This window comes from Tursiops truncatus, chromosome 7 (genome assembly GCF_011762595.2).
Source record: "Tursiops truncatus isolate mTurTru1 chromosome 7, mTurTru1.mat.Y, whole genome shotgun sequence".
Lineage (NCBI taxonomy): Eukaryota > Metazoa > Chordata > Mammalia > Artiodactyla > Delphinidae > Tursiops > Tursiops truncatus.
Window position 1 is genome coordinate 108,284,404 of NC_047040.1, and position 243,793 is coordinate 108,528,196.

General features: G+C 48.4%; 4 protein-coding genes and 1 long non-coding RNA gene across 30 annotated transcripts; 3 read left to right on the top strand and 2 right to left on the bottom strand.

Annotated features, from left to right (window-relative positions):
* Positions 1–3,295: 3,295 nt before the first annotated feature.
* Positions 3,296–71,571, bottom strand: IWS1 (interacts with SUPT6H, CTD assembly factor 1). Of its 12 annotated transcripts, none has more exons than XR_012333171.1 (15): positions 71,260–71,568; positions 69,096–69,214; positions 49,487–50,558; positions 47,496–47,685; positions 46,895–46,952; positions 41,471–41,568; positions 40,176–40,326; positions 38,404–38,486; positions 36,810–36,939; positions 35,569–35,686; positions 32,516–32,627; positions 31,886–31,942; positions 28,748–28,859; positions 5,927–7,585; positions 3,296–4,818 (listed from the first exon to the last, which is right to left on the bottom strand). XR_012333171.1 is itself a non-coding variant. In XM_073807829.1 (14 exons), exons 1-14 carry the CDS (start codon positions 71,291–71,293, stop codon positions 7,550–7,552), a joined length of 2,370 nt encoding a protein of 789 aa, XP_073663930.1. In that variant the 5' UTR covers positions 71,294–71,568; the 3' UTR covers positions 5,831–7,549. The 12 variants fall into 12 exon arrangements, 6 of the variants coding, with proteins under 6 accessions (XP_073663930.1, XP_073663927.1, XP_019787419.1 ...); XR_012333173.1 differs by lacking the exon at positions 3,296–4,818 and having other exon boundaries at positions 5,831–6,044; positions 7,453–7,585; XR_012333172.1 differs by lacking the exon at positions 3,296–4,818 and having other exon boundaries at positions 5,831–6,044; positions 7,184–7,585.
* A 37,813-nt stretch (positions 71,572–109,384) lies between these two features.
* MYO7B (myosin VIIB) lies at positions 109,385–183,381 on the top strand. Of its 2 annotated transcripts, XM_073807831.1 has the most exons (47): positions 109,385–109,402; positions 115,178–115,291; positions 116,315–116,467; positions 118,369–118,553; positions 124,345–124,466; positions 125,708–125,850; positions 127,985–128,098; positions 130,062–130,215; positions 132,659–132,735; positions 133,818–133,937; positions 134,226–134,368; positions 138,302–138,512; positions 139,140–139,275; positions 142,398–142,561; positions 145,249–145,386; positions 147,181–147,333; positions 147,910–148,008; positions 149,719–149,813; positions 152,602–152,686; positions 154,298–154,516; positions 155,353–155,523; positions 156,393–156,602; positions 156,737–156,904; positions 159,877–159,954; positions 160,103–160,230; positions 164,295–164,421; positions 166,485–166,604; positions 166,987–167,160; positions 167,750–167,977; positions 169,273–169,440; positions 172,521–172,638; positions 172,726–172,852; positions 173,912–174,078; positions 175,067–175,248; positions 176,069–176,199; positions 176,517–176,674; positions 176,833–176,986; positions 177,504–177,659; positions 178,519–178,624; positions 179,409–179,522; positions 179,744–179,831; positions 180,865–180,971; positions 181,461–181,646; positions 181,873–181,989; positions 182,207–182,290; positions 182,475–182,594; positions 183,006–183,381. In XM_073807831.1, the coding sequence occupies exons 1-47, from the start codon at positions 109,385–109,387 to the stop codon at positions 183,105–183,107; spliced, it is 6,432 nt and encodes a 2,143-aa protein (XP_073663932.1). In that variant the 3' UTR covers positions 183,108–183,381. The 2 variants fall into 2 exon arrangements, with proteins under 2 accessions (XP_073663932.1, XP_033716198.1); XM_033860307.2 differs by lacking the exon at positions 159,877–159,954.
* A 549-nt stretch (positions 183,382–183,930) lies between these two features.
* On the bottom strand, positions 183,931–225,147 carry LIMS2 (LIM zinc finger domain containing 2). Of its 12 annotated transcripts, XM_073807841.1 has the most exons (13): positions 224,925–225,062; positions 224,379–224,511; positions 221,008–221,133; positions 200,833–200,992; positions 198,576–198,642; positions 198,292–198,412; positions 188,040–188,189; positions 187,263–187,413; positions 186,902–187,102; positions 186,292–186,384; positions 185,654–185,702; positions 185,413–185,488; positions 183,931–184,769 (listed from the first exon to the last, which is right to left on the bottom strand). In XM_073807841.1, exons 3-13 carry the CDS (start codon positions 221,109–221,111, stop codon positions 184,622–184,624), a joined length of 1,320 nt encoding a protein of 439 aa, XP_073663942.1. In that variant the 5' UTR covers positions 221,112–221,133; positions 224,379–224,511; positions 224,925–225,062; the 3' UTR covers positions 183,931–184,621. The 12 variants fall into 12 exon arrangements, with proteins under 12 accessions (XP_073663942.1, XP_073663943.1, XP_073663944.1 ...); XM_073807842.1 differs by lacking the exon at positions 221,008–221,133; XM_073807843.1 differs by lacking the exons at positions 224,379–224,511; positions 224,925–225,062 and adding an exon at positions 220,606–220,735 and having other exon boundaries at positions 221,008–221,108.
* Positions 191,333–196,872, top strand: GPR17 (G protein-coupled receptor 17). Its single transcript, XM_004318692.4, has one exon. It carries the CDS (start codon positions 193,963–193,965, stop codon positions 195,484–195,486), a length of 1,524 nt encoding a protein of 507 aa, XP_004318740.2. The 5' UTR covers positions 191,333–193,962; the 3' UTR covers positions 195,487–196,872.
* On the top strand, positions 217,439–220,612 carry LOC141279211 (uncharacterized). Of its 3 annotated transcripts, none has more exons than XR_012333179.1 (4): positions 217,439–217,828; positions 218,033–218,603; positions 218,798–219,409; positions 219,890–220,612. It is a non-coding gene; the product is annotated as an uncharacterized lncRNA (long non-coding RNA). The 3 variants fall into 3 exon arrangements; XR_012333177.1 differs by having other exon boundaries at positions 218,033–218,106; positions 218,460–219,409; XR_012333178.1 differs by having other exon boundaries at positions 217,439–218,603.
* Positions 225,148–243,793: the final 18,646 nt, after the last annotated feature.

Consider the following 243,793-nt stretch of genomic DNA (forward strand, 5'->3'; position numbering starts at 1 on the left):
TGAGTGTTCTGCCTATGTTTTCTTCTAGGAGTTGTATGGTTTCCAGTCTTACATTTAGGTAATTTAATCCACTTTAAGTTTATTTTTGTATATGGTGTGAGAAAATGTCCTAATTTCTGTTCTGTAGCTGTCCAGTTTTCCCAACACCATCTTGTTGAAGAGGCTGTCATTTCTCCCTTGTATATTTCTCCCTTGTATATTCTCCCTTGCCTTCTTTGTCATAGATTAATTGACCATAAATGCATGGGATTATTTCTGGGTTCTCTATTCTGTTACATTGATCTATGTGTCTGTTTTTGTGCCAGTACCATGCTGTTTTGATTACTGTAGCTTTGTAGTATAGTGATTGTATAGTGTAGTATAGGATTGTGATACTTCCAGGTTTGTTCTTTTTTTCCTCAAGATTGCTTTGCCTATTTGGGGTGTCTTGTGGATCCATATACATTTTAGGATTATTTGTTCTAGTTCTGTGAAAAATGTCATGGGTATTTTGATCAGGATTGCATTAAATCTGTTGATTGCTTTGGGTAGTATGAACATTTTAACAACATTAATTCTTCTATTCCATGAACTTGGGAAGATTTTTAACTACAAATTCAATTTAAAAAATAGATATAGTGCTATTCAGTTTATCTATTTCTTCTTGAGTTAGTTTTCGTAGTTTGTGTTTTACAAGAAATTTGTCTAAGTTGTCAAATTTATTGGTATAAAGTTGTTTATAGTATTTTTTCTATCTTTTAAATATATATAAAACAGTGATGTTTCTTCTCTCATTCCTGACATTGTTGATTTGTGTCTTTTCTGTTTCCTGATCAGGCTGTTCTATATAAATAAGCCAAAGATAGGTTCTGTATATTGATCCTATGCTGTTTACTTATTCATAGCAGGCTAGGATTCGTAAGCTCTAAAGCTGGTGCCAAACTCAAACTTCACACATCCAGTTGTTTTAAATATAGCCCTAATAAACAGAGTTTTAGCTCTTTAGAGCCTCTCTGCTTTGCATACCCCAGGAAACTGCACCCAACATCTGCTAGCCACAGATAAAGTAAACCCAGAAATCTCTGATCCAGATGCTCTCCATTGCACGGCTGAGCAACACTGTCTAGAAGCATAAGTCCCCTCTTTAATTCTTCTCCTCCTTTAGCATTCTCTTGCCCTCTTCCCCTCCTGGGAGGTGGTCCCTGTGCAGTAGCCTCTGTAGCATGTAGATGGTCTCAGGCTGTGAGAGACTTCCCACGTGTCACATGTCAGTGTTGCCCAAAAAAAGCTTGCTGTGTGCTACTGCCACTTCAGGATCATATCTTTTTTCTTGATCAGCCCCCCAGATGCTTGAGCTCACTACAAGGGTGATGAGGAAAGGTAGGATTTTGGGAATGATGAAGAAATTGATATGGGGTCTACTGAGTCAGTAGGACAATCAATTGGCAGAATGATCCTGGAGAGCCTTAAGCGGTTGGGACTCAAAATTTGGAACATCTCCACTTCAGTTTGATGTGGCATCGCTCTGTGCCATATTGTACTCTATTTTCTGTAGTCTTTCCAGTGCCTCATTAGCTTGGACAAATGGTTCCACCAGTATTGAGTGAACCCCTGCCACTGGAATTGACTTTTGGGGCCAGAGGTCCTGAGCTGCCCTGAGTGGGAGGTCAGTCCACATTCCTGGTCTTCTACTAGGCAGGTGCTGGACAATATAAAGCTTTGGGGGCTGGGTGTAAAGGGGGAGGAGGGCAGACCTCTGCACAAAGGGTGGGCTACTTCCGACTGTATAACAGGCTATAGCATGAGGAGCTCCCCACAGCCAGGCTGGTAATTTAGGGAACCCTTGAGATGAGAGGCAGGTAGAGGAGCAGATGGGGCAGAGATGTCAGGCTGAGGCTGGCCTCCTTGGCAGTTGGGGGAGACGCCTTTTAAAGAGTTAGCATGCCTCTGCTGCTTGGGTCTGTGGTGCCCAACCCTTGGGCTGAACCTGCTAAAGCATTATTCAAAGTGACTAAGTATAAGGAAGTTTATATTCCTGCCCCTCCCAGGACTCTGAAGGAGGTGGCTATCCTGTTGAACACGTGCTCCAAACCTTGAGAAGATGAGATGCCTGTTGGGCTCTGCTTGCCACTTCTCACCAGGAACTGTCTCTTCAGGATGTCATTGCAGAGGAGGCAGGAGGTCCAACTCCCAGGGGATGAGACCTAGGGGAGGATTCTGGGCAAGAGGCCTGGTGCTGCCCTCCAGAGAAGAAGGCATTAAATACCACCACGACAGTCATGAGAAGGGTTCTTCTGCTGTAAAGAAGCTGAATAAATTACCTGGGGAAGGTTAGGGCAGTTATATGTTGGAATCTCAGCCTCAAGTTCTCCTCATTCTGGCATTCCCAGTGCAAAGCCTGGCCCTTGCCTCATGACCCTAAAGCAAAGCCTGCCAGTCAGTGGGCTCTGCCAATTCCTATAGCTTTTCCTGTTTTTTGTTTGCTTGCTTGTTTTTTAAAACTTTATTTATTTATTTTATTTTTGGCTGTGTGGAGTCTTAGTTGTGGCACACAGGATCTTCACTGCGGCATGCAGGATCCTCTGCTGTGGCACGCGGGCTCCTCATTGTGGTGCATGGGCTTCTGTCTAGTTGTGGAGTGTGGGCTCCAGAGTGTGTGGGCTCTGTGGTTGTGGTGCATGGGCTCTGTAGTTGCAGCATGCAGGCTCTCTAGTTGTGGCCCGTGTGCTCAGTAGTTGTGGTGCGCGGGCTTAGTTGCCCCGTGGCATGTGGGCCCTAGATCCCTGACCAGGGATCAAACCCACGTCCCCTGCATTGGAAGGCAGGTTCTTAACCACTGGACCGCCAGGGAAGTCCCTCCTATATTTTAAAACATTACCTTAGTCTCACATTTTAAAAGATGACTGAATACTCAACCACAGTATTTATAGGTGCATATTTGCCTGGTGTAAAAACTACCTTTTAAAAAAAGGAGATGACTATATTGAGTCAGAATGTGATAAGCTGGTTGGGGAGGGAGACAGGAAGTTAGAGAATTCTGATAGACAGAGGCATACAGAAGGCTTCTAGCGTAATACTGGCAACGTTCGCTTTCTTCATCTGGATAAAAATTCATTCAGCTTAACATTTCTGTTTCATATTTTCTTTTTTGGTATGTGTTATTTATTTTCCACAAAAGAATATTTAAAGGAAAAAATACAAACTAAGACTCACTGGATATTTGAAGAAAACCCTTGATGTGAAAGTAAAAAAACTCAAATAAAGAAATAGTAAAACTGACTCCAGAGGAAAGAGAGAAATTCAGGAAACAAAAGAAAACTGTACAAGAAAAATTTAATTTCCTTAAAGAGATTTTTTTTGAAAATTATATCCTTAAACAAGAAAAAATGTAATAAATAAATCAGAGACCCAATTTTAAAACGGGCAAAAGATCTAAACAGACAACTGACCAAAGAGGATGTACAGGTGGCAAATAAGCGTATGAAAAGATGCCCAACATCATATGCCACTAGGGAATTTCAAATTAAAACAACAAGGAGATACCACTACAAGCTTGTTAGAGAAGCTGGAATCCAAAGCACTGACCACACTAAATGTCAAGATTGTGGAGCAACGGGAAATTTTAGTCATTGCTGGTGGGAAAGCAAAATACTACAGCCACTTTGGAAGATAGATTGGCAGTTCTTACACTGCTAAACATAGCCTCAACACATGAGCCAGCAATTGTGTGCCTAGATATTTAGCCAACTAATTTGAAAACTTATATCCAAACAAAACCTACACAGATAGGTTTATAGCAGCCTTTTTGCTAATTGCCAAAAAGTATAAATAGCAAAGATGTCCTTCAATAGCTGAGCAGATAAACAAATTGTGCTATGTGCATAAATGGAATATTATTATTTTTCAAACGAGCTATCAAGCCACCGAAAGACAAGGATGAACTTTAAATGCATAGTGCTAATTGAAATAAGCCCGTCTGAAAATGGTACTTAATGTATAAGTCCAACCATATGATATTCTGGAAAAGGTAAAACTGTAGAGACAGTAAAAAGTCAGTGGTTGCCAAGGGTTTGGGGGAAAGAAGAGGTTGAATGGGTGAAACAGAAGGTTTTGCGGGGGGGCGGGGCTGTGAAACTACTCTATATACTGTAATGATGGATACATGATATTATTCATCTGTCAAAACCCACAGAAGTTCAGTATAAAAAGTGAACCTTAATATATGCAAATTTCAAAAATCATTTAGAAGTTTGGGGAAATCCTACAATGAAATGCAGACTGTGACAAAAAAAAAAAAATCTCATGTATCACAAATACACGAAACAGCCTCACTTAAGGGGGTTGGGGTAAAGGTGCTGACCTAAGTAACCCTGGAAATGAGTGGAGTCTGTAAGACTAAAGGGAAAAATAACTGCATATAACAACTGAACTTGAGTTGATAACGTTGTTTCTCTTAGGTGTATGGGTTAGCAATTCTGATGGCAGAGAGTGGAAGCCAGGATTCTCCCTGTTAGAGTGGCAGCTTACAGATAAGGAAGGGAAGGAGGCTAGAATAATCCATAAGGTAATAGATTCGAGTTGAAAACATCAGTACAAATTCATGTTTAGCTTAACACAGATACAGGTGGTTACACAGAGAAATGTTTAGAGATATGGTTATATACATGGGGTGGTATACACACATTTATATCCTTGCTCTGTCTCAGCTCTTGCTGGAAGGGCCTAGACGCAGCAACACCGCAGTAGCAACAAGCATGACTAGTGCCCAGATCTTGGTTTCCGATACTATTCTCCAATAAAAGGAACCAGGGATCCCCAGAGAAATGTCTGATTCTAGGACTGAGGCAGAAAATATACAAGATGAGCCTGGAGTATTTTACAGTGCCAGAAAGGAAGGAATTGCTCAACACACACACACAGACACACACACACACACACACACACACACACACACACACACACACACACACACACACACACACACACACACACACACACAGATGCGGCTATGTCAAAGAGACATAGGAGCCAACTGAAAGAGTTCCCAATGGCCAAAGCTAGATCCATCTGAACAACAAAATAAATAAGTATCGGATTACAACTCATAATACAAAATAAATATTCATACATAAATAACACAAGGAGAAAAAACACATAAATATAGGTGTCCAGCATCTGATTAAACGGCATAACAGAAAAAGAGAATAGAAAAAAATGAAAAAGTACAAATTATTGAAGAAATAATAGAAAAAAATGCCCCAGAACTGAGGAGATAAGTCTTCAAATTAAAAGAAGCCATCAAGTGCCAAGAAAGGGAGTAGAAAAAGACCCACGCCTATACACACTCTTGTGAATGTTCAGATCAAAGATAGACACTGGAAAGCTTCTAGAGAGATTTTTTTTTAAAGGTCATCTTCAAAGGCATAAGCAAATTTCTCTTTAGCAACATTAAATGCTAGAAGAGATAGAGGAACATCTTCAAAAGTCCGTCGTGAAGCATTTCCCTGTCCGTTTGGCACAGAGACTCCAGGAGGCAAACTTTGAGGTGGCTGCAACTTCTAAGTCTTGCCCTCAGGGCACCAGTGGGAGGGCCCAAGTGACAGCCTCCTTTAGTTTATCTGGTTCTTGTTACTGTGTAGGTCCCCACTGAAAAGTGGAAGATTTATGGGGGGATTCAGTAGACAGGGCCGGCAAGTACTGGAGGTGAGGGGCATGCTGGCACCAGAATCGAAACTTTCCTCCTCACTGTTGGGCTTCCTTGACTGATGTGGGAGGTTGGAGTACCAACAGCTTGCCTTTGACTGGAGCATTAGTTGTCTAGGGCTGCCCTAACAAAGTACCACAGACTGAGTGACTTAAACAACAGATATTTATTCTCTCACAGTCCTGGAGGCCAGAAGTCCAAAATCAAGGTGTCAGCAGGGCTGGTTCTATTCACGCCTCTCACCTGGTTTGTGATGCTTTGCTGGCGATCTCTGGCACTCCTTGGCTTGTGGAAGCATCGCCCTGATTTCCGTCTTCCTCTTGACATGGTGTTCTCCCCGTGGGTCTGTTTCCAAATTTCCCTTTTTATAAGAATACCAGTCAGACTGGATTAGGGACCCACCTACTTCTGTAGGGCCTCATCCTAACTTAACTAATTACTGGTCATCTACAATGACCCTATTTCCAAAGAAGGTCACATTCTGAGGTACTGGGGGTTAGACCTTCAACATATGAATTTGAAGGGAGCACAGTTCAACTAATAACAACCCGATAGCCATGAGTGAAAAGTCCTGTCCCCCACTTCCCCTCTCCTCTTTCTGCCACCCCCCCATTTTTCTTCTCTCTCATCTCTCTCCCCCTCCCTTCCTCCCTCTGTCTCTCCCTTCTTCCAAAAGAAGTCCAACCATTAGTGTCGGCTGTAGACGTGAACAGAAAATGATCTGATGTGAGAGAGCTGGAGAAGAAAAATTTCAGGGTACAGAGCAGTGGCAGTTCCCTGCTATGGTGGTGTTTAAGAATCTGGGGAGTCCCAAAGGCCTGCCTTGGGCATTTCTTGATTATCTGTGCCTCTCTGTGGAGCGAAGTGCTAAAAGTCTTACCCGCAGGAGTGCTCCATTAGGAGCGTGGCGAGTGGGAGAGAAAGGTGACAGCAGTGTGGGTGCCGGGCCCTCACTTCCTTTCTTAGAAGGGACCATTTAGAACCACATTATCTCATGTAAGAGAGTGGAAACGTGATCGTCTGTGTGTGGTAGGGAGATTTTCACTTGCATCCTTTGCACTGTTAACTGTTTTCTTTTTCAACCAGGGGCAGCTTTTACTTTCCAATTAAACAAATAATAATGTAAAAAACATGCAGGGGTGAGTGGGCAGAAAATGAAGCTCTGCCACCGGAGGCTGCGATGACTCCTGCAGCAGGCGGGAAGCCCTCCTCCAGGTGCACCCTCATGGGTACAAGAACACATGGTTTTTGACCCAAAAGATAATTATCTTGATTCAGCTGCCTCAATTAGATACGGCTCTGAATAACTTATCATTCTTGTTCCAAGCCTGCTCTTCTTGAAAGAACGGTTTCTTACCATTATGGACACTCAGGGGACTCTGAAGATGATGTCGCGGTTTGTTAAATATTTTGAGCAATGGCAAGTGCTCAGTTTTGGAATAAGTATACGGCTTCTCAGGGTGGTGTATCTCCAGATTGACTGGGTCAGGACATACATACCTGGAACTACACGTTCCCTCCAACATTCCATCTTCTCGGGAAGACGGGCTTGCTCCGTCACCTGATCCTTCTCTTATGGTGAATCCTTTTCTCTCAGGGCTCCCATAATCCCTGCAAGCGGGCCTCTGTCTGGGCCACTCCAGCCCATTAATCCAATCAATAATCAAACCCAGTAGTGGGCAAAGTTCAAAACCTCCCCCCCAGGTCCTCAGCTCTAACGAAAATCAATGAATATGATGTCTGAAGGAGGTTGTCATCAAACCATCTACCAGTTTGGCTGAATCTCAGCTCCTACGTGGCTGTGACCCACTGAGGCGCTTCATTAGGATTTAGCTTTGTCAGTGTCCTGAGGTCTCCATTTGTTATTCAAGGTGTGATTGCACTGAGCAAAAACAGCAAGACCTGGGAGAGAACGGACACAGGTGTTCATTTCAGATGGCAGAAGTTTAACAAGGTCCAAGAGCAACTACAGGCTCAGCACAAAAACTCCAAGCATATATTTAAATCCTAGCATTTCCTCCAGAAAACACCAGAGCATAACCAAAAGCTTTGGAGGCAGAATTGACTTCAGATCCTTGGATGGCTTGCTATTTACTGTGTGACTTTGGGCTGTCATTTCATTTTGAACACATTTTCTTACTTATTAAAAGGTAATGATAGATGGTGATCACTCTGTAGTGTACGCAGATGTTGAACAATTATGCTGTACACCTGGAACTGATATAATTTAAAAAATAAAAGGTAATGATGAGTTCTTATAGTTAATTAAAAAATTAACCCAACACAGACTAGGCACAAGGCTGGTTTTAGTTCCTCTCCCTTTCAGTAGAGAAACGTACAGGATGGTCCTTATAAGACCACCTATGCTACGGGATTGACTTACAAAGTTTTGCTTTTCTGCTTTAAAAGGTTTTAGAAAAGAAAATTGGTTGATATGAGAGCAAATTCATTCTGAATTCACCTCCAAGTTTAATATGATTATGCTGAAACTCTACTGTATTTGATTCCTTTTCAAATTTCATATTGAACAATAGCATTTCTCAAGAAACACTTAAATGGCTTTATCCACCTCATGATTTTCTCTGACTGCATCAGTACAAAGAGAATAGCAATCATTAGGAATGATCAGAAAATAAAAGCCAAGGCATGAAAAGTCTGAACAATAAAAGCTATCACATACTCCACGTGGAAAAGATCCAATTGATAAGGTGGCCAGGAATGCACACAGGATCTGGAATCAGAAGGTCTGAGCTTGAATTCTGGCTCTGCCACTCACCAGGTCGGTGGCACCTTGTTCCCTTGGCATTACTTTCTTCATAAAACAGAGATAACACCATCTCATAGAAGTAAGTACAATAAATGTCAAAATGTGAAGTGCTGTGTGTTGGTTTAGCTCAGCAAACTGGAGACAACCACATCGACCCGGTCCATGACCCCTGGGAACTCACAGACTCTTTGACTTGGTCCTACATCTTCCTGACATGGGTTTCAGAAGAGGCCAGCTTGGAATGGCTACACATAACTACATTGGTCAACTACCATGTAAGCTCCTCAAAAGACCAGTGCTTACTAACCTCTGCCAGTCTCACACAGAACTGGTCCAGGGGAACCCTCTCTATTTCTAGACTATGTCTAGCCAAAAAATATAACTTCTTGCTCAAAGAGCATACAACAAAGACAAGAACTACAAATAAATCACTCTTCCTCCAAACTCAAAGGACACTCCAGAATCTAGCTCTGCCCACCAGTGGGCCAGCACTAGCCCTTGGAACCCCAGGGGCCCTGTATCCAGCAGCGTCATGACCGAGCCCTGCCCACCAGTGGCCAGCAGCATCTGCACAAGGCAGGGCCTGGAGACCAACCGGATGGTGGCTAACCACACCTACCAGACTACCCACAGTAATCAGCCTGCCACAACAGAAGGATGCACGCTGCCCAAATGGGGGCACCCCTACAGCATATAGCTCTGGTGACCAGAGAGGAGTGTGCTGCCGGGACTCATAGGACATCTCCTACAAAAGGCCACTTCTCCAAGGTCAGAAAATGCAACCAACCTACCAAATACATAGAGGTAAAAACAGCAAATTAGACAAAATGAGGCAACAGAGGAATATATTCCAAATGAAGGAACAGGATAAAACCCCAGAAGAAGAACTAAGTGAAGTGGAGACAGCCAACTTCCCTGGGAAAGGAAAGAGACATCCAGGTCCAGGAAGCACAGAGACTTCCAAACAGGATCAACCCAGAGAGGCGCACTCAAAGACACATTGCCATTAAAATGGGAAAAATTAAAGATAGAGAGAGAATATTAAAAGTAGCAAGGGAAAAGCAATAAGTTACATATAAGGGAACTCCCACAAGGCTATCAGCTGACATTTCAGCAGAAACTCTGCAGGCCAGAAGGGAGTGGCATGATAGTTAAGGTGATGAAAAGGGAAAACCTACAACTAAGATTAATGTACCAGCAAGGCTTTCATTCAGATTTGATGGAGACACCAAAAGCTTTAGAGACAAGCAAAAACTAAGAGTTCAGCACCACCAAACCAGCTTTACAAAAAATGTTAAAGGGACTTCTCTAAGTGAAAAAGAAAAGGCCACAAATAGAAACATGAAAATTATGAAAGGAAAAAGCTCATGGATAAAGGCAAATATACAGTAAATGTAGTAAATCAACCATGTATAAAGCTAATAGGAAGGTTAAAATACAAAAGGAGTGAAAGCATTTACATCCACAATAAGTAGTTAAGGGATACACAGACAAAGCATGATGTAAAATATGATGGCAAAAACAGTAAACATGGTAGGGGGTAAAAATGCAGGGTTGTTAAAATGCATTTGAACTTAAGAGATCAGCAACTTCATCACATATATATAGATTACTATATATAAACCTCCCAGTAACCACAAACCAAAAATCTGTAATAGATACACATACAGGAAGAAGAAAGGAATTCAAACATAGCACTAAAGATAGTCATCAAATCACAAGGGAAGAGAACAAAAGAAGAACAAAAAAGAACTACAAAAATAACCTCAAAACAATTTACAAAATAGCAATATGTACATACCTATCAATAATTACTTTAACTGTAAATGGACTAAACGCTCCAATCAAAAGACATGAGTGGCTGAATGAATACAAAAACAAAAGCTATATGTATGCTGCCTATAAGAGACTCACTTCAGAGCTAAAGACACACACAGATTGAAAGTAGGAGGATGGAAAAAGGTATTCCATGTAAATGAAAACAAAAAGAAAGTTGGGGTAGCAATACTTATATCAGACAAAATAGACTTTAAGACAAAACCTGTAACAAGAGGAAAAGAACGACATCATGTAATGCTCAAGGGATCAATCCAAGAAGATATAACAATTGCAAATATATATGCACCCAACATAGGAGCATCTGAACACATAAAGCAAGTATTAACACAAAGGGAGAAATTGACAGTAACACAATAATATAAGGGGACTTTAAAACTCCACTTACTGGAGTTGCCTGGTAGGGAATTAGTGGTTAGGATTCTGGGCTTTCGTTGCCATGGCCTGGGTTCAATCCCTAGTCGGGGAACTGACATCCTGCAAACTGCATGGCATGACCAAAAAAAAGCCACATTTACATCAATGGACAGATCATCCAGACAGAAAATCAGTAAGGAAACATTGGCTTTAAATAACACATTATTCCAGATGGAAAAAAGAAAGGAAAGAAAAGAAAAGAAAGAGAGAAAGAGAGAAAGAGAGAAAGAGAGAGAGAGAGAGTGAGAGAGAGAGAGGGAGAGAGAGACAGAAAGATATACATATATATAAAACATTCCATCCAAAAGCAGCAGAATACATTCTTTTCAAGTACTCATAGAACATTATCCAGGATAGGTCATATGCCAGGCCATTAAACAATTCTCAGTAAATTTAAGAACACTGAAATCATACAAAGCATCTTTTCCAACCACAATGCTATTAGACTAGAAATCAGCTATAAGAAAAAAACTGCAAAAATCACATACACGTGGAGGCTAAACAGTATGCTACTAAACAACCAGTGGAGCACTAAAGAAATCAATGAGGGAGTCAAAAAATACCTGGAGACAAATGAAAATGAAAACAAAATGACCCAGCATTTATAGGATACAGTAAAAGTGGTTCTAAGAGGGAAGTTTATAGCTGTACAAGCCTTGACCTCAAGAAACAAAAATATCTCGGGCTTCCCTGGTGGCGCAGTGGTTGAGAGTCCACCTGCCAATGCAGAGGACGTGGGTTCGTGCCCCAGTCCGGGAAGATCCCACATGCCGCGGAGTGGCTGGGCCCGTGAGCCATGGCCGCTGAGCCTGTGCATCCAGAGCCTGTGCTCTGCAACGGGAGAGGCCACAACAGTGAGAGGCCCGCGTACTGCAAAAAAAAAAAAAAAGAAAGAAACAAAAATATCTCAAATAAACAACCTAACCTTACACCTAAAGGAACTAGAAAAAGAAGAACAAACAAAACCTAATGTTAGTAGAAAGAAAGAAATCATAAAAATCAGAGCAGATATAAATAAAATAGAGACTAAAAATACTAGAAAAGATTAAAGAAACTAAGAGCTGTTTTTTTGAAAAAAGTAACAAAATTGAGAAGTCTTTGGCTGGACTCATTAAGAAAAAAAAGGAGAGATAGCCAAATGCAATAAAATCTGAAATGAAAAAGGATAAGTTACAACTGTTATCACAGAAATACAAAAGATCATAAGAAATTACTATGAACAATTATATGCCAATGATGAACATAGATGTAAAATTCCTCAACAAAATACTAGCAAACCAAATTCAACAATACATTAAAAGGATCATACACCATAATCAAGCGGGATATATCCCAGGGATGTGAGGATGGTTCAATATCTGCAAATCAATGTGATACACCACATTAACAAATTGAAGATTAAAAATATGATCATCTCAATGCAGAAAAAACTTCTGACAAAATTCAATATCCATTTATGATAAAGTCTCCAAAAGTGGGTATAGGGGGAATATACCTCAACATAATAAAGGCCGTATGATAAGCCCACAGCTAGCATCATATTCAATAGTGAAAAGCTGAAATCATTTCCTCTAAGATCAGGAACAAGACAAGGATGCCCAGTCTCTCCACTTTTATTTAACATGGTGTTGGAAGTCCTAGCCACAGCAATTAAACAAGAAAAAGAAATAAAAAGAATCCAAATTGGAAAGGAAGAAGTAAAACTGTCAATGTCTGCAGATGACATGATACTATACATAGAAAACCCTCAAGACACCACCAAAAAAACTACTAAAGCTCATCAATGAATTTTGTAAAGTTGCAAGATATAAAGTTAATATACAAAAATCTGTTGCACTTCTATACAATAACAACGATCAGAAAGAGAAATTAAGAAAACATCCCATTTACAATCACATCAAAAAGAATAAAATACATAGGAATAAATCTAACTAAGGAAGTAAAAGACCTGTACTCAGAAAACTATAAGACACTGATGAAAGAAACTGAAGATGACACAGATGGAAAAATGTATCATGTTCATTTATCAGAAGAATTAATGTTGTTAAAATGACCATATTGCCCAAGGCAATCTACAGATTCAATGCACACCTTACTAAAATACCCATGATGTTTTTCACAGAACTAGAACAAATAATTCTAAAATTTGTATGGAAACACAAAAGACCCCAAATAGCCAAAACAATCTTGAGAAAGAAGAACAAAGCTGGAGGTATTACACTCCCTGATTTCAAACTACAGTACAAAGCTACAGTAATCAAAATAGAATGGTACTGGCATAAAACCAGACACAGATCAATGGAACTGAATAGAAAGCCCAGAGTGAACTCACATGTATATGGGCAATTAATCTACGGCAAAGGAGGCAAGAATGTACTATGAGGAAATGACAGCTTCTTCAGTAAATGGTGTTGGGAAAAATGGACAGCTGCATGCAAAAGAATCAAACTGGACTACTCTTTCACACCATGCATAAAAGTAAATTCAAAATGCATTAAAGACTTAAATGTAAGACCCAAAACCATAAAACTCCTAGACAAAAACATAGGCAGTACACTCTTTGACACAGGCCTTAGAAATATTTTTTGGATATGTCTCCTCAGGCAAGGGAAACAAAAGCAAAAATAAACAAATGGAACTGTATCAAACTAAAAAGCTATTGTGCAGAAAAGAAAACAATCAACAAAGTGAGAAGACAACTTATTGATTAGGAGAAAATATTTTCAAATCATATACTGATAAGAGGTTAATATCCAAAATATGTAAAGAGCTCATACAACTCAATAGAAAAAAATGTGATTAAAAAATGGGCAGAAGACATAAATAGACACTTTTCCAAAGAAAACATAATGATGGCCAACAGAGAAGATCCTCAATCATCAGGGACATGAAAATCAAAGCCACAATGAGCTTTCTCCTCTTCACACCTGTCAGAAGAGCTATTACCAAAAACACAACAAATAACAAGTGTTGGTGAGGATATGGAGAAAAGGAAACCTTCATACACTTCATATGCAAAGTAGACTTTTAAGTCAAAATCTGTTATAAGGGACAAAGAAGGACATTATATAATGATGAAAAGGTCAATTCACCAAGAATGTATAACATATAAACACACACACATATATAGCAAACATCAGAGCTCTTAAATATGTAAAGCAAACAGTGACAGAATTAAAGGGAGAAATAGACAGATTTACAAAAACAGAAGAAAACTTCAATACCCCCTTTCAATAATGGGCAGAACAGCAAGACAGTAGATCAGTAAGGAAAGAGAGGCCTTGAATAATACTGTAGACACTAACTAGACCTAGCAGATATATGCAGAATGTGTCACTCAACCATAGCAGAATATACATTATTCTCAAGTGCACATGGAATATTCTCTGGGATAGACCAGATGTAAGGCCACAAACAACTCCTACTAAATTTTAAAGGACTGAAACCATACAAAGTATCTTTTCTGATCATGACGGAAGAAACTAGAGAAATCAATGGCAAAAGAAAACAGGAAGATCCACAAATATATGGAATTTACACAGTACCTCTGATGGCTCAAAGAAATCACAATGGGAATTAGAGAATGTCTTGAGATAACTGAAAATGAAAATACAACATACCCAAACTTATGGGATGCAGCAAAAGTAATGCTAAGAGATAAATCTATAATTGTTGTTATATTAAAAAAATCTGAAACCAACAACCTAACTTTGCACCGTAAAAAACGAGAAAAATAACAACTAAACTCAGAGCAAAAGCAAGAAAATAATAAAGATTAGAGCAGAGAGAAACGAAATATAGAAAAAAGAAAGAAAAAGCAAAACAAAGACTTGGTTCATTGAAAAGATCAGCAAAATTGAACTTTAGCTAGAGTGACTAAGAAAAAGAGATGACTCTAATAACTAAAATCAGCCATCAAGGAAGGGATATTACCACTAATTTTACAGAAATAAAAAGAATTATAAGGGAGTACTATGAACTGTATGTCAACAAATAGGGTAACCTAGATAAAATGGACAAATTTCTAGAAACACAATGTACCAAAACAGAATCATGAGGAAATACAAATATGAATAGATCCATAACTAGTAAGGAGAATGAGGGACTTCCCCGGAGGTCCAGTGGTTAGTACTCCGTGCTTCCAATGCAGGGGGCATGGGTTCGATTCCTGGTTGGGAAACTGAGATCCCACGTACCACGTGGTGAAGTCAAAAAAGGAAAGAAAAGAAAAGAAAAGAACTAGTAAGGAGATTGAAACAGTAATCAAAAACCTCCACCAAAGAAAAGTCCAGGACAAGATGGCTTCACTGGTGAATTCTATCAAACATGAAAAGAATTAACGTCAATCCTCCTCAAATTATTCCAAAAGAAAATGGAAGAGGGAACACTTCCAAATTCCAAACTCTGAGGCCAGTATTACCTTGAGGCCAAAACTAGAGAAAGACAGTACAAGACAAGAAAACTACAGACCAATATCCCTGATGAATATTGATTCAAAAATTCTCAGCGGGGCTTCCCTGGTGGTGCAGTGGTTGAGAGTCCGCCTGCCGATGCAGGGGATACGGGTTCGTGCCCCGATCCGGGAGGATCCCGCATGCCGTGGAGCGCCTGGGCCCGTGAGCCATGGCCGCTGAGCCTGCGCGTCTGGAGCCTGTCCTGCGCAACGGGAAAGGCCACAACAGTGAGAGGCCAGCTTACGGCCAAAAAAAAAAAAAGAAAAATACTCAGCGAACGGTGGGTGGGGTTATGGGTGAAGTAGGTGAGAGGAATCAAAAGGTACAAACTTCCAGTTATAAATAAGTCATGGCGAGGTAATGTACAGCATAGCAACTATAGTTAATAACACTGTAGTGCATATTTGAAAGTTGCTAAGAGAGTAGATCTGGTAAATTCTCATCACAAGAAAAAAATTCTCAACTATGTATGGCGATGGATGTTAACTAGACTCACTGCAGTGAGTGACCATTTTACAATATATACAAATATTGAATCATTATGGTGTACACCTGAAACTAATATAATGTGTCAATTATATCTCAATAAAAACAAAACAAAAACCCACTACTTCAGTCTAAAATATTAAAAGGTTATTTAAAAATAACTTTAATGCTAGTAATTCACACCCCCTCCTGCAAAATAAATGAAAAGATATTATTGGCTTTCAAAATTGTCACAATTCAGTGTAAGGAAGTATATCAATTCTTTAAAAGATCCATGTTTAAAAGAATTGTTACAAGGAAAATTAAATGGGGATATTGAACGAGATAGGTGGAAACATCCTCAACACAGGGGAAGAACAATCCTCTTGTGTCCATGTCTTACAATAAAGTAAATAAACCTGTAGGCCTGTATTATTCACATGTAACTCAGTGAAGGTCCTCTTCAGAATGACTTTTTGAATTTTGATATGACAAAGATGATTATGTGTCAGATGACTGTAAGGTTGTTCAAACTAACAATCTCTAACTGATGCTTATTATTGTCATTAGAGTGAGGCATTTCTACTTATTTCCAAGATTATAAACATCTCGAAGCTGGGATCATACTTTCTACACCTTGAGATTCCCTACATCATTAAGTATCATGATCTAAACATAAATGTTTGTTAAACTGAATTTCTGTATAAGCTGATAGTCTTTTATTTTCAAACCCTAGGAAAATAAAATTTATTGAACTAAAAAGACAATCTATTTCTCATGCTATAATGGACTCACATGAAACTCTCGAAACTTGTGAATTATTTTCAAAAATGTATTATGACTAAGAAAAAGAGCTCTTAGCAATAAAAGTTGTATAGATACTAAACAATTATCTCTTAACTTTCAGTTTAGTTAAGACATAACTTTATATGTGGATAAACTGTACATATTACCACATTTTCAAAAATAAAGAACTTGTATCAAATGTTAGAACAGAGTAATTAGAGATTGCCTTTAAAATTCTGAATTGTTTCACTACAGATATTTGGTTACTTATTAACCCTTTATTCCTACCAGTAGAGAAGGGGAAGAGTCAATATGTTATGATAATTCTCTTGCTATATACAATAGGATTGTGTATTATCAAATTAAGAAGTTGAATTAGGCCACACTGCCAGAGTAGCTAGAAAAATAACTTTGCCAAATTAAAGTTAAAATACAAGTTGCTATTAGAGTGATTTTTAGGCCATCTGTTGAGTAAGAAATATCAGTGAACAGTAAGATCAGTGCCAGTCTAGGAATCATATGACTATAGCATATAATATAGGCAAGAATACACATTCATTAGGTATCATAGGTGTTCAATGATTTTAACCATAAAAGCAAGAGAATATTCAAGTAATATTAAGACAGTAGAGGTGAACAAAAATTTTAGTCACTCTGTGATGAATGCTGTTGATGACAACAAAATTATGGCTTTTTATTTCTGGGAAATGTTTTTTAAAAAATCCTCAACAAAATTTTAGCCAATAAATTCAATAGCACATAAAAGAATTATGCACCATGACCAAGAGGGATTTATTCTTTTTTAAAAAATAAATTTATTGGGCTTCCCTGGTGGCGCAGTGGTTGAGAGTCCGCCTGCCGATGCAGGGGACATGAGTTCGTGCCCCGGTCCGGGAAGATCCCACATGCCGTGGAGCAGCTAGGCCCGTGAGCCATGGCCGCTGAGCCTGTGCGTCCGGAGCCTGTGCTCTGCAACGGGAGAGGCCACAACAGTGAGAGGCCCGCGTACCGCAAAAAAAAAATAATAAATTTATTTATTTTATTTTTGGCTGTGTTGGATCTTCGTTGCTGCGCGTGGGCTTTTCTCTAGTTGCGGTGAGCCGGGGCTACTCTTTGTTGCGGTGCCCAGGCTTCTCGTTGCAGTGGCTTCTCTTGTTGCAGAGCACGGCCTCTAGCCGAGCAGGCTTCAGTAGTTGTGGTGCATGGGCTTAGTTGCTCCGTGGCATGTGGGATCTTCCTGGACCAGGGCTCGAACCCCTGTCCCCTGCATCGTCAGGCGGATTCTTAACCACTGCACCAGCAGGGAAGTCCATGAGGAATTTATTCTTAGAATCCAAGTATGGTTCAAAACACAAAAATCAATCAGTGTAACACATCACATTAACAGAATAAAGGGCAAAAACCACATGACCATCTCAACTGATGCAGAAAAAGCATTTGACAAAATTCAACATCTTTTCATGATGAAAACATTCAACAAACTGAATAGAAGGAAACTATAACAACATAATAAAGGCCATACATGACAAGCTCACATCACACTCAATGGTGAAAGACTGAAAGCTTTTCCTCTAAGATCAGGAAAAATTAAGGATGCCTATTTTTGAGACTTCTAATCAAATGGTACTGGAAGTCCTAGCTAGAGCAATTTCACAAGAAAAAGAAATAAGTCAACCAAACTGGAAAGGAAGAAGAAAAATAATGAAAAATAATGTCTGCAGACATGCTCTTAAATATAGACATGCCAAAAGATTCTACACTCACACACCCACACACACCTGTTAGAATAAAACAATTCAGCAAAGTTGAACGATATAAAATTAATATGAAAAAACTTGTTGCATTTCTGCATGTTAACAATGAAAAATCCTAAAAGGGAATTAAGAAAATTCCATTTACAATAGCATCAAAAAGAATGCTTAGGACTAAACTTAACCAAGGAGGTGAAAGACTTGTGCACCGAAAACGACAAAATGTTGCTGAAAGAAGTTAAAGAAAACAATACATGGAAAGACACCCTGTGTTCATAGATTGGGAGATTCTTAGGATGTCAGTACTACCCAGAGTGATCTACCGAACCAATACAAACCCTATCAAAATCCCAATGATGTTTACTGCAGAAACAGTATAATTCATCCTAAAATTCATATGAAATCTCAAATGATCCCAAATAGCAAAAACAGTCCTGAAAAAGAATGACGTATGAGGACTCACACTTTCTGATTTCAAATTTTAATACTAAACTACAGTAGTCAAAGAAGTATCAGACTGGCACAAAGAGAAACATAGACTGATGGAGTCCAGAAATAACATATATGGTCAGATAATTTTTGACAAGGGTGCCAAGACCATTAAATGGGAAAGGACAATCTTTTCAACAAATGGTGTTGGGAAAACTAGATATTTACATGTCAAAAAAAAAAAAAAGTATGCTTACCTTATATCAAATGCAAGTTAACTCAAAATGGATCAAAGACCTAAAGTAAGAGATAAAACTCTTACAGGAAAACATAAGAAAACTTCATGAATCATCAAAAAATCTACAAACAATAAATGTTGGAAGGGGTGTGGAGAAAAGGGAACCCTCCTACACTGTAAGTGGGAATGTAAATTGGTACAGCCATTATGGAGAACAGTATGGAGGTTCCTTAAGAAACTGAAAATAGAGCTACCATATGATCCAGCAATCCCACTCCCAGGCATATATCTAGAGAAAGCCATAATTCGAAAGGATGCATGCACCCCGATGTTCATTGCAGCACTATTTACAGTAGCCAGCACATGGAAGCAACCTAAATGTCCATCAACAGAGGAATGGATAAAGAAGATGTGGTACATATATACAATGGAATATTACTCGGCCATAAAAAGGAATGAAATAATACCATTTGCAGCCACATGGATGGACCTAGAGGTTGTCGTACTGAGTGAAGTAAGTCAGACAGAGAAAGAGAAATATCATATGATACTGCTTATATGTGGAATCTAAAAAAAGGGTACAAATGAACTTATCTACAAAACAGAAAGAGTTACAGATGTAGAAAACAAACTAATGGTTACTGGGCGTAAGGGCAGGTGGAGGGATAAATTGGGAGATTGGGATGGACATATACACACTACTCTATATAAAAGAGATAACTAATAAGGACCTACTGTATAGCACAGGGAACTCTACTCAATACTATGTAATGGCATTTAGGGGAAAAGAATCTAAAAAAGTATATATATGTATATGTATAACTGACTCACTTTGCTGTATACCTGAAACACTGTATACACAACAGTGTTTCAGTGTTGTGTAAACACAACACTGTAAAATAAAAATTTAAAAAAATGAACAACACTGTTGTTGGAAAAGGCAAAAATAAAAACTGCATGGAAAAGGAAAAAAAAAAAGTTTCATGACATTGGATTTGACAATAATTTCTTGGATACCACAAAAGCACAGCAATCAAAGAGGAAAAAGATAAATAGAACTACATCAAAATTTAAATCAACTGTGTGTCAGAGGGTACAATTAACAGAGTTGAAAATACAACCCAAGGAATGGGAAAAAATTTGCAAATCTTATGCCTGATAGAGTTATCCAGAATACATAAAGCACTCTGACAACTCAACAAGGAAAAACTTACTTTAAACTGGGCAAAGGATTTGAATAGATATTTCTTCAAAGAAGATACCCAAAGCACCAATAAGAATACAAAATGATAATCAATATCACTAATTATTAGGGAAATGCAAATCAAAATCACAATGAAATACTATTTCACATCCATTAGGATGGCTACTATCAAAAAACCAGAAAATAAGTGTTGGTGAGGGTGTGGACAAATCAGAACCCTTTTGTACTGTTGGTGAGAATGTTAAATGGTGCAGCCATTAAAAAAAAATAAAAATAGAATTACCAGGGACTTCCCTGGTGGTCCAGCAGTAAAGAATCTGCCTTCTAATGCAGGGGACTCGGGTTCAATCTCTGGTCGGGGAACTGAGATCCCACATGCCACGGGGCAACTAAGCCCGCACGCCACAACTACTGAGCCCACATGCCTCAACAAGAGAGCCCACGTGCTGCAAACTACAGGGCCCACATGCCCTGGAGCCCGCACACCAGAACTAGAGAGAAGCACGTGCCACATTGAAGAGCCCGCGCTGAAACGAAAGATCCTGCATGCCTCAACTAAGACCCGATGCAGCCAAAAAAAAAATTAAATAAAAAAAAATAATAACTGGGGCTTCCCTGGTGGTGCAGTGGTTGAGAGTCCGCCTGCCGGTGCAGGGGACTCCGGTTCGTGCCCCGGTCCGGGAAGATCCCACATGCCGCGGAGCGGCTGGGCCCGTGAGCCATGGCCGCTGAGCCTGCGCGTCCGGAGCCTGTGCTCCGCAACGGGAGAGGCCACAACAGTGACAGGCCCGCATACCGCAAAAAAAATTTAAAAAAATAATAATAAAAAATTTTAAAAATAGAATTACCATACGATCCAGCAATTCCACTTCTGGCTATATACATGAAAGAATTTAAAGCAGAGTGTCAAAGAAATATTTGTATACCCATATTCATGGCAGCATTATTCACAATAGCCAGAAGGTGGAAGCAACCCAAGTGTCCATCAACGAAATGGATAGACAAAATGTGGTATATACATGATAGAATATTATTCGGCCTTAAAATAAAATTCTTTCACATGCTACCCCAGAGGAGAACCTTGACGACATTTATGCTAACTGAATGAATGATCCAGTCAAAAAAGAATTATGTATGATTCCACTTACATGAGACATCTAGAGCAGTCAAAATCGGAGACAAAGTAGAATGGTGCTTGCCAGGCTTGGGAGAGAGGGGAATAAGGAGTTACTGTTCAATGGGTACAGCTTCACTTCTGCAAGCCGAAAAGATTTCCAGAGATGGAAGGCAGTGACTGTTGCACAACAAAGGGAATGCTTGTATTGCCACTAACTGGATACTGTCCTTTAAGATGGCAAATTTTATGTGTATTTTACATATTCACATACAACTAATTTCCCAAAATTAAAATTAATCAACAATTGTTTCTTTTAATTGAAAAAAAAAAAGTGATTCTGCACCACTACGTCCAAGTGGCCAAAGTTAACACCACCAACACTGGGACAAACTAAAGGTCCTTGTTTTGGGGAGAAATATGCGTAAGTATTTGGGGATCAAGAGGCAAGCTGTCAGCAAATGTGGCAAAACGTCAACACTTCGTGTATATAGGTGAAGGGTATATGGGAGTTTACCACTTTTGCAACATTATTGTAAATTGGAAGTATTTCCAATTAAAAAAAAAAAAGACTATTCTTGGCCAGTTTTGAGACTTAAAATGAACCACACAGCAATGGTAGTTTATACAGAAACCAGCAATTTTTTTAACATTCTGAATTCCCCAGGTATGATTATCACTTTAACACCTGGTACCATCAGTTTTACCCTACATAGGTGAAATTTTCAGATAACTGGAGCTTACTCCATTAAATGCCAGAATGGTGTATTAATAACTTTAAAGTCTTTTTTAAAAAGTATTTTACTTTTCTTGGTTAGAATTTTTAATGATCAGGGTCATCAACATCTGTTTCAGTAGATGGTTGTTTGTTTTGTTCTCACGAGTGTTTCCGAGGGTATTAATAAAAGCAAAAATGCCACTGCAGAAAATAGTTGTTTTTCCATCTCCATCTAGTGGTTAGCTATTACCTGATATCTTTATGTACCTGCTTTTTACAACTATCACATTTGTGCTTTTAAATTTGTTGAAAGTAAGGGTAAAGAGATCCTCATTTTTTTTATGAGTAAAGGGCACAAACTTCCTGATTTTTTTGGTTGTTCCAAGGCTTTATCGCCAATAAGATTCTCACGTGTTTTTGAAAATCAACATCGCCAGATAACCCTTCTCCAGTTTGTATCATAAGATTTCTATAATTAAAATCAGTTACTTACTCTCGGATTTAGTCATCTTGACTAACAAGAGACTTCTCATGAATAAGTCTGCAGAGACTAATAGAATGACTTTAAAGTCTCACAAAAATAGAACAATATAGCCATAAGCAATATTATTCTCTATCCCAACTGCCCGGCTGCTTATCAGCAATTACAGTGATTTTTAATTATGTCCATGTTTCCTCTGAGACAGTATTTCTCAATCTTTTTCTTCAGATTGTAGGACCTCCCCCCCAAGGAGAAAACAAATTTAATTTAAATCAAATAATTAAAAATTTCCCTAACGAGAAATACTAAGAAATGATTTTGTCAGCATTTTGTTTCAACCCCAGTAGGATACTGCAATTCAGTTCTGACACTGACCACCTGAAGTCATCGCTGGACTCCACAGGTGTAAGGGCTCCGTCCTCCATGAGCTGCCTGCACTGGAGATGATGGCTGCAAGTGGAGTCCATCCCCACTTCTGACCGACTAGTTACTAGTTCTGACTAATTTGGGGGATCCCACAATCCCCTCACATTCAAGAATTTGCTAAAATGACTCAGAACTCAGGAAAGCACTGTGCTTAAAATTAGTTTTATTGTAAAGGATTCAAATGAGGAGTACCAGCCAAATGAAGACACACACAGGGTGAGGTGAGGTCTGGGAGGAAACACGGAGCTTCTGCACCCTTTCTTTGTGGAATCAAGGCCCATCACCATTTCAGCACATTAGTGTGTTCACCAATCAGAGCCTCAGCGTCCAGAGTCTTTACCTGGGCTTCACTATTTGGACACGACTGATTACATCACTGGGCAACATGACTACGTCAATCTCCAGTACCCCCCAGCCCCCAGCCCATGAGGCCTGCCCAAAGTCCCGACCCTCTAATTACGTGGTAGGCCCTTTCTGGTGACCGGCCCCCACCTAAAGCTCTCCAGGGGTCTACCATGACTCACCTCATTCGCATCACAAAGACGTCCCTAGCACCCAGGAATCCCAAGGGTTGTAGGAGCTCATGGTCGGGAACCAAGGGTAACGACCAGACAAACCACACCACAGTTAGGCAGTCTACACTCTGAAGGGCCACAAACCACTGTAATACCTAAAATTTTTCTGCACTCACCAAGAACTAATTTTCACTCCCATGGAGAATGCATCCTCGAAGACAATGAAGAGACAGCCCCCCAAAACCAGAATGGAATTTTATTGTGTAAAGTTGATAGAAGTAGGACTAGTATTCTTCTGTACAAAGTGCACAACAAATGGTTTTAAATAAAACTGAGAGAAATGCAAGTCCTATGACAACATTTGATACAAGCTGAATCATTTACAGGTACACTAAAAAAGTTTTTAAAATATCATCTTTCTCCAAAGAGTCCATTGCGCATTTCTTAAGAGCAGAGATAGGGAACCTCCCAGGCAGTCACAAGGGCATTTTATTGCCCTCGATGCTGATTTTTACTGCGTGTGCAGATCTGCTTTTTTTCCTGATGTCTGTGAACTTTCTCATCTGTTTATCCAGTCGACTGATACCCTTCTTGGAGGTCCCCTGAAACTAAGAGTGGGGTAAAAATTAAAGAGCAAATTATTGAAACACATACACTTAGTTTTGTCTTTCGTCTTCTTTTATCTGAAAGTCAGCAGACAGAAGAGCTCCCAGCTCTGGAATAACCAGAATAAGCTTTGGTGACCTCAGGAACAGAGCAAGTATACACAGCAGTGTTAGAAAAGCATATTAAACTCTCTCAATGGAGAATAATTTTGTTCTTATCTGTGCCTTACTTTCAAATTTTGCCTCTAGTCCACGGAAATTTGCTAGAAGAGAGAAAGGGGGGTTAAAACTGAAACTACGATCCCCCTAATTCCGTCAGGTTACATTTTGACTGTATGCTTCTCCCTTTCAAAGACCAAATGTGGAGGTGACTGCTTGACACATACACCTTCAAACAGTGCTGGCATAAAAAATAATGATATTCTAAGGCAAGGAAAGTCATCGAGAAAAAGCCTGAAGCATAATGAATGAGGTTAGAACCGCTAGGTGCTTGCTGGAACTCTAGTTTCCGATTAGAAACTAGTCAGGGTAACCCTGTAACCCTGTACAAATGATGCCCCTTGTGTGAACTACTTCCAGGACTGCTGGGAGAAGTGAATAAGATAATAATAACAAATACAAGCACAGAGCCTAGCACAGAATCGGAGCTCAAAACAAAAGCAGCTATTATTGCTATTACTACTACTTTGCAATCAGTTTGACACAAAAAGAAAAGTAAATTAATTCTCTTGAACCAAGGGGCTTATACTTCTTGCATCTCTTTCTGCTTGTCCTTTATGTTTAAAAGTTTGCTTGCTGGGTAATTTCTCTTCTACTTTGAAAAGACTGTGTCTTGAAAAGGTGTGGTCTCCAAGAAATTGACACCTTTTAGAAATGTTGAAAAGGCCTGCCATTTATGTCAGCTCAGGGCAAACTCTTCTTGCTGGCTACAGTAATCTAACAATTCCAATCTTTACGACTGTCGAGTGGTTAAAAAAAGATGGGATTTTCTAATTCTTCTCCCCAGATGTTTACTACTGAATCACCTGTGAAGCTCAATTCAAAGAATGCTAAAATAAGGTGGAGACCAGGAGACACTCTAGGGTCGGTACCAGTGTGGTGAAGTTCTTTTGAGTTGGGGAGACCTCCCGCAAGCCTTATCTCACCTCTGGACTCGTCTTCCACCTCAGTTATAAGCAAAGACCTCTAAGTCATTCTTGAACAAGAGCTGCATTGATCATCCATCCTAGATTTTCTACATACATCCCAATTCCAAATATTATTTTATATCAATTTTAATCCTGGGCACTAGTACTCTAAGGGAGCATAAAAATTCATTATCAGATGAGAAAGTTATGCGACTGTCACCCTATGCATGCAATACCCCAGATTTCTAGACAGTCCCAAATATCTGATTTCCTTTCAGACAATGTGCCCTGATTTTTAGTAGCTGCAATCAGTCCACAACAGAAGCCTTAGCTGCTCAGATCTCTGCCAACTGCCCAACTCCCAGCAGCTCTACCCCTCAGCCTGGACTTCTCCTTGTCCACTCCCAGGACCTTCTCTAATAATTTGACCCTCTAGCCTCAGCAACTGGGACATGCCCAGGCTGCGCTGACCTACTCCTAGTTACAGCTTGTATGACTTGTATCTGGCAGATGCCTGGTTACCCCAAGCCTGAAAACACACAGAACTGAGTACCTAGCCTGTCAAATTCAATGACTTCTCTCTTGATTTGTCAACCCTACACCACTTCCTTAGGACAGTAAAGCTGTATGCTGCACTGCTTTATCAGTGAAAAACCAAAAGTAGCCTAAAAGATTAGCAAGATGGGTTTGCTTAAAAAAATATGGTACAATCATATTACAACACAATATTAAGTCACTGAAGGATGTTAACTCAAATGAATTATTACCATGTTTAGTAAAACACAAACCCAACAAGGTATAAATGAGTGTGATCACAATTTTGATTAAAAGTTAAAAAACAAAAACAAAAAAACACCACCACCTCCAACAAAACCCTCTCCAAACCAGTAATAATGTTTATGTACACATATATAAAGGACCGGAAAGAAATAACCCAAAATGTTAATATTAAGGTGCGGGGGGATTACAAGTGACATTAATTTTATTTGTGCTTTTCGTATTTAAAAGTTTATATAAAAACATGCACTGCTTGTGCCATTTTAATGTTATTTTAAAAGCATTCCATGGAAAAAATTAGCATATAAACATACAATGTAGCACAGGTTACTGCATTATTTAGAAGCGAAAAATCAGAAACCATAGAGGAATGAATAAACAAATTATATATTCACATGATAGACTATTATGCAGCCATTACAAATGATAACTCTATAAGGCGGTTTAATGAGAAGTGATCAAAATTCTATACAATGTAATTTTAATTATATTAAAATATCAATAGAAAACAAGGCAAAAATTTTATCAAATTGCTTTTGAGTGGTGATTTTTCTCTTTATAATCTCAAAATTTTCTACAATTGTAAGCAGAAAAAAACTAAGTTTAAAGCATTACTGAAAATACATGTAACACATCAAAACTGTTAACAGTGGTGACTTACACAGAGGAAGAGCAGGACTTGGGGAGTGGGGTTTATTCTCTAGTATATTTACTCTCGTAATTTCAAAAATAAAAATTACATTTAAAACAAAAAGAGTTTCATTTGAAAGCCATTTACTCACTCCAATTTTCTTCTTGGGAAACATGTTTTCTAGTAACACTCATTAGTGTCTGTGCAATGTGAAAGCCTTGAGTGCATATGTAAGGAAACTTCTTGAACAGGAAAACAGTGTCAGGTGGTTTAAGGACAATTTACTGAAATGTAACATGGGACTACCAGCCCCCAAAACATGCCTTATTATTATTTTTCTTTTTTTGACAGAGCTCTGTAAGCCAGACACAGGCCAAGATAAATACCCGCCCGTTTTGATCTGGGGAGTGTTGGGGATGAAGGAGAAGAACTCTGCTTGAATTCCCCTCTCATCACGCTGGCCACCTCTTGCTCTAGCAACAGGCTGGGCCACCTCTGCCCACCTCCCCATCACCTACAGGGAGGGTGGGATCAGAACCAGCAACACCAGCAGACAGGCACATGCCCTTCCAAAGAAGACTGGCCACTAGGATTTTTTATTACGTTTTTCACTGCCCTATTATAGTTCTTGATTCTCAAAATAGTGTGCTGGGGTAGAAAATGTATTACGAAAGAGAGGAATAAAAGGATGGAAGAGACAGTGAGAAAAGTAAAGGTAAAGAGAAACAGGGGTGGTGGGGGGGAAGGAGGGATATCAAGGGACATGGAAATGGAAAGAAGAAAAAAGGGAGGAAGGGGACTTCCCTAGCGGCCTAGTGGTTAGGATTTCATGTTTTTCACTGCCGTGGCCCGGGGTTCAATCCCTGGTCAGGGAACTGAGATCCCGCAAGCCCTGAGGTGTGGCCTAAAAAAGGGGGGTTGGGAAGAAAAAAGGGAAGGAAGTAGAGGTGAAGAAATTCTTAGCACTGAACCAGTGCTCTTCTACCCTTTATTTATTCTCATTAAGTAAGACTGTGTGCTTTGTTTTGATAGTAGCTTAACAACAAAGTGAAACGGCAGGCAGGTGAGTGTGTCTGTGGAAACAGCTGCCAAAGCAGGGGTCGCGGAGGAGTCACAGAAGGAAGGCAACACACTCAGACAGATGCTCAGGAGGGCACTGCCGCAGAGGCGCCACCGTTAACCTCCGAGCACAGCAGGTCAGTGAGTCTGGCTTTATGAATGTTTCAACGTCGTCTTCATTTCCGACCATGAACTGAATATGTATTAATTAAATTTATCTCCTAAATATTCAGTGTCAGGCTTTATGCAGTGAGCCCTCAAATGCAGTTATTGAGCCACTGACAACAGGAAAAGAAGCCACCTCCCTTTCACCAAGACGTTACTAACCAATTACATGCCTGTAAGGGAGACCACTCGGATTCCAGGCCCTAACAAAAACCTTTTTAATAAAAAGGGTACCAGTCAGAAAGACCAAAATGCCTAGCCGTGAGGTAATTATCTATTAGTCTCTAGGAAGGGAATCCCGTATCAATTTCTCAGTATTCAAGAGGACTAGAATGTCACTAAGTGCCTGTTGGGGTCATTATTTCATGAACTAAAAGTGGTCCTGGCCTTTTCTGGTTAAGAAAGCACACACACACTGTTTTCACTCTAGCTGCTGACAACTCAAGCCCATGCACAGAGCATGCTTCCTTGGGGATACCTCCCGGACACGCTCTGGTAGGGCCAGGCCTACAGGGGCATCCTGTTGCCTTCAATGCTGAACTTGACAGCACGGTGCACTTTGCTGAGTCGTTTCTGTTCTGCAAATCGCCTCTTATGCTTTTCCAATCGGCTTAGGCCCTTTTTAAGAATACCAGGCTAGAAAGAGTAGTTTGAACGGAGAATAAAAAAAGATTACTGAGAAGCAATAAGGATCACCGAATAGTATTTACAGTGATGGCAGAAGTGTCTACCCTAATACACACTTCACAACAGAATTACTTAAAACAGCTGAATAGAAAGGGAGGGGTAGGTTGCAGAAGCAGGTGAGTTTTGTTTCTCAGGGTCTTAAAAAAAAACGACTGTACCAAAACACTCTAGGCTTCAAGATTCAGTTGAAATAAAGGGATTAATAAGAGGAAACTTCCCAACTTGATAATGTTTCTTTAAGTCTGAAGTAAACCTCATCAGCAATAAGTGATCTGGCTAGATAAGTGACCAGAAAATAGCTCTCGTCAAATCAGATAAACCTTAAGAGCTGTTAAGGGTTATTGAACACGAAGTAAAAGACGAACAGTAATCTGCATTTCAGATCCACCTTGCTGTCCCCCTGCTTGCTTACCCTGGACGACTCCATTTCCACATTCCACTTGGGCCTGACAACATAGTCCTTGTTCGAGGGCATGGGGACCCTTGCCCGGGCACAGAATCCAGGATCTCCAGGTCTAAGAGCCCTGAGAACGGGAAGAAGAGCATGCTGCTTATGTAGCCGACCACACCCGGGTCCATCCCATTCGGCTGCGTATCTGTGTCAAACCTCCTCTGCCCTCCCGAAGTCACCCGCTCCAGCATCCTGCTGTCTGTCTTAGATGGCCTCATCATCACTCACACTGCTGTACCAATGGCTCAACTTCCCCCTCAAAGCCAACTTCCTCTGCATTTTCAGGACTCCTTTTCACCTCTCCTCAGCTTCAGATATAATCGCATCTCTCCTTTCTAAGGCTGGTTCCTCCATCAGGACTCTGAATCTCAATTTCTCTGGTCTAATAGAGTCACTCATGTGTTCACTTGTGAGGTGTAAAACCAGGGAGTCAAAATGACCCCCCGGACTGAGTATGCCCATAAAGCAGTTGACATGGTTTTGCATATGCAACTCATACAGTAATTTTTTGGTCTGTTTCTTGTTTTTAAAAAAGTTCGAGATAATTATAGATTCACATGCAGTTGCAAGAATTAATGCAGAGAGATCCAGCGTCTCTCCCAAAGGTAACAACATGCAAAAACTATAGTACAATATTACAACCAGGATATTGATGTTGCTATAATCCATCAATTTTTATTTACATTTCCCCAGTTTTACGTGCACTCATCTATCTGTGTGTGTGTGTATTTAGTTCTATGCAATTTTATCATGTGTGTAAGTTCGTGTATCCACCACAGGATCCCTCCTATTGCCCTTTAGTAAACATGTCCACCTCCCTACTCCATTTGCCCAGTCCCTAGCCCCTGGTGACCATGAATCTACTAACTTCTGTAATGCTGGCATTTGAAGAATGTCATATAAATGGAATAATACACCATGTAACGTTTAGAAATTGGCTTTATCCACTCAACATAATGCCCTTGAGGATCCAACCAAGTTGTCACATCTATCGATATTTTGTTCCATTTAATTGCTGAGCAGTACTCTATGGTATGAATATACCATGGTCTGTTGAACCATTCACTTGCTGAAGGACATTTGGGTTGTTTCCAGTTGTGGACTATTACGAATAAAGCTGTACTACTAATGGACAGGTTTTTGCACAAACATTAAGTTTTCATTTCTCGAGGATAAATGCCTAAGAATCTTGTGCAAGTGCTGGGTTGTACGGTGGTTGCATGTCCAACCTTACAAGAAACTGCCGAACTATTTTCCAGGGCAGCTGTACCATTTCACCCCGCAGCAATGGATGAGTGATCTAGTTTCTCTGCATCCTTGCCAGCATTGGACGGCATCACATACAGTAACTTTTATGTACAAATTTGAGAACTATCGTGCTAGACTAACCTAAGACTATCATCCTTCAAAAGTAAAGCCTATTTGATGTCTGGGAATTCGAATCATTCAACCTTCAGGTAACTAACCACCTCAGTGGTAAACGGAGGGTGGGTATTTGCGGGGGTGGGGGAAGAAGAGGAAGAGAAGGCTAAAAAATTCTGAAATTGTTTCTATTCCCTTGTATGGTTTACTCCATTCTTAGTATCAAGCTTCTGTAACTTTCATATACGTGAACTGAAACTTCTATAACTTTCATATACGTTAACTGACTAGAAAATCTCCCACAACTCTTATTTTTCCCCTGAAGCCACTGTCAGCACACCTGTCCACGAGCAAACGACACTTGCTCCCTCTAGCTCATTTCTCGTTCTCCTTTTGCGATCTGGGTGCTGCCTGATTGCCAGCCCTCACTGCACAAACCCCCGTGAAGCCTACCCCCATGGCCCTCTCCAGCGTGGCCTCATTCTCCTCTGGGTTCTCCTCCAACGTGTAGGACCACATCTGCTCACTGGCCTTCACTGGCTACACCCCTTTTCAAAGGGTTCAGTTTATTTCTTACTCTATACTCTCTTTTTTTTTTTTTGCGGTACGCGGGCATCTCACTGCTGTGGCCTCTCCCATTGCGGAGCACAGGCTCCAGACGCGCAGGCTCAGCAGCCATGGCTCACGGGCCCAGCCGCTCCGCGGCATGTGGGATCTTCCCGGACCAGGGCACGAACCCGCGTCCCCTGCATCGGCAGGCGGACTCTCAACCACTGCGCCACCAGGGAAGCCCACCCTGTACTCTCGAGTCAACAATCTTTTCTACGGAGGTAGCTATCAAATCCATGTCTCTAGCCCAAGTTCCAGTTCTAAGCACAGGATAATTATAGGACTATCTCAGTCACCTTACATTTAATATGCTCAAAACAGACGCCAGCTATGTTTTCACGTCTACTCCTCCTCTCCACTCTAGTGAAGGGTAATACCATCATCTCAGTTGCTTAAGTTTAAAATTCTGGGTGGTATCTTCAACTCTAGCCAACTTCTCGCCCACCCAGCCAGACTCCTGGCAGTTGCACACCTGCGAGGGCTCCTCATGCTTCTGCTTCTCCGTTACAGCCTCAGTTTAGCTGTATCACTGCCTTCAGTTCCTCTGCCCTGCAACCCATCCTACATCGTGCTACCAGCAGAAGCATTCCAAATCAAGCTGACGACTTCACGTCCATGCTCAAAAACTTTCTAGGAAACCACAAAGAGAAGTGAGAATTCCTCATCTTGACTTAAAGCACTTCAGAATTTGGTCAACAACTGCATTTCCAACCTTATCTTCCACCACCTCAGGCACCATACTACTGCCCGACTACCTGCCATCCCTAAAACAGGCCTTGCGTGCTTACCCCACATCTTTGCTTAAGCTCTCCCCTTTGCCTACAATCCCTCTGAAGACTTTCTGAGAGAATGGACTACTTTTAGTTTGATTCTGTATTTTCAGAGTTTACCACAGAGTCCAGCACATAGCAAGCAGCAACAAAATCTTTACTGAATGAACTATTTCTCAATATTCTTGTAACCTCCAGGGTACCCACAGAATGTGAATATTCAATAAATACTACACTAGGAATCATCCCCTGCCAATGTGAACAGAGCATCATTTCATTTGCTATTTTTCTTAAAACAAAGCAGCAAGCAGAACATTCCCAATACAGTCTACATTGAAAATCAATACAAAACTCTTACTTTTCCTCGCCTGTCAGCACCTTTTCCAAATCTCTTCGGGGTGTCTGACCACCAGTGCTGGGAAAAAAGTAATTGATGAGTTATCAGGAAATGTCAGGACCTTATAACTAAGGAAAAAAGAGCAAAATGAAATCTCAAACTTAGACCACCATTAGGTCCTTTACACTGGATCAGGGAAAATAATTCCTAATATTGTATTATAAAAGTACTACTTATTTTAATGATCATTTGCACACCAGGTTTCACTCACCTGTAATGACCCTGCCATCCTGGATGCAACTACATCCAGTTTATTGATACAAATCGAAAATGTTTTTTTCTCTTAAGGATCTGGAAATGGGACTGAGAAAGTTTTTTCTGCAAGAGGCTGAAACAACCTAAGCAACCTCCAGAACGGTGGCAGAGGCCAGATCCAACCAGAAAAGCCTGGGAGGGGAGCGGGTGTGGAGCTTCACTGTACACTACCACATTTAAACTAAAAAGTATCATGAACTACAAGACATATCAAGCAGAGGAAAGACAAAATCCTACCATCTGGTAGGTTTCTTAATGATCTTAATTACCAACCCCCGCCCTGAGTTATCGCAACAATAACGTTTACTCCACTTACTCATACCTGTTCCCTCCTACCTGTTCATTCTTCGCCGTTGAGGCATCTGTTCTAGGTCTCTCTGCTCCCTTTCTTCTCTTGTCATTCCTTTGTAGTTTGAGGTAAGACCAAATATAGGCCGAGACCATTCATCTACAACAGAGAAAAATTAATTATTTAGCCCTTAAAGTAGCATTTCTACTACCGTTCTTTGAAATAATCATACCCTAGTGTAAAGTCATATTCTAGGCATTAAGAACATTCTTTCCTTAAAGATAACATTATTTCAGGACCATCTGTAGAATAAACACAGCATGATATCAGCATCACAACTAGCTCCAGCTGATTCAGAAAATTCAATATAAAAAGGTCATTTAAACCTGTAATCACCATAGAGGCTTAAAGAAAGTAACATCTAACTCACTTTGAAGGTCATCAACTAGCTGTGTTATTTCATAAAGACAGTTTAATTTCTAAATTTAGTCTCTTGAAAACAGAAAATCTTTTGTTTTTTTTTTTAAATTGAAGTATGGTTGATTTACAATATTTAGTTTCAGGTGTACAGCATAGTGATTTTTTTTTTTTTTTTTTTTTTGCGGTACGCAGGCCTCTCACTGTTGTGGCCTCTCCCGTTGCGGAGCACAGGCTCTGGACGCGCAGGCTCAGCGGCCATGGCTCACGGGCCTAGCTGCTCCGCGGCATGTGGGATCTTCCCGGACCGGGGCACCTGTGTCCCCTGCATCGGCAGGCGGACTCTCAACCACTGCGCCACCAGGGAAGCCCGTGATTCTTTTTTTGGCAGATGCTTTTTCCATTATAGGTTATTATCCCCTGTGCTATACAGTGTATCTTTATTGCTTATCTATTTCACGTATAATATTTTGTATCTGCTAATCCCATACTCCTAATTTGTTCCTCCCCGCTTCTCTCTCCCCTTTGATAACCATTAGTTTGTTTTCTATGTCTGTATGTCTGTTTGTTTTGTATACAGATTCATTTGTATTATTTTCTAGATTCCACATATAAGTGATATCATATAGTACTTGTCTTTGTCTGACAAGTACTATATGATATCATTTATATGTGGAATATATATTTCACTAAGCACGATATTCTCTAGGTCCATCCATGTTGCTGCAAATGGCAATATTTCATTCTTTTTTATGGCTCAGTAGTATTCCATTGTATATATGTACCACATCTTATTAAGCCAACTGTCTGTTGATGGGCATTTGGATTGCTTCCATGTCTTGGCTATCATAAATAATGCTGCTATGAACATTGGGATACATGTTCCTTTTTGAATTAGAGTTTTCATTTTTTTTCTGGATATATATCCAGGAGTGGAATTGCTGGATAGTATGAAAGTTCCACTTTTAGTTTTTTAAGGAACTTCCATATTGTTTTCCATAGTGGCTGCACCAATTTACATTCCCACCAATAGTGTAGGAGGGTTCCCTTTTCTCCACACCCTCTCCAGCATTTATTAGTTGCAGACTTATTGATGATGGCCATTCTGACTGGTGTGAGGTGATACCTCACTGTGGTTTTGATTTTCATTTCTCTCATAATTAGCAATGTTGAGCATCTTTTCATGTGCCTGTTGGCCATCTGAATATCTTCTTTGGAGAAATGTCTATTTAAGTCCTCTGCCCATTTTTTTAATGGTTTTTTTTTTTTTGATATTCAATTGCATGAGCTGTTTGTATATTTTGGATATTAACCCCTTGTTGGTCACATCATTTACAAATACTGAAAACAGAAAATCTTGAAATTCCTCTACTTTCTTACTCTAACCAAAAACAACTCCCTTATTACTTGTCAAAATGGTCTAAATCTTTAAAAATTACATTTTGATAGTGCAGATGTAGGGTCTGTACTTCATTAAGTCTAAGAAAGCTGCTAAGGCGATCACACAAAAAAGTACTACATGCGCACTGTTTAGCCAGTAAAAGTTCAAAGGTGCCAGCTGATGTCTTTGTTCTTATCACTGCATTGTATCAAAACAAGAAAGGACCTTTACAGACACAACACAGGTGTTGTCAAACTAAGAAGGAAGCAGGGAGTCTCAGGGGAGTCTATATCTCTTTAAAAACTGATCCGCTGTCCCCAACCCTGGATTCAGAATCACCGGTAGTACATGACAGGTACCAGTGGGAACAGTTTGCTTCTCTCTTGCCTAGGGCAAAAAGAACGTCGAGAACCACTGCATCAAAGCATCAAATGCTTATTGTTTAATAGGCAATAAACTACAGATTATTAACAAGATCGAAGATATAATACTTCTCTAGTTTATAAAAAAAATTAAATTTCCCGAAAGGCTTTTGATAATCTTAAACATTCAACAGGAAAATAACTACTGTATTCAGATACAAAAGTAGTTACTATTTCAAATTAGTGTTGAAGTTTAAAAATTTCTTTCCAACACAAAGCACAGGAAGAGTTAAGGAGGATGATGAAGACGCATGTGGTGTTCATAAACAATATGGCAACTGAGTAAATGAACTTCAGTTAGATTCCTCTGGATTTCGCTGTTATCATTAAGTAGTAACACACAAAGGCTTTGGAGACCATTATAAAAATAACAACAGTAGCAGCAGTGGCTAACATTTCTTGAAGACTTACTGTATTCTAGGCACCATGCTTTACATACACCTTCTCACTTATTCTTTAAGACAACCCAAACTAAACACATAATTCTCTGTTTCACAGAGGAGGAAACCAAGGCTTAGAGTTTAAATCACTAGCCCAAGGATATGAAGTAAGGTAGGTGGTAAATCTAGGATTTGAACCCAGGTATGACCGACTCCAGGGCCGACATTCTAATCCCTCTCTCTCTACATGCTCCTGATCCATGATTAGAAAATGCATCATTTTACTTGTTATATACTGGATAGCATACTTAAATATACTGAGAAGCATTTTAAGTCTAAGGGAAAAAAGCTTAGTACCTATAAGAAGGTATCAAAAAATTTTCCTACTCCATTTCATTGACTCATTTTAAATGAAAATCAGTAAAAATATAGTTAGCTTTTATATATACATGTCTCTGTATATACATAAACACACCAAACAAAAAGTAAAATGTACATACTGATTAATTTCCCTGCCATGTCCTTGTTGGACCTTGATTCCTTGGGGTGTTTATAAAGATACATCACTGCTCGTCCAATCCCACTATGCTTCAGGGTCTCCTGGCTCACACTAGGTAGCTGGGGAACATAAACACAGACATACATATTAATCATTCTGAAGCTGGGAGTCCTGCCAGTCTACTCTAGCGGGCCTGCAAGACCTGGTTCATTCACAACAGAACAAATAACAAAAAAGTTATATTTTCAAGGATCTATGGACACTGAACACAAAGATACTTTGTGTTTACATCAGTAGTTGAGAGTTCAGTACTACCACTGAGTTGAAGTAAAACTTAACAGTGTGAGAAAGTGTGAACTAAGCATCCTCAGAGGTTAGCAGCTTAATAAATCAAGGGTCCTCTCAGGCCTCTGAACCAAACAGACCTAAGTCTGAACCCAACCACAGCCATCTGCTAGCTATGTGACCTTGGACAAGTCATTTAACTTCTCTGAGTCTTAATTTCCTCATCTGTAAAATGGAGATAATACACCTACCTTGCAGGTTTGTTGTGAGGAATAAATGAACCTATATATTTAAAAAACACCTGGCACGTAGCAGGTTCCTCGGGAATTCCTTCAGAAGTTAAGTAGCTTGCCCAAGGTGTCTCAGCCACATAAAGGTGGCCCAGATCAAGATTCAAATGCATGCTTATCTGATGCTGAAGCTGGTGCTCTTTCTACTTCAAGTGCCTCCCTACAACATGCCCACTACTAGACTACTCTTCTCAGATAAACCGGAGCTACTCCAAGATCTTTTTTCCTTCAATACCACAGTCACACGAAGTTTTAAAAGGCCTTCCTTTTTTTTTTTTTTTTTTTCTTGTGGTACACGGGCCTCTCACTGTTGTGGCCTCTCCCGTTGCAGAGCACAGGCTCTGGATGCCCAGGCTCAGTGGCCATGGCTCACGGGCCTAGCCACTCCGTGGCATGTGGGATCTTCCCGGACCGGGGCACAGACCCGTGTCCCCTGCATTGGCAGGCAGACTCTCAACCACTGCGCCACCAGGGAAGCCCAAAGGCCTTCCTTTTATGCTCATTTTATTTGGTATGTTCCTAATAAACACACCTAATAAAACTCCTCTTCTGATAGGCTGTGGCAGAGAGAATATACAAATATATGGCAAAATACAGAGGTTATGATAATACAAACCACAGTAGATAACTAATGAAGAGCAAACAAGTCAGATTATCTGCCTCTGACCTCTTGCAGAATCTTCAACAGCTCTTCTCGAATCTTTAGTGCCGGCAAACTCCTATCTGGTAGAGGGGAGAGCCATTCTTTGATGGCAGACATCACACCACTGTCAATAAACGTTTCTTTAAGGTCCTGCCTGTAATAAGAGGAAGAATTAAAAAAAAAAAAATCAAGTCTATGAATGTTGATTCTATTGTAGCTTCCTTTGGATTTTCTTACAGATTTAGTGATGTTTCCAAAAACTGCTTTTAAAAACTGACTCATATACATTATTTACTGAGCACCTATTCATAGACTTCAACAGCCAATATGAAATTTAGTTCCTATTTTCAAGAAACAAACAGACTTGATAGGTAAAGATGATGTGTTAAAGGAAAAAAACCCCACCAAATTGCAAAAGGTAATGCTGATATGAATGGTACAGGCTGTAAGAATAATGAGCTTTAATTATTACAGCTAAGAAAAAAAAATGTTTTATCTATGAGAATAGTGATCCTCAAACTGTTTCAAGTAAGACAGAACCCAGAACTGTGCTATTCTTTGCAGGACACCAGGGAGAATACCATTCTCCTAGCAGAAAAAAAATCCCAATGAATACTGATACTATTCAAATTCCATTTTATGTACTAGAATCAATTATGATAACAGGGAACATGACATTATATATATGAAATCTGGCACAGATAATTTTTTCTGTTGGGATAGAGGTAGCAATCTTCTAGTAGAAAGTCCTAGACCATATGGCTGGCTCATTGGTGTACTAATGCACTTCTTTAGCCATCAAAAGAAGGCTACTGCTGAGTTCAAGGAGAAATCAAAGTTGCTCAGGAATGTGAGCAAACCAATGAAAAGAACCTGCAGAAGGACCCGTGACATAATTCATGATATAACAGGACACATGAGTCTTATTCAATATGTGCTTCAAGTAGTCTCCCAGCATTTTTGCTCTGTTCTCAATCACATTGGGAAAAAAGATGCAATTTTACCAGACTCTAAACAGTCTATAAAGAACAAAATAAGTGGTTTCCAAGTTTTTCTTTCATTAATATCAGTTTGCTATTTGTTCTGTTTGCATCATGCATCAAAGTGTAAGAAAAATTTGCGATGAAGTAATAATCTAGGAAATTCTGTTCATTATTATTTTTCTGTAGGTTGACAGAAGGCAATCATTCTTTAATCTCTCTAGAATACTAGTACATAGCTTGAATATCATTCCATTAAAAGGGAACACTTTTTCGGACTTCCATGGTGGCGCAGTGGTTAAGAATCCGCCTGCCAATGCAGGGGACACGGGTTTGATCCCTGGTCCGGGAAGATCCCACATGCCGTGGAGCAGCTAAGCCTGTGCGCCACAACTACTGAGCCTGGGCTCTAGAGCCCGCGAGCCACAACTACTAAAGCCTGCGCACCTACAGCCCATGCTCCACAACAAGAGAAGTCACGGCAATGAGAAGCAAGCACACCGCAATGAAGAGCAGCCCCTGCTCGCTGCAACTAGAGAAAGCCCGCGTGCAGCAACGAAGACCCAATGTAGTCAATAAATAAATAAGTAAATAAATAAATAAATGGAAACACTTTTCCAGGAAAACAGAATACTTACTTCTTAAGGTGCATGACCACAGTAGGTAATAATGTTAATTTTTTCAGTGCTGGCTTTTTTTGATTATTCAACTGTCTGTCTTCCTATCCAGGAAGAAAAAGATTGAAAAAAAAAAAAAGGAAAAAAGGGCAATTGTTAATAGTGAATTATAACCACTATAATTCTAAACTTTAAATATAATAAAGCAGCAATTTCTCCGAGACACAGTTTTTCCTACAAGAAAGAATAATTACATAAAGAATAGACTTTCTGCAGAGCCAAAACCCACAAAACTATTAGAATAACTAGTTTTAACAACTACAAATCGAGAGGAACAATTTTCATTTAAAATATTGGCATAACTATCAAGTTTTCAGAGTTCATTCAAGGTACAAATTATACATGGAAAAATTTGGTTTATCATCAAGAATAATTTTGCAGCTATGGGGCCTGTAAGAAAGAGAAAGGAATATGTTATTAAAGAAGAGTTTTAGTATTTGCTTGGGTATTTTTTCCCTAGTTTTTTTTTTTTTTTTTTTTTTTGCCAGGCCACACAGCTTATGGGATCTTAGTTCCCCAACCAGGGATCGAACCCGGGCCCTCGGCAACGAGAGCACAGAGTCCTAACCACTGGGTGACCAGGGAATTCCCCCTACTTTTTTAATTATAGAAAATTTTAAATTCTACAGACATACAAAACAAAATAATACACTCCTGTCATGTACATTTCAACAATTAAACACACATGGCCAGTCTTATTTAGCTATCTCTCTAGCTACTTTTCCCTTCACCCTTGAATAATTTTGCAACAAATCCTAGACACACGTCATTGGATTATAAATACTTCAGCAAGTGTCTCTAAAAGAGCAGGACTCGTTTTTAAACATAATACTTGGGCAATTTTTACAATTTGAGCAGAATTTTTAAATGCAGTGAGTTAAATGCAATCATTTGATCAGAGACAAAAGAATGACACAGGTTTATAACATAATAAATATGAGTTTATAATTTTTTGTATGTGAAGAAACATCACTTTGTGGTAAACTAGCAGAACCTGAGAACAAGATCACTCCCCCATAAAACCAGCAAACCAACTCAGCTAAAAAGGCCCATTTTACTTAATACTTAGTCTTTTCACTTTTTTCCTAAAACACGCTACTTAAAAATTAAAATTATTGGGGCTTCCCTGGTGGCGCAGTGGTTGAGAGTCCGCCTGCCGATGCAGGGGACATGGGTTCGTGCTCCGGTCCGGGAAGATCCCACACGCCGCGGAGCGGCTGGGCCCGTGAGCCATGGCTGCTAAGCCTGCGCGTCCGGAGCCTGTGCTCCACGACGGGAGACGCCACAACAGTGAGAGGCCCTCGTACCGCAAAAAAAAAAAATAAAATAAAATAATTTCCATGCTTAAAATTTAGAACAGTAAATGCTTATTATAAAAAAAAACAAAGTATTTTTAATGTAGTTTAAGCAAGGATTAAGTGTAAAAAAAAAAATGGCCGGAATTCCCTGGTGGTCCAATAGTTAAGATTCTGCACATTCACTGCCAAGGGTCTGGGATCAATCGCTGGTAGGGGAACTAAGATCTCATAAGCTGCATGGCGAAAACAACAAAACAGGGACTTCCCTGGCAGTCGAGCAGTTAAGACTCCATGCTTCCAATGCAGGGGACGCAGGTACGATCCCTGGTCTGGGAACTAAGATCCCACATGCCTCGTAAACAAACAAAACAAAAAAGGCCACATAATCAATTATGTGGGAGAAAGAAAGATGAAGCCAGAAGTGACCTATCTCACCTCAGCAGCTTCATTCATCTTGACAATCATGGCGCTCACAACGTCGTCGGCATCACTAATAAAAGTACCACCATCACGGTTACGCCTGCGCTTGCCACTCATGCTCTTTTTCCGCTGCAACATCATCTCAAAGTCCGACAGGAAGTCCATGCTAAGCAGTAACCCAAAATTAAGTGAAATATAAATTCCCTTTTAAATGTACATTTTCTTTTATGACAGTTAAGAACCACCAACTTTCTTAATTCTAACTCAGTGAAGTGCTGCTTTCTTTTAAAGTGCAAGTACTTTAAAAATTGCTTTTAAAAGAACAAGTGATCATAAATTTTACGCTCAACTTCCCAACGGTTACACATTAAATACTAATAGCCCTACACCTTCATACACTATGTTCATGCTTACATGTGTTAGCCTGAAAAAGAACATTTCAAATTTCAAGTTTTGCCTGCCACTCCATGGTTCAGTTTTAGTTGCATTGCCTTTCTGCGGGGGGAAAGAGTGGTTTTCAATTATCTGAATATTTTTGTCTTATACAGAATAAGTAGGGGAAAAAAACCCGCTGTTTTTCAGTGATAAGAAGTATAACTCTCCAAACATAATGTGACTGAGATAAAGATGCAGATCTACAAATCTGCTAAGAGCCTCAAAAAGACTTTGTAGCTTTCATCTGAATCTTTACACTTAACGAGGAGCTAATATGCTCTCTGCCTCTATCATATAAATAAAATGATATGGTTTATAATTTAATTTCCAAAGGTACTGCCAAACTCATTCAGCTTAATTCTTGCATGTCACTAGGAATTAAAGCATCATCTTTATAAACAGTAACTAACAATTCATTCTATGTTTGTCACCTTTCATGACACTAGATTCTTCTGAACATAGATTCCAACCATCTCAACAAAACTATGTGAAATACAATCAAGGAATATTTTGTATCTAAAACATCCCCCCTGGGACCCCCAAATCAGCTTTCTCTCTCTCTCAAAAAAAAAAGTTTTTATTAGGTTATTTTTCAGAAGAACTTACTTGGTGAGATATAAATTAAAAGCCTGGCAACCATATAGCCCCACAAATTAAGACAGCTGAGCATAGGGCAAATGACAGAAAAATAACAACAGCAAATAATTTTTGGACAGCACTGTATACAGAGAAGTAGATGGGAGAACAAAAATGGAAGATTCTTTCCTACACTTAATCAGGAACCAAAATAAGAAAAACAAAGTTCGTTAGTCTCTACCTTCATTTTTAAAGTTCTCTTTAATAAAGTCCTTTTTTAAAAAATAAAACAAACTTACTGTTTTCCTCTCTTTATGTTATCATCAGAATCTGAATCTTCTGCTTCTTTTACCTGTGTTTCACTTTTTTCTTCTTCCAAATCTTCTTGGTTAAAACCCTAAAGGAAGGGTAAGTTAGCTGGAGTTACCGCAACCTCATTACAGACTCTCTTCTATGTAACTGCTCTTAATTTTTTGCATTTTTAAAGTAATACATTCATAAAGAATAAAAATTAAGAAGATATCAAAAGACATATAGCAAAAAAGCCTCCCTCCCACCCTAGCCCTGGTGTTGCTAGTTTTCTTGTCTCCTTCTTCATTTTTAAGGCTTTAGACGATTTCACCAAATAACTGCGACCATAATTTACACATTTCCCTGATGATATTTAGGTGTGTGTATTTGAAATTTTGAGAAACATCTGCAAACTGTCTTCATAGAGGTTACACCAAATTAACTCTCCTTCCAGGAAAGCACAAATTCACCTGTTTCCTCACCTTCCCACTACTACGGCAGGTTATCAAGCATTAATATTTGCAATCTCTGGACTGAGAAAAACAAAAGGCATCTCTGTAGCTTTCTTTGCATCCTCTTATTATGAGTAAAGCTGGGCATTTCTCATGTTTCAAAGCCATCTGTTGCTATTTCTCTGTGAACTCTCAATATCCTACGGCCAGTTCTCCATTGGATCTTTGTCTTATTGGTATGGAAAATCTCTTTAAAAATTAGGGAAATTAGACCTTGCTACATGACGGGAACTGCACAATCCTGACATCTGTACAGTTTGATTTTGTTTATGGTAATGTTTTCTGGGTATAATTTTTAATTTTTTATGTAATTTAAATGGTCAGTCTTTTCTTTATAGCTTCCAACTTTCATGTTATACTTAGAAAGGCCTCCCCAATGGTTCCCCTAGTATGCTGTTTTCTACACTGAACTGAACCCATAATCAAGTTGATGTCCACTCTCCACACTAGAGAAACGTATCTTATGCTTGTAAAATGTTGCTTAACTGAGTATAAGCCCCATGAGGGCAATGTCCAAACAATCTCTGGCATACAAGCTCTCGAATATCTGTTGAATGAATTCTTTTCTATTTTCTTTAGGTTTATTTACTATTTTTCTACCATCTTGAATTAGACTCTAAATTCACCTACTTGCATCCTCTCTTGCTTTAGTAATGAAAGTACTGACTTTTTTTTTAACACAAGAACTATTTAACAAGTAAGTTTTAAATTTGGGGGTGGCAAGGGTGCTTTTATGTGCTAATTTTGTTACTAATTTTTAATTTCATTGCATTCAGAAAATGTTGTCTATAGTTTGTACATTTTGCAAAAGCTTGATTTAAATTTTATATGGAAATACAAAGAACCAAGAAAAGCCAAGACAATCTTAGAGAATAACAACCTTAAAGGACATAAATAACCAAATATCAAGGGTTATGCATTAATGGTGCAAGGATAGACCAATGGAACAGAAAAGATACTTCAGAAACAGATTAGAAAATATATACATACTCGATTTATGACAAAGATGGCAGAATAGTGGAAAAGGATAGTCTGGTTCAACTAGATACTACAAACGGGGGGCGGAAATCTTGACTATCTCATATATACTGCACACAAAAGCCCATTCCAGGTGGACAATATAACTAAATGAAAAAGATAAAATAATCAAGCTTCGAAAGAATAACTCAGGAGAATATTTTTATAACCTTGGGGATAGGCAAAAATTTCTTACAATTCAAAAAACTTTCAACATAAACGAAAAGACTGGTAAAGTTGATTTACACTAAAATTAAGAAATTTGCTCATCAAAGACTCCATTTAAAAACTGAAAATGCAAGCCACTGAACAGAAGATATTTTTATCTTTTATAATCTCCAAAGGGCTTATATCTGGATTATATAAAAAGAGACATTTCTCTTTTCTATCTTTCCTGGTTTTTTGGTCTTGATTATTCCATTGTTTACATTCCACTTAGATTACAGACCTGTTCATTCTCTTCGCAGTTCTGTCAATTTTTGTTTTGCTTATACATATTTAAAGTCATATTACTAGGTACACGGCTAGGTACAATTTTAAACCCTTTTTTCAATATAAAGGGACCCTCTTTATCTCGAACAATGGTTTTTGCCTTAAAGTCTACGTCGTTGATATTCATATAAGCTACACCAGTTTTCTTTTGGCTAGTGTTCGGAGAGAGTACCTTTTTCCATCCTTTTATTTTCAACTCTATCTTCTGTTTCAGATGAATTTCAAAATTAATATATAGCTGGTTTTTAAAATCCAGTCTTTAATTTGTCCTTTAATTGGAGCACTTAATATATTTCAGTGTGATTTCTGATATTATCAAAGTTTATATCTGCTATCTTACTATGTACTACTTTCTAAAAGTCCCCCTGTTCTATATTTCTTTTTCTCTTTTCTTGCTTTCTTTTGGATTGACTAGCTTCTATTATTTCATTCTTCCCTCTCTATTAGGTTGGAAGTTACACATTCCATTAGTCTTTTTAGAGATTACAATGCACATCCTAACTTACCAAAGACTACTAATGTACTTTTACATACATTTGCAAAGACCTGAGAACATTTCAATTCCATGTAAACACCCAATCTGTCACTGCCGTCATGTTTTAATTTCATATGCATTTTAAACCACACCAGACGTGACTCTGTTTTGGATGGTCATTACACATTTAGACCTAGCCACACGCTTTTGTTGCTCTTTTTCCCTTCCTGCATCCTTGACCTTCCACCTGAGATTTTCTTTCTGCCTTTAGTATTTCCTTCAGTTGGCATTTTGGTAAGATGAAATAAGCAGGGAATCTTCATTCCTGAAAAGAATTTTTACTGAATATAAAAGAACTTTTAAGTTTGCAGTTATTGGATTCTATTACTTCTGTTGAGAAGTTAGCTATTAAAATAACAGTTGCCTCTCTGAATGTAGTATCTTTTCCCCTTTGGCTGCTTTAAAGACTTTCCTGTTTTCTTTGGTTTCTTGCAATTTTCCTGTGGTGTATTGGGTTGGCCAAAAAGTTCATTCAGGTTTTTCCGTAAGATGTTACAGAAAGGGACTTCCCTGGTGGTCCACTGGTTATGACTCCACGCTCCCAATGCAGGGGGCCCGGGTTCGAACCCTGGTCAGGCAACTAGATCCCACATGCATGCCGCAACTGAGAGTCCGCGTGCCGCAACTAAGTATCCTGCATACCACAACTAAAGATCCCATGTGCCGCCACTAAGACCCAGCCCAGCCAAATAAATTAATTAATTTTAAAAAAAGTTACGGGCTTCTCTGGTGGTGCAGTGGTTGGGAGCCCGCCTGCCGGTGCGGGGGACACGGGTACGGGGCCTGGTCCAGGAAGATCCCATGTGCCGCAGGGCAGCTGGGCCTGGGTACCACAGCTATTAAGTCTGCACTCTGGAGCCCGCGGGCCACAACTGCTGGTCCTGTGTGCTGCAGCTGCTGGGGTCCACGCGCCTGGAGCCCATGCTCTGTGGCAGGAGAGGTCACCACAGTGAGAGGCCCCACGCCTCAGCAAAGAGTGGTCCCCGCTTGCTGCAACGGGAAGAGGGCCCGTGCGCAGCAGTGGGGACCCAGTGCAACCAGAAGTAAATAATGATTAATTTTTTTTAAAAAAGTTACAGAAAAACCCGAACGAACTTTTTGGCCAACCCAATATTTAAGTGTAGATTGCTTTGTTTTTATCCTGCTTGCAATCTGTAGAACTTCTAGACTCTATGGCTTTATGAATCATTTCTTTAAATATTGTTTCTGATATATATACATATACATTTCCTCCCCTCTCCTTCTGGGATTCCAAGTCACTCTGTTAAACCTTCTCATGCATAATTTATGTTTTATTTTTTACATTTTCCACACTAATATCAATGCTTCATTCTACATAGTTCCTTCTATTTATTTAGTTAGTTAGTTGTGGCAGGTCTTGGTTGCAGCAGGCGGGCTCCTTAGTTCCTTCTATTTATTTAGTTGCAGCAGGTGGGCTCCTTAGTTGTGGCATGCATACTCTTAATTGTGGCATGCACATGGGATCTAGTTCCCTGACCAGGGATTGAAACTGGGCCCTCTGCATTGGGAACGCAGAGTCTTAACCACGGTGCCACCAGGGAACTCCCTCTACATAGTTCCTTCTAACTTACCTTCCAGTTCACTCATTTTCTTTTCAAATACGTCTAATCTGTTGTTAAACTCATCCACCAAGTTTTTAATTTCAGTTACTGTATTTTCAAAGTTCCAGAATTTCTACTTGGTTCTTTTTCAGGTATTTAAAAAAAACTGTTTGCTCTAAGAAACTTTTCAATCCTTTACCTTGCTAAACATATATATATTAAAGGCAATATCTAAAATTCCTATATCTAGAGCCCCTAGGTCTATTTCTGTTATCTGCTGTTACTATTGTTTCTTTTTAAATGTTACAGATAAGTGTGTACTGTGTATTTGAAAAACTACAGAAATAACTGGAGGTCTGTGATGATGTTACTTTTGTCCTGAAAGGATTTCTGTTTGCATATGTCAGGTGGCTGAGAGCCAGCCAATGGTTTAAGAATCACTGCAATCAAACTTCTGAGACTTAGGGAGGGTGACGGAAGAGGGAAGAGATATGGGAACATATGTATATGTATAACTGATTCACTTTGTTATAAAGCAGAAACTAACACACCATTGTAAAGCAATTATACTCCAATAAAGATGTTAAAAAAAAAACAAAAAAACTTCTGAGACTGAGGTTCTCTATGTTGCTAGATGACTCAAAGATGGCCTAAAATCTGAGCAAAGGCTATTCTAACTTCCAGTTCACCCTTAATCCTAGCAGTCTGAATCCAGAGCATGGGGTTTTCAGGGTCCTCTAACCTCAGCAGGCCCCGACCTTCCAGTTTTCTCTCTTAAGCCTTGAGGCAATCAAAAATAAATTTAGCCTCTCAGCTTGAGTAGATGAACATCCCAGAAAAAGCAGTTCTAAATGGTGAGCTTACCTCTTTAGGTTTCTATCTTTTGCTGGTTTTTGGCTTAGTAATTCTGTTACCTAGTTCTTATGATGATGAGCAGATTTTTTTAAACATTTTGTCTAGCTTCTGTAATTGTCCTTAGCAGAAGGGCTGGTCCAAATTACCTCACGTGCCACTGCTATCATCAGAAGCTCCGTAACTGCTGTGATTCTTTCTCTTTAGTATTATAAAGCGCGTTTCATTGTCTCTTAATGTGTTCCTTCCTCCCTTTAATTCAATTTTGCCCGTTATTTTCCTTTTATGTCTTTGTAGACCCCTTTATTTCGCTTTCTGAATACCTTTGTTCTAGATTTTTCTACTGGATACATCATAGCTATTTATTTCTACTTATTGGAATCTCCTACTAGACACCCACTGCCATAAAAACAAAAAAAGCATAGCATAATCAAAGAGGACATCTTTCCGTCTAATACTTACTGTAAATTCTTCCTCCTCCTCATCACCAGATTCTCCAAATATGTCTGCAATAAGATTTCTAGAAAATATAAAAAACTTTCATTTGCTTTCTTCTCATTTGCATAGGAATCAAAATATTTTTCTAATAGGGTATAATTTAATAACAGGAAAACATGCAGATCTCAACTGTCCATCTCAATGGGTTTTGACACATTCACGTAACCCTTACCCTAACAGAACAGTTCCATCTCCCCAGAAAGTTCCCTTGTGGCCCTTTCTAGTCAGTCCCCCCTATCAACATCCCAGAGGCAACCACCGCTCTGATTTCCACCACCACAGATTAGTTTTGCCTGTTCTTGAACCTCACATAAGTGGAATCAGAAACATGTCCTCTTTACTTCTTTCACTTAAGATAATATTTTTGAGGTTCATCCATGTTGTAGCATGTAGCAATAGTTCAGGACCTAAAATCCTGAATCCCCCAAGGTCATGAAATTAGGCAGGGTATATTGTATTACACCTCAACACGGACTTTTAATACAAGTTTAAAAACCCTGAAAGACAAGCCCCTCTCTACCGCCTTGTATGAACCCTGGGAAGTTCAGGTTACACTGCCACTTACTCTTCTTCATTCCCTGACTCACTATCACTCCCAAACAGGTCCTTCTCTTCATTTTTCTTATCAGACAATTCTCTCCCTGCTTCTTCTTCACTGTCAGATGCTATCGTCTTCTCTCTTTTGCCTGATTTGTCTGACAAAACATCACTGTCAGAGTCATCTGCATCAGAGACAACACGACTCTTCTTTGCTGCTGTTGAAAAAAAAACATCATTAATCTTACTCCATCACAGTCACTGTATTACTAAGTAGAACAGGTGCTCTAAAATGTCAGTACGTGGCCAAAACCAAAGGCCTCATGATACACAGTTTAGAATAAAAAATAAATAAATAGCTAAAAGATGCAGAGTCATCTTACAATTATCTGCTATATAGGAAAAAGTGGCCAAAAGATGAAGACTGGCATCAATAGCTACCTTTCGTTTGGGGGAACAGAGAAAATAAGAGTAGAATCCCTTCTATGCTGCCTAATATTAGCAGAACTCTAAAGGCTTGGATATTCTTTTGTGGAATCCCCATGCTCCTCAGCCATCCATCACTGCTCAATCTGGAATTTCTCATCTACCTTAGTAAACTGCACATGTGGTGCTCTTTTCCCTTCTCCTTTAACAACTGTCGGGTTATAAAGAAATGCCTTTTCCCAAAAAGATGTTTCATAAAAAAGTAATCAAGTAGTAAAGATTGGAATATTTTGTGGAGACACGGAGTCTCTAAATAGAGTCCCTCGGAAACTTCCTTAAATTTGGGCATTCAACAATGTTTAACAACTGAAGACAGGTACCCATGAGAGCTCAGTCACTGTCTAGATGGGATGTAGTGCATTAGCTGTCAAAGAGACCACAGTTAACTCTGGATAAGGTTGGGTTTTCATGTAAAAGTATTCTTTTGAAACATTACCCTTTCCAGTAAAAAAAAAAAAAAAAAAAGGACTTCCCTGGTGGTCCAGTGGTAAAGAATCCGCCTTACAATGCAGGGGAAGTGGGTTTGATCCCTAGTCAGGAAACTAAGATCCCACATGGGGCGACTAAGCCCTCATGCCACAACTACTGAGCTCGCAAACCTCAACTAGAGCCCACATGCTGCAAACTACAGAGCCCATGCACTCTGGAGCCCGCGCACCACAACTACAGAGGCCACACACCCTGGAGTCTGTGCGTCACAACTAGGGAGAGAAAATCTGCAAGCCACAGCTAGAGAGAAGCCCGCGGACAACGAAGAGCCTGCGAGCTGCACGAAAGATCCCACATGCCGCAACTAAGACCTGACGCAGCCAAAAATAAATTAATAAATAAAAAATCTTTTAAAAAATTTATATTTTCATAGAAATCTTTCATATTGCCATTGCAGTGCAGTCTAGTTTATCATTTTGAGGCAGTCAGAACTTAACAAATGCTGCTAGAACAACAAAGGAAATTTAAGGAATATTAAGACTTGCCAATGAGGGAAATCCCTGGTGGTCCAGTGGTTAGAACTCCAGGCTTTCACTGCCAACCTCATGAGTTCAATCCCTGGTGGGGGAACTAAGATTCCACAAGCCACATTGTGCAGCCAAAAACACCAAAACAAAAAACAAAACAAAACAAAAAACCGAAACACTTGCCAATGAAAACCAGTGTCCTGGTGATATTTTAGAACATCAAGTTGAATAAGAGAATACAGACCTAACATTCCAGGAAAAGAAACAATCCTTCATAGTTATAAGCTTAGACAACAAGTAAAGCTATGGAGGGACTTCCCTGGTGGTCCAGTGGCGGAGAATTTGCCTTCCAATGCAGGGGACACAGGGTCAATCCCTGATTAGGGAACTAAGATCCCACATGCCATGGGGAAACCAAGCCCACGTGCCGCAACTACTGAGCCCGTGTGCTACGGAGCCTGCGTCCCACAACTAGAGAGCCCGTGTGCCTCAACTAAGACCCGATGCAGCCAAATAAATAAATAAATAAATAAATAAAAGTAAAGCTAAGGATAAACAGCCCAAAATAGTCCCTTACATGCTTTCTCTTCATCGTCACTATCAGAAAGCACAGCAGCTTTCCGCTTTGCCACTTTCTCCTCCACCCCCTCTTTTTCTTCATCCTCATCACTGTCAATTTTGGGCCTTTTTGGTTCTTCCTCCTCGCTGTCAGAACTGTTGAACCGCTTCCTGTCTACATGGGCATCGGAATGAAAGGGGTCAGCCTGCATTTCTGTGTCCTCTCTCTTATTCTCCCCGTCACTGTCCTCGTCAGACTCCGGCTTCTGTCTGTGTCTGGGGGCAGCCTCGGCTTCTGAATCGCTGGCAGGCCCCTTCTGAGGCTCCTCGCTCTCAGAGTCACTGGCTTGGGGCTTGGGAAGCTCCTCATTTTCAGAATCACTGGCTTGGTGCCTTGGGGGGTCCTCGCTTTCCGAATCGCTAATTCGGGGTTTGGGAAGCTCCTCATTTTCCGAGTCACTGGCTTGGTGCCTTGGGGGGTCCTCGCTTTCCGAATCACTGATACGGGGTTTGGGAAGCTCTTCATTTTCCGAGTCGCTGGCTTGCTGCCTTGGCGGGTCCTCGCTTTCTGAGTCACTGATCCGAGGCTTGGGCAGCTCCTCACTTTCAGAGTCACTAACTCGAGGCTTGGGAAGCGCCTCATTTTCCGAGTCACTGGCTGGGTGTCTTGGGGGCTCCTCACTCTCAGAGTCACTGACTTGGGGTTTTAGAGCATCCTCTGTTTCCGAGTAACTGGCAGGACTTTTGGGGAGCTCTTCGACCTCTGAATCGCTGGCAGGGGGCTTCCTAACATCTTCATTTTCGGAGTCACTTGCGTGCCCATTAAGCAGCTCCTCGTTTTCAGAGTCGCTCACAGGTAGCTTCCTGGGCTCCTCATTCTCAGAGTCGCTCCCATGGTGATTGGCATCCTCGTTTTCAGAATCACTCGCAGGAGGCTCTGCATGCCCTTCAAATTCAGAGTCGCTGTCCTTTTGCCTTTGAAGCTCCTCACTTTCAGAGTCACTGGCATTAAGATTTGAGGGGTCATCGTTCTCAGAGTCTGTCACATGATGTCTTTTGTTGAGACCATCTTCTCGATCACTAGGTTCATTCTGAAAAATCAAGGGAGAAAAAATTAGGAAAGTGCAAAAAAAGCTTTGGTAGTAAAAATGTTAAAAATTTTCAGCTTAAAAAAAAAGCAGGAATACGCATGCTTAAATGTAGAATTCTCATCCTATACGTATATAGAAACATCCCACTTTTAAAAAGGCCATTCATCTGTGAAATGGTAGCATGGTTTAGATCCCAAAATGAGGAACGATAACCTGCCTTCATGAATCTGTAAAGCACAGACCCCCAGATTACTCTACGGTACCTTATACTTTGAAAAGGTAGATTAAACAACAACAAAAAATAAACCTTAACTTTCTCATATAATTCTAGCTCCTAAATATATTCTTTAAGTACATACAAGCAAACATGTACCCAAGTTCTCTTAAAAAAGGAACATTCTTGGGTTTTATAACGTTAAAGTTCTTTTAAGGAAGAGAACTATAAAACTTTACTTTATTTAAAGGGCCAAATTATACTTAGGGCACATTCTCCCAAGTGAATCTGAACAAATAAGGAGAGGAGCAGAGGAGCAATTAACAGAGCCAAATACCATGTTAGGGTCTCTCCTGCTAGTTTACTCCTCACAAGAGTATTTTTCATGATAAGAAAACTGAGGCTTACAGCAGTCTTGGGACATATATCCAGTAACCCTGGCACAAAAGTTTAAGTTTTAGGGAAAACACTGACTAATCTAGCTATACTAACAAATAATGTCATATGAAGTAATCTGAAAACTCTAGGGTACAAATTTGATATTATAGCTATGTTTTTTAAATGCAGAGAAAAATATATAAAACTAAACATACCAAAATACTAATAACTAGAATGTGGGGAATTTTTTCCCTTCTATAATAGTATCTTTACTTTCAGTAACATGGTAATTAATATTCTGGCTTAAAAAGTAAAGTACTTCTGTGTTTGGGTTTTCCCCCTTAAAAGTTTACTGAGCCAAATTTTTTTTTTTTTTTTTTTTTTTGCAGTACGCGGGCCTCTCACTGTTGTGGCCTCTCCCCTTGCGGAGCACAGGCTCCGGACGCGCAGGCTCAGCGGCCATGGCTCACGGGCCCAGCCGCTCCGCGGCACGTGGGATCTTCCCGGACAGGGGCACGAACGCTTGTCCCCTGCATCAGCAGGCGTACTCTCAACCACTGCACCACCAGGGAAGCCCTGAGCCAAATATTTTTCTTTAGAATATATGACGGACATTTCCTGAACTTACCACAGATCAATTTTCAAGGAACAAAGAGCCTTTAATAAAGTATATGCCCACCATATCACGCAATGAAATAATTAAGCAGTAAGAGAATATACAGTGACAAGATAAAAGGCATTAAAATGTTTTCACAAAACCCACACTTTAACTTGCTTCGGGCTCATTTAAAGAAGATTAAGTATGTTGTGTCTACAACTTCAGAAAGAGTACAAAAAATTACAAAATAAGCTTATAAAATATGTTTGAGGGTTTTTCCCCTCCATATTTCATTGCCATCTTGATAGCACAGAGTTCCAAAGATACAGTAACTGCTATACATATTCATTCAAGTATAACACATTCAGGAAACTTTCTAAAATAATAAGCTTTTCAAATTTCCCAAAGATATTTTTCTTTTATTATCACGGGACACTCACAGCATAGCACTGGATTCCCTGTCAGTCATACATCCTACTACCCCAATGAAACTGGCATTTATCTATTAAATCAGGACAGGAGAAATAACATAGAACCTTTTGATACAGTACAAGATATAGTACTCTATATATTGCTAGAAGCTTACTCTTGGCCATACTTCAGAATTTAATTTTTATATTTTAAAAGAATATAGATGAAAAAATTAACTATCCAGAATGTAAGCCCTAAGAAGGCAGGCATTTTTTGGTCTGTTTTCCTCACTGAGAAGGCACATTCTGTGCTTCAGAGCACAGAATGGTGTCTGGTATATACAAAATCACAGTAAATTCTTACTAAGTAATTACTTACTTACCTACTTACTTACTTACTGTGTAAGAAAGTAATTACTTTTCTCATTTAATGAAAAGAGTTAAATGAGAATAATTTAAAGTGAGGAATAATTAACTCAACAAGTATTTGTTTAATGTCTACTACGTGCAAGGTGCCAGGAATCAAGGCTGAACATGTCTCAGTGCCTGACCTTAAGGAAATGTTGTCTAACGAGCCAGCCAAATATACCATAACAATACAGTATAACATGCACTGCTATGAAGGTATGTGTGACATTCCGAAAGCCTACCGGAAGTGATCTATATGAGACTAAGCTATAAAAGGTGTGTAGACAACAGGTACTGGGAATTAGTTTGTGATGACTGAATTAAGAAGTTAACTGCATTACTGAGGGCAGAAGACGAAACATACAGGTACCAGCAGAGGCAACTAAAGCAGGAGGCGAAAGGGGAAATTGTTAACTGGCTTTCGGAATGCTTTCCATGGCATACACATGACATAACTCTAGCAACATGTTCGTGTGTGACTCAGCTGCAAACAACAGAAATCATCTCAGGCTAGCTCCAGAAAAAAAGAACAATCTTTCCAGAATCAAAGTGGAATAAATGGCTAAAGGCTCAAGAAGGGTAGGAACCAAGGCAGCTCAGAGAGCTTAGGAAAGGAAACTCAAGGACCTTTCACTAGAGCACTATCAATAACATGACTCAGCTCTCACGTTGCTAAATTTCAGTGTCCAGGATCTAAATTTTAAATCCCCAGGAGACATAATCTAACGGGCCACGGCAACAGAGGATGTCGTTACTCTGTGACTCAATGCCAGAGCAGGGGCACAGCACTGGGAGCCACTCCCAAAGAAAGGAGAGATACCATGAACTGAGTAGTCTTCCCAAAACTTATCTGTTACACTCTACCCTGGACTTCCCAACACATGGTGTATGCATTCCAAACAAGCAACCATTACAAGGACATTACATGTAATTCATGATTGTGAAACTTATGAATTCCCATCAATTTTTGAGGAGTCTCATAAAATCCTGAGTATCTATCCATTATGTGTGGCACAGTGGGGAAAACGTGGGAAATCACTGCAGTAAGAAAGTACTGGTCGACAGACTCAAGTTAAAGAAGGCAGTTAGGTGAAGACATCATAGGATTTGGGAAAAGAGTTAAGCTTAAAAGTTATCAAAACACTACTCAAAAATTTTAGACTGGTTTCAGCAATTAGTCTAAATTGCAAACTTAAAAAAAATCCAAAATACAGTTTTTAAAAAGTCAAATATGAGTACAACAAATCAATAGTAGAAGCTGCCATTTAAATGCTATTTCTTAATAATATTTTTAAAAATCCCTAATTTTACCTGTCAGAGAAATTAAGCACTCTAAGTGTCCTCAGAGGCTTTAGAAATGTCTATAATGCCTCACACTTCCCTCTTATGATCATTTACATTGTAGTTATAAATAACTTCTGGTTACCCATAATGAATGATCTGATCGTTTATCTCAGCAATCAAACAGTAACACACCTTTTATGACCAGTGCCATAATACACATGCACAGAGATAATTAACATTTTTAAATTACAAAATAAATAATAAAACTGCTGTAAAGGCAAACGTCAATTTGTAAATTACAAAGTAGTATAAGAATGTCAAATAAGAGTCCTTGTAAAGAACCAAACAACTCAGGACACCTGTTTCCAGTAGAAGAAACTCAAAACTGTTGAACTTGCATTCCAACCTTCCATCATAAATTGGTACAACATTCAACACCAAGTCACACAGTAAATTCCATGAAGAAATATGTATAGGAGCATTTTCAAAAACATGTTTTACTGGACCTTAGTTCCAGAAGATATATTTGAAATCCTCGTCTTGGAGTTTGTCAATACATATCATCTTAAAAGCATAAGGAAGAATCTGGGAAATCCAGTTTTTACTACACAATGCTGTTAATCCAGGGTAGGTCCTGGAACGCTGCAAGGCTTTGACTCTGAGAAACTCCAGCTTTACAGCAAGCACACACACACATAACAAAATGAAGATGTATACCAGTGCCCTTTGTTGATCTTAGAGCTGGTTGATCTTAGAATCAGTCAAAAACAGAAGCACTCCTGATGACTATTAGAAAAAGAAAATGTCTACACAAAACCTAAGAGTTTATAATGGGGACTTCCCCGGGGATGCAGTGGTTAAGAATCCACCTGCCAATGCAGGGGCCACGAGTTCCATCCCTGGTCCGCGAAGATCCCATGGGCCGCGGAGCAACTAAGCCCATGCGTCACAACTACTAAGCTTGCGCTCTAGAGCCCGCGCACCGCAACGAAGAGTAACCCCTGCTCGCCGCAACTAGAGAAAGCCCGTGTGCAGCAAGGAAAACCCAACGCAGCCATAAATAAATAAATAATTTCTGAGAAAAGTTTATAATGATGAAGCAAACTCCTGCCTACCTCTCCAGACTCATTTCTGCCCTCTCACCACCATCAACCCTATGTGCTGCAGCAGCAGTTCCCAAACTTTTGCATAAGAATAACTTGGGGAAGAATAACTTTGGAGGAAAACATACAGATTTTTGTGCTTCTCACCTCCAGATATTAATACAGTCAGTTTGGGGAAGAGGTCAAAGAATCTGCATTTTGACATCTAATCCAAGTGATTCTAACCACACATTATAATTTTACTGCAGACACATGGAACCACTAACTTCACTGTTACCTCCATGCTTTTACCTCACTTTGTCCTTTTCATACCTCAACACTAGGCAAAAATACCCCCTTCCTGAAGCCTCTTCCATCCTCCTCTCTAGGTAGAATGGACTCTGCCCCATATAATGTGACAGTTCACAATGTGGACTTTAGTGTCGGTAAGACCTGGGGTCCAAACCCTAGCTCGCAGCCACCTTCTACTGTGTAATCTAGGGAAATTTTCTTAACTTCTCAAAACCTCAATTCCTCAATATGACAGAGTCAGAAATAGTTTCTATAACTTAGAGGGCCGTTCAGAGGACCAAATGCATGTAATGTAGTTAGCATGTGCCTGTGAGCATTCAATACATGTTGTTAATCATTTATAACAAAAATATCTTATTAATTACGAAACATTCACCCTTCAAGACTCAGCTCAAATACATCATCTATGAAGGCTGAGCTGGTCAGTCATTCCTTCTTACATGTCCCCATAGCATCCTGTATCTCTACCTCACTGAAAGGTGATTTTTTACACATTTATCTTCATAATATGATTGAATAAATGAACTTAAGATCAAAATGATCTTAAGATCAAAAAATCTTTTACCTTCAGTATACAGAAGATACTCAAATTAAATTCACTGAAATAAAACAAACCCACAAGACAATGCTTAACAAAAAAGAACCAAAGCAAAACAATGTTCTTCTCCTCAATTTGGTAGACTCAAAGACAAAGGCTGAAACCAAACACACAAAAAAGAAGTGTAGATGGAATCAAAAGAACTGGTAAGAAACAGGGTAAACAAGGACGGCCAAAGCCAACAAGAATCTTCTACGGGCTCTGATCTACTCCCCATAGGAATACTTTCCTTATACTAGCACAACGTCTCTGTGGAAAGATCCAAATGACCGCAGACTGCCATCTTTACTCAATTCAAAGTAAGGTTGGAGCTAACAGGGCTGCCACCAACTTCAATGACAGATGGATGGTTGTGCCCACTAGGCTTTGCCTACAGTCAGAAAACAAGGAGAAACTATGTGGCATTTCCAAACAATCTCTTCCTCGATTGTCCCACATACTACTTTTTTCCTGTGAGAACCTCAGGAAGGGAACACTACTTTTCTATGCAGATGAAATCTACAAGCTGTATTTTTATTTTATATTTTAAAGTTTTCTTTTTTAAAAAAATTTATTTATTTATATTTATTTTTGGCTGTGTTGGGTCTTCGTTTCTGTGCGAGGGCTTTCTCTAGTTGCGGCGAGCGGGGGCCACTCTTCATCGCGCTGCGCCGGCCTCTCACTGTCACGGCCTCTCTTGTTGCGGAGCACAGGCTCCAGACATGCAGGCTCAGTAGTTGTGGCTCACGGGCCCAGTCGCTCCGCGGCATGTGGGATCTTCCCAGAACAGGGCTCGAACCCGTGTCCCCTGCATTAAGCAGGCAGATTCTCAACCACTGCGCCACCAGGGAAGCCCAACAAGCTGTATTTTTAAATGCTTATTACCTTCAATGTATTTCTGTGGAATAAAAACCAGCTGACCACAATCCACAACTAATTTCACACTGTTCAATTTTTTTTTTTTTTTTTTTGGCCGCACCTTGCAGCATGTGGGACCTTAGTTCTCAGAACAGGGATCGAACCCATGCCCTCTGCCCTGGAAGTGTGGCATCTTAACCATTGGACTACCAGTGAAGTCCCCAAGAGAATATTCAAGTAAAACAACAAAAAAATTAGAACTGGCAACTAGTTATAACTAGGTCACATTCATGCTCAAATTGCTTTATTAAAAAATGTGTTTCCAGTGATGACTATTCAAAACATTTAAAAAAAAATCATTCCCCTTTTCCCTATCTGCCCTACCGTCAACATTGTGTGAAGATTCTGAGTTCTCAAAGTGCTCTACACAGAATAAATATACTTGAAAACTCCCCTGATATTCATATCCCTTTTAGAAACCTAGCCCAAAAGATGTTAATAACCTAGAAACAAATAATTTAAATATGTAATCAACTTATTACTGCAATTGCTTATATATACATTTCTTTAAGAAACCAGGCCTAAACTTAAGAATATTATTTTTAAATTTCATTTCATAAGGTAAGTCTCTTTTGCTTTAAAACAGTGGGCCTCAACCTCATAAAGATTAACTCTTAACTAGCCCCCTAAGAAATAATCTGCCTAATTACTATAGAGGCTAATTGTAAAATAATTAAAGGAAATCAGATTATGTCCCCTCAAAATATGCCTCTGACATAAAAATTTTGATCTGAAGGCAATTAACAAGCAGTAAACACAAGAGTAGCTCTCTCTACCTTCCCTCCTTTTCCTTCAAAAGGCAGGATATTCCCATTACTGGAGACAGACTGTCATTAGCTCAAAGACACCAGCAGAGCAATCAGCAAACAAACTTTACTACATTAGTTTCTTCCCATATATTTACCTTCGCAGTCTGTCACCCTTGGAAGCCTAGAACTGCTTTCCTTTGTCCTGTCACTTCTCCACAAAATTAGTACTCTTTGTTGAAGATGTTATATAAACTAGAATTCTAAGCTACTGCTTTGAGTTACTCTCTGTTGAGTTTTCTCCTGTGTGATGTATGCTGCACATGTTAATAAACTCGGGTTTTTTTCACTTGTTAATGTCTTTTTGTTAAAGAATTCCAGCTGAAAACCTAAGATGGGTAGGGGTAAAATTTTGCCTCCCCTACATAACATAACTGCTATTACAGTTTTCAGAGCTGCTATGTAAGTTTTACTTAGCCCTCATAATAATTATTTTAACCCACTGTCAAGATGGTGGAGCTAAGGCTCAGAGATGAAATAATTTTTCTAGGAGCTGACAGTCATTATGGTTATTAAGTGGCAAAGCCAATATATGAAACTACATTTTGGCCATCACACTGCCTTTCACTCTGAAGAGCTATGCAAATACAAAATTTTATCATCATCACCTAAGAGAGATTTGCTGTTACACCATCTAACCCAAACAATTCTTCAGTATCATCTTCCATTAAGCTATCCCACTTTCCAGGTCACAATACTCATTCTTGAAATATAACAAGTCCTTCTCAATTCTAGGCCTTTGAACCTGCGGCTCTCTCCAGCTAGAATCATCACCAGCACCCCTAACCGGCTTCTCCATCTGGCAATAATGTCAGACTCGTTCCTCAGAGTCCACTCAGCCCACCCTCCCATCCTCCTATGGCCCTTTGTATGTGCCCCTTCTGTAATTTTAAAATATATTTTAAATTATTTGACGCATGCTAGTAAAAATAGGTAACCATATAAAATGATGGGACAGTTATTCTAACTATTCTCCCTTTGACTTTAAATGTGCCAACACAGGAAAGTATAAAGAAAATTAAAATCACCTTTAATAACCCAAAGATCACCATCATTTCTAATTTTTACAAAGAATTTCTTCCCAATCTTTTCTTTGTGTTAATTTACTTTAAAAAAGTAAACAAGGATCTAGAATCACAATTAATTTAATGACTGTAACACACTGAATTCTCCCATGTCACAAAATATTCTTTGAAAACAATTTTAATGGACGCATTGCCATTCTTACAAATGTTCTATTTATATTTTAATCACTAGTTTTTTATATTGTTGGATACTTCTTGTTTCCTTTCTTATGCTTTCTACACGTCATTTGTTCATTTCAGTGTTCTCAGCCTAAGGGTAGCTCTGGGTTCTCCCCTAAGGGGGCATTTGTGAATGCGAGGGACCATTTTTGGTTGGCAATGACTGGAGAGGATATGTTACTACCATTTTATTTAATGTTTGGGAACCAAGATACTAAATGTCCTGCAATATACAGGCCTGCCTCCAAATGCCAACAGCTGGCTTACTCAGAATCACCTGTTTAGGAAAGCAGCACTGGGCTGCTCTCCATGCAGAGGAGGCCACAGACAGGACCCACACACACACAGGCAGGAGACCCAGTGAGATCAAAGAGCCAAATGGCCTGAACAGAGACTGTGGTAATAGACAAGTAAAGCATCCTGGGTTCTTCTGGAATGTGAATTGGGGAATATGGAGAGGTTTGACCAATGATTAGAAGAGATAAAAATGAAGCCAGATGAGGACTTCTGATATGAAAATGAAAAGCTCTGCTGACCCACTCTCCAGTGAAACTGGTTAAAAGTATTTAAAAACAACTATTCAAAGCCCCTGGAAATGGTCCTAAAGACAAAGAGAGAATAAAGAAACATCTATCCAAGAAGATCTACAAAAATTTGGTAAGAGAAGCAGAAGTATCTGGTATCTGAACCAAGACCACTCCTCACTTTCAACTTCACAGCTCAGTCAGAAAGGCTCTACTCCAGGCTGTTGCAGCCAAAAACAAAGGGTACTCTTTCCCTCCAGCTTCCAGGGGCAGGGTGTCTTCCCAGGAAGAGCCCGATGTCAGCATTTTTCATTCTGCCTCCAGCGACCTGCTGCTGAAGGTAAGTTCCAGGCAAATGTAATTGCCAGTGGGGGCTCCCATCTTCTGCCCAGCACTCAATCACAGTAAGAAGGCTCTGCTTTGGGCACAGCACACTGACAATACTGGGGCCCTGATCACCCTTGCCCCAATTTGTGTGACAGTGGTTCCATGCCAAGAGAGGCAAGCCAGGAGCACCTCAGGCTGCTATCAAATCCCCACTGCACACTGAGAGCTCAGCTTCTAGAACTGGGATGTCACTCAGAAAGAAACCTGCCGTCACCCTCTCCCCACCCCCTACCCCAAACTCCAGAGCCCCGGCTCAGAGATTTTGCTTGGGGAAAAAGCAGGCAGTAAAGTAGATAGCTTCTAATTTTTCCCCAAAGAAACCAACTTCATTTGTAACCAAGCTTGGGGACGTTCAGGCTAAGGCACTTTCACTAACACTGGAGACTGGTGGAAGGCACTTAGAAGGAGATTCAAAATACAGAATAAACTGTAGGCCAGCTAGTTTGCAGGAGATAACCAGGTAATAATACAGCTGGGAGGAGCCATCCTGAGGTCAGAACAAAGCAAACACAGACCTCAGAAATTATTCCTTCAAAGGAGCCCGAATTTGATTAGACTAACTTGTTGAGCAATTTATGCCACAGGGCATGGCTGGAAATAACAGAGTCATCAATGGAGTTTTTTGTTTGTTTGTTTGTTTTTTGCAGTACGTGGGCCTCTCACTATTGTGGCCTCTCCCGTTGTGGAGCACAGGCTCTGGACGCACAGGCTCAGCGGCCATGGCTCACAGGCCTAGCCGCTCCGCGGCATGTGGGATCTTCCCGGACCGGGGCACAAACCCGTGTCCCCTGCAACGGCAGGCGGACTCCCAACCACTGCGCCACCAGGGAAGCCCCATCAGTGGAGTTTTAACAGCTGATTGTGGTCAGAGAAAGAGCAAAAAAGACCCCTACTAACACCACCGTCATCCCAGGTGACTGTGAGCATGTCCCAAACTGCACATCTCTGAGGATGCAACACCAGAGATTTAAAACTGCGGGTGAGGAAACAGTATTCACTAAAATCATCCAGCTAGTCACTAAACAATTACTCTAAAATGTCCAGTTTCCAACAATAAATTAAAAGGCATGCTAAGAAACTGGGAAGTATGACCCATAACCAGGAAAAAAGCAGCCAACAGAAACTGCCTGTGTGAGCAACCAGATATCAGATTTATCAGGAAAAGACTTCAAAGTGGCCATTTGTAAACATGTTACAAAAATAAAGGCATGATGACAATAGCATATCAAATAGAGAATATATATAGAAATAGAAATTTGACTCATCACCTATAAGAGTAACCCAGTAAGATTAACAGCTGACTCCTCAATGGAAACAATGGAGGCAGAAAGCAGTGGGATAACATATTCTAAGTGTTCAAATAAAAACTATCAACTAAGAATCCTATATCCAACAAAGCTATCTTTCAAAAATAATTAACAAAAAAGAAATGAAAACTTTTCTAGATAACCAAGAAAAGGAAAGAATTTGTCAAGCAGACCCACCATACAAGAACTGCTAAAGGAAGTTCTTCAGGCTGAAAGCAAGTGACCTCAGTGAATCCACATGAAAAAACAATAAGCACCAGTAAAGGTAACTGTGTAATTATGAAAGACAGTATAAATGCATATTTTTTCCTTTCTTAATTTAACTGATTTATATAACAGTTGCATAAAGTAATATGTATATACTGTCTTGCTGGACCTGTAATACATAAGACCAATGACAGTAGAAAGAAGGTGGGTGGGAACAAACCCGTATTACACTAAGGAAATAACTTCTATAACAATGCATTGTTGGATTTTAGCATTAATAAATATAATATGTATAACAATAATATTACAAAAAGAGAAAAAGAATAGAGCCACATAGTACTAACCTTACTATATACCATTGGAATTAAGCTACCGTAAATCTGAAGCTGATTCTGATTAATATATGTGGTAAACCCTAGAGCTACCACTAAAAAAAAAACCCTCAAAACCATAGTAAAAATATTATTAAAGAAATTAAAATTGCACAGAGTATTAAAAATATAACTACAATAATTTGTTAACAAGTACACTAGAGAAAAAGACAAAGTGTGACATCAAAAACATAAAATGTGGGGGAGAGCAAAAATGTGTAACTTCAGCATGTACTTGAAGTTATCAGCTTAAAGCAGACTGCTGTAAGATAGTTTACGTAAGCCTCATGGCAACCCACAAAGCAAAAAGGTATACTAGATATACAAAAAAAATTTTTTTTAAGTAACCTAAGCATACTGCTAACAGAAAATCATCAAACCACAAAGGAAGAGAGCGGGGAGAAGGAAAAAAGGAATGACAAAACAGTCAGAAAACAAAGAACAAAATGGCAATAATAAGACCCTACCTATCAATATTTACTTTAAATGTAAATGGACTCAATTCTTCAACCAAAAGACAGAGTGGTTAAATGGATGGGAAAAACAAAAACAAAAACTGAACTATATGCTGTCTACAAGAGACTCACTTCAGCTTTTAGGACACACACAGACTAAAAAAAAAAAAAAAAAGGATGGAAAAAGATATTCCATGCAAGTGGAAACCAAATGAAAGCAGGGGTAGCTATATTTATAATCAGAGAAAATACATTTTTAGCCAAAAACTATAATAAGATACAAAGAAAGTCATTATATTGTATAATGATAATAGAGTTAATCCAACAAGAGGATTTACCATTTGTAAATATTTATGCACCCAACATCAGAGCACCTAAATATTAACAGACCTGAAGGAAGAAATAAGTTATCAACACAATAATAGTAGGGAACTTCAATGCCTAACTTTCAATAATGGATAGATCATCCAGACAGAAAATCAATAAGGAAATATTGGGCTTAAGCCACACGTTAGGCCAAATGGACTGAACAGACATTTACAGAACGTTCCATCCAACAGGAGCAGAGTACACATTCTTCTCAAGTGCACATGAACAATCTCGAGTACAGATCATATGTTAGGCCACAAAGTAAGTCCTAATAAATTTAAGAAGATTGAAATCATACCAAACTTCTTTTCCGACCACAATGGTATGAAAGTAGAAATGAGTATGAGTATGAGAAGTACGAGAAGAAAACTGAAAATTTCACAAACATGTGGAGATCAAACATCATGTTGCTAAACAACCAATGAGTCAAAGAAGAATTCAAAACAGATCTTGAGACAAATGAAAATGGAAATATTGATATAACATACCAAAATTTATGGAATACAGCAAAGCAGTTCTAGGAGGGAAGCTTACAGCAATAAATGCCTACATAAAAAAAAAAAGAAATATCTCAAATATCAACTTTACACCCCAAGGAACTAGAAAAAAGAAACTAAGCCCAAAATTATTAGAAGAAAAAAAATAACAAAAATCAGAGCAGAAATAAATGAAATAGAGACTAAAAAGACAATAGAAAGGTCAATAAAATTAAGACCTGTTTTTTTACAAAAGATAAACAAATAGACAAACATTTAGCTAGACTTACCAAGGAAAAAAAGAGGACGGAAAGAAAACTATAAAGGAAAGAGGAGACATTACAACTGATACCACACAAATACAGAGGATAATAAAAACTAAGAACTGTATGCTGAGAAACTGGACAATCTATAAGAAATGGATAAGTTCCTAGAAACATACAATCTACTAAGCTTGAATCATGAAGAAACAGAAAATCTAAATAGACTGATTACTGTGAAGAGATGGAATCAGTAATCAAAAACCGCCCAACATAGAAAAGTTCAGGACCAGATGGCTTTACTGGTGAATTCCACCAAACATTTAAAGAAGAATTAACACCAGTCCTTCTCAAAGAGTGCCAAAAAATTGAAGAGGAGGGAGCACTTCCAAACTCATTTTATGAAGCCAGCATTACCCTGATACCAAAATCAGACATGGACACAAGAAAGGAAAATTACAGGCCAATATCCTTGATGAACATAGATGCAAAAATCCTCTACAAATTATTAACAAACAAAATTCAGCAATACATTAAAAGAATCATACACCATGGTCAAATGGGATTTATTCCAGGGATGCAAGGATGGTTCAACATCCACAAATCAATCAATGTGATATACCATATTAACAAAATGAAAGCTAAAAATCACATGATCATCTCAACAGATGCAAAAAAAAAGTAATTCAACATTGATTCATGACAAAAACTCTTAACAAACTGGGTAAAGAGAGAATGTATCTCAACATAATAAAGGCCATATGACAAGCCCACAGCCAACATCACACTCAATGGTGCAAAGGTGTAAGCTTTTCCTCTAAGATCAGGAACAAGACAAGAATGCCCACTCTCACCACTTTTATACACCACAGTATTGGAAGGCTTAGCAATTAGGCAAGAAAAAGAAAAGGCATCCAAATCAGAAAGGACGATGTAACATGGTCTTTATCTGCAGATGACATAATATATAGAGAAAACCCTAGAGACTCCACCAGAAAACTGATAGAACTAATCAATGAATTCAGTAAAATTGTAGGATACAAATCAATATACAAAAATCTGTTGCACTTCTTTACACTAACAATGAACTATAAAAAGAAATTAAGAAAACAATCCCATCTATAATTGCCTCAAAAAGAGTAAAAGAATCTAGGAATAAATTTAACAAGGAGAGTACACTGAAAACTGTAAGACACTGATAAAAAAATTGAAGACACAAATAAAAAGAAAGCTATTATGTGCTTATGGATTAGAAAAATTGATATTGTTAAAATGACCATAATACCCAAAGCAATCTACAGATTTAATGCAATCCATTTCAAAATTATGACATTTTTCAAAAAACTAGAAAAAATAATCCTAAAATCTCTATGGAACCACAGAAGATACTGAATAGCCAAAACAATCTTGAGAAAGAACAAAGCCAGAGGCATTATATGCCTAGATCTCAAACTATATTACGAAGCTACAGTAGTCAAAACAGTGTTAACACTGGCATAGAAAACAGACACATAGATCGACCGAACAGAATAGAGAGCCCAGAAACAAACCCATGCATATATGGTCAAATGATCTACAACAAAGGAGCCAAGAATATACAATGAGAAAGAATAGTCTCTTCAATAAATGGTGTTGGGAAAAGTGGACAGCTACATGAAAAAGAATCAAACTGGATTACTTTCACACCATATACAACAGTATACTCAAAATGGGTTAAAAACTTAAATGTAAGACCTAAAACCATAAAACTCCTAGAAGAAAACATACGCAGTGCACTCTTTGACACTGGTCTTAGCCATGTTTTTTGGATATGTCTCCTCAGGAAAGGGAAACAAAAGCTAAAGTAAACAAAGGAACTATATCAAACTAAAAGTTTGCATAGCAAAGGAAACTATCAACAAAACAAAAAGGCCGCCTACTTAATAGAATATTTGCAAAAAATATATTTGATAAGGGGTTAATATCCAAAATACACAAAGAATTCATACAACTCAACATTAAAAAAACAAATAACCCAATAACAAAATGGGCAGAGGATCTGAATAGACATTTGGCCAAAGAAGTCATACAGATGGCCAACAGACACATGAAAAGATCAATCATCATCACGGAAATGCACATCAAAGCTACAATATTACCTCACACCAGCTCTTATCAAAAAGACAAGAGGGCTTCCCTGGTGGCGCAGTGGTTGAGAGTCCGCCTGCTGATGCAGGGGACACGGGTTCGTGCCCCGGTCCGGGAAGATCCCACGTGGCGCGGAGCGGCTGGGCCCGTGAGCCATGGCCGCTGAGCCTGCGTGTCCGGAGCCTGTGCTCCGCCACGGGAGGGGCCACAGCAGTGAGAGGCCCGCGTACCGCAAAGAAAAAAAAAAAGACAAGATATAACAAGTGTTGGGGAGGATGGGGAGGACAGGGAACACTTGTGCACTGTTGGTGGGAATGTAAACTGATGCAGCAAATGTGAAAAACAGCAACTTAAATGTCCATCAATTGACAAACGGATAAACAAAATATGGTATATCCAAAGAATGGAATATTACTGATCACAAAAAGGAATGAAGTACTGATACATGCTACAACTTGGATAAACATTGAAAGCATTATGTGAAAGAAGCCAGTCACAAAAGACCACACGTTATATAATTCCATTCATATGAAATGTCCAGAACAAGGAGGGGTTGGGGGGTGGGGGTGATAAGGAGGTAACAACTAAAGGGTTTCTTTTCAATGTGATGAAAATATTCTAAAATTGACTATGCTGATGGCTGTACTACTGTGAATACACTAAAGACCACTGAATTGCATACTTTAAAATGGGTGAATTGTATGGTATGTAAATTTATCTCAATAAAGATATTTTTTTAAAAAAAGGTGATATTTTTCAAGGTCAAATTTGACACAAAAATCCATGATGAAAAAAATATCAAAATTTAAATACTAGCATACATACGACTAAGTTTTCCTTTTGCTTCAGGCTCCAATATGGACCAGTAAAGCACTGTTACTGATCCTGACTTTAAGATTTTGATATTTTTTCATCATATTTTTTGCATTGTTTTAAAATATTATCTTGATCTTTTTTAACAGTTTCCTTAGAGATCTAAAGAAACACATGCAGAATGAGTATTACAGAGAAAATGAATTAAAAAACAAACCAAAAAAACAAACCACAACTAGCCTGAACTCCAAAATGCAAACGGGAAAAACATTATTTGGAAAAATCCCTTTGTGAGTACCATCTTGCAGCAGGCAAAACAATGCCCCCACAATAGATGTCCACATCCTAATCCCCAGAACATGTAAATATGCAAAAGGGATGTGCAGATGTAATTAAGGATAGGAAGATTACCCTGGATTATCTGAGTAGGCCCAGTATAATTACAAAGGGTCCTTATGGGAGGGAGGCAGGAGGGTCAGAGTAAGTGACAGACATGTGAGAACACAAGCTAAGGTCTGAGAGATTTAAAGATGCTACAGTTCTAGCTTTGAAGATGGAGGAAGAAGCCATATGCCAATGAGTGCAAGTGGCCTGTACAGCTAGAGAAGGCAAGGGAGCAGATTCTCCCTTAGAGAAGGAACACAACCCTGGTGTCACCTTGATTTTAACCCAGTGTGACCCACTTTGGACTTCTGACGTCCAGAATTGTAAGAAACAAATCTCTTTTTTTAAGCCACTAAATTTATATCAGGTTGCTATGGCAGCAACAGGAAACTAATACACATCTTTTAAGCTTGGGGGCTATAACCTGCACTGCTCCATTTAACATAACTGTACTCTTTCAAGGGTACAATTGGCACTCAAACTACTAGAAGTTTAGCAAATTAGGATAACTCTCCTGGAGGGGAAAATCTACGAAAAGCACAAAAATATGTTCATGGCAGACTTCATTTATAACAGCTAAACAGTCTAAATGTTAATAATCAGGAAACTGTTGAATAAGTAATAGTCCATCCATATTATGAAATATTATGCAACCATTAAAAATTACACTTAGTGGGAATCTTTAATGACATGGGGAAATACCTAAGTATAATGTTAAGTGAAGAGATAAAAATGTTATATTGATACGTAACATATATAGTAAAAACACAAGTAACTTAAAATGTATACATACGTTCTATATAATGAGAACAAAAATGCAGGAGAAATAATGTAAACAAGTTAAGTCATTTCTGTGACAGGAGTATGCTGACTTCAATTTTCTTCTTTAAACTTTTATATGATTTCCAAATTTTCAACATGTACATTTATTTATTTAGAATCCATCTCATTAAAAAAGTAGTTGAAAAAAAGAAAGTCAACACTACATTTATACATTTATAACTGAAGCATGAAGCCATCAGTCAATCTCCTGATGCTGTTTTCCAAAATAGAAAGTTAAGATATTATACACTAAATAAACTGTAACAATGTTTATGTTATCAAATAATTTCTACCTATCAATTACATTTTAATTAGAATTTAGTCTAAATGTTTAAGAGTGTACCAAAAACTGAACGACGTCAAAATAACTAAAAGATAAGCCTTCCTCTCACTTCTGATCTCACCTGCCCCCTATTTATTCTAGCCACAATGGCTACCACCTTAGATCTTTGTTAGGAATGTTCATCCCCTACATAGACACGTGCTATTCCTTCACCTCCTTCCACATCTTGATTCAAATGTCACTTTCTCAATAAGGCCTACGTGTACCTCCCTATTTAACACTAAAGCCTGCCCTCCACCTTGGCACCCTTCACTCTGTTCAAACTTTCTTCTTTCTCCACAGCATTTATCACCTCTTAACAAACTACAATTTTTAAAAAGAAGTGTGGAGGGCTTCCCTGGTGGCGCAGTGATTAAGAATCTGCTTGCCAATACAGACAGGGGACACGGATTTGGCCCTGGTCCGGGAAGATCCCACGTGTTGCAGAGCAACTAAGCCCATGCGCCACAACTACTGAGCCTGCGCTCTAGAGCCCACAAGCCACAACTACTGAGCCCACGTGCCACAACTACTGAAGCCCACACGCCTAGAGCCCGTCCTCCGCAACAAAAGAAGCCACGACAATGAGAAGCCCGCTCACCACAACAAAGAGTAGCCCCCGTTCGCCGCAACTAGAGAAAGCCCGTGTGCGGCAACGAAGACCCAATGCAGCCAAAAATAAAAAAATTTTTTTAAAAAAAGTGTATATTGTTTAATGTCTTTCTCCCCCTGCTGGAAAATAAATCCAAGGAGAGGATTTTCGTGGCAGTGGAACCTCATTTAGTCACTCAAAAGAGCCTGACACATAGCAGGTGCTCAAAAAATATTTGTTGGATATATGAATATACTAGTGATATGTCAAAGGACAGAGTCAATAATACAATCTCTAACAACTGCATCTACTACTTAAAATTGGACAATTTTCTGTGTATGTGTAGTCAAGCAAAATATATGGTATATTGGCCATCTTTATCATTCCTACGTTTCAGTTTGTGTTTACCAAAAACTTACACCTGAATTATTGGAAAAAGTCCCAATTTTATTTTGTTAACATTGTGCAGTACAGACTGTATAACCAGGGAAGCAAATTAAAATCATATAAATTTAATAGGTGATAACCACCATAACTTTCTATTTCAATTGATGTTTCTTCAGATTGCAAATCCACACTGCCCCACTAAGACATCATTCTGGGAATGGGGAAGCCTAGTCAAATATCAAAAGCCTGGCCTATTTTCTGAATCAATAAGCACAGTTGAAACTGCCTCATATCCAAAATGGGACTCAATCAATACTTATTTCCCTGTGATTTCATAAGTAACCAGACTATCCCTATTTATTTACTTCTAAAGCAGTTCTCTATCATTTTTGAAGAGTTTGAAGCCTAGACCCTAAGACAGGGTCTCTACAACTCCTAAATAAAACAGGTCTCAGAGAATATGCAAGGGAAAAGCCTCCCCAAAGATGTTGTTTAGCCAATACCTCTGAATGACGTTCTACACTTCCAGTGTCTGATCCAGAGTGCTGCTCATTTACATCATCCTCAACGTCTGACCCTGAATCCCGTTCATCCTGTACTGGGGTAGCGCCACCATCATCTGCTTAAAAATAAAACAAAAACCCACTTAAGGTGTAAGATGGACGACATCTACAACTGAAATGAACACAATGAATCAAGAAAAATGTAAGAGCAAGACCAAGTGTAAGAGCACTGATGAAGCATAACTAATGATGCTAATTTGGGAATAAGACAACAGTACAATACTTACATAAATACCAATAATCATAACTTGTATTGTTGACACATGTGGCAGCGAGAATATATTAAAGGAATAGGAAGCTTAATAAATATCACTAAGGACCAAGTCAACAAACTAATAGTGTGCACTTTATTTCAACTTTATGTTAAAATACCTGAGTCTATTTTCTCCATAGCACTTACTTACCACCTTCGGATGTACTACATGACTTTCCAAATTAGTTTTGTTTAATGTGCTTCTCTCCTCACTTGAATGAAAGTGCCAAAAGAACAGGGATTTTTGGTTCACTGCTGAATCCCTGGAGCCCAGAACACTGTCTGGTACAGTATTTGTTTATGAATGAAGAGCACAAGGAACTCCAGTCCAGAAATAGTGTGAAGTCCTTAAAGTAAAGCATATACTACTATACTGTTATAAAACAAATTGTTACCTATCTTTAACCAATACTTTAAAAATACAAAGTAAAATTGTACTGAGAGGAATTTAGAGTTGTTGGAGAATATGGGAAGCCTTGGTAAGGAGTTTACTAAAAATAAATAAATTTTTAAAAATGAAGCACTCAACTATAGGAAAATCAAAAAATGTGTAAGAATGAAATCAGTATCATACTAATGAGCTTCTCTACTTAGCTAAGGAGTAAAGAACATATATATTTAATATTTAATATTCTTATCATATAGTCATAAAAAATTCTGAAGTGTAACGAAAACTTATGCTTCAATGGTTAGAATATGGGGGAAAGAGGGCACAGAGAGGCTAAGACCCTGTCCTAGCATAATAGGAAATCGTTACACAATGCCTAAAAATGATGCAACGAGATAGCATAAGTTAGGAATACAGGGATGAACGTCAAAAAATGGCTAAAAAAATGAAAAGTCAGGAAATTGCTAACTTTTCATGTCTTTCAGCCCGTTATATACACGTATTACATATGATTACTTATTTTAAAGTAATTTAAAAACACAAATGAACTGACAACTATTTGTTTAAAGCAAAAGAGCAGTATGTGTTTGGAAACGTGTTTGCAGTCACTACTATTCGCCGTCACATGATAAGGAATCGAAGTGAACTCAAAACACAACAGAGTAATTAACGCTTAGAAAATTATTTAAGCCCTTTTGATAGAGAATACTCAATGGAACTAGGACACAATAGGAAAGCAAAAGCAACGTTTTTATTCCCCACGAGGTTCTGCCTTATTCGTCTTTGGATCTCCGGTGGCTAGCATGGTGTTAGCGGGGGGGGGGGGGGGGGGGCCGTGTTTACAGACTAAACAGGAAAAGAAAGGAGAACTTCAGTGAGGAGAAAGGGGCAAGATCTCAAGGTGAAGGAAAGGAACAAAAATCGCTAGTAAGCCCCAGAGGAACACGCCTTATTGTAAAATATGTATACAACTCAAATACGGGTCCTACGTGTTTGTTCTTTAATGGGAGAAACTAGTTTGCAGGCGAGATCAAACTAGTACCAACTCCTAGTGAAAAGTCTACATAAGATCCTGCAACCCCACTGAACAGCTAACTCCCTCGGATTCTCGAAAATCACTCTCAACTCCTGAAAAAAATCCCCTATCAGTAGACCTTCCCTCGTACTTTGCACACAGTAAGCGTCTGATGTATGGAAGTGGCTCCCTAATGCAGCAACGTCCTTCGCCGATTCAAAAGACAACTGTCCCTCTAAAATTCCCTCTCCGAGGTTCTAACTTCGGGGGCCGCAGCCCGTCGGCGGGCTCTCAGCGCTCAGCCTCACTCCCCATTAGACCCGGTCGGCGGAGGGGAAGTCTCCGGGGCGTCCCTCCCCTCCCCACCCCTCCCCCGCGGGAGTGCGAGGCCAAGCCCGGCCAAGTAACCGCTCCGCCCCCAGCCCTGTCCCCTAGGTCCGGGCCTCACCTGACTGGTCGCCGCTGTAATATTCCGAATCCATGGCAGGCGGGTCTCGGCGGGGAGTGTCTGCGCCCCGCGCCGCCCCCGTCACCTCCTTCCCGGCTCTGTGACCACCGACGGCGCGGCCCGGTGCTCAGAGGCTCCCACCCGACTAGAGGCCTTGGAGGCTGCGGAGATTAAGGCAGCAACAGCTGCAGACGCGAACACTTCGACCTAGAAAGCCCGGGCAGACGAGGCCGTACCCGGAAGGCTGGCAAGGTGTGTGGGTCACCGCACTACTTCCCAGAAGCACCTCTAGGGCCAAAATGGCGCCTGCCCACGACCCTCAAAAGAATTCAGTGCGCAGGCGCCGTCATCTGTCATCCGGCCAATGAGAAGGCGCAACGGTAATGACGCACGACACGACCGGAAAGGAGACTACTGGGAAAATTGAGCGGGAGCTGCGGCTGCGGTTAAAACCTTCCCTTGGAGGAACCTGGTCCGTTCCCCATGGAGATGATAATGTTACTGTATGGGTTCTCCGTCCGCGCCTTGTTCGAGGACCTTCTAATTTACTCTTCTGAAAAATGAAGACCCGCTAAAATTAAATTTTCCATCATACGGAAATTAAGTGTTGTTCCCATAATGCAGCGAGGCGCTTGATTCCCGCCCTTAGTACGGGGAGGAAGTAGCGCATTGCCCTCTGGGACTTGTAGTTCGAAACCTGGCGAAGTAGGCTGAGTTACCAAGTGGCGTGATCAAAAGGGCCTCTTTTCAAGGCATTTTTCTTCCTTTCTTTTTTAAAATAACGACTTAACTTTCATCTTAAAAAGCCATTTGGTCAACAATACGAAGTACAGGTTTTTGCTTCCAGAAGAGTCCCCCTTAATGAAATCTTGAGGAAGTCACACTGTTGAACTTGACTTGCGCACTATATGCTCCCTGGAAACAACAATGGTTAGAAACTTCCTGACCTGTCAGTGTTCCCAGAACGGCTCACTGTAAAGAACCATCCTTGTCCCTATCTCTTAGGTAAAACTCACTCTCCACCCTTTTTCATGAGTCCTGTAAGACTTACAGAAGACCCCCTTGTTTACCCGTGACAAGGCCAAAGACCTTTCCCCATTTTTCTGAACCTGCTCATAAGGGCGGACTCAGATCCTCAAACTTCCTGTTCAAATCTTTGCCCTCTAAAACTAGCTAGATACGGAGATAAATATTTTCTGTTCACTTGACTGATTGAAACTTCTGATTGCAAATCAATCCCGACTATAAATCATCCCATCTTCCTCCCTATGAAAGCCTAAGACAAAACCACACAACCTAGACATTCTGATCTTCATATCTGGTGTGCTCTCCCTATTGCAATACCCCAAATAAAATCTATTTCCTTGCTTGTTTGTTTTTCTCTTAAATAAAGAGGACAATGTTACTACCTTTGGATTGGAGGAGGGCCAGAGGAGGTATAAGCAAATGTTCCCCAGCAGGTATAGAGTTGCAGAATTAGGGCCTTTTGTTAGTGACAAAGCATACACCTCGAACTGGATTTCTGGGCATGCCTAGCCTGCTGTAAGGCCTCATGTGGTGCCCTGAAAGGTCCATCTCCTACCTTGGAGTTGAGATATGTGAATTCCCTGATGCTAGCTTTGCTATGAATTCTCAAAATGCCTTTAAGTGAAGCCACATTCCAGCTTTGATAATCCTGGAACCCTTTGTTAGCCAGTCAGAATATGCTGGCAGAACCCAGTTCTAGGCTCCAGAGAAGGATATGAAAAGAGAAGGAAGAGAGAGGGATGGTTTCTCTGGAAATTGTCATTTTCTTGCAAGAGAGTTCATGGACATTCTTTCCCCTGTATAGTGGAAACCAGCTTTGAAATCCAAGTCTGCCCCTTCAGCTGTAAGAATGACATCTTCTCAGGCTGTTGTGAGAATTATAAGAGAAAGGAATTAATGGTGCCTGGAACCAAAATGCAAAATTAAAATATTCATTTCCTTCCATTTAATAGAAGAGGCCCCAGGATCTAAGCTCTCTTCTAAAGAGAGTGGGTGAGATTGTACCTGTGTAATAAGGCAAGGTGAATAGGGCAGAAGTCCAGGAAGAGATTAAATGGAAGGGAACCCAGTGCAAATCCTGCCAATAAAGAACTTGTAATTTCACCAAAGGTACAAGACCAACAGCCGTGAAAGTAATTGGGCTAAACGATGTAATTACAGGAGGATAATTGCTGAATTTTAACATAAAGATTCTAACTGTCCTGGCGGTTTGGAGAATGGAGAGATAGAAGTGGACTGAACACACAGTAATGTTCGGAGCCCCAGCAGGCTGTAAGGAAGTGTCAGATCTATTTTTTGTACTCAAGATGCCATTAACTTAGTGAGACAGGACAAACTTTTTGAAATAAACATAGAGTCTTAGTCAAAGCATTGTGCCTGTAAATGCAAACACAGCTCCAGGAAGGTTTTCCAGAGTCCCCTTTCACCAGCTAGCTGTCCTTCAGAGCCCCCAGTGGAGAAATCCTGGAGCAGCACAGGTGTGCTTTTCTGAGTCCTGGCTGCCTTGCATCTTGGAGACCACCATCTCTCCAATCCTCATTCCTCTCTCCAGTCCCAGCACAGCTGGTCCATGCTGGTGGTGGTAGAGAGGCTCTCAGGGGGGGAGGCTGTTTTTCCCACCAAGGATAATAAGGACAGAGAAGAGAGGAAGGGAGAAGTGAGCTTGCAGCTATCCAGAACTCTCTTTCCCTTGGCTGATAACCCAGAGACATATAAGATTTATCTGGCCAGCCTTTTGAGACACTGTAACTTGATGAACATGTCTGGGAGTGAAATGTTACACAATATAAAGAACAGCCTGGCACTGGCAGAGTTTCATACTGGGGGCTCAGAGATCTGGGCTCTGGGTCAAGCTCTGAGCTTATTGTGTCAAATGAGGGAGTTGAATCAGAAGATTTCAAGGCCCTTTAATTTCATTATTCTATGTCAGAGAAGCCAGGTCTCCAAGTCTGACCTGCCTTCTTGTGCTTGAGCCACTAGAGGGCCCTGCCGGTGAAGAAATGAAAGAAACAAGTGCGTTCTAAGCCTGCTCCCCAGGTCTGTGCACTGTTCTCACACCCCAGCCCCATGACTCACTAGGACACACGCAAGATGTGTCCTGCCAAGTCATTTGTAATATTGAAAAGTGGGACTCGCTTGAAAGTCCATTAATAGTGTTTAATGAATCACTAAACATCAGTACCATGGCACTCCACCCCGCCACTAATACAATTGAATTGAGTCTTTAGCTCTCACATGGAAGGATCGCCACAATATATGAAGTGAACAAAACGGTCATAGAATACTATAAATGGTATAACATTATTTATGTGAACAACCAAAACAGCAAACAAAAACCCAACCTAAGAATTCCTTCATAAAAATAGAGGGAAAAGAACTTTCTAACAAAGATTGAAAGCTAAAAGCCATAAAAGGCTGAAAATTTTGACTAAACATAAAAACTTTAAAAAATAATAAAATAAATGTAAAAACATATGCGTAGCAAAATCAACACACCATTATCGAAACCAAAGGACAAATGATTAGGAAGTTAAAAAAAAAGTATTTTTCAACTCATATCATAGACCAAAGGGCTAATCTCCCTAATGAATACAGAGCCCCTAGAAATCAATAAGACTAATAACTCAATAGAAAAATGGGCAAAGGATATGACAATTCACAAAAGAGAAAAAAATTTTTATAAGGAACAAGGTTTTTTTAAATAAATTTATTTATTCCTTTATTTATTTTTGGCTGTGTTGGGTCTTCATTGCTGTGCATGGGCTTTCTCTAGTTGCAGCTAGCGGGGACTACTTTTCGTTGCGCTGCACCGGCTTCTCATTGCGGTGGCTTCTCTTGTTGCGGAGCACAGGCTCTAAGTGCATGGGCTTCAGTAGTTGTGGTTTGCAGGCTCAGTAATTGTGGTGCATGGGTTTTGTTGCTCCGCGGCATGTGGGATCTTCCCGGACCAGGGATCGATCCCGTGTCCCCTGCGTTGGCAGGTGGATTCTTAACCACTGTGCCACCAGGGAAGTCCCGAGAAAATTTTAATGACCTTAAGATGCATGAAAATATATCCTAAAGTAAGATAAAAGCAAATTAAAATTATATTGAGATACTAATTTTCACTTCTCAGGTTGCAAAAATCTGATAACATTCCATTGGTGAGGCTATGGAGGGAGAGGCCCTCTCATAGGGTGCTGGTGGGAGTATGTTAGTGTAGCTCCCTAAAAAAAGCAATCTAGCAATGTTTATAAAAATTACAAATGCATATGCCCTTTAGCCTAGCAATTGCACTTCAGAAAATGTATCCTACAAATATACTTTACTATGTGCAAATAATGTATCTACAAAATTATTCATTGCAGCACTATTTGAAAAATACTGGAAATAACCTAAATGTCCAAACAGGAATGATCACAAAATTATGATACACCTGTACAATGGAATGTTACATAGCTATAACAAAAAACAAGAAAACTCTCTTATGTACTGATATATAAAAGATTTATAAGCTGTGAAAAAATGCAAAGTGCAAAACACTATGTCATCTTTTGTGAAAAGGGGAGGAGAACATATATTTGTAACTATATCTTTTAAATTTGAAAATCGTATAAAAAACAAAATATTGGTGTCTGTCAGGGGAAGGGAGGACAAGGAAAGAGGGTGGGAATAAGCTTTTAAGGTTTTTAATAAACACATAACATTTACTCTTGCTCCACGTGATAACTCCTATACAACTCTATTTAATTTTGTCATGTTATATCTGTGAAAATTGATAAGCAGAAGCCTCATTTAAAATGGAGTCAGAAGGTCAGAAAGGGGAGCTCTTATGCCCTACTGCTCCACATCAGTTACAAACCCGACAGAAAGAAGTATCTTTGCATGTCCAACAGGAAGAAGATTACTGCTTTACCACACAGCAGGAGGAAGGAAGAAATTTTCCTCGCCTGGCAATAGGCAGCCAATGAGAAACGGTCACACCTTAGCCAATGAAAAGCCACTACACTTCAAACTCCCAGTTTCCTCCAATGGACTCCGTTTAACAGCCCCTCCCAATGCCCCCTTCTCTATAAAGAAAATGGACCTCTCCTTCGTTCGCTGGGTGAGATTGCAGTTCACCATAGATTGCATGTCGTGGACATGAATGAACATTTTGCTGGCAAAATAACTGGCTGTTTTATTGTTTTAGGGCAGTATATCAAATTAACTTCACAGCCCACTAACTTACAGCCCATATCTTGAAAGCTTACAGACCATAACTTGAAAACCGGAAGTGCCAGTCTCCAGTTGCCCATGGTGTGGAAGCTACCCGGACCAACCTGCTATGATTGGGCCCCATCTCTAGGCCCAGTGATCCAAGCAGAGATATCTTCATGGATTCTGGTCTTGCCTTTTATAGAAACCATAGGTGTGTGCCCTGCCCTGAGCAAAGCCTCTTCAACGCACAATTATGTGTGTGGCTGAATAATTATTCAAGTTAAGGACTCTCTGTTTTTGTTTTGTCTTAGTTGGTTCTGGTTTTGGTTTTGGCTTGTGGTGAGGACCATATCACTGGAAGTGTGGGAGCAGAGACTACCTGTGTGTCATAAAGGGGTTCAGCTTTGGAACCATGGTCGAACCAAGTGACCTTCACAGCCTTTTTTAAAAATATTTTTTATATTAGTAAAAATATATATATAACATAAAACTTGCCATTTTATCTATTTTTAGGTGCACAATTCACTGGCATTAACTACATTCATAATGTCATGTAACCATCACCAAATATTTCCAAAAATTTTCACATCCCAAACAGAATCTCTGTACCCATTGAACAATAACTCCGCATTTTCCCTTACCCACAGCCCCTGGTAACTTCTAATCTACTTTCTTTCTCAGTGAATATGCCTATTCTAGATATTCCATACAATATTTGCCCTTTTGGAACTGGCTTATTTCACTCAGCATATTTTCAAGGTTCATCCATGTTGTAGAATGTGTCATAACTTCATTTTTTTATTGCTAAATAATATTCAATTGTATGTATATACCACATTTTGTTTATCCATTCTTCTGTTGATGAACACTTGAATAGTTGCCACCTTTTGGCTACTGGGAATAATGCTGCTAGGAAGAGCAAAATTACAATACAAAATCAACACTCAAAGGTTAATTTTTTTCTATACACTAGTAATGAACAACCTGAAAAGAAAATTAAGAAAACAATTCTAAGAGCATCAAAAAGAATAAAATGCTTAGGAATGTAGTTAACCAAGGAAGTGGAAGCCTTGTGCACTGAAAATATAAAACATTGTTAAAACAATTAAAGAAGATATAAATAAATAAAAAGCTATCTCATGTTCATGGATTGGAAGACTTAATATTGTTAAGATGGTAATAATACCCCAAATGATCTATCTACAGATTCAATGTAATCCCTACCATAATCCCAATAGTGTTTTTTTTTTTCAGAAGTAGATAAACCTGTCCTAAAATACATATGCAATTGCAAGGAATTCCTGGAGTTAAAACAATTTTGAATAAGAACAAAGGTGGGGGACTTTCACTTCTTGATTTCAAAATTTACTACAAAGCTTCATTAATCCAAACAGTGTGGCATTGGCATAAGGATAGACATATAGACCAATAGAATAGAATTGAGAACCAGAAATAAACCCTCACATCTATAGCCAACTGATTTTTGACAAGGGTGCCAAGAGTGTTCAGTGGAGAAAGAACAGTCTCTTCAACAAACGGTAACAGGAAAACTGGACATCAACATACCAAAAAAATGAAGTTGGACCCTTATCTTATACCATATACAAAAATTAATTCAAAATGGATCAAAGATCTAAATGTAAGGGCTAAAGGTATAAAACTTTTAGAAGAAAACATACAAGCAAATCTACGTGACCTTAGATTTAGCGATGGTTTCTTAAATATGACACCAAAAGCATAGGCAATAACAACAAAAATAGATAGAGTGGACTTGGTTCAAACTAAAAACTTCTGTACATCAAAGGAGCACTATCAAGAGAGTGAAAAGACAACCCACAGAATAGGAGAACATTTTTGAAAATCATATATCTGATAAGGGCTTAATATCTAAGATATATGAAGAACTCCTACAATTCAGTAACAAGAGGACAAATAGCCCAATTCAAAAATGGGCAAAGGACTTGAGGAGACATTTCTCCAAAGAAGATATAAATACAAGTGGCCGATAAGCGCATGAAAATATACTCAGCATCATTGGTCATTAGAAAAATGCAAATCAAAACCACAGTGGGATACCATGTCACACCAACTACAATGACTGTAATCAAAATAATAGAAACCAACAAGTGTTGGTGAGGCTATAGAGAAATTGAAATCTTTATACAGTTGCTAGTGGGAATGTAAAATTGTGCAGCTACTGTGAAAAAGTTTGGCCATCCCTCAAAAAGTTAAACATAGGATTACCATATGACCCAACAAATGTAATCCTTGGTATGGTTCCCCAAACAATTGAAAGCAGGGGCTCAAATGGATTTTTTGTTTTATAATACATTTAAAATTTTGGAATAATTTTAGATTTACAGAAAATTTGCAAAGATAGTTTAATTTCCATATATCCCTCATCCAGGTTCCCTTAATATTAACAACCTACATTACCATTTGTCATCAGTTTTGTCAAAACCCAGAAACCAACACTGATACATACCATTAACTAAACTCTAAACTTTATTTATTTTTCAATATTGTTTATTTATTTATTTGTTTATTTTTGGCTGCATTGGGTCTTTGTTGCTGCGAGCGGTCTTCCTCTAGTTGCGGCACACGGGCTTCTCATATGGTGGCTTCTCTTGTGCAGCATGGGCTCTAGGCACACAGGCTTCAGTAGTTGTGGCATGCGGGCTCAGTAGTTGTGGCTTGTGGGCTCTAGAGCGCAAGCTCAATAGTTGTGGTGCAGGGCCTTAGTTCCTCTGCGGCAGGTGGGATCTTCCTGGACCAGGGCTCGAACCCGTGTCCCCTGCATTAACAAGCGGATTCTTAGTCACTAAGCCACAAGGGAAGTCCCTAAACTTTATTTAAATTGCAACAGTTTTTCTACTAATGTCCTTTCTTTGTCCTAGGACCCCAACCAGGATACCACGTTGCATTTAACTGTCTCCTCAGTCTCCACTGGTCTATGACAGTTTCTCAAACTTCCCTTGTTTTTCATGATCTTGACAGTTTTGAGGCATCCTGGAAAAATAGTGTGTAGATTACAGCAGTCCCCAACCTTTTCGGCACCAGGGACCAGTTTCGTGGAAGACAATGTGTCCACGGTGGTTGGGGGGTATGGTTCAGGCAGTAATGCGAGCAATGGGGAGCGATGGGGAGGGGCAGGTGGAGCTTCGCTTTGCTTGCCCACTGCTCACCTCCTGCTGTCCTGCCCAGTTCCTGACAGGCTGCGGACAACTACCAGTCCGTGGCTGGGGGAATGGGGACCACTTGTTTAGAATGTCCCTCGATTTGGTTTGCCTGATATTTTTCTCATGATTAGACCGAGGTTATGGGTTTGGGGGAAGAATACCACAGAGGTGAAATACCCTCTCATTACATCATATGAATATGACATATCACAGGAGATGTTAAACTTGATGACTTGGTATATTAGTCTGCTAGGGATGCTGTAACAAATACCATAGACTGGGCAGCTTAAACAACAGGGATTTATTTTCTCACAGTTCTGGCGGTGGGGAGTTCAAGAACAACGTGGCAGCAGGGTTGCATTCTTCTGAGGATTCTTTCCCTGGCTTGTAGATAGCTGCCTTTTCCCTCAGTCTCTGCCTTGTCCCTCTTTATGTCTGTGTCCTAATCTCTTAAGGGTATCAGTCAGATTGGAATAGGGCTCTACCCTAATGACCTTGTTTAACCTTAATTATTCCTTCCTTAAATGTCCTATCTCCAAATACAGTTCCACAACGGGCCACCTCAAGACCCTGGACTTCCTTTTGTCTCTAATAGTCTGGGTTGATTTAACAGAAGATACAAATTAAAAGAAGATTTAGGAGAAGTTACTAGGAGTTGTAATCTCCAGTTTTAGGGACTATGCAGAAAAAAAAGTTGTTTTTTTCAAAACTAGTTTAAAGTAGCAGTGAGTGAGTTTTCCTGGATTATTGGACACATTTTCCAGGGCTCTGGATGGTAAATACATAACAGCACTGAGAGCAAATCCTGCCCTGCCCACACAGTTTGCTTCCAGCTGACCTGCAGTTCCCTCAGCCAGCAAGTGGTGGGTGACAATTCCTCTCCACCTTGCCGGCTTCAGGTATTAGAACAAATGGGACCAATACCATTGCTCCCTGCCCAAAGGGGGCTGCAGTTCCACTGGACATACAAGCTAATGGTCCTGAAACAATTATGGTTGAGATGGTATAATTACTGGAAGCTTAGTCATTACTCAAATTCATGGGTGTGAATCCTGGCTCTGTCACTTTCTAGCTTGTGACCTTGGACAAATTGCTTAACCTCTCTGTGCTTGGGGATATTAGTAGTATTTATCTCATAGAGTTGTTATGAGGATTAAATGTGTTTATGTATAAACAATGATTCCTGGGACATAATATATATATATATATATATATAAAATACATATATATTAGTTATTATCATTATTATTATCAGACACTGTGAAGATACAAAAAAACTAACATATAATTCTTGCCTTGAGAAACTTACAATCCATCAGAAGTCCTACTCTAAAAAGAAAATACATGGTAACAGGTAAATCATGTGATCTGAGTAATGACTGCCTTAGAAATTGAAAGGTGGGCGAGGCTAGAGTGAACTGCAGCAGTCAGGGCCAACTTCCTGGGAGAGGAGTATTTGTGACGGTATTTGAAAGACGAAGGCCGATTTGGATGGGAGAGGGATCATGTTTTAATTATGGAAGGTTAACTATTACAACAACAACAAATTTTAGTGGCTTGAAACAAAAAAATTATTTCTTGCTCTTCTAAATGGGCAGTGGGGTCAGTGGGGGTACTCTGCACCCTGGAGTCATTCAGGAACCCAGGCTCTTTCCACATTGTGGCTCCACCACCCCCTAGGGCCTCAGAATCCACTCCTGGATGCTCTGCATGCCACCAGCAGAGGGGAGAAGAGAGACAGTGCAGAATGGCACAGGAGGTCTTAACGGGCCCGGGCCTGGAAGTGAAGCATATCACTTACCCTCATTCTGTGGCCGATCCTAATCACGAGTGAGGCTGAAAAGAGTATCCCAGCTGTGGGAACAGGAGGACACACAGAGCATTTGGTGCACACAGAGCATTGCAGCCAGGGGTAAGAGTCCAGCATTCTAATGCTTCTTTTTTCCGAAATAAAGCTCTTAGCAATGGGCCTCTCACCCTCAACCTCTTCCAAGGGCTGGACAAAGTATTATTATCATCATCAAAATCAGCATCATTTAGCTGGTTATTGAGCTGCCACATAACCAGGTTTTGCTTTCCCCTTCCACTACTTCAACCTCCCCAGGGAAATCATATTAGTCACCAGGATGCCATTATTCTGGCCATGGGGCAGAGGTCCCCCTGTTTACAACCAGTGGCCTGGGTTTAAGTGCCAGAGGCCAAGACTGAGATTTATTCACTGGACTGCCCACAGTTCTCCAGAGAGGAGAAAGGGACTCTTATTTTGTGCCTGTATGGTCAGGCCACTCAAGATAGCTGTTCTCTTGCTCTCTGTACATCCCCTGCCCAACCAGTGCCTGCTTCACCTATATTCTACTCACCTGACTGACCTTCCTACATACTTGCCTCGGGCCTCAGCTAACGATTGTTCTTATCAAAAAGACAGTGAGGGGCGTGTCCCTCTGCTGGTTTCCCTGGTAAGTAATGAGCCAACCTGACATCAATTTCCCCTTATAAACTGGCCACCATGTCCTGCCTGCCGTTCACAGCACACAGTGGGGTGTCACTCCAGGACCTTGCTTCAGACTCCCCCCATCCATTAAACCATTGATGTCTCTGTCGCTGACCCTGGGCTCTTCCTTTGGTCTTAAAGCTGGGCAAGGGCAGGCCTTAGAGACCTGCGGGGTGCAGCCCAGCAGTGCCCCTCCTGCGGCCTAACCCTTGGACAAACCTCTGGGTGGGTCCCTCAGATGGCGTATGATAAAGCACAATCAGAAATGAGTCATTCCTCCTGGACAGAGATTGTAGACACCCCCCTGGCCCATAAGGACTTTGGATCTAAACTTCACCCAGTCTGGAAATGTCTATCTCACAGCTGCTGATCCAGGGAGGATGCAGTAGCTGGGCTTCCCTGATGATACAGGCATTTCCTTGGTTTGTCAGAACCAAGATCCTCTAGGGAACACAGTCCAGTAGCCCCTTCCCTGTACCTGCTCCCTCCCCCATCTTCTGAGCCATATTTTCTTGCCGTTCCAGGAGGCCAATTTTGGTGTCACCTCTTCCAGGAAGCCATTCCATTCTGGCTCTTGGGGGCCTCCACTTTTTCCCAGCCGTAATTGCACTTGGACCTATGAGCTATATGTTGGTTCTCAGTGGGGGCTGGGTTTTCCCCCTATTTGGAAATATTTGGAGACAATTTGATTGCACCACCAGGGGAGTGCATATAGTTGGTAGAGGCCAGAGGTGCTGCTAAAAATCCTAAAAATCCCACAGTGCACAAGACAGCTCCTCCCAATGCCCCTATAAACAATAATCTACTCTGAAGTGTCAATAGTACCAAGATTGAGAAACTCTGAACTACCCAGATAGAATGTTTTCTGTGACCTACAGTCCTGTACTGTGCATAACTGTTTCTGGGGAAACATTTAAGCCCTGCTTTTCCCCAGATATTCCTCTGCCGTTGAACTTTGGAGATCACAGAAATGAAAGGCGAAAGGGACTTCAGATCCTGAGCTAGGATGAGCAAGTTGGAGAAGCACCTTCCCTGAAAAATCTCTAAAAATGGAAGTCTTATCTGTCTTTGAGGAAGGGGAGGGAGTCCAGGTTTGTTTGAGGGTTGGTGTGGTGTAATGTAGTGCAGTGAGCACTGGCCCTGGAGTCAGGTTGACCTCGATTCAAATCTTGCCCCTGCCACTTTTAGCCATGTGACCTAAGCAAGTTTCTTAACTTCTTTGGTTTTAATTTTCTTACTGTGAAATGAGGATAAACACCCCAAATTTGTAGGGTTTTTGATGAGGGTTGAATGGGTTCACATGCAATGAAGCCAGTACACCAAAAGCACTCACTAAGTGCTCATTCTCTTTGAGACCGAGAATTATAAAATTCTCTAAACAGTAACTCTGTCACAGAGGTCTATGCTTACTGCTGTGCTATTTTAAAGTGTTAATGGATAACTTGGCTGCTGTAGACCAGATGGGAAGTTCGGGGTTACCAGGAAACAAACCACTTCAGGTCGCTCTATGATGTGTTGGCAGAGCTGAAATGAAATACTCACTGTGCTCTGTTTTAGTTGCTATGGTGATACTACAATGGGTTTGATCATTGGACAGAAATGGAATGAAACAGATTGTCCCATGGAGGCATTTTGGCTCAAGTCAGAAACACATTTTTTTTTTTTTTTCCTGTGGACTTAAATTTTATAATGTGTATAATACAAATATTAACTTCTATCGTCTTCTCATATGTTTACTTGTGGCAGGCAAATATTATTTAAAACACACACACACACGTACACACACACACACACACACACACACACACACACACATATACACACAGCTCCCTGCATCTTGAGGAGAATCCAGGTAACTGGAGTATCCAAATTGTCCTTTGTTTGCTGACAAGTGAGGGGTGTATGGACACGAGACCGAAGAGCATGGAGGTGGAGAGTTGAAAGGCTCTAGCAAAAACGAGGTTGGTTTGGTTGCTTGGAAGAGGCGATTGTCAGCTGGTGGCCTGGATGAGGGCCTGGGGGAGAACTGTGCTGAACAATGTGAATTCCACCTTCCCAATCCCAAGCAAACTTCTGTCTCTCTTAGGAGACCATTAGTAAACTTTCCATGTCTTGTTAATGGGGTGGATTTTTCAGGGAAGTAGAAGGGGAGAGTGCAGAAGCGATATGAGAACACAGGCTGATTGCTGCATCCAATTATTTCTGGGTTACATAGCTTCTCTTTCTAGGATATAAGTGCTAGGTCCCCAAATTACTAATAAAGTGACAGTAAAGTAATTTAAAATTTTGGAAGACACTGTAAACACCAACTTGTAATTTGTTTAGTCTAGATTCTTTTCTATGTATAGGAATTAGAAAAGAAGCATAAAACTATACAACAATTAAAATCTGGTTTAATGAATGTCAATTAGTCCAATTCTCATGGCCTCCTTCCAGATCCTGTATTATGTCTATCAGATACACAGAATTATTACTGGATAAATAGGCTTTCCTGTATCATTCTAAGCGGAGTTCAATTATTATTGAACATTTCTTTTTTTTTTAATTTATCTATCTATCTATTTATTTATTTATTTTTGGATGCATTGGGGTCTTCGTTGCTGCATGTGGGCTTTCTCTAGTTGCAACGAGCGGGGGCTACTCTTCCTTGCGGTGCACGGGCTTCTCACTGCGGTGGCTTCTCTTGTTGCGGAGCATGGGCTCTAGGCGCGCAAGCTTCAGTAGTTGTGGCTCACGGGCTCTAGAGCTCAGGCTCAGTAATTGTGGTGCACGGACTTAGTTGTTCCTTGGCATGTGGGATCTTCCCAGACCAGGGACCGAACCCGTGTCCCCTGTATTGGCAGGCGGATTCTTAACCACTGCGCCACAAGGGAAGTCCCTATTTCTTTTTCTATGATGAAATTCTTTTGAAAATAGCAATTTCAGAAATGAAAAATTTCTAAGATTGTGAAGTACCATATCTAGTAAAGTCATAAATTTTGAATATTGAATCATAGAAAAGTCCATTCCTCTTGCCCACAAAAATCCAGATACATAATAATCTAGTAGACTGGCTTCCTTTAAACAGGTTTGAAGACTTTTGAAATCCAAAAACTTTTCCAGTTTCTGTTGGACTCCATCTACACCCTCTGCTAGCATTTCAGGGATCTGGGCAACTGAAAGAAAATCTGGAGACAGAATCTTTTCATGCTCCTGGAATTCACTGTCTTTCTCCAACTCGGACACGGTTCACCCGGAGTCATCCCCGAGGGGGTCGTTCCCCTCACCGTCCAGTGGTCCCCAGAGACGTCGCCCTGATCCAGCCGCCACACGGTGGCCCCTCGTCGCCGGGTCCCAGAAACATATTCTTAAAGGTTAGCGGACTATTTGCACCTTGAGGAGAATTGTGGAAGTAGCACTAGGCCGTGGGACAGCCCAGTCTGGCCACACATGTGACAGGGAATAACGTGCCCTGACTTCCCAGCCTCTCTTCTTGATTTCCAGGGCTTGGGGTACCTCAGCAACAGAAAACCCGAGGCTCTCAGAGAACTGCCCCTCAGGTGCTCCCTCTGAGCTCTGCCAACTGACACAGCAGTCAGGCCAGGTCCTTGAAGTCATATGGACACCGTTTGCTGGGAGGGAGGACTTGACGTGCCACTTGAGAAAGGTTAGCAACAAAACATTCAAGCCCCTTATTTCAGTAAGTTCCCTTCTGGAATCTCCCTGTAATGACATAATGCAAACCAAGCTGTGAGCACAGACTTGTCCATTGCAGTGCTGTGGACGATAGTGATGGACTGACTGCCTCCTGATGACTGTTACACAAATAATGGAGCACTTGTAGATTGGACCACCATGTTGTCTTTTTTTTTTTTTTTTTTTTTGGCGGTACGCGGGCCTCTCACCGTTGTGGCCTCTCCCGTTGCGGAGCACAGGCTCCGGACGCACAGGCTCAGTGACCATGGCTCACGGGCCCAGCCGCTCCGCGGCATGTGGGATCTTCCCGGACCGGGGCACGAACCCATGTGCCCTGCATCGGCAGGCGGACTCTCAACCGCTGCGCCACCAGGGAAGCCCTTTTTTTTTTTTTTTATCAATTTTTATCGGAGTGTAGTTGATTTACAATGTTGTGTTAGTTTCTGCTGTACAGCAAAGTGAATCATTTATACATATACATATATCCACTCTTTTCTAGGTTCTCTTCCCTTGTATGCCAATACAGAGTATTGAGTAGAGTTCCCTGTGCTATACAGTAGGTCTGTATTAGTTATCTATTTTATACATAATAGAGTGCATGTGTCAATCCCAACCTCCCAATTTATCCCTCCCCCGCCTTTACCCCTTTGTAACAGAAAGTTTGTTTTCTACATCTGTGACTCTATTTCTGTTTTGTAAATAAGTCCATTTGTACCATTTTTTTTAGATTCCACATATAAGCGATATCATATGATATGTGTCTTTCTCTCAGCACGCTGTCTTTAAAGACTGGTGGTTAAAGTTTGGTACAGTGTCAGAAAATGCTTATGATTTAATGTCAGATGTAAAAAAAAAAGCAGGAGACGAGTTTGGAAGTATCCCAAATGTGTTTCTATCAAATTTGAAGACAGGCTCTGGAGAGAGATGTCTTATAAGTCATTTTGTTCTACAGAGATAGTCTGTTTCACTACCTTTTTTTGCAAGAGGACAGTGGAATGAGAGCTGTAGAGGACCTAACCTGGTCCCGGAGTCCCAAAGTCGGGGGCTCGTCATTTCCAGGAGCTGCTAGGATCAGCAGTGCCAATCCTGTGGGAGTGAAATGGTATCTTTCTAAACCAGAAAAACCACCATCCACGTGAAGCCCCCCCAGAAGCAAGCATTGGCCCAGGAACTGGATGAGGTTTTAGGGGCCGGGAGGCTAGCTGGAGCCAGGCAGATCTTGAACACAGTGCTTGCGGGGAGTGGGTGGGAAGCTGGCTGAAAACCTCGGAGCGCACGCTTCCTCCAAAAGGCCCTTCCTTAAGTCACCTCCCAATTCGCTTCCCTGCCTTTGTCCTGGGCTGGTTGGGCTGTAAGCGACAGAAACTCCTTCAAGCTGTCTCAACAATGGAGTGTGCCGCAGAAGGAAGCTTCCGCGGAGCGCACTGCAGGAGACACAGAAAGCTCGGGCAGCAGTGGCCCCTGCCTCTCTCTGGGGCCACGTGGTCTCTGCCCCTGTGGCTCTTCTACTTTACCCTTCTCTCTCCCACCAGCATTTGGCTCCTGTCCCCCAAAGAGGCCCAAGGTCAGGGCTGCTGCCCTGCTGTGGCCTCAACTCTGTCTAAAAGATGATAGCTGGTCCTCACACCTCTGCCTGGGGTTCCCTCCCAAGTCCTGGAGAAGGGATAGAACCTGACCGGCTCTAGTTGGGCCAACAGTGAGGACCCCCGAGGCCTCTGCTGGCCCAGGGAAAGCATTGCAGCTGAGCAGGTATCTCCCGTGGACTCATTTTCCACCCACCCCCAAAGCCCTCACCCTCACTTCCAGGGACGGCCTGTCCCCTCCAGCCTGGCCTCTCCCAGGACACACTGCCTGATGCCCTTTCCTTTGGAAGGATCTGTATTGCCTCATAGCAAAATTCCCTGCTGCATTCAAGTCCCAGCCCAAGCCAGCCCCCTCTGCTCCCAGGGACCCTCCTGGGAATCTAGTTGCCCCAACGGCCTTTAGCTCTGGTGTAAGGCTTCATGGCATCTCCTGTATGTGACCCCGATTAGGACATGGGGTGTTTGGGAGCACAGCCCCCGCGTGGGCTGCCTTGGAGTCCCCTTGGTGCCCGGAAAGATGCCCAGCTTCCTGGATGGATGGTCACCGTGGGATTTGGCTGGTGACCAGCAACAGGTGTGTGGAATTGGGCTCCAATGGCCCATGGAGACTCTCTGCTGAAGACGCTGGGGTTAAAGATCGGACCGCTGGGAAGCTCTGCTAGCTGGGGCTGCAGGAGCCATGTGGGAGTGGGTGTGCCTGGAGCCCCAGGACAAAGTCCTGCAATAAATTACGTGGGCCCAGAGGACTCTGCCGTTTCCTCTTGGGGCCCTTCCGCCGTGCTCTCCGACGCGCCCAGAGCCCTGGCACTGTCTCCTTGCCCAGCTCTTTCAGAGTGCTGAGGGCAGAGGGGAAGGTGGTCAACAGGAGCCCCACCCTGACAAGGTAAGAGCGCTCTCGGGGCCCTCTCTGTGTGCCAGGTGCCCCGGGCCTGCGTTCTGCCAGCTGGGGGCATGGGAGGGGAAGCGCCTCCCGGGAGGAGGGTCTCTGGGCAGCAGGTGGGTTGGGAGACACAGACCTGGGGAAGCCCTGTAGGGAACAAGGTGGAAAAAACCTCGTCCACATGACCAGGAGAGAGCTGGAGAGCCCCTGCGGCAGGCTGGAAGCCAGAGCCCCAGCGCAGAGATCCACCCCGGCAGCTGCAGGGCCCCTGGGGGACTAAGCAGGAGGATGGACAGGAGGCGGCCCAGGCTTCTGCTCTAGGAAGGCAGACTCAGGAGCGCAGGGGAGAGACAGGGGCCGGGGCTGCCTTTTTCCAGCAGGAGGGCCTCGGTGGTGGTGGGGGGGGGAGGCGGGCTCATGGGGCGTGAAGGACAGCCTAGGCGCCAAGGACCGGGCGCCTGGCAACGTCAGCCATGCCATAAGTGCCATGTCACTGCATGCTGGTGTTTTACCGACAAGGAGACTGAGGACCATGGGAGTCAAAGTGCCCACGCGAAGAAGCAGAGGGGGACTCGACTCCAAGGCCCGGGCTCCTCTGAGCCACCACCTACCTTCTTGGACAATTGTGGACACGTGTGTTAGTCGCCTCTGAACGGCCTGGGCCCCCGGGTAAGGCAGGACCCTGCCTGCCAGGCCTCAAGATCTTCCCTGGGAGGGGCGCTGGGCTGTGGGGAATGGAGAGCTGAGAGGAGGGCCACCACCCTGGGCCCCTCCCTCGAGCAGTCAGCGTGGTGGGCACCCGTCCCCTCCTCCCAGAGGAGGGAATCTGACATGGACTCTCTCTGGGGAGGGGCTGGCAACGGGCAGGGGGCGACCCCATCCTAAGCCTCCTGACCCTACAACCAGGCCTCCCCTTGAGCCTCCACTCTGTAACTCTGCACTTGAATTTTGTTCCAACCCATAAAACCCCTGAACTCCATACAGTATTTTATTTTGAAGAAAACCAAAGCTCTGCGTGCGGAGGACAACCCCCCCCCCCCCAACCAAGGAATGTTTTTTTCAGAAGCACTCAGCTCAGGGGCTTCCCTGGCAGTCCAGTGGTGAAGACTCCGCACTTCCAGTGCAGGGGGCGCGTGTTCGATCCCTGGTCGGGGAACTAAAATCCCACAAGCTGTGCAGCACGGCCGAAAAAAAAAAAGTAAAGATGCAGAGGAAAGAAAGTACTAGTCCAGCTCGGGCACTGCTGGCTCCTGGCAGGAACCCAGCGTAGGTGTAGGGAGGCAGTGGGAAATGCTCTTTCCATGCTGAGAGCAGCGTTCTCTCCTGCACTGTCTAATACAGCAGCCACTGGCCACATGTGGCCATGGAGCCCAGGGAGTGTGGCCAGTGTACCTGAGGGACTGAATTTTTAATTTTCACTAAGATTAATTTAAATTTCAATAGCCACATGTGGCTAGTGGCTACCATAATAGACAGTGCAGCCCTAGAGAGTGGAGCATGTCAGACTCAGGAAAGAGGTAAAGTGGAATCAGCGAGCAGAGCCAGACAAGCGTGGGTTCAAATCCTGACTCAACCGCCTACCAAGTATGGGACCTGAAGCCTCGGTTTCTTCATCGGTCAAACGCAACCACATCACTTACGTTGCAGCATTATTGTACAGATTAAATGAATGGACTACCATTGGAAAACTTTCAGCACAGCGTAGTATGAGCCCCTACTCTGTTTTGGGGGCTAGGGACGGAGCGCTGAGGGTACAGAAAGGGGCCATAGCACAGTGGGAGACCAGCATGCACATGTGGATGTATCTAGCAACCTCTCTTTCATTCATCACCTGCCTTATTCAAAAGTAAACAGAAGAGAGTCACTTGAGACAGCTTACAGAGATACGTGCAATACAACAGAATCAGAAACATGAATAAAATAAATGAGAAACCAAGATGAAGGAAAATTAAGGTAAACACAATGCATCTGGAGAAAGGTTTGCAAACGAAGCTCCAGTCTATTTGCTAGACAGAGCTACCAAATGTATTCTGAGCTTCCTGGCGGATAATGCAAAGATAAAATAGCGACTAGATTAATAATGTCCTTGAGTTAAGAACAAGCCCGTTTCTGAGAAGAAGCCCATCTTTCCTGATGGGATACCATGAAGGGGGTACCAAAAGAGGAAATGCTATTGACATAAATGGTAAATTCAGGAGGGCTTCTCAAGGGCCGTCCCTGCCAAGCTCTCTCCAGGCAGGCTGACAGCACCCCACCAAAGCAAAGCTTGAGGAAAAAAAATGTTCTCTGGACAGGTGTAAACCATGGGTTTCAGTGCAGGGTGGTGAACATCCTTCCCAAGGGCTGGCTAGGGTCTTCTGGGACATGAGAGAGACAGATATTAGCTAGGGTGGCTGAGGACAGCGTCAAGGAGGCTGCAAGGGGACTCTTAAGCCAGGTCTGGAAGAGTGGCCTGGAGATGAGTTTGGAGAGGCAGGGACTTCACCTATACCTGCAGGGAGCCAGAAAGCACTTGAACCCAGGTGTGAGAGGGGACTGGATAAACCTAGTTTAATTCACTCACTGTATGACTTTGCGGAGGACCAACAGCTTGCTTGCTGAGTTCCCCACAAGTGCACTGCGTCTCAAGAGTGGGCGTAGAGCCCTGCTAGGAGGAGAGAGTCCCCTGTGAGGGCCCCTTCACCGGGGCCACCCTGCCATCTCTGACTTCCCCTGCAGGGGCCAGGAGCCTGGCTCCGGGGGAACGGGATCTCTCATTGTCTCACACTGCAAGGTTTTTGGCAGTGAGGGTGGCCAGGCCCTGTGCCCTCTAAGGGAAGACGGGACCCAGGACTATACCTTCACATCCTCACCCTGGGTGACCTGGGCAGAAGGGAAGGAGCCCTAGCAGGGACCCAGGAGCATCACATCTCTGGGCCGGGGGCACCTCTCTACACCTTCTGGGCGGCCAGTCACGGGTATTCCTGGGAGTGCCACCCCTGGACAACATCCCGAATGCCGGGCAGTCCTGGGTGGGGTGGGACTTGCTTTCAACAGAGGGTGTGTCCTTCTTCAGGCCCTCTGGGGTCCTGGGCTGCAGAGAGGGGCTGAGCTGTCCCTGGGTGGATCAGGGCCCACAGAGGGGCTTAGAATCTGGATTCCCAGGCGCTTTCCTGTATGCGCAGCTGAACCCTGCCACACTGAGAGCTCCCAGCTCAGTGGGGCTGCTGCTGCCGTGAGCTCTACTGCCCTGTCACTGAGCCTGGTGGCTGATCGTGGCAGGTAGTCGTCACTGTGGGGACGAGGTGGGATCTCAGGCCCCTGGACAATCCTGTGAGCTGTAAAATAAATAATAAAAGCGATCTCTGGCTGTGGAAAAGCTCATCTCCCTCTGCTCCCCCTCCCCATTCCCTTCTCCAGAAGAAACCACTGTTGATGGTTTAATATAATTACCTCTAAAAAAGATGTATCCCCAAAAAATACATCTTATAGCTTGTGTGGATTACGTACTCATATATCAACATGTATTAGACGGGACCACGTGAAACTGCCGATATTTGACTTTTCTTCACTGTCTGGAGTGGGTGGTCCAGCCCGGATCCCTATCACCTGCTGGACGATGCTGATTTCCACAGAGCATTGGCCCTTCCCACCTTTGCCAGCCCATGCAGGCTTTGTTTTCCTTGCAGTGACGGATTCTACACTAGGGACCTTGAGCTCTGGGAGGGTGGGGAATAGCCAGTTAGCTGGTGGCATAGCGTATCAATCTCTCACCCAACCCCAGACACCCTTTCGACCCAAAGATGCTCGCATCCCTGACTTGGGCAATGCTTTGTCGGCCCTCTAGCACAGGGGCTCCTTTTGGCCTGGCAGCCCGTAGACTAGAGTCTCAATTTGGTTTTGCCTCTTAGACCCCAGTCACCTGATCTGTGCCCCACCCACCACCTGGCACACAGCACCCTGCCCACTCTGGTCCCTCCTGGTCCCTGCAACCTTTGATTTTCTCCCCAGGTCCACTTTCTCATTCACCTTTCAGCATTTTCTTACCTACACCCCCCACACTGCTGTTCAATGATGACCCAGAAAGGCATATTGTGGTGTGGTTTTAGACCTCCAGCAGCTCTGAGGACGTCTTTGGGAACCAGCAGCTTACCCTTCTCCCCTCGGGTGGTAGTCATCCCCATTCTGATTCTTAAGATTAGGTAGACCCTGGGGCCTATGCAGGATACTGACCACCATGGGCTCAGCCACAGTGACCTGCCTCAGAGCTGGACAAGAGGGTCTGAGCTAAGAAGAAGCATCTCACCTCCAGGGGGCAGGAACTTGCAAATACCCCTGGGCTTCCCCTCAGAAACAACCCTTTACCTGCCATCCTGGGATGTGGGCAGGGCTGCTTCCATCCCCCAGGAACCATTCGTCCATCCACCTATCCACCCACCCATCCATCCATTCATTCAGCAATGATATCGTGAACTCCTTCTGGGATGAGTAAGGCACAGTTCTGCTCCTAAGTTTCTCACAAATGTGGGAGAAACAGAAGTAAGTGATATAAGAAAAAAACAGAAGTAAGGGATGATGTAGCAAGAGCTGCTGCGTGTGAGATGTATGTGCCTGTGTGTGAGTACATGTGTGCATGCGTATGTGTTCTTAACTCATTTCTGATCAAGTTCAGAGACACTGAGGTGAGAGAGAATATGGGGTATTTCAGGAACCACATGAAATTCAGCACATCCTGGGAGAAGAGGTGAGATACAGGGCAAGCTGAAAAGGTAGGCAGGTTAGGATCCTGAAGGACCTTGAATGCTATAAAGACACAGCACACTCTTAGCTGTGGAGAGGCGTGACATGATTGATTTTTTCCATCTTTTAAAGATTACTTGGTTGGTTAAATGAAGAATGATTTTTGGAGAGCACGGAAGAAGCAAGTCCACCTGGGAGGCTTCCATTCTACCAAGTGAAGGATGATGGGGACTAAGGGATGGGCAGGGGGGAGAAACCCTCAAGTTTTTCCTTTCTTCTAATGTCTGTTATCTGGTCTTGGTATTAGGGTAATGCTGGCCTCATTGAATGAGTTAGGAAGTGGTCTCTCTGCTTCTATTTCTCGGAAGATATTGTAGAGAATTGGTATCATTTTTTTCCTTAAATGTTTGGTAGACTTTATCAATGAAACCATCTGAGCCTGGCACACTCTTTTTTGAAAAGTTGTTAATTATTAATTCAGTTTTTCTAATAGGTATAGACCTATGTAGATAGTCTATTTCTTTTTATGAGAGTTTCAGTATATTGCATCTTTCTGGGAATTGGTCCACTTCATCTAAGTTACCAAATTCGTAGGGATAGAGTTGTTCATAATATTGCTTTATTATCCTTTTAATGTGCCTGGGATCAGATCAGTTATCAATGGGGTGTCCCTCTTTCATTTCCATATTAGAAATTGTGTCTTCTCTCTTTTTTTCTTGGTTAGCCTGGCTAGAGGTTTATCAGTCTAATTGTTGTTTCCTAAGAACCAGATTTTGGTTTCATTGATCTTCTCTGTTGATTTCCTGTTTTCAAGTTCATGATTTCTGCTCTAATTTTTAATATTCATTTATTTTTCTTATTGCTTTAGGATTATATTGCTCCTCTTTCTCTAAGGTGGAAGCTTAGATCATTAATTTTATATCTTTTTTCTTTTATTTTTGAATTTAAAAATTTTACTGAAATATAGTGGATTTATATATTATATTAGTTTCAGTTGTACAGCGTAGTGACTCAGTATTTTTACAGATTATACTCCATTAAAAGTTATTACAAGATAATGGCTATATTTCCCTGTGCTATACAATATATCTGTGTTGCTTAGTTTGTGTCTCTTAACCCTATATCCCTAACTTGCCCCTCCCTCTTCCCTTGCCCTCTTGGAAACCATTAGTTTTCTATATCTGTGAGTCTGTTCATGTTTTGCTATATACATTCATTTGTGTGTGTATATATATATATATATATATATATATATATATATATATTTTGGCTGTACCGTGTAGCATGTGGGATCTCGGTTCCCCAACCAGGGATCGAACCCGTGGCCCCTGCAGTGGAAGCTCAGAGTCTTAACCACTGGACAGCCAAGGAAGCCCCTCATTTGTATTATTTTTTAGATTCCACATATAAGTGATATCATACAGTATTTGTCTTTCTCTATTTGACTTATTTCACTAAGCATAATATTCTCTAGGACCATCCACATTGCTGCAAAGGGCAGAATTTCACTCTCATTTTATGGCCAAGTAATAGTCCATTGTATATCTATATACCACATCTTCTTTATCCATTTGTCTGTTGATGGACACTTGGGTAACTTCCATATCTTGGCTATTGTAAACAGTGCTGCTCTGAGCACTGAGGCACATGTATCTTTTCAAATTAGTGTTTCTGGTTTTTTCTGGATATATACCCAGGAGTGCAAATGCTGGATCATATGGTAGTTCTATTTTTAGGTTTTTTGAGGATGATGATAGCCATTTTGACAGGTGTGAAGTTTCTCATTGTGTTTTTGATTTGCATTTCTCTGATAATTAGTAATGTTGAGCATTTTTTCTTTTTGTTAATATTTATTTATTTGGTTGTGCTTGCTCCTTAGCTGCATCACATGGGCTCCTTAGTTGTGGCTTACAGGCTTCTTAGCTGTGGCATGCAAACTCATAGTTGTGGCATGCATGTGGGATCTAGTTTGCTGACCAGGTATCAAACCCAGGCCCCCCACATTGGGAGTGTGGAGTCTTACCACTTCGCCACCAGGGAAGTCCCCAGCATTTATTCATATGCCTGTTGGCCATCTGTATATCTTCTCTGGAAAAATGTATATTCAGGTTTTCTGCTCATTTTTAAATTGGGTTCTTTGGTTTTCATTTTGTTTTTGATGCTGAGTTGTATGAACTGTTTATACATTTTGGATATTAACCCCTTATCAGTCATATAATTTGCAAGTATATTCTCCCATTTAGTAGGTTGTCTTTTCATTTTGTTGATGCTTTCCATGCTGTGAAAAAGTTTTAGGCTTAATTAAGACCCATTTGTTTATTTTTGATTTCATTTCATTTGCCTTAGGAGACAGCTCCAAAAATTGTTGCTACAATTTATGTCAGAGTGTTCTGCCTATTTTCTCTTGTAGGAGTTTTGAAGTTTCAGGTCTCACATTTAGTCTTTAAACCATTTTGAGTTTATTTTGTATATGGTGTGAGGAAATGTTTGAATCTCTTTCTTTTACATGCAGCTGTCCAGTTTTTCCAGCAGAACTTATTGAAGAGACTGTATTTTCTCCATTATATATTCTTGCCTCCTTTGTGATATATTAATGGACCATAAATACATGGGTTTATTTCTGGGCTCTCTATTCTGTTCCATTGATTGATATGTCTGTTTTTGTGCCAATATCATGCTGTTTTGATTACTGTAGCTTTGTAATATAATCTGAAGTTAGGGAGCATGATGCCTCTAGCTTTGTTCTTTCTCAAGATAGTTTTAGCAATTTGGGGTCTTCTGCGGTTCTATAAAAAATTTAGAATTATTTGTCCTAGTTCTGTGAAAAATGTCATGGGTATTTTGACAGGGATTACATTAAGTCTGTATATTGCTTTTGGTAGTATGGACATTTTAACAATATTATTCTTCCAATCCAAGAACACAGGCTATCTTCCCACTTCTTTGTAGCATTTTCAAATTCCTTCTTCAGTGTTTCATTGTTTTCAGAGTACAGGTTTTTCACCTTCTTGGTTAAGTCTACTCCTAGTTATTTTATTCTTTTTGATGTGTTTGTAAATAAAATTTTTTCCTTAATTTCTCTTTCTTATACTTCATTATTATTGTATGGAAAACCAACAGATTTCTGTATATTAATACTGTATCCTGCAACTTTACTGAATTCACCTATTAGTTCTAATGGTATTTTGGTGGAGAGTCTAGGGTTTTCTATATATAGTATCATCTCACCTGCAAATAATGGCAGTTTTACCTCTTGCCTTCCAATTTGAATGCATTTTACTTCTTTTTCTTGTGTGATTGCTGAGTCTAGGACTTCCAATTCTGTGTTAAATAGAAGTGGCAAGAGTGGGCATCCTTGTCTTGTTCCTGATTTTAGAGGAAAAGCTTTCAGGTCTTCACTGTTGAATATGATATTAGTTGTGGGGTTGTCATAAATGGACTTTATTATGTTGAGATATTCCCTCTATAACAATTTTGATGAAAGTTTTTTATCATGGATGGGTGTTGAATTTTGTGAAATGCTTTTTCTGCATCTATTGAGATGATCATGTGCTTTTTTATCCTTCCTTTTGTTAATGTGGCATATAACATTGATCAATTTGTAAATATTGAACCATCCTTGCACCCCTGGAATAAATCCCACTTGATCATGGTGTATGATTCTTTTTATATATTGTTGAATTAAATTTGCTATTTTTTGAGGACTTTTGTATCTATATGCATCAGAAATATTGGCCTGTAAGCTACTTTTTTTTTTTTGGTAGTGTCTTTGTCTAGTTTTGGTGTCAGGAGAATGGTGGTGGCTTCACAGAATGATGTGGGGAGTGTTACATCCTCTTTGATATTTTTGGAATAGTTTGAGAAGGATAGATATTAGCTCTTCTTTGTATGTTTGGTAAGATTTCCCTGTGAATCTGTCTAGTCCTGGGCTTTTGCTTGCCAGAAAGTGTTTTTGTTTTTCTTTTTTAATTACAAATCAGCTTCACTACTAGTGATTGGTTTGTTCACGTTGTATAATTCTTCCTGACTTACTATTGGAAGGTTGTATGTTTCTAAAAATATTGTCCATTTCTTCTAAGTTATTCAGTTTGTTGACATATAACTGCCTGTAGTAGTCTCTTACAAATTTTTGCATCTCTGTTGTATTGGTTGTTATTTCTCCTCTTTCATTTATTATTTTGTTTATTTGTATCTTATTTGGTTTATTTGGGTGTCTCTTTTCTTCTTGATGAGGCTGGCTAAAGGTTTATCAATTGTGTTTATCTTTTCAATGAACATGCTCTTGGTTTCATTGATCTTTTCCATTGTTTTTTGGTCTCTATTTTATTTATTTCCTTTCTGATTTTTATTATTTCCTTCTTCGGCTGACTTTAGGCTTTGCTTGTCCTTTTTTTTCCTTTAGATGGAATGTTAAGTTGTTTATTTGAGATTTTTCTTGTTTCTTGAGATAGGTCTGCATTGCTGTGTATCCCTCTTAGAACTGCTATGCAGCATCTCAAAAATTTTGGAAAGTTCTGTTCACATTTTCATTTGTCTTAAGGTATCTTCTAATTTCCTCTTTGATTTCTTCATTGACTCGTTGGTTTTTAGTAGCATGTTGTTTAGTCTCCACATATTTTTGCCGTTTTTCTTCCTGTAATGAATTTTTACTTTCATACCATTGTGGAAAAAAATTGCTTGATATAATTACTTTCTTCTTAAATTTGTTGAGACTTGTTTTGTGGCCTAGCATGTGATCTATCCTGGAGAATGTACCATGTGCATTTGAAAAGAGTGTATATTCTGCTGGTTTTGGATGGAATGTCCTGTGATACGTATTCAGTCCAACTGGTCTATTGTGTCATTTAAGACCACTGTTCCCTTACTGATTTTCTGTCTGTATGATCTGTCTATTGATGTAAATGGGGTATAAAGTCCCCTACTATTTTTTTCTCTTTTGTAACATCTTTATTGGAGTATTATTGCTTTACCATAGTGTGTTAGTTTCTGCTGTATAACAAAGTGAATCAGCTATATGTATACATACATCCCCATATCTCCTCCATCTTGCATCTCCCTCCCACCCTCCCTATCCCATCCCCTAGGTGGACACAAATACTGAGCTGATCTCCCTGTGCTATGCGGCTGCTTCCCACTAGCTATCTATTTTACATTAGTGTATATATGTCCATGCCACTCTCTCACTTCATCCCAGCTTACCCTTCCCCTTCCCGTGTCCTCAAGTCCATTCTCTATGTCTGCATCTTTATTCCTGTCCTGCCCCTAGGTTCTTCAGAACCTTTTTTTTTTTTAGATTCCATATATATATGTGTTAGCATATGGTATTTGTTTTTCTCTTTCTGACTTACTTCACTCTGTATGACAGTCCCTAGGTCCATCCACCTTGCTACAAATAACTCAATTTCATTTCTTTTTATGACTGAATAATAGTCCGTTGTATATATGTGCCACATCTTCTTTATCCATTCATCTGTCGATGGGCACTTAGGTTGCTTCCATGTCCTGGATATTGTAAATAGAGCTGCAATGAACATTGTGGTACGTGACTCTTTTTGAATTATGGTTTTCTCAGGGTATATGCCCAGTAGTGGGATTGCTGGGTCGTATGGTAGTTCTATTTGTAGTTTTTTAAGGAACCTCCATACTGTTCTCCATAGTGGCTGTATCAATTTACATTCTCACCAACAGTGCAAGAGGGCTCCCTTTTCTCCTCACCCTCTCCAGCATTTATTATTTGTAGATTTTTTGATGGTGGCCATTCTGACCAGTGTGAATTGATACCTCATTGTGGTTTTGACTTGCATTTCTCTAATGATTAGTGATGTTGAGCATTCTTTCATGTGTTTGTTGCCAATCTGTGTATCTTCTTTGGAGAATGTCTATTTAGGTCTTCTGCCTGTTTTTGGATTGGGTTGTTTGATTTTTTTATATTGAGCTGCATGAGCTGCTTGTATATTTTGGAGATTAATCCTTGTTCAGTTGCTTCATTTGCAAATATTTTCTCCCATTCTGAGGGTTGTCTTTTCATCTTGGTTATGGTTTCCTTTGCTGTGAAAAAGCTTTTAAGTTTCATTAGGTCCCATTTGTTTATTTTTGTTTTTATTTCCATTTCTCTAGGAGGTGGGTCAAAAAGGATCTTGTTGTGATTTATGTCATGGAGTGTTCTGCCTATGTTTTCCTCTAAGAGTTTTATAGTGTCTGGCCTTACATTTAGGTCTTTAATCCATTTTGAGTTTATTTTTGTGTATGGTGTTAGGGAGTGTTCTAACTTCGTTCTTTTACATGTAGCTGTCCAGTTTTCCCAGCATCACTTATTGAAAAGGCCATCTTTTCTCCATTGTATATTCTTACCTCCTTTATCAAAGATAAGTTGACCATATGTGTGTGGGTTTATCTCTGGGCTTTCTATACTGTTCCACTGATCTATATTTCTGTTTTTGTGCCAGTACCATATTGTCTTGATAACTGTAGCTCTGTAGTATAGTCTGAAGTCAGGGAGCCTGATTCCTCCAACTCTGTTTTTCTTTCTCAAGATTGCTTTTGCTCTTCAGGGTCTTTGGTGTTCCCATACAAATTGTGAATTTTTTTGTTCTAGTTCTGTGAAAAATGCCATTGGTAGTTTGATAGGGATTGCATTGAATCTGTAGTTTGCTTTTGGTAGTATAGTCATTTTCACAATGTTGATTCTTCCAATCCAAGAACATGGTGTATCTCTCCATCTGTTTGGACCTTTAATTTCTTTCATCAGTGTCTTATAATTTTCTGCATACAGGTCTTTTGTCTCCTTAGGTAGGTTTATTCCTAGATATTTTATTCTTTTTGTTGCAATGGTAAATGAGAGTGTTTCCTTAATTTCTCTTTCAGATTTTTCATCATTAGTGTATAGGAATGCAAGAGATTTCTGTGCATTAATTTTGTATCCTGCTTCTTTACCAAATTCACTGATTAGCTCTAGTAGTTTTCTGGTAGCATCTTTAGGATTCTCTATGTATAGTATCATGTCACCTGCAAACAGTGACAGTTTTACTTCTTCTTTTCCAATTTGGATTCCTTGTATTTCTTTTTCTTCTCTGATTGCTATGGCTAAAACTTCCAAAACTATGTTGAATAATAGTGGTGATAGTGGGCAACCTTGTCTTGTTCCTGATCTTAGTGAAAATGGTTTAAGGTTTTCACCATTGAGAACGATGTTGGCTGTGGGTTTGTCATATATGGCCTTTATTATGTTGAGGTAAGTTCCCTCTATGCCTACTTTCTGGAGAGTTTTTATCATAAATCGGTGTTGAATTTTGTCAAAAGCTTTTTCTGCATCTATTGAGATGATCATGTGGGTTTTCTCCTTCAATTTGTTAATATGGTGTATCACATTGATTGATTTGCATATATTGAGGAATCCTTGCATTCCTGGGATAAACCCCACTTGATCATGGTGTATGATCCTTTTAATGTGCTGTTGGATTCTGCTTGCTAGTATTTTCTCGAGGATTTTTGCATTTATGTTCATCAGTGATATTGGCCTGTAGTTTTCTTTTTTTGTGGCATCTTTGTCTGGTTTTGGTATCAGGGTGATGGTGGCCTTGTAGAATGAGTTTGGGAGTGTTCTCCCCTCTGCTATATTTTGGAAGAGTTTGAGAAGGATAGGTGTTAGCTCTTCTCTAAATGTTGGATAGAATTCACCTGTGAAGCCATCTGTTCCTGGGCTTAAAATTAAATTAAAATCAAAATTAAAATTAAATGTGTTAATTTCAAATACATGCTACAAGAGATACATTTTTTATTCGTTTCCCCCATACTTTGTGTTTTTGGTGCCATATTTTATATCTTCATGTTTATACCTTTACTGATTATTGTAGTTATACTTAATTTTATAATTTTTTGTCTTTTAACCTTCATACTAACTTTTTTAAGTTGCTGATCCTCAGCCTTTACTATATGTGTGCCTTTACTAGTGGGATTTTTTTCTTTCCTATAGATACTTACTTCTTCTTATAGCTTTTTCTCTTCCACCTTGTGAAGATCCTTTAACATTTCTTTTAGGGTTATTTTAGTACTGATGAACTCCTTCGGGTTTTTGCTGGTTTGAAAAGTTGTTTATCCTTGAATTCTAAATGATAATTTTGCTGGGTAGAGTATCCTAGATTTCAGGTTTTTCCCTTTCAACATTTTAAATATATCATGTCACTTCCTTTTGGTCTGTAAAGCTTCTGCAGAAAAATCAGCTGAGAGTCTTATGGGGGTTCCCTTGTATATATCTCTTTGGTTTTCTCTTGCAGCCTCTAGAATTCTCTTTTTTCTTTGACTTTTGCCATTTTAATTATGATATGTCTTGGTGTGGGTCTGTTTGTATTCATCTTGTTTGGGACTCTCTGTGCTTCCTGTACCCAGATATATGTTTCCTTCTTCAGGCTTGGGAAGTTTTCAGCCATAATTTCATTAAATACATTTTTACTTTCTTCTCTATCTCTTCTTCTTCTGGGACTCCTACGCTGTAAATATTGGTACACTTGATGTTATCTCAAAGATACCTTAAACTGTTTTCATTTTTAAAAATTTGTTTTTCTTTTTACTGTTTTGTTTGGGTGATTTCCACTATTCTACCTCCAGATCACTTATGCATCATTCTATATCACCTAGTCTGTTGTTCATTCCTTCTAGAACACTTTTCATTTGAGTTATTGTATTCTTCAGTTCTGACTGGTTCTTTTTTTTTTTTTTTTTTTTTTTTTTGTGGTACGCGGGCCTCTCACTGCTGTGGCCTCTCCCGTTGCAGAGCACAGGCTCCGGACGTGCAGGCTCAGCGGCCATGGCTCACGAGCCCAGCTGCTCCGCGGCACATGGGACCTTCCCGGACCGGGACACGAACTCACGTCCCCTGCCTCAGCAGGCAGACTCCCAACCACTGCGCCACCAGGGAAGCCCTGACTGGTTCTTTTTTATATTTTCCAGTTCCTTGTTAAAATTCTCCCTGTGTGCATCTATTCTTTTCCCTAATTCAGTTAGCATTCTTATTACTACTACATTGAATTCTTTATCTAGTAAATTATTTCTGTTTCATTAGCTGTTTTTTTTAGGGGTTTTCTCTTGTTCTTTCAATTGAGACAAATTCTTCTCTCTTCTCATTTTAATTATCTTTCTCTTTCTCTACGAATTTTAGTTAAATTGTTACCTGTGGTGGTCTTGAAAGTGTGTCCTTATGTGGGAGCATCCCTATACATTTTGTTTGTGCTCAGTGGCTTTGCTGGGAGAGATGGATTTGATGTGAACACAAGTGATGTCTTTCCTCAGGGTGTGTTGGCAGCTGTCTTCTTGGTAGTAGGTGGGGCTGGAGAAGGAGGGTCTAGGGCTAGAGCCAGGTGTGAAGTGGGGCTTACCCTTTGTTCAGTGGCAAACTTTGCCTTATCAAGGGTGGGGTTAGGTCTCAAGTTGCTGGAACAGAAGCCCTGAGTGTCGGGTGTGAGCTGGCTACATTCCCTTTAAGTGTGTGCTCTTCCCCCTCCCAGCACCAGCACCTTTAGCCCCAGAGGGGAGCAGAGCTGGAGCAAGAGGCACTGGGCTGGGTATTCAATGAACGTTGGGCACAGAGTATGTTGATATGGCCACTGTCAAAGATCTGGAGTGCCTCTGATGTATCACTTGTGCAATCACCAGTAATGACAGCCCCCTCCCTCCTCAGAAGCTGCTTAGTGTTTGAGTTGCCACAGAGTCTCACAGCAAAGCTTTTTCCTTGGCCATGGCAGCCCTCACTCCAGTGTGGAGCTGTGACATGGGGCAAACAGTGCTGGAGCATTTGCTCAGCTCGGGCTAGGGCATGCTCTGGGGTGGTCCTGGGAAACAAGTCAGCCAGCTGTGTGGTTTCAATCTGCCCTCTCCACCCTGCTTTGGGAGTAGGCAACTGTTCATGTGCTCCTCACAAGCAAGGTACAGGATTTCCACCTCCTTCCTGTTAGTCCCACTTGCCCTCCAATGAGCCAAGGGGGCTTGTCTTCCCTTTGTCAGACCCCAGGGTTAGAGCACCCAGTATGTGGCTCAAACTGCTCCCTCTCCAGGGAGGGTCTCTGCCCATGTAATCTCTCTTTTCTTTTGAGTCCCCTCCCAGGGGCACAGAACCCCACCTGACCGCTTCTCTTCCCTTCCTACCCAATTTTGTGTGTATCTTTCTTAGAGCCTTGGTTGTACAGGAGTCTTTCTGTCAGTCTCCAGTTAGTTTTCCACAAGAATTGTTCCACATGTAGATGTATTTTTGATATGTTCGTGGGGGGAGGTGAGTTCTGTGTCTTCCTACTCCACCATCTTGGTTTGGATCCTCATCTTTTTAAATATAGTCTTTCAGTATTATAAATTTCCTTCTAAGCACTGCTTTCTACAACTTTTAGTAAGTTGTAGCTTCATTTTCAATTAGTTGAAAACACTTTAAGAATTTTCTTGAGACTTTGACTCGTGTTATTTATAAGTATGTTTCTTAATCTCCAAATATTTGGGGATTTTCTAGTTATTTTGATTTCTAGTTTAATTTCTTTGTGGTCTGACAACAACAGACATTGTATGATTTTTATTTTTTTAAATTTCCTCAGGGGTGTTATGGCCGAGAAGGTGGCCTATCTTGGTGAATGGTCCATGTGAACTTGAGAAGAAGGTATATTCTGCTGTTGTTAGATGAAGTATTCTACAAATGTCAATTAGATCCAGTTGACTAAAGATGTTATGCATTTCAACTATGTACTTATTGATTTTATGCCTGCCAAATATGTCAATTACTGATAAAGGGGTGTTAAAGCCTCCAACTATAATAGTGGATTTATCTTTTTCTCCTTGTAGGTTTACCAGTTTACCACATGTATTTTGATGCTCTGTTGTTACACACATACATGTTAAGTAAAGTTATGTCTTCTTTGGAAATTGGCCCCTTTATTATTATGTAATTCCCCTTTATATTCCTCATAATTTTCCTTGCCCTGAAGTCAGCACTACCTAAAATTAGTATAGCTACTCCAGCTTTCTTTTTTTTTAATATTTATTTATTTATTTGGTTGTGCTGGGTCTTAGTTGTGGCAGGGGAGCTCCTTAGTTGTGGTTCGCGGGCTCCTTAGTTGCAGCTCCTGATCTCCTTAGTTGCGGCTCACTGGTTCTTTAGTTGTGGCACACGGACTCCTTAATTGTGGCACGCAAACTCTTAGTTGTGGCATGCATGTGAGATCTAGTTCTCCAACCAGGGATCGAATCCAAGCCCCCTGCATTAGGAGTGTGGAGTCTTAACCACTTCACCACCAGGGAAGTCCCCAGCTTTCTTTTGATTAATATCAACATGGTATATCTTTCTCTATCTCTTTATCTTTAATCTATCTGTGTCTTTATATTTAAAGTGAGTTTCTTGCAGACAACATATAGTTGGGAGCCTCAAGCTTTTAAAAGATGAAATCTTCAGATCCTGGTGATCATTTAGATATGAGGATCATAGGATGACTCAAGTGTTTTCTTCAACAATTGCTAGTTCCATTCACTGAGATAAAGAATGAAGGGGAAAGAGCAGATTTAGGGACAGAGGAGATGTGTGGTCATGTTGAGTTTGTTGTGCCCATGGCCTATCTCCTGGAGATATCCAGAGACTAGGGCCTTGGTGGAGCTGGAGTTCCGGATAGAGATGAGGGTTTGAGACATTGACTTCAGACTCAGAAGTGCTTTGATTTTGTCAGTGGCCCTGGGAGAGGGTGGAAATGTGCAAGGGGAGTGGGCAGACTGAAGGAGAATAGAATGAGGACCACCATATCAATGAGAATTCTTTGGTTTCAATGACAGAGTACAGATGGCTTAGCTCAAATAACGAAGTGCAAAAAGTCAAAGACAGGATTTCTGTCTTTTGTTTCATTCCCTCCTGTCCTTCCAACTTTCTTCTCTCATATCAGCTATTTTCAGGACACTAGGACCATAGCCCATGGCAGTTCTGGAATCACATTTCAGAACTTTGCAACTAGAGAAGAAAACTAATCCCCAGCTTCAATTCAGAACATCTCAGGGAAAGCCCTTTCTTGGATTGCATGCCATCTTTGAGGTACCATGATTCATGGTTCCTATCAGAAACATTTTGGACAAAGGGAGGAGAAGTTCCCCCAAAAGAAAATAGGGGACGGCACATCAGGCAGACAAAAACAACCAGCATCTCCCTCAGACACCAAGAGATCAAGGTGAGGGAAAGGGCCCTGGGAGGAGATTAAGGGGACCCCCTAAAGCAAAGGAATGACAGGGAAGTGTAGTCCTGCAGAAGCCAAGGGGGCGTGCTCAGGGAACAGGACATGGCTGAAAAAGTCCTGTCATGGACTTGGGCAATGTTAGCCCTGGAGGGGTCGCTGCAGCGTTTGTGGGTACGTGTGTGTGACCCAAGGCTTGGGAAGGCATGAAGGGTGAGATAGTGGAGGCAGCATCATGGAGCAACTCTTTCAGGCAGTTCAGCTGTGGAATAGAAACAAGAGGAGGGCAATAGCTGGAGGCGGTCATGAGGCCAAGAAAATTCATTTTAAGATAGACAAAATTTGGATCTCTATGCAGGGAGAGAACTAGAAGAGTAAGAAAGAATGAAGATGTGAGAGGGAGGGGTAATTGTATTAGTTATCTACTGCTGCAAAACAAATTACTCCAAGATTTTGCAGCTTAAAATGACAAATATTTATTTCCTCACCCAATTTCTGAAATCCAAGAACAGCTTATCTGGGTGGTTCTGGGCCAGGAACACTCACGTGGTTTATATTCATTTTCTAAGGTTCATTTATATTCAGCTTCTGGAGCTGGAAGTCTCAGACCAAAGATGTTGGCAGGGGTGGTGCTTCCCAAGGCCCCTCTCCTTGGCTTGCAGACAGTTACCCTCTTGCTGCTTTGTCCTCGTATGACCATCCCTCTGCATGTACAGCTCTGGTATTTCTTCCTCTTCTTACAAGGATATCAGTCATGTTGGATTACGTCCCACCCTCACAGCTTCAGTTTAACTTCACCACCTCTTCAAAAGGGCTTTATCCTCAAATACAGTTCCATTGTGAGGTACTGAGGGTTAGGACTTTCAACATATGAACTTGGAGAGGGGTTCACAATTCAACCCATAACAAGGTTGCAGTCAAGACGTTGGCTGGAGCTCTGGTCATCTGAAGCCTTGACCACGGCTGGAAGATCTGCTTTCAAGATCACTGGCTGTTGACTGGAGACCTGAGTTCCTCACCACATGGGTCCTCCCTGGGGCTGCTTGAGTATCCTCATGACACAGCAACAAGTTCCCCCAGGCCGAGTGATCTCAGACAGAGCAAGGAGGAGGACACAGAGCCTTTTATGGACTAGTCTCAGAAGCTATACTCCATCACTCCGACCTCATTCTAGTTGTTAGAAGGGAGTCACTAAACCCACATCCACAGTAGGGAGAATGAGTCTCCGTATTTGGAAGGGAGCAGTGTCAAAGAACTTGTGGGAGTATTTTAACCACCAGAGTAATCAATAAAGCAAAAGCCCTGATGGAGGAGGCCAGAGAGGGCAGGGCTGGAAGGGTTAGCGTGGGGCTGTCAGGGGGCCCCTTCCCCTGGGCAGTCCCTTAAATGTTCTCAGATATAGGGAAAGGCAGGGAGTGGGCAGAGCTGGAAGCTGAGGGTGATTTTTCTCTCTTTTTTCAATGACACAGATCAAGGTGTTCTGCAGAGTGAGTAGTGGGAGGGAGATTTGAAATAAGAGTGTCGTTGGGTTTTTTTTTTCCAGAAAGAACTGACCAGGGCCCACTCAAGTGTACCTGAACATTTCTAAGGTCGTAGGGGAGGTGCTGGCCCCTGTCGTCAAGAGGGTGTGACCCATCCTTGGTGGGCTCAGCTTGGTGCCGGGACTTTGCAAGGTACAAGGAGGAGTCAACAACATTCACAAGACAAGGGTGGACCAGAGGGGGCCACATGGAGTGCAGCTTACCGTACTTTATTTTTATATTCCGTTTATGGGTACTTATAAAACCACTTTGTTCCAGAAAAGATGTAAGTCAGTTTCCAGGCAGGTTGGGATAGAAATGAAGCTCGGATGCCTGGTTGATAGAATGGAGAGAAAAGCAAGGGCTGAGGAGTCGTGATGAAATGAGGGAAGAGTTGGCCATGGGCGGAGGGCCTGGTGCTGGCCTGGGGTGTGGCTGGAGGGTGGCAGCTGGAGGACATAGCTTCTGAAGTGGAGAAGTTCTGGGACACAGGAAGACCAGGGCCAGTCGTGGGGGAGTGGAGGTCAGTGGAGTCTGGGGACCAGAGGAGTGGGAGTCCAGAACACTTGGCAGGTTCCTCCCCCAGGGATGGCAGGACTGGTGGGGGGCACCTATGGGACACATCCTGTTGTCTGGAGAGGGATTATGTCCATGGAGGTCAGTGCCATGGGTGAGGGGGTAGAGGGTGACAGAGCTAAAGAACGTGGGTGAGCCTCAGATTCCTACCTGGGGTGGAGAAGTGAGGGGACAGAGCCACAGTGGGGAGCGAGAGGCAGGCAATGCTCTCTGCATCTTTCCCACCCACCACCTCATTGCAGTATGTGAGGCGCAGAGATGGACCAGCCTCCCCTTGAAAGAGCAGTAGCCTCAGACCCTTAAAAAGGAATCTCAATCTGATTACTACCGCCTTTTACATTGTAGGCACTCAACAAATGCTAGGAGGAGTAGATCGCCATAAACATATAAATGCTCACACACGAAAGAAAAATTGGAATAAGAAAATTCTTTGTCCAGCAGAACAGAGTGGCAAAGCTTCTCTGTCACATTCACCCACTACCTACACCTCCCAGCTTGGTCTGCTCAACCCAAATGTGCTGGCCCCTCACATCCTTTGCACTTCTCCCTCTGCCTTTGCTAAAGTTGCAGCATCCCTAGAGAATCGCTCCCCCCTCCCTTTTATTTTGGTCTCTCGACTTGCAAGATCTCAGTTCCCTGACCAGGGATTGGACCCGGGCCACGACAGTGAAAGCCCTGAATCCTAACCACTAGGCGACCAGGGAACTCCCGAGAAGGCCCCTCTTTCCTTCCACTGTGAATTCTTACAAATCTGGCAAAACCATTGTCAAAGGACATCCTCTCCAAGGGCTTCGTTCTCTGTTTCACTGAACAACTATTTCCTGGGTCCCTCCTTGGAGCAAGTCTGTGTTAGAAGCAGGGAGCATACGATGAACAAAAAAGCCAGTACCTGCCTCCCGCTGCTCAGTGGGGCAAGGCTGGGGATGGGTGGGGCTCCTCCTTGAGATCAGGGCCTCCGCCCTCCCCTCCTTCCCCCCCTCCCCTCCTTCCCCCCCCTCCCCTCCTTCCCCCTCCCTCCCCTCCCTCCCCCTCCCCCTTCCCTCCCTTCCCTCCCCCCCTTCCCTCCCTTCCCTCCCTTCCCTCCCCCCCTTCCCTCCCTTCCCTCCCCTCCCTCCCTCCCCTCCCTCCCCTCCCTCTCCTCCCTCCCCTCCCTCCCCCACCTGCTGGCAGCTACACAGGCCTGCCTGTGTGCTCCCAGGGCACCAGGGAGGCCGCCAGGTGCTGTGGACAGGTTTGAAAGGAGGCAGGTCCAGGTTGAATTCCCAGCTGTGCTACTGATCAACGGGTCACCTTTCCTTTGTTGAGTCCCATGAGTGAAATGGGGGGTATCTGTGTTTTGGGGGTGTCCGTGAGGTTTATTTATTTATTCTTGGCTGCCTTGGGTCTTTGTTGCTGTGTGCGGGCTTTCTCTAGTTGCGGCGAGCAGGAGCTACTCTTCGTTGCGGTGCGCGGCTTCTCATCGTGGTGGCTTCTCTTGTTGCGGAGCACGGGCTCTAGGTGCACAGGCTTCAGTAGCTGTGGCTCGAAGGCTCTAGAGCGCAGGCTCAGTAGTTGTGGCGCACGGGCTCAGTTGCTCCGCGGCATGTGGGATCTTCCCGGACCAGGGCTCGAACCCGTGTCCCCTTCATTGACAGGTGGATTCTTAACCACTGCACCACCGAGGAAGCCCCTGTCCGTGAGGTTTAGATCAAGTACGTTGTGTCTCTAGTTCTGCTGGCTGCTTCCCTCAGCACTCCGTGTGGTGTAGGGTGATGACTGGTATTCACGGATGTCTGACCAGACACAGCTTGAGCTTCTGGACGGCAGGGATGGTGTCCTAGGGATGTTCAGAACCACCGCACTCCCAGTTGAGCCCAGTGCCAAGTGCAAACTAGACGTTCAGTAAAGATGAGATAGGATGGATGAAGCTGAGGGCACCTCCTCTCACACTTGCGGTGGGACCATGACTCATCCGTCCATTCACTGAAGAGTCATTTCTCGGCCCCATGCCAGGCGCTCAGAGCCACGCTGATGAACACACGTGGCTCCTGCCCTCCAGGGCTCCAACTCAGGGCCACAAGGACTGACATTCTGCTTTCTCTCTGCACACAGGTTGTCAGGAGTGGCTGCCTCAGGATGTCGGGCTTGAGACTGGTAAGAATGGCATCTCTTCCGTCGAGGGGTTGTTCGTGGGAGTTGCCACAGGCTGAGTCAAATCACTCCCAAGGAAAGAAGAAGAGAAGCAATGAGACCCTATAAGGAGAATACCGGAGACAGGGAGTTTGGAGGAAAGAGACAGATTGTATTACCTAAAGAAAATGACCTTGGCCAACCTTTGGGCTTTGGCAGGGGGACCACACTTGCACAGTAATCCCTCACTTATATTCAGGGCTTAAAATGTCCTGACAAAACACACTACAATATATAAAATAGGTAACCAGCAAGGACCTACTGTATAGCACAGGGAACTATACTCAGTATCTTGTAGTAACCTATAATGGAAGAGAATGTAAAAAAAGAATATATATATATATGTATAACTGAATCACTTTGCTGTACACCTGAAACTAACACAACATTGTAAATCAACTATATTTCAATAAAAATTTTAAAAATAGAATAAAATGAAAAATAAAAGAACAGAAAAAAAAAGTCTTGACAGGGTATTTCTCATTGGTTGGATCCTTCATTTATCTAAGTAAAGGCAGCACAGAGGCATCTCTAGGCCCATCTTTTCTATGGGAAGAGAAGACATGGCAGGTGGGCACATGGGATCAGGGCACAGCGCCCATTTCAGCCAATGTCCAGAAGAGCCAGCCCACCTCGGAAGACTGAGGATCAGGTCTCCCGGAAGTGGATTCTTCATGGCCTTGGGTCTTTGAGTTTCCTTGTAGTAATTTCTGTCTCAGGCTGGGGAAGGAACTTTCTGCATCATGGGTAGCAGCCAGTTGTCAGGTATTTCTTATCACAAAGAACAAGGAAGGTCACGTAGATCTCTGCTTTCTGTAATTCCTCCTCTGTTTCTTGAATCTCAACATAGACTTGACTTTCTTTGCAGCTGATAGCTTCTGCTTTATCTCTTCTCACTCACTCTTCTCCTGATTCAGCTGTTTCTGCACAGTCATCTTTTTCTTCCAATAGAGTTCATGAAGCAGCTCTATTTTCTGCGCTCGGCTTCTCATTTATTTCCTAGGAGAGCTTTGGCCAAATGGAGTGAACAAAAGTCATGTTCTAGCTCTTTTGTTTATCTTTCCAGCTCATGTTGGCCTGACACCTTATCATTAAGTGTGGACTGGAAATGGTCTTTCTCTTTTTCATCTCTGGTTAATATCAAGTTCACTGTGAGATACCCATCATCTGTCTTTTTATTTATTTATGTATGTATTCATTTATTTATTGGCTGCGTCGGGTCTTTGACGCATGCGGGATCTTCGTTGAGGCATGCGGGATCTTCCGCCGTGGCGTGCAGGCTTCTCTCTAGTTGTGGCGTGCGGGTTTTCTCTTCTCTAGTTGTGGTACACAGGCTCCAGGGAACGTGGGCTCTGTAGTTACGGTGCGCGGGTTCCAGAGCGCGTGGGCTCTGTAGTCTTCGGCACGTGGGCTCTCTAGTTGAGGTGCGCAAGCTCAGTAGTTGTGGCACTTGGGCTTAGCTGCCCCGCGGCATGTGGGATCTTAGTTCCCTGACCAAGGATCAAACCTGTATCCCCAGCATTGGAAGGTGAATTCTTTACCACTGGACCACGAGGGAAGTTCCCATCATCTGTCTTTGACTGATAATCTTCTCTCTTTGGTAATCTGCCCGCTGTTTCAGCTGCATGCCGCAATTTTCACACTGGAATTTTATCCTTGTTGTAAGAAAGCTTTTCTAGGTCTCTGAGGTTCCTGATGTGATTCAATTAGTTCACTGAATCTAGTATGTTTCTCAGGCTGGTCTTCTGCATCCTGTGGCAGCTGTTCCTTACTGTTCTTTTTCATTTCGCTTTTAGTTTTATTAAGTTGTTTTGGGCACACAGTTTGAAGAATCAGTCCCCCACTTCCTCTTCCAGAGAGGTGACCACCTCGACCTTCTAGTCGATTCATTGATACTTCCCTCTGTGTCTCTAAAGGACATGTGTACAGGGCTGTTTGAGTTTTCGGTTCCAGGCAGCACCTATTACTGACTTCCCACTAGGTGAGAAGGGCCTTAGCTCCTTGTCCCTAACGCCCGCCCACAGCACTCATATTGTCTCTCCTTCCTCCCGAAATTGTTAAATCCTAGCTTTCATTAGATCTACATACAGAGTTTACCTGTTTTATCTAAGAAAATGTTCCTCTCAAACGAAATTACGGTTACCAGGGGGGAAGTGACAGGGGTGGGGAAGGATAGTTAGGGAGTTTGGGACTGACATGTACATACTGCTATATTTAAAAGATAACCAACAAGGACCTACTGTAGAGCACAGGGAACTCTGCTCCATATTATATAACAACCTAAACGGGAAAAGAATTTGAAAAAGAAGAGATACATGTATATACATAACTGAATCACTTTGCTGTACACCTGAAACTAACACCACATTATTTTTTTGTTGTTGTTTTTATTTTTGGCTGCATCGGGTCTTAGTTGCGGCACGCAGGGTCTTCGTTGAGGCACGCAGGATCTTTCTTTGTAGCACGTGGGCTCTTCGCTGTGGTGTGTGGGCTTCTCTCTAATTGTGGCCTGTGGGTTTTCTCTTCTCTAGTTGTGGTGCACAGGCTCCAGGGTGCATGGGCTCTGTAGTTGTGGCTCATGGATTCCAGAGCACATGGGCTCTGTAGTTTGTGGCATGTGCACTCTAGTTGAGGCACTAGAGCTCAGTAGTTGTGGCATACGGGGTTAGTTGCCCCATGGCATGTGGCATCTTAGTTCCCTGACCAAGGATCGAACCCCCGTCCCCTGCGTTGGAAGGTGAATTCTTCACCACTGTACCACCAGGGAAGTCCCTAACACAACATTGTTAATCAGCTATACTCCAATATAAAATAAAAAGTTTAAAAAAAGAAAGAAAGAAAATGTTCCTCTCGACTGAGCCCTGTAATGTATTGTAAATGCTGTGCTTCCCTTTGCTAGACTTTGTAATTGTCCTTCTGCCCTATCTGCTTTGTTTTCTCTGTACTTATGACGACATAACCTTCCCCCGACCCCCGCCCCCCAGCTTTCTCCCAGATATGTCAATGTCCTCTCAAAATGATTCATCTGGGAGTTCAATCAGTTTCATCCTCAGGAAGAAGTTTCTGCCAGCGTTGCGGAAGCCATATCTAAACCGGCATCTTCTACTTCTGAGGGACACATCTCAGAATTGTCCTGGGGTCTCCTTCACAACACCCTGAAGATTTCTTTCACCTCTCCTTTGCACTGAATCCCTTTCCTTGGACCCAAGGTTCTTCTCTCTCTTGGTTTACTCCCTTGTTTTGATCAAGCACAACCTGTAATAGCTTCCTGAGAAAGGGTACATATGAAGTATTTTTAACAACTTGCATGTCCGAAAATATGTTTATTCACATTTGAATGTCAGCTGGGCATAGGATTCCATACTAGATGTAATTTTCCCTGAGAACTGTGAAGACATGTACTCCTTCTGGTTTCCAGCCTTGCTATGGAGAAGGTGGACAACATTTTAATTCTTGAGCCTTTGTATAAAACTTATTTTTCTCTCTGAAAGCCTTTATGATCTTTTCTTTGTCCCAAGTATTTTGAAATTTCTTGATGTGTGTGTTGGTGTGGACCTATATTCATTCTTTGCACTGTTGACTGAAGTTTGTCCCCTAATCGTTTTTTTCCAAAAGGCTTATGGGAAAATATTGTATCTTCAAAAATGTTTGTTATCTTTATACTGCAAAGACAATTTGGCTGGGTAAAAAAATTATTGGATTTTTTTTTCTGTTTTTTTTTATTGTGGTAAAAAATATAACATTCAATTTACCATCTTAACCATTTTTAAGTGTACATTTCAGTATTGTTACGTATATTCACGTTGTTGTGCAACAGAGAACATTTTCATCTTACACACTTGAAACTCTATACTCATTAAACACTATGTTCCTTCCGTCCTCCTCCAGCCCCTGACGACCACCTTTCTACTTTCTGTTTCTATGATTTTGACTACTTTAGATACTTTCCATGAGTGGAATCATACAGCATGTGTCCTTCTGTGACTGGCTTCTCTTGCTCAGCATAATGTCCTTGAGGTCCATCCACACTGTAGCACATGACAGGATTCCCTTCTTTTTTAAGGCTGCATAATATTCCATGGTGTGTAGTATTCATTGGGCTATATCATTTTATATAAGGCACTTGAGTATCCATGGATTTTGGTATCTGCAGGGGCTCCTGGAATGCATCCCCCAAGTACTTTTAGGGATGACTGCATGTACTACATTTTTGTTTATTTGTTCATCTGCCAACGGACATTTGGGCTGCTTTTACTGCTTGGCTATTTTGAATAACGCTGCAATGAACACGGGAATGCAAATATGTCTTTGATATCCTGCTTTGAATTTCTTTGGATATTTACCCAGAAGTGGGATTGCTGGATCATATGGTAATTCTATTTTTAATTTACTGAGGAACCTTCATACTGTTTTCCCCAGTGGCTGCACCATTTTACATTCCCACCAACAGTGTACAAGGGTTCCAATGTCTCTACATCCTCAATAACACTTGTTGTTTTCTGTACTTTTTTATAATGCCCATCCTAACAGCTGTATTGCTCTCTTCCTGAGATCTGTGTAGGAGATGTTCGGCCCTTGTATATGATTTGAATTTGTCCTGAATTATCTCCTTATAAGTGAACTTGTCTTTTTGTCTGCCTACCCCTCAAAAAATTATTTCTTAATTTTTTAGTCCAATACCTTTATGTCCTAGCGTTGATTTTTCTTTGTCATTATTTCAAAGAAATAATGGTGTGTCTTCAATCCATAGATTCAAGGCTTCATTAATTTCTTGAAAGTTGTCTTGAATTTTATATTTAAGTAATTTTTCTGGTTTTTCCCCCGATTTTCTTCTTTGTGCACTTCAATTATTAGTATTTTTGTCCGCCTTCCATATCTGTCCTTTTTTTCCTAATCCTAACTTTGAAATTTTCTCTGTCATTTTGCTCACTTTTCTCCTGTCTTCTATGATCTTTACTACGATTTTAGCAAGTGCTTATTCCCCTGTTGTTGCTTCCAGTTTTGCTTTCACCTCTGGCCCATGTTTACTTCTTTTCCTCCCTTTCTTTCTTGAGCTCTGCCAGTTCACGTCCCATCCTTTTCAGTTGTCTCGGCGTCTAATTTCTGAGCCCTCGTGCCTCAGCTCTACACCTCAATAAGTTTTTTGGAAATCATGGTGAGATACTTGGTCACAACTTTCCACTGCTCTGCGGCAGTTCGTTTCCCCCTGGTGAGTGTTATTCACCTGCTCATTTCCTCCTTTTGAATGTCAGTATATTTGCATGTGGGTCTCTGCTTGTTCCTTTGGGATTCCTCCTCTTTGAGCAGGGTGAACTTTCTTGGATTAGAAAGAGGTTCATGTGGGTCAATGCCATGCTGCAGGCCAGGCACAAACCTAGTGAGATTTTAGTCTTTGTCTTTCCCCAGCCAACGGGTTTGGGTGCTACAGGGCTATTCGCAGGGCAAAGACTCTCTTTTTGCACCTCACAGAGAGATACTTTCCTGCAAAAAGCTGGGCCGGGGAAGCTTCCCCTGCCACCTCCCATTAACTTCCTGGCAAGAGTGAGAAAGGGCTGGGAGCAGGGTAGGAGAGGGGGAAGAAGAAAAAGAAAAAGGAGGAGGAGGGGAAGGGGGACAGAGCATGCCTCAGCCAGCGTGGGATCTCTTGGTTGGAAGGGACACCCCCCGGGGAGGTAAGTCCTGAGCAGGAAGGGGAAGGTGGATCAAGCGTCTGACCACCGACTCCTCTCTGCTCTCCAGGGTGACCACGTGTGGCTGAACTTCACCTCTGCTGACAAGACCAGCGTGCCCATCGGGGGCGTCATCAAAGAGACAAAGCCTGGCAAGATCTTGGTTGAAGATGATGACTACAAGGTCAGTATGGCCTCGCTCTCCTGAGGCGCTCAACCTTCTCAGCCCCATCCCCCCACCCCTCCTGGGCCCCGAGCCCCCTCCCTTCTCTGGTGCTGCCCCCAGCACCAGGGATTCCAGAGCCCAAGTCAGGGACCCATGTGGCAGGACAGACTACAGGGAAGTCCCGTCGTGGTGAACGTTGTGTGTCTGTCTTGGGAACTGCTCCTATAGGGAAGAAGCAGGGAGTGTGTTGGCAGATGGAAAATTAGGACTATTAGGGGACCAGGAAAGCGTGAAGTGGGAAACGGGCTGTGATAGAGAGAGGGGGAGGGCAGGAAGATTGTTTGCAAAGTAAAGGAAGCTGAGCAGGAAGGACAGGAGGAGGGAGGGAAAGGTGAGAAGGATGCCTGGAGGGGAGGCCCTGGAATGTGAGATGGAGGAAGCCCAGCTCACGCTGAGCAGAACAGCCCAGAAGAGAGAGTAGGAAGCTCAGGGTGACCTGCTGGGAAGCGAGCTCCGTCCCCTGGGGGGCTGGGGAGCAGCAGGGGAGCGACAGTGGAGAAGGGCATGCAGAGTGAGGGGTCCAGTTGGTCATTTAAGTCCTCCTTGGGCAACCCTCTTTGCTGAGGCGCTTCAAAGTGAAGCATGTGGAGACTCGGCCTCCAAGGAGAAAATTCTAGACTGTGAGCTGTGAGCCCCACAGATTGGAAGCCAGTCAAATGTTAACAATAATACCTTCTATTTGCAAAATGACGTCATGCCATTTAAAGAACACTTTCACTTGCACTCTTTTATTCCAACCATCTGTGAGGCTCCCCAGCTGCAAACGGCCCCTGACCCCAATCACTGACCCTCAGTGCACACTGACCCTCGGCCCTGGACGTGTGCTGACTCCAGCCTCGGATTGAGCCGATCCCTTGACCTTCACCACAGACCAAAGCCGGCCAGGTGCCGGCCACCAGATCGTCTGATCCATTGAGGACGTGGGGGACAGGTTGGCCCAGGACAATCCCCGCTCAGGAAAGCCTGTGCCCTTTGTTCCAGGAACACTGGATCCGAGCAGAGGACCTTGGCACCCTCAGCCCCATGCACCCCAACTCTGCTCAGGGCGTGGATGACATGATCCTCCTGGGGGACCTGAACGAGGCGGGCATGGTGCACAACCTCCTGATCCGCTACCGGCAGCACAAGATCTACGTGAGTCCCTCCTGGCCACATGGGGCCCCCTGGTGTGCTGGGGCCACACGTGCTGACTTGGCTGGGGAAGCAAACTATGCCCCGGGCACACCTGGCTCAGTCCCTACTCCCCACGCCCTCATAGCATGAGAATGCTCATCGATCTCTGCTCCCCAGTCTGAAAGAAGCAGGGGGATAAAGCCTTCAAGCGTACAGAAAGCTGACATGCAGCATGCCAGCTCAGTACCCGGCACATAGGAGGCACTCAATTACTGCTGCCTCTTCGCTCCTCTGTGGCTGAGCGGAAGGCCTGCTCTGATGGCCGAGGGGACTGAAGGCCATGGGGCGTAGTCTTCTGCCTGGTTCCTTCCTAGGTGTGTGGCAGAGACAGGGTCACCAGGCAGAAGACCTCTGCCCTCCTATGAAGTAAGTTGCGTGATGACCAGGAGGGCCGCGTAGGTAAATGCGGGTCCTTCTCCCAAAGCCTAGCGGTGGATGGGAGGGTCTCATCCCTGTTCTAATGCAGACCTCCCAGGGGAGGTGGTATTCCAACACTGACACCGGCCCTGCCGTGAGTGGGTGTGACCCGGGGAAGTCACCACCTGCCTGGGCTTCTCAGAGGGAGGTGGCTCATTGACCTCTGACCAGCCCTGATGCTGGGATGCTCAGAGGAGTGGGAGAGTGAGCAGGGGCCCCCGAATAGAGGGCTGGGCTGCGAGAGGAGAAGGAGGAGACCCTCGGGAAGGAGATGGGGATGGGGCACTCTGAGTCCACTTTGGATGAGTGAGCCTCAGATGCTGGGACCAAAACCAGCGATTATCCAAGTTGAACGGCAGCTTATCTTTTCCAAAGAGCTTATGCTTGCATTCTTTTATCTGGTGGTTGTCATAGTCCCGAGCCAGAGAGATTATCCTCTCCCTTCCTAAAATGAAAACGAAGACACGACTTCATGACAAGTCATGAAAACATGACTGTTGAGGTGGCCGTCCCCGTCCCAACCCAGAGGGGCAGGCAGGCCCAGTGGAGGCTCCAGAGGAGTGGGAGGGTCCAGGAGGGGTCCAGGAGGGCTACTGTGGTGGCCCAGCCTCACGGAGGCCCCTGTGAAAGGCAGGTGAAGACTTGCTTCATACATTCACTCCTTTTTTTTTTTTTTTTTGGCTGCGCTGGGTCTTCGTTGCTGCACGTGGGCTTTCTCTACCTGCAGCGAGCCGGGGCTACTCTTCATTGCGGTGCACAGGCTTCTCATTGCGGTGGCTTCTCTTGTTGCAGAGCACGGGCTCTAGGCGCACAGGCTTCAGGAGTTGCAGCACGCTGGGCTCAGTAGTTGTGGTACACGGGCTTACTTGCTCCGTGGCATGTGGGATCTTCCCAGACCAGGGATCAAACCCGTGTCCCCTGCATTGGCAGGCAGATTCTTAACCACTGCTTTTTTTTTGCGGTACGCAGGCCTCTCACTGTTGTGGCCTCTCCCGTTGCGGAGCACAGGCTCCGGACGCACAGGCTCAGCGGCCATGGCTCACAGGCGCAGCCGCTCCGCGGCATGTGGGATCCTCCCAGACCAGGGCACGAACCCGTGTCCCCTGCATCGGCAGGCGGATTCTCAACCACTGTGCCACCAGGGAAGCCCCATTCAGTCCATTTTTATCAAGCCTCTTCTGAATACCAGACAGAGCGCCAAACATTAAGCACGACCACCTCATTTAACGCCCCTGTGAATGCACGCCTGCCTGGGAGCTCTCTTTCCTGGTGAAGGATCTGAGCTGCTGAGGGTCTCGTCTCTCGGTCCAGAATCAGACCCCGCCTCCCCGCCACAGTCAGCCAGCCCTGGTGGCCCTCGGGGGGTGGCATCCAAGGCCAAGATCAGGGCCAGGCAGCGCTGATCCTCAGAGTAGGGGTCACTAACCACCTTCTCCCTTCCCCAGACGTACACAGGCTCCATCCTTGTGGCCGTGAACCCGTACCAGGCGCTGCCCCTCTACACCGTGGAGCAGGTGCAGCTGTACTACAAGCGCCACGTGGGCGAGCTGCCACCGCACATCTTTGCCATCGCAAACAACTGCTACTTCAACATGAAGCAGCACAGGATGGACCAGTGCTGCATTATCAGGTGAGGTCCTGGGCGGGCAGGTGGGCCAGACACTGCCTCCGAGCATCTCATAAAGGAGGGCGCATCTCCTCTCCCAAAACCTCTCCCGAGTAGTGTGTGACTTAGGGCCTCCCGTTCAACTGCAAACACCCCCCTTCACGGCCACAAAGTCCTTCTGAGGCTGCCTTCCGTCAGAACCTGCTCTTCCACTGTATCATCAGGGCCTGGACCGCCCCAGCCTTCTGTTAATATTTCCTGAGACAAGGAAGGAAGGGTGGGGATCGGTTGGTTTACAAATGGGACCCAAGATAGGCACTTGGGGTGCAAGGATCCAACAGGTGAGGCCCCTCAAAAACAACCTCAGGGAGACTTCCCTGGCAGTCCAGTGGTTAGGATTTTGCCTTCCAATGCAGGGGACATGGGTTCGATCCCTGGTTTGGAAGCTAAGATCCCACATGCCTCAGGGCCAAAAAAACAAAACATTACACAGAAGCAATATTGTAGAAAGTTCAAGAAGGACTTTAAAAATGGTTCACATCAAAAAATCTTAAAAAAAAAAAAACCCTCAGGGCAAGTCTCAGGGAGGACAGATCGCAGGTACTTGGGCCCAGAAGGGATGTGTCCCTCTCCAGTCCAGGTGATGCTGCTGCTTCAGAGACTCGGGCCTGGCCTGGCTTCTCTGCCTTCTGCCCTCCTGGTACCCATGGAAGGGAGGCAGAGCGGGAAGGAAAGCGGGGAGAGGGAATTTGGCTCCAGGACACCTTGCTTAGTTCTCTAGTAGAGTCATCCATTCACTCAGTCACTCATGCATTTGTTCATTCATCCACTCATCCATCCATTCACCCATTCATTCACTCATTCATTCATTCCTTCGAGGTTCTTTTGTGCTCCAATTCTGTCTCCTGTCCTGTCCTAACATGAGGAGACAGCAGCAAAGGAAAGGGACTAAAATCCCTGCCTTGTGGACCTTACATTCTAGAAGAGGAGACAGGCAATAAACAAGCGAATTGTTTCAGCGGGTAATAAGAACTTTGAAGGAAAATACTGCAGGGAAAGAGGAGAAAGAGAGTGATGGGGCCGCTGCTTTAGGTAAAAGGGCAGATCGGGCTGGCCTCTCTGAGGAGGGGACCTTGGAACAGAGACTGGAACGAAGTCCTACAGCTTAGGTTCTCATGTTTCACGCTGTCAGCAACTCTCTGTAGTAGATACTCCTATTCCTGTTTTACTGCTGGGGAAACCTCCCACCGGTTGACATTCTTTTATAGAGACGCACAGCTGTTAAACAGGGAATTTAAACCCAGGGCTCTGGGAAAAGAAGACAGAGTGATGTCTTGCCAGGAAGCCTCACCGCCAGGACAGCAGCGCCTGTAGAAAAGCACAGAGCACCCGGGTGGCTGTTTGCATGACAAGCATCACTTGAGTCCAACTGCCTCCCCGGGGCGCGAGAGAGGCACCTGAGCCCTCTTCCTTCGGAGTCATCTCTACATGCAGGGGTGTTCTCCTGACTGGCTCCCCTGGCATAGTGATCGGGGACATTTGGATCAAAACTTTTTTTAAAAATTAATATTTTCAGAGTAAACCATATTTGTCTGAGGTTTGCTTCAAAACAGTACAGGAAGGGAAACAAAACTGGTCAGGAGTTGCATTTCATATCCGTGACTCATTGATTTTGTGACTGGAAGTTTGTACCTCTTAATCTCTCTCACCTATGTCTTTCCTCCCCACACCCCTGACCCTCAGGCAACCACCTGCTTGTCCTCTGTATCTATAACTTTGTTGATGTTTTGTTCTGTTTGTTCATTTGTTGTGTTTTTTAGATTCCACCGGAAATCACACAGTATTTGTCTTTCTCTGACTTATTTCACTTAGCATAATACCCTCTAGGTCCATTCATGTTGTAGCAAATGGCAAGATTTCATTCTTTTTTATGGCTGAGTAATATTCCATCGTATAGATATCATTTAGTCCCTTTACATTTAAAGTAATTGTTAATAGGTATGTCCTTATTGTCATTTTGCTAATTGCCTTCGGGTTGTTTTGTAGTTCTTTCTGTTCCTTTCTTCTTCTTTTGTTCTCTTCCCTTGTGATTGGAGGACTATCTTTAGCGTTATGTTTGGATTCCTTTATTTTTCTCTGTGTGTCTCTATTATAGATTTTTGGTTTGTGGTTTCTGTGAGGTTTATATATTGCTATGTAGATATGTATGTCATATATCCTACATATAATCATGTATATAATCATACGTATACATGATATATCATACATAATCATACATATATACATGATTATTTTAAGTTGCTGATCTCATAGGCTAAAACATATTTTAATAACACTGCATTTTTACTACTCCCGCCCATTTACTATTTTCCACATCATATTTTATATCCTTTTGTTTTGTATATCCCTTGACTACTTATTGTGGATTTAACTCCTCTTGTCTTTTAACCCTCCTACTAGCTTTGTATGTGGTTGACTTACTACCTTTACTGTATATTTACCTTTAACCATGAGCGTTCTTCCTGTCATGATTTTCATGTGTCTAGTAGTGGCCTTTTCTTTTTTGCTTAGAGAACTCCCTTTAACATTTTTTGTAAAGCTGGTTTGGTGGTGCAGAATTCCTTTAGCTTTTGCTTGTCTGTAAAGCTTTTGATCTCTCCGTCAGATCTGAATGAGAGCCTTGCTGGGTAGAGCATTCTTGGTTGTATGTCTTCCCTTTCCTCACTTCAAATATACTGTGCCACCCGCTCTGGCCTGCAGAGTTTCTGCTGGAAAGTCAGCTGACAGCCGTATGGGAGTTCCCTTGTATGTTACTTGTTGCTTTTCCCTTGCTGCTTTTAATATCTTCTCATCCCATTATCATTTTAATGACAATGTGTCTTGGTGTGGCCCTCACTGGTTGATCCTGCTTGGGTCTCTCAGTGCTTCTTGGACCTGGATGTGTGTTTCCTCTCCCAGATTAGGGAAATTTTCAGCTATCATGCCTTCAAATATGTTTTCTGCCCCTTTCTCTCTTCCCCTTCTGGGACCCTTGTAATGTGAACGTTAATATGCTTGATGTGGTCCCAGATTAAACTGCCCTCATTTCTTTTCATTCTTTTTCCTGTTGAGCATCAGTGATTTCCACTACTCTGTCTTCCAGCTTCCTGATCCATGTCTCTGTATCATCTGATCTACTGCTGTTCCTTCTAGTGCATCTAGCTGATGGGTGGGGCCAGTTCCCGCCATGGCTAGCTGCAGGGCCTGGGGTGTCCCAAACCTGGCTTCCGCCTGTTGGTGAGGGGGACTGGATCTCAGAGTGTCCTGGGGCTACTGCTGGCTCACTGTGGACAGAACTGGGTTCCCAAGGTGTCTCAGAGTTGGTGTCAACCTGCTGGTAGGCAGGGCCCGGGGATTTCCAAGGTTGGTGTTGGCCTGTTGGTGGGTGTGGGCTGGTCCCAGGGGTCCTGAGGTTAGTGCCGGCTCACTGGTGGGTGAGGCTGGGTTCCAGGTCCTCTGGTGGACAGAGCCAGGTCCTAGGGCAGCTGTCTGGGGGGTCTTAAGGCAGCCTCCTGCTGGTGGGTGGGGCTGTGTCCCCACCTAGCAGTTGCTTGGCCTGAGATGTCCCAGCACTGGCAGCAACAGGCTGTTGACGTCTTGGCACTAAAGAGCTCGAGGGAGGATTCCACAATGGCACCCCCCAGCCCCAGTGTCCACTTGCTCAACAAGCTCCCCAAACGGCTGCCACCAGTGTCCGTGTCCCCAGGGGGAGCTGCAGTTACCCCTTGCCTTCAGGAGACTCTCCGAGATCAGCAGGTCTGACCCAGCCTCCTTTCAAATCACTGCTTCTGCCCCAGGCAAGCAGTGTGAGGTTTTGTGTGCGCCCTTCAGGAGGGGAGTCTCTATCCCCCACAGCTCTCTGGCTCTTCTTAAAGTAGGTCCCATGGGCCTTCAAAGGCAAACATCGTGAGGGTTTGTCTTCCTGGTTCAGGAGCCCAGTGCGGGGCTCAGACCCCTCTCTCCTTGGGGAGAACCTCTATAATTGTAATTATTCTTCCACTCGTGGGTCACCTACCCGGGGGTATGGGTCTTGACTGTACTGCATCTCTGCCCCTCCTACCATCTCATTGCGGTTCCTTCTTTGTTGTTGTTGGTTTAGTTGTTTTTTTGTTTTTGAGTTGATATAATTTAACTGTGAACTAAATGTATTTTATTCTTTAAACATAATGCCATTTAACATTTAGTCCCAAGACAATTAAGCAAATATTTTTGTTTGTTTTGTTGTTGTTGTTGTTTTGGGGTTTTTGTCTTTTTAATTTTATTAGAGTTGATTTACAATGTTGTGTTAGTTTCAGGTGTACAGCAAAGTGATTTAGTTATACATACACATATATACATTCTTTTTCAGATTCTTTTCTCATGTAGGTTATCACAGAATATTGAGTCCAGTTCCCTGTGCTGTGATTCCTTCTTTATGTATTTAGTTAAAGAATTTCTTTTCCTCTAGTCGTCCAGTTTTTTCATCAATAATTTCTCTGTAAATAGTTGTAATTTGGGGGGACTTCCCTGGTGATCCAGTGGTAAAGAATCCACCTTACAATGCAGGGGACGTGGGTACGATCCCTGGTCAGGGAACTAAGATCCCACATGCCGCGGAGCAACTAAGCCCGCACACCACAACTACTGAGTTCACGCGCCTCAACTAGAGAGGCTGAGTGCCACACACTACAGAGCCCACGCGCCCTGGAGCTCAAGCACCACAACTAGAGAGAGAAAATCTGCCCACCACAACTAGAGAGAAGCCTGTGAGCCACAAAGAAAGATCCCACATGCCTCAACGAAGATCCCGCGTGCCGCAGCTAAGACCTGACACAGCCAAAAATAAAATAAATAAATAAATAATGAATAAATCTTTTAAACAAATAAACAGTTGTAATTTTGGGGGGCTCATGGCAGGAGGCAAGCTCAGGGTCCTCAAGGTCCTTCGCTAGCACTCTCTTGACCACTGCACTGCCCTAAAATATGAAAAAAACTGGCTTTCATATTTTACCATTATGAAATTAATATATATTCACTATGAAAATTTTAGAAAATTTCAGAAAAATATTCTCAGCAAAAATATTGCCAGACATTTTTGGAAGAAAAAGCTTCCTCTACCCACTTGGTTAAAATGTGACTGAATACTGCCTACATTTACCACTTCACTTCACTAGTAAGCGTTGCTCGTGTGACTGCAGGCTCTGTGCAGACCTGGATTAAGTGGCTGCACAATGTTCTCTGACTGGATGGACTGTAACTAATTTCCCCCATTTTTGTTGCTTCCCATGTAATCGCAATGATAAATAAATAACACTTCAATGAGCAGGAAGCTTTGTGGAGAAGGCTTTTTCTGATTTTAGGAGTCTTTCCTTAGACTAATGGCGGAATAATTCTGAAGCGTTTTGATACCTATGCCAGACTGCTTTCCCAAAAGGCTCATGCAGTTCCCCCTCTGGCCAGCATGAGCTCACCGCTCACAGAGAACGTTATTATCAGGGCATTGCATCACCTGGTCTTATTCATTCATGGAGTTACTGAACACTGTGCCAGGGACCCTGGAATGAACCACATACAACCATACCTGCATAGTCGAGCAGGAAAGATGAACACACTAATAAACTAACACAGAGTAGGCAGGGGACGTCAGGGAGAAAGCAGTGGGATTTCTGCACAGGGAGAGAGCATCCTTGTTCAGACCGGCCCAGAAAGCGGGCATGTGATGGGTCTGCAGGACAGCTGACAGGTGTTGAAAACTAGTTGTTCTACTGACTGACGTTCCTGCATGCCCTCTTTGCAGTGGTGAGTCTGGAGCAGGGAAAACAGAGACCACCAAGCTCATCCTGCAGTTCCTGGCCACCATCAGCAGCCAGCATTCGTGGATTGAGCAGCAGGTCCTGGAGGCCAACCCCATCCTGGAAGGTATGCAGTCACCCACGGGACCAGCCTCCTTTCCAGGACCTGTGGGCTGGTACCTTCCTGCCCGGGGGTGCCTGTGGGGAAGGGCAGGATAAGCCATACTCTTTTAGCGACTTCTCAGGATTTCAAAAGGGCTCCAAGGGACTTCCCTGGCTGTCCAGTGGTTAGGACTCTGCGCTCGTACTGCAGGGGAAGCGGGTTCGATCCCTGGTCAGGGAACTAAGATCCCACATGTCGCGCAATGCAGCCAAAAACTAAAAAATAAAATACAAAGGGCTCCAAGATGAAATCAATTTGCGAAATGCTGGGAATGGATTATTGATACATGGGAGGATCCCAAATGCATTCTACGGATAAGAGTAGACAGATCTGGGCTTCCCTGGTGGCGCAGTGGTTGAGAGTCCGCCTGCCGATGCAGGGGACACGGGTTCGTGCCCCAGTCCGGGAAGATCCCACATGCCGCGAAGCAGCTGGGCCCGTGAGCCATGGCCGCTGGGCCTGCGCATCCGGAGCCTGTGCTCCGCAACGAGAGAGGCCACAACAGTGAGAGGCCCGCGTACCGCTAAAAAAAAAAAAAAAAATGAGTAGACAGATCCTCTATTCTTTCCAATTATGTGTGCAGGAGAGGATGTGTGTGCAAAGGATCTCTCTTAATGCAGTCACATCATAAAACCCTGCAGAAACGGCTCTATGGAATGTACTTTGGATCGTGCTGCAGCCCAAAGGCCATCTGGTCTAAGCTCCTTATCCGCGCTCTGACCCGTGCCAGCTCTTGCCACTCTCTCTGCGAGCTTGCCCTCTCTAACCCAGCCTCCACCCTACAGCCTGAGCAATCTTTCTAAAATGTAAATCAGCCTCCACACTCCGTCAGAAGGTTTCCCCCTTCCCCCGTCACCTGTGGGACTAATGCCAAACTTCTCAGCTTGGCATTCAAGGCTCTGCGCTACTTGGCTCCGCCTGCTAACGGTTCCATCCATCTTCCACTGCTTTCCTCCTGTATCCTATGGTCCAGCCGAATTTCCCTCCCTGGAAGCACACCCCATGCTTTCTGACCTCCGAACCTTCAGCTGCACTTTGCCTTCCTCTTAGCGAACCCTCGGCTGCCACCGCTGTCCAGTGTAATCCTACCCATCCTTCGAGTCTGGGCTTGGCCACCTCCTCTGAGAAGCCTTCCCAGAGGATCCCAGTAAAAGTAAATTTTCTCTTCTCTGCTCCCATCATGGGCATCATCCGTCGGCCCTCAGCCTTCGGAAATGCCAAGACGATCCGAAACGACAACTCAAGCCGCTTTGGGAAGTACATCGACATCTACTTCAACTCCAGTGGGGTGATTGAGGGGGCGTGCATCGAGCAATTTCTCCTGGAGAAATCCCGGGTCTGCCGGCAGGTAAGGCCTCCGCCTGCCGCACTGGTCCTGGGGGAACCTCCTCCCACCCCAGGATGGGAGTCAGGGGATTGGGGAGGCTTCCAAGAGGGGTCCCTTCCATCACTCTTACCCCTCCTTTCCTCCGCCCCAGACTCCCATAGGCCTTAGCTTGCTGTCATTGAACCCTGGTCCGAGATGGTCCCAGGACCCTTAGAATTGGATAATGATGGTCCTTCTCCAATATTCCAGGAAATGATTTATTCAAGGATTTTCTCTTTCGAATTTTCCATCTGTATAGTTGGCCTCATCCTTTGGTGCTTACTACTCTTCACCTCTACTAGAATTAATTCTGAGGCCAGGCCAGTCCCCATCTGGGGGTGGATGTATCATCAGGTGTGCTGGGGCCCCTGGCAGGAGGACCTAGATGACACTGTCCAAAAGACCACCTGCAGGAAATGAGGCAGCATGTGGTCTGTGTCGTCAACACAGGACCTTGTACTCGCAGGGGCCCGGTCTTGGTTTGATCCTCTGTCGTTGCCATCTTGAAATTCTTAATAACTCTTTAGCAAGAAGCGCCATGCTTTCATTTCGCACTGCGCCCCACAAATCAAGTAGACAGTCCTGGGTAACAAGGAACCCAAAGTGTGGCAGCCGCATCGGCTGAGCTAACACGGCTTTGTTGGGGGTAAGGTGCTCTCTCATATGATGGTATAACCCCTAACACGTGTGCGCACGAGCGCACACGTACCACACACACACGATGTTTCAGATTGGGGATATGCCACCAAAGGGACTGGCGCTGTGTGTTAGGACAGACAGACACCTGGGCAAGCTGAAGAAGGAAGCTCACCTTTAGTGACCCCCACCTGGTGCCAGGTGTTTCCCCTGCATAGTCTCATTAGACCTTCACAACAACCATGAGAGACGGGTCTCTTTCTCCCCACTGTAGAGATGAAGAAACTGAGTCCAGGTAAGTTAAGTCACTTACCCAGGGTCACAGAACTAGTAGAAGGTAGTCTCTCCGACTCCAAAGTCTGCCCTTTCCAGAAGCCTGTAATTCTTCGCACGGTGGTTGGTGAATTCAGAGAATTCGTTCCTCAGAGAGGTACCCCAGAATGGACAGGAGACTTCCAAAGCAGATCAGAGACAAGTCCTGTCCATGAGAAGATTAAAAAATCTTGGCATATCTATACTGTGGAATGCTGGGTCAGTTCAAAGGCTGAGGGGGTGTGTCTGTGTCAGGGTAGACAGACGGCTAAGAGACCCGTTTAGATGAAAAAAAGAGGAAGCTGAAGAACAACAAGTATGTTCTTGCCTAAAAAATAAACTTTTTATAGATATACTCTAAGTAAATACATTAGTGATGTCTGCAAAGGAACACAGACCATCAAACTGTTCTGAGGAGGTCATTTGAGGAGTGGCAAGTTGGGGCAGAAAGAAACTCACCCTTTAACACTCTATACTTGGAATTTCACAACGGGGATGTGAAATAAAGTTTAAAAATAATGTTTAGGGCTTCCCTGGTGGCACAGTGGTTGAGAGTCCGCCTGCCGATGCAGGGGACACGGGTTCGTGCCCCAGTCCGGGAAGATCCCACCTGCCACGGAGCGGCTGGGCCCGTGAGCCATGGCCGCTGAGCCTGCGCGTCCGGAGCCTGTGCTCCACAACGGGAGAGGCCACAGCAGTGAGAGGAACGCGTACCGCAAAAATAATAATAATAATAATAATGTTTAAAAATGCAGAGGCCCAGCTAGGTAAACCTGTGGATGCCAGGTCCTGGGGGTCACAAGGTGAATAGGAAGGCTTCACCATAGACTGTAAAGAGTCCGGGGTTCTGAGTCAGAGGGCCCGGGTCTGAATCTGGACTCGCTGCCTCACCTGTGACTCCGGGCTGCAAGGAGCGGTCAGGATGCAGGGAAGCCCCGGGGAGTGACGAGTTCCAAGGGCAAAGTGGCCTTTCCACGCAGAACAGTCAGGATGAGCTGGCCTTGGAGGAGGACAGCGACCAGGCATGGCCATCCCTCAGGTCAATGCCGGAGCGCTACCTGCTGAGGAAGAAGGAAGCTGGGACAGGGGTGGGGGCAGGAGACAGTCCTGAGGCCCCGTAGCCTCAGGCGTGATGCTTACAAGCTCCCTGGAACTCCCTCCCCACCAGGCCCCGGAGGAGCGGAACTACCACATCTTCTACGGCATGCTCATGGGCATGAGCGCAGAGGAGAAGGACCTGCTGTGCCTGGGCGCGCCCTCCGAGTACCACTACCTGACCATGGTGAGGCCCGCCCTGCGCCTTCCCTCCTCCCCCCTCCCCTTCCCACCCTGCCCCCGCCCTGCCCTGCCTCTCCCTTCCCCCCTCCCCTTCCTACCCTTTCCCTCCTCTCCCTGCCCCGCCTCTCCCTGCCCCTCCTCTCCCTTCCCCTTCCCCCCTCCCCTTCCTACTCCTTCCCTCCTCTCCCCTCCCCTCTTCTCCCTGCCTCTCCTCTCCCCTCCCGCCTCTCCCTTCCCTTCCTCTCCCCACCCCGCCTCTCAATAACAGTGAGGAAGATGGAAGAAGGGCCGCCTCCTGCTCAACGCTTGGTTTACAGCCTCATAAAAGCCCAAACTGTGGTCGGGCCCCTGGGCAGGGACTGAGGACTCCCCTTTTCCATTCTCCACTCCAGCCCTCCTGTGTTTGGCATCCACTTTACGGCCATCAGAGGCTTACCCTTGTCCGTGTGCTTCCTTGTTTCCTACTGAACCCATGGTCCCGCCCCACAAGCCTCAACTTTCTTTGGTCCCTGTGGACAGAAGGCTCTGAAACCCTCGTTTCATTCCACTCACCGTCCTCGTAGGTGCCGCTAGAACTTGAGCTCCAGGAGAGCAGGGGCCTTGCTCGCCGCGTCCCCATGCACGAACAGTGTAGCACAGGCAGCCATCAGGCTCACCTTGCTGCTGAGGGAATGAATGAAACCCACGTCTTGACCCTGTGTCCTGACTAAGCCCTCTCTCCTGGGTCTCTGCCTGGAGGCCTTCATCATCTCTTGCCTAGACCATGGTGCTAGCTTCCTCCTGGGTCCCCCCCCTCTCTCCAGACTTGACCCCAATCTATCATCCAGCCCGAGACCTCCCACAGAGCAAGTCTGACAGACCACGTCTCTCATTACAGCTCTTCAGGGGCTCCTTGTGTCTCCTCGGCAATTCCAAGTCCCTCCAGATCCCACCATCCACCAACCTCTCCCCCGCAACGGCGACGCCAGGCTCCTTGCAGTTTCCACCCGTGCCTCCCACCTCACTGCCCAGCTCTGGCCGTTTCTCCCCTGTGCTGCTGCGCAGCTCAGCCTGAGGGACCGCTCAGATGCCTCCTCCAGGAAGCCTTTCCCCTGCTCCCAGGAGGCCGGCCCAGCCCCCTTGGTCTCAGCGCCTGTAACAGCCTATGACCCCGCCATTCTCTTTGTGCCTCCCCTCCTGGGTGCAAGAGCACCCAGGGCAGGGCCTGGTCTCTCCATTTCTGAATTCCCAACAAATAGCCCAGGGGCTGGCACACAGTGAGCCTTGGAAGGTGTTTGTTAAAGGAACGAACCCGTGATGTTCCCGCCCCCCACCACCACCACCAGAGGGTGAGGCAGGCGTTACCACGGATGGCTGACAAATAGAGGCTCAGAGAAGCCTACTGACTTGGCCGTGGCCACACAACTGTCAGGCTACCATAGCACGCTGCGTCTGTGTCACCACCGTTCCGCCTCTGTGTATTTTCTTTTTTTTAAATATTTAAGTATTTATTTATTTTTGGCTGATTTGGGTCTTTGTTGCTGTGCACGGGCTTTCTCTAGTTGTGGCGAGCGGGGGCTACTCTTCATTGCGGTGCGCGGGCTTCTCATTGTGGTGGCTTCTCTTGTTGCAGAGCATGGGCTCTAGACGCGTGGGCTTCAGTAGTTGTGGCACGCAAGCTCGGTAGTTGTGGCACACGGGCTTAGCTGCTCTGCGGCACGTGGGATCTTCCCCGACCAGGGCGCGAACCCATGTCCCCCTGCATTGGCAGGTGGATTCCTAACCACTGCGTCACCAGGGAAGCCCTTCTGCGTGTTTTTTGAGCTTGGGCCTCCAGGTGGCCCCTTGGGATCCACCCAGAGCCAGTGCAGGATCACTTACCAGGGCCCTTTGGCTGAATCCCTGATGCACCCCTGCCTTGCTGGCCCTACAGTGGAGGAGGTAGGGTGTGGGTTGGCCTCAGAAACCTGATGGGCCCGATCTTGCAGGGGAACTGTACCTCCTGTGAGGGGCTCAATGACGCCAAGGACTATGCCCACGTCCGCTCAGCCATGAAGATCCTCATGTTCTCCGACTCCGAGAACTGGGACCTCAGCAAGCTGCTGGCCGCCATTCTCCACCTGGGGAATGTGGAGTTCATGGGTAATGCTGTTTCCACCCAGAGTACACCCCCTGGGGAGGAAGAATGGGGAGACTGGGACAGAGGAGGAAAAAATCCCTGCGGGTCCTCACCCAAAGGACCCACCAAAGTCACGGCATCTTGGAAAAGTACATTGAAAATTTTAGCTATGATTTTGGAGGCCTTGTGGGGTTAGGGGGAAGATGCCAAAGCTTAGGGCCCTCCAAAGGTGAAGACTCTGATCAGTCACCCCCCACTTTTGGCTGGGAACCCAAAGGGCGAACCAGAGCAAGCAAAGCCCCGCGTGAACTTACAGACCAGTTTGTAGGCGTCCAGTTGGTCTGCGGATTAAGGTGTCCTGGCTTGCTAGTGCCTCCAAGCGCCTGAGTGACAGAGTTGCTGACAAGCCTCTGTGGAAGAAAATAGCATCAACCTAGATCCCAAATTATTCCTTTAAACAGTTTCAAACACAACATCCAGCGTGCCTCCAAAAATAAACAAGAACAAGGAAATGAGATACCATGAGCGAGAATCAGCAGACATGATAGACAATAGAAACAGAGCCACGTAGATTTCAGAGATTGGAATTACTGAGCGCGGACCACGAAGCAGCTATGCTTGCTTTGTTCAAGAAAAGAAAGAACCAAGCTTGAAAATTTAGACAAGGAACTGGAAACTATAAAAAAGTGACATTACAGATTTTAAAAGGAACCACATAGAAATTCTAAAGTAAAAAAAAAAAAAAAAAACCAAAAACACCAAAATGAACTCAATGGATGAGTTTAACGGCCAGGTTTTTTTTAATATATATTTTTTAAATTATTTATTTATTTATTTTTGGCTGCATTGGGTCTTCATTGTGGTGCATGGGCTTCTCACTGCAGTGGCTTCTCTTGTTGCAGAGCACAGGCTCTAGGCACGCAGGCTTCAGTAGTTGTGGCACGTGGGCTCAGTAGTTGTGGCGCACGGGCTTAGTTGCTCCACAGCATGTGGGATCTTCCCAGGCCAGGGCTTGAACCTGTGTCCCCTGCATTGACAGGTGGATTCTTAACCACTGCACCACCAGGGAAGTCCCTAACGGCCAGTTTTATAATGTGAAAAAGGAGGAAATGTCAGAAGAAACTGTGTGTACAGCATGGAGAGATAAAAAGATGGAAAATATAAAAGAGAGAGTAGGAGACCTAGAAGATACAGTGAGAAGATGTAGTATACATTTGATTCGAGTTCTAAAGGAAAAGAGAAGGATGGGGCATACACAACATTTGAAGAGATTGTGGCTGGCTTTAGATCTAATGAAAGACACCAATTCATAGAGCCGTGAGGAAAAGATGGACTTTTCAATAAACTGTTCTAGAGCGATTGGGTATTCATATAGAAAACATGAACTTGAACCACTGTCTCACAGGATATGAGGAAATCTACTCCAGGCAAGTTGTAGCTAGGTGACCATGTAATGAACCAGACGTGGGTGCTGACAAGCAGGGGGCTTCAGGTCATGGAAGAGAATCAAATGTGGTATTGAAGAAATGAAGCCAAGTGAAAGAATACAGACAATTATAAATCACACTTACACAAAATTTTAAAACAGGTAAAATTAAATGCTACAAAGGAATGCAGGTGGTTAGATGACACACAGGTAAACAGGTAAAAGTAAATGCTGTTTAGGGATTCATATGTAGGTAGTAAAAAGATAAAGAGAAAATAGGGAACTGGTTTCCATGGAGGTCAGGAGAATACTGCCTCTTGTGGAGGAACTGGTCTGAGCAGGAAAGGATGTAGGAGGCTCCGGGTGTTAGCGAGGCTCTGGGTTTTGGCTTCAGTGGTCGTTACACAATGTTGACTTAATAATTATCCGTTATAACATGCCCTTGGATTTTATGCATTTTAAAAAATCTGTATGCTTTATTTTACAATTTTTTAAAGTTTAAAAAAGAAAACAAATACAGAAACAGCATTCCTTCCTCCCCCAGCTCAGCAGCCCTAAGGTGGAGGGACCCAAAAGGGGGAGACTTGAACTAGGAGGTGGGTCAGGAGACTTGCAACAGAGCTGGGCCCGGCTTCCAACCACTCCTCCTCTCAGCTCCGTGCTTGTTTGACCAAACGAATGAACACGCCTAGGTTTCTATGGACAGCAGAGTGGATGGAAGGGGACTGATGGCTGATTTTCTCCCTCAGTAGACCCCACATGCCCCACCAGCACCTTCTCCCTCCAATAACTTCAAACTCCCCTTTGCATCAGGGTCCCGATCTCAGCAGAGGGGGACATACCCTGTTAACAGTAGTTACAGCTAAGGTGTTGATAGGTCCCCAGGGAGGCCTCGGCTCTCAGAGGCGCTACTGGGAGAGGCAGTGCTTCCCTCCTGGGGACGGTTGTCTCTAAGTGTGCATCTGGGGCTGCCTTCCTGAGGCCTCTGTCCCATCACTTCAGGCCAATTTGCCTCTCAGGGTCATTGCTTCTCTCTGCAGCTACGGTCTTCGAGAACCTGGACTCCTCTGATGTGATGGAGACGCCCGCCTTTCCCACCGTGACGAAGTTACTGGAGGTGACTGGGCTGTTATGTCCGCCAACTTCCATTTTCGTGAGGAGCCCCGGGGGTCTGGGCTGACAGCCCTTCCCAGGCTCTAGTTCCTTCCTCCTACCCCTCTCCCAGGCTCTCCGCTCACCCCCTGAGCTCCCTCGTGGAGCGTTGCAGGCCCTGGGGGTAGGAATCAGGGTGGGGCCGTGGAGCTAACCATTAACCAAGTCCCGGAAATGATCAGTTTGACTTGAACGTGTGTTTCTTCCCTTTTCCCTGACCCTCCTGCTCTTCTGTGGCCTTTACTCAACTTTCCACCCCACCCAGACCCCAGGCTCTCCCCACTCACACAATCTGATGTCCTTACATCAGAAGGTCCCTGCCCCGTGTCCTGGTCCCCGGGGCTTCTCCATGAGTTGTGCTATTCTGGGCAGGTGGAATGTGCTCAGACCATTCACCCTACAGGTTATTAAGGAGACCACATAGAGCGTTGACTTGGAGGATGAGCGATGGGGCATTGTCATGTCCTCCACATCACACCCCGCTGGCAGGTCCAGTGGAAAATTAATAGAATCAGAAGGGGTGGGGGAAGCAATCACATTAGGTGGGCATGTTTTGCTCCTAATGTTCTTCATGTGATTCAGGGTTCTCAGAAACCTTCCATTTTTGCTGGTTCAGTCTTCCCCGCATGGTGGGAGGGACTCCATCCAGACTCGTCTTGCTCCCTTGGGTCTTCAGCCTCCAGGCAGGAGTGGCGTCAGCTGGGGCGTATCCAGATGTCAATGGCCGGGCCTCAGAGCCCTTCCTTCCCACTGTTTCCCAGGGTCCACCCAATGGTGGACCCAGCCGCAGGAGACCAGCACAGGACTGGTCAACCAAGCAGCCAGCATGCTCGGGGCCCACCCAGCTTGTGCATCCTTCCCCAACACTGATACCCCAGTGCTCAGACTGACCCTGGACCGGGCCCTGCCCAGCATCCTGACTCTGGCCCTAGTCACAGGCATCTCCTACCCTCAGGCCTTGGGCATAGGGTATTTGGTCATAAGACAAGGTGTTGGCGCCAGGCCCTGCTCAGTCAGCTGTGATGCCAGCCCCCACCCGCCTTCCAGGTGAAGGACCAGGAACTCCGAGACTGTCTGATCAAACACTCCATCATCATCCGTGGGGAGTTTGTCACCAGGCCCCTGAACATCTCCCAGGCTGCAGACCGGAGGGATGCCTTCGTCAAGGTGCAGCGCTGCGGGAAAAGGGGCCCGCGTGTCAACCTGTTGAGCCTTGTGGGTGGACAGCAGGGAAGGGCAGAGATAGCTGGGCAAGTCCCAACTCTGCCGGTCACCTGCCTGGTGACGGTGGGCTGCCTAGTCTCTCCAGGGTGGTTTCTTACCTTAAAGTAGGGATGATCTCCTTGAGTAGGTCCATGAGATCCAGTGTGCCTGCAGCCTTGCCAGGTGAACTGGAAAGGGGCAACCTTCCTCTTGTACATCATAGCCTGTGGGCTCTACCCCATGTCTCCACAGGGCATCTATGGGCACCTCTTCCTGTGGATTCTCAAGAAAATCAACGCCGCAATTTTCACCCCACCTGCTCAGGACCCCAAAAACGTGCGAAGGACCATCGGCCTCCTGGACATATTTGGTTTTGAAAATTTCCAGAAAAATAGGTATGGAGATCGGTGCACCTGCTTTTGGAAAATGGAAGATAAGCTTAGCTCTTCTCTGAGCCAGCTGGAGGGTAGCCACTCCTCCCCCTCTGGGCTAGGAGCAGGACCTCTCACCTCCGCTCACAGACACCAGGGTGAGTCCCTCAGCAAGACTAGGGCTTTCCTCAGTGAGGTGGTCCGTGCGCATCCCCTGGCACCCACAACATGTCTAGAAAAAGCCACATAACTTAAAGCATCCCTGAGAGTCAGGCTAAAAGCACCTCAGCATTCATCACCCCTCTTGAGCCATCCACTCTCCTCATGAACTAGAGTGAATCATCACATGTGGTTAGGGTGAAAATGGAAATCAGTAACACTGATGCAACTGCATCTAGGTGGGATATCATACTGGGTAATGGGGTTTGTGGCCCATCACCGACTCTTCAGTTTGGCAGGGGTAAGGTGAGGCAGGACACTTCTGATCCAGTGTCCCAGTCTGGAGGCTGAAGATCTGGAGGCAGGAGGCAGTTCAGAGAAGTAATTCCCAGCTGAGACTGTGATGAAGGCTGGGAGTGGGGGTAGAGAGGGGTGGTGAGGGGAGCCAGGCAGTGGGGCCAGATGAGGACAGGTGTTGCTCTGGGGCATTATCCGGGGGCTGGAGGACGAGGAAATGAGGACTGGGAACAAGCAAGCAGGAAGCGTCCTACATGCGTGACCTAGCTTACCCAGGTGAGCCTGGTTCATTTAAAGGGATGGGCTGGATGGAGCCTAGAGTTGGTCCTATTACCGAACTGAATTCAGGTCTGCTCACCCAGTGTGCAGCAAAGCCAATCTACTGACACTGGGCTATAGTGAAGGAAAACACAGCGTTTATTGCAGGGTCAGGCAAGGAGAATGGGCAGCTCATGCTCAAAACACAAACTCCTTGATGACTTTCAGGGAAAGTTTTTTAAAGGCAACTTTAGGGGTGAGGGTCACAGGGTACGTGGTCAGCTTGTGGACTTTCTTCTGATTGGTTGGTGGTGAGGTAATGGGGTGAAGTTTCAGGTAGCTTAATCATCAACCTTCTGGTTCCAACCAGTCTGGGGTCTACATACTTGTGGTCAGCGTGTAGTCACCGTCCTCCACCTGGGCAGGGGTCTTAGTTTCTGTAGAAGAACTCAAAGAGATGCATCAGATTGTTATGTGTACCCCTTGAGGAAGAACTAGGACTCTGTTTTATCGTTGCATTATTGTTTCTTGACTGCATTTCCTCACTTCCCTAATTAGTAACTGTTTGAGTCTGCTCTTTGGAGCTCAGGGGTGGCCTAGGAGACTAAAGCCTTTCTCTACAAACAAGAAACGGGGGTCGCAGGGGGGCTTTTGTACCCAGGAGGGTCCCTCAGGGTCCTGCTTGGTTTCAGTTCCAAGTGGAGGCCTCTGGGCACTATTAGAGGAGCCAAGGGGCTGTCCTGACCTTGGCATGCCCCTGCCTGAGGCCCTACCTCCAGCTGAAGTTTGAGAAGGTCCCTTTGTTGCAGGAAGGGGGACCGCTTCCAGAGCCCAAGTGTGGGCCCTTGTCTAACACTTAGAAATGAATTGTCCAAGGAGACACATGTGCTGACAAAGAAAGAGACTTTATTGGGAAGAGGTGCCCGGGTGGAGAGCAGGAGGCTAAGGGAACCCAGGAGAACTGCTCTGCCGCATGGCTCGCAGTCTCAGGTTTTATGGTGATGGGGTTAGTTTCCGGGTTGTCTCTGGCCAATCACTCTGACTCAGGGTCCTTCCTGGTGGCGCACACATCGCTCAGCCAAGATGGATTCCAGCGAGAAGGATTCTGGGAGGTTGGTAGGACATATGGACTGGTGTCTCCTCTCTCTTTTGACCTTTCCCGAATTCTTCCGGTTGGTGGTAGCTTGTTAGTTCCACATTCCTTACCAGGACCTCCTGTTTAAGATAACTCATGCAAGTGGTTACTCTCGGGCCTGGCCAGGGCGGGCAGTTTCGGTCAGTGGTTTCCCTAACAACTTGGCCAGGATTGTCAAGATACAAGCCATTCCGAGTGCAAGCACACGGGGGTGACAGCCTCCCAGGACCAGCTCTCTGCAGGCAGGTGGGATGGGGTAGGGCTGGCAGAACTCAGCCCAACGCAAAGCAAACTCTAAGTAAACTAAAAAGTGATTCTGATCATTGGTTTCTGGCCCTGAGAGGGGCCATTGAGCAGAGCAAGCACACTGTTGGACCCTGTGGAGGTGGATGAGTAGTTGGTTGTAGGGGATCTGGGCCACGAGCTGGGTTTGCGACAGGGCTGCAGTCCGGGGGCCACAGGGAGGAGCAGGGCCATGTCACTCACAGCACCCAGTCACTGGCCCGACCGGGTTCACCGAGTGCTCTCGTCGACTGAAAAAAAGTGCACAACCTCAAAGTTGAGAGTCATGTTTTATTCAGTGGACATTCTTAGGACTTGAAGCCCAGGAGACAGCGTCTCAAATAACTCTGAGAAAACTGCTCCGAGGAGGTGAGGGGGGTCCCAAGGCATATAAAAGTTTTGCAACAAAAGGCAGGTAGTTGGAACATCAAAAGATCATCGTTAATTAAAGAAAGTCGGACATCCCAAGTTAAGGCATTTAGTGCTTTTCTGTGTATGGGAAGATGCAGGAGTCTGGGCTCATTGAAATCATTCCTTTGATACGCACCTCAGCTCTCTGGGGCCAGGATCCTGTGCTTCTCATCCTGCATCTCCTCCGGGTGCAGGGTGCATCGTTGCGGGTGGCTGCAGTCTGATGACTGCTAGCTAGATGGTGGTCATTCCTTGTCTCCATCCTGAGTTCCCTCAGGGCTCGTAGCTGTGACACCCTTTGTTTACTGATATGACAGGCAGCATTCTTAGTCCACACTCTGCAGGCAGTGTGTTAACTCTCTTGGGTTAACAGACCTTGAACAACGAGTCCCGGGTACCATGCGGCTTTGCATAAATGGGCAACCCATCCTGAAAAAGAAATGCCTAAGTGAGACCCAGAGGGTGAGCAGACCAAGCAGGTCAGAGGAAGGAGGGGAGGGGCTCACACGTGTGAAGAAGACTCGGAGGTAAGGAGGGGCCAGGTGCCTTCCCAGCACTGTGAGAAGTCCACGGTGCCCCTCAGCCGCTCCCTGGCAGAGACGGGCAGGCTTTCTACTGTGTCACTGTCTGTCTGGATCCCAACAACAGTGGGCGCCCAGGTCCACGAGGATTCGAAGTAGGGGGAGAGCGGGATCAGATGTGCTCCCTCTGGTGGCTGTGGAGGGTGACTGGGGGGGGTGAGGCTGGAGGCAGGGAGAGCCATGAGGACGCTGTCGCTGTGCTCCAGGGGAGGAAGAAGGGTGGCCTGGATTAAGGTAGCAGCAGTGGCAGTGAAAAGAAGTAAACAGGTCTGTGTTGGAGGAAGCGTGGACCAGACTTTGGCAACTGGAACTGGGGAGGAGGGAGAGAGGGGTGTCAGGCATGACGGGCTGGTTTCTGACCTGAGCTAGGGGCGGTAAGTGGCGGACCCATTTCCCAAGGTGGGGAACCCGGGAGGGAGAACAGGTTGGGAGGATTGGGGTTGGGGTGGGGGTAGGGAGTGTGTCTGGTTGATGCAAAGGAGCCCATCCAGAAGCTCATCTTAATACCAAAGCCACTGCCCAAGGCTGCTCGGGTGGCTACAGGACACTTGGTCCCCCAGGGATTGTCTCCGTGTCAGGATAGGCAGGCCTGGCAGAGGACCGCAGGGGACCGGAGGGAGACAAAGGCAGGGGCTTGATGATACACGAGCCCCCTCATTTCTCTGAGTCTGTTTGCTGTGGGGTGGAGGAGGTGATGGAGGCGGAGGTAGAAGAAGAGGGAGGCTGTGTGTCAGCGTGCGCATGTGTTTGGGGATATGCAGCTGTGTGCCAGTGGCCGGCTGCAGCAGCGATCGAGCCGACCCTTTCCCGCCCGGGGTGGCCCTGTCCCCACAGCTTCGAGCAGCTCTGCATCAACCTGGCTAACGAGCACCTGCAGCAGCTCTTCGTGCAGCACGTGTTCACCATGGAGCAGGAAGAATACCGCACCGAGTGCATCCCCTGGGACTACATCTGCTACAACGACAACCTGCCCATGCTGGACCTGCTGGCCCTCAAGCCCTTGAGCATCATCTCACTCCTGGACGAAGAGAGCCGCTTCCCACAGGTGCGCCCCTGGGCCCGCCACCCCTCGGGTGGAGACCCCACACGTGGGAAACTCCAGGGCTGCTGGAACCTCTGCCGGGAGTTAGCAGACAAGCCCCAGCCTTCCAGCCTTCCTCTCCTTCAAGGCCTGCCTCCTGCAGGGAGGCACCTGACTCTACCCTCACTCCCACTCCCCAGAATGCATTATTTAGATTCAAGAACACACCCCAAGAGGGGGCTTGTTCAGCCTTGTAGGTCAAGGGCTGCAGAGGGTTCAAGACAAGGAAACACTTTCATTCTCACTTTGGGGGACTCTGCCTGTCCTTGGGGAGATGGATTCTCAAAGGTAGTCAGGAAGAGCTGTGATCTACGGAAGGGAGAAGCTCTGGTCCCTGGGCAGTTGTAGGGAAGGGTAGAGCGGGACGCTGGCAGTGAGGATCGCCCGACCCAGTCTCTACTCCCGCCTCTGTCCTCGCTCACCGCAACAAGCTGCCGCCACCTGGGCATCCGTTTGCTGTCTGTAGAAAGGCCCTCAGTCATTCAGTTGTTTTGCCCCCTTGAGGGAGCCCCTGAGACCTGGGAGTGTGCCAGCTGACCTCCCAGTGGCTGGACTCTGGGACCTCAGCCCATAGGGTGTCCGTTCTTCCAGGGGACAGACATCACCTTGCTGCAAAAACTGAAGAACATCCATGCCAACAACAAGGTCTTCCTGCAGCCCAAGAACATCCACGATGCCCGATTCGGCATCGCCCACTTTGCCGGCGAGGTGTACTACCAGGCAGAAGGTGGGTGCAGCTCCTCTCCACAGCCCCTTTCTTCTAAATCCCGAGCACTCCAGGGAGGCCAAGGAAAGAAGGCTGAGGGGACTAGGTCATTTTGCAGAACCAGCAATGGGACAGAGGGAATGGAATGGACCAGGCATGTTTGTTTGTGTTTTGTTTTGTGGGTAATAGTTCTATTGAGAGAGAATTCACATACCGTAGAATTCAGCCATTTGAAGTCTACAACTCAATGGTTTTTAGTATATTCACAGAATTATGCAGCCGTTGCCACAATTTTTTAACTTTTCCATCACCCCAAAAGAAACGCCCATTAGCGGTCATTCCTCATTTCACCCCAGCCCTAGGCAACCACTGATTTCTGTCTCTATGGACTTGCCTGTTTCGGACGTTTCACATAAACGGAATCATACACCATGTGGCCTTTGTGACTGGCTTCTCTCACTTGTCATAATGTTTTCATGGTTCTTCCACGTTGTAGCATGTGTCCGTACGTGTGCAAGTATTTTCTCCTATTCTGTGGGATATCTTTTCACCCTCTTGGTAGTGAAAGTGTATATGCTGAGATAAGGTCAGGCATGGTTTTGCCTTTGTCCAAGACAAAGATGTCGGCAGGACTGGTTCCTTCTGATGTCTCTCTTCTGGCATCTTTATTGTCTCTGGATCCTAACCTCTTCTTCTTCTTTTTTTTTTTTTAATAAATTTATTTATTTTTATTTTTGGCTGTGTGGGGTCTTCGTTGCTGCACGCGGGCTTTCTCTAGTTGCGGCGAGCAGGAACTGCTCTTCGTTGCGGCGCGCGGGCTTCTCATTGCCGTGGCTTCTCGTTGCGAAGCACGGGCTCTCCACGCACAGTCTTCAGTAGTTGTGGCGCACAGGCTCAGTAGTTGTGGCACAAGGGCTTAGTTGCTCTGCCGCATTTGGGATCTTCCCAGCCCAGGGCTTGAACCCGTGTCCCCTGCATTGGCAGGCGGATTCTTAACCACTGCGCCACCAGGGAAGTCCCTTATCTCCTCTTCTTATACGACACCAGTCAGACTGGATTAGGGCCCACTCTAACAGCCTCATTTTATCTTAATTATCTCTTTAAAGGCCCTTCTCTCCACATATAGTCACATTCTGAGGTACTGGAGGTTAGGGCTTCAACATATGGATTTTGGGGGCAAACAGCTCAGCCCATACATTGCCCTCCCTGATTTCTGGAGGCTCAGTCCTTAGGCTGGAGGGCCCTCTGGCCCTAGAAAGTCCTTCCAAGGCCCCAGAACAGGGCTGGTAGAGGGGCCCTGGGGTTCCCAGGCCCTCAGGGTCTCCTTAGTGAGTGACAGACATGCTTCGTTCTTAAACCTACTCTGTCCAAGCACACACATATGCTCACACGCATGTGCACACAATGCCTATGGGCACACATTCATTTCCAAGACGAGTGCAGTTTAAACTTATGATGAAGAGGGAAATATGTCTCAGGACCTCATAACCAGTAAGTTCCCCCTGCCCCATCCTTGAAGCCAGGAAGCCAAATGGTGTTTAATTTCTTTCGTTTCCCCGTTTTGGGCTTCCAGGAAGAGCAAAGCAGCTTCTGTCCCCACGCTGCTTCCGCAGGGGCGTTTTGAAGTGGCCGTTCCTGCACAGACCGGCCAGCTGGGAAGGGTGGGCCTCCAGGTGGGAGTGCCCAGTCCTCTCCAGACTGCAAGCTGCCTGGACGTGGCCAGGTTGCCAGATTTTCAGGGATTATGAGGGGTGGGGAGGTTTCTGTACTTTCTCCTTTTCCTTCTCTTCTTCTTTTGGCCCCTTTATGTAAACACGCAGTTGCCTCGATCATACTTGCCCAGGGTCCGCAGAAATTCAGAGCCCTGATGAGAGCCTGCTGGCACTGCCCTCGGGGAGGTCTAAACTGCACATGGAATGGACACTCCGTCTGCTATGCTGCTAGTGGGTTCCTGGGTGTATGTGGCAGTGACAGCGGTGGCTGGGATTGCTGGGATGTTGAGGGGCATGGACTCGGTCTTGCCCGTGGTCCACCCAGGGAGCCGTGGCTGGTGGAGCAGATGGGAAGTCCTCAGGCCACCCCTGAGCCAGGTGACAGGACGGAAGGGAGCCCCAAGGAGGGCCTCTCGCCCCACTTGTGGCACAGGAGAGCCTCCTGGAGTAGATGACGGTTGAGCTGGCCTGAAGCACAAACCAGAGTTGGCCTGGGTGGGACGGGAGGGTAGAGGGCCCCAGAGAGCTCGTGGAGGCTGCAGGCCCCCCTGGAAGAGATGAAACCCCCTGGGGGGGGGACACAGGGCCTGGGGGAGAGATGAGGTCTCCCTGGGGTGGGGTGCAGGCCCCAGGGGAGAGAGGAGGGAGAAGGCAGGCACTGGCAGCAGAAGAGCAGAGGAAAGGTAAGAGGGGTGACGGGCGATGTGCCCTCTCAGGAAGGTCCCTGGGGGCAGAGGGGCCAGGCAGGCAGGGAGGGGCAGGGGGCGGGCAGGCTAATCAGGCGGAAAGACTGGTGGCGGCTTGGATGGGGGCGGCAGTGGGGATGGGGGCTAGTGCCGGCCGCGGGATGTGGCTGTGGCCGTGACACCGCCCGGCGCTGGTCCCCGGTGATGGAGGCAGGCCTGGAGGGGTGGCCTGCGGGACTCCTGTCGCACCGCGCCCGAGCTGGGTGGGGGACTCTGCTTCCCCATGTAGAGAAATAACTGAGGACGTGGAAGGAGACGTGCCCCATGAGTCCCCCCGGCAAGCTGGGTGCGTGTGAAAAAGCCAGAACTGCAAGCAGTCCTGAGTGCTTTGGACGCTGATCCATGAAATGTCCTCAGTATAATCAGAATAATGGGAACACGAGGAAATGTCCTTGCGTTGCTTTTGCGTTCGAGGACGAAACAGGGCACGTTCTTAAGAAAGCCCACCGTTTACTGTATAATCAGTAAAGCATATCTGGCTGCTTCGGTATTTCTGGAATGTTGAGAAAACAAGTCTTAAGATGTAAACATAGGTAAAGCTTAAATAAAAGCCACCACAGCAGGACGAGACGGCGCTGTATCGCCTGAGAGAGCAGCAGCCCTCTACTGTTGTGTTTCTGCACAATTCATCTCGTGTGGTGAGCTTACTTTCAACCCTGACATAAGAAACTACAACGCCCTGCAGGCTTCCTGGAGAAGAATCGGGACGTGCTGAGCACGGACATCCTCGCCCTGGTCCACTCCTCCCGGAACGAGTTCCTGCGGGAGATATTCGGGCTGCAGTCCTCGGAGCACAAGCGGGGCCGAGGGACCATCGTCCAGATGACGGCAGGCAGCCAGCTCTTCAAGGTGGGCTCGGTGGCCCTGCCCAGCCGGGGGCCTGGGTTCTCGGGTCGGGAATCCTCAGGCGGGGGGCAGAGGTGACTGAAAACGGGGAGAGGGGCTTCAGGGGCAGCGGGCGGGGCGGGGTTGGGGGAACGGGACTCTGCCTGCTTCCCAGTGAGCGGTGGACTCTAGACGGCCCACCTGCTTTGGCTTCTCTTGTTTCTTTCTCTATCTGTCTCTGTGTGTGTTTTGTGTGGTGTGTGTCATGTGGTGTGTGTGTGTGGTGTGTTTGTCATGTGGTGCGCGTGTGTGTGGTATGTGGGGTGTGTGTGTGTGTGTGTGGTATATGGTGTGTGTGTGGTATGTGGTGTGTGTGTGTGGTATGTGGTGTGTGTGTATGTGGTATGTGGTGTGTGTGTGTGGTAAGTGGTATGTGGTGTGTGTGTGGTATCTGTTGTGTTGTGGTGTGTGTGTGTGTGGTATCTGATGTGTGTGTGTGTGTGGTATCTGGTGCGTGTGTGTGGTGTGTGTGTGTGCGTGTGGTATGTGGTGTGTGTGGTATGTGTGGTGTGATGTGTGTGTATGGTATGTGTGGTGTGTGTGTGTGTGTGGTATGTGGCATCTGCGTGTGGTATATGGTATGTGGTGTGTGTGTGGTGTGATGTGTGTGTGTGGTATGTGGTATGTGGCGTGTGCGTGTGGTATGTGGTATGTGGTGTGTGTGTGGTATGTGGGGGGTGTGTGTGTGTGGTATGTGGTGTGTGTGGTGTGTGTGTGTGGTATGTGGTGTGTGTGTGGTATGTGGTGTGTAGTGTGTGTGGTGTATGTGGTGTGTGTGTGGTATGTGGTGTGTAGTGTGTGTGGTGTATGTGTGTGTGTGTGGTATGTGATATGTGGTATGTGGTGTGTGTGGTGTGTGTGTGTGGTATGTGGTGTGTGGTATGTGGTGTGTGTGGTGTGTGTGTGTGTGTGGTGTGTGTGGGGTATGTGGTGTGTGTGGTGTGTGTGGGGTATGTGGTGTGTGTGTGGTATGTGGTGTGTGTGTGGTATGTGGTATGTGGTGTGTGTGTGTGGTATGTGGTGTGTGTGTGTGTGGTGTGTGGTATGTGGTGTGTGTGGTGTGTGTGTGTGTGTGGTATGTGGTGTGTGTGTGTGGTATGTGGTGTGTGTGTGGTATGTGGTGTGTGTGTGGTATGTGGTGTGTAGCGTGTGTGGTGTGTGTGTGGTATGTGGTGTGTGTGTGTGTGTGGTATGTGGTGTGTGTGTGTGTGTGTGGTGTGTGTGTGGTATGTGGTGTATGTGTGGTATGTGGTATGTGGTGTGTGTGTGTGGTATGTGGTATGTGTGTGGTATGTGGTGTGTGTGTGTGGTATGTGGTGTGTATGTGTGGTGTGTGTGGTGTGTGGTGTGTGTCTGTGTGTGTGTGTGTGTGTGTGTGCGTGGTGTGGTGGCAGCAGCACTGAGGCTCCTGGCCAGGGAGGTGGGCAGCAGAGAGCCCCAGGTGCTCCTCAGAGCAGCCTAGGACGCCCCAGCAGGGTGCGGGTCTGCGCACCCCCAGCAGCCATGCCTTCACCCCTGAACAGTGACTGTTCCAGAAAAGCCCTGTGAGTCACCTGGCGAGGAGCTCCCCCACGCCCAGGCAGGGAGATGAGGCCGGCTCAGGGGCTCAGGAACTGTGGGTGCAGCAGAGGACACCCCCTGTCCTCTCCCCTGCATGCTGCACAGTCAGCTCTGGCCACACTGAGGTGCCCTTGACCTCTCATCATCCCAATCCCCACCTCTACTCCTGAGGCTTTAGCGCCCAGGGCCCGCAGCACAGCCACGTGCAGAGCCAGCCCAGGGGGGCACCAGGGAGCCGCGAGGCTGTGCAGGAATTGCCCAGGTCTGGAACCAGGCGGAGCTGGGCCAGACGCTCTGCATTCACAGAGCCAGCCTGGACGTCACAGCGGAGGCCGGAGCACAGCCTACTCCTGGCCCTGTGGGGACACCAGAGCATGTCCCACAGGTTTCAGGGAACAGAATGACAGTGGAGGGAAATGCACATTATTTTATAAGCCAGGACAACAGGAAAATGCTACCCATCGTCATTAGGCCCGCCAGTGATCGCATCCTGCTTTCAGAGGTGTTAAGTGGTGAGCTCGTGTCTCCAGACTGACGCGATTTGGCAGTACACACTCGAGAACATTCGACCTTGGAAAGGTTTGATCAAGGAGCATCGTCCAAGGCCAGCATTGCACAAAAACACACACTACTCTTGGCCCGGGGCTTGGGCTCTTGTTTTCTCTTGCATCCATCATTTTAATACATGTATTTTAAAACTGTATACATTTACTATAATGCTTACAGTGTACAGTATAAAACATTCAAAAAAAGCATATAAAACCGATACAAACACTGAAAATGTAGAATGGTGAGGTAAAGCATTCGCTCCTCACCCTGGTGCATCATCTGTGCGCCCCACTTGGGGGGCCCCACCCCTAGACAGGAGGTTTGCCCTGTCTTACTTGGCTCTGGGTCCCCAGTGTCTAGCTGGGCACCTGCACACGTAGGCACTTGGGGAACCTGTGCTAGATGAATGAATGAGCGATTGGATGAATGTAGCCCTGCCCACCTGCGGGACCTCGGCAGAAGCCCTCACTGTGCCATGGGTCAGCTGTGCCCCAGGCCAAGCTCCCCAGCCCCCCACCTGTGCCCTGTGCTTTTGCCTGCAGTCTGCAGACTCCAGCAAGCGGCCCTCCACCTTGGCGGGCCAGTTCAAGCAGTCCCTGGACCAGCTGATGAAAATCCTGACCAACCGCCAGCCCTACTTCATCCGCTGCATCAAACCCAATGAGTACAAGAAGCCACTGGTAATGCGGGGAGGGAGAAGGCCTCTACTGGATGAGTCTGATGGCATCTGGGGTCATGTCACTCACTCCCCGCACGAGTGTCTGGGCAGCTTTAGAGCTAACTGCCCCCATTTTACAGATGTGGGTACTGAGGCAAGGTGACCAGTCTATGCCATTTGAAGGTCTGTGACCTTCAGGGCTTTGGATCACCCGGACCTCAACTGTCTCAGCCCTGCCATTCGCCTGCCATTGGCCAGGTGTGTTGCTTCTCTGAGCCTCAGTTTTCTCTTCCTTAAATTCAGGACCTGCCTACCTGCAGGGGGCAGCAAGGATTGCACATGACGTTTTTGCCACATCTGCATACGTAAACCACACTCCATAAGGGGCAGCAACCAGTACTGTGATTTTAGAGACTGACACCAACTGCTGGTCACCGAGACCTGAGGCCATGCAGCCCTTGGAAGGCGGCTTTATCTGCTTATGTGTGGGGCGGGGCGAGAGCCTGCTGCCTGCCCAGCCCCTGACACGTGGGCTTGGGAATCCCACCCAGAGGCTGCAAATACAGGACTCCAGAAACTCGGAGATGCCATCTGAGAGGAGATAACATGATTAAAAAAAAAAACTTAAGAAAAGAAATAATATTACGTTAAATGGAGTGCCTTTTTGAAAAGTATAAAATCATATGAAGTTCAGGCTGGCCCAGGAGATCCAAAGTGTGTCTTCCTTAAAGGCACAATGCACAGATGTTAGAGAGTAACTGTGCTCCCAGAGGTCCTCTACCCACGCCCACAGGTGGGGGCCTGAGGGTCATTCTCAGGTCTTGTGGGTGCCCCCGGCTGAGACATTTCTGGGAGTTGGTAGCTGCTGTGCGGGTGTAGGGGAACCCAGGCTGAGGGGCCAGGAAGGCTCAAGGTAGGAACCCTGGCTCAGCCACTCAGGAGCGTGGCCCTGAGCCTCAGGCAGCTGGTCTCTAAGTTGGAGCTGAGTGCCACACCAGGTAGGGCTGTTGTAAAGATTAAAGGCAAAGCACAGGCCCACCGGAAATAATACATGGGAGCTAAGGAGTTGCCCAGAACTAACTACTGTGCGGCCCTAGATGCCACAGGCAGTTGCCTCTGTGGCCCTCTGTGTTTCCAGGTGCTGGTGGGCTTGCCGGATTGGAGGGCTTGCCCCTAGTCCCCAGACACTCCTGGTTGGAGGTGGAGGGGGGCTCTCCAGGGTCCCAGGCATGCAGAGTCTTGGGGCCATGGCTGAGACCCCATACCCCTGTGCAAAGCATCGTGGCCAAGCTCCTGTCCAAATACCCATCTCTGGAGGATGGACAGACTAAGTTTAGAATATTTTCTGACTCAAAGTAGGAAAGGTACTTATTCCTTCCACTAGAGTGTGAGAGGCACGATGGAGGCCCAGCCCGAAGGACTGCAGGGGCACCGGTCACCCCGACACAGGCAAAGCCAGAAGGAAGCCGTGTTCTTTGGCACCGTTGCTTGGGGGCGCTTCAAAAAATGTTAAATGTGGCATATATGCAAAAACACTTCGATACTCCTCATACTTTGCATATTCTGAAAATGCGGGAAGCATCTGGTGTTCTTGTGGATGTCCCAGTTCGTATGTTATCGACTGTTGAGCTCCTCGGAAAATACTTCCAGGACTTTGCAGCGACTTCAACCAAATATCTCCCTTCAAAACAGAACGTTCATGAAACCAAGCGTTTGCTTGGTTCTCCTGCATCTGGTGGACAGCCGAAGGGTTGGTGGCAGGGAGGTCCGGAAGGGGGAGGCCCGCGCCATCAGCCCCTCTCCTCTGCGCCCGCAGCTCTTCAACCGGGAGCTATGCATCTGGCAGCTGCGCTACTCAGGCATGATGGAGACGGTGCACATCCGCAAGTCCGGATTCCCCATCCGCTACTCGTTCGAGGAGTTCTCGCAGAGGTTCAGCGTCCTGCTGCCCAGCGCCGCGCGCAGGGAGGTGTGTGTCCCCGCAGCCCGGCACACGGGCCCCGAGAGGCGGCGTGCGCATCCGCAGAAGCCAGCCGCCTCTGGGCGCCCACACGGCCGCCGTTCCAAGCGGGCTGCCCACCTGATGCCCAGGGCCCCTCCCTGGACTCCAAGCTTTGAAATGACCCCCGTTCCTGCTTCCCTTCTCTAGACGAGGCTAGCGGCTGAATATGTTCCTTCTAGGAGCATCCGCAGTTAAAAGCAAACACTCTCTTTTACGTGGCAGAATGTCACAGAGATGATAAGTGGCCAGGGAGCAGGACACTTCCTGCTTCCTAGCCTTCCCCGAACACTCAGCCATCCTGAAGTTTGGGCTGCCTGTGTCCAACGGCCACACTGAGGCCCCAGGCCCTACAAGGTGTGGTGGCCTCTTGGGCCCCTGGGCCCCACCCTTGATCCAGGGTGCCCAGTGCCTGTGCCCCTGCCCAGGAGCCCCTGACGGCGACCCCTGTGGGAGCAGAAGGACCCCGCTCCCTAGGAAGCCCCCGAGGAGGGACCTCAGGCTGCGGCGTGACTCCACAGAGCCAGTCCTGTTTCTCTTCGGCAGCTTCGGGGCAAGTTTCGCCAGATGACCCTGCGCATCGCCGAAAGCAGGCTGGGCACAGACAAAGACTGGAAAATGGGAAAGACCAAAATTTTCCTGAAGGTGAGACCCTGAACGTGCTGGTCCTCAGCCTCCGGAAGCCTGTGTGGCTGGTCTGGTGCCCGTGGGCGCCTGCGCCGTGCGTGGTCCCTGCCCTCAAGAAAGCCACGCTAGGGAGGAAGGGAGGAGGGCGCCACGGGGAGAGCACGGCCGTGAAAGCCCGGGGGCTTCTCAGAGGAGGACATTTAGGGCAAGGCCTGAGGAGAAGGAGGGACTGCCTCCAAGCCACCGCGGGAGAGCAAGAAGGAGCTGAGGGAGGTCTCCCACTGTCCCGGAGAACAGCCCTTCAGGCCCGGGGCCACAGTCTGCTGTCAGACCTGGGGAAGCCCCGCCCCTGCCTCCCTGGAGAGGCGGGGCTTCAGGCAGGAGCCAGTGTGCCCCCTCCCCCCATGACAGCTCCTTGGCCGGCCAGTACAAGCAGCACCATCTCCCACCTCCCACCTCCCTCTGCATCAACTCACAGGGAGGCTCAAGGTCACGCAGAGGCAGCCTCCCGCCCTTGAGGCTGGCCTTCGGGCCCTCCAAGATTGCGAACTGGGTCAGAGAGCCACAGGGAGAGAACCTCCGTGTCTCCTAGCCTCACACGCCTTGGGCAGGTCAGCAGGGCGAGAAAGAGAAGATCAGGGCTAGAATCAGGGCTCTGCCAGCCGGCCCCGCACCCCACCTCGTCCCCACTGCCCTTCCTGAGGCCTCCACTCTCTCCTCCTCCCCCGTAGAGCCTGCCCAAACGTCCTTGTCTGTCCTCCCAGCCCCAGCTCTCCAGTCGGTCTGTCCGTCTGTCCATGCGTTAGTCAGGTCTGCCTGTGCTGGGACTCTGGGGCTTGACAGGAAGGAAGAAGCAGAGGGGCTTCAGACCCCACTGGGGAGGTGAGGCTGGCAGAGGGAAGAGGTCTGGAGAGTCCCAGGGCCGCTGCCCAGGAGGGTGCGGTATGGAGAGGGGGGTCAGCGTGGATGGACGGCCAAGGAGGAGAGGTGAGTGCCCGCCCCTCCATCCCTCCCCCTCCCTGGCTGCTCCCTGAGGCCACAGTCGGGGGTCTAGTCCATCTCTGTGTCCCCAGGGCCCACCCAGGCACACGCAGAGACCCAGTGCTTGCTTGATGCAAGACTGATGGGGGCAGGAAGGGCCACCAAGCCCCTGGCCTCTGCTCATCACTTACCAAAGGGCTGTGCTGCGCTCTACTCTGCAAAGACAGTCCCTTCCTTCCGGCCCGGGATCCAGGGGGAACAGGGAAGTGGGCCAGGGAAAGTCACCGCTCAGGGATGAATACGGCTCATGACCTCAACACTCTGAATTCTATGCAAAGGCTGGAATTCATGTTTATATGGAAACAAGCATGCATCTGTATTACAGCTGAATGAGCGTTGCACATGAATTTTGGGAAATAAAATACAGCTTTGGGGAAATGTTTTGCCCCCTCTTGGGTTCTCCAGAGCAGAAGTGAAATTTCCCAGATCGAATCAACAAGAAGAAAGAACTAAAATGGGAAGTTCTTGGATTGGGGCTGGGGATGTAGCTGCGGTTCTCTGCTCTGAGCCACATCGGTGGCAGCATGAGGGCCCCTTCCCCTGCCCGCCCTCCTAGGAGCCCCCCTTCCCCTGCCCGCCCTCCTAGGAGCCGTGTGGGAAGAGTCTGAGACACCCTGACTTCTGGCTGCAGGTGGGCGAGTAGGGGTGAGGCAGGGCAGCTGCATGATGAGATCTCTCCCATCCCAGGAAAACCAGGAAACCCTGCTGGCGGTACAGAGGAGCCAGGCCCTGGACAAGGCTGCAGTCAGCATCCAGAGAGTCCTGCGGGGCTACAGATACAGGTGCCTGCCCTGCCCCCTCCCAGCCCATACACCCACCCACCATGTACCCCCCAAGGGCCACATGTTCCCGCTGGTCCCCCTCTCGGGGTAACCGAGGCAGAAGCACTGTCAGGACCTCCTGACCAGGGACGCTGCAGCCTGTGTTGCCCAGAGAATTCTAATACGTTATTTGAATCTTTGGGGTGGAGGGCAAACTCCACCACGGAAGCAAGAGCCCAATGAAGCGTCAGCTCTGGTTTCGACTATATCTCGGCGTTCTCCTTCAGTTGTCTTAGAGAATGTATGGGTTTGGTTTTATGAGGTGGCTGGTTTTGGAGGGAAGGAAAGAACTGTCTTTGACTCAGTTCCCTGGTCAGTAAGAAGATAACGCTTGAATTTCAGTGCAGGTTCAGTAAATCAGCCATATTACCGCCTCCCTCCCCCTCACCACGTCCAGGGGGCTCGGCAGGTCCCATGGTGCCATTCCCTGCTATCCTGTCGGCCTGTTGCCAACCATAGGAAGGCCTGGAAACCCAGATAGGACAAAATGCGAGAAAGTGGCTGAGCCACGGGAATAGCGGCCATGGGCACCAGCAAGCAGGGTCATGAGGCGGGGAGGTGTGGCTTAGAAGGCCATACAGGTTCAGGATTCCCCAGTGGTCTCCACTGCCATTGTTGGGGGTGAGCTCATTACTACCCATCAAGGATGACTTCCTACACAACCCAGGTGAGGGTGGATGTCTAGGCTTTCCACTGGGCATCTTCTGGTGTAGGTGGGGGAACCACAGTCGTTTACATGGTGTTTCACTGGAGTAGACTTGGTTATTATCTAAAAGTTTTCTGCCTTGCTAAACTGCCCCTTTCTTGATCCTTTTGGTAGAGAGAGAAGCCTTTTCTTGGGGTCTTTCTGGTCTGTGCCCATTGTCATTTCTGGATTGCCTACTTCTTCAACTCCTAGTCTGGGGTATGTGAGGCAAAAAGAAATCCAGAGAAGTTACCACTGTGTCTGAGATCCTTAGCTGGTCTTCCTTCTTCTCTCCATCTTTCAGAGTCTTCTTAATGTTTCTTTTATATAATGTCTAGGGGGTTTTAGTTGTAGTTAACAGGAGGAGTAAGGGAAAGTACGTCTACTCCGTCTTCCCAGAAGTGATCACCATTGGTAATTAATGGTGTTCTTGCTGTTCTGGCCAATGCAATTTGACAAGAAATTTAAAGAAAATATAGAAATCAGGGTTTTTCAACTCCAACATTATTGACATTTTGCTTGGATAACTTTTTGTTATAGGGGGCTGTCCTGGGCATTGCAGGATGTTTAGTTGCCAAATGTGCCTGGGGGGCAGAATCACCCCCAGTTGAGAACCACTGGCATAAATATTAGAAAGGAGACAAATTCTCTTTATTTTTAGATAACTCAGTTGTTTACTTTGGCCTTATATTAGAATCGTCATGTGAGTGTGTGTGTGTGTGTGTGTGTGTGTGTGTGTGTGTGTGTACACGCACCAAAAAATATTGAATAGACAGATATACAGATATATATTGTCCACCCATCAACAAAGATTCTGACTTAATTGGACTGGACGGCACCCAGGCATCAATAAATATCGAAGTTCTCCAGATGATTTTTTTCTTGTTCTTTTTTGTTTGTTTGTTTTGGTTTTTGTCCCCCAGTTTTATTGAGATATAATTGACTTACAGTACTGTACAAGTTTAAGGTGTACCACATAATGATCTGACTTATACATATCATGAAACGGTTACCACAATAAGTTTAGTGAACATCCACCATCTCATACAGATGCAGAAACAAAAGAAAACAATTTTCTTTTCCTTGTGATGGAAATCCTTCTTAGGGTTTACTCTTTTAATAACTTTTATATATACCATAGAGCAGTGCTAACTATAGTCATCATGTTGTACATTACATCCCTAGTACTTAATCTTATAACTGGAAGTTTGAACATTTTAACCACCTTCATCCAATTCCCCCTCCCCCAACTCCCCGAAGATGATTTTTAATATGATTGAGATCTACTGTCCTAAACCTAAGAAAATACCCTGAAAAATTATTAGAAGTGTTAAGAAAACTCAGTTAAGTGTGGGAGAAAAGGTACATCCCTATGCACCTCTGACTCCCTAGAGGCGAGGTTTCAGGTTACCTCCTCCAGTTTTCAGCCCTCGTTCCTCCGTGTGGAGGGAGCAGTCTGCTGGAGCTTGCCAGGCTGCCTGGGTCTGGGCGCAGCCCTCTGCTTTGACCTGCCCCCAGAGAGGAGCTCTGGTCCTGAGACTTCTGACCTGATTTCTGGTAAACCCCTGGGCTGGTGGCCAGAGGAGAGGGCAGAGTCTGACAACGAAGAAAAAGTTGGAAATGGGTTTTATCCCTTCAGAGATCTTTGGGGGAAATGAGGAAATTTACTCTCCTCGCTCTAAAAACTGGACTGTCCTCGGGAATTCCCTGGAGGTCCAGTGGTTAGGACTCCTCGCTTCCACTTCAGGGGGCACAGATTCAATCCCTGGTTGGGGAACTAAGATCCCGCAAGCTGTGTGGCGTGGCCAAAAAAAATAAAGAAAAAAAAAAAGAAAAAAGATCAATTTAAATAAATAAATAAGAACTGAACTGTCCTCATTCACAAATTTAGTTGTTGGCAGTAGATTTTAAGTTCCTAACCTGTCTGTCTTTCAGCCTATAAAGGCTTCTGGAAAAGAAATATTGTAGGCATTCATTTCCTCTCTTCCTTCAAAATCAGTTTTTCCCCCCAAAGGCTTTAAAATGTCTGTGGTTGTTACCACTGACTTGTATTTCCGCTTCTAGGAAGGAGTTCCTGAGGCAGAGGCGGGCAGCTGTGACCCTCCAGGCCTGGTGGAGAGGCAACTACAGCCGGAGGAACTTCAAGCTGGTGAGAGGCTCACGTGGGAGGCGGAGCCTGCGGGAGCAGCCGTCCAATTAGAAACGAATGTGGACGTTTGTTTGTGACTGTGAGAGCTGGGGCAGGAAGCATCCCATCAGCCACAGGCATGATCCAGACCTCAGCACCCCACACACTCTTCTTAGCATAGCGTCAGGTCACACAGTTTGCAGGTTTCAAAGCGTTCTCCTGCAGAATTGGGGGCATCTCCAGGGCTAGAATGAGATGACCTGCTCTGAAATTAGATGGTGGCTTTTTTCCCCAATTTCCAGGCAACAGAATAAGTTAATGGATTGATTATTTTCTGTTTCAAGCATTTTTTCCTCATTTTTTCCTTGACCCCAGGCACTGCTAACGAGTGTCTGCGCAACAAGCAAACCAGAGCAACCTTGAACCGTGTCCTGTGGGGCCTGTTTGACTGCTTGCCTTGGTCATGGCTGCGACTGTGGTTGGGACATGCCGTGGTCACGTCAGCAAAACTGACCCACACCTGTCCTCATTCCGTGCTCACAAGGGCACATTGGCAACTGACATGGATGGAAAGGCTCCTTGGGGCCTGTTGCTCTGTGTGCGTCATTTTATTTTTTTTCCTAAATTTCTTAGGTGTAGTTTTTTTTTTAATACATTTATTTATTTTATTTATTTATTTTTGGCTGGCTTGGGTCTTCGTTGCTGCGCACGGGCTGTCTCCAGCCGTGGCTCGCGGGCTCTAGAGCGCCGGCTCAGTAGTTGTGGTGCACGGGCTTAGCTGCTCCGCGGCATGTGGGATCTTCCCGGACCGGGGCTCGAACCCGTGTCCCCTGCATTGGCAGGCGGATTCTTAACCACTGCGCCACCAGGGAAGTCCCCATTTTATTTATTATTAAGCCAACGCTGTATGCCGAGGAACCGAGGCATAGAGAAATTAAGTCATTTCCCCAAGAGCACGCAGTCAGTAAGCAGCAGAGCTGGAGTTGGGAGGTGTGTCTGTGTGACTTCCAAACCTGTAAGATGAAGCATGACCCCTCACACCTGGCAGCCGTTAGGCTGGTCTTTCAGAAGCCAACAGGAGCCATCCCAGAGGCTTAGGGACTGCTGTGACCTAGGGTGTGTTTGCAGCATAGAAGCAGGTACTCATAGTTTATCATTTCCTCTTTATTTTCAAGATCCCTGAGGGATTAGCTTGATGGAGCCGGCCATAGGCCTCCACACAGGTACTCCAGCTCCACACAAGCTGGCTGGACTTGGCGGCAGGTGTGAAAAGCAAGGCCTCTGGAATCGTATCACGCATGTGACACGCAAACCAGTTCTCTGTTACTGGTAGAACTCCCAGGAAACTACTTTATTATTGACGCCATTTAAAAAGACTTCGTTAGCACTAATTTGATGCCAGGCTCTGTTCTAACTGCTTTACAAGTGTAACTAACTCATTTAATATGCTTGTACTCACAGGCACATAAAATTTTAGCACTAGCGCTTATGCCATAAAGCAGGTAGCTGTAAAGCTAATTTGTGAGGACACCTTGCCCCTTGCTCTCTGTCCCCTCGGGAAGGCCTTTCTCTGCTCTGTGCCCTGCTGGGCCCAGGCCTCTCTGTGAGTGCCCGTCCTTCTTGCCTCCGCAGATCCTCCTGGGTTTTGAGCGTCTGCAGGCCATTGCCCGGAGCCACCTGCTGGCAAAGCAGTACCAGGACATGCGGCAGAGGATGGTCCAGCTGCAAGCCCTCTGCAGGGGCTACCTGGTGCGCCAGCAGGTCCAGGCCAAGAGGAGGGCAGTGGTGGTCATCCAGGCGTACGCCAGGGGCGCAGCTGTCCGGCGGAACTTCCGGCGGCAGAAAGCCAATGTAGGTGGTCACTGCCCTCTCGGGCAGATGGGAGGTGGCTGGGCCCAGGTGAGGGAGGGTAGGCGGAAGGAATGGGCAGCAACATAGGGCTCTCGCCAGACACTTCTGCCCCCTCCAAGTCCAAAAATACCAAGAAATACCAAGAGGAGCCTTCAAGAGAGTCCTGGCAAGAGAGGTGGGAGGGCAGGGAACAGGGGAGCGGCGCCGAGATGCATATCCCTGCGTTTTGAAATTTCACCCTTGCGTGATCCCATTTCCTCCATTCGGAGAGCATCTGAGACTCTGCCTCACTCCTCAGAACTTGCTCATTTGGCAGTGGTGATAAGGAAAGAGGGCCTAGGATGAAGTCTTCCCCTGCTCCGTAGATGAAAATGGGTCCACGGGGCACAGTGCTAGTACAGTGGCCAGAGCAGGAAAGAGTGCAGAGCCCCAGACACGTCAGCAGCGTGTTCCTGCCCCCACATGGCCCCGGACGGGCCACAGACCAGGGCAGGCCCAGGGCCCCCTCCCAGGGGAGCCTTGGTACTCTTTGTGAAGGGACCAGGTGGGCCTGAGTGGGTTTTGCAGCTAGGTTCTGGGGCTGTTCGGGCTTTGGCGTGGTACCCTGTGTGGACAAGCAAGCACCTCCCCTCTCGGGACCTCTAATTATCCACTGGGAAAGGAGAAGCCCAGGCTGGTGGATCTCCAGTCCCTGTCGCTTTTAAAACCTAGGATTTTAGAGGGAAATGTATTGATTCGGACAAATATGGCGGGAGGAGGTTTATTTGGCTCCCGGGAGGGGCTTGCCCCAGCCGGGCCTGTGGTAACCGTGGCCCCCCCCCGGGGTGTCTGTGCAGGAGTCTCTGGTCATCCCTGCTGCAGAGCAGAAAAGCCCAAGCGCCGTCCCCAGCAGGAAGCGTAAGTCCATCTACGACACTGTCACCGACACGGAGATGGTGGAACAGGTGTTCGGCTTCCTGCCTTCCCTGATGGGCGGGCCGGAAGGCCAGGCTACACCGCACGTCAAGGTAAGATAGGCCCTGCCGGCCCAGCAGCGAGGGGGGCTGTGTCTAGGGGCCAACCTCTAGGCTTTCCTGAAAAGCCAAGACTCAGCTCGGGGAGCCGATGGAGTAGGTAGGTGTTGAAGTGAGTTCTGCGGTCCTGGGTGAAGAGGCAGGGAAAACAGGAGCGAGGGTCTCTGTGGTCAAACCCTTTCAAGTTGAGCAGGTTTCTTACCTGCAAGACTTCCTAGAGCCCTTACTGCGCGAATGTCATTGGGCTTTCAATCGGGCAGCGTTTCCCGCGTGCGTTTGGCCCCCGTCACAGAGCACCTCGGTGGCTGCCGCTCTGCAGTATGTGACCTGGGGACCCGAGGTAGAAAGCGCACGGCAAGAGGAGGGCGTGTCTGATTTGGGGGCAGCTCCGGAGCTGTCCCGTTGACTCGCACCGCATCCTGCTCTGGGCCAGTGACCTAGGGGCTCCCCAAGGTGCTCATGCCTCCCCCTCCCCCCGCCCAGGCTCCCCCCCCACCCAAAACAAATCATCTGTGCAGTGCGGCCAGCCCGGCCCCCCTCCACTGGAGGAGCATTTGACAGAAGCAAGCAGGAAGCGGGTAGGGAGTGGGGGGTGCCTGGAGAGCCCAGGTCTGCAGGCAGAGGGTGCCAGGTACCTGGGGCTTTCACACCGAGGCCTGCCCAGCACCCGGCAGCCCACCAGGGGCCCACCGAGGGTGAGAGTCGGGGAGGTCCCCAACACAAGGGGCAGTGGATAATTCTGCACCCCGTCAATAACCAGACAGACCCTTCTTGGGGTTCCCTGGCCCCCAAAGATGCACACGCTGCCAGGTCACATCTGAAAGGACAGCAGACCCTTGTCCCTCTCTCTCACTGGCACCCAGGATCTGGAAGAGAGGACCCAGAAGCTACCCGAGGTTGACCTGGACACAGTCCCCATGATGGAGGAGGCCGAGGAGGACGCAGACGGCCTGGCCGAGTACACCTTCCCCAAGTTCGCCGTGACCTACTTTCAGAAATCAGCCAGCCACACCCACATCCGGCGGCCCCTCCGATACCCTCTGCTTTACCACGAGGAGGATGCCGACTGCTCGGTACCTGGTTCTCTGGTTTCTAGTGGCTCAGGCCTCCCCCTGGTTCAGCGGGAACCAGGCACGGACGGGGTTCTGTGGGCTCCCCGCTGCGTGGAGCTGGCTTCCAGCTGGGCACTCTGTCCCCGTCTCCCCAGGCCGCCCTGGCTGTGTGGAACATCATCCTGAGGTTCATGGGTGACATCCCGGAGCCCGTGCTCTTTGCCAGGAACACCCTGCGTGGTGGCTCGGTGATGCCGCAGACCCATGACACCCCGGGCAGGGAGAGCGGTGCCCAGCCTCCGGCACACGGCGGATCCACACAGGTGCGCAGTGGGCGGGGGCACAAAGGGCGTACTCCCTTCCGGGGTCCCCAGGCCCCGGAAGCTGGACTGGAAGGGGGAGGCAAGACGTGGAGTGAGCACCACCTGCTGGACCCAGGGGCCCCCGAGGCTTTTCAGTCTTGAATGGCGCTCAGGAACTCATGAGTCAGGCATCACACCCAGGACTTTGTGAATTCATCCAGTCATCATAGGAGAGGATCTCCCAGGCTCTGAACACTGGGCTTGACCTGAACATTGGACAGTAATACTAACAACAGATGTTATGACTGACTGGCGACGTGCTATGTGCCAGTTGCTTGTCTTCAGTTTATTTCCAGTGGAGCCATCCCTACAAGGTAGGGATCATTAAGTTTATTGTAGCTAGAGAAACTGAGAAGTGAAGTGACTTGCCCCAGATCACAGTGAATACGTGTGACACAGCTGGGCTTTGAATCCATTCTGCTGAATTCAGAGACCAAATTCCTTACCCATGTTCTGCCCTGTCCTCTGATGGAAGGTTAATTCACATCCATGTTTGGTCAGAAGTCCTTCCTAAAGCCCTGGTTTCATGATGTCATCTTAGTGGAATTAACCAAAATAGTCCAAAGGAATGACACAGCAGTGATAGCACTCGGGCCCACCAGCATTAGGAGTCCCACGATTGCCTATGATTCTGACACCAATTCCAATGTATGTGGATTTTTCCCCACACCAAGACTTCTCAGTACCAGCTGGGTGTCCTACAATTCAACTCAATCCTGACACTATCTGTCTGGAGATAGCGTCTGATTCCACAGATGAAGGGCTCCATCCTTCAAGATGACCCCTGCTTCAGCACAAGTCCAGATTGTTCCTCATTTGCTGACCCACTGGCTATAATCAGAGGTTCCCACGACACCCTCCTTGGGTTTAATTTGCGAGAGTGGCTCAGAGAATTCGGAGCAACATTTTACTTACTATATTACTGGTTTATTATAAAAGGATACAACTCAGAACAGCCAGATGGGAGAGAGGCATAGGGCATGGTGTGGGGAAAGATTAAGACGCTTCTATGGGGAATTCCCAGGTGGTCCAGTGGTTAGGACTCCATACTTTCACTGCTGAGGGCCTGGGTTCAATCGCTGGTCGGGAAACTAAGATCCCACAAGCCACACGGTGCAGCCAAAAAATAAATAATAAATAATAGGGAAAAAAAAAGCAGCTTCCATGTCCTCTCCAGGCACCACTCTCGCTAAATCTCCAAGTGGTCACCAACCTGGAAGCTCTCTGAACCCTGTTCTTTTGGGGTTTTCCGCAGGCCTCATTACATAGATACGATGGATGAAATCATTGGCCGCTGAGCCAGCTGAACTCAATCTCCCGCCCCTCCCCCCTCCCCTTGTCCCCTGGCAACCAGACCCACCCTTAGGTGCTTTCCAAAAGTCACCTCATTAACATAAAAAGACACCTTTATCATAGGAAATTCCAAGGGTTTTAGGAGCTCTGTGCCAGTAATGGGGACAAAGACCAAATACATATTTCTTATTAGAAATCACAGTATCACAGTGCCCCATACCTCAGCTCAGATAGCTGTGAGGTCCTGTGTGCAGACCAACTGCATAGACATCTAAGGGAGTCTGCAGCCTGGCATCACGTGGCCAGATCTGGTCCAGGGATTACATGGAAGTTGCCCAAACTCAAGCCCTGACTCCCTGACCTCTAGAGATGTGGGCTGTGCAGAGTGTAATAGTCATTCATTGCTGTGTAACAAATTACCCCTTAAATTTGACAGCTTGAAACAGCCCACATTCGTTATCTCAGACAGTTTTTGAGGGTCAGGAACAGCTTAGCTGGTTAGTTCGGGCTCAAGGTCTCTGGTGAGGTTGCAGTCAAGCTGTCATCTCCAAGCTCGACTGGGGCTATGGGATCTGCTTCCAAATGGCTCCCTCACATAGCTGCTGGCAGGAGACCTCAGCTCTGGCCACCTGGGCCTCTCCGTGGTGCTGCCCGAGTGTTCTCACATATGCTTCCTCCACAATGAGTGACCTCAGAGAGACAGCAGGAAGGGAGCTTCAATGCCTGCATGCCACGGTGGGTGAGAATGTCAGGAGGCAAGGGCCACTGGGGGCCACCTTGGAGGCTGGCCACCTCTCAGGGGATGCTGGGAAGTGGTCCAGCCACTGGCACCTCTGGAAGGTGAGCACAGGGAGGAGTGGCTTCCCAGAGGTCAGATCTCGAATGTTCCTTCCTGCACACTTATTAAGCACCCACTGTGTGCCCCCCGAGGAGGAGCAGTGGGCTGAGTGAGCCTTGCCCACCCTCGCCCGCCAGCCTACCATGTTTTATGTTTGTCCCCTGTGTGGCAAACCAGTTTTAGCCCAGCCAGAAGCTGGTGCCCAGCCCTGGACCCGGTCCCACATTGAGCTCTAATTTTGGCAGGAACTTCTCATGACACCATCAGGACAGGGTGTGACCCCTGCCTAAGGAGACCAGCAGATCACGATGGCTGGGGGCAGACCCCTCCCCACCCAGACCAGGCCCCGCAGCTTAGAATCTTCTCATCTCTGGGAAAGCCCTACCTTGCAGTGGGTGGAGTGTATTCCAATTCATCCACCAAATTGTCACAGAGAATGACCATAGCCTGGGGCTGTCCTGGGCACCTGGGCTCAGACCCAGCCCGCTTGGCTGGCAAGAAGTCCAAGCTTTGGAATCAGGACAGTCCTGAGCCCTCCCAGAGGGTGGGTGACTGGCCGAGCAGCTTTTGTCCAGTTTCTCACTTTCCCTCGCCTCTGTTTCCTCACTCAGCTGTGAGGATGGCAATGCACACCTGTCAGTGTTGCACAGCTCGGTCAAGATGAGGGGCTGCTCGGCGCTTTGTCAATCGGCTGGGAAATGGCTGGGGGATCTGGAGACTAGCCCCACCCTAGGCACTGTTGGGTCAGATTGGGAGGTGCTACCCCAGCTCACCATCCCTCAAGAACTGTCTCCGTCCACAGAGGCCCAACCACAGGGACAGAGGGACCAAGGACATCTCCTCCATGAAGCTGAAGCGGTCCTCCAGGGTCACGGGCCAGGTGAGCCCAGGGACAGGGGACCTGGGCCTGTTCCCAGCTCTGCCGCCTGCTGGCTGGCCTGCGGCAGCATTCCAGGCTTTCGCCCGGTTTCCTCCTTTGCAAATGGGAAGAATCTCAGCTGTCCTGACTGCCGCCTTTGGGTTTCAAGGTGGCCAGCCAGCTGAATATCAGGGAAGAGGCATTTGATCCTGACGAACCCATCTCAGACGGACCCATGTCCAATCTGGAGAAGGTGCAGTTCATTGTGGGTTATGCCATCCTGCGGCCCAGCCTCAGGTCAGTCCCCACCCCCGTCGCACCCCATTCAGAACATGGGACCCCTCATTGGCTCTCAGCCCATGGCTGCAGCCCTGTCCTGCTCCCTACCCTGGGGCCTGCAGGCTGGGTCTCAGGACAGCAGACGTTATCATCAAGGGTTCTCTATTTGCTCTGGGTTAAAACCCCTGGGTGAAACCCAGTTTTAGGAAGACAAATTCATCATGGGCTGGTGATTCATTTGATAACCAGCTTTAATGCAAGTCCGTTTAAATGGGCAAGTCCCTCATTTATGTTATATATATTTTACTTTATATACAATTTGCTTTACAGGAATTGTGTTTTTATAGAAATTTAAAGAACCATGTATACTGCTTTCAGGGACAGACTACTGTATCTCAAGGGTTCACATATTTTAAGTTATTATTTTTAACCAAATTGGGGGAATTTGGGGCATTATTTCTTCAAATGTTTTTTTCTACTTCATTCTCTCTCTCTTTTCCTTTGAACTCTAATTAAACCTATGGAAGACTTTTATATTATCCCTCACATCCCTGAGGGTCTGTTCATCCCTGCTTTCTTTTTTTCTCTTCTGTTCTTCAGATTGGATAGTTTCTATTAATCTATCTTCACATTCACTGATTTTTCTTTGGTCTTCCCCAGTCTGCTATTATACCCATCCAACATTTTTTTAAAATTTCAGATGTTATATTTTTCAATTCTAGAGTTTGCAATTGGTTCTTTTTTATAGTTTCTGTTTCTCTGCCAAGATATCCTGTTTGTTCATTCACTATGAGCATAGTGTCCTTTACATCTTTGAGCACAGTTATGGTAGTTTTTAAACCTTTTATGATAAATCCAATATCTGGTTCATCTTGGGGCCAGTTTCCACTGATTGCCTTTTCTCTTGAGAATGGTCATGTTTTCCTGTTTCCTCATATGTCCAGTACCTGACTGTTATTTTCTCAGAAATCTAGTACTTTGGGGTTGTATCCTAGACATTTGGGGATGATATGCTTAGAGACTCTGGAATCTGTTGTATTCCTTCAGAGAGTGTTGACTTTTCATTTTGGCAGACAAGTAACTTGGGTGGATTCAAACTCTGCCTCCCTTTGGTGAGCAGCACCTGGAAACCCTGTTCAGTTATTTTAGCCTTTGCTGGACTACCTGGAGTCTTCCCCACACATGTGTAGATCAAGGGTGAGCCAGAGATTCAGAAAGATTTTATATGCAAAATGTAAGGCTCCTCTTCTTTGGCTGTCTTCATTACAGGATTTCTCTTTTCACTTTCAACTGCTGTGGGTACCCAAACTCTGTCTTCTGGTTCTTCAAGCCAGTAAGACTAGCGTTTTAGCTGCCTGCATGACACTAACATGGCAACTCTTCCAACTTAGTTGGTTCTACTGGTAATTCTCTCATGGTTAGTCCTCACTGGCCACCACACCCTCCAACATGGCAGACCCATATAAGATGATTGTGGGTTCTTCAGATACCCTGTAGGCACTTCCGCACAGTCCTGACCCCAGCTGGGGCCATCGCTGTCTCAGGGATCCCTTGAGGTTCTCTGTCATCTCTAGACCCTAATGGAACATACCACAGCCTCTTAACCACTGGGACCCTCTGGAACGATGGTTGGCCTGCTTGTGTGGATCCCAGCAAGATGCCTGAAGCTCAGCTCCTTCCATGGCCTCCTCTTGGTCAACCGACACCCATCCACGCTTGCCCCACCAAACTGTACAAGTGCAGTTCTCAGCTCTTGACTGTTCTTTCTCCATCTTGCCCATCAAGGGTGGCTTAGACTTCTCTAGCAGGAAGCAGACACTAGTCTCTTGTTCATGGAGACCCCCAACTTGTATCTCCAGGGGACACAAACGAAGCACTCTCAAGAGCTCTGTCGTCATGCCCCATTCCAGTACCCTGGGGTGGTCCAATGGGCTGCTGGGGCTCATCATGCCTCAGATGGGGAGTGAGATGGGTCCCGTCTCTAGCAGACAGTCCCCATCTCCATTAGCAGTTCTCCTGGGTCCCCCCTCACTCCCCCTCACTTAGATGTAGTGAAGATGAGCCAGAGATCTCTCTACTCCCATGAAGTCGCTTCCAGGAATCACCTTTCAAATTTCTCACCTTCCTTTATGCAGGCTGGAGATGGCGTGCTGGCTGGACTGGTTCTGCCATCTTTTAGTAAATCCTACAAGAGAGTATCTCTTTAGAATATTGAGTATTATCATCTGTTTATCCTTGGCTTTGGAGTCTTAGCCAAATTCCAAGACAAAGCAAATGCCCCACTTCACATCCAGCCACACGTTTGATAAATGTTTATTAAGTACCTGCTCAGGGCCAGGCCCTGGCCTGTGGGCTGGGGATGTAGAGATGAAGGCAACGTGTCTCTGTCCTCAAGGAGCCCATCCTTTGTTGGGGAGCATGGGAGGACCCGGAGACCCACAATAACTGCCTGTGCTAAGGTGGTGATCCAGTGGGGGCGCCGAAAAAGAGTAGGGCCAGGTGGGGTGGGAAGGAGGAGGGGTGTTCGCTAGACAGAGGGAGAGGGTGATCAGGGTCACAGAGTTCTGAAACAGCCTGAGGGTCTGGAATTCCAGATGATTTGTCCCAGCTGGGGCCCGGAGTTTGAATTCAATCCTTAGAGCACAGGGAAAAGCTTTAAGAGAGGACCATGATCATAGATGACTTCCAGAAAGATCTTCCTGGCAATGACATGGAGGGATGGAGCCTGGGGGTGGGAGGCCTGGAGAGGGCTGCTGCAGAGCTGATGAGGGAGCCCAGGGAGCAGAAGTGGAGAGCAGGGGACAGAGAAATTTTCCAGGAGACAGATAGTAGGATGTGGTGGCTGGTGGGTGGAGTCTGGGGTGGCCCCCAGATTTCCCATCTGGGAGAGTGGTTGATGGCAGTGCCTGCAGAGGCTGCAGAAGGAGGAGGTCTGCTGGGACTGACTGTACTGGCCCAGGAAAGCTGGCCGTGCACATCTCCTCTGAACTCTGTGGTCAGCGACGTGACATTGGTAGCTTGAAATCAGCACTGGTGGGAATATTTACACCACAGAAATTGGCAAATGCAATGAATTTCAGGGCTTTTTCCCCCAGAAGAGTTGGTTGTTAAACATTTAGGAGTATACCGCTGTGTAATTAGGGGAAAGAGGCTGGTCTCTGGATGTGTGAGGTCGGAGAGGCTAATGTGACAATTTTATAAGTTGATAGAGGCTTGAGTCAGCAGGGAAGAGTGGAGGAAAGCCCCTTCCCCAAGAGGACACAGAGAAGAGAGGCTCATGAGCCTGTGGGAATGGGAACTGATCAGGAGGTGAGGAGTTGAGGGGTTCTCCCTTGAAGTCCCCACTCTCCTCCCTGCAGTGGCGGGGTGGGGGGTGCTGCATTCAGGGGAAGGGGGAGGACCTCTAGGCAGAGGGAAAGGTTTGAAATAACTGTGAGGTTGGGGAAAGGAACAGATCAGATTAGGCTGATCTACTAGGAGCAGGGCTTTGGCTGGAGACCCCTCGGCCCTCCCTGTAGCTGTGACCCACAGCTGGAGGGTCAAGGTGCTGTGAGCAGAGTGGGTGAGGGCGGGAGCAAAGGCCCAAGGGGCCGAGATGACTGACTGGGAGGACGGAGGGCTGAGGCCTTGGGAAGACAGGAAACAAGGGCTATCAGGAACGGGGGTGCAGAGGGACTTCCCTGGTGGTCCAGTGGTTAAGACTCCATGCTCCCAATGCAGGGGGCCCGGGTTCAATCCCTGCTCAGGAACTAGGTTCCGTGTGCCGCAACTAAGACGCAGCACAGCCAAATAAATAAATAAATATTAAGGGGGAAAAAAAAAAGGAGTGGGGCTACAGAGCCCACTGGGGAGACATTGGAGGGAGCACAGTCCTGGGAGATGACAGGGTCCACGGTGGGCCTGGATGTGAGGAGGTGAGGGTGTGCAGCAAAAGCAATTGGAGGCGAGGAGGCTGGAGGTCCCCCTGCAGACATGTCTGCCCCTAGGGGTGCAGAAGGAGCTGTGTGCCCCTGTGCCCCGTTCTCCTCTTCTCCCCCAGAGCCAGCCCCCTGCCTGGCCTCCCAGTGCTCCGTGTCTTTTAGGGACGAGATTTACTGCCAGATCTGCAAGCAGCTCTCGGAGAACTACAAAACAAGCAGCCTGGCCCGGGGCTGGATCCTGCTTGGCCTGTGCCTGGGCTGCTTCCCGCCCTCGGAAAGGTTCATGAAGGTGGGAAGGGCCGGGGGCAGGGGCTGAAGGCGGGGGCAGCACGGGTGGGCCCAGGGCCCTGGAGCAGGTCCAGACATCCTGACGCATGCATGGCCCAGTTTTCCTGCTACTGCAGGCCAGGATGGGTATCAGTGCCTGGGCTTCTTTGAGCCTCAGTTTCCCATCTGCAAAAAAGGATGCTCCTTCCAACCTCTAATCAGGATCTGCAGAGTCATCTTACCTGGGCTCAGTCACCAGGAGACAATGAGACAATCAATGGGTGCAGTGGGCATTGAAAAGGCAAAGGGGTCTGAGGAGTGAGCACCAACCAGAGATTGGCTGCAGCATCTCTCTCTAGGCCTTAGAACTAACAAGGGAGGTGCTTTCAAGTGTTGGAGGCCCCAGCCTTTGCTACTCTAATATACCTTTTGGTTCTGATGATAAAAGTAATATGTAGGGGGCTTCCCTGGTGGCGCAGTGGTTGAGAGTCCACCTGCCGATGCAGGGGACACGGTTCGTGCCCCGGTCCGGGAAGATCCCCCATGCCGCGGAGCGGCTGGGCCCGTGAGCCATGGCCGCTGAGCCTGCGCGTCCAGAGCCTGTGCTCCGCAATGGCAGAGGCCACAACAGTGAGAGGCCCGCGTACCGCAAAAAAAAAAAAAAAAAAAAAAATGTAATATGTAGGATATGAAGAAAATCTAGAAAGAAAATAAGTCATCCCCACACCCAGAGGTAACTTCCATTACAATTCCTGGCCTTTTGTGGTGTGATAGGGTCATACTTGGAATCACATAGAAAACAATATCACTACCTCTTGTCCCTTCAGGGACAGCAGGAAGTGTGGTCACCCTGGCCATCTGCCCTAGGCCCTGGGCCACCCTTGACACCAGTAAACCCTTGCAGGCTGCATCTCCTCAAAGAATCTCTCTGAGAGACAAAAACGTTTTCAATGCCTTGTTTCAGCATCTTATCAAACATATTTTGAACATCGGCTCTCCTGCAGCTTTCACTTATCTTATGTGTCTTCTCGTGTCATAAACTGTTCCCAAATGGCAGTGCTAATGCCATCTGTTCGTGCTGTCCCAGCACGTATTTCACTCATTGATGGACACTTAAGATCCATCTTCCAATTGCCCATCACCATAAACACCACTATGATTAAAAACTATAGGGACTTCCCTGGTGGCACAGTGGTTAAGAATCTGCCTGCCAGTGCTGGGGACATGGGTTCGAGCCCTGGTCCGGGAAGATCCCACATGCCGCGGAGCAGCTAAGCCCCTGCGCCACAACTACTGAGCCTGTGCTCTAGAGACAGCAAACCACAACTACTGAGCCCACGCACCACAACTACTGAAGCCCATGCGCCCTAGAGCCCATGCGGCACAACTACTGAGCCTGCATGCCACAGCTCCTGCAGCCCGCATGCACTAGGGCCTGCGTGCCATGACTACTGAGCCCACGTGCTGCAACTACTGAAGCCCGCGTGCCTAGATCCCGTGCTCTGCAACAAGAGAAGCCACCGCAATGAGAAGCCCGCACATCGCAACGAAGTGTGGCCCCTGCTCGCCACAACTAGAGAAAGCCCACGTACAGCAACGAAGACCCAATGCAGCCAAAAGACTAAATAAATTTAAAAAATGAAAAGCAAAAAACCTATATATCTCCCTTTATCATAGGTTTGAATTATTAAGTCGAAGAGTATGTACATTTTTAAACTATGTACTATTTAAAACATATTGACAAATGACTCCTCAGAAATGCCGTGCAATTGATATTTCTTCTCACAGTGTGAACGCCCCATGTCAATGCACCTTTGCCAACACTATTATCATTTTTATTTTCATTTAAAAATTTTTTCCAGTTTTACTGAAATATAATTGACATATAACATTGTTCAAGTGTAGGGTGTACAGTGTAGTGATTTTAGATAGGTGTGTATTGCAGAATGATTGCCAAGTAAGGTTAGTTAACACATCCAACATCCATAGTTACAATTAGTATCACAGTTTCTAGAATCTGGACAGTAAATAGAAAGTGTCCTCTATTCTAAGTGTCTTCGTCCCCTTCCCTTTCTCGCCCACCAGTATCTGCTGAACTTCATTGGTCAAGGGCCAGTCGGCTACGGGCCCTTCTGTGCTGAGCGCCTGAGACGCACCTGTGCCAACGGGGTGCGCACGGAGCCGCCCTCCTGGCTGGAGCTGCAGGTAGGGGCGAGAGACGGTCCATGTGGGGTGGTGCCAGCCGTCATGGCTCTTCCAGCTCATGGGGCTGCCGGCAGGAAGTGTGCACTCCGGGCCCGTCCACCGCCTTCTGTGCCTGTGGTCCCTGGGCGCGGCCCTGGCCCAGTCTGTCAGTTCAGTAGCAGATGCCGGTTGGCCAGGACTTTTGTTAACTCCCTGCCGAACCGGGTGGGGCTTCAGAAGGCTCCTCCCCCTGGAACCCACAGGGATGAGCCAGCAGGGGCAGCGTGTTGAGAAGAGGGGATGGTGGACCGGCCTCCCATCCCAGGGTTCCGGGAGCACCAGCGCCGGCAGCTGAGTCCAGGAGCCTCCCGGGTAGAGGACCTGAGTCTTCGTCTGTCCCCAGGCTGTCAAGTCCAAGAAGCGCGTCCCGATCCATGTGACCTTGGCGACTGGAGAGAGCCTGACCGTCTCGGTGGACTCAGCCTCGACGTCTCGGGAAGTCTGCCTGCACATCGCCCACAAGCAGGGCCTCAGCGACCACGTGGGCTTTTCCCTGCAGGTTGCCGTGTACGACAAGGTACTGGCCAGGGGGGTCCCATCCACCACCCGCCTATCAGCCTAGCCACCGCTCGCCTTGCCGGCTGCCAAACAGATACGAACACAAACTCCCGCTCACAGACATGCCTCCTAACCAGGCAACGTGCCCTCCTGCCCCAACACTCATGCGCTCAGCCCAGTGGCTGTACCTCGGCCCCAGACGGTGTCACAGGCACACTGGTAGGTCCCCCCCCACATCCTGCTCCAAGCCCCCCACGCTGGGAGCTCAGACTCCCATGTAGCAGTGCGGAGGTCACACCAGCACTGCCCCACCTGAACCCCACATCGTCGCCCCCCCAGATGCCCTGATGCCCATGCCCACAGCCTCAGACCGAGACGTGCTCACGCCAACCAACCAATCAGTGTTCCGACCCCATCACGTGGGCATGTGCCGCCTGTGGGCGGGGCGGGCAGGGGGACAGTGTTGGGGGGGTGATTGACAGTCCACGCCACGTGGGGAGGAGTCCCTCGGGCGTCCAGCGGGCTCTTGTCCTCCGTGTGCCAAGGGCAGGTGGGGCAGCCTGACATGCAGCAGTCACTCACCCCTGCCGCCCCGATTCTGGCCTCAGTTCTGGTCCCTGGGCAGCGGGCGCGACCACGTGATGGACGCCGTGGCCCAGTGTGAGCAGCTGGCTCGGGAGAGGGGCGAGAGCGAGCGCCAGACGCCCTGGCGCCTCTACTTCCGGAAGGAGTTCTTCACCCCGTGGCATGACTCCCGGGAGGACCCGGTCAGCACCCGCCTCATTTACCACCAAGTCCTCCACGGAGTCCGGTCCGGCGAGTACAGCTTCGAGAAGGTGAGGGGACCGCGGCCGTCAGGGCCCTGAAGACCCACCCATCAGACAGCCTGAGGAAGCGCCCTGTTCCAGCGCAGGGGTGGCGGAGACAGAGCAAGGGCAGCTGGGCTGCGGCCACCAGGGATGGCCGTGGGGAGCTGGAGGGCAGGCGGCCAGGGGAGAGGAGCGGGCTCGGGGGTGCGTCCGCCAGTGCAGGTCCCTGGGCCCCTCTGGGCGCAGCTGTCCCTGCCCGGCCGCCTCCATCTCTTCCCTCAGCCATAGGTTTGCTCAAGCCGCTGGGGTTTGGGGCACCTGCAGCAGGTGGGGAAGCCCTCCCATCAGCCCCGAGCCCACCTGGCCTCACCACGGCAGCTGCTTATGGGGCAGCAGGGCCTGGGGGTCAAGAACATGGCCTTGGAGCCCCAGCACTTGAGTTCAGGTCCCACCTGTGCCTCTTCCTGGCAGTGTGACCTTGGAACTTCAGGTCACCTCTCTGAGCCTCTGGCCCTCACCTGGAAAGTGCAGAGTCACCTGAGCTTTCTGTATGTTTGTGAGACTCGAGGGAAGGGAGCTTGTGCACCGGAAGCCCTAGGGCAGCACTGCACCTGTTCGGTGGGTGCAGAACTCCCGGGCCTGAATCAGAGGATGTTGCCCTGGAGGGTCGGAGGCAGCCATGGCAGCCCTGGAGGCCTGCCTGGAATGGGGCAGTGGGCAGGGAGAGTCAGGGGTGAGGGGAAAAGGGGGCCCGGAGGGCAGGCAGCTGGGTGGCCGGGCAAGGTTCTGGTCTCCCGGGAAGCCCTGGGCTGCTTGGAGCAGGATCCCTGCTCTGTGCTGTGCATGCTGGGGTCTTACACAGGCTTCCACCCACATGAGCCCTGCAGAGGCCGTACAGGGGTGGCCACTGGTCACCTTTGCTCAGTGAGGACTGGGGGAGACAGGGTGAAGGCCTCGCCCACACTCACCCCACTCAGACAGCAGTGTTTGGGGCTCCACCCAGGCCTCAGAGCTCCCTCCCACACATTCTCTGGCTCCGGAGGGCTGAGAGAGGGGCACAGGGGATCCCCCCTTGTCCTCAGGCAGAGGCCCCGCAGGGCTCAGGCCAAGGCTGCCGGGAGGTCCCTGCCTGCCAGCCGGAGCCCAGCCCGCGTCGGGGCCCAGTCGGGGCCCGCGGAGGTTCTGCTGTGTTGGGGGAGGGGCAGGTCCTGCCTAGCGGAGGTGGCTGGTCACCTCTGCTGCGCCGGGGCGAGAGCGTCCTGGGGGAGGGTGGGCTCTCAACGCCCCCCCTCCCCCCGCTGTGTGTCCCCCGGGCTGTGCAGGAGAAAGAGCTGGTGCAACTGCTGGCCCAGTGCTGCGCCGTGCAGCTCGGCGCCTCGGTGAGGAGCCAGGCCGTCCAGGAGCTGCTGCCCAGCTGTGTCCCCCCCAAGCTCTACAGGACCAAGCCCCCAGAGAAGTGGGCCAGCCTGGTCACCGCCGCCCTCGCCGAGGTCAGCTCCCCAGAGCCTGTGCACTCGGGCTGTGCAGCTCTTTATGGGGGCCCTGGGGGCCCTGGGGTGTGTAGAGCGGGTGGAGACCCCGTGACGAGTCCCCACTCATGGGGGGTTGGGAGACTAACTTGCCGCTCAGCAGAGCCCTGTCTCTTCAGGTTTAAAGAGTCTCGCTCAGGTCCACTCCCTCTGACAGGCCCGTTCCGTCTTCCCTCCTCCTTCCACGGTGGCATCCTGCCATAGGTCAGGGCAGCTCAGCCCTGCACTGGTCTCCACTGCAGGGTCGGGCTGGGCCCTGGCCTTCTGGCGCGGGAGGGCATCCCCAGCTGCTGACCGCGAACGCGCCCTTGCCTCGGCACCAGTCCCGCCCTGTGAGGCCCCATCCTGGCCCCAAGCCTTACGGTGTCCCCTTGCTGGGCCCTGTGTGCCCGGGGCTGGCTCTGGACAGCAGGGAGGGCTGCCCCTCTTCTACCCCTGCTTGGTCAGCCCGCACCAAGTGCAGGCGGCTCCCGGAGGCTCACAGCCTCGTCCCCTAGCCTCTACCTGCACCTCCCAACACCCACTCATGTTCTCGGGATCACCTGCACCAGCGGAGGTTTCTGCTTCTCCTAAACTTCCACCCCAAGAAGGGACAAAGACAGGCTGCCTGATTCAGTCCCCCTGTCTCTCTTCCCCTCCCCACAGGGCTGTCCCAAACCCGGCCCTCTGTCAGAGCCTCCTTCCTCATAGGGTGCTTTGCTCTGCAGCGTGGCCTGAGGGTGCAAAGGCATCTCTGAGGACCTGGCTGGCTGGTGCAGCTGCTGCAGGAGAGCTGTGCACGGGGGGTTACTGAGGATACAAGCCTTTGGTTAATGCCTCCCCTGCATTAACTTGCACTGGGGGCCAAGAAAGAACACGACAAGCAGTGGGAAATACGAAGGCAACATGGCGCTTGTCTGTCAGGGGTTGAGAGCCCAGTGGCAGGGGGATAAGCCCCGGGGGAGTGGCAGCAGGGGCCATCCGAGTGCGGAGAAGGGCAGGGAGGATGACCAAGCAACACGCTTTCCATTCTGGCAACACAGAAGGAGGTGCTCAAAGTGGGTCCGTAGACAAGGGTCCTGTACGCCTGCGGCAGGGGATGCAGCTTGGTCTTTCCTGCTCTTCGGGTGTCACAGTGCACAGCCCTTAGGAAAGGCTCTAAGAAGTCCTGCAGGACAGAAGCCTGATTGTCTTACCCAATGTTCCCCGCACAAGCTTGACCGCATATGCTCTGTTCCACAAGGCAGAGGCTAGCATCCCTTGGGGACAATCCTTGAACGGGAATTTGGGGAAGCAAACCCTGTTGGTTGTTCCTGTTGTTTCCCAGCCTGAGTGGATGTGTTTACAGGGGAGAGACCATGGACGTTTTAGGGCTAGTACGAGACGGAGGGGAACGAGAGATGCACACAACCCCAGATGAACATGAGTGAGAAGTGGCTTCGTAATTTGGGAAGGGGCAGTTGGGGTGAGAGTAAAGAATTAGGAAATTCACACCACACTTTTTCCAAAGTGGATATAGTTTCACTGATTTTTTTCCATTAAACACTTAAAACCTGGGCATTACCAAATAAACCAGAAAATACAGACAAATACAAAAACAACAGGGAAATCACCAATAATGTCACATCAAAGAGCTCATCCCTCTTAAGCTTGTGACGTGTGTCCTTCTAGACTGCCTTATTCACATGTACACAATGGAGACATGCATATGATTGGAGTGAGAGAAACACACCTTTTTTGGGGGGGGGGCTGTGTTGGGTCTTCGTTGCTGCACATGGGCTTTCTCTAGTTACGGCGAGCGGGGGCTACTCTTCCTTGCAGTGCGCAGACTTCTCATTGCGGTGGCTTCTCGTTGCGGAGCACGGGCTCTAGGCACGTTGACTTCAGTAGTTGTGGTACACAGGCTCAGTAGTTGTGGCTCACGGGCTCTAGAGCGCAGGCTCAGTAGTTGCTGCACACGGGCATAGTTGCTCCGAGGCATGTGGGATCTTCCCGGACCAGGGCTCAAAGCCGTGTCCCCTGCATTGACAGGCAGATTCTTAACCACTGCACCACTAGGGAAGCCCAAAACATACCTTTTTAAAAAATAAAAATAGGATTATCATTAGATAACTTTAAAACATGCTTCTTTACTTCACTTAATAGTTTGCGGCCCTACTTCTGTGTCACTAAATACCGATCTCTGTTTTGAAGGGCTGCATAGTACTGTATTCATGAGTTATAATTCACTTTACTGATTCCTACTGATGAATGGTAAGGTCATGCCCCATGTTTCACTGTTAAAACAGCAAGGTGAACCTCTTTGTAGATACACCTTTTCTATGTTTGCCAGTTATTTCATCAGGATCGATTTCTAGAAAAGGGATTTCAGAGCGTGTGACTGCTCTAAAATCCCTGACACCCGTCGCATACTGCCAGGTCTCAGGTGGGATGTATCAGCTGACATCCCCCAATCCAGTACCTGAATGTTACCCAACCACCTTTTAAAGTAGGAACCAGAGAAATGACATTTTATTCAGCAAATTAACAAGAAAGCTCAGTTGGATGTTACAGGCAGCGATGAGCACAGAGCAGTGAGATGGGGAGAGGAAAGGGTGAAGGTGGGGGAAAGCCGAGGACCCTGAAAGACGCCTCCCGAATGTGCAGACGAAGAGCTCCGCGGAAGAGAGGCAGAGGGGCACCGGCAACACACAGACACACACACCGTGGCTGGCCTTGGGCACGGGGCAACATGCAGCCCCTTGAGGCCAGTGTTGGCGAGAGACGGGGGCCTGCAGACAGGGGCCCGCAGACACCTGCACGTGACCCTCACAGGCTTCCAGGCTGAGGCAGGAGCCTGGCCCTACAGCCTCTGGAGCTCTGATGCTGAGGAGGGGAAAGCCTCCCTTCCTTCTCAAGACCGCCCACCAGAGCCTCCCACCCAGCCCTCGCCGGCACTGGCCTGCCTTTAGGCAGAGGCTTCCCAGAATGATCCAGCAAATGAGCACCCTGGGCGCTGGGTGAGCAGTTAGGTGGGGGATGATGAGCGATGGAGGTGACACGTCACCGTGTCCTCCGAGCAGGCACCATACACCCAGAAGCAGACGACGCCGCTGGCCGTGCAAGAGCAGGTGGTGAACACCGCCTGCCTGAAGTGGCCGCTGCTCTTCTCCCGGCTATTTGAAGTCACCACGCTCTCAGGTAACGGTGTCTGACCGGGTACGAGGGTGCCGCTGGGCCCACACCTCGGGCCAGCCCAGGCTTCACACTTCTGTCTCCTTCCGCCAGGCCCCCGACTGCCCAAGACTCAGCTGATCTTGGCTGTTAACTGGAAGGGGCTGTACTTCCTGGACCAGAAGGAGAAGGTGCTCCTAGAACTCTCTTTCCTGGAGGTCATAAGCCTGATCACCAACAGGTGGGTGCCCTGAGGGAAGAGGCCCCAGATCTCTCTCTCCCCACAACCTCAGCCCTTGGGGGCTCCAGGAGAGACAGGGAGAGGAGGAGGGACATCGTCCCTGGGAGCCCGGCTGGCTCATACCACGTCACACGCGTGGTGTGATGGCCGCTGGATCGGGACCCACCTTCCACTGTCCCAGGGCCAGCACTGTGCACATCACGCATTGCCTTCTCAGGCTTCCTTTAGAACGCAGCCCCCCCTGGAAAGGGGCACATAAGCTTGCAGCCTCCAGGCTGTACGTTCACTTACAGGCTCCTTCCCTTCTCACGGGGCGGGGGAAGCACTCACTCGGAGGTACCAGCCGTCTGGGAGAGGGAGCGAGGGACAGGGCTGCGTGTGCAGGGCACACAGCAGCAGGAGGGCGGCCTTGCACGCCTGGTGGGACCTCGGATGCCCTGTCCCTGCGCTCTCCACGGCTCTCACCTTCTGAGAAGGCCTCCATGCCCTTCGGGAAGGCCTGCTTGTGCCCTGCCAGAGCCCCTGTTTGGTTAAAGCACAGCCCGGTGTGGCCACTGTGGTCAATACCAGTGTGTGCAGGGCGCAGGCTGGCCACCACTTACTGAGGCTGACCGTGCTGGGTGCTCTCTGCCATGCCAGTAAGTCCCCCCAGCACCCCCAGTCTGCAGATAAATAAGCGGAAGCACATAGAGGCTGGGTAGCTCGCCCAAGCTCACCCAGGCTGGCGCTCCATCTCAGCGCCACCGTTCTTTGCGGTGGCCCTCCACGCTGGCCACCACCTTGCCTGCCCGGAGCTGACCCCACAGACTGGGGCTCAATACCACCACTGCGTTTGGAGCCCATGGGAGCCTAAGCTCTGGCCCACCTGCCCACACACACAGCGGGGCCTGGGACCGGGGCAGACCTGCTCTCAGCCCCTGGCCCTGCCATGGCTCTGGACTCGATGCTCGGTTTCTTCATCTGTAACTCAGGCGGGTCACCCCGCCCAGGCTGTCGAGGGGCTGACCCAGGGGGAGGGTGGAGTAGACCTCTGGTCACATTGCCCCCTTTCCCCCTCAGGGAGGCCCAGGGTGGGCAGAGGCTGGTGCTCTTGACGCTGCACGAAGAAGAGTTCAAGTTCAGGTCCCCCAGCAGCGTGGCCATCGCCGAGCTGGTGGCCATGTTTCTGGAGGGCTTGAAGGAGAGGTCCGTGTTCGCCATGGCCCTGCAGGACAGGAAGGCCACAGGTACCCAGCCAGGTGGGGAGGGGACCCGGTGAAGGTGGGTGGCTTGCTCGTGCCAGGTCCCGGTGGTGACGTGGCAGGCGGGGCACAAGGACTCGAGCAGAGAGAGGGAGAGAGGCCAGCAAGCCCTCGGGGGGCAGCGGTAGGCAAGGCCTTCCCACGTGCAAGATGAGGAGACTCCAGGAGGGGTCTCAAACCCTCCGAAGTGAAGTGCGCTGAAGGCTGTCCTCGTGCTGGAAGCGTGGGGAGGGCCAGCGCCCTCACCTGCAGAGAACGGCTGGGCCACCCGCCCGTGCCTTGCATACCATCCCCACAGCTGCCCTGTTGTCCCATTTTACAGGCAAGGACTGGAGGCTCAGAGAAGGGACACAACTTGTCCAGGGCCACACAGCTCAGGAGGGGGGTTGGGGGCGGGGTGAGCCCGGGCAGTCGAGTCCTCGGCCACGGCTTCCCTGAGCACGGCTGGAAATCAGGCTTCAGGAGGGAGGTAGCAGGGGAGGGCTGTGCACAGGGTCTTAAGTGCAGTAAGAAACGTCAGCGGAAGCTTTGCCCCTGGGGCCCAGTCCATCCTCACAACAGCCCCAGGAGGGAGGGATGACTTTCTTCATTTTACAGTTGAGGAAACAGGCTCAGAGAGGTCACCCAGCTCCCGGGCAGGCTTGGTGACCGCCAGCTGGTATTCTGTTCCCTTGGTCCACCTGCCTCCCGGCTTGCAAGCCATCTCCTTGTCAGGCGTCTGAGCAGGTCTCCCCAGCTCCTGCCACCCCAGGCTCTGTGCCTGTCCAGGCCCCCTGAGGGCCAGAGCTCTGGGAATCCCACCACCAGCTCACTGTCAGGGTGGCCTTGGGCCCACTGCTCTGCATCTGCGTTTCCCCACCGGTCAAAGGAGATGGCCCACAGGGTGCCAGCCCAGCCTGTGGCCTCCGCTGAGCCCTTGGGAAACGGCATCTTCTCTGCCCCGTGTGTGTGTCCGTGTGACCTGGATTTGTAGAGGATGCCGCCCTCCTGCCCTTCAAGAAGGGGGACTTGCTGATCCTGACAGAGAAGCAGGGGCTGCTGACCTCTGAGAACTGGACCCTGGCCCAGAATGACAGGACCAAGAAGACGGGGCTGGTGCCCGCGGCCTGCGTCTACACCATCCCAACGGTCACCAAGCCCTCGGCAGAGCTGCTGGTAACTCATGCTCCCCTGCCCTCAGCTGGGTACCCGTGGGCACCTGGGGAAGTGGCCGAGATGCCCGGCCTGGGGCCCTAGCTCAGGGGCCCGGGACCCACCTCACGGATCCCGGGCAATCACGTCAGCTCTGCCGGCCCCATCGTCCTTCTGGGGTGACGGAGAGGCAGGAAGTGCTTGTGCAGTGAGTGCCTGGTGCAGCGCTCGGCATTTAGTAGGTGCTCAATCAGTGGGCATTCCTTCCACCCCTCCCACCAGGGACTGTCCTGGGGATGCATCCGTCCTCGTCTCAGCCACATTTAAACCCTGACCCGGGGGGCCACCCCACCCTGGCGCCCAAGACCAGCCCCCCAGGGGGACAGGACAGACAGGCCTTCCAGCGTGCATGTATTGAGCGCCAACTGCGTGCCCCTCGCCTGCAGTACAGGATTGAACACAGTAGTGTCCCCGCCCTCAAGGAGCACTGGGACGAATGACGACTTGATGGCAAGCGAACGGAGTGCCACCAAGGAGGAGTACCTGTTGTTATGGGAGCAGATCCTAGGGTGGGGGTCTGCCCTGTCTGGGAAGCCATCCCTGAGGGACTGGCACTTGTGCTGAGGCCGGAAGCAGTGGGCCTGAGAGCCCGCTTAAGGGAAGGGAAACAGGCTCAGAGACACTGAGTCACTGATCCTGGGTCACACAGCAGGTGACACAAGAAGGGTAGACCCAGGCCTATCCAGCCCCGTGGTCCGGCCCCTCCCGAGTCTCTGAGGCAACTAGGCTAGGAGGAGCTAGTGGGCAGGGGCTCCTGGACACCCACAGACCCGTGCCCTCACAGAGCTTGCTGGCCATGCCACCAGAGAAGCGGAAGCTGGCAGCCCAGGAGGGGCGGCCCGCAGAGCCGGCCCCCGAGGAGCAGCCTGAGGAGAAGCTGCACACCTTGGAGGAATTCTCCTATGAGTTTTTTAGGTGACTGCCCTGCCCACCCCCAGAACCCACCCCAAGCAGCCTCGCTCTCCGCTCCCCGGGGGCTGGAGGCCATGAAAGCAGGTGCGCTGCCCGCCTGGCCTCTCTGGGCAGGGAGGGGACCCTCTGACCCTCCCCCCACCACCCCGTTTCTGAGCTGAGAGCTGTGGGCACAGAGGGCATCCCCGTGGAGACCTGCACCGGAGCCCGGGGCTCTCTTGCCGCTTTGTGCGTGGGGCTCATGGTGGGGAGGGGACAGAGAGGGGCACGGGCAGAGGAGGCGTGAGGAGGGCCCTCACCCCCGCCTCGATCCCTGACAGGGTCCCGGAGAAGGAGACGGTCAGCAGAGCCGTGCTGCCCCTGGCCCGGCCCCGGGGCCGCCTGTGGGCCCACTCAGCCGAGCCGCTGCGGCAGCCTCTGCTCCGGCGCGTCCACGCCGACGCCGAGCTGCGGGATGTCGCCTGTCGGATCTTCATTGATATCCTTTCCCGGCCAGCCTGCCCCAGCCCCGCAGCCCGCCCGCCAGGGGGCCGGATCTCCCAGGGCACAGCGCTGCCCCGGGGTCCGCGCGGGCCTAGGCTCGGGGGTCAGCGGTGACAGGCAGCCCCGCCGGCGCATTCTCCTTGACGGCTGCACCCGTCCTCAGGTACATGGGCGACTACCCCTCTCGGAAGGCCTGGACCTCCCTGGAGCTCACCGACCAGATCTTCTCGGCGGCCCTGCAGGAGGCGGCCCTGCAGGACGAGGTTTACTGCCAGATCCTGAAGCAGCTGACGCACAACACCAACAGGTCTGCGGGGACCAGGGAGGGGCAGAGGGCACCGCACGCGCGGGTTGCCATGCCCAGGGCCCCCTCAGGCCTCGCCCCAGCCCCCGAGGCTGTGTCCACTGTTCAGAGGGGGAGGCGGCCCCTCATAAGGGTGACCCTCGCAGTAACGGTGGGAAGGTTGGGACCCGGTGTGTCCCTGACTTCCTGGGCTGGCCAGAGCCGGGGGTGGGGGTGGGGGAGGCAGACCTGCCCTGGGCCCTGCCTCTCCCCCTCTCTCCTTTGTCTCCTGGGCAGGCCCTAGCCTCTCTAAACCTCAGCGCCCTACTCCACAAAATGGGCACGATAGCATCCCCTCCCCTTCTCGTGGGCAGGGAAGCCGGTGGCATTGGCAGCAGGGCAGCGGCTGCCTTGCCCAGGGCCTCAGGCAGGCCTCAGCTCATAGCATAAATCCTACAAAGCCCCATCTCCCCGAGGTGCCTGGCTGGCCCCGGCTTCCGGGAGGGGGCCCTCCCGGGCTGACCGGCACTTCCATCTGCAGGCACAGCGAGGAGCGGGGCTGGCAGCTGCTGTGGCTCTGCACCGGCCTCTTCCCGCCTGGCAAGGCGCTGCTGCCCCACGCCCAGAAATTCATAGACACGCGGAGAAGGAAGGTGCTGGCCCCCGACTGCAGCCGCCGCATCCAGAGGGTCCTGAGGTGAGCCTGACAGCTCCGAGGCCCCCGGGAATGTCGGCTTGGGGATGCCGGGGGGCCCCGCAGGTCCTCCAGGAGCTCATGGTCCAGTGCGGACACCCGCCAGTAGAGCCAGACTCGGCTTCCTTTCTAGAAGCTGGTGTCAGTTTGTGGAGGCGGGACCAGGTCCCAGCAGCCGGGGAGGAAGATGGAGAGTGAGGCCCCAGAGGGTTGCAGGGTGGCCAGGCTGGTCAGTGGAGGTTTCTGGCCATGAGCTCCTCCTGCCCCTGTGGCTGCCTGTCCAGGGCAGAGAAGGAACTACCCTGAGGCCAGAGGAGGACCTTGATGTCCCCAGCCACCTGTGTGTCCCCCTAGCCCAGCCCACAGTAGTTGAGCTCAGACCCATCCCTGCCAGCCCATCCTGCAGTTCTTCCCTGGCTCTGCCTGCCCTCCAGCCCTGGCTTGGTCTCCTGTGTCTATGCAAGAGGGTGGGGTGACCTGGTGAGCAGACGTGACAGTGAGTGGCAGCCTGGGTTGCAGTGGGGAAGGTGGGTGTCCCCATCCCCAACCCCCTGCCCAGCTGTGTGGGAATGAGAACATGACTCACCCTGCCTACTGGTGCCGGGCCCAGGACCCCTGGCCAGCCTGGGTCCCTTCCCCATGTGTGTCCTCAGAACCTCGGGGCACCTGGGAGTGAGGCCAGGCTGGCCACTGCTGCCTCCTCTAGGCCATGTGCCCAGCACCGCAGGCAGGGCAGCCCCCCAGAACGGCGGTGGTCTCGGGGTTGGCTTCTGTTTTGTACCTGGCACAGAGCTTAGCTTAGAGGCTGGGCCCAGGTGAGGGTGTCGGGTGGCATGTGCAGCACGTGCACTGTCTGCTCCAGGACGGGGCCCCGGAAGCAGCCCCCGCACCAGGTGGAGGTGGAGGCCATGGAGCAGAACGTCTCCCGCATGTGCCACAAGATCTGCTTGCCCAACAACACGAGCGAGGTGAGGCCCTGCGCCCCCCGGGGACCCGCAGCTGGAGCAAGGTCCCTCCCCACGGGGGTCACCCGAGGAGAGCCGGGAGACACCGCCCGACACGGCTGTTTCCAATATAGAGTGGATGGTCTCCCCTTCAGCGCTCTCCTAGCCCTGCCCCGTCTCCCCCGAAACTACCGCTTCGCCCCACCCCAGTCCCCATGAGCATGAACTGAGTGCTGGGCGCCCTCAGGTGCTCCGGGCCACACAGGGGAGGGATGGGCCCCGGGGAGGCTGGAGTGCAGTCGGGAGTCTGGACGTCCCAAAGGTGTGGGGGGCATTCCAGGCTGGGCACAAGGGAGAAGAGGCCACAGGGCTGGGGGCCCCTCAGGCTTCCGACCCAGCCCCGGGACATGGTGAGCAAGGGCCGCCATGGGGTGCCTGCGGACAGACCCCAGTCGGCCTCTGGGGACGGCGGAGGGGACAGGTGGGAGGCGGGAGACCCTCGGCCAAGGGGCAGCAGTGGAGCGAGGGCGCCCTCACAGCCCTCCCCAAGCGGACTGTGGCCTTGACGAAGTTCCCGCAGTCTGGCTGCAGGCTCTCAGAGCAAGTTCAAAAGGCTGGGACTCTTGGGACCCCAAGACAGCGCGCCCTGTGACCCAACAGCGCATACATCCGGCCAGGTTTCCAGAGGGGGAGTCTTGCCCTTCTCAGGACAGGGCAGGCGCGACCCCAGCCCCAGTCAGCAGGCTGTTGAGGGTCACCCCGGCCCGAGCCGCGTCCTGAGACGTTCCCCTGCCCCCTCTCTGCCCAGATGGTGCAGGTGGGCACCAACACCCGGGTGCGGGAGGTGTGCGACAGCATCGCCGCCCGGCTACAGCTCGCCTCCTGGGAGGGCTGCAGCCTCTTCATCAAGATCGCGGACAAGGTGCGCGGCCCAGCAGGCCAGGGGCCTGGAGGGAGGGCGGGCGGGCGGGCGGAGGTCTCCCACGTGCGCTGGGCCAGGCCCCCCGCGGCACACAGGGTGAAGGGACGTAGGCAGGAGGGGTCGGAGCCCCAGTGCGGCACCTAGCCTCCCAGGCCAGAGATGGGTCCCTGGATGCCGCACACCTGCATGCCTCCCTGTGCCCTCCTCTCCACCCGGCCCAGGTCATCAGCCAGAAGGAGGGAGACTTCTTCTTTGACTCCTTGAGGCAGGTGGCCGACTGGGTGAAGAAGAACAAGCCCCAGAAGGAAGGTGAGGGGAGGGCTCTGTGGGGCAGGCTGGGGCCAGGAAGGAGGGGAGGGGCCGGGAGGTAGGGGTGGGGCGGGGAAGGAGGGGAGCGGCGGGGCCGGCAAAGAGGGGAGGGGCGGGGAAGGAGGTGTGGGGCAGGCAAGGAGGGGAAGGGCGGGGAAGGAGGGGAGGGGCCGGCAAGGAGGGGTGGGGACGGGAAGGAGGAGTGGGACGGGGAAAGAAGGGAGGGGCGGGGAAGGAGGGGAGGGGCGGGGCCGGGAAGGAGGGGAGGGGCGGGGAAGGAGGGGAGGGGTGGGGCCGGGAAGGAGGGGTGGGGCCGGGAAGGAGGGGAGGGGCCGGGAAGGAGGGGTGGGGCCGGGAAGGAGGGGAGGGGCCGGGAAGGAGGAGTGGGGCGGGGAAGGAAGGGAGGGGCAGGGAAGTAGGGGTGGGGCCGGGAAGGAGGGGTGGGGCCGGGAAGGAGGGGAGGGGCCGGGAAGGGGAGGGGCCGGGAGGCCGGGAAGGAGAGGTGGGGCGGGGAAGGGGCGTTGCAGGGATGTGAGGCGGGGCAGGGCTTGTCTGACTCCTGGGCCAGGGTCAGGCGGCTCCCCGGGCCACTCCTGCATGGCTATGCCCATTCATTTATTCATTTATTCTCATTCCCCTTCATGTTCCCTGGGTCATGGGTAGGCCAGGCCTGGGGCCAGGCGGTCAGGCCCTGCCCCTGGAGCTCTCCCAACTCCGGCAGGAGCCGGGCATGCGGCAGGCCTAGAACACATGGCGGGACTGCGGGGTGATGGAGGGTGCATGGGGGCAGAGAGGGCGGAACAGGGCCTGACCCCACGGGGAGATCCGCGAATGCTGCTGGAAGAGGGGGCTTCCACACTCATCTTGAGGGATGAGGAAGAGCTGGGGCCCAGGGAGGAAGAGGCATGGAGGCTGTCCAGCTGGGGAGGCCGCAGTAACAAACAGCGGCGATGCGAGGGGCCAAGGGGCAGGGTGCGGGGGTGGCGGGCAGCGCCCCGGGCCTGGCTTGGTGCTCACTGCCGCCTCTATCCAGGGGCTGCTGTGACGCTCTCCTACCAGGTGTACTTCATGCGGAAACTGTGGCTCAGCGTGGCCCCAGGGAGAGATGTGAAGGCAGACACCATACTCCATTACCATCAGGTACCCGGGCCGCCCCTCCAGGTGGGCGCCCCTCCTGGGGCCACCCTCGCTCCAGCCCACACCTGCCCTGAGAGTGGAGCTCAGCCGCCTCGCCCCTGGGCACCCAGCTCCCGCCCAGGGCCTCACTGTGGGCTCGCCGCGCCCCTGAGGGTTCTGGAGCCAGGAGCAGAAGGACAGTGGCGTCTGGAGACAGCGGCCGCACCATCACCTGCAGCATGCCTGCCTGCCTGCCGGGGCGGGGAGGTGCGCAGAGGGTTCTGCAGCCCGTGGAGCACTGGCCCTTGCCCTGAAGGGGTAGAGCAGGCCTCGGCCTCCACGGCAAGACAGCAGGGAGCCCTGCCTCCATTCAGTGGCCTTCCCTCTGCTGGACACCTTACCCTGATGACCTTAGCTTTTTGCAGCCTCGGTTTCCTGGATGGGGGCGGGCTACCACATGAGCATGAAGCCGGGCGTGGCTGCAGCCTGAAGTCCAGTTTGTCCTTCACCCAGGAGCTGCCCAAGTACCTGCGTGGGTTCCACAAGTGCTCACAGGAGGATGCCGTCCACCTGGCAGGCCTCATCTACAAGGCCCAGTTTGGCAATGACCGGTCCCAGTTAGCCAGCATGCCCAAGGTCCTGAGGGAACTCGTGCCTGAGAACCTCACACGTCTGATGTCCTCAGAGGAATGGAAGAAGGTCTTTGGCAGGGGCTGGGGAGGGGCCCCTCGGCTGCTGTCCCCACAGGGACCCCGCCCAGGTGCCACCGTGGGGGGTGGCCTGGGTCCGCTGTAGCACCTTCCCCGCGCTGTCCACGGCCTCAGGCAGTAGCTGCCGCTCTGGGCCAGAACCTCGGGGCCTTGCGTGGCAGCCCGGTCGGGCAGTGGCCTCCACTCAGGCCCTCACTAGCCCTTGCTTCCCCCAGCGCATCCTCCTGGCCTGTGACAAGCACAGGGACATGACAGTGGAGGAGACCAAGGTGGCCTTCCTGAAGTGGATCTGCCGGTGGCCCACCTTCGGGTCTGCCTTCTTCGAGGTGAAGGTAGGCCGCGCCCCAAGCCCGGCCATCCTGGCCACGCAGGCCCCGCCCGGCTCTGGCCCCAGCAGCCTGAGCTTCTCCCCAAATCACGCCACGGGCAGGGCCAGCGGCCAGGTCTGGGGGAGCAAGTGTGCACGTGTGTGCGTGCGTGCGTCTCGGGGAGGGGCCGCCTGGCCTCCCAGGCTGGGCTGTGATCACTGTGACCCCCCTCCCTCCCCAGCAAACCTCGGAGCCCTCCTACCCGGACATCATCCTCATCGCCATCAACCGGCACGGGGTTCTGCTCATCCACCCCAAGACCAAGGTAGTGGCAGGACCCCGGGGACTGCGCCAGGGTCCTTGGGCCCCTGCGCAGCTGGGGCTGCCCTCCTGGGCTCCCACACATGGCCCCATGGGCTCTGGAGGACCCCGGGCAGCAGCTCAGACTCAGGGCCCCTGGGCCGTCTGGGCTTTGATTGGCTTCTACCCGCCGCCCACTGTGCCCCCAGGACCTGCTCACCACCTACCCCTTCACCAAGATTGCCAGCTGGAGCAGCGGCAGTACTTACTTCCACATGGTGCTGGGGAGCCTGGGCCGGGGCAGCCGCCTGCTGTGTGAGACCTCTCTGGTGAGCCCGAGGCCCGGGGGCCTTCTCCCAGCCCAGACACGAGGGACCCAGAGGCTCCGGACACTGGGTTTCCCCGACCCTGACCCAACCCCCTGGCCACCAGGCGAGTTGCTCCCTGGGAGGACGTGGCCCCCATGCCTGGGGTGGGCAGGCCAGGCTGGGCCAGCAGAGGAAGGAGGTGCAGCTCAGGAAGGGCTGGGCGTGTCACCCAGGGGGGCAACAAGGCCTGGCAGGGGGGCCTGTGGTCCCAGGGAGGGAAGGGGACTCGGGGCCCAGCCGCAGGAGCCCTGTTTCTCTCTTCACGCCCTGCCCGGTGTGTCACTGAGGCAGAGGTTGGGCCCCGCAAGCTCTGGCCCAAGCCCCGCTTAGCTGTACCCCTCAGACTCCGACCCCACCCTTCCCCCCGTCCAGGGCTACAAGATGGATGACCTGCTGACCTCGTACGTGCAGCAGCTGCTGAGCACCGTGAACAAGCAGCGGGAGCCCCGGACCTCAGTCCCGGCCAGTCCCTAGCAGCGGGGCCTCGTGCCCATTCAGTCTCCCTCTGCAATCGGGGGGTCCTGGCGGTACTTCCCGAGGACCTGCCCTCTGGTGGCAGCCTTTCAAGTCACCCTTTCCCCAGAACCCCCAGCACCACCACCCTGTGGCACCCCAGGGCCCCCCCCACCGGGTGCTGACTCTGAGGGCCAAAGGGCAGGGCCGGGACTGGCAGGCCTCCAGGCCGACGGACGGATGGTGGGGAGGACTCCCCCCCAGGAATGTTCAATAAAAGTTCCGCAGAACAGTGGGGAGTGTGTCAGCGAGAGACGAGGGTTGGGTTGGGGCTCGGGTGGGCAGCAGGTCCAGCAAAGGCTTCCTTCCAGAGAAAGCAAAAAGCACTGCGGCCCGTCCAGGCCCAGCAAAGGACAGCTCCGTCCTCATGGTGTGACTTCCTTCGTGTCTCCCTCCTCCCTTTCCTTCCACCCCCACCCCTTCCCTTCCTCCGCCTCAGACTGCAGAGACGCTTTCTACCGGCCCCTCTGCACACCTTTCCTCCTTCCCCCGCCGGGCACCGGACACGGGCTGCCGCCAGGAGGGTCTGCTGGAGGTGGCTGCTGGCTTCGCTGCCCCGAGGGCGGAGCTGCACGCGGGGCCTCGGAGCCTGGGCTGGGCGCCCACGGCCCCCGCCAGCCCTGTCGGAGCCTGTCCTCCGACTCCACCCACCGGGCCAGGCTTCAAGGACTGAGGGTTTCTGTCAGCAGCCTGGCCCTGGGATGCCTGTCTGGTCTGGCGTCTGTCTCCCTAACCCTGCGGCAGCATATCCGCCGCAATGTCACAAACCACGCAAGCGCTGGGGTCGTGTAGAAAAGCCTTCATTCGTTGTGCAAGTGTGAGTCCCAACACCAGGGTCCCACGCTGTCCTCCCCGGAGGGCAGGAATGAGCCGCCCACCAGAGCCCACCACCTCCTGGCCCCAGGCTGCACCGGGGAGTCAGCGGGTGCCCTGGCGGCGGGGCGAGCGGGGGCCCTCCCGCTGCTGCGTGGGCTGAAGAAGCGGGACTCGCCGGCCTGGCCTGGGCACGAGGCTCCTGCTTGGCTGAGCACGTGCGTGGTCGGGGGACTGCAGGGTGGCTCCCCGGGGGCGCCCACCCACATGGCCCTGGGGTCCGGGCGGCCGCCTGGCCGTGGGCTGCACCTGTGCCACGGGGGGCGGAGGCTGGCCAAGCTGCCACAGAATGCGAGCCACGAGGCCTCCTGCGGGGATGGGATAGGTCAGGACAGGCCGGCCCAGGTGACCCTGGCCCTACTTGCTTCTGTCCCTGGAAGACCTCGGGCCGAAGCTGTGGACGAGGATGTGTCACAGGCTTGCCACGCCCAGGCCCCTGCCCCGTGGCCTCTGGCCTCGTGGAAGGAGGGAGGGGAGGGACGGGACGCCTTGGGGGGGATGGTGAGCGGAGAGACGGCAGGGAGAAGCCGCAGGTTCGGGCAGCGGGGGCGGGCGGCGAAGCGGGGGGAGCAGGAGGACGATGCGGGCGGCGGGCGGGCCTCTCAGGCGGGCTGGAGGCCCGCGGACTTGGGCTGCGCCCTGCGGGCTGCCAGCTCCGACAGCTTCTTCAGCCGCTTCTTCAGCTCCAGCGGGAACTTCTCGTAGCACCTCTTACACACGGGCTTCATGTCGAACTCCACAAACTTGTTCCTGCAGAGGAGGGGCAGCGGCCAGGAGAGCCGGGGTCTCCTCGGACCCCCGGCCCAGAGCCCACCACCTCCCCTACCCCAGCCTGTCCCCCCCACCAGCCGGCCAGGTCCGGGGGGCACCTTCTGGCCGGACGCCATGGGAGATGAGGAGACGGGCCTCCAAGCCTCCCTTTCTGCCTAGAGACTTCTCTGGAATGCTGAAACTCCAGAACCTTCCCTCTTGTCCTCAGATGCCGGGCCGCACCTCACCTCACCTCACTGCTCCAGCTGTCCTTCCCCTCTCAGCCTCCTAGGTGAGGTCTGGCTCCTTTGGCTCTGAGCGTGTTTCCTGCTCCCTGAGCCGGAGTGTCCTTCCCTCCCCAGAGGCCGGCGCCCTTCCGAGTGCGGAGGCTAGTGTGACTCTTCCTCCCACCATGCCCCGGGGGGGCCCCTGGACCTGCCTTCTCGGGGCTGGGGCTGCCCCTGCTCCCACTGCACCCCCAGGGCCTGATAACAGTGGTCGTTCAGGGAGGGTCGGACGAAGGGTAGAGCCCATGGCAAGCCAACTCCAACGTGAGCCCCTGACGGGCTCCGGGGTGGGGGGGGACGCCCTGCAGGTCTCTGCCCTCCTCGGCCCCCGACCCCTGGGAGCCAGCACGACTTACTTCAGGGTGAGCCGGCTGTTGCAGGTAGAACAGGAGAAGCAGTGCACACACCAGGCCTTGTTGAGGGCCGACACCACTGTGAGGGGCAGATGGGGGCTTAGCGGCCGCCCCCCAGGCCAGCCAGAGGCCCAGCTGTGCACACGGAGGGCCAGCTGGGCACGCAGCTGCAGGACCCACAGCCCAGAGAGTGCGGGGGAACGGGGCCTGGGGCAGGAAGGGGGCACAGGGACAGGGGCCTTACCATCGCCCTCGATCACGTGGCTGCAGGTGTAGCAGACGTCCCCAAAGAGCTGTGGACAGAGCGGGTGTTAAACATGCTGCAGGCATTCGTGCCCCAAGCTCAGAGCCAGGAGTGTGGTCCCCACCCGCCCCCCGAAGGGCAGCTCTCAGCAGCCACCTGGGCCTCCTGCCAGGGCACAGCCTCAGGCCCGAGGGCCCATCAGAACTCCCCTCTGGGAAAGACAGCAGGTGGAGGCATTGCTCCCCCTAAGGCCCCTCTGCTCCCGCCCGTGTCCTGAGAAGTGTGGGCAAGGCAGTAACCCTGTCCTCTGTGCCAGAAAGGCTGGGCAGCTTCGCCAAGCCTGGCAGGGGGGAGGAGATGGTAGTATATGTCACCCCAAGAGCCCAGGACTTAACACTGCCATCTCATTCAGTGCCCGGGGCAGGCCTGGGCCACAAGGCACGTTTCTCAAATGGGGACGCTGAGGCCCAGAGGGCTGCCCCGGTCCCGAGACCCTGAGCTCACAGGCCTGGCCTCAGCACCTACGGCGGGGCCCCGGGGGCCGCCCCGTGTCCTCTCCTGCCATGCACACAGCCGCCTTCCCAGCCCGCGCCCTGCCGGCTCCCCGCAGCTCCTGCCTCTCCTGTCCCGGGCCCTACCTGGTTGTAGTGGGTCTCACAGTAGGCCAGGCCCTTCTTCTCATAGTGCCGGTGCCCCAGGAATGGCTTCTCACACTTGGCACAGACAAAGTGCTGGGGTGGGGGGTGGGGGTGCAGGGAGGGCAGCGTCAGGCCTGGAGCGACCTCCCAGCACACAGCCAGGAAGCAGAGGCTGGTGGGTGGGAGGCCTCGCTGGGCTGACACCTCCACGGACTGCTCCTGGCCAGCAGACCCCACTCCTTCCCTGATGCCCGGTGGCGCTGCATCCTCCCCGGGCCCACGGGGCACCCTCGGCCCCCGTGTCGGGGCCGGCGAGGTGCCCGGGCCGTGGCGGGTTGCACCGCCTGCCTCTGGTGCACACCTCTACAGGCCCAGAGTCACCGGGCACACCTTCCGCCCGTGGAGGCCGTGGCGTGTGAGGATTCACCCTCCCCCGGGGGGCCGGGGGCCGTGCCAGGACCCTCGCCAAGAGGCCGCCCAGGGCAGAGACTGTGGGACACAGAGCTGGCCCGGTCACAGGCTTGCACGCCTCCCTGCCAGGTGGTGTCCCTACGGCCATCAGAGCCCCCGGCGCAGGGGTGAGTGTTCCCGGACAGCCAGTCGGACACACCTGAGCACCTCGCCTGCAGGTGGGCCGGACACGCAGCCGCTTCCGCCAACCGCAATCCCATAGGGCACCCCGGGCCAGTGTCCCCAAGGTGTTCTCATGACTTTGGAATCCTCTAGAAGGCCAGGATGGGGAGGGAGGGAGGGGGTGTGCCTGCCCAGCCAGGGCCTGTGGGCTCAAGTCTGCCGGGTCCCGTGCACAGACCTGTCCCAGACCAGGGGTGAGGAGGGATAGCACCTACGAGGAAGGTAGGAGCCGGCCACATGGCCTGGGGGCTGGAGGGCGTGTGGAGGGGCTTCGGGGCCAGGCTGGCTGGGGACGGGAGCCGGGGCGCCCACCTGCTGTCCGGGCTGGCCTCGCTCACCTCCACGTGCCACTGCTTGCCCAGCGCGTTGACCACACGGCCCTCGATGGGCCGGCGGCAGGCCCCGCAGATGGGGACACCCATCTTGTCGTGGCAGGGCAGGCAGTAGAGCTCGCCCTTCAGCTCGCGCGCCTCTGCAGTCAGCTCCTTCCTGGAAGACAGCGTGAAGCCCCCAGGTGACCGCCCTGCCCTTCCGTGGCCTGTCGTGCTGGGAGGGTCACCCCAGCCCCTCCAGCGCCAGGGAAGCAGCTTCCTGAGACACACCACCACCTCCACCCCCCACCAGCTCGGTCCCAGCAGAGCACCCGCCCGGGGCAGGCGTGGCTTTCATCTCTGCTCTCTTTGGAGACTTCCTGTGCCCCAGACGGGCCCCAGGGCACAGGATTCCCGCCCGGCCCTTGCAGAAGGCGGCCTGTGTCCGGCACAGATCTGTTCCCCGGGCCCCCGCCCTCCAGACCAGACTGGGCGTCTGGGACCAGCACAAGGGCATGGCTCCGTGGCCTCTCCTTCCTCCCTCATCCGCTCCACCTCACGCTCACCCTCCGCACCTGGGATTCCCTCCTCTCGGCTTCACCGGCGGCGGGGGTGGGGGGCAGCCCTCCCTCACCCACGAGTCCCTCCCGGACCCATTCGACCTGCCCCTGCACCCCACTCTCTGGACGCCCCTCTCTGCCCCGCTGGTGTTCCCCTCCCGCCCCATCACTGCCCCGGGGCGGCCGGCCCACCTCCACCCGGCTCTCCCCCTTCCCGGCCAGCCGGGCCCGGCTGTGCACCTACCCGCAGTGGGTGCAGCTGAAGTGGTCTGGGTGGTAGGCGTCGTTCCTGAACATGAGGGGCTGCTCGTCGATGACCAGGTGGCAGCGCTGACAGACGTACTTGCCCAGGCCCTTGGCCTTCTCACGGTTGTGGCAGGGTCGGCACAGGTGCCTGTGAGAAGTGAGGTGGGGGTCAGGGGCAGAGCCACTCTTCCTGCCCGGGCAGCCTGGACCACCTCCCTGGAGAAGACGCCCCCCGGCCCCCGCCCGCAGCTTGAACGAACGCCTGCTGGGAAGCCTCGGGGGGCTCAGCTCGGTGGTCCAGAAAAGCAAGCTAACAGTCCTGTGGCCGGGAAGGCCACGGGTGCACCCTCTAGAAGGAGCCTCTGCACGGGGCAAAGACCAGGAGGAAACACAGCAGCATGGCGTGTTTGGACAGTACGGCAAATGTGGTGTTTTTCTTCTTTACGCTTTTTCTGAGCCTAGGACATCGTGTGTGGACGAGAGCAGACACTTCATGGGCATTTGCTGAAAATTTCATTTTATTTTTCAAATGTCTTTTAACACACACGAGTGACCGTATAGTGACTTTCGTGCCCAGCCCAGGGACCAAGGAGTGCCAGGCCCGTTGGGCCTGCACGCCTGCTTCCTCAGGGGTCGGCCCGACAAAGAGGAACCCGGACGTCTACAGGCTCTCTCTGTCTCCAAAGACAAGTGCAGCTGTGTCAGATGGAGGCCCCCAGACCCAGGAACTGTCATTACAGAGTCTTTTTTGTAAAGACCTCAGAGTAATTTCTGATGTTACTCCCTCCATTGGGCCACAGCTGCGGTCTCTACCGAGAGAGAGAAATCAACATGGTTTCTGTTTCCTTGGGCCTCAAAGGCGGCAGGAATTTAGATTCAGGGTCCCCGGGCGAAGTTGCACAAAGGCCCCAGTGCACTGCTCCCATCCCCCACCTGCCACCCCGTCTGCAAGTGCTCTCAGCATCCGGGCCCTCCTTCCCTCCCTTTCCAGGTCCCCAACCCACTCTCACCAGCCTCCCGGCCACCTGATACCGGTGCGGGCCTCTTTTAGAGGCAGGTCAGGGAGTCCACTTAAGAGAGTAACTCTCAGGAACCCCCAAGCAGGTGTGGTGGGCAGACCCTAGGTGCCAGGGCAGCCGACTCCATGGCCTTGACCGCAGTGCCTCCTACCGCGTTCGGGTCTGGACTGCCCTGTGCTTGCCCTGAGTGTGTCCTAGCTCCCCGGGGTGAAGGGCAAGGGGCCCGAGGGAGTGCCCAGCAGCCACCTGCTAAGCTGCTGACCAGCTCCCAGCTGTGCTCTTATGGACCCCGTGTGCCCCACACAGGGCAGCGGCTCAGGACAGGTCTTCTGAGGCGTAAGCGGGTGAATGGTTGTAAAAGACAAGAAGGGAAGGACGGCGGGCGTCATCGCCCACGACGACGTGGCCACCGAGACTGCAAGGTCGTCTCCTGGCCTGGGACCCCCAGCTCACTCTACCGGCCCAGGGGCCACAGACGTGGCCTGTGGCTACAGTCCCCATCTCCCTTCCGTCCCCAGATCCCTGAAGCCCAGCGGGCTCTCCCCGCCCCACTCTCCCCCAGACACCCCGTGCCCCAGCCCCATCCCAGGCCTCCTGCCATGGCGGGGCCGCTCCCACGCCTGCCGCCTGCTGCGTCTCTGCCACAGACAGGGCGCTTATTCCCTACAACCCCACTCCAATCCTGGTGACTCGTCTTTAGCAGTAGGACAACATGCAACCCATACGGAACGGTTTTTGTTTCCAAGATATAGAAATTAGCGCAACTCCTCAAAATTCTGTCGCAACGGTCAGTGCCCTTAAAACCACTGCCATCAGTCACCCGACAGAAGCCAGCCAGACTCCCACATTTCAAGTCACCGTGAGCCAGTTCTCCCAGACAGCCACCCCGGGCCACAGCGGGGAGGGGGGCCGCACACCCCACCGGCTCCCAGGCATGACAGAACTGAGCAGTCCCGCTCTCTTGACGGAACCCCAGACGGGAAACGTCTTTTCAACACACCTGATCCCAGCGCCAGATCTAAAGGCAACCCGCAGAAGTTTTTCCCAGGTAGAATGAAGATGGAACCTAAGAATTTTACCACTGAGCTGCAACAGAAGAGAACAAAACACACACGCATACAGCCTGAGTTTTAGAGCTTGAGTCCAAATGTGGGCTCGGCCACCCCACTGGTTTGTCGTGGGCCAGTTACCTCACCTCTCTGAGTCCCAGTTTCCCCGTCTGTAAAATGGGCAGTGATCCCAAGTGCACGGGTTTGTGCGAAAGAATTTCAGACAGTACTTGTGGCAGGTACTTCCCAGGGATGGCTGTGTACATCTTTCAACGTTGTAACTGAAAAGTTTTCCCAGACTCCCAGGAGGAGCTGTGGGGCAGGTGGGCGGCGGGCCGCAGCGACCCTCTTCCCAGGCTTCCCGTCCAGAGGAGGAGCCCACACAGGCGAGGGCCAGGCCTCCGGGTCCCCACAGGCACAGACAGCGCCCCATTATGAGGCAGCCTGCAGCTGCGCCCCGCTCGAGATAAAGGCCGCGATTTATTCCGCACACCCAAACGGGGCCCCATTATACGGGGCAGGACACAAGGACCCTAAGCAAGTGTCCTGAAAGGGTCCCCTCTCATCGGACCGTACAAGACTCCTTGGCCTCCCACCCTCCCCATTCACAAGACCCCCTCTGCCGATGGCCAGTGCGGGCTTGGGCGCCCAGGCCCGTTGCCATGGCGGCCAGCCCCTCCCTGGCCCCCTCCCCGCCTCCCAGGAAATGACTCTGATCTGAAACGTCCTGTTGTGTCTGTTGGTCCCAGCCAGGCCTCCCACCCGGCCGGCGCCCACTCTGCGGCTTCGAAGACGGTCGCACACTCGGCCTCTGTGCCGCTCGGTGGCCCAGCTGGGGGCGGGGGGTGGGGGGACGGCTGGGACACACTGGAATATTCACGGCCCAGCGGCAGCAGAGGCAGCCAGAGGAGTGGCCCACCACACAGGGGACCCCTCAGGAATGAAGTGGCCTTTCAGGGCCCCGAGGGGCTGCAGCCTCGCCTCCCCTCCTTAAATAGCCAGCCAGCCTCCACCACAGCTGCGCGGAGCCCACCACCCACCCACAGGCTGCAGCCCACCTGCCGCCCCAGACCCGCCGACAGAGGTAAGGGCAGGGCCTGGCGGGGCGGGCGGGGAGCTCCGGCCCAGTAGAGGCGGAGGCAGAGCAGGGCAGTGACGCGAGCCCAGCCCCAGCCCCGAGACGCCTCTCTGCGGTCGGGCTCCGACCTACTTACCCAGGCCGCCCCGGTCTGAATGAGAGCAGCGCACAGGCAGTGTTCCTGTCTCCCTGTCGGGGCTTTTAAAGGAAGAGTGAGCGCCCGGCCTGCGGTCCCACGGCTGCAGTGACAGCCCCCGTGCCCCTCACCTCGAGCCAGGCGGCTCCGGGAGGGGCCAGAGGAGGAGTCGGGAGGGAGAGGTGCTGGCGGCCGATGCCCGGGAGACGGCCTCCCCCCGCCACCAGGCCCGCCCACGTCCCCTCTGCGGAGGCCAAGCCCTGCGCCTGACCCACGGCCGGCCGGGGCCCCAGACCCGCCCAGGCCCGGGCCACACTGCACGCAGCGCAGTCGCCCTGCCCGAGCTGAGCGACACGCCGAGGGGCAGCGAGTGCGGGCGTTTCTGGGGACCCGCGGAGCCACTGCGGACCGCACGGCAGGACCAGCACCGAAACTCCTAACGTGGGGGAGGGGAGAGGAACCCCGGCAAAGCAGAAGCGAGCCTGAAAGAATTCTGAAACCAGGTCTGCGCCCCCGGAGAGAGCACGGCGCACGCAGCCTTCAGGGCTGGGAGGCGGAGGGCACGGGGCGGGAGCGGAAAGCCAGGCGCTGGCCCGCCCGCCAGGTGCCACCTGTGCGGGCACGCGGGCCCACGCTCGGTTCGCTGCTCTGCCGTCACCATTGTGCTGCTTTTTGAACAAGGGGTGGTGCCAACTGTATCGATGGTCCTCGGGCCAGGCCCCCGTGGGAGCCGCTGAGCCAGGGAGGAAACTCCAGCACGAGCTCTAGCAGCCGGGAGCTGTCAGCCTCCGCGAGAAAGGCAGGTGGAGGTGTTGGCTGTCCCCGCCGGGTCTTCCTGACCTGACTTCTTACTCCAAGGCCGTCGCCCGGCCAAGTGACCCTGGGCAAGTTAGCTGATGCTAAGCCTCTGTTTCCTCATCTGTAAAATGAGGCAACTGACGCCTGCCCCTCAGGACTGGTGTGCGGTGTCCGGGCAGGCCCGCCGCCTCATGCCGGCCAGAGGAGGTGGTCAGTACCTGGAAGTGGCCCTGACGGAGGGGCCGGGTGACGACTGCACCGCCGCGGGGCACAGCCTGAGGTCAGCCCAGAGCGGAGGGCACCCAGCTCAGCCCCTCCCCAGCCCCAGGTTTGCAACAGGACCCCTCCCTCACTTGGCCTCCAGACCACCCCCCTCAAGTCACACACACCTGGACCAACAGGCAATAACCCCTGTAGTAGAATTTCAGGCAGCCTGAGCCACTCTGGAGCCAGGAGACATCATCTGGGCAGGGGAACGGCCCTGGACCCCTTCAATAATTAAAATGTGACACGATCGGGCAAGCGCCCGCCCTCGGCTTGAGGACGACGGGCCAGATGCTCTCTGCCACTCACCCGCGGCCATCTGTGGTGGTTCACGAGGCACAAAGCTGCTGCCGGCCCGACAGCCCCTCGTCCCTGCCGTCTGGACCACCCTCCCTCCCTCTACTGTGGGAACCCGTGCCTGGGGACGGCACCCAGCCTCCTCCTCAGGGCTGACGTGCCCCTGCCCACGGGGCACCTGTCAGCCCTGCCAGGGCATGAAAGGGGAGGGCTAAGAGCCAGAAGAAGCTTGCAGGCAACCTGCTCCGGGTCCTGTGGCTCGGCCGGGACGCGACACCGCGCAAGCTGCCCCGCTTCCTGCTGCTTCCCGCCTCTCCTGCCCCCCTGCAGCCCAACCGCACAGGCAGGGAGTGGAGGTGTGGGGGGCGGGGCTTCAGGGGAGCCCCAGAAGCTGCGCTGCAGGCAGGGGCGCGCGAGGCTGAAACCGACCCCAGCTCGGGACTGTGGACTGTGTGGGGTGTGGACAGAGGGCGCTCTGGCCCGGCTGTCCTGCCTTCTCCTGCCCACACCCCCGGGTCCCAGGCCTGGCGAGGGAGGCGGGCTGTTAGGGACCTTCCCTCTCCTTTGTGGATCTCCCGAGTTGACCAAAATCAAAATAGGAACCTGTGACTCTGTCTGCTGGGGCAGCAGCAAGGGTCACCCACTCAGACCTGGGGTCGGCAGACAGAAATGGCTTGTTAGCAAGGCCAGTAGGGCTCCGAGCTGCGCGGCCCCTCAGGTGTAGGTAAACCAGGCGGGCGAGGCCAGGCGGAGACAGGTCGCCTCCCTGGGCCCCGGGCCTCTCCGGGGCTGCAGATCTTGGCCAGAAAACCCTGGCAGGTCTCTCTACCTCTGGGAGAAATGGCTCTTCCTCTCCTGGGAAAGAATCCGCCTCTTGGTAGTTCAACTACCCTGGGTGGTCAAATACCCCCTGCAGGCCTGGGGCCCAAGGGCTTTCTAAACCACAGGTCTCCACTCGCTAAGATGCCTACCGTGGGGCCGGCGGGCTAAGTCCAGAAAGTTCAAGAGACCTTGGGACCCAGGCCCGGATGGCCTTCCGGTGCCGGCAGACAGAGCAGGCCTCTGCCCTCCCTGACACTGACACTGCATTCCCAGCCAGGCCCTCCTGGGGCGGGTGGCGGGTGCCGGGAGAACTGGGGAAGCCGGTGGGCGGGCGGGTCAGGGAGGGGTGCGCGGGGTTCTCCCGAGGCTGCGGAGAAGATGGCCGAGCTCTACGCACGGGGCCCTCAGGAACAGGTGACCCGCCCACCCACCCATGAGAAGTGGGGCTCAGGGGCCCCATGCACCCCGCCCCTCAGACAGCACACAGGGGAAAGGGACAGAAAACGTGGGGCTCCGCCCCCCGCCCTCGCACCCCCCAGAGCCTCAGACAGACGGGTCACCACGCTCTCCCTGTGGTGCTGACTCCATCCCCCAGGCCTGAGAGGTGGCCTTCCGGATCACCAGGGTCCAACCAGGGCCTTCACATGCCCTGTAGGGACGTGGCTGCACAGTGGGGAGCCGGCCCCAGCAGCAGCTTAGCACCCAGTCCCTGGTTGTGGTTTTGCTTCCTGCTGAAGTTCAGAGAGCCTGTGATGCCTGCCCACCCCCAGATGGACCCAGGAGGTGTCCTCAGTGGCCCCCGAGGCAATGCCGAGCGTGGAACAGGGTCGGGGTCGGCAGGCACCGCAGGCTTCCGAGGGCTCACGTCTGCAGAGGGTGACGCCCCGCCGGTCGCAGGCTCTCCGGGGCCTGTCTGCTTGTTCCCTCCAGGCTCAGCGCCGGGCTCTCCCTCCAGCCAAAGCATGAATGGCCTCGAGGTGGCTTCCCCAGGCCTGATGGCCAACTCCTCCCTGGCCCCCACGGAGCAATGTGGCCAAGAGACGCCACTGGAGAACGTCCTCTTTGCCTCCTTCTACCTCCTGGATTTCATCCTGGCTTTTGTTGGCAACTCCCTGGCCCTGTGGCTCTTCGTCCGGGACCACAAGTCCGGCACCCCTGCCAACGTGTTCCTGATGCACCTGGCCGTGGCCGACCTGTCCTGCGTGCTGGTCCTGCCCACCCGCCTTGTCTACCACTTCTCAGGGAGCCACTGGCCGTTTGGGGAGATCCCGTGCCGGCTCACCGGCTTCCTCTTCTACCTCAACATGTACGCCAGCATCTACTTTCTCACCTGCATCAGCGCTGACCGCTTCCTGGCCATCGTGCACCCCGTCAAGTCCCTCAAGCTCCGCAGGCCCCTCCACGCCCACCTGGCCTGCGCCTTCCTCTGGGTGATGGTGGCCGTGGCCATGGCCCCGCTGCTGGTGAGCCCACAGACGGTGCGGACCAACCGCACGGTGGTCTGCCTGCAGCTGTACAGGGAGAAGGCCTCGCAGCACGCCTTTGCGTCTCTGGCTGTGGCCTTCACCTTCCCGTTCGTCACCACGGTCACCTGCTACCTGCTCATCATCCGCAGCCTGCGGCAGGGCCCGCGCGTGGAGCGGCGCCTCAAGAACAAGGCGGTGCGCATGATCGCCGCCGTGCTGGCCATCTTCCTCGTCTGCTTCGTGCCCTACCACGTCCACCGCTCCGTCTACGTGCTGCGGTACCGCGGCCACCGCGCCTCGTGCGCCGCCCAGCGCGCGCTGGCGCTCGGCAACCGCATCACGTCCTGCCTCAGCAGCCTCAACGGCGCTCTCGACCCCATCATGTACTTCTTCGTGGCCGAGAAGTTCCGAGACGCCCTGTGCAGCCTGCTGTGTGGCAAGAGGCTCCCGGGGCCGCCCCCCAGCGCCGACGGGAAGACCAACGAGAGCTCGCTGAGCGCCAGGTCGGAGCTGTGAGCCGGGGGCCACCGGTCTGAGCACCGCCTCGTCCACAAGGACCGGCCCTCAGACTCACCACCAAGGAGGAGCCCGCCTCCGTCCCAGCGGCGCCGAGAAAACACACTGCAGGCTCAGCGGGCCGCCACCACCTGCTCCGAGGCCCGAACTCGTCACCCGGCGCTGAGTCCTGTCTTCTCTGCCACGCAAATCCCTGAACGGGGAGCACAGAAGGGACCAGACGGCCACCCCCCTGCGGAGACTGGCCCTGCTCACTCACAGCTACAAGACACTCAGCAACGTCACCCCCTGCTGAGGGGGCAAGGAGGCCAGAAACATTCCCTGAACAATGAGCGTCTTTCTCTCCCAAGGGCCGCCTGCGAGGTTCCCAGCCTCCTTCCCCCGACAGAAACGCGCTGCGGTGAAGCTTTGCAGAGAGGATGCCGGAGACAGCTGCAAACGGCCCACGGGAAGAGGGGGCACTGGAAGCTGGGCGGGGGCGAGGGGGGAGTCTAAAGGTTTTCTCTCAAGTGCAAGGTGCTTTGAGGTCCCTTTGTGGCACCTTTGCCAAAGGACTCTGCATTTAGGGGACACAAGCTATACATTAGAACCCAACACTGTAAGCACATTTCAGGGTGGTCGCCAGGTGACAGCCAGCAACACGGGCGGGGCCCGTGAGGCACATCAGCTCTCCATCCCTCCCGCCAGAAACCCACACACAGACCCGCAGGCGCCCGACAACCCCCAGGGCTTCTCAGCAGCTGCCCGGTCCCTCCCGGGTCCCCGTGGAACACACACTATGGGTGGACGGCCACAGGGAGCTGAGCCTTGTCGCCGCCGGGGGGCGGGGAGGGCAAGGCCCAACGTGCGAACCCGGCTCCCACCAACCCAGACCCAGCAGGGGCAGAGCCCCACTCCTTCCCAAGAGGCTTCCACCAGTCCCGGCGGGCCAAGCTTTGAGCTGTTTTGCTTATAGGGTGGCCTGATCGCCCTCACCGGTCCTTTCTTGTACTTGATTACACTGACCATAAACATAACTGTACTTGAATAACTGAAGGTTATTCTGTTTGGTTAACACAACTCCCTCCCCAGAACTTTTCTTCCCTCTGACCCAAGAATGGCAAAGCGGAGGCAAAGGCAGCAGTGTGGACTGTGGTTCTGGTGGCCCTATGGTGGGCCTGCCCCGCGCAGACTCTGAAGTTCTGCCCCGTGGGCTTCAGAGCGCCGACCTGGGCTGGAGGGTGTGCGTAGGGCCCCCGCACTCCTTTCATCACAGTGATACTTTACTTTCCTGAGCACGTCCAGCCTCTTCCGGATTTTTCCAGCAGAGCACCGGAGTAGGGGTCCCAGCGTGAGCTGCGGCTCAGGCCCACACCCGGCAGGTGACCCCACGGACCAGCATGGGACCCCCCCCCCCCGCCCCGCTGCACTGTCTACCCCCCGATGGTCTCTCAGATCCGCACCCAATACCCAGGCTGCTACTGAGTGCTCTGCAGACACCAAGACGGACAACACGCGTCTCTGGTGGCGCAGGCAGATGGGCGAGACCACGACGGCAGCGTCAGGAAGGGGTGCTCGACAGGCACCAGAGAATGTGACAAGTGCCCAGACGGGAGGGCATGGGAGATGGACAGCTAGGGCGCTGCGAATGAGGCAGGCCTGCTCTTCCCTGAGGCCTGGCTGTCGGCAGAGGGGAAACTCGGAGTCGGTTGGTTGGTTGGGCTCCGTGGCATTTGGGGTGCCCTCTGGGCACCAAGTGGAGCTGGCACGTGGGCAGTGGGGTACTCTGGGAGAGGTCTGGGGTGGAGGCGGACATCTGGACTGCCCAGCACACACTCACCATGTGAGGCCCCGGGACTTTGGGCCCGGTGCAGAACCCCAGAGGAGCCCAACGTGGAGAGACGGGTGGAGGAAAGTGAGCCAGGAGAGGAGAGGGGCAGCGCAGCCGTGAAATAGGGGGAAACTCCCAGAACACGGGGGCCTGGGTGCCCAGAGAGGAGCGGGGGCTGCCGTGAAGGCCGCGGAGACACCGACCAGCCTGGGCGATGGGGAGCAGACGGGAGGACGCGGCTGGTGGGCTGGGGAGGGCTGCAGGCAATCGCTGTGGAAAGAAGGCTCAGAGGGTGCTTTGAACCCTGGGGGCCACCAAGCCTGAGCCCTTAGAAAGGGAGAGAGAGCGGACCAGAGCCATGAGCCCCTGCTGGAGAGGGTGTGTGGGGTGAGCAGGGCTTTGGGGTGCAGCGACACGGCCCCCACTCTGACAAGGCAGGGGGGCAGCACAGATGCCGGGCGGCAGGGGTGCCCATCCGTCGGGGAGGGGGAGGGAAGGTCCTGGCTGTGGGTGTGATGGTGCAGGGACAGTGGGGGGTCGGGTAGGAGGCGGGGAGAAAAGAGCAAGTCTTCGTGGAAGGTGACAGCTTAGCCTGCTGAGGAAACCTGGGCCCCAGCTGAGTGCTGTCCCTCCAGCAGCGCTCGTGGGGCGTGAGGACGGAGGTGGACGGCCGGGGCCAGCACTGGGGGTGGCCGGGCAGGCAGGAACTTGACTCAAAGCTCCTCATCCTTCCGCTGCACCAACTTGGGCCGCTTGGGCACCCGCTTGGGCCGCCTTCCTCCTTGCTGTATGCTGTCAGCCTGCTCCCAGGAACAGCCTCGAGCCTGGGGTGGCCCCCGACTCACCATCCCTCACTCTCTCCAGGCTCCGTCCTCACCCGTACACTGGACAGGGCTCTCCCGTCCACCTCGCAGGGACAGGGCCGCACGGCAGCCCCATCCGCAGCCTGCAGCGCCTGGACCGGGCCTGGACCCGTGATGAGGGGCCCATCTCACCTGCCGGCGTTCTTCACAAAGCCCAGGTCGGCCAGCTCCACGTCGCACAGCTCGCAGCGGAAGCACCCGGGGTGCCAGTTGTTGTTCATGGCCTTGATGACGCGGCCGATGATGAACTCGCCTGGAGGAGAGAGGTTCCTGCTCGCCTCGTGCCCTGCCCCTCCGCGGGCCCCTCCCAGAGCCGGGAGGGTGGCGCCCGTGGGAGCCCAGGGCCGATGCTCTGAGGGGCAGAGCTCTCTGCCCACCCACCTCCCAGGCAGCGCCGAGGCCTGTGCGGCCCTTACCGCAGGTCCTGCAGCATGGAGCGAACAGCATCTGGAAGTCGTGTTCGCAGTACTTCCGCCCTTCGAGCTGCAAACGGGGCCAGCAGACAGAGGACAAGGAAGGCACTGTCATCCCCCGAGCTGCGCTGGCCCGTCTGCTGGGTGAGGACCTGCCCTCGGGGACGCTGGACAAACACCCCACTTTGTGCACCTGCTACCACCACAGGAAGCTGGGGGGGGGCGGTGCGGGGAGGAATTCCAGACAGTGAGCTGCCGTGCAAGGCCTGGAGATGGAACGGGACTGGCCTGTTCGACTTGGGGAGAGTGCAAAGCGCGGGGCCTCGAAGAAGCCGGCAACTCAGCAAGGCCAGCCCCGCAAAGGGCCACGGCTGCTTGCAGAAGATCTCGGCCCTGCTGGTCTCAGGAACGAGCTGAGGGCTGGGGGCGGAACGTCAGGCTAGGGAGGGCGGGGATCGAGTTTGACTTCTGTGTGTCCCTTGGCCCTGTTTCCTGTGTGAGAAGTCCATTCCCCCAGCGGCCACAAAAGACCCAGGGAAGGGACACAGAAGGAGGGACACAGGAAGGGGGGCAAGGGAGTCCTGCAGCCGCTGTCCCCATCTGTCTGGGCAAGGAGGGCCCTCACACTGGCCCCAAGTGTGGCCCCAAGAAAGCCCCTGCTTTCTTCTCCCTAGATAATTGTATTTGGTTTTCCCCTGTTCTCTAAAATGAGTGTCTTATTAAGCTGCACCTGGCTAGAGCCCTAGCCAGTGACCTTCAGAGGCGGTCGTAGGCACATCCACAGCGCCCTGCCCACATCTCCCCTCCCCCCACCCCCGCCTCCATCATCGGCCAGCATTTCCCAGGAGGCACCACAGGCAACAGCAACTCCTACTCTGCCAGGCAGATCACACACCCCACAGCCATCTACCAGCCCGTCCCATCAGCTTGGAAATCTATCCAGCCTCTGAGCACTGCCCTGGTGTGCTGGTAAACATTTCACAACTGGCTCTGAGGCTGCCTTGTAGCGTTTGCCGATTTCTATGGTATAAATATTCCCACCCGTGGTCAATTTCAAGCTACCAACAGACCTCCGCATGGAGCTGAGAAGAGACGTCAGTAGCCACCACGGTACGGTGTTTCCAGCACACAGGCATAATAACAAATCATAACCTCAAAGGCATAGCTGATCGTGAAATGTAATAAAGTAATTAGGAAGTGGTGAGTTTTGAGTATCTGTTACCTTTGTTGTTTTTTTTAATTAATTTTTATTGGAGTATAGTTGCTTTACCATGTTGTGTTTCTACTGTACAGCAAAACGAATGTTACCTTTGTTTTTAATACAGTTTTATCTCATTGTATGTTTATATCATTTAACTTTTAGTAATGGCTGTGTTTAACAACTGGCTTGCAAGGCTGCTGAAAATTTAACGATCTGCTCTTGTGACCCAGTGCAGCCCAGTGTAGGCCCCTTCGCTTCCATCTGGATTACCGAAATAATCAGCTTCTGGTCCCACCTGTTCTCCTAGCTTCTGTCCCCGCCGCACACAGTCTCTCCTCAGCATAGCAACCAGAGGTCCTTCTCTAAGGTCAGACAGACGATGTGACCCCTCCCCTCCAGACCCTGCAGTGGCTGCTGCCCCTCCCAGGAGGAAAGCCTGAGGCCCCACGAAGGCCCACGGGGCCAAGCAAATCTGCCTCCCCACTCTCATCTTCTTCTGTTCCCTCTCCTTTGCTCTGCTTCCATCACACCGGCCCCCCACTGCTCCTCAAATACCTGCGTGCTCCAACCTCAGGGCCTTTTTGCCCTTGCTGTGCCCTCTGCCGAGAGCTCTTCCTGCAGGTACACGCTGCTCTCTCACCTCCTTCAGGTCTGCTCAGACATTCCCTTCCCTGATCACCACCCCGCCTCCCCTGAGATGCCTTACAACCAGAGCACTTAGCGCCATCTGGTACACGGGGGTTACGTTTACTGCATGACCCCAGGGAGGGTTAAGTGCCGCCACGGCAGGGCGTTTGCCCCCCAGGGCCCCCCAGCGTCTGCCCAGAGGTGACAGGATGAACGGCGACTCTCCTTCAGCACCCATGGCCACCAGGAGAACACTGTTCACATCTCACAGGTAAGGGATGGGCCCCGAGTGGCCAGCAAGGTCCTCAAGGAGCACCGCTCGGCTCGAGGGCTGGCGTGTCTGCCTCATTCTTCACAAGAGGACCACGGCCAGGCGTGGCCCACAGGCTGCCCGAGGGCAGAGCCTGAGCGGGGTCCGCGGAGCACGCTCACCTCGTAGAAGAGCCCGTCGGGGAAGGGCCGGAAGCACTGCGCGCACACGAAGCAGTGCTCGTGGTACAGCTCGCCGCTGCTGTTGACAATCCTCTCGGCGGGGGCGAAGCGGGCCTGACAGCGCTGGCACACGGCATTGGCCAAGGCATTGGACATGTTACTGGGCGGGAAGAAGGAACGGGCAGGTCAGGGCCTGGGGGCCGCACTCGATGGACACGCTTTCTGGGGTGAAGACAGCGCTGTGCTCACCCCGGGTCGGCCTTGGCCCCGCAGGGACTGAGCCACGCAGGCGGGGCCACGCTGCCCGGCACCGGCTTGGGTCACCCATCCCTGCAGCCACCTTGTGCCTCGGGCACGTTGGGTGCCAGCGCCTGCCAGGCCACGGTGGCCTTCCCAGGTGGCAACCCTGCGCGGCCAGCGCAGCACCTCCATCTCCCAGATGGACAAGCGGAGGCCTGGAGAGAGTGACCCGCCCACCACCAGGGCCACGGTGGGCGGGGCAAAGCCTACATCAGAACCGGTCCCCCGCCTGACTCTGGGGCCCCGACCTTCCCCCACACCCTGCAGCCCCCGGTGCCCTACACAGGGGCTCAGGTGCAGGCCCGGCCGTCGCCGGGCTCACGCCGGCCAGAGCAGTCACGGCTCAAGTCCGTTGCTCTCACTCACAGGGCGGCCGGGGCTGGCCCTCGCTCTCCAGGCCCAGACGCCCAGCCGTGGAAGGACCCTAATCACGGCCGTGGCCACGGGTTACAGGCTGTTAGATGACGGACACACAAGCTTTCAGCGGGGTGCCCGGCCCACTGTAAGCCCGCAGCGGATGGCGCTGTGCTTGTCAGTGTCACTGACCGGGCCCCCAGGCTGCTCAGTCACGGTGCTGGGCCGTCTCTCGAGGTGTCAGGGACACTCGGCAGACACAGGGGAGTGGCTCTGGGTTTACACACGTATTTAATCCCCGAGGCCACCCTGCTTTCCTAAGGCTCAGAGGGGTTAAGTAACTTGCCCAAAGTCACAGAGCAGATGACAGCGTCCAGATTTGAACACAGATTGGTCCGACTTCAATGGCTCTTTCCCCTGCACCACGACTTAGTTTCAAATCACCTGCACCCCCAAAACATATAACCACCCTACCATGGGGAAGGTGAGATTGTGAATATTGGGGATGGGAGCAGAGTGGGGAGCGGACCTCCTCATCCACAGAGGGCAACTGCTGTCCCCGGGGAAGCGGCAGACATCCCGCCGGGAGGCGTGGAATCCGAGCTAAACTACAGGGGAAATGGCCACACAGACAGATGTGTGCTGGCTCCAGGCTGGGGCCCCAAGGCTCAGGCCGGAGGAGCCTGGCTGTCCGCCCCGACAGTCTCTACAAACGCCCAGCACCCTGCTGCCTGTGCCTTCGGCTACAAGGGCGGCAAAGAGATTTTGTCTCATGTCAACTGGGTGGGCACAGAAGGTCAGGCTCAGTGAGGAGAGATGTAACCAGTTGGCAACATCGCGTAGACGCGTGCGCTGGCACGCGGCACGTCTCCTGAGAACATCTCTTCAGCCTGTTCCGCCTCCCGGGATGCAGAAGCCCACCCCTCCCTCACGGCCACAGCACAGGGAGGAGAATTCTCAAGCGAGCAATGCTCGTGCTGGGGTCCCTAGGCGCGATGAGCCCAGGAGGTGGGCGAGGGCTCTGCCTGTCAGGGGTCTAGGTGTGGACAGCGGGTCTAGCGGAGGGCCGCTGCCACGTGGACGCGGTCTGGAAGCCGGGCTGGGGCACTCTCTGCACTGTTGGAGGAGCCCTCGCGGCAAGGGCAGGGCCGGCAGGCTCCTTGGCAAGCCTTGCCAGGCAAGTGCACCTCTGCATGCCTCTGCCTGCCCCCGGGTTACTCGGGGGACCAAAGCCGTCTCCTGCATCCATATTTAAGCCAAAGGGGCAAGAAGGCAGGACAGTGGCAGGAGGGATGGGCAGAGCCCAAGATGACAGGGAGGCTCTGTGCACAGTGGCCACCACCCTCCTTTCCAGCTCCCTGCTGATCGCCACAAGGCGATCGGTACCAGTCGCCATGGGCTGGGCTGGACTCTGTCAGCACAGGCATGGTTTCCTGTCCCAAGAACACTGTGAACCTGGAGGCCTTGTTCTCCCCAAACACACATACCCAAGGTGGCTGGGAGGAAGTTCCAGTGCCTGGCCACGAACAAGACCTTGGCAGGTCTTGGAGTAGTCAGAAATCAACAGGAAATCCTGTGACTCTTGAGCCTGGAATTCCCCACTGAAAGGACCCAGAAAATGAAGCCAAAACAAGATTCAAGTGCAGCCCCAGGCTTCCAGATTGTTCCAGACCTCTGGACCCTAACCAAGCGAGTGCACAGCAGGCCCATCTTCGGTTTGCCTCTCCAGAACTCCGGCCTCCCCGCAGGGCAGACGTTCGGGGACTGCGTCTCCACGCTGTCACCACAGCAGCCGGCCCCCAAAAGAGCAGCTGGCCCTTCACTGGTCTGGGTCTAGTTCCCTGGCTGGGTCCCTGGGAGTCTCAGGTCAAGGATTCTGCCGTCTGTCCCCGACACACCTCGCAATAAGCCCCGGCACAGACAGGTGGGGTGCGGGGGTGACCACCTCCCCCCTGCCCCACCAGCTGCCCCAGCCCAGGTCTCGGCCAGGTGCACCCCCGGCGTCACTTCTGTGGCTGCGTCCCCACGGCCCCTGCTCCGGACCGCAGAGAACACCCCAGCTCACTGGCCGAAGGCAGACGGATGGGCCGACGTGCTCATGTGCCGGACAGCCGGACCACAGGCCCGTCAGAGAAAATGCCAGCTGTCCCCTGCAGGAGGAGGCCGCTCCACCCCGCGAGGTTAAACCCTGACAGCCCTAGCCCCCAGCTGTGCACCTGGAAGAAGGCGCCAGCTCCTCGGGGCCTCATTTCCTCATCTGCAAAGAGGTCCCCAGAGGAGCAGGACCAGCCCCGCAGAGCTGAAGCGAAGAACTCGCTGCCTGCAGCGTAGGTACAGCGCGTGGAGCACAGGGCCGGGCAGGCCAAGCGCTGGATACAGAGTGGTTGCTGCCGGCAGCTCAGGGACCCCACCACCACCCCCCCACCCCCCACCCCCACCGCCCCAGCCCAGCAGCGCTCCCTGCAAGGACAAAGGAGGGAGACGCGCATGCTACATCCTCCTTCGCACATTCCGCCCGAGAGCTGGAGCACAGTCTGCCCGGTTACCTGCAGGGAGACACCGCCGCCCTGCCCCGGCTGGACAGCACACAAACACTGTGGAGGGCACGGCCACCACCTAGAGGCCAAACCCCAGAGCTGGGGGGCGGGGGGGCACACCTGTGCTCCCGAGCAGGGGCCATGGGGATGCCGTCACAGAAGTGCCCGCTCCCTGAGACGGGCTGGGGCAGCCGGTGGGGCAGGAGGGAGGTGGTCACCCCCACCTACCCTGTACCCTTCTCCAACCCTCCGTGGCACCCCAAAGGCTCTCAGTCTTGACAGCCAACGCAAGCCTATTTGTTGCAAGACGTCACTGAGCTCTAGCCTGGGGTGGGCTGGAGGGAGTCCTCTCCGAGCCAGGTCCTCGGGAGGGGAGGTTGCTGGTTCCAGATAAGGAAACTGACGTGCAGAGAGGGTCAGAAGCCTGCTGAGGTCACACGGGGTTGGACCCGTGCTCTCTCGTCCCCTCAGCTCCTGGTGGCATCACACAGGCATGACCGTTCACGACTGCTTTTTCAACAGCCCCAGACCATCCCCCACTCCAGTCTCCCACCCATCAGAGCCTAGAAAGCCAGCGTGAGGGCCCAGGAACAGGCAGGGGCTGGCCACAGGGGGCCTTTGCGCACTCGAGGGTGAGTCCGTGTCGCTGAGGCCAGGTGATCCCGCAGTCAGTCACAAGCCAGAAGCTCAAAGAAATACCAAGCTGAGGTTAGCACATGAACGCATGTGCGTGCGCGTGTACACGGGACTTTCCTGAGGCCTGATCTTCGCTGTCAGCCCTGCCCTCCTTTCATCCGGCTCGAGTTCTTGCGCTGCATCCATACAGCGCCGCCAGCCTCCAGCTTGGCCTCTGGCCCATCAGGGCCCTGGTCGCCCACTCCCGGCTCACTCCACAGACGTCCACGGTCACCCAGAGGCCAACCGGTGAGGGTTCCCGTTCACTCAGGTAAGTCACTTGGCCTCCCGCGCTCCGGATTCCCCACCGGAGCAGTGGGCTTGTCCAGTGCCCATCCCGGTGTGGCCCCTGGTGAGGGGCCTGAGACACGGATGCAGGTGCAAGCCCGGCTACAACAGGTATCCCGCGGGTGGCCCTCTGCAGCCTCTGCTCCCTGCCCCCCACCTGACGGCCTCCCAGACACCTTTGAGGGCTCAACCCTCAGCCCGGCTCCGGAAGGCTGCCCTGGCCATGCGCGCACCGTGAGCACACAGTGGGGCGCACGTTTACCGCGGAGCATCAGCCTCTGGGTTCGCTCTCCTCCCGCAGCCTCCAGGCTGCCCACCTCTGTGACTGCTGCTCTGTCTCCTCCCTGAATCCCCACCCCCTCCTTGCAAACCCCATGTCCTTCCCGCAGCTCCTCCCCCACGCCTCCGGGGGTCCCACCTGCTATTTTGATGCCAAAGACCCCAAGCCCACGGCCCTCACCGCTCTCACTCCCTGCAACTTCGACATGTCCAGGAGCCCCTCCTCCAGCCCCACCCTCACTCCGGGGGGCTCCACTATCTAAGTGCCCCCTCAGGCCCTCCCCACCCCAGGCTAACTCATCCTCGAGATGCCCTGAGGTCCATCCCGTACCCACAGGTTCCCCCTCCCAGTCCCAAAGGAAGCTCTCCTCATTGCCTCACTGGCAGTTCTCCCCGGGATAAAGCAGTTCAGGCTTCAGAGTCAGTCCACCCTGGCTTCAAGTCACAGCTTAGCCATTTTTTGGATGGGTGATGTCCAGCGCGTTCCCTGACCACCCAGGGTGCTCATCTAGAAAGCGGCCAGAAAGCGATCCGAGTCTGAAAGCGGTCGTGGAGGTTACCTCGGGCAACTTATCTGAGCGCCCCATCCTCAGCGCCCTGCCCAAGAGTGCTGATCCCAGGACAGCAAACCCGGCTGGATTAAGCCGCGCCCTGCCCCCCATGGCCGCCACGCCCGGCGCCGAACTCACGCCCGGGGCAGCCGGGCCGCCGCCGCCGCCGCCGTCGGAAGGGCCAGGCGGGTGTCCGAGGAAAGGCCCGCGGCGGCAGCTTTCCGGCCATTGTCTCCCGCACCCCCGCCCTGCCCCCGGCCACCTACCCGGGCGCGGCGGGCGGCGAGCTCTGCCGGTGCTGGCGCCGCCGGTAAAGCCCCGACGCGGCGAGCGCGCCCAGCCGGGCGGCCATGGCGCGGGCCTCCTCCTGCCGGCGCGTCGCGGGCCGCCTGCTCCGACCGGCCGTCGGACCCCAGCCTCGGAGGGCAGGTGCGGCGGCGGGCAGCCACCAACGGCCGGGCTGGGCCGCCGGACTCCCGGCGTGCGGGGGGCGCCTCGGCCCCCACCCCTCTGCACAGGAGCTCACGTTACGCACTGCGATCTCCAAAGGGCAGCAGAGTCAACTCCGAATAGAAAGGATATTGTTCCCGCGGCGGGGGCAGCACAGTGAAAGCTGAGGCTGGCAGGGTTGGGTCCAGGCTGGGGAGGGAACACGCTGGGAAGATCCCAAAGTGCACCGAGGTGAGAGGTCTAGTCCACAGTGGCAGGGCAGGATGCCTGGAGATCCCGGGTTGCCAGGAGCCTCCGAGGAAACCCTAAGCCCCCTGGACATGCTGACGATGGTACAGTCATCTGAGGAGGGCAGTATGGGACTGAGCCAGCTTAGGAATCCTGCAGTCAAGAAGCTGATGAGGGATTCCCACACATGCCCACGTTTGCCTTGTTCCCTTCCCTGAGAACCTGCAGCCACCTAGGAGACCCAGACCAGGGCAGCCCGGTCCCTGGATCTGGCCAACAAATAACCATCCACCCCAAAAGGGGTCCACACTGTCAAAAGCTAGAGGGCAGGTAGCCCCCCAGCTCACCACGGCAAGCAGAAGCAGCAGCCTCCGATGGAAGACCACCGGAAAGGCAGCGTTTCCATGCCTTCTTACCTAAAGGGACTGGCGGGGTTACTGTGATCTAAGTGCAGACACCCGCGGCCAGCATCTCAGCTGTGGTCACTGCTGGCCAGGCAGGCACCACGCGCAGCGTTAAATAAGGATCCAGAGGACTCGCAGAAATCTATAACTTAGATTCCATTTCCCTGGAAAACCTTGCTAGCGGGATCAAGGAAGCGTGAGCAGGATCTTCCTTTGCCTTCCATCGTTCCAGGGCGCTGGGCCTCCAACACGGGGGCAGGAGGAAACTGAGGGGATCCATCGAGACTCAGAGGCCAGTCCCGGACACCGAGGAACACACGTCATCTAGTAAATCCAAACACGGGGCAGTAAGTACTCATTAACTACCCTGGGGGTCAACCCCCAAACACAGCCAGATGACTACGAACATTGGGTGCAGTACATAGTTTGTCAAAGCAGCTCAATTCCAAAGGTACCAAGCACTGATCAATTCAACAAATATTTTCTTAAAGGTGGCCCCAGGGTCTAAAGGGCAGAGAGAAGCTGAGCCTGGAACCAACAAGAAGGATCACCTCCCACCTGCTGATGTAGAGAGATGAATGCTTAAGAAAGCTAGTGTAGAGAGTTTTCTTAGAGCGGCTTCAAGTCGATGGCCTGGGGCCTAGGCCCCTCTTACCAGTGGGGGTGGAGGTACCAGTCACACTGGGATCCCCAGCCAGCATTCTGGCTCCAGAGAACACAGTTGCAAAAACACAGTCAGAATGATGTCAGCAAAAATGGCAGAATAAGGACCTCTGAAAGTTTGTCTTTCCATAAAAGCAATGAAAAAACTAGCAAGGAATGTCAGCATCACCTCTTTCAGAACTCTGTAAATTAACCAAAGACTTACAGTAACCCAGAGAGCAAGAAAAACTGCTGAGAAGACATACAGATGACCAACAGGTACGTGAAAATATGCTCAACGTCACTAATCATCAGGGAAATGCAAGTCAAAACCTCAAGGAGATATCACACCTGTCAGAAAGGCTATTATCGAAGGGCTTCCCTGGTGGCGCAGTGCTTGAGAGTCCGCCTGCCGGTGCAGGGGACACGGTTCGTGCCCTGGTCCGGGAAGATCCCACATGCCGCGGAGCGGCTGGGCCCGTGAGCCATGGCCGCTGAGCCTGCGCGTCCGGAGCCTGTGCTCCTCAACGGGAGAGGCCACAACAGTGAGAGGCCCGCGTACCGCAAAAAAAAAAAAGGCTATTATCAAAAAGACAAGAAATAACAAGTGTTGGTGAGGGTGTGGAGAAAAGGGAACCCTCTTGCACTGTTGTGGGAATGTAAATTGGTGCAACCACCATGAAAAACAGTATGGAGGTTCCTCAAAAAATTAAAAATAGAACTACCATATGATCCAGCAATTCCACTTCTGGGTATTTATCTGAAGAAAACAAAAACACTAATTTGAAAAGATATACACACCTCTATGTTCATTGCAGCATTATTTACAATAGCCAAAATATGGAAACAACCTAAGTGTCCATCAATGGATGAATGGATAAAGAAGCTGTGGTATATAAATGCAGTGGAATACTATGCAGCCATAAAAAAGAATGAAATCTTGCCATTCGAGAAAATATGGATGAAACTTGAGGCTATTGCGCTAAGTGAAATAAGTCAGACAGAGAAAGACACATACTGTGTGGTCACATTTATACTTGGAATTTTAAAAACAAAACAAAACAAAAAGCCCAGGTCAGATACAGAGAACAGATTGATGGTTGCCAGAGGTGGGGGTGCGGCGGATGGGTGAAATGGGTGAAGGGGGTCAAAGGATACAAACTTCTTTTTATAAGACAAATAAATCATGGGGATGTAACGTACAGCATGGTGACTATATACTGTATTTCATATTTGAAAGTTGCTAAGAGAATAAATCTAAAAAGTCCTCATCACAAGGAAAAAAATTTTTTATAACTATGGTGTCTAGTTAACTAGATGTTAACTAGACTTATTGTGGTGATCATTTCTCAATATATACAAATATCAAATCATTATGTTGTACAGCTAAAACGAACATAATGTTGTATGTCAATTATACCTCAATAACAATAGATCAATTAAAAAAATAACCAGCTGGGAGGGGGTTATAAAAGCTGAATCTTGGTAAGAACACCTCTTTGGTGTTTTCATTTACCCTAGTCCTTAATCCCCACTTCCTAACTCCATAGCTGCCTGGAAAAGTAACTGGCTGCATTCCCAGTAATGAGGGAGCAGAACAGGGTGGAAACTCTGTCAAAGCTTCATTCCCAAAGGAGAAAGACCTGGTCTTCCCTGGAAGATCCCACTTGAAAGGCTGGTTTTTATGTGACCTCACTCACACTTACCCAGTGCTCAGAGCCTCTCCTGGGGTGAGTTTTTCAAATGTGTTACTATCACAGCTACCTATGTATTACTATCATAGCTGCCGTTGTCACAGGCAAAGGGGACAGTTGGGAATAAGATGTCCTTAGGGGCTTCAAAAAGAACCGACATATTCCTGGGAATCTAGAAGGCCATGCGAATGCCCAGGGCTATGTGCATGCTCAGGAAAGTCCTTAGAAGGTCCTAAGCTCTCACTTCTGATGGACCTTTTGGGCTCTGTACAATCAGGAAGTGAAGACTAAGGCGGAGTTGTAAAATGCCTGGTTGGATGTTGAAACTGTGCCCCAACATACACTCAGAGCCTTCAGTAAAGGCTGGGAGACTTACTGGTTTCAGACATTCAAGAAAATCTCTGTCCAATCATTAGCTGACTACTAAACTAACCAGGCAGAGACTTCAGTGGCCACAAATGACAGAGATGCAGACTTTACAGAATCTGTTCAGAAAACTCACTAAACAAACAATAAGCAGCAACAACAAACCCTGGGGAGTAGGGAGAATCTGGTTTCCAGAGCTGCCACGTTATTTTATTTGAAAAGTCCTGTTCTCAGCAAAAATTATGATACATGCAAAGAAACAACAAAAAAAATGACCTAGACACATTAAAAAGAGAGCAATCAACAGAAACTGTCCCTGAGGAAGCCCAGATGTTAGACTTACTAGACAGACCTCAAATCATCTGATACAAACACGTTCAAAGAACTAAAGGAAGCCAGATCTAAAAAACTAAAGAAAAGTATGAAAATCTCTCACCAAATGGAGAATATCAATAAAGAGAGAGAAATTATAAAATGGGACCAAAAACAAATCCTAGAGTTGAAAAGAAATACTAAAGAGAGTCCTTCAGGATGAAATGAAAGGACACTAGACAATAATTCAAATCCACATGAAGAAATTAAGAGCAGGGACTTCCCTGGTGGTGCAGTGGCAGTTAGGAATCCACCTGCCAGCATGGTGGGGACACAAATTCAATCCCTCATCCGGGAAGATCCCACATGCCTTGGAGCAACTAACCCTGTCCTCCACAACAACTGAGCCTGTGCTCTAGAGCCTGTGAGCCACAAATACTGAGCCCGTGGGCCACAACTACTGAAGCCTGCGAGCCTAGAGCCCGTGCTCCACAACAAGAGAAGCTACTGCAATGAGAAGCCTGAGCACTGCAACGAAGAGTAGCCCCTGCTCACCGCAACTAGAGAAAGCCCACACAGAGCAACGAAGACCGAATGCAGGAAAAAATAAATAGGGAAAAAAGAGAAGAACCTGTTAGATTATTTAAAAACAAAAAAGAAATTAAGAGCAGTAAAGGTAACCATAGATAAATATAAAAGACAGTATAAATGTATTTTTTGTTTGTAAACCTTTTTTCCCATCTGGTTTAAAGATGACTGCATAATGAAATAATTTAACACAAAAGAAGGCAATGGTGTAGGAATTAAGAAACAAAAAAGATGTAAGACAAATAGAAAAAAATAGGAAAGTGGCAGATGTAAACCCCAGTTATCAGTAATTACATTACATATAAATGGATTAAACTTTCCAATTAAAAGTTTTTTGAACTTTTTTAAATGGATATTTTAAATGTGATCCAACTATATGCTTTCTACAAGAGGTTCACTTTAGATTCAAAAACACAAAAAGCTGAAAATAAAAGAATGGAAAAGATATACCATTCAAACAGCAAACAAAAGAGAACTGGAGTGGCTATACTATCAGACAAAATAGACTTCAAGGCAAAAATTGTTACAAGAGCAAAGAAGGAGATTTTATGATGATAAAAGAGTTAATCCATAAAGAAGAAATAACAAGTATAAACATATGCACCTAACAACAAAGCCCCAAAATACCTGAAGCAAAAATTGACAGAACTGAGAGAAAAATAGATAATTTAAAAATAATAGCTAGAGACTTCAATACTCCACTGTCAATAATGGATAGACCATTATATAGAAGCTAAGCAAGGATATAGAAAACATAAACAACACTATAAGCCAACTAGGCCTAAAAGACATCTATAGAACACTCCACCCAACAATAGCAGAATATACATTCTTCTTAAGGACACATGGAACATTCTCCAGGACAGACCATATATTAGGACATAAAACAAGCCTCAGGGCTTCCCTGGTGGTGCAGTGGTTGAGAGTCCGCCTGCTGATGCAGGGGACACGGGTTCGTGCCCCGGTCCGGGAAGATCCCACATGCCGCAGAACGGCTGGGCCCATGAGCCGTGGCCGCTGAACCTGTGCATCCGGAGCCTGTGCTCTACAATGGGAGAGGCCACAACAGTGAGAGGCCCACGTACCGCAAAAAAAAAAAAAAAAAAAGCCTCAATAAATTTAAAATGATTGAGATCATAAGAAGCATATTCTCAGGCCACAGCAGAATAAAATTAAAATCAAACATAAAAGGAAAGTTAGTAAATTCACAAGTATATGGAAATTAAACAACATACTCCTAAAGAACCAATGAACCAAAGAAGAAAACACAAGGGAATTTAGGAAATACTTTGGAATGAATGAAATGGAAACACAACAGACCAAAATTTATTGGCTGAAGCTCAAGTGGTGCTCAATTTATAACCGTAAATATCTACAGTAAAAAAATCTCAATCAATAAGTTAACCTCCCATTTTAAGGAACTACAAACAGATTAGTAAACTAAACTCAAAGTAAGCAAATGGAGGAAATAATAAGGATTAGAGCAGAAATAAATCAGATAGAAACTAGAAAAAATAGAGAAAATCTATGAAACCAAAAGTTGGTTCATTGGTAAGATCATCAAAACTTAACAAATCTTTATCTAGTCTGACCAAGAAAAAAAGAGAACATTCAAATGACTAAAATTCAGAATGAAACAAGGGACTGAACTCAGAGAAATTTAAAGGATTGTAAGGAAATACTATGCACAATCATATGCCAACAAATTAAATAACCTAGTTGAAATGGACAAATTCCTAGAAAGACATAAATTACCCAAACTGACTCAAGAAGAAACAGAAAATCCAAATAGACCAGTAACAAGTACAGGGGATAGGTTAGTAATTAAAAAAAAAAGAAAAAGAAACTTCCCACAAAGAGGACCCCAGGACCAGATGGTTTTATTAGCGAATTTTATCAAATGTTTAAGTAGAATTAACACCAGTCCTTCACAAAAATCTTCCCAAAAATCAACCAAGAGGGAACACCCTAACTCAGTGAGGCCAGTATTGCCCTAATACCAACACCAGACAATGACATCACAAGAAAACTACAGATCGATATCCCTTATGAATACAGATGTCCTCAACAAAACTGAATCTAGAAGCCTATAACAAGTATTATACAACATGACCAAATGGGATTTATCTCAGGAAGATAAGGTTGTTTTAACATTAAAAAATTGATACAATACATCATATCAGTAGAATAAAGGGAAAACACCACATGATCATCTCAGTGAATGCAGAAAACACACTTGACAAAATCCAACACCTTTCATGATTAAAACAAAACAAAACAAAACAAAACTCAAGGATCTAGGAATAGAAGGGAATTTCTTCAAACTGCAAAAAAACCACAGCTAACATCATACTTAATTGTAAAAGACTGAAAGGTTTCCCTCTAAGGTCAAGAACAAGACAAGATATCCAGCCTTCTCATTTATTTTCAACATTGCACTGGAGGTTCTAGCAAAGACAACTAGGCAGGAAAAGAAAATGAAAGGCATCCAGATTGGAAAGAAGGAGTAAAACTATCTCTAATTGTGCATCACATTTTCTTATATATAGAAAACCCTAAAGAACTCCCCCCGGACACACACACACACACACATACACACACACACACACACACACACACCTATCACAGCTAGTAAATTAATTCAGCAAGGTTGCAGGATAAAAAACAATATACAAAAAGTCACTAGCAATGAGCAATCTGAATATAAAATTAATAAAACAATTCCATTTTTAATAGCATCAAAAAGAAAAAATACGGGGCTTCCCTGGTGGCACAGTTGTTAAGAATCTGCCTGCCAATGCAGGGGACACAGGTTCCAGCCCTGGGCCAGGAAGATCCCACATGCGTGGAACAACTAAGCCCATGCACCACAACTACTGAGCCTGTGCTCTAGAGCCCGCAAACCACAACTACTGAAGCCTGTGTGCCTAGAGCCCATGCTCTGCAACAAGAGAAGCCACCACAATGAGAAGCCCATGCACTGCAACGAAGAGTAGCCCCCGCTTGCTGCACCTGTGCGCAGTAACGAAGGCCCAACGCAGCCATAAATAAATAAATAAATAAATAAGAAAAAATACTTAGAAATAAATTTAACCAAAGAAGTGTAAGCCTTATACACTGATAACTATGCAACATTGTTGAAAGAAATAAAAGAAGACCTAAATAAATGGAAAGGCATCCCATGTTCATAGATTAGAAAACCTAACATTGTTAAGATAGCAATACCTTCCCCCCCAAATGACCTATGGATTCAACACAATCCGTATCAAAATTCCAACTGCCTTTTTTACAGAAATGGGCAAACTAATCCTAAAATTCATATGGAAATAAATGCAAGGGACTCAGAATAGTTGTTCAAAACAACTTGAAAAAGAACAAAGTCAGAGGACTCACATTTCCCAATTTCATAACTTACTACAGAGTTACAGTAATCAAAACAGTATGGTACTGGCATAAGGATAAGCACGTACATCAGTGGAATCGGATTGAGAATTCAGAAATAATCCCATACATCCAGGGTCAATTGATTTTTGACAAGCCTGCCAAGACAATTCATTGAGGAAAGAATAGTCTTGTCAACAAATGATGCTAGACCCACTTAATAACCACATGAAAAAGAATGATTTTAAACCTCTACTTCAGGTCATATATACAAACTGACTCATAAAAAATAAATAAAAACTGACTCATAATGGATTGAAAACTGAAATATTAGAGTTAACACTAAAGAACTCCTAGAAAAAAACATAGGTATAAATCTCCATTGATTAGGTAACAGTTTCCTAGATATGAAACCAAAAACTCAAGCCATCAAAAATAAATAGGTAAATAGGACTTCATCAAAATTTAAACTTTTGTGCATTGAAGGACACTATCAGGCAAGTTAAAAGGCAATCCACAGCAGAAAGTATTTGCAAATCACATATCTGACGAGTGTCTAATATCCAGAATACAAAAAGAACTCTTACAACCCAACAATAAAAAGAATCCAATTTTAAAATGGGTACAGAATTTGAGTAGACATTTCTCAAAGAAGATATACAAGTGGCCAATAAGCACCTGAAAAAGTGTCCAACATCACAAGTCACTAGGGAAATAAAAGTCAAAACTATAATGTGATACCACTTTACACCTACTGATGCGGATAATGATGTATTAATTAGGACGTGGAGAACTGGAACCCTCACACGTTCCTGGTGGGAATGTAAAAATTGTGCTATTACTTGGAAAACAGCTTGGCAATTCCTCAAAAAATTTAACACAGAGTTACTATGTGACTCAGCAATTCTACTCCTAGGTGTTTGCTCCAGAAAGTAGAAAATATATATAGGGATGTTCACAGCAGCATTATTCATAAGAGCCAAAACTGGAAACAATTCAAATGTCCACCACAGGTGAACATATAGACAAAACGTGGTATATCCATAGAAGGGAATATTTGGCTAAAAAATGGAACAAAGTACTGATTCATATGACAACATAAATGAACCTTGAAAACATGATGCTAAATGAAAGAAGCCAGGCAAAAAAAAAAAAAAAAAAGTGACTTAATGTACGGTTCCATCTATGTGAAACGTCCAGAACAGGCAAATCTGCAGAGACGGAAAGCAGACTAGGAATTGCCAAGGGCTGGGGGGGGGGAGGGGGGGCGGAATTGACTGCAAATGGGTTTCTTTTGGGAGTGATGAAACCGTTCTAGAATTAGTAGTGATGGTTGCATAACGTGGTGAATGTACTAAAAGCCACTGACCTGTACACTCTGAAACAGTGAATTTCATGGCATGGGATTCCTATCTCAAATGTTTAAGCAGCGCACACGTAGCGATGAATGCAACTATGTCACCTACTAGGGCAGAGACAAGGGCCAGGGCAGCCGCCAGCAAGGCATGAGATGGCGCTGCCTCTCCGGCTGGGTGGTTAGTGCCACCCCCAGGGGAGCCAGCGACACCACCACAAACAGCCTCTCCGCCAGAGTCAACCTCATTGGGGGACCGAAGACGACTCGCCCAGATCCTTTGCCTGAGATGATGAGTGGTGTATTCCAACCTTCTTGCCTCACGGGAAATTCGAGTAAATAGACATCACCAGAAATTCGGAAGATCGGAATAAACAGAGCAAGGAGCACAGTTCAGGGACCTCCCTCTGCCCCGCTCCCCACCTAGAAATGAAGCCCCCAGGAGGGTTTAAGTGAGAATCTGCGTGTGGTAGGTGGGAGCGGGGAGCAGCAGTGTCGCCGGAGAGGCGGGCCAGCCGCTGTGCAGGGAACGCCTGGTGCCTCTCCACAGCGGTGTGCCGGGGCCACCCCGGGCCAGATCACACTGCTGACTGCTCAGTTTTCAGGAATTCCGTGAACTGCTTCACATCACGTGGGTAGCTTGAAGTGAGCCCAGGTAGAGGCGTTGTTATAGCAAGGAACTGGGCACACACTACAGGTCAGGCCAGCCAGAGAGGGGAGTCTACAGTAGAAGCAGAGGAAAAGGGAGGCGGTGAGGGGCCATGGGCGGGGCCCAGCCTGGGGCTCAGGCCTCAGCTGCACATCCCGTGTCACCTGCTTCCCACTGGGCTTAAACCCTTGACTCCATCACAGCCCCATGTGCTGTCCTGAGGGCTCTGGCTGCCACCCTAGCTGCACCTCGGCAGGTTCCTCTGCTGAGGGGGTCACTGGCCGTATTCCTGAGGAGGGTGGGGAGCAGCTGGGAGCACATCGGGGTCGGGGGAGGCTGGTAGGTGTGAGGAGAGGGCTCTAGCAGCCCCACTCTGCACCGCACCGAGCGTGGGACCCAGCTGCCATCTGGCAGCCTCTGCGGATGCCGGTCATGCGGTGGGTGGGACTTGGTGGGTAGGCCAAGCCACTGAGTCACACTGCTGCGAGCACCAGGTCCCAGGCTCCCTCTGGAAGACAGCTGCTGCCAGGCCAGGTCCCTGGGTAGGGGACATAACCCAGTCGGGCTTGAAAACCGGTGACGCCAAAGGCCCCTTCAGCTGGAACAAAGATGCGGTGTTTTTAAGGTCCGGAGTCCCCAGGGCTGCAGCTGGGGCTGAGCCTCTTCCCACAGCACAGCTGCTCCCTAGGCAACCACGCCCATGTTCCAGGCCTCATTCACTCTTCTGCCCTAGCTCAGCCCTCTCCTGGGCTGCAGGCCCTCATGTCCAGTCTCAGGGTTTGCCCCTAGACTCACCACAGCTCTTCGAATGCTTCATGGCCCAAACTAGCTCTGTGTCCACTCCCACACCTGCCACCACAAACTGGGCATCCTCTTCCTGGATCCGTCCTGGGTCCAGACTCCACCCCCCAGGTCCCCTGAGTCCGTCTATTCTTCTCCAGCCCCATGGCTGCCAAGCAGAGGCTCTCCCGTTTCTTGCCTCCTGGCCAGTCTCCTTCCCCTTCTCTTCCTCAGCAGCCCCAGGCATGGGGTGACATGCCTGGTCATGCATGTCACCCCAGGTCACTTCAGTGGCTCCCCACTGCCCTCCCTCTGGTCTCATCTGCTCCAGTCCCACGGAGGGCTGGCACTTTACGCCATTGGCAGGGACAGCCCCAGAAGGTGCATGAGGTGTACAAGGACAGGGTCGTTTCCAAAGGTCAGCCTGGTCTGGGCAGCAAGGGATGATGTGCGGAGAACCAGCATCCAGGTGTGAGAACTGCCCTGGCATCTCGTGGGGGCAGTGGACGTGTGGAGGGCACGGTGGCGTGAAAATGAAACTTCACAGCTTCTGGGACAGGAAAAACCTCGCCCACCCCAAAGATTGAATGTCCATTGCTCTGCCAGCCTGGCCCCTATGCCTGTGTGGGGAGGGGAGGCTAGCCAGCCCTGGCACGGACGCCACATGTGGTAGGCAATCTTCAAAGGAGGGTGGAACACTGTGCTCACAGACCACTCACAGCTTGTGAAAAACAAATGAGCACGAGAATACACCACAAGAAAAGAAGAAAGCCACCAAAATGTTCCTGAGGGCATTTCTGAGGAGTGGAACTGCTGGTGTTTCCTTTCTTTCTTCTAATGTTTCTGTTACCTTTTTTGTTTCTGGGTTTTTCCAAACTCTCTAAGATGAGCAGTTTTACTTTCACAAGGAAAAACCCGACTCAGTGTTTTCCAAGGCTCACTCTGGTCCCTGTGTCACTTGACGACCAGCATCTTTCAGGCTCAGGGAGCCCGCTGGAGCCAGGCAGCAGCTGGGGCAGGCTGGCCTCTGCTCCCCCACCCCCACCCCCCCGCCTGCCTTCCCAGCTTCTCCTGCCGGGCTGCGTCTGGCTGACCCGACGGCTCCCTCTCCCTGGAAGACCCCCGGGACTCAGGGTTGAGAGGACTCCTGCTGAGGGAACAGAGGTGCGTCAGGGTTTCTGCCTCAACGCCCACCCGGGGAATCTGGGCAGAAGCTGCTACAGAAGCGGGCACCCTGCGGCTCTGCCCTACGATCTCTTCTGCGCCTGGAGAACCACCTGCCACGCATCCCACCCCCACCCCACCACCCATCTGTCGCTGCTCCTGATTCCGTCCCTGTCCTTCTCTCTCCCTTCTTTTCCCCGGAAGCTCTGAGGGTGTGGAGCGAGGCAGCCGCAGGGGCGCCCTGCGAGGGACCGGAGGACACGAGAGCACTAGGAGGGGTGAGCGCTGGAAGCTGGCTTTGTCCACAGACTTGGGTCGGGACAGGGGGTCTGGGAAGTGGGCAGCAAATCGCATATGAAGCACAGGACTCCCCAGGTGACAGGATCCGTGCTGGTTCCTGGGGCTGCCCTAAGACTCGGGGCCACAGCCTTAATAGCGATCAATGTGCCCCTGCAGGCTGGGTGACCGCCCTGCACATCACCTAGGTTTGGGTCCCCCACCCTGTCCCGAGTGGCCGCTCCCCACTCCTGGGCACTGCCTCTCCAAGCCCCTTTCCCCAGCAAAGCCACAGGGTGCCCTCCACCCTTCTGCCGAAGTCAAGGGGTGGTGAAGAAGAGCATCCTCCTCCCAGGGATTGGCTGGAAGGGGGCGCCCGGACCTCAGAGACCAGCCCCTCCCACCCAGCCGTGAGTCACGCACTTGTATCCAGCCACGTTCCAGAAAGGGCCGCAGAGGCCAACACTGGCCGGGAACTGGTGGACATGTGACTGGCCTGGTGAGTCACTCGGGCTCTGTGGCCTCAGTCACCCCATCTGTGCAATGGCCACAAGGGGTATGAGAGCAGAACCTGGGCCAGGCCTGGAGGAGTTTCCTGCCCCCAGCCTATCCCCGCGCAGCCTATGTTTGCGGGCAGTTCTGGCCAGGCCCCCAAACAGACCTTTTACCATTTTTACCATTCCTGGCTTACAGAAGGCTCCAGAGGTGAAGCCTCACAGGATCACACAGGGAAGCTGGTAGAAGCCGACAGCCTGGGTTTTGACGCCTTGCCCTTTAGTTGGTTGTGACCTTGAGCAAGTTCCCGCCCCTCTGAGCCCTGAGCCCCGGTTCTCCGGAGGGGGCGGGGCTCACGGCCCCGTCGTGCGGGGCAGGCGGTTCGGGGGACGGAACGGGCCCTTCACCTGTCGCTGTCAGGGGCCGGCGGGAGGGCGGGACGCGCGGGGCAGGGGCCGCTGACCTGACCGGCGCTGCCGCCCGGGAGCGGCCGAGGTGGAGGGGACGCGCGAGGCCGGCGTGCGGGAAGGGCTCCGGGCGTGCGGGGGGTCCTGTCGCGCAGCCCCTCTCCCTGGCCAGCGGCGCCCTCCGCCCGGGGGCAGTTACCTTCCCGTCATGGTGGCCGAGCGCGCCGAACCGGGACCGCCTCGGGACCCGCAGAGCCTCCGCCGCCGCCGCCGCCGCCCGCCGAGCGCCCTCCCGCAGGTCCGCGCGGAGCGAGGAGACGCCCAAAAAAGGCCGGGAGCCGCTCCGCCCGCCGCCCAGCCCAGCCCAGCCCAGCCCAGCCCGGCCCAGCCACCCGAGCAGGAGGTGGGGGCCGCGGCCGGAGAGCTGGGGGGGGGGGGGGGGGAGCCCCCCCCACGAGGTGTGGGCGGGGGCGGGCGAGGCGCTGGGAGCCCAACGCTGGAGCGCTGGGAGGGGGGGCGCCGCGCCACCCGCGCCGCCTTGTCTCGGGGGACACGCGAGCTCGGCCTGCGGCGGGCGCGGGTCACGTCCTCCCCGCCGGCTTCGCCCGCCACCTCCCGGATTCCGGGCATAGCTTTCCTTTAAAAGGGAGGGAAGTTATAATAAACGCGAACGAGCCCCCTCGCCCCGCCGGGGCGCCCCACCCGGCGCTCCCCCTCCGCTGTCGCGGGCCGCCCTGGAACGCGAACACACGCAGGGGGTGGGAGGACGGTGGAGAGAGCGGCGCTGCTGAGACCACCTCCCTCCCCGCTGGCCCCCAAGCCCGGAGTGCCCGCTGCGGCCCCGGGCAGGAAAGGGGGTCACGTTCGCGCTTTAATTCCGCAGACGGATGTTTCTGGGCACCGACTCCCTCCCGGGGCACTGGGGACTCCCAGTCCACGCAGTCTCGCCTCCAGGGAGGTCAAGGTCGAGGGGCGCCCCTCGGAGTAAGGAGCCAGGTTCTGCATACTTAGATGCCAGGCCAGGAGATTACCTAGTGCCCTCCCCAGGAAATTACCATCTCATCCAAGTCTGTGAGCAGCCCCCTAACCCAGCAGAAGGTACTTTGTAAAGACAGACCAAACGCCGAAGTTGGGGAGGAGGGCCAGGTACTACTCCTCCTGCCTGTGATGAAGCGCTCGCTATTGGTAAGCTGAAGAGCCATTAAAGTGACCTGGCGATATAAAACCATTTAGGGAATCTATTCTGAGAAAAGTATTAAACAAACAAACAAAACAAAAACCTCACTCTGCCTAAAGGCAGATATTTCTAGCGGGGCTGTGGAGTGTAGCTCATAATTGGAGACGGCCCAAATGACACCGTCGGGGGGCGGGGGGAGGAGGCCCAAATGACACCGTCGGGGGGCGTGGGGGGGGTGGGCGGGCAGAACTGAGCAGCCTGGTCTATTAACCCGACTGAACGTCGCGCATTACTTCTTGGCAACAAAGACTGTCTAGAAATGGCCATGCAAAATAGCAACCTATGAATAAACGGGAATTCAGAAAGACGAATTGATACTACCATGCAGCCTTATATCTACAGAATAAGCTTGGAAAAGGCACCTGTTCCTAAGTAGCTGATATCTTGAAACTAGTGTGGTTTGCAGTTGTTCTTTTTGCGAACGTGTCTTAGCTGATTCACTGTAATTTGATGGTTAAGTGTAAAACGTGGATGATTTCTTGGGTCGTCTGCCTGTTGAGAGACAAATGCTTTCCATAACTGCGAACACAGAGAAGCAAGTGTGCTGGGGGCTGTGCACCAGAAATGGACTGGATGCTTAAGCAAATACTGGGGTCCTGTGGGAACCAAAGGGGATGAAAAGTAGACGGCAAAACACCAAAGGGACCTGCTGCCTACCTGTAGGGGATCCCATGCCTGCCCTCCAGCCTTCCAGCCTCCCTTTGTACTGTTGCTGAGCAGGAGACTATCTGCCTGTGGCCAAACCAGAGCCCTCTGCTGCTCACCCATCATCCGGAGTGCCTCTTCCCTGTGCCAGGGGCAAACTCAGCTGGGTGACGACTGTGGCACCGTTCAGCCCCACTGGAGACGTGGAGCCTCCAGGAGTCATGGGCCAGCCTCCTACAGTGCACCTACAGGTCAGATTTGCAAGAAAGAGCAGGCAGTTGCCTGGCAGTGGTTATTCAGATGTTCACTCACTCATCACCCCTTCATTCAAGACTGTTCATGGTATATCAGCACCAGGGGTACAGCTGTGAACAAGAGGACCTGGGCCAAGCTCTCACTGAGTTTAGCTGGGGGTGGGGAGAGACTGTAAACAAATAAACATGATTTTAGACAGGGACAAGTGCTGCAAAGAAAAGGCAGTGTGCGGGGCTGCTTTAGAGTGGAGGGGCGAGTGGAGGGGCGAGTGGAGGTGACGCTTGAATGAGGAAAGGAGTTGGCGGAAAAAACAGCAAGTGCTGGTTTTTTTTGTTTGTTTTTGCTTTTGTTTTTTGCTGCCCTGAGGTCAGAAAGAAGGTGGTCTGGAGAGCGGGAGGGCGGGGCATGGGGAATAAGGGAGAGGGTAGGGCCAGAGTGCAGGGGCGGAGTCTAAGCAAGGACGGACAAAACACTGACACCGGGCTTCCCTGGTGGCGCAGTGGTTGAGAGTCCGCCTGCCAATGCAGGGGACGCGGGTTCGTGCCCCGGTCCGGGAAGGTCCCACATGCCGCGGAGCAGCTGGGCCCGTGAGCCATGGTCGCTGAGCCTGCGCGTCCGGAGCCTGTGCTCCGCAACAGGAAGGAGAGACCACAACAGTGAGAGGCCTGCGTACCGGGAAAATAAATAAATAAATAAATAAATAAATAAAAAACACTGACACCAACATGGATGAAATCTCCACACATGACTCTGAGTGAAAGAAGCCTTACGCAGAAGAGCTCCTGCTCCATTTATATCAAGCTCTACAGCAGAAAAACTAGCCAGTGGTGGAAAAAAGTCAGGATGGTGGCTGCCTCAGGGTGTGCGTGGGGGGCAAGGGTTGGCTGGAAAAGGACATGAAGAAACTTTTGGGGGTGATGATAATGTTCTATATCTTAATAGGGGCTTGGGTCACACAAGTGTATGCTTTTGTCAAAAATCATGAAATGTACAGTTAAGATTTGTGCATTTAATCTTGAGAAAGAAAAACAGAGCTGGAGGAATCAGGCTCCCTGACTTCAGACTATACTGCAAAGCTACAGTAATCAAGACAGTATGTTACTGGCACAAAAACAGAAATATAGAGCAATGGAACAGGATAGTAAGCCCAGAGATAAACCCACGCACATATGGTCACCTTATCTTTGATAAAGGAGGCAAGAATATACAGTGGAGAAAGGACAGCCTCTTCAATAAGTGGTGCTGGGAAAACTGGACAGCTACATGTAAAAGAGTGAAATTAGAACACTCCCTAACACCATAGACAAAAATAAACTCAAAATGGAGTAAAGACCTAAATGTAAGGCCAGACACTATCAAACTCTTAGAGGAAAACATAGGCAGAACACTCTGTGACATAAATCACAGCAAGATCCTTTTTGACCCACCTCCTAGAGAAATGGAAATAAAAACAAAAATAAACAAATGGGACCTAATGAAACTTAAAAGCTTTTGCACAGCAAAGGAAACCATAAACACATGGTTGCACATCCCAGGGAAGGTAGTGGGGGAGTGGGCACTGTGAACCTGGAGCTCAGAGAGGTCCCATCTCTGCAAAGATGTGGAAGGTTTGGTGCAGATGGAGTTTCAACCCTGGGGCTCATGAGGTCACTGAAGGTGTCTGTGCTGAGCCAGGAGCCCTCCAAGGGTGAGAGGTCAGGGGACCAGGGAGTGAGGAGGAGAGGGGTGAGGTATCACAGAAGCCTGGAGGGTATGACTGCTCCCATGTGCAAGCTGCTCTGGTTGCAGGACAGGGAGGGACCTGGGTTTGGTGTCAAGAGCAGGCCCGTGCGTGTGAGGGGACCTGAGTCCAGCTGGAGGGGTGCGGTGGGACCCTGCAGCGTCCCACTCCTAGGAGCACTCCTCACTGTGGCCATGCAGACGGTGCTCCCCTGCAGTGGGACATGCAGCACCCTAGGGGGAGAATGGAGGTGACAGAGAACGTTATAACTGCTTGGAGAAATCCTGCTCTAGGGGAGCAGAGACGTGGGAGGGAGGGAGGGGGAAAGGGTGCAGTTCGGAGGCTGGGGTTTGACAGGGAGGGAGCCCCTGATGACACTCAGAAGTGAGGCGTGAATCACCCACTTAATGTGATGATTCAGAGCATGACAGATGAGGCTTTGAGACAGGCAAGGCTGAGCCACAAAGCAAGCAGTGGAGCGACACGGGAGCTGTCCTAGAAGGGAGGCGTGGGGTCCCCCCCGGGCGCAGGCTCCACACCTTCTGGGCATCTGTGAGCACCCCCTTCCCAGGGGTTTCCCTGGCTGCCCCGCCCATCCACCCTCTCACTCCCCACTCCAGCCCAGCTCCACACCTGAGCTAGCCCTGTGCCCAGGGGTCCCATGGTGGGGGGCTGGGGGTCATGGGGGCCAAAGGAGGGGTTGGGCCTCCCTCAACCAGCATGGCCTCATCAGTAGGCTGAGGCGAGTGGGAACTGGGGGTCTCCAGGTGCCTCGAGTGGCCTCTCGAGAGCCAGGGCCCTTCCCCCATGTGGCAATGGGACGGAGAAGGAGGTCTCAGGGTCTCTCCTGCCATGGGCCTTCCCAGCAGGCAGGACGGGTGTCACGGCCCATGTGATGTGAGGGCCCCAGGGGTCTCTCGCCCTGCGTCTGGTCTGGGCATTTCCCTCTCAGGGTGTTGGGGGTGGTCAAGCACTGGTCCTCGTAGGGGAGGAATACATAACTCAAATTAGCCAGCTCTTTCGAGGGTAAAGTTTGTTCCAGAAGTGGCCTGCGAGAATCCCTGGGGAGGGCCAGGGAAGCACCTGGACTGTTCCAGCCGGAGCCTCTCCCCAGCCCAGGCTTCCCAGACTGAGACATGAACAGCGGGCAGCACACCCACAGACACCAGAACATTTGTCATTTTGACAAATACATTTTTCCATTTTAAAATGTGAGCATGCCCTCAGAACATACCGTCTGACCAGCACAAAACGTCCTTACTTCTTCTTGGACCACGCAGCGCTCCATGAAATAAGCCGGTGGAATCGTAACCCACTAATTCTTGTAACACTTGTAGAACAAACAGAGAGACCCAGAGCCCTTCTTCAGGGTAAGGAGAACACAGGACCCTTCTTCAGAGTCTGGTTTACTCAGGGGTGTTTTTGAGCCAAGGAGCTTCACCACTCATGGCTCGGCGGCCTTTCCAGAGGCTGCCTGCCTTGCACTTGGAAGAGAAAAATGCATGTCACTCTTACCTTGGCTCTGGGGCGGACTTGACTCCCGAGTTTGGAACAAGAGTGGCCGGAGAACAGCCCCCAGCAGGCGTTCAGCAATGCCACATTTTTGCACTTCAAACATCATGGCCTCCGTCACCCGACAAGAAACCACCTGTGCACGGTGACCACAGAGTTCTTCACCTGCAGGGTCCCCAGCCTCTCCCTGCTTCTAAAAGCACCTTTCTTCCCTGCGCCGAGGTCTGTTTCACTTTCCCTTTTCCACGAGGACGACCAACCGCCAACCTCCCCATGGGAGCATCTCCATCCCGTGTGCAGAATAAAGACCGGCTGTGCCCACGCCCACCCGCAGCCTGTCCATCCGTGGCCTGCCCAGCAGGAGGCCCAGCATCTGGCCAAGGTAAGCCGGGCATTCCCCCCCAGGGCTGGTCCCTTTCCTCCCTTAGCGACATTAGCGTGACCACTTAGAAGGCATCAAGGGAATGGCAGGGAGAACCAGGAACAGGGCCCCACGCACATCTCCAGAGCAAAAAGCACCACTCGCTGGGCACCACGCAGCGTCTCTACCTCAGAGGGCTGAGTCGCCACCCGGCCTCGTCCTGCTGCTTCCATCGCCGAGCACCGCCCGCCACTTCTCTGGGGAAGAGCAGCTGCCTGGCCCTCCTGGCGTGGCCACGTGGAGAAGGCCTGGGCAGCCCCTGGGAGTGTCCAGTCACCACGGGGTACCCAGGCATTTCAGCCCCATCTCTCCCTGGACAGGAGGCTGGGCTGGAGCTGGCGCTGGGGCAGGAGGCCCTTCTGGGATGGGGAGAAGATGGAGGAAGCCGAGGAAGGAAGGGCCGGCCTCCCTGGGGAGGTGCCTGCTGGGCGGGCCATTGAAAGCCTATTCCCTGCCGGCCGGGAGCCAGGGCTGCAGAACAAATGGAGCGACAGCTGTCCTCTGAATTCAGAGGGGCCGGCAGAGGCGCAGCCGCCCCTGCTAAACTGAGCGTTCACTAAACTGGCTTCATGAGCCCCTGGGAAACCTGATGCTTAGAACAGGTACGCAGGCCAAAGCCACCCCGCGACAAGGGCACAAGAAGAGAGAACCTGCAACCACATGGAATAACCCAAGACCGCATACTAAGACACCTCCCTGCCAGTTACTGTTTCCCCGAGAAGGAAAGTCTCAAGATGATTCATGTCAAATCAGTTATAATCTTCTGCTATAAAACTTTCATTGTATTGGGAAATGCCCAGAAGTAGAAAGAAAGTAGAAAGAAGAAAAATTGAGTCGCACCGTCCAAGATGGGTGCTGACGACACCTTTGTTCCAGTCTCACTTGGGCAGAGTTATTTGGTGATCTGCTTGCAGAGTTATCTTGTGCTCCTTTTGTGTTTGCAATTCCATGCTCTGTTTCTTCACGGCAGATGGCCACACTAATGGGCACTGAGCAGGGCAGCCCCAGTCGTCCAGCTCTGGGCATCAGTCACACTGCGGAGTACCTAAATGCTGCTCCGGGATCTCCCTGGATTTGCGCTGCCGGCTAGGGGTGGGCCAGCATGCGTGTGCACCGCTCTCATGAGGATGACTGGTCTTCATTTCTCAATCAAACGTTACACCCCTCGAGGTTGGAACTGTTGAACTTTCACACAACATAGCACCCAAGAGGGCCAGCTAGATCTAGAGCAGGCGCTCAGCCGTTTGCTGGAACCGGTGATGTTATACTGTGTTGACATGTTGTTTAAAGTGACTTGCCATCATGCTGTAAATATGCTAGACGCCACAATGTAAACTCTCCCAGAACAGACTCCTGCCCTGTTCACTGCTCTACCCCCGGGACCAAGGACAGGGCTCTCTCTACTCAGAGAAGCTGCTCAGTAAATATTTGTTAAATGAACATTGTTTTAAACATTCTTGGTCAGTTTTATACACGTATGATGAGCTGCCTAATTGTAGAGTACATATCATACTCCTGTTGCTGAAAGAATCTCAAATATCATTTTACTCAACACATCAGTTCCTGAACTGAATTTGTAGAACTGAAAGAGTTTACACCCAAGGGAATCTATCATTCGAGGAAATCTTGATGGAAAGTATTCTTTGAAAAATGGAATCTGTTTGGAAATGCAATTAATGCTCAAAGTCATCTTACACATGCCGGACTTTCATAGCTGTTCACTAGTCTGAGATTTGCCCCGGGAGAAGCCGGTCTGGGAACACCCCCAGCCCCGCCAAGGCACAGTAACTTTGACCAGCACTGATGCTACCCCATTAACTGACCAGCTACAGGGAGGCCCAAGGCCTCTGACCGGTGCCGCCCAGAGAAGCTGTAATTCCACCCGCGTGTCTGTCGATTAGGACCGAGTCCGTAAGGGTGGGGTCCAAGCACGAGCGCAAAGCAGAAATCAGCTGCACATCTTTTCCCCTGGGGCCACCCCCAGAGTTGTCTACGTGAAGACACTTGGAGCCCAAGGATTCTGCTGGGCAAGAAGGGTGCAGACACCTGGGACAAAAAGGGGCTGGGCCGGCATCTAATGGTTACGCTGAGGCTTAGAAACACTGTATCAGGTGGAAAAACCCACGCTCTGAAGGGCAGTGTGGCACCGTGGTTTGAAGAGTATAGACCATAGAGTCAGGCTACGTGGGTTCAGATACTGTCTCACACTTCCTGTGTGACGGACAACTGCTTCCCTGCTCTGAGCCACAGTCTCCTCACCTGTAAAACAGGGTTGATAACAGTAATCCTAATAAAGATTTTGTGGGGATTAAATAAACTCATATATGTAAATGGTTCTCAAAAGTATTGAGGATACCAAAGATAGTTTGGTACCAAGGATATACCAAGGTGGAGCAAGGATACTTTTATTTATGTGGGTTATATCTATCAATATTTACCATATTAGAAATTAAAATGAAAAAATTTTAATTAGTTATCAATTCATTTAAAAATCAATAAGAATGGGGACTTCCCTGGTGGTCCAGTGGTAAAGAATCCGCCTTCCAATGCAGGGGGCGTGGGTTCAGTCCCTGGTTGGGGAACTAAGATCCCACATGCCCCGGGGCAACTAAGCCCGCGCGCCGCAACTACTGAGCTCGCGCGCCTCAGTGAGAGAGCCCGTGTGCCGCAAACTACAGAGCCCACACACCCTGGAGCCCACGCGTCACATCTAGAGAGAGAAAACCCACACGCCACAACTAGAGAGGAGCGTGGGTGCTGCAACACAAGATCCCGCGTGCCTCAACAAAAGATCCTGCATGCTGCAACTAAGACCTGACGCAGATTTAAAAAAAAAAATTCAATAAGAACATTAGTACGTATTAACATGATACATGTTTATGAAAACTAACTATATTTTCCAAGACAAAAATTAATTACTAAGACTTCTATACCCAGCCAAGATGAAGTGGCAGGAACCAAACAAAATATGTAAAACAAGAGACAAAGTATATGAAACAATTGTTTTCAAGATACTGAACATTAGGATGGTGAACCCTAAGAGACAGAACAGACAAGTGAACAGTGATTGCCCCAGCTTACTGCCTGAAGAGCGCTCCCAGGCCCGAGCCTGGAGAAAAGGAACCCAGGCAGAGCTGAGAGAACTCCCTTAAGGAGATGCAGCAGAGAGCCCAGGGAGGCAGAGGCAGCTGGACTTCGTGGGACTGGATCCTGGGAAGGAGAAGGTTGCACAGAGAGAGAACTCCGAAGATCAGAGGGTCCGCCTCAGGTACTCAGCTGAGTGCTGACAAGCATGTGCATGTGAGAAACTACTCCCTCGGGAAAACCACTGGAAATAGTGCGAGGAAACAGTGTCTGGTACCTTCACGGGGCCAAGAATAATGCCGATTTCCACCAGCCAGATTGAGAAATCCCAGGATGGAGGAACGTAAACTACCCAAACTGAACACAGAGGGATAGACTGAAAAAAATGTAGAGAACCCCAGGGACCTGTAACACTATTACAGAATGGTAAAATGTCGACACTAGTGGACTGTGCATAGGTTATGTATATATGACTTTTTAGAGCAAGTACTAAAAAATCTATACAAAGAGTTACACCAAAAAACACTACAGATAAAGCAAAGTGGAATTCTAAAAATATGTTCAAGGGTAACATGGGGAGGCAGAATAAAAAGGAATGATACACACACAGCTTGGACATATCTCAAGAGCATTATGCTGGGTGGAAAAAAAAAAAAGCCAGTCTTAAAAGATGACCTACTATGCAATTCATATAACATCTCTGAAATAACAAAGTTATGTTATAGAGAAGGAAAACAGTTTAGTGGTTGCCAGGGGTTAGGAATGGTTGGAGAGGGGGTAAGTGTGACCCTAAAGGAGTTTTCTGATCCATTAACATGGGTTGTCTCTCCATTTATTTAGATTTTATTTAATTTCACTGAACAATGTTTTGTAGTTTCCAGTGTACAAGTCTTGCCCTACTCTAGATAGTTTATTCCCAAGTATTTTATTCTTTTGGGTGTGATTGTAAACGCACTTGCTTTCTTAATTTCCTTTTCAGATATTTCCTTGTTAGTGTATAGAAATACAATTAAAATTTGTACACTGATCTTGTATCCAATAACCCTGCTGAACTTGTTTATTAATTCTAATAGTTTCATAGGGGATTCCTTAAGTTTTTCCACATAACAGATGTCATCTGCAAATATAGTTTCACTTCTTCCCTTCCAAACTTGTTGCTTTTCATTTATTTTTCTTGCCTATTTTCCCTGGCTGGAACCTCCAGTACACTGTTGAATAGAAATCTTGTTCTTGCTGTTAGCCTGAAAGTAGAGTCTTTCACCATTAAATATATTAGCTGTGTTTTGTAGACCTCTTTTATCATGCTGAGGAGTTTCCCTGTCTTGCTTCGTTGTTATATATGTTTTATCATGAAAGGGTGTTAGATTTTGTCAAATGCTTTTCTTGTATCTATTGAAAGGATCATGTCACTTTTGTCCTGTATTCTATTAATGTGGTGTGTTACATTGTTTGATGTTCATATATTATTCCAATCTTGCATTCCTGGGATAAATCCTAGGGTAATGGTGTGTAATCCTCTGTACATGTTGCTAGATTTGGTTTGCTAGTAATCAGCTGAGGACTTTTGTGTATATTCATGAGATGTTGGTCTGTGGTTTTCTTTGTTTTGTGATGTCTTTCTCTGGTTTTGATATCAAGTACCTGATCTCATAGTATGAGTTGGGAAGTGTCCCCTCCTCTTCTATTTTTGGAAGAGTTTGTGAAGGATTGGTGTTAATTCTTTAAACGTTTGGTAGAATTCCCCTGTAAAACTTCTGGTCCTGGGTTTTCCTTTGTGGGTAGCTTTTAAATTACTAATCCAATCTCTTTGTTTGTTATGAGTCTTTTCAGATTTACTATATTTCCTTGAATTCGTTTTGGTAGTTTCTGTTTCTATGAACTTGTCCATTTCATCTAGATTATCTAATTTATTGGTATAGAACTGTTCATAGTATTCTTTTTTTTAATATTTATTTATTTGGTTGTGTGGGGACTTAGTTGTGGCAGGAGGGCTCCTTAGTTGCGGCATGTGAGCTCCTTAGCTGCAGCTCACCGGCTCCTTACTTGCAGCTCACTGGCTCTTTAGTTGTGGCACACAGGCTTCTTAGTTGTGGCATGCGAACTCTTAGTTGTGGCACGCATGTGGGATCTAGTTCCCTGATCAGCAATCGAACCCGGGCCCCCTGCATTGGGAGCATGGAGTCTTATCCACTGCACCACCAGGGAAGTCCCCCAGAGTATTCTCTCATAACCCTTTTATTTCTGTTAGCTTGATAGTGATTCCTTTCTTCTTTTTTTTTTTTTTTTAGTTGTGGCATGCATCTTTTTTTTTCTTAGTTGCAGCATATGGACTTTCTTAGTTGTGGCATGTGGACTTCTTAGTTGTGGCATGCATGTGGGATCTAGTTACCTGACCAGGGATCAAACCCAGGCCCCCTGCATTGGGAACATGGAGTCTTACCCACTGGGCCACCAGAGAAGTCTTGTGATTCCTTTGTTTCATTTCTGATTTTAGTCATTTGTGTGTGTGTGTGTGTGTGTGTGTGTGTGTGTGTGTGTGTCAGTTTAGCTAAAGGTTTATCAGTCTTGCTGATCTTTTTAAACTTTGGTTTCATTGACTTTTATTTTTCCATTCTCTATTTATTTCCACTTTGCTTTATTTTGTTTCCTTCCTTCTGCTTGCACTGGGTTTAGTTTTCTCATCTGTTTCTAATTTCTTAAGGTGAAAAGATCGGTTATTGATTTCAGATCTTTCTTCTTTTTTAACGTACACTTTAACAGGTACAAATCTCCCTCTGAGCGCTGCTTTTCCTTCATCCCGTAAGTTTTTGTATATTTGTCTTCATTTTCATTCATCTCAGTGCATTTTCTAATTTCCTTTGTGATCTATTCTTTGACCCTTGTGTTCTTTAGGACTATGTTAATTTCCACATATTTGTAAATTTCCCAAATTTCCTTCTGTTATTGATTTCTAATTTCATTCCATGTTGTCAGAGAACATATTTTGTATGATATTAGTCATCTTAGATATTTTGAGGTTTGTTTTATTGGCCTAGCATATGATCTATCCTGGAGAATGTTTCATGTGCCCGTGAGAAGAACGTATATTTTGCTTTTTTGTTGTTGTCGTTGGCTGCACCATGCAGCATGTGGGGTCTTAGTTCCCTGACCAGTGATCAAACCCACAGCCCTTGCATTGGAAGTGCGGAGTCTAAACCACTGGACGGCCAGGGAAACCCCTGTATTTTGCTTTTGTTAGGTGGAGTGGTCTGAAGATGTCTCCTTCCCTTCTCTGTGTTATTGTTATACACATTACATCCATATATATGATAAACCCAAGAACAAATTCTTATAATCCTTACTTTACGTAATCCTATGTCTTTTAAAGATTCTGTGAGAAGAAAGTGGAGTAATTATATATTTATAAAATTATACTAAACGTTTTTTAGCATTTCTGATTCTATTTTTCTTGTGGATTTGAGTTACCATCTGGTGTCATTACCTTATTCCAAAACAGCTTTGTTCCCACCTCCCTCCTCAGTGCTGCTATTGTCAGATAACATTTTGACAAAATTTCTATAAGTGAAAAGCCTAAGAATACAGTTACATACATATATCCTAGGAAATTACTTTTTAAACAAGAGAAGAAAAGAAGGGAAATGTGCAATTATACTGTCTTTTGAAATTAGCCATCTTTACTGACACTTTGTTTTTCACATGGATTTGAATTACTATCTTGTGTCATTTGTTTTCAGTCTGAAGAACTTATTTTAGTACTTCTTATGTCAGGCTTGCTAGCAATATATTTTTTCAGGTTCCCTTAATTTTGAAATATCTTTATGTTTTGAAAGACAGTTTTGCTGGATATAGAATTCTTGGTTGACAGGATTTTACTTTAAGCACTTTGAATACCATCTTCTGGCCTCCATTGTTTCTGATGAGATGTCAGCTGTCAATCTTACATGTGATGAATTGTTTTCCTCTTGCTGTTTTTTAATATTTTCTCTTTATCTTTGACTTTCAATGTTGTGACTATGATATATCTCAGTGTGGATCTCTTTATGTTTATCTTACCTGAAGTTCCTTGTGCTTATTGGATGTACAGATTAATGTCTATGATCAAATTTGGGAAAATTTCAGCCATGACTCCTAATAATTTTTATGCCCCCTTTTCTCCCTTTTCTCCATTATGCATATGTTGGTGCACTAAATAGTGTCTCACATTAGTCTGAGGCTCTGATTATTTTTCTTGTTTTTCAGATTGCATTATCTCTATTGAACCCATCTTCAAGTTCACCAGTTCTTTCTTCTGCCAACTCAAATCTGTAGAAAGCCCCAATGAATTTTTCATTTTGGTTATTGTACCAGAATTTTCATCTCCAGAATTTTTATTTGGTTCTTTTATATAATTTCTCTTTATTGGTATTCTCTATCTGATGAGACATTGTCATCAAGTCTTCTTCTTTTTTTTTCTTTCTTTTTTTTTTGGCCACGCCACACGGCTTATGGGATCTTAGTTCCTGGACCAGGGATTGAACCCAGGCCATGACAGTGAAAGAGCTGAGTCCTACGGACTTCCCTGGTAGTCCAGTGAGTAAGACTCTGCACTCCAAATGCAGGGGGCCCGACTTCGATCCCTGATCAGGAAACTAGATCCCACATGCATGCCGCAACTAAGAGTTTGCATGCCACAACTAAAGATCCCGCATGCCTCAACTAAGGAGCCTGCATGCTGCAACTAAGACCCAGCACAGCCTAAATAAATAAATAAATAAGAACCTGAGTCCTGATCACTGGACTGCCATTGAATTCCCAAGTCTTCTTTTAATTCTTTAAGCATGGTTTCCTTTAGTTCTTTGAAAATATTTATAATGGTCGCTTCTTTTCCTACGTATGGGTCACACTTTACTGTTTTTTTGTGTGTGTCAAATAGTTTTTGTTGAAAACTGGATGTTTTAGATATTATACCAGCAACTCTGGATACCAATTCTCTCCACCCCCCAGGAATTGATGCTGTTCTTTGCTTGGTCATTTATTTGTTCAGTGACTTGCTGAACTAACTCTGTGAAGTCTATTTCCCCTGCAGTGTGAAGCTTCTGAGGTCCCTATTCAGATCTTGTCTTGCTTTTATATTTTAGTCTGGCTTCCCAGGGGTCACCCCTGAGTCAGCATAAGCCACTTATTGGTCAATGGGTGTGCTTAAGCCCCCTTGAACAGTTGTATTTTTTACCCTTTACCATTGGGTGTATGTGTGGTTTGGATGCTGCTGTCACAGCTTGAGGATCTTTTTTTTTCTTGGCCTATGTTCAGCCAGAGACCAGTAGCTTGGATTGTCCCCATCTGATCCCTCCTAAGGATGTTCAGCCTTGGCCATGCACAAAGTCTTCCAAACTCCTTTAACTTTTATGTTAAAGCCTGACTTCCTAGGCATTGCCTCTGCGTGAAAGTAGCTTATTGTTCAACTAGTGTTCGGTCAGAAGTTCTGCTTAAGGCCCTTGTGCCAAAGAGGCTTCCACATTGTGCTGAGTTTTTGTTCAGACTGGAAAGTGTTTCCAAGACTGCTCACATCCTGCTGTGATTGCCCCTAAGTGGGTGAAGCCTAATGCTTGTATACAGACTTCCTGACACCCATGGTTGACTGTGATCCCTGGTGAATTTTTCTTGGCTGTCTCTTTCCCTGGATTTCTCTATCAAACTTCTGGTTGCTCTGCCGTTTTGCTTGTTGCTACTAGTATCATGGAGCTGTGAGTGCCTTCTTAATCGCTCTCAACCAAAATCTCGTTTTCAACAACACCCTTAGCATGAAATTTTCCACCCTCTCCTCCAAGTAAAATCAGTCCCCCTCGGACAGAGCTGGAAGCTCTTAGTTCTTATGGTCTGACTCTCCCCTGGAGAGAATCTCTGCACCACCACACAGGATCTAGGCTTAGGGACAGCAACCCACTTATCCTAAACTGAACACGTCTTCTCTAAAAGTGGGCTCTGGGCTAAGAGTAGCTCCTGGTCTTCTTGGCCTGCCCCTCTCGGTGTGGAACCTCCCCCCATAAGCAATCTGGGGTGGGGATTGCAGCCCCAGGATTCTCAGCCTGTGCACCTGGAGTAGAGCCTCTGCTCTACTGGTAGGGTCTGGGGGGGAGTCCCTCCTCTTCTTGCCTGCACCAAGTAGCGTCCCTGGAATAGAGTTTCTGTAAGGTGGAGCCGACAGGGGAGGGAGTGGGTTGTAGCTCAGTTGCCAAAGAAATCTTACTGAGATTTAGGTTTTCTTGAATGAATGTTTCTCCATTTGCTGTATGCCCTTAGGACAATTTCCAGAGGCTTTTAATTATTCTTTGTAATCATTTTCTCCAGGTACATGGTTGTTTTGCTGGGGGGAGAGTCCGCCATGCCCTTCACTCCAACCTTCCAGAAGCAGATTCTCTTCTGTGCTTTTTCACTGTATGTTCATCCAGCAGCGTTGAATGCACAGGCTTTACTGGTCTCTCAGCTATTGTGCATATTTCTCTAGTCAAGACTGCCTGATAACTTAACCTGTAAGGTGTCCTAGCAGTTTTTTCATATCTAATTTTAAAAGATGGGAGAAATAAAGTTGGTCTTTCAAATATTTAAATCATTCAATTCCTTTAAATTCAGAATTCTTGGTCTTAAAGTGATAATGCAACTTAAGCGGCACAGTAGTACTGAAGATGTTCCATTGCATAAGATACGACAAACTAAAGGAAGATTTTAGCGCTGTGGAAGACAAAATGCACTGGACAGTTAAGGAGATGATTCTATTCAGCCTACTGCGCTAGGGAAAAGGGCTCAAAGAAGTGGAAGGGGGCCTGGGACTTTCTTTATAGAGGCAGATAAACAAGGGAGTCATGAAAAAGGGTGGAGGCAGGTCCAATCGGCAAGCACAGGGTGGTCCTTCACAATTAGCCATCTCCCAGAACATTAGGGGGTCAATGTGGTTATTCCCCTCAAATTTCAGTTGTTGCTGAACTCAGAGGCAATCATAAACCTCCTGTGCAGGTGAGGAAGGGTCTAAGTGTTTATATCTCAGGCATTCTTGTTGGCGTTTTGTAAAACCATTTGAACCATCTGTTGGAAGGGGGTGGCGAAGGTCAGTTCTTTCAGGGTCCTAGAGATCAGACTTGTTAAAAGAGGGAAACCTAAATGAAAAAGGAATATGAAAGCTGTATGAAAGTAAGAGCCCCAGATCGAATGCTGAAAGTACCTAGTCCAGCAGATTCTAAGAGATCAGTGGAGGAAAATCTTTCAGCTATGCAGCAGCACTGATTATTCAGCCTCTTAAAGCCCCCTTGCTAGATGTCAATGCTTTTGGTGATGCTGTTCACAGTCTTGGTTGCCTCCATACAGGACATGTATGATCCGAGCCTTTGGCCCACCTGTCCAGGGAAATCCAGCTCATGAAATGTCTGCTGCAGCAATAACTCCTTCCAGATCTGTAACAAGTCACCAAGCTTCTCCAGATCCTGGAGAAATGGCCAGGCAATCCAGAGACCCAACAGGGATCTAGCTGGTCAGGCTTCAGCCTTAGTGATGCCAAGTTGGGTGGGAAGGAGGAAAACTGGAAACATTCATTTGGAGGGTTGTTGCCAGGTGCTGACACAAACTGGAAACACTGAAAATTCAGTAAGGTTTGACAATTTGGGAAAGGTAGCAGGGTCCAGTTCAATGTGCAAGTAGGTACCAAAACCGATTCTTCCAGTGTCAAGGAAGTCAATTAAATCTCTACCAGATAAGGGCTTCCCTGGTGGCGCAGTGATTAAGAATCCACCTGACAATGCAGGGGACACAGGTTCGAGCCCTGGTCTGGGAAGATCCCACATGCTGTGGAGCAACTAAACCCGTGCACCACAACTACTGAGCCTGCACTCTAGAGCCCGTGAGCCGCAACTACTGAGCCCACATGCCACAACTACTGAAGCCCACGTGCCTAGAGCCCATGCTGTGCAACGAGAAGCCACCACAATGAGAAGCCTGTGCACCTCAACGAAGAGTAGTCCCCGCTCACCGCAACTAGAGAAAGTCCGCGCACAGCAATAAAGACCCAACGCAGCCAAAATAAATAAATAAATAAATATATATTTTTAAAACCTTTACCGTATAAGACAAAGTTTGCACCTCCATCAGTTACCTACAATTTACAAAGGAAGTGCAAAGTGGCTCAAAGGCGATGAACAGGGCTGGAATCTGAATACCTAGAAGAATGTGCAGTGCATAGTTTTCTACTGAAACACAATTTTTGCTCTCAGGTCTCTAATCTCAAAGATACACTAATCTTGCCTGCAAAATAAGTCTGGTCTCATTAGATCTGGCCTGGTGTTTTCACAGATGCAGCAAGAATGGTAATTTACCTTAGGCCTTCCTAAGTTCGCTTCACTGGAAGTTTTCCTAAGGAATCTGAGTGCACTTTTTTTTTTTTTTTTTAATTGGCTGAGCTGGGTCTTTGTTGCCGTGCACAGGCTTTCTCTAGTTGTGGCGAGCGGGGGTTACTCCTCGTTGCGGTGCGCAGGCTTCTCATTGCAGTGGCTGCTCTTGTTGCGGAGAGCGGGCTTTAGTGGTTGCAGTACACAGGGGCTCAGTAGTTGCGGTGCAGGGGCCATAGGGCACGTGGGCTTCAGTAGTTGCAGTACGCAGGCTCAGTACGTGTGGCGCATGGGGTGAGTTGCTCCACACGGCATGTGGAATCTTCCCAGATCAGGGATTGAACCTGTGTCCCCTGAATTGGCAGGATTCTTAACCTCTGCACCACCAGGGAAGTCCTCAGAGTGCACTTTTTTTTTTTTTTTTTTTTTTTTTTTTTTGCGGTACGCGGGCCTCTCACTGTTGTGGCCTCTCCCATTGCGGAGCACAGGCTCTGGACGCGCAGGATCAGCAGCCATGGTTCACGAGCCCAGCCGCTCCGCGGCATGTGGGATCTTCCCGGACTGGGGCACGAACCCCTGTACCCTGCATCGGCAGGCTGACTCCCAACCACTGCGCCACCAGCGAAGCCCCAGACTGCACTCTTTTTTTTTTTTTTTTTTTTTTTTTTTTTTTTGCGTTACGCGGGCCTCTCACTGCTGTGACCTCTCCTATTGCGGAGCACAGGCTCCAGACGCGCAGGCTCAGCGGCCATGGCTCACGGGCCCAGGCGCTCCGCGGCACGTGGAACCCTCCCAGACCGGGGCACGAACCCACGTCCCCTGTATCGGCAGGCGGACTCTCAACCACTGCGCCACCAGGGCAGCCCCAGACTGCACTTTTAAAAAAGCTTCTTGAGGTTAGGAAACCAAGCAAAGAACCGCCACCAGATCTCACTGCGGTACCTATAGACTTAGGTGAATTCCTCTCTTCTCAGGGTTCCCAAGATGTCTTAAGGTTCCTGGGCCTGCCAGGAAGTGACCTCCTTACTCACCTGTAAGGCTAGGAGACCTGTAAGCCAGGAAACAGGCTGCTGTTCCAAAGAGGGTTTTGTAAGCCTTGGCTCCATAAAGTCAACCTTAGCTTCTTAAAAGTGTCATATCTGGTTAAATGATCATCATGCTCAAATACGATATTCCAGGCAAGGCTTTGGTTCCATAACCAATATTTCCAGCTACATCCATTAACAAGGAAGACAATCTTACTGAATTTATTATAACAACTTATACTGCTATGAACTTAAGAGAACTCAGTAAGAGTTCCTACAGGTAGGAGTTCCTACCTGTACGGGTCAGGCAGGAAAAACAAGGTATTTTATAAACTGCACATTTCTGTTTATAAAATCATAGTCTACTACATTGTTATGAGTTGCAGATAACTTCAACGAACAGAGGAAGGAGTTCCTTATATATCCAAATAATTTTCAGAAGTTAAAGACTGGATGAGAGTTCATTACAAGACTAGTGCAATTGACAAGGAAATCTGGTTATTTCTGCAGCATGCAAAACAATTAAGTCAACCCCCCCCAATTTAGATAAAATAATTATATACAAAATTAGCCCTATTTTCAAAGAAGAATAAACAAGAACAAATGCTCTGTGATTTTCCAGGTATCCTCAGGGAAATTCAAAGTCAGTTTTAGGTGTAGAAGATAACCCTGAAGGAACATCATTCTCAAATACGACATTCCAGGTGAGATTTCGGAATTTTGTTACTTCATTTTATTATACATTTAGGATTCAATATGAGAACATAAAAATGAAAGTTATCAGATTTAAGATAGGAATCAAATCATGGGTGCCTGAGAAACAATATTTGGCTATTCATTTCAAAGTGACAATAAAACATTAAAAAAAATAGACGGTAATATGATTGCAAAGAACCTTAGCCCATTCTTAAATGAGAAACTCTGTTTTCTATTGATAAATAATCAAAGACATAATACATGAATATAAACCAAAGAAGGCTATTCTGGTCAGATACAGAATTTTTGTTGTCTAGATAGATTAAATAACAGAATAAGTGATCCTTTATGTTGTAGGTGAAGGTAATAACCAGTAAACCAAGGAGACAAGCCTATCAAATTGGGCAAACTTTGCCAAGATTTTAACTTCTCAAATTCAGGTATTATAAATCAAGGTGAATAAAATTCACTTCCAAACTTAGTCTTTCACTGCACTCTTTCATATTCCAGGACAAACACCGTACTCTAGACCAATCTCAAGGTGTCTTAGCTCATTCGGGCTGCTGTAACAAAACACCACAGACTACGTGGCTGACAAACAACAAGAACGTGTTTCTCACAGTTCTAGAGGCTGGAAGTCCAAGATCAAGCGCCAGTGTGGCGTGGCGAGGGCCTTCGTCCGGGTGGCGGATTTCTCCTTATACATGCACATGACTGAAAGGGGTAGGGAGCTCCCTGGAGCCTCTTTTGTAAGAGCACTCATCCCACTCATGAGTTAAGCACCTCCCAAAGGCCCTACCTGCTAACACCATCATCTCTGGAGGACAGGATTTCAACGTATGAATTTTAGGGGGGCATTTTCAGCCCATAGCACTGGAGGTCCACATGGTCAGAACTAATTCTATAATATTACTAAGATATTAACGTGCGATGTGTTCATTGCTCCTACTGTCAAATGAATCAGTGAGTAAGCATTTCAAAGTTTTCTCAGTTTCCGCTTCCAGTATAGTAAACGTCAATAGTTACAACCACAGAGAAAGCTTTTCTCGGTCCTCAGTAAGCTTGAAGAGTGAAGAAAGGGGATGGAGACTAAAAAAAAAAAAAAAAAAAAAAAAATCACTTCTTTAGGACAAAACTACTGTTTTCCTTGAAAAATAGATATATGCACTCAGTTGTATTTCTCTAAAATTCTTTCTACTTAGTCTAAACCACAAATTAATGATACTTTTTAGCAAAGTAACTAACTCCCGGTTGAGAGATAACAGGGTGGACAATTGTGCACTGTCTGTCCCACAGCAGCTCTCTATCGCAGACTAGCAGCACTCGTGAAGACACACAGGACAGCTGTGTGTGGCCTTACACCTCACAAAATGTAAGAAATGAGAGGAAGTGCGCATGTTCATTACAGACCCAAAGATACAGCCCTCTGTAGCAAATAAAAATAAGAAGCAAAAGAATGCAAAATTTAGGGACTTCCCTGGCGGTCCAGTGGTTAGGACTCGACACTTTCACTGCCAGGGCCTGGGTTTGATCCCTGGTCAGGGAACCAAGGCAAGCTGTGTGGCAAATACATAAATAAATAAATAAATAAATAAATAAATTATGCTTAGTAACAACGTTTCAGCATTCTCTTACTTGGAGATGATCTAGGTAGTTTTGCTTAATTAACTCAATACACTATAAGTACAAGGATTAAGTTACCTAAACATCTTGGCAATTATCTTCAAGAAAAGTAATTACTGTTGAAATAAAGTTTGTCAGAATAATGATTTGATTTGGTTAGATACAAACAGGTGTTTCATAATCTTCAACACTTAGTGTAAGTAATGCTAGCTTATTTGATCACTAAACCTGCATAAATTTAAGAAGAATATACCCAAGTAGAATAAAAATGTAAGCACTTAATGGTCAGAGAAGACATGGCTGTTTTTATTAAACCAAAAATATTAAGCTAGTCTCATTTGCCTAAATAATGTGAACTTATTCTTAAAACATTTCTGAGTTAATTTCTGTAAGAATGTATTTTTTCTTTCTGTTCTTTGAAAGTATTAGAAGTTCCCTTTCCTTAACTTCTGGAAATTTTAAGAATATTGCATTTATAAGGTGCTTATTTATCTCTAAGTCAATGAAAATAGAGCTCCTTTAATTTAAGCAATTTCATAATCTGATCCGGCAATACCACCCAGAGGTAGGAAAACATCACACACTCACATAATGAGAAGTCAAGGCCTTTCTGAATGACAGACACAGACCAAGAGCTTATAGCTCCAATTCTAAAATTTCAGCCCTGGGCAGCAGTCAACAGAGATGAACAGAATTCACTAGTCCACATCAAAGAGCTGTTCTCTTCCCAGTGGATACGAATCTTTAATTGATGAGCTCAAAGTAGATGAACAGAAAAGAGTAACAAACAAGACTTCCTGTCTTCTTTTTTTTTTCTTTTTTTGCTGTACGCGGGCCTCTCACCGTTGTGGCCTCTCCCGTTGCGGAGCATAGGCTCCGGACACACAGGCTCAGCGGCCATGGCTCACGGGCCCAGCCGCTCCGCGGCACGTGGGATCTTCCCGGACCGGGGCACGAACCTGTGTCCCCTGCATCGGCAGGCGGACTCTCAACCACTGCGCCACCAGGGAAGCCCCCTGTCTTCTTTTACCCAACAGAGACCTGATCTCTATAACCCAACTGGTCAGACCATGAAACCAGGTGAGCACTCAAAAAGAATCAAAATAAAACCCTTCTGTGCTACTGATGGACACAGTCCAGAGTACAGGAGCAGAGGTCAGAAATACCATCGGTCCCAAATCTACAGTCAGGAACGAAGAGGCTCCCCAAGAGGGTGGAGGAAGCAGGGATCCAAGCACAGGCTTTGCTCCTGAACAAGTCACGGCACCAAAACTATCAAAGACAAAATGCACTGACAACTAAGGAGGTGGTTTCACTCGGGCTGCTATGCTGTTCATTAACGAGCAATGTCTCAAACAGGAAGGGGTCTAGGGTATTACAGAGGCAAGTGGAGAAGGGGTCATGGGGATGAGGGGTGGGAGGGGGCCCTGTCCCAGACATAAAGATTGGATTTGAGACACGGGGATCTCTCAACTGCCACTGCTTCCAGGAGCACAGGGCTCAGACAACGTTCAACGTGGTCAACATCTATAAAGCCGACGAAAAGAGAGCTTTTGTCATCTTTCCTTTGCTAATGTATAGTTTTGCCCAGTTCTACGGAGTTGACTCCTGTCTTGCAGAGAACAACTCTGCTATACGTCAGTTTCCCTTTTCTGGGATTTTTTTTTTTTTTTTTTTTTTTTGGCTGTACCATGCGGCTGCAGGATGTCAGTTCCCTGACCAGGGATTGAACCCGGGCCACCACAGTGAAAGCCCAGAATCCTAACCACTCAAAAAGAAGGGAACTCCCTTTTTCAGCATCTTTAGATGTAGATGGTGCAACTGTAGGTTGAGAAAGCATGCCTCCTATTTTACAGTCAAAAATCCATCTTAAAATATAAAAAATTAGTATAAATACATTTTGTTTACTTGAGCATAAAATGCTAAATTCTAAATTAGTAACAGTTTTAGATAAAATGTAAATGTACAAAGGTTTCTGACACCATTTTTTTCAATAATACTGCAAAATAAGAAAACAATTTGTATGTACTTGTGTTCACTTAAGTTCAAGGAAAACGTCAGGATTTCACAGGCTATTAATTGGACAATAGTGAGATTACAGAGCCTGTGGCTGGTATACCGGAAGAGTCCTAGGAAGAGCACAGTACAAGGACTGAGACGAACTGAATTAACTGCTCTACGGTCACACATCCACACGCCCAAAGCCCCACCTCAGCAAGTCCTAGAACACACACACACACACACACGCACTTCCCGAGCGCAGTCGCTGGCCGCGCAGCCCACTGGGTGCTCCTCTGCCCCTGGCTGGGCCGCGCCTCCGGCAGCTCTGCACCCCGGGGCTGTCCCAGCCGGGCACCGCCAACAGCCACACTGTCACGTCTTCTGCTCCCGTGTCCTGTCGGTGGCGGGCTGTGCTCCTGGTCCCCCGGCATCCTGTGCTCTCAGGCCCCCACACAGATCACCCTGCTTCTTCCGTGCCCACCGAGCCTGGGACACAGGGAGAACCGTGGGGCCCTTCCAGGTGACCAGGTCCCACCTCCACCCTGGGGCTCCGAGTGGGAAATGACCCCCAAGGTCCAGTCTTTGGGATCAGTGGGTGGAGGGACAGGCGAGGAGGGTTAAACCAGCACCCTGACCACCGCCCCTCTGAGCCCTCTGCTGGGCTACAGTCAGACCAAGCTGCAAGTGGCAAATAAGACGTCCTGATGAATCCTTTGACAGCGGCAAGAGGTGCGGTGCACCAGGGCAGCTATGGTCACGGCCGGGCCACAGAAAGGGCCCTCACCTCAGCTGGAGTCTCCCCTCAGCCCTCCTTTGGGACTCGGCAGTGCCACCTCGCTGCCCCATGACACCCAACGAGGGCGCCGGTGCCCAGGGTGGCTACCCAAGGAAACAGCACAAGGATGTCTCTCAGGTTAAGCGAGCTGGACACACAAAGCCCTGCTCAACAGTGAGACACACTGTGATGGGCCCTCATTACACACAAGGAACTCCTGTGTAGGAGGGCCTGCTTCCCTGGTTTCCCCCAGGGGAGGGCCCCGACTCAAGCAGCCCTGCCACGGAGCAGGCAGCGAGGTCTGCAGAGCTGAGCTGAGAAAACACTGTGTTCTCAGATCAGACTGCTCTGCCAGAACCCCTGTGGAAGAACAAGCCATCCCAGCCCAGACGCTCTGACTTTCACCAAAGCCTGACATTGCAGGCGCTGTGGAACAAATGCTTCCGGTGCCCGCTGGTCACAGTGATAACCAAAATGCCCATGTTTCCAACGTGCTCCAAGCTGTGCTGTCCAATACAGAAGCCACTGGCCACATGTGGCTCTTATCAATTTGATCATATAATGATGCTATGTTATAATAAATTATATTTTATAAATTATGTTGATAAGTTATAGTATAAATATAATTCATTATAAATAATGAATTAAAATTTAAAATGAAGTTCTTCCAACTCACCAGCCACCTTTCAGGTTGCTCAAACTACATGTGGCTAATGGCTACAGAACTGAACATTCACCAAGAATCTCTCCCCATCAATTTACCAGTGGCATTTTTCACAGAACTAGAACAAAAAATTATACAATTTGTATGGAAACACAAAAGACCCTGAATAGCCAAAGCAATCTTGAAAAAGAAAAATGGAGCTGGAGGAATCAGGCTCCCCAACTTCAGACTACATTACAAAGCTACAGTAGTCAAGACAGTATGGTACTGGCACAAAAACGGAAATATAAATCAATGGTACAAGACAGAAAGCCCAGAGATAAAACCACACACCTATGGTCACCTAATCTATGACAAAGGAGACAAGAATATACATGGAGACAAGACAGCCTCTTCAATAAATGGTGCTGGGAAAACTGGACAACAACATGTAAATGAATGAAATTAGAACACTACCTAACACCGTATACAAAAATAAATTCAAAGTGGATTAAAAACCTAAATATAAGACTGGACACTATAAAACTCTTAGAGGAAAACATAGGAAAAACACTCTTTGACATAAATCACAGCAAGATCTTTTATGACCCACCTCCTAGAGTAATGAAAATAAAAACAAAAATAAGCTAATGGGACCTAATGAAACTTAAAAGGTTTTGCAGAGCAAAGGAAACCATAAACAAGACCAAAAGACAACCCTCAGAATGGGAGAAAATATTTGCAAATGAAGAAAAGGACAAAGAATTAATCTCCAAAATATACAAACAGCTCATGCAGC

Excerpts from the sequence above, each read along its gene's own strand:
- IWS1 (XM_019931859.3), bottom strand. The coding sequence starts at position 71,293 with ATGGATTCGGAATATTACAGCGGCGACCAGTCAG. Across the intron at positions 69,215-71,259 it reads TTACAGCGGCGACCAGTCAG|CAGATGATGGTGGCGCTACC; the intron begins GTGAGGCCCGGA and ends TTTATTTTTAAG. Across the intron at positions 40,327-41,470 it reads AACATAAAGAGAGGAAAACA|CATGGACTTCCTGTCGGACT; the intron begins GTAAGTTTGTTT and ends GTTACTGCTTAG.
- MYO7B (XM_073807831.1), top strand. Across the intron at positions 154,517-155,352 it reads TCCGGCGGCAGAAAGCCAAT|GAGTCTCTGGTCATCCCTGC; the intron begins GTAGGTGGTCAC and ends GTGTCTGTGCAG. Across the intron at positions 172,853-173,911 it reads ATAAGCCTGATCACCAACAG|GGAGGCCCAGGGTGGGCAGA; the intron begins GTGGGTGCCCTG and ends TTTCCCCCTCAG.
- LIMS2 (XM_073807839.1), bottom strand. The coding sequence starts at position 225,091 with ATGCCTGGGTACCCCGTGGTGACTGGACACTCCCAGGGGCTGCCCAGG. Across the intron at positions 198,643-200,832 it reads CCGACGGGCTCTTCTACGAG|CTCGAAGGGCGGAAGTACTG; the intron begins GTGAGCGTGCTC and ends CCCCGTTTGCAG. Across the intron at positions 186,385-186,901 it reads CCTGCAGGCGAGGTGCTCAG|CACTTTGTCTGTGCCAAGTG; the intron begins GTGTGTCCGACT and ends CCCCCACCCCAG.
- GPR17 (XM_004318692.4), top strand. The coding sequence starts at position 193,963 with ATGCACCCCGCCCCTCAGACAGCACACAGGGGAAAGGGACAGAAAACG.